Source organism: Sceloporus occidentalis, unplaced genomic scaffold, assembly GCF_023333645.1.
Source record: "Sceloporus occidentalis isolate IW3139 unplaced genomic scaffold, rSceOcc1.0.p SCAF_20, whole genome shotgun sequence".
Taxonomy (NCBI): domain Eukaryota; kingdom Metazoa; phylum Chordata; class Lepidosauria; order Squamata; family Phrynosomatidae; genus Sceloporus; species Sceloporus occidentalis.
The window spans coordinates 5,962,228-6,250,585 of NW_028317000.1; positions in this window are offsets into that span (position 1 = coordinate 5,962,228).

Genomic DNA, 288,358 nt, shown 5'->3' on the forward strand with positions numbered 1-288,358 from the left:
CTGTCAAGCTAATATAAACGAAAACAAGATTAAATCCCAGATAAGCAGAACAAAAGGTCTAATTAAAACCAGATTTTACCCTAAATCCAACATATATGCAGAAATCAGCAGAGTGTATAATTTGTCAGCATCCCTTTGGATGAATTTAAGGAGTTGGTGGGAAAAACAAAGGAACAGCAAATCACTTATTAAATGAAACTAGGATAGCATGGTTTTTATCTCCTGCCATTTAGCTGCTGTGATAAATCATGCTTATGACATGATATTTTCAGGTCACAGCTAATAATGAAGGAACAAGGCTCCAGAAATAAGCACTTCACAAAAATGCTGCAAAAGGCAGATCCCCAACAGGCTTGTAGGGATGAGTAAGAAGAAATAAAGACATTGGCTAGAACCCTGTTGTTATTGACATCTGGACTTTACCCATTCAATGGATGGGATTTACTTATATGCCGACCCACCATTCAACAGTTGACTTGATAGCTCTACTCTAGATGGGCCTAACCAAAACAATTCTGACCATGGTTTCTGTCTAACAATAGACAGAAGAATAGAAAGAATGTTGCAGAGGATGGGTGAAGATACAGTTTGGCTTCTTGCCCTTTGCCTCCCCATTTGAAAGGTTTGCCCCCCCCCCCCCACCTAAATTTGATGAGGAAAACTGTTAATGGAAATATTCTAACAAATGTGGAACTTCCTGACGGTAAGAGCTGTTCGACAGTGGAAGAAGGTCCATCAGAGAGTGGTGGAATCTCCTTGTTTGGAGGTCTTTAAACAGAGGCTGGATGGCCATCTGTTGGGGATGCTTTCATTGAGAGTTCCTGCATGTAAGAACGGGGTTGGGCTGGATGGCCCTTGGCTTCTCATCCAACTCTACGATTCTATGATTCTATCCCATCCTCTCCTATCCTATCCTGTCCAATCGTATCCTATCCTATCCTATCCTGTCCTGTCCTGTCCTATCCTATCCTGTCTTGTCCTATGCTATCCTGTCCTGTCCTATCCTATCCTATCCTGTCCTGTCCTATCCTATCCTGTCCTATCCTGTCCTGTCCTATCCTGTCTTGTCCTATCCTATCCTGTCCTGTTCAATCCTATATTGTCCTGTCCTGTCCTGTCCTATCCTATCCTATTCTGTCCTGTCCTGTCCTGTCCTGTCCTATCCTATCCTGTCCTGTCCTATCCTATCCTGTCCTATCCTGTCCTGTCCTATCCTGTCTTGTCCTATCCTATCCTGTCCTGTTCAATCCTATATTGTCCTGTCCTGTCCTGTCCTATCCTATCCTATTCTGTCCGGTCCTGTCCTGTCCTGTCCTATCCTATCCTGTCTTGTCCTATCCTATCCTGTCCTGTTCAATCCTATCTTGCCCTGTCCTGTCCTGCTCTATCCTATCCTATCCTATCCTATCCTATCCTATCCTATCCTGTCCTATCCTATCCTATCGTAGCCTACCTAGCCTAGCCTGTCTTGTTCTATCCTATCCTATCTTGTCCTGTCCTGTCCTGTCTTATTTTATTCTATCTTGTCCTATCCTATCCTATCCTTTCTTGTTCTATCCTATCCTATCGTGTCATGTCCTGTCCTATTTTATTCTATCTTGTCCTGTCCTATCCTATCCTATCCTGTCCTGTCCTGTTCTATCCTATCCTGTCCTGTCCTGTCCTGTCCTGTCCTGTCCTATCCTATCCTATCCTATCCTATCCTATCCTATCCTATCCTATCCTATCCTATCCTGTTCTATCCTATCCTATCCTATCCTGACCTGTCCTGTTCTATCCTATCCTATCCTATCCTATCCTATCCTATCCTATCCTATCCTGTCCTATCCTATCTTGTCCTGTCCTATCCTATCCTATCCTGTCCTGTTCTCTCCTATCCTGTCCTGTCCTGTCCTGTTCTAACCTATTCTGTCCTGTTCTATCCTGCCCTGTCCTATCCCCTGTCGTGTCCTATCCTGCCCTGCCCTATCCCATCCTGCCCTGTCCTATCCTATCCTATCCTGTCTTGTTCTATCCTCTCCTATCGTGTCCTGTCCTGTCCTATTTTATTCTATCTTGTCCTGTCCTATCCTATCCTATCCTATCCTGTCCTGTCCTGTTCTATCCTATCCTATCCTGCCCTGCCCTGTCCTGTCCTGTCCTGTCCTGTCCTGTCCTGTCCTGTCCTGTCCTATCCTATCCTATCCTATCCTATCCTATCCTATCCTGTTCTATGCTATCCTATCTTATCCTGTCCTGTCCTGTTCTATCCTATCCTATCCTGTCCTATCCTATCTTGTCCTGTCCTATCCTATCCTATCCTGTCCTGTTCTCTCCTATCCTATCCTGTCCTTTCCTGTTCTAGCCTATTCTGTCCTGTTCTATCCTGCCCTGTCCTATCCCCTGTCCTGTCCTATCCCCTGTCCTGTCCTATCCTGCCCTGCCCTATCCTATCCTGCCCTATCCTATCCTATCCTATCCTGCCTTATTCTATCCAATCCTATCCTGTCTTGTTCTAACTCTATGATTCTATGGACCTTATCGCACAGGGCTGGCTGGAACGGAACGGGTGAAGGACAGATGGGGAATGGAATAGAATGGAACGGGGACTTCCTGTGTGCGGTGAAATGTATCCCTCACTCATTCCCTTCGCTTCCCAACCCCTTTTGTACCATTCCAGGAGCCCTGTGAGATAAGGCTATGTATCAGAGAAAGAAAGACACTGTTGGCCTTATCTTAGAGGGTTCCTGGAATGGTACAAAAGGGGTCGGGAAGGGAACAGAATGAGTAAGGGGTGCATTTTACCGCGTACAGGAAGTCCCCGTACCATTCTGTTCCGTTCTGTTTCCCATTCATCCCAGAGGAGGAGATTTTTGAGAACTCTTCAGATGGGGAATGGATGGGGAACAGAACAGGGACTTCCGGTGACGACAGCGGCAGTGGCGTTCTGTGTGTGGTAAAATGTGTCCCTCACTCATCCCTCATTCGTTCTGTTCCCTTCCTCGCCCCTTTTGTACCATTCCAGCCAGCCCTGTGTGATAAGGCTTTATCATTCTATGTTCTGGATTGCTGCCATCCCAGACACCTTTTGTAATGGCTGAATTGTTTGAACCTTAGTATACTGGTGTAATGATGGGGTCACCAGGCACATACACACAAAGGCACACACATGCATGGATGCACGAACAAAGGCCCACCATACTCAGTGTGTATTCCTCCCAGGTCAAGAATGCAAGACTAGAAGCCTAAACAAAATTCCCAGAGGATAGAGGGATTAAAGAGGAACAGTCTATGTTATCTCTTTGTCTTTCCTTGTATGTAGCTGACGGAAGCTGATTTCTTGACTCCGATTAACTTTGGGATTGTTAAAGTAATTTTGCAGATGTTTAGATCAACAGATTTTCGAGCACAGTTAATTAAGAGCTGAGCTTGACAGAGGTGTGGCCCAACCATTGAGGACGCTGCCAAGAGAGTATAAAAACACTCGCCTTTCCACAGTCCTCCAACAATTCATCGCCTGCCTTCTCTTGCCTTCTATTCACCAGCGGAACAGGTAAGCATAGCGTCTTGATTGCATACGAATCTGTGTCTCTTCAAATCTGTATGTAGTGAGATCTTGTAGCACCTTTCAGATACACTGAAATAAAGAAGTTGGCAGCATGAGCTTAAGTCAGCTTCCTTACATGTGAGGTGCTCCAAGATCTGTCTACATACTGTTTTTACAGACTAACGCAGTAATATCTTTGAATTCTATCACTCTTAAAATATGGTTTTATGAATGCATCTGATATATATCTTTTAATTCAATGCATCTTAGATATTTCTTTTGAAGCCACACCAGAATGGTACCTTTTGAATATGTTCAACACTATTCAACTAAAAGATTGATCTAAATATTCGAAGCAGGTCTTATATATGGCCTCAGTTGCAAGTGTGAATTTTGAAGAATCATAGACATTTAAAAAGTTATTTAGATCTATCTTTTAGTTGAACATATTCAAAAGGTACCGTTCTGGTGTGGCTTCAAAAGAAAAATCTAAGATGCATTGAATTAAAAGAAATACCTAAGATTCATTCGTTATTTGCATTTTTTCCATATTCACAGGGGTCTTGTGCCCCTAACCCTAGTAAATATGGAGGGACAAGAGTAATAATAACAACAACAACAACAACAACAACAATAATAATAATGGCTAACAGAGGTGCATCACCATCCAGAGTTTGTTGGGACGAAAACTCCCAAAACCCTTTAGTAAGTATGGCCTGATTGGGTAGAGTATTCTCTTGTCACATTTCTATCCCACTATCTCTGTCTCTCTGTGTTGGGATGGATGTTGTATGGCAAGATTGCAACTTTGCGTGGCATTGTGTTACTTCCATTATTTAGTCATAGCAAACTTGTTTCCAGTAAGCAGTTTTTGAAAAATTCAAATTGGTAAAAATAATTTAAGCAGTCTAAACAACGAATCCCTCTTTTTAAACTACATAACAAGGGAATACACGATTACTTAGAACTAATTACTAGTTTAATACCATACAGATATACATATTTTAATGTTTATATACCTTTTATGTTTCCTTTATGTTGGAGCGTAACGCTTCCTGTATACATGTGCATTTGGGTTTTAATTTGTTTTATCAGTTCTCTATAAGAGTGCTTTTATCGATAGTGTTTTTATAACTTTGAGATGTTTTGGTCTAAGACTGTAAATAAACATACTTACATACATATATATATATATATATATATATATTGATGAAATCCGTGTAGTCCAATGTGGAAGTCCATTGTTTCTATTACTAATGGTCACTGGGTCCTCTTCTTGTGTATAGCACCATGTACAAATACATATTTTGATGGATTCAATGCAGTCCAATGTGGAGATCCATTGTTTCCATTACTAATGGTTACTGGGTCCTCTTCTTGTGTATCGCATCATGTACAAATACATATTTTGGTGGACTCAATGCAGTCCAATGTGGAGATCCATTGTTTCCATTACTGATGGTCACTGGGTCCTCTTCTTGTGTATCGCATCATGTACAAATACATATTTTGGTGGACTCAATGCAGTCCAATGTGGAAGTCCATTGTTTCCATTACTAATGGTCACTGGGTCCTCTTCTTGTGTATCGCATCATGTACAAATACATATTTTGGTGGACTCAATGCAGTCCAATGTGGAAGTCCATTGTTTCCATTACTAATGGTCACTGGGTCCTCTTCTTGTGTATCGCATCATGTACAAATACATATTTTGGTGGACTCAATGCAGTCCAATGTGGAAGTCCATTGTTTCCATTACTAATGGTCACTGGGTCCTCTTCTTGTGTCTGGCTTCATGTACAAATACATATTTTGATAGAATCAATGCACTCCAATGTGGAGATCCATTGTTTCCATTACTAATGGTCACTGGGTCCTCTTCTTGTGTATCGCATCATGTACAAATACATATTTTGGTGGACTCAATGCAGTCCAATGTGGAAGTCCATTGTTTCCATTACTAATGGTCACTGGGTCCTCTTCTTGTGTCTGGCTTCATGTACAAATACATATTTTGATGGAATCAATGCACTCCAATGTGGAGATCCATTGTTTCCATTACTGATGGTCACTGGAGCTCTCTTTGTGTGTAACATCACTCACAGTTCTTCTCATGTTCTTTCAGACTCACCTCCATCCTTCAACAGAATGTCTCTTTGTGGACCCTCTTGTGCCGTCCCATCCTGTGAATCCGTCCCAGTTGTTGGCTTTGGCAACGGTGGCTTCGGCAGAGGCATTGGTTCTGGGTTTGGCTCTGGGTACGGCTTGGGCATTGGTGGCGGTGTCTCTGCCGGGAGTCTGGGGGTGCTCTCTGGAGTGGTTCCATCTTGCATCAACCAACTCCCACCAAGCGAATGCGTCATCCAGCCACCTGCTTGCGTTGTGACCATCCCAGGGCCCATCCTCTCCGCCACCTGTGAGCCTGTTGCCGTCGGAGGATATGCCCCATGCGCTGCTGGTGGATATGGCTTTGGTGGACTCAGTGGTGGATTCTCCGGTGGGCGTCGTGGCAGCTGTTATGGATTACTGGGATCAAGAGGTCTGAGCTGCAGCTCTTTCAACTAGATCCCCATGGACTTTTGACCTAGGAGAAGAAATAATGGAACAACGCACAGCAGAAAACTCAGGCCTTGGTTGAGCCATGCTGAGCACCTTCTTCCCAGGTGAAGTCCTTGGGAGCTGAGGCAGTGTTTGGCATTGCTAGAAATCAGGCCCACTTCTCTATTTCAGTCTAAATGTATCCCTCTATTTATGTTCCCCTCTTTATATACCTATGACTCTTCCGATGAGCAAAATTAAGAGCATAGGGTCCCTGAACACCTTCTTTGAATGTAGCACCAATGGGTAAATGGGACATGGTGCAATGAAGAAACGGAAACATGTCATGTTAACCTAGACACAGGTCGCCTTTTGCCAAAGTAATAACCACAGTCATGTAAATGTTATGGAGAAGCTGTTCGTTCCTCTCTGCTCTTTATGCTTTGTTCTTTTCTGAACTGTTTGTGTCTCTTTTGGAATTGCCTGCTTCCAGTCTTGAATAAAACTGAAACTGCATGATAACTCACTGGTTTCCAAGTTTTGTTGCAACTGAAGTGTTTAGAATCAAAGAATCCACCCACATTCTACCGGTATTATTTTCACCATCTGAATAGCCCCTTTTGGGACTACACTCATCCTTCCATATTTGTGGCTTTGATATCTGCGGATTCGATTATTCATGGATATGATTAATATGTTCTCTCTAGGAGTCTCTAGGCCCTCCAGTGCAACTCTATGGTCGACCTTAACTAAAAGTTGCACCGAAACTAATCATCTACTAAGCATTTGTAGCTCCTCCAATGCAGTTCTATGGTCAGTGTCTGTCAGACGTTGACCACAGAGTTGCACTGGAGGACATAGAGATTCCTAGAGAGGATACTCCACTAGGCCTTTGTAGCTCCTCCAGTGCAGTTCTATGGTCAATGTTTGTCGGATGTTGATCACAGAGTTGCACTGGAGAACCTAGAGATTCCTGGAGAGATGTCCTCTCAGGTAAAAACATGGCTTCTTTGTTATTTGCCTTTGTTTATATTAATTAGGAAAAAAGATGCAATGAGAAAGAGAAGAAAGAAGGAATAAAGGTTCCTTCAGCAGAAAGACAACGAACAACTAAAGGAAGCGGAATACATCAAAGTAAAAACATTATCCCTACCACAAAGTGCTTAAGTGCTGCTGACTCTGCCCTCTACTCATGGAGTATTATGTTTAGGGATGGCCAAAATATAATAATAATAATAATAATAATAATAATAATAATAATAATAATAATAATAATTTGTTTTATTTATAGACGGCTATTCCGCAATGATCATAGCGGTGTACAGTAAAAATTGTAATACAATACAAATACAAGGTGTCAGTTAAAGGGGGGAGAAGTCTCGTCCTTCAGGCAGTCCCTGATGTTGCTGGGTCTGCCTGATCGCTCCCTCTGAGGCCAAGATGGCAGTTACAAGAGGGAGGAGCCTCTTCCTTCAGGCAGTCCCTGATGTTTCTGGGTCTGCCTGATCGCTCCCTCTGAGGCCAAGATGGCAGTTACAAGAGGGAGGAGCCTCTTCCTTCAGGCAGTCCCTGATGTTGCTGGGTCTGCCTGATCGCTCCCTCTGAGGCCAAGATATGCTCCAGATCTGCGTTTTCCCACATTCAGACTCCTTAAATCTCATGTTTAAGACTATAGTTGCGTATTATGCCAACGAACAAGTTCATGTGAGATTCAGGAAGGAGAGGGAACCAACTACAGACAGGCCAAAATAAAGCTGGTTTGGGTCACTTTGAAGGTATGCTGTTTAAATGATGCAGGTGTCCTAAGAGTCCAGAAGTCGCACCAAAGCCACTATGCAATCCTTATGACGGGAGCGCAGCTTTGGTGCAGCTTCTGGACTCTTAGGATGAATGCATCACTGAAACAGCATACCTCCAAAGTGACCCAAACCAGCTTTATTTTGGCCTGTCTGTATGGGGCCAAAAATGGTGAAGGGTCTGGAAACCATGTCCTATGAGGGAGCTGGGGATGTTTAGCCTGGAAAAGAGAAGGTTAAGAGGTGATATGACAGCCCTATTTAAATACCTGAAGGGATGTCATATTGAGGAGGGAGGAAGCTTGTTTTCTACTACTCCAGGGAATAGGACCTGGAGCAATGGATGCAAGCTCCAGGAAAAGAGATTCCACCTCAACATTAGGAGGAACTTCCTGAAAGTAAAGGCTGTTTGGCAGTGGAACAAACTCCTTCCTCGGAGGTGGTGGAGTCTCCTTCCTTAGAGGTTTCTAAACAGAGGCTAGATGTCCATCTGTCGGGGCGATGCTTTGATTGAGAGTTCCTGCATGGCAGGATGGGGTTGGACTGGATGGCCCTTGCGGTCTCTTCCAACTCTAGGATTCGGTGATTCTATGTTGTTTCCAGAAACCTGGCTTCTGTTTATTCATATAAATTGATGTCTCTCAGAAGTTGTTCTGGCAGATGTTTTGGACTTCAGCTCCCAGAAGCTTCATCCAACATGGCTAGTGCAGAGGACCTATGATAATCCTGGTCCGAAACAAACACATGTTTAAGGAGCACTGCTGTTAAGCTACACTTATGAGGCTGATGCACACGATGCATTGCATACATAACCAGAGTAGCTGGTTAAATTAACACAAGACCAGGGAAAAGCAAAATGTATATGATAAGGACCTTATGAAATGTTCAGCAGTTAGAAGATATAACATGGACCTTCAGGGAAAAATGCTGAAGACCATTTAATGAATCATGGAGAGGTATATCTGGCCTGCTATCTGCAACAAGATTTGGTTATCTGCAGTGTTCTTCTAGAAAGGACAGTTCCACCTTGATAGCTACTTTGACGTCTAGGTTTCTTGGTTGTTACACCCAGAATGGAAACTGATAGTTGTATAAATCTAGACATTTTACTCAAAATAGTGACTAAACCTGAGTCGATTTATCTAAGGGTCAATGTAAGTACTGTACTCAAACTACCTCTGGACACCCCACCCAACCCAATAGGTTTAAGGCAGCTATTCATTAAACCATGAACACTCATTCAACAGTTTACACAGTGAAATACAAAGCCAAAGAGACAGGGATTGAAATGCAGTTTGAGATTTATTGAAAACGAGGGAAGGATGGCTTGCATAATAATACAGGAAAGCGGCAATGAAAAAGATGAAGCACACAGGGCTGCTTACAGATTACGGGGACTGAAAGGCTTAGAAGCAAAAAGGTGGGAAACGGGGAGATAGAACGGATGGACAAATTCATGGGCAAGTTCTTGGCTTCAGTAATGGTGCCAGGCGGTCATTCTCTTCTGAAACGAGGGCAAGAGCTTTGGCAGCGATTGCGTATCATCTAAGATGGTTCATGGTCATTCCAGGGATCAAAAGGGTATTCTTTTCCAGTTCCATAGGCCTAGTTGCAAATGCTAGCACGACGACGGTTGTACCTTGATCCAAGATATCCCCTCAGGCCCCCCAAGCCCTGGTTGCCAATGCCATAGCCAAGGCCACGATGGCCCAAGCCTCCTGCCAGGCCAATGCCGCTAACGGCGCATGGAGCATTGCCTCCCACAGCAACAGGCTCACAGGTAGCGGAGAGGATGGGCCCTGGGAGGGTGACAACAACAGCGGGGGGCTGGATCAGAACCTCTGATGGAGGGACCTGGTTGATGCAGGAAGGCCTGACTCCATTCAGGATGCCAAGATTGCCGGCTGATTCTGCCAGGGCACCAGCTCCGTAGCCGAAACCTCCAGAACCAAAGCCACCTAGATTTCCATAGCCTAGATTTCCATAGCCTCCCAGTGCTGATCCAAATCCAACGCTGGGTGCAGAAGCAAAGGAGGGGACGGCACAGGCTGGACCACAATCCACCATGGTTGAGAGAGGTGACTCTGAAAGCAAAGGACACAAGGAGGCTGGTGTTTGTTATCTGCAAGAGGAAGAAATATTTGGCATCTATTACCTATCGTCTTGCTGATCTATTTAGATCTTAGTCCAGTTATTCATCTAGCCTCTAGTTTTTCTTCAATTCACCTGCTGAATGCTGATACTTTTTGATTTGTTTTATATTAATCCGCTTTGTGAAATGTTCAGCTGACCAATCTTATTAAATCTGGAATCGAAAAGTATGTCCAATTCTATGGCCCTTTCCAAAGTGCATTCTTCCCTGGTTCCACTCAATGTCCCCCTCGAAATAATAATAATAATAATAATAATAATAATAATAATAATAATAAATATTTATTTACATCCAGCTTTTTCTCAAAGGAATCAAAGTGGATTACAGCAACAGAATAAAAGCCCCAAAGCTCCCAACCTTACCCCCGAATTATCAAAACATTGATCAACCCCTTAGCAACCTCTTAGCAATGTTTTAAAGTATTTCAGGTATTTTAATCTTTTTATGCTTGAATTTAGCATTGAGTTTGTTTTAATTATCATAGCTATTTAATTCCATTTTAATATAATATTTTGGCATGTTCTAACTCTACGGTGTTTTTAAATGCTGTAAGCCGCCTTGAGTCCCAGCTTTGATAAAAAGGTGGGATATAAGTAAATATACTAATATAATAAATACATTAGCAATCCTCAGTGACACTTTGCAATCTGATATCCTGGGAACACTAACTCTCTCTCTCCTTTGGAGAAGGAGGAAAGTCTTCCTTCTCAAACTGCATTTGTGACAATGGAAGAGATACATATTTCGACACAAAGAGATGTTCCAACAGCAGGATCCATTTCAGCGTCACGATGCAATAGCAACACAGTCCCCAAAGAGATCATTCCATTGAAATATCAACACACAGAGAGACATGTATATAATCTGACTTACCAAAAACTCCGAGGAGTAGAAATGAAGAGCTGGAGGAAGCAAGTGAAGCTGTTGGAGACTCTCAGTATGTGCAGCCCTTTTATAGCACCTCTGTCTCTGTCCCCTGATGGTCCCATGGCTTGGTGACGCCTCTTTTCGCCCGAGGCTTTCCATAGCAAGCAATTTTTGTAACGCTTCATGCCCCCAAATTACTTTAATGAAGGACAAACCTGTAACAAGCAGCATTTTGTCTGCTTTGCAGAATGCCACTTTCTTATCTCAACACTTTGATCCTCTCATTTCCTTTTTTCCCTATAAAACCACTTTGTTTGCTGCTTCCCATCCTTTGGAAGTGCAACAGCTAAGCGTTCTTTCCTTCTGCTTTAGGAAGGCCTTTTAGCCACTGTTTCTCTTAATCCCATCTGCATTTTCCTTCCCAGCATCCTTCCCTTATCACTTTGCAAGGCTTTGTGGCAGTTTCACTTAATTTCTTTCCAAACAATCTTAAATGATGCTGAAAGCTTGCATTCATTGAGAGGGTCCTATCCAGTGAAATGTTACTCAGTCTCTTTTATATTCAGAATTACTTATAGTACAAACATGAACGGAATACCTCCTTTGCACAAGGGCCAAAATTGTGCAAATGTATGTTCAGGTGTAGGATGCCATCACAATTCTGGGCGTTCATTTATTCAACTAAAGAATCCATTATTAAATTGTGTCAGCCTTGACTCATGGTGACTGTGCGGATGAGACATCTTCAAGACCCATTGTCCTCCACTCCTTTGCTTTGGTTTTGTATTTTTCGGCCCATGACCTCTGCAATTGGATCTGGCCATTGACATGCGGTCTTCCACTTTTTACGCTGCCTTCTAATTTTCCCAGCATTATTCTATTTTCTAATGATTCATGTCTTCTCCTGACGTGTCCAAAGTAAGACAGCCTCATACAGTCATAGAATCATAGAATCATAGAGTTAGAAGAGACTGCAAGAACCATCCAGTCCAACCCCATTCTGCCACGCAGGAAATCTCAATCAAAGCATCCCCATTGACAGATGGCCATCCAGCCTCTGTTTGAAGACCTCCAAGGAAGGAGACTCCACTACACTCCGAGGGAGTATCTTCCACCATTGAACAGCGCTTCCTGTCAGGAAGTCCCTCCTAATGTTGAGGTGGAATCTCCTTTCCTGTAGATTGCATCCATTGCCCCGGGTCCTAGTCTCTGGAGCAGCAGAAAACAAGTTTGCTCCCTCCTCAATATGACATCCCTTCAAGTATTTAAACAGGGATATCATCTCACCTCTTCACCTTCTATTCTCCAGGCTAAACATCTCCAGTCGTTCCTCATAGAGCATGACTTCCAGACCCTTCACCATTTTAGGCACCCTCCTTTGGAAATACTCCATTTTCGCAAGATCCTTTTAAAATTGTGGTGCCCAGAACTGGACACAATGTTCCAGGTGAGGCTTGACCAAAGCAGAATAGAGTGGCATGAACAGTCCTAAACCTCTTGGAATCTCACAAAGTACAGAAAATGCTTCAAAATGTTTCATTCTCGATGCAAGAACAAAATAAGTTACAATTTTCATTCCCAGTTTAGTGGCCAGGACCAGCAGCCAGAAGGGAACTTCTTGGAGGAGATGTCCCAGCTAACATACACATACGGCTGAGTTGTGATATAGTGTTGTGACAAACCTATTTTTCTCTTCTCTCACATCGAGAACTAGATGCGATTTTTAAAAACTATACATATTCTTTTCAAAAGACACACTTTCAAAAGGTTATTGTTAATGGTAGCTTTGCTTATGCAAAATACTCAAATCCTGGCCATTGAATTAAAAGCCAAAATTCTTACTCGTTGACCAAGAAGGGCTCATAATTCCTTCTCTTTAAAAAGCTTTCGAAATCTTCGAATAACGGATAGTTTTTCTGTTTATCGAATGGTGATGAATATTCCTTTCATCGCTAGATGTGAAGCCAATCCTAGGAGTTTGACTAGTCTACTCTAATTGAGAACAGACCCATTAGGATTCAGCGTCCTAGAATCTCCTATGCTGATGCAATAGCTTTGGTGATGTCTTAGGATGCCAGATGATGATGATGATGATGATGATGATGATGATGATGATGATGATGATAGAGCTTTGATAATAACCAAGCTCCGTCTTCTGGGTGTTTCTGGCTTCCAGCATCAGATAAACAGAAGTTACATTTGACTTGAGGTTAGCAAAATTCAAAGGCAGAGGGAGGGATGTGGGCACTTCTGAAGGATGCTTAAAACAAATTAGTTTTCTTATCTCGAAAATTGTGCTTAGTGTGTGCATTTCACACAAGAACAGAAAATTCTTGACAAGCAAGCAGAAATCTTGTGTGAAAGAGGAGGCGCTTTAGTCACTCAGGACGCAAACCCAGTTGTATAAAAGCTCGTCCGTTTTCTGTAGTCCCGACATCTTCAGTTGACTCTTCTTTCCTCCTTCATCTTCTCCAAGGAACAGGTGAGTCCATTTACATCAGAGCATTTTAATTTATTCATGCTTTTGTTTTCTGCCATAAGTCAGCTTTAACTTATGGTGGCTCTGTTCATGATAGCTCTCAGCAATCCTGTTTTTCACAGGCATGGTCAGATCTTGTAAGCTTAGGGCAAGAGCTTCCTTTATTGAGCCAGTCCATCTAGGATTATCCTAAACTGGGCAGACTTCAAATTGCGTGAATCTTCCAGGTAGAGAGTCTGAACCTTCAGTTCACTTCCATCTTATCCATTTTATAGTTGAGAGAACCTTTGTGTATTAGAATAGAAAAGAAGCTTGTGATGTTTGAACATTAAGGTCCATGGCTCCAAAATGTAGCTCTTCAAAGGCTAGATTTGGATCCAGTGGAAGCTGGTGGAACCACCACCGGAGAGGTGACAGTTGAGTTCTGGATTTTACTACTGACTTCCCCCACATAGTATCTGAGTTGAATGACTTATGGACCCACTCAATGATCGTATTCAGTTAGTTCAGAGGATCTGTGGAAGGAATGGCAGCGAAACCATGAGTGGATTCTCCATTCCAGCAGTGGAAATCCACTGGTTGTGCCTATTTGAATGAACATTTTATGTCAGCCATGTTGATAGTGCCAGATTTGAATTCCCACTTCTTCTTTTCATTGTTTGGTGCTCCTTGTTTTTAACGCTTACATGACAGAAACAGATCATGTTCCTTCCTTCTATAACTTAAAATGAGTAGAATGAAATATTGAAAGGAAAGTAGGACAACCTAAGTCTCTCCAGATGCTTTGGTCTACAATGTCCATCAGATGTAGTTGTAAGTTGGATGAGAGGCAACTGAGACCAGGATCTCAATAATTCAGCAGGACTATAGGGAGCAGATGCCATGAACTACATGCCAAATTGAAAACACTGTGTTGATTGTATCTCTTCATTCTTGGTTTCAGAAGCACCTCTATCAACCATGGTGGATTGTGGTCCATCCTGTGCCGTCCCCTCCTTTGCTTCCGCACCCAGCGTTGGATTTGGATCAGGACTGGGAGGTTATGGAAATCTAGGCTATGGAAATCTAGGCTATGGAAATCTAGGCCGTGGTGGTTTCGGTTCTGGTGGTTTCGGCTATGGAGGTGGTGCCCTGGCAGAATCGGCCAACAATCTTGGCATCCTGGCTGGAGTCAGGCCTGCTCCAATCAACCAGGTCCCTCCATCAGAGGTTCTGATCCAGCCCCCTGCTGTTGTTGTCACCCTCCCAGGGCCCATCCTCTCTGCAACCTGTGAGCCTGTTGCTGTGGGAGGCAACGCTCCATGCGCCGTTGGGGGCATTGGCCTAGCAGGAGGCTTGGGCCATCATGGCTTAGGCTATGGCAACCTGGGCTTGGGGGGCCTGAGGGGTGGATATCTTGGATCAAGGTACAACCGTCGTCGTGCTAGCATTTGTAACTAGGCCTATGGAACTGAAAACGACCACCCTTATGATCTTCAGAATGACCATGAATAATCTATGATGTTAAGGATCCACCTCAAACGCTCCCAGTATATCCTCAGAAAGGGATATCTCCTGGGATCACCGCTGATGATGAGAACCGTCCCAAGAACCTCACCTATACTTTTCTTCCTCTTGCTTTCCACTGCTGAACAACTGAAGCCAAATAACCATCAGACAGACATGTCTCTTTTCTTGGTGTGCTTAGCCTAGTTTCTTGCCTGTTTCTTTACCATTCTGCAATCTGTTGTTTTTTTTTCATGCTTTCAATAAAGCCCATTCTGCATTTTTATTTGTGCTCCTTGGACTTTATATCTTATGGTTTAAATGTATGAATGTGTAGTTGATGTTGTGTTGAACCTACTGAAACAGAAGTGATTTAATGGGGTTAATGCGTTACCTTTCATTGTTAGAAGAGGGAAGGCAGTGACTTGAATCTCATTGCTAGGGAGAACTAGATTAGACCCATTAAATCCATTGGAATTTACTAGCTACCATTTAACAACTGACAGCATAAATCTGGTCTACTGGAAACGATGAATAGGACTAAGTCCTTTCCCCAAGCCAGACTATTGCTCCATGTGCTCACACTGTGTACTGTCTACACTGAGAATGAGATTTATACTCCAAGATGTTTGAAGGAAAATACATTGGTTCGTTGTAGTCCGGTACTGCTTTGAGATAAATGGCCAGATTTATACACACATGCCCACAGAAACCCAAGCAGGGATTGAGCTGTTCTAAAAATTGGAAAAGATGAATGGAGCATGATCAGAAGTAGCTCTCCTTGGTTTCCTGCAGAATCCTTTGACAGAATCTGCAAACCGATCCATCTGTAGAATCCTAGAATCCTAGAATCCTAGAATTGGAGGAGACCCCAAGGGCCATCCAGTCCAATCCTATTCTGCCATGCAGGAACTCTCAATCAAAGCATCCGCAACAGATGACCATCCAGCCTCTGTTTAAAGACCTTCAGGGAAGGAGACTGCACTAACTCCGAGGAAGGAGTGTGCTCCACTGTCGAACAGCCCTTACTGTCAGCAAGTTCCTCCTAATGTTGAAGTGGAATCTCTTTTCCTGGAGCTTGCATCCATTTCTCCGGGTCCCAGTCTCTGGAGCAGCAGAAAACAAGTTTGCTCCCTCTTCAATATGACATCCCTTCAAATATTTAAATACGACTATCATATCACCTCTTAACCTTCTTTTCTCCAGGCTAAACATCCCCAGCAACCTAAGTCATTCCTCAGAGGAAATGGTTTCCAGACCCTTCACCATTTTAGTTGCCCTACTTTGGACACGATCCAGTTTCTCAAAGTCCTTTTTGAATTGTTTTGCCCAGAACTGGGCTCAGTATTCCAGGTGAGTCCTGAACAAAGCAGAATATAGTGGCACTATGACTTTCCTTGATCTAGACACTATACTTCTGTTGATGCAGCCTAAAATTGCATTGGCCTTTTTAGCTGCTGCATTGCACTATTGACTCATGTTCAACTTATGGTCTACTTGGACTCCTAGATCCCTTTCACATGTAGCCTCTTTCAGCCAGGTGTCCCCCATCCCATATCTTTGCATTTCATTTTTCCACCTTAAGTGCAGTACCTTACATTTCTCCATGTTGAATTTCAAGGATTCCAGTGGATTGAACTTGAAAATTCAGGTCTCCAGGTAGGAATCAGACCTGTACTGCTTGGGATCAGTTTATGTTTTGAGACACCTCAGAGCTTTTGCAGACACTCAGCAACCACTGGCCATGTGAGATCCATTGGCAGCTTGATGAGACACATTCGTGTCACATAATCCCCTAAATGGAACCTCTATTTCTGGAATCGGTACAGTATTACCCTCTGCAATCCTGAAAGTCACTATCTGCTACTGGCATTTATACAGTCGGTATGATTAGTTGTTGAATTTGTGTGTGACTGAGTGTGTTTCCATGAGTGGCGATTCCCTTGAATGCACAAATAAAACTTCATCCATCCATCCATCCATCCATCCATCCATCCATCCATCCATCCAGGAGTTCTGTTTCTCCGAACAAATATACCACACTTGATCCCTGTTTTTAGTTTCAAAATGGCCTCTCAGCAGCATTGCCTGAGTTATTAAAATCCCCGTATTAAATATTGGTGAACGGTACCCTCTGTGGTGCTGGCATTTTGAGTAACATGACAGCCATCAGTGGTGAAGTGAGGGGACTTTACATTCGGAAGTCCTATGGTGGAAATGCACACCATGATGGATTAAAGACAAAGAAAACCAGCACTCAAATGGTATGATGAACAGTGAGATTTAATGGGAAATGAATACAGTTCAGGCAGAAGCTTCTGAGCAGCAAAGCAGTACCAAACATGAAAAACAAAAGTGATTGACCAAGTTCCCCAGCTTTCGGAAGGGCTGAACATCCCTGGCCCTGTTTGATTTGACCTAAGATGTCAGATAGAAGGTATGTATGGCTAAATGTCAGACCGGCAGTTTTGGGCATAGATTAGTAGATGAAAAGCAGAGACATGAAAGAGAGGTAAGGACCTGAGTTTTGAAAAGCTGTGTTCGGTGGGGATTTAGGTTGATCACAGCATATTGAAACCCAGGTCTGAGCTGACATCTCTGGATATGCAGAGTGGTCCTTTCCTCATCCTCATCCTCATCCGGTTCAGAATTTCTGTACTTTGCAATCATATTTATTTGGGTCTTAAAAGGGGAGTCTTGTAAAAGGAAAAGACTGCCACATCTTTCCCATATCTATGCATTACTTAAACCTTGCTGGTCATCTGTAGGGAGTTAGTGGTGCAAATGTATCCCACCATCTGTACACAATGATCACTATGGCACCAATGTCTGTTGGAGGAAGAAATCACTGTGGCTTTCTGTCTGATGTTTAAATGAGCTGAGTTTTTGCATTTGTTTTGGTGATGGATTTCACCACCCTGGATTGTGATTAATTCTCATATTCAATCCCAGAGTGGTTCCCATTGATAGCATCGCTCTCATTGGTGATATAGCGGGGATTACTGACCCTCTAAACATTCATAAGCAATGTGGAAACGGACCTCTTTATGGATTAAAGATCAAGAAAACCAATACTCAAATGTTATGATGCAGAGCTAGTTTTAATAGGAATCCAAGAGAGAACAGATAAAAAGGTTACAAGGATCAAAACAGTACCAGATAAAAAGAAAGCAGAAGGGATGTACAGCACACAGACATGGACCCGGATTACTTGGCTTTCAAGAATGCTGAGCACCAAAAGCCCTTTTCAACGTGACATATGGTTTCAGCTGCTGAACATATTTGAATTTCAGAGCTGCTACCTGAAGCATAGATTTGGAGATGAGAAACAGAGAGAGGCATGGACCTGAATTTTCAATTGCTGAGATTTAAGTAGATCACAACATACTGAAACCTGGGTCTGAATCATCAGCTTTGGATATGTGGAGTGGTCATTCCATGTTCTTCTTCCAGTTTAGACAGTCCTTAGGAATCTAGCAGGGGAGAGAGCAGATGTTGCGTCCCAAGGAACCACTCAGACGGTGAGATCCAAGACGACCGCTAGAGGAACTTCCAGAAGAAGTGCTGCCTCCAACAAAAATGGGCTCACAGGTGGAAGCCAGGATGGGTCCTGGTAGGGCCACCAGAGCAGAAGGTGGCTGGATCACAACTTCTGATGGTTGAAGCTGGCAGATGGATTGAGGTCTGATCCCTGCCAGGGTGCCCAGCTCTGCGGTGGTTGTGCTTCTTAGGGCTCCTCCGTAACTGCTGCCTCCGTAGCCTGAGGATTCAAGGGGATAGACTGGGATGGAAGAGCAAGAGGGAACAGCGCAGGTTGGCAGACAGCAAGACATGGCTGAGCAATGGGAGAGAGGCTGGAACAAGCAAGAGAGAAAAATGGAGAGACATCAGTACACAATCCGATCATGAATAATCCCAAATCAGCACCTTTTTCTGGACAAAGTCATCAGAGGAGCAAAGGAGAGCAACATTAGTAGAAACTTTCATGTGTTATACCAGTATGAGATGCAAGGAAAAAATGAAACATTAGGAAACTGCTGACAACCCATATACGTTAGATGATATTGGGTACAATATTGCATGTATGAAACCAAAGGGATGTGAGGATGTCTTCCAAGTTCGTGGCTTCAAAAAGAAATCTATTTAAAAAGCATGACAACTGGGTCTTTAAACTGGAAAACGAAGAAAATGATGAAACAGTTTTGCTGAAATACAAAATTAGGAAAATAAAATGGTGCAATGGATGAACATAAATTGTGGCTCCTGGCAGATAGAATTATATCTGACTATGAGTTAGAAAACATTCATTCATTCTATGGTATCCATGTGGATAGCTGAACACAGCAGTCCTTTCACATTGTAAGAACTGTCCCTTAACAGCTTTCCAGGTTCTCAAGTAGAGTTGTTCCCCAGCCCCATTGGAGATACCAACGATTGGATATGGGGCCTTCAAGGTAGTAGAGAAAAACTAAGTTCTGAATCCCTTCGTCTAGCAGAAAATACTCTTCAACCCTTTTTAAAACGGTGCAAAGCCCAGGAGCAGGTCTAACCCCGCTAAATCCATAAGACGCCAACTCTAGCATAAAAGTCATACTCACTTCTCTGAGGAGCAGCTGTGAAAGACTGGAGAGAAGTCAAGTGAAGTTGTTAGAGGAGCTCAAGAGAGCTGCTGCTTTTATACTCTTTTGGTAGCTTTGTGGTTTGAGACCAGACTTTTAATTAGTAAGGAATGGTTCTGTGCATCGTTTTAGCTTACTCAGGCAGAGTCGGAAGAGTGAGTAAGAAATATTTACCTTTAAGAACATGCCAACGCCTCCCCCCAAACCCATTGATGGTGTGTGGGGATATGTGCGTATGTTTTCATAACTACATTAAAAAGCTTGCATCAACAGTCCTTGTTGCTTTGTATCAGGAGAAGCAACCTGATGGATTTTGGAGGTACTGGACATTGTGCTCCATCATCTGTGAACATTGGTCATGTTGGCTGAAGAAGATAGATGTTATCAGGGCCCAAATCAGCCGGGGGGGGGGGGGGCACCCAGTTGCAGAAATGTCACACACCAGACATCTGTATCTTTTCAGACACATTGCCATGATTGGTGTAGCACTCAAATAATATCTCATCGTCGCTCATGCTATCTTATGTTGATGGGATCTATGGTCTAAAATCTTTTAGCTTTTCCTATGTCCATTGGTGGTCTGGAGTGTCAAATGCCATCTAGTTGTCCATAGATGTTCTGGTCCATGGGAACCAAAACTAACCCAACCCAAATCCATATCGGGTCACATTTTTATTAGAAACAGTTCAAGCGTTTGCTATAGTTTACAGGTCCTCCAGGATTCCTTTGATTTCTCCCAATTCCATCACTAACCTAAGTGATAAATTAATGCCATCTGCAGGAAGGGTGAAGAATCAGGGAAGTCCACATTTTGGCTAAATGGTGTCCCAAATTAAACTTCATCACAAGGTAGAACTTTCAATGAGTCTTCAGACATTAATAGGATAGGACTCCTATCTATTCTGGGTCTGCAGTTCCAATCCTTGGCCTGTGCCTTGTCCTTTTATCTTTGCTATCCTTCCCTGGATCTGATACTTGGGCTTCAGAAGTGACCATTATACAGGACAAGTGAATGTGTTGTTTGCTGGGCTCAATTTGTTAACATGTGACTGAATTATCCCAATCGATTATTAAATTGAAACAGCTAACATTTATTCTGATGAAATGAACATCTAATCCGATGTTCCTTCCATGCACAGCACATTGTAAAAACTCAGTTTCATGTAAAGATCACTTCTCTCTGAACTCTCCTCACCTTCTTAGCTCCTCCAGATCCCCTTTAGATCTCCTCCATTCCCATCTTACCCTGTCCGTATCTCTACTCCTTTGTAGTAGTTTCTGCGTTATGGTGACCCTAAGTCAAACCTATCATGGGGGTTTCTTAGTAAGTTTCTTCAGTAGGGAGTTGGAACTGTTAAATGGATCTGTAATTGGCTGACCGGCCGAACCCAAAGGGTGCTCAACAATGGCTCCTTTTCATCCTGGAGAGAAGTGACCAGTGGGGTCCCACAGGGCTCTGTCCGGGGCCCAGTGCTATTCAACATCTTTATCAATGACCTGGATGACAGAATAGGGAGCATACTTATCAATTTTGCAGATGACACCAAATTAGGAGGAGTAGCTAATACCCCAGAGGACAGGATCAAGATTCAAAATGAGCTGAATAGACTAGAAAGCTGGGCCAAAGCTAACAAAATGAAATTCAACACAGAGAAATGTAAGGTATTGCACTTAGGGCGGAAAAATAAAATGCACAGATATAGGATGGGGGACACCTGGCTGAATGAAACTACGTGTGAAAGGGATCTAGGAGTCCAAGTAGACCACAAGTTGAACATGAGTGAACAGTGTGATGCGGCAGCTAAAAAGGCCAATGCTATTTTAGGCTGCATCAATAGAAGTATAGTGTCTAGATCAAGAGAAGTAATAGTGCCACTGTATTCTGCTTTGGTCAGGCCCCACCTAGAATATTGTGTCCAGTTCTGGGCGCCACAATTCAGAAAGGACATTGAGAAACTGGAGCGTGTCCAAAGGAGGGCGACAAAAATGGTGAAGGGTCTGGAAACCATGCCCTATGAGGAACGATTTAGGGAGCTGGGGATGTTTAGCCTGGAGAAAAGAAGGTTAAGAGGTGATATGATAGCCCTGTTTAAATATTTGAAAGGATGTCATATTGAGGAGGGAGCAAGTTTGTTTTCTGCTGCTCCAGAGAACAGGACCCGGAACAATGGATGCAAGCTACAGGAAAAGAGATTCCACCTCAACATTAGGAGGAACTTCCTGACAGTAAGGGCTGTTCGATAGTGGAATGCACTCCCTCGGAGGGTGATGGAGTCTCCTTCCTTGGAGGTCTTTAAACAGAGGCTGGTGGATGGCCATCTGTCAGGGATGCTTTGATTTGGATTTCCTGCATGGCAGGGGGTTGGACTGGATGGCCCTAGTGGTCTCTTCCAACTCTACGATTCTATGATTCTATGATTCTATGATTCTATTGCCATCCTCTGAGGCTGAGAGAGTGTGACTTGCCCCATGGCCACTGCATGGGCTTATATAGCTGAGCCGGCATTTGAAGTCTGGTCTCCGGAGTCGCAGTCCAACACTCAAACCATTACACCATTACAGCAAGCTGACACTTTATTCCTACGTACTAGTAAAGGAATAAACATAAAAGGGAGGAAGGAAGGGTGGGTAAGGGAAAGCGGAAGCGGAGGTGGAGGTGGAAGCGGAAGCAGAAGCAGAAGCAGAGGCCGAAGCAGAAGGAAGGAAGGAAGGAAGGAAGGAAGGAAGGAAGGAAGGAAGGAAGGATGGAAGGTTGGAAGGATGGAAGGAAGGAGAGAAGGGTCTGCATCATAGCCACTGGTCAAATGTTAAGATACCATAAGCTTGTCCTGCATGAGGTACAGACACTTGATGTCCCATTTACTTTGGATTACAAAGCGTAATTAAATCAAATAGAAGGTGAGGCATTTTTCCACTTTTCATTTTGAAGAGGCACTCATTAAACTGAAGTTAAAACAAAGCAAGGCACAATTCAACTTAATTAAAAGTAATTAGAGGAGATGAACCAGTGATCTCAGAGCTTCGGTGTCACTTAATTCCCCTTAGCCAAGCAACAGGCAGAACAAAGGTATAGAATTAAAAAGAAGCACTGGGGGAAAAAAGAACTACTTTAATTTTACAAAGTCTGCTCTGCAGCAAGGCACAGCTTCAGGTTGTGAGCTATTAGTAAAGGAAATACCCTATCTCTTCACCTTGCATCCAGGTAAGAGCTGTAGACCAAGAGACCATCTTGCATTTTTGCCCTTCAACTCATGCCTCCAGTGAGTGTGAATCTGTGAATGTGGCAACTTTGCAGCAGACTGTGAACTGAATGAATTTCATACCCATACCTATTTATTCCAATGTAGTTCTCCTCCACCATCCAACAGCTGTATGCTGAACCAAATGATTGGGACAGACAACAGGAGACACCTTTGTGACTTGCAAGGCATCATTGCAGATGGTACCTTTGAGATGCTGTTGGGGGAAAAAGAAAAGATCCAGTTATTGACAGTTCTTTGATTCCCATCTTAGATCCAAAAACATGATTGGATTAAAACTCCCAGCCTCCCTTTCTAGCACAGCAAATGATGAAGGATTTTGTAGAGTCCCTGTGTTGGTCTATGGCAGGGCTGCACAAGATACACCCCGGGGGACGCATGCCAAATATCTTCGGGGATCGGGTCAGGAGATGTTACTTTGTTACACATGCCTAACTAAGTAGGCAAACTAGAATATGGCCTGCCATTCTGCTCTTACGAGAACTTGATGACAAGTTTGGTTCTATCCCATCCAGCATGCTCAGCTCTTCTTAGCTTGGGCTGCCTTCAAACACTGCACCCCAACCAAAGACAGATGCATCAAAGCCATCGCTGAAAATGTCAGATCCTTGAGTTCTATAGTGACTATCCAAAGACCTCAAACTGGCTGATAGATTGGCTACAAGAATAAAATCATCCAGGTAGGATCCCAGAAGTCTTCCATTGCAGGGAGATGAACCTGGAATCAGAATAACATGATTTGAGATTAACCAAGTTGCAAGACAGGTGAGTGACACCAATTTCTGTTGGACGGTATGGGCAAAGACTTCAGTCATGCATAAGAGCTGGTCTTCTACATATTGCTACATATCATTCACCGAGTGGATGGCTGATAGCTGATCTGTACAAGTACTGTATATACTCATGCATAAGTCTAGAAATGTTCATCAAAAAATTGACCCGAAAAACCTGAGTCGACTTATCCACGGGTCAATCTAGGTACTCTAAGTACTGTACGTTGACACTTATTTGTGTCTTGGTGAAAGGCAAAAACATAAACTGTCCCAGAACCACTGCTTCCCCCCCCCCCTTTTAATCTTTCATCCATCTAGGCTTTATTTTGAGCACAAATAGTTGTGCCTGCTTGGATTTTGTAAATTCTTTGGCATTGTTTTCCTTTGCGTCATCCTTTGTTTCATGCCCCTAAATTTTATCCTCGGCTTATCCAAGGGTCAGATCAAAATCAATAATTTGGACCCCAAAACTTTGGCCCTTGACTTATACATGAGGTTGACTTCTAGTCAAGTCTATACGGTAGGCTGAAAACTGAGATTCGTATCTGTGGGAGCTAGCTAAAAAGGCCAATGCAATTTTAGGCTGCATCAATAAAACTATAGTATCTAGATCAAGGGAGGTAATAGTGCAACTACATTCTGCTCTGGTCAGGCCTCACCTGGAATATTGTGTCCAGTTCTGGGCACCACAATTCTAAAAGGACATTGAGAAACTGGAGCGTGTCCAAAGGAGGGCGACCAAAATGGTGAAAGATCTGGAAACCATGAAGCCCAATGAGGAAAAATTATAGGAGCTGAGGATATTTAGCTTGGAGAAGAAAAGGTTAAGAGGTGATATGATAGCCCTGTTTAAATACTTGAAGGGAGGTCATATTGAGGAGGGGGGAGCAAGCGTGTTTTCTGCTGCTCCAGAGACTAGAATGCAATGGATGCAAACCACAGGAAAAGAGATTCCACCTCAACATTAGGAGGAACCTCCTGAGAGTAAGGTCTGTTCGACCGTGGAACACACTCCTTCCTCGGAGTGTAGACGAGTCTCCATCCTTAAAGGTCATTAAACAGAGGCTGGATGGCCATCTGCCACAGATGCTTTGATTTAAATTTCCTGCATGGCAGGGGGTTGGAATGGATGGCCCTTGCGGTTTCTTCCAACTCTACGACTATATAAGTATAGTGTCTAAATCAAGGGAAGTAATAGTGCCACTCTATTCTGCTCTGCTCAGGGCCCTCCTGGAATATTGTGTCCAGTTCTGGGCACCACAATTCAAAAAGGATGTGGAGAAACTGGAGTGTATCCAAAGGAGGGCAACAAAAACAGTGAAGGGTCTGGAAACCATGCCCTAGAATTATAGAATCATAGAGTTGGAAGAGACCACAAGGGTCATCCAGTCCAACCCCATTCTGCCATGCAGGAAATCTCATGAGCGCCTTAGGGAGTCTGGAGAAGAGAAAGCTAAGAGGTGATATGATAGCCCTGTTTACATATTTGAAGGGGTGTCATATTGAGGAGGGGACAGGCTTGTTTTCTGCTGCTCCAGAAAACAGGACCCGGAACAAAGGATTCAAGTTGCAGGAAAAGAGATTCCATTAGGAGGAGAGTGTTGGAGTCTCCTTCTTTGGAGGTTTTTAAACAGAGGCTGGATGGCCATCTGTTGGGGATTCTTTGATTGAGAGTTCCTGCATGGCAGAATGGGGTTGGACTGGATGGCCCTTGCGGTCTCTTCCAACTCTAGGATTCTATATCTCCCCCCTGTTTTTGAGATGCTCCTCATGACATGTGAATTCTACATGATTCTATGTGATTGGGCGGGATTTATTATTATTATTATTATTATTATTATTATTATTATTATTGCAAGCTAGAAAGAAGGCATACCCTACTGACAGCTGCAGCTGGGGAGAATTTAATCTCAGTTCCATTTCAATGTATTGGTCCACCTTTGCACATTTCCGAAAAGGACCTGAGCTTTGTTTTCATCAAATGCTGGGAAGGTAAAATTGCCAGGCGGTGGCTAATGAAGAATCCCATCATCTTTGGAGACAGGAGGCTGAAGGCCTTTCCTATTTAGTTCTTCTAAACAAACATTGAAAATGCAGCTGATTATTAAAAAATAACAACCATAGCAATAATTATTGTGCATAATCTTTCTGCTTACCTTTCTTTCGAGAGCAATCACTTAGCTTTTTAATTACCTTTCCCCCTCTAATAATGAAAGAGATGTTTCGAAGATAAATAACAAAAGAACAAATAAAATAGGATTGGACCGAGAAGGAGATGCTGAGATGTGCCAAGGGAGACAATAGCCAAATAGTTTCCTTGGAGTGCTTACTAAGCCAATCCATTTGAAGGTGGTTAATAGCAGCATTTTTTGATGCGCTCATCATACAAAGGAAACACCTTCTAGCCAGAGGCGATGCTCCAAAAGAAAATTCTGTCCACGCAGATGGAGCGCAAGAGTCCCTCCTATTCATTCACATAATCTCACAACCTTTGTTATGTGGCAAAGCTGACAAGTCAAATTCTGCACACATAACTCAAATAGATACAACTGGTATGTATAGGTTTCGTTCAACTGCCCCAATGGCATTTCTCTCCTGGTCCATCTGTGTTCATCATTACTGAATTGCTTGCTAGGCTTTGCTTCAAGACACCAAAGTCAAAATGGAGTCATTTTAGTAGTTGGGTTGAAAGATCCGTACTCCAGTCCCAAATGTGCCATGAAAATTAAAATTTACCAGGTGAGAAATGCCGTTGGGGCAGTTGAACGAAACTGATAGATAGCTGTGCTAGTCTGGAATATCAATATACAAAGGGATCTTGTAGAACCTTTGAGACTAATAGTGTGAAAGAAGTTGCAGCATAAGCATAAGGAATGCAAAACGTGTTATGGGTTATAGTGATGAGAGGACATGTTCACTTTCAACTATGGCTGTTGAGGGGCAAAGATGATCTTGAGGAGGAAAGATGATGCCTAAGACCAGAATGGGTAGATGGCAATGTGAATGGTGTTGTAGCACCTTTGAGACTCACTGAAAGAAAGAAGTTGGCAGCATCAGCTTTGATAGACTTCGGTCTACTTCCTCAGATGCTTTTGGTGGAGTGGAAACCACAGTCAGACATATAGATGCCATAGGTGTGTGAGAAATCCAAATTCAAAGTCCTTTGTGTATGGAATAGCAAGTCCAGTATTAGCGATTGTCGTTTGTGGACAAAGACATAGCCATTGGGTATGGAAATGAGATGGCAAGACGAATTTGGCCTTGGAAACTTGCCTGTCGTTGGGGAGAATGGATGAGTGTAGAACGCCCCCATGAAGATGGGGTGAGATAGTGTTTAAATGTGTGCAGTGAGCCAGTAAACCATTTTCCCTGTTCAATCCATTGCAGAGCTTATGGATGATTTCCAATTCTGCTATTTCTCTTACCATTCTACTTTTGTAGTTATTTTGTTCAAGGACTGCTGCTCTGAGGTCTAAGTTGGAATGTCTGGGGACATCATCTATGCTGCTGAAGTCTAGGAAAGCGCATGCTGCCAATTTCTTTCTTTCAGTTAGGCGCTATACAGACGGGCGCTATAGTGCGCCCTCATCATGTGCGAGCGCGGCACTTCTAAACGCCTCTCGCCTCTCGCACGTGATGAGGGCATCAAAATGGCGGCATGGGTGCCACCATTTTGATGTGACGGACACTTAGTGTCCACACATTGCAACGCCATTATGACACCGCGAGTGCGCCACTGGTGCACTGCAGCGTCATAATCGTGCCACAAGAAGAACCTGGTCTGGAGGCTGCAGCTTCCCCATGGAGCAAAGCTAATTGCTGGGAGACTGTCCTTTTTGGACGGTCTGTCCTGCACCCAAGTCTCAATGGTGCTCCAAGATCTCTCTTCGTGTTGATGCCACTGGTGACACCACTGGTATTTGTTGACCCTGGAGATGATCACAGTGCCCTTTCCCATCCTTTCCTCCCAAGCTAGGCGCATGTAAACGTTACGCGCAGATTTTATCTTTCACCTCTGTGCCCAGATAGGAGGCATCCCGTACCTGACCATGGCATCCTGTATCCAATCCAGACTTCTTCCGCACCTTACAAATAATGAAAAAATATGGTTCTTTAAAAAAGTGTGGCCAAAACGCGACAAAATTAAAGTGCAGTAAAATTAAAGGAGGGGAAGGGGAGTGCGATTATCTCCCATGACTCCTTATCTCTGCTGCTTGGAATTCCTGCTAGTCTTTGGACCTGCTTTTGGTGACTCTACCTGCCATAAGCCCTGACCCTACGACTCTGAGTGGAGTATTCTGTATGCACCCCGATCTTTGATTCCTTGACTTCCCTAGAAAACTCTGCTTGATGTTTGTTGCGAACTGTCTTATCTCTGCTACTGATTAATTGCCCAGCTGCTGTTTACACTTGGCGGCATTCCCAGACAACAGTGGAGATGCAGGCTATGATAACAGCTACAATTGTGTATTATCTTCACCTTCCCTTTCCCTCTCTTATATATATACACACACCTCCACAGTTTTGAGCTGTGGACAGGAAGGCATTTGATGCCAGGTCATGTTTCATGTTCTCATCTAGAATCATAGAATCATAGAGTTGGAAGAGACTGCAAGGGCCATCCAGTCCAACCCCATTCTGCCATGCAGGAAATCCAAATCAAAGCATCCCCGACAGATGGCCTTCCAGCCTCTGTTTAAAAACCTCCAAGGATGGAGATTCCACTACACTCCGAGGAAGGAGTGTGTTCCACTGTCAGACAGCCCTTACTGTCAGGAAGTTCCTCCTAATGTTGAGTTGGAATCTCTTTTCCTGGAGCTTGCATCCATTGTTCCAGGTCCTAGTCTCTGGAGCAGCAGAAAACAATATTACAAGTCTAGACACTATACTTCTATTGATGCAGCCTAAAATCGCATTGGCCTTATTAGCTGTCCCATCGTACTGTTGACTCATGTTCAGCTTGTGGTCTACTTGGACTCCTAGATCCCTTTCACACATAGTCTCACTCAGCCAGGGGTCCCCCATCCTATATTTAGACATTTCATTATTCCTCCCTAAGTGCATCATTGGTGAAGAGGGACCAACCTGAGCACATTAGAAGGATTATGGGAATGAAGAAGTTCAGTACACTTCAGTCTATCCAGTTTGTTTCTTCTCACACTTGTGAAGCCTCTTGACGTCTTTGATGCAAAGAGAGCCATGATGTGACGCAGCTTTTCCCAAAGAACCCATCAGATGTAAACACAACCATTAGAGTCTAATGTTTCCTTCTGGTCATCATGAAGTGCTGCTGTGTGAATTCTTTTGAAGAGCTACCTGCTATTTGTGAGATACCATCTTTGAGAGTCATGTACAACCATTAACACATTCCCAGCCCAAATATTTTTTCCCCTAAACTATCACTCGCACTTCGAGCAAAATTGCCTTCTCTTCTTCTGTCTCAGTGTTTTGCTGGCACGGCTTTCCATGTTCTCATCTGCGCTGAAGGCAGATGTTCATAAAGATAAGGCAAGCTTTGTGATTCAGCCCTTTTATTGCTCCTCTTTTCTGGATCTTGAATTCCTAAAGTATAACCAACTGACCACTGTTTGAGGTTGTTTCTGTCCCACCAGCCTTCTTCATTATTGCTGTTCATGCACATGCTGCTGAAACATCAATATTTAATAAAACATGTAATTAAACATTAAGCGTTATTGCAGATTGCATTGACTGAAGGGCAGGAGTGTCCTTCTATGTGCATAGTCATCCTCTTCCACCTTGTATGCATCTTCAGGGAAGACACACAAGATGGGGAGATGAAGAAGGAAGGGGGCAATTTTCTAGCCTCCTAAGGGACCCCATCAGCCCTAAAGATCAGTGAGATGACAGATCTCACAACTGGATCACACTACTCTTAATAACACATATTTCCGATGGTCTTAGGTTGGGGATCACCACAACATGAGGAACTGTATTAAAGGGTTGTGGCATTAGGAAGGTTGAAAACAACTGCTCTAGAAATCCTGGGATTTGGAATTTGGTGAGGCACCAGAGCTCTCTGAATACTTCACCAAACCGCAAATCCCAGGATTCCACAGGACGGCACCCCAATAGTTAAAGTGGTGTCAAACTATTTTATTTCAGCAGAGTGGATTCATCTGTGGTCTAGGCTAAATATGTTTATCAAGACATGTTGTAGCCCTTCCTTCCCAGTTCAAAATGCAATCGAGAATATATGTAGAACAAATACACTATTTCATCACCTTGGTGCAAGACACTTAGGTCTTCTGGTGCATCAGTTTTGATACTGGAATCATAGATGTATATGAATTCACAGTCTTCACACACACACTTGCAAAAATTGTGATCCCTAATCCTCTGCTTAGATAAAGAAGAATACACTGGGCCCTTGATATCAATTGGAGTTTGGTCCCACCGTTGATGTTCAAGTCTCAAAAAACAATGGTATACTTTACATAGGCCTCATTCCCACTACCTTTTAAACTGGATCACAATTTGGCTACAACCGGTTCAAAAAACCCTGGTTCCCACTTAAACCAAATCGCTGAAGCGATCCGGAGAGGGGGCCATGCTCCAGACCCATGTAACCTGTGTCTTTTTGACACTGATTTTTTCAGCTTCTTTTTAGATAAATCGATTATGCGCAAGTGTGAACCAGACGCGGATCGGAATCGATTTAAATTCACCCTTCGGCCAGCTGGAGCGGGTCCATTCTGTATCGATTCATTCATGAATGTGAACCTCAAGTGGGTTATTTTAGAGGGGGAAAATGCGATTGGGGGAAATGTAGTGGGAACCACCCTCCGCTGTCGAATCGATCCATCAATTCGGATCACACACCGATTTAACTGTAAGTGGGAACGAGGCCATCAAATAGAGAAATTAAGGTTTGCTTTTTGGAATTTATATTGTTTTTTTAACATTTTCAAGCCGTGGATGGTTGAATCCATGGATAAAGAATGTGGGGATATAGAAAGCCGACTGTACTTTGAAGACTTGTCTGTTCTTTTCTAAACGGGGAGCGGAGATTACCATTGAAAACAAAGCAATGCATTGGAAAACAGAACAACTTTGGGTATTGTTTACTGTGTCCCTCCATGTATTTGAAGATAGTGAAAGGAAGGAAGAAAGGCTGGAAGAAGGAGAGAAGGAAGGAAGGAAGGAAGGAAGGAAGGAAGGAAGGAAGGAAGGGGGGAGGAAGGAAGAAAGGAAGGAAGGAAGGAAGGAAGGAAGGGGGGAGAAAGGAAGAAAGGAGGGAAGGACGCATAGACCTGTGCCACACCTTTTGTTAATGTTGAGGTTCATTATGCTAATCCTATTTGAAGTACAGACATTTGGTGTGTAATTTTCTTTGGTTTACATGGGATAATTAATCAAATAAAAGACTAGGTCCCTTTCCACCTTTCATCATGAAAATATGTTTTTTAAAACCAACATTAAAACCAAACTGAAACATAATTCTATTTAATTAAACTAAATTAAAACAGACTGCCTAGTGATCCCGGAACACGATTGTCACCTCATTCGCCTCAAGGCAAGAAAAGGGTAGGGCAAAAATTACAGCATTAAAAGTCACACACAAAGAAGGGGGGAAATATGTGTTAAATCAATACACCGACCCCATACTAAATCACAATCTGAAGACATGCGGGATTAATGCGAGGAATGTCCTGATTCTCTGCATGGTGCCCAAGTGAGAAGCATCGGCCAAGAGACCATGTACTCCTGCTCTTCATTTCATGCCTCCTGTCAGGACAAATCTGGATTAAAATGTGATCTGAATTCATTTCTCCCCTATCTAGGCCAACAGAATGGGGCCTAATACCTAAAAACCCCAGATCCCATCTGGTCTTGAAAGGTAAACATGCTCAGTCCTGGTTAGTACTTGGATGGGAGACCATCCACGAATACCAGCTATATTTCAGAGGAAGGAACTGGCAAAGACACCTCTGAGGATTCCTCGCCTTTGCAGAAAAACCTGTGAAATGATGGGGCTGCCATAAATTGACATGCAATTTGAAGGCACACACATACATACATACATACACACACCAACAACACACCAAGAAATCCATGGACTCCATGACTTGCAAGTCAGCATCCCTGAAGTATCCAAAGTGCAGGGTGTTGTAAGGAATAAGATCCATATTTCGATTCATTCAAATTTATACCTCCTTTGCCATTGCGAATTTGCAGTCAATTCGCATTTGCGTTAGTATGAAATGAATCTCCAGTTCAGCCATAGGATTACTATGTGCCATGGGATTCTGTCCTCCCTGCGCATGCGCAAACATGCTAATTCGAGATCAAGACGCCGATGGGTACATATGTATTGAGTTCACTCGCATTCACTCTGCTTTCTTTTTTGGATGGATGCTGTATCCATCTGTGCGTGTGATTCCTTCCATTTTCGGATTGCCTTCCCCTTTTCTTCTTCTTTCGGGACAGTGATACCTTCCTCCATATGATACAGTCCTCACTTTGCTAATCCCTAAAGTAGGGAAGAGCTAAACCAAGGCCTGCAAATAGGTGGCCTTTGGATTATTTGGATATGGGAATTTTAGTCAACTCCAGACAGCATGACCAATAAACAGTGATGATGGGACCATTGCCCAGAGCATCTACAAAGAACCAGGTTGCCTTCCTCTGACTCAAAGCAACAACATGGAACGGATTGCTGATGTAGCTTCATTAAGGTAGTTGAGGAAAATACATACTCTGCATTAATGGGGTGGGAGGGGAAAGTTGTTGGCATGTGCATGAAGGTAAATGTTTCTTAGTCATTCATCTCGACTCGTCTGAGTAAGCAAAAACAATACACAAAGGCAATCATTGGTAAGTTATTAAAAAATCTGGCCTCAGACCATAAAGGATGCCACCAAATCGGTATAAAAGGACCAGGTTTCTTGAGCTCCTCCAACAGCTTCCCTCGACTTCTCTCCAGTACTTCACAGCTACTCTTCGGAGAAGTGAGTATCCCTTTCATGGTAGAGATGGTTGTTTTAGTGGAATGAAATTGCGCAGCGGGGCTTTGCAACAATTTAGAACAGCGATTGGCAAACTTTAGTCTTCCAAGTGTTTTGGACTTCAACTCCCATAAGCCTGGCCAACAGTCAGGAATTCTGGAAGCTGAAGTCGAAAACATCGGGAGGACTAAAGTTTGGGAACCACTGATTTAGAAGGTTGGTGGGTATTTTCTACTGCAAAGAGGAATTGCTGCTTGGATGCTGGGCATCGTCTTTGCATGCAGAAAGTCCTGGGTTCAATTGGTGGCATCATCAGGTGAGCCTGGGAAAGACCCCTTCTGGAACCCTGTAGAGCTGGCAATGATCAGTATTAATGCCAGAGATCAAGATCCACAAATAGGAAACGAAGGAATAAATGAATGTACTCGAACTCACGGTCAGGTATAGTTATAGACCCCTCAAAAAATACAACTCCAAACAGTGTCAGCTATGGGTTTTCATGTCAGCAGGTGGATGAATTTGTTGCAAGGATAGATGAGATAACAAACTCTACTCACCCAAATTACCTTGGATGACTTTGTAAAAATTCAGACTAATTCTTAACATAACATAATCGGTTTATTTCGGGATACACATTGCCTGAAACATAATAATAACAATAATAATAATAATAATAATTATTATTATTATTATTATTATTATTCAAGTTCTCCCAGATGAATCAAGGTGGGATTATATACAGAACACAACAATAAAATAAAATAACAATTAGCAAATAGTTCCATTAATTGATTTAGTAGACTGCTTGCCCTCTGGAATTCTCAGTCATAAGCAATATATTTCAGGATACACATTGCCTGTAACATGAACTAACTCTTTGGGATGGTCTTTGATAAATGGTTGCTGTACAGCTGACCGGCTGCCTCATTTTTATTCATATACTTTGCAGTGATGATTCACTCAGTGTGCAAGAAGAACCGCATACACACACAAACACACACATATCACACGGCTGGAGTGAGACATAATCTGCCGTAAAATAGCAGCAGTGAATAAAGTGTACCGAATATTGTAAAATAAACCATGGAATAGCAGGGAATTCTGGAGATAGCAATTTAATTTGGAAGTGACTAGATAAATCAGAACAACGAAAACCAGGAAGAAAACTGGATGACAACCAGATGGAAAGCATTCCTGGTGTTTAATCCAGTTTGCTTTCTTTCGTGATGACTTTGTCCAGAAAAAGGTGCTGATTTGGGATTATTCATGATCGGATTGTGTACTGATGTCTCTCCATTTTTCTCTTTTGCTTGTTCCAGCATCTCTCCCATCGCTTAGCCATGCCTTGCTATCTGCCAACCTGCGCTGTTCCCTCTTGCTCATCCATCCCAGTCTATCCCCTTGAATCCTCAGGCTACGGAGGCAGCAGTTACGGAGGAGCCCTAAGAAGCACAACCACCGCAGAGCTGGGCACCCTGGCAGGGATCAGACCTCAATCCATCTGCCAGCTTCAAACATCAGAAGTTGTGATCCAGCCATCTCCTGTTATCTGTGCTTTTCCAGGAGCCATCCTGACTTCCACCTGTGAGCCCATTTTTGTTGGAGGCAGCACTTCTTCTGGAAGTTCCTCTAGCGGTCGTCTTGGATCTCACCGTCTGAGTGGTTCCTTGGGACGCAACATCTGCTCTCTCCCCTGCTAGATTCCTAAGGACTGTCTAAACTGGAAGAAGAACATGGAATGACCACTCCACATATCCAAAGCTGATGATTCAGACCTGGTTTCAATATGTTGTGATCTACTTAAATCTCAGCAATTGAAAATTCAGGTCCATGCCTCTCTCTGCTTCTCATCTACAAAACTATGCTTCAGGTAGCAGCTCTGACATTCACATATGCCCAGCAGCTGAAACCATATGTCATGTCGAACAGGGCTTTTGGTGCTCAGCATTCTTGAAAGCCTAGTAATCCTGCTCCATGACTGTGTGCTGTACATCCCTTCTGCTTTCTTTTTATCATCTTATTTGATCCTTGTAACCTTTTTATCTGTTCTCTCTTGGATTCCTATTAAAACTAGCTCTGCATCGTAACATTTGAGTATTGGTTTTCTTGATCTTTAATCCATAAAGAGGTCTGTTTCCACATTGCTTATGGATGTTTAGAGGGTCAATAATCTCTGCTATATCACCAATGAGGGCAGTGGTATCAATGGGAACCATGCTGGGATTTAGTATGAGAATTAATCACAATCCGGGGTGATGAAATCTATCACCAAAACAAATGCAAAAATTCAGCTCATTTAAACATCAGATGGAAAGCCACAGCGATTTCTTCCTCCAACAGACATTGGTGCCATAGTGATCATTGTGTACAGATGGTGGGATTCATTTGCACCACTACCTCCCTACAGATGACCAGCAAGGTCTAAGTAATGCACAGATATGGGAAAGATGTAGCAGTCTTCCTTTTCTTTGGCCCAGTACAGACCGCTGGTTTGCGGTGGCCTGAGACCCATTCTAGGGTTCCAGAGCACGCAGCAACTGCATGCTCCGCAACCCTAGGACGTGTGCACGTTGGTGTTATGGTGGCCTTCCGTCCACACGGGGGCCACCATCGTGACGTATGCGATGTGCAGCATCACTGCATGTTGCTTACATCACCAGTGCGCCAATGGTGCACTCATGACATACACCGGGCACCTTCAAAAGCACTTCATTTACTGAGAAGGACTGTGGTTTGGATGCTGCGGCATCCCTCCAGAATAAAAACGGACACCTCCAGACTGCCCTTTTGGGGTGGTATGTACTGTGCTCTAGAATCTGTTTTTAAGACCGGAATAAATATGATTATATAGGAATGGACAGAAATTCCAAAAGTCAGAGTAAAGTGGGCTATTATCAACAAATGCCTAGATGAACATTAATCTCCACGAAGGAGGCCTTCCATCGTGATAGATTGTCCAAGAGATTTGCATGACTGTGTATTCATGTAAGGTCCACTGGTGAGAACAGGGACGATGGTTTTTAAAAGTGATCCTCCAGATGTTTGGGACTTCATCTCCCCAAAACTTCATCCAGCATGACCAGTGCTGAGAAATTGTGGGGGACTGGGTGCAAAACTCTTTGAGAACTAATGTCTGAGGTCCACTGCTGTTGTGGTACACTGCTCCAGATGCAAGTGAGATGTTGTATATGCAACCAACTCAGTTAAAGTGGTGACAAACTGCATCATTTCTGCAGTGTCGGTTTACCCAGAGTCAGAAGAACTCAGAAGGGCACCTCCTTGTGACACTGCCATTGTTCTCTCTGACAGTGGTGGCCCTTATTATATTTTATTTATATAGCTCCGTAGATGCAAATGACCCCAGATATCTCTTACCCAAATGTTCAAGCCAGTCTTGTGTGCACACTGAGATATTTGGACCAACACAAAGGCAGAGGGACACGGACTGGACTGCAGAATGAGCTTTATTGAAAACAGATTGATGACAGTAGGTGTGAATGGCAATGAACAAGACAAACCACACAAGACAAAATCACATGCTGATTTTTTTAGCCTAAGAGTTTTAGACAACAAAGTAGAAGATGTGAGGAAACCAAAACAAAGGAACATTTCATGGGGAAGTTCTTATCTGCAGTGATGGTTTCTGAAGATCACTCTTTCCTGATGCCCAGATTACACAACTACGAATTCACACGATTACCTTTGACCATCCATGATTGTTCCTTGGCGATATGGTTCTTCTATTCAAATTTTAGAGGCCTAGTCACAAATGTTATGATGCCACTTTAAATACCTCGATCCAAAAAAGCTACCTCTCAACCTCCCAGGACCCAGGTCCAAGCCCCGATTTCAATGCCCCATGTGCTGTCAGTGGTGGTTATAGTAGTAGTTTCAGTAATGTACTGGGAAGGGACGGCTAACTGGGACAACATTATTTTACACGGCTGGATATTTGTGGATCCTCTAGTTAAAATCCAGCAGGGTTAATGGAGCCTAACCTCCTCACAACTAGAAAGGTTCACATTTCCCAGCCTCCCACATTTATTGCAATGTTGCTCTAAATCCCATTATTTTTTTCAATTACATAAAGCCCATTGAACCAATGGATTCAATGTCTATTCAACATTGGATTCTATGGGTCTACTTTAATTGGGTCCAAACACTGATTCAGGCCACAGTCTTCCCTCTCATAAAGTGTTCCCATATGCCTCTGAAATACAGTCAGCCCACAACATGAACTTTTTCTTGTCTGTCGATTTAAGCATGGCTTCAAATTATGTTTAAATATGTGTTTTAAGGCATTTTTTGTAGGGCAGATCATGACCTACGGAGACAAGTGGCCCTTACAGTTGCCTACCATCAACTTTACAGGCTGGGAGCTTGCTGTGGATTTGATGGTAAGGAGAAACCCATACTTTCATAAAACAGTTCTCCGAACAAAACTAATAATGAAAAAGAGAGGTATCAGAAGGAAGGTCCTTGGGAGAATTATGATGACAAGGGTTGGCAGAAACCCCCAAACAATGATTGGAAAAATGCTGCGTGGAGAAAAATCTATGAAAGTATATATGGCTGTTACTGAGAATGGAACAAGGAAAGGCTTGCATCTCTAGGAGAGCTATTGGTCATTAATGTAGGGCCCTCCTAAGACATTCTGATACCTCGCAAAGAGGACAAGATGGAAGATCCTCCCAAACCCGTGTAGAGAAGGGAGCCTAAATGGCAGCGGATGGAATGGCATCCATCCAAACATCAGGCTAGGCTAGTTTAAGGGACTCAAGATAAGTAATGTGGTGTAGATACTGTGCTCCAGGAGAAGCTGGGGACTCTGGAGGAACAGTCCAGGGCTCACTTGTTTCACCTCCCAACATCTGTGGCCCAAAGGAAGTTTCCCCATTCTTCCCAATGGTAGGCCTGCTCCTCCCTCGCTCCAACCCACAGGATGATCCATACAAGCTTACATTAGAACAAAACCAGGAAACCCATGTTAGCATGCAGAGACAGTTTTATTAAAGGCTGGAGGTTGGTCAATCCAAAAGAGTAACCACGAGTTCAGAAAAGGACTGGCAAATGAAAGGTTTCTCTGTCATGTGGATGATTACGAATACTATATTGCTTTGGCAAAAGGTGAAGCAGAACTAGGTTAAAACAATATGTTTCTGTTTCTTCTTTGCATTGCCTCCAGTTTACCCATCCAGCACCGTTTTGCTCAGCAGAAGGGCCATAGGTAAACGAATAGCAGGGACACAGAGAAACGCAGATTGAGGGGGGGGGGGGGAGTTGTGAAAGAGAGAGGTGGGCCTGATTCCTAGTGATGCCAAGCAATGTCCTAGCTCTTATGGATGTCAATTGAGAAGGGGATGCTCAGCATGGCTCAACCAAGGCCTGAGTTTTCCGCTGTGCGTTGTTCCATTATTCCTTTTCCTGGGTCAAAAGTCCATGAGCATTTAGTTGCAAGGTCTACAGCTCAAGCCTTTTCCTCCCAGGGATCCATAACGGCTGCCAAGATGCCCACCGCCGAGTCCACCGCCGAATCCACCAAAGCCGAATCCACCAGCAGCACATGGGGCATACCCTCCGACGCCAACAGGCTCACAGGTGGCGGAGAGGATGGGCCCTGGGATGGTCACAACGCTAGCAGGTGGCTGGATGTAGCATTCGCTTGGTGGGAGCTGGTTGATGCAAGATGGAATCACTCCAGAGAGCACCCCTAGACTCCCGGCAGAGACACTGCCACCAATGCCCAAGCCGTACCCAGAGCCAAACCCAGAACCAATGCCTCTGCCGAAGCCACGGTTCCCAAAGCCAACAACTGGGATGGATTCACAGGATGGGACGGCACAAGAGGGTCCACAAAGAGACATTCTGTTGAAGGATGGAGGTGAGTCTGAAAAATAAAATGGAAGAACCGTGTCAATAGAAAGGTAGAAAGGAAGATGGATCCCTGTAAGTTCTGAAGAATTTAGGATGTTCTAAATTCTAAATTCTGAAGCTAGGATGTTCCTGCCGGAGATAACCTATTAGACAACGTTTTAAAAGAGTTCACTGAAAGTGCTGGAAATATAGACTCCTATTAATTCAGAGAGAATCACATAAATGCAATATTGACGAAATGAATTTTCAGAATTATTTGATCCCAGATTGAAAAACAGGCTTCATTGGGAAGAAGAAGAATAAACCAATGAGAATAGTGCACAGTTTTTTCCTAGATCTTGCACACCAAAATGTGGCACAAAAATTATACAGTGCACGAAAACATTTTGTTCTGAGAATTGATTCCCTGAGCGGGAAACCTCTTTTCTGAATAGGAGATAAGCTTTTTTGCCCAAACAAGTGCTTTTCTCCATAGCATAAACCTGCAGCAATACGTTTAAACATGAGTACATTGCATATTAACGTTTGATTTCTCATGCACCGGGGAGCAAAACACTTTAATGATGTGTCCTTACATGTAAGGATGAAATGCTGAAGGATTTGCATTCCTAAATTGTAATGTCACTATGTTTCCGCTGTAGAAATTTGTGCACAGTTTGGCACTACTTTAAGTGTTGTAGTTCCAGGGTATGAAATCTTGGGATATGTATTTTTTTACAAGGCCTATAGCCTTCTCTGCCAAAGAGCGCCGGTGTCTCCCAAAACTTCAAATCCCAGGAATCTCTAGGATGGAGCCATGGCAGTTAAAGCTGAATCAAAACGCATTATTTCTATAGTATAGAAACACCTTAGTTGTCGGTGGACAAGAAGCCCAGAAACCTGCACCTGGCATAGTAAACAGGGCTATATTAAAGCCTCAAAGAACAGTATAAATATTGGAAGGGATGTCATATTGAGGATGGAGCAAGCTTGTTGTCTGATGCTTTTTGTTACTGTTGTTGTGAGTATTGTTATTATTATTATGCACTGGAATTTTGGACTGAGTATGACTTGGCTTCTATGACTTTTGGACCCTTCTATTGATGGTAATTTCATTCAGATACGTGGTCAGTCCCTTTGGGATTGCTGCCAGAGCATCTCTTACTACTGGAACCCCAGCTGCTTTATTTGCTCAGGAGTTTTATTATTCCTTTCTCTAAAACCTGACATTTCAATTAAAATTAAAATAAGTCCAATAGAAAGTGAAGTCGAAGGATTCCACGGATGGCATCCATAGTTTTTTGTGGGTTTTTGGGGCCATGTTCGAGAAGAGTTTATTCCTGACGTTTCACCAGCATCTCTGGCTGGCATCTTCATGGAAGAGAGTTGGATTTATAGGGTCACACAGTATGTACACACACACACACACACACACACACACACATATATATATCCAACTTTCTTCCATGCTGGCATTCTCTGAAGTTGCTGGTAAATCGTCAGGAATAAACTCTTCTAGGACATGGTCACAGCGCCCAAACAGCCCACAAAAAACTATAAATGCAATACAGTTAAACCTACAAAAGCTCCATACGACCATGGAATTAACTACCAGTAACATGGAAACCAATCTAAAAGTTAACTTTTACATCATATTAACTCAGAATCACCATTTATTTATTCATGGTTAGACCAAAGTTCATTCACATGCAAAGTGTTTAAATACAACCCAACAGGTAAGAGCAGAGTTATAAAAGTGCTATATAGATAGTACTAAATAAATAGCATCACAATCTTCCTTATAAAGAATTTAAAATCCAATTTAGTTAAAACATATAGAGTATAAATAATAACACTATCAATGATCAATCCCAATATCAGCTCCCGAATTTTCATTGCTGCCAGAACTCAGAATAAAACCAATAACAGCAGCAGCAAAACGAAGCAGCTGGGAATATTGTGTTGGAGGATTTGAAAGAAAGAAAAATAGTGACACTCTCCCCTAAATCTATGATAATTTCGAGAAGATACTTGCACACAGCATTAAAGCTCAGACGCACGTACCTGCTTTTCGGAGGAAGAGACGTTGAACTAGAGAGTGGCTTGTCTGCTGAAGCTGTAGAGAGAGCGAAGAGCGGAGGTGCTTTTATACCATCTTCCCCAGAACAAGCAATAGTTGAAAAACGCCCATTGTCTCCTGAGGCATTAATACAATACCAACAAAATTTCTGCATATGCATCGTAACACCCATTAAACTTGATGACTCAAAGCACATCAGAGAAATCATTAAGACCTCGCCACGTCTTCAGCATGTTTCGAGGCTGTCTCTGGGAACTGTTTCATTCTGCTACATGTTTTTCTTTTTCTTCCTTTCCCTGAGGAATTGTAGCAAGAGATACGCTTCTCAAAATGAGGTCGCTTTGTGTCACGCCGTTCTGAGGAGATCGTAAACAACCTAAATCGGAGTGATGCCAACAGGCAAAACCATTAGCCAATATGGAGACTGTAGTCAAGAAATCAGAAGACCGAGACCTTATCTGCAAGGGTCTAAAGTCCTCTTTCCCCCTCCGCTTCTGGCATTGTCCTGTTTGGATGATGCACATCTCAAACTCCAGTTCTGGTGCAAGCGGTCCAGATGACGTCTGAAACATTCCTCACCAGAACTGGGGTTGTTGTTTTGAGGTGCCTTTAAGTCAATCTCAACTCATGTCAACCCTGTGAACCGGATATCTCTAAGCCCCTCTATCTTCCAGTCCTCTAGGCACAGACCCATGGTCTCCATGATTGAGTCTATCCATCTGGCATGTAGTTTCCAAAGAAAATGTTCAAAAAATGACCTGTTACTCTGGATCTTCTGAAACGTCCCAGAGCCCACCATTCATGCATGGCGGCAGCTGTCTTCATGGGTGTCCCTCTGGGCCACCCAGTATATCTGCTGCTTTTGTGGGTCAATTGTGTTGAGGCACCCAGCAGTATGACCATTGCTGGGTGCCTCATTTGGACATCAGAAGCGAGTGGTCCACAGTGATGGCAGGTTCACTGGGAATAGATGGTAATGGACCGGAGATTGGGGCAATATCGTTCCCTACGTAGGTGAAGTCTATACATTTTGTTATTCTGACAGGCCTTCAGGAACTTCTTATGGTGACAGAACTGGCAATAATGTTCTGTATTGTCTGCATTGTTGTTGTTGTTGTTGTTTGCCTTTGAGTCATTTATGACTTATGGCTACCTTATCATAATGTTTCCTTGGCAAGTTTATTCAGATGGGGCTTTCCATTGCCATCCTCTGAGGATGAGAGTATGACCTGCCCAAGGTCCTGAAGTTTCCCTGGTAAGATTTATTCAGAGGGTGGTTTTTGCCATTGCCTTCCCTGCTTATGAGAATGTGTGACTTGCTTATGGTCACTCAGTGAATGGAAAACCAGCATTCAAATCCCTGCTCAGCCATGGAAACCCACTGAGTGAAGCAACCTGCAGCAGTGGTGCCAAGGCTGGATGGCACATAGAATAATGGAATCATTGAGTTGGAAGAGATCATAAGGGCCATCCAGTCCAACCCCCTGCCATGCAGGAACAGTGGGACACACTTTAAACAGCTGCCTAATGTCAGCATGGAGGCCTCCAGATCTTCTGAGGCTAAGCACACTTTGTCCAGAGACTAGAACATGGAAAATGGTTGCAAAGTGCAAGAAAAGAGATTCCACCTCAACATTAGGAGGAACTTCCTGACAGTAAGGGCTGTTCGACAGTGGAACAAACTCCTTCGAAGTGTAGTGGAGTCTCCTTCCTTAGAGGTCTATAAACAGAGGCTGGATGGCCATCTGTCGGGGATGCTTTGATTGTGATTTCCTGCATGGCAGAACGAGGTTGGACTGGATGGCCCTTGCGGTCTCTTCCAGCCATATGATTCTATGATTCCTTTAGATCCATCAAGGTTCTCCATATGTTCAAAGTGAAGATCTGGAGCAATGAGCGACCTTCTACTCAGATCTTTTGGGAAGATCTGGAATATTGAGTTACTTTTTAAAAACAGTTATAAGGGGCGGTATACCCCATGTTTGACATTATCTGTTCACACCAGACTCAAGGATTGGGTCCTGAATCATCCAGACTCACCACCAAGAAGAGTCCAATTTGTTTGACCTGTGCAGACAGGCCCTAGAGGTCATTTAGGGCATTAAAAAAGACCACTTGGGTGGCCCTGACCACACTTTGCCCACTCTTCCTTTAGGTCCATACATTCAAAGTGAATTTCTCTCCCCATCCACATTGAGGGGCATTTTCAGATGGACGCCTGAAGCAGTCCAGAAGAAGCCAAACGATTCTAAGAAATCTCACGGCATAGATAAATAGAGCCCATAATGGTTTTGTTTTTGTCCCACGTACTTGTTGTGGGTGAGAAGACATTTGAGTGACACACCTACCGAAATGTGCACACGTGGAGTATCTGGAACACTCCTTAATGCCATTATCTGATTCCTGACAACACAACACAACATGCGCTCAGTGCCCTGAAGCTAAACCAGCTAACAAATTTGTTGCTAAGTTGGCTTGTTCCTGTCAAGCTAATATAAACGAAAACAAGATTAAATCCCAGATAAGCAGAACAAAAGGTCTAATTAAAACCGCATTTTACCCTAAATCCAACATATATGCAGAAATCAGCAGAGTGTATAATTTGTCAGCATCCCTTTGGATGAATTTAAGGAGTTGGTGGGAAAAACAAAGGAACAGCAAATCACTTATTAAATGAAACTAGGATAGCATGGTTTTTATCTCCTGCCATTTAGCTGCTGTGATAAATCATGCTTATGACATGATATTTTCAGGACACAGCTAATAATGAAGGAACAAGGCTCCAGAAATAAGCACTTCACAAAAATGCTGCAAAAGGCAGATCCTGAACAGGTTTGTAGGGATGAGCAAGAAGAAAGAAAGCTATGGATCAGAACCCTGTTGTTACTGACATCTGGACTTGACCCATTCAATGGATGGGATTTACTTATATGCCGACCCAACATTCAACAGTTGACTTGATAGCTCTACTCTAGATGGGCCTAACCAAAACAATTCTGACCATGGTTTCTGTCTAAGAATAGACAGAAGAATAGAAAGAATGCTGCAGAGGATGGGTGAAGATACAGTTTGGCTTATTGCCCTTTGCCTCCCCATTTGAAAGGTTTGCCCCCCCACACACACCTAAATTTGATTAGGAAACTGTTAATGGAAATATTCTAACAAATCTGGAACTTCCTGACGGTAAGAGCTGTTCGACAGTGGAAGAAGGTCCATCAGAGAGTGGTGGAATCTCCTTGTTTGGAGGTCTTTAAACAGAGGCTGGATGGCCATCTGTTGGGGATGCTTTCATTGAGAGTTCCTGCATGTAAGAACGGGGTTGGGCTGGATGGCCCTTGGGTTCTCATCCAACTCTAAGATTCTATGATTCTATCCCATCCTCTCCTATCCTATCCTGTCCAATCGTATCCTATCCTATCCTATCCTGTCCTGTCCTGTCCTATCCTATCCTGTCCTGTCCTATCCTATCCTGTCCTGTCCTATCCTATCCTGTCCTGTCTTGTCCTATCCTATCCTGTCCTGTCCTATCCTATCCTGTCCTGTCCTGTCCTGTCCTATCCTATCCTGTCTTGTCCTATCCTATCCTATCCTGTCCTGTCTTATCCTGTCTTGTCCTGTCCTATCCTGCCCTGCCCTATCCTATCCTGCCCTATCCTATCCTATCCTATCCTATCCTGTCCTGTTCTCTCCTATCCTATCCTGTCCTGTCCTGTTCTAGCCTATTCTGTCCTGTTCTATCCTGCCATGTCCTATCCCCTGTCCTGTCCTATCCCCTGTCCTGTCCTATCCCCTGTCCTGTCCTATGCCCTGTCCTGTCCTATCCTGCCCTGCCCTATCCTATCCTGCCCTATCCTATCCTATCCTGCCTTATTCTATCCAATCCTATCCTGTCCTGTTCTAACTCTATGATTCTATGGACCTTATCGCACAGGGCTGGCTGGAACGGAACGGGTGAAGGACAGATGGGGAATGGAATAGAATGGAACGGGGACTTCCTGTGTGCGGTGAAATGTATCCCTCACTCATTCCCTTCGCTTCCCAACCCCTTTTGTACCATTCCAGGAGCCCTGTGAGATAAGGCTATGTATCAGAGAAAGAAAGACACTGTTGGCCTTATCTCAGAGGGTTCCTGGAATGGTACAAAAGGGGTCGGGAAGGGAACAGAATGAGTAAGGGGTGCATTTTACCGCATACAGGAAGTCCCCGTACCATTCTGTTCCGTTCTGTTTCCCATTCATCCCAGAGGAGGAGATTTTTGAGAACTCTTCAGATGGGGAATGGATGGGGAACAGAACAGGGACTTCCGGTGACGACAGCGGCAGTGGCGTTCTGTGTGTGGTAAAATGTGTCCCTCACTCATCCCTCATTCGTTCTGTTCCCTTCCTCGCCCCTTTTGTACCATTCCAGCCAGCCCTGTGTGATAAGGCTTTATCATTCTATGTTCTGGATTGCTGCCATCCCAGACACCTTTTGTAATGGCTGAATTGTTTGAACCTTAGTATACTGGTGTAACGATGGGGTCACCAGGCACATACACACAAAGGCACACACATGCATGGATGCACGAACAAAGGCCCACCATACTCAGTGTGTATTCCTCCCAGGTCAAGAATGCAAGACTAGAAGCCTAAACAAAATTCCCAGAGGATAGAGGGATTAAAGAGGAACAGTCTATGTTATCTCTTTGTCTTTCCTTGTATGTAGCTGACGGAAGCTGATTTCTTGACTCCGATTAACTTTGGGATTGTTAAAGTAATTTTGCAGATGTTTAGATCAACAGATTTTCAAGCACAGTTAATTAAGAGCTGAGCTTGACAGAGGTGTGGCCCAACCATTGAGGACGCTGCCAAGAGAGTATAAAAACACTCGCCTTTCCACAGTCCTCCAACAATTCATCGCCTGCCTTCTCTTGCCTTCTATTCACCAGCGGAACAGGTAAGCATAGCGTCTTCATTGCATACGAATCTGTGTCTCTTCAAATCTGTATGTAGTGAGATCTTGTAGCACCTTTCAGATACACTGAAATAAAGAAGTTGGCAGCATGAGCTTAAGTCTGCTTCCTTACATGTGAGGTGCTCCAAGATCTGTCTACATACTGTTTTTACAGACGAACGCAGTAATATCTTTGAATTCTATCACTCTTAAAATATGGTTTTATGAATGCATCTGATATATATCTTTTAATTCAATGCATCTTAGATATTTCTTTTGAAGCCACACCAGAATGGTACCTTTTGAATATGTTCAACACTATTCAACTAAAAGATTGATCTAAATATTCGAAGCAGGTCTTATATATGGCCTCAGTTGCAAGCGTGAATTTTGAAGAATCATAGACATTTAAAAAGTTATTTAGATCTATCTTTTAGTTGAACATATTCAAAAGGTACCGTTCTGGTGTGGCTTCAAAAGAAAAATCTAAGATGCATTGAATTAAAAGAAATATCTAAGATTCATTCGTTATTTGCATTTTTTCCATATTCACAGGGGTCTTGTCCCCCTAACCCTAGTAAATATGGAGGGACAAGAGTAATAATAATAATAATAACAACAACAACAACAATAATAATAATGGCTAACAGAGGTGCATCACCATCCAGAGTTTGTTGGGACGAAAACTCCCAAAACCCTTTAGTAAGTATGGCCTGATTGGGTAGAGTATTCTCTTGTCACATTTCTATCCCACTATCTCTGTCTCTCTGTGTTGGGATGGATGTTGTATGGCAAGATTGCAACTTTGCGTGGCATTGTGTTACTTCCATTATTTAGTCATAGCAAACTTGTTTCCAGTAAGCAGTTTTTGAAAAATTCAAATTGGTAAAAATAATTTAAGCAGTCTAAACAACGAATCCCTCTTTTTAAACTACATAACAAGGGAATACAAGATTATTTAGAATTAATTACTAGTTTAAACCAAAAGTGTAGATAGAGCACTTGTAGAAAGGAAATGAGAGAATGAAATTGTAAAAGATCGTACGATAAAATGGGCTCCGAACATTGGAAAAGAAAGACATATGGAAAAGTGGAGACAAGCTAGACAAGTTACATATAGATCTACAAGAAATCAGAATCTACGGGGAAATGAATTCAAATGGAGCCAAAATGGTACTTGAATCCAGGTGGGTTGGCAAAGATTTATAAAACCTATCACCCTGTTTCCAGTAAGCAATTTTTGAGCAGTTTTTGAAAAATTCAAATTGATAAAAAAAAGAAATTAAAAAATTAAGCAGTCTAAAGAACAAATCCCTCCTTTTTAAACTACATAACAAGGGAATACACGATTACTTAGAACTAATTACTAGTTTAAAACCATGCAGATATACATATTTTAATGTTTATATACCTTTTATGTTTCCTTTATGTTGGAGCGTAACGCTTCCTGTATACATGTGCATTTGGGTTTTAATTTGTTTTATCAGTTCTCTGTAAGAGTGCTTTTATCGATAGTGTTTTTATAACTTTGAGATGTTTTGGTCTAAGACTGTAAATAAACATACTTACATACATATATATACATTGATGAAATCCGTGTAGTCCAATGTGGAAGTCCATTGTTTCTATTACTAATGGTCACTGGGTCCTCTTCTTGTGTATAGCACCATGTACAAATACATATTTTGATGGAATCAATGCAGTCCAATGTGGAGATCCATTGTTTCCATTACTAATGGTCACTGGGTCCTCTTCTTGTGTATCGCATCATGTACAAATACATATTTTGGTGGACTCAATGCAGTCCAATGTGGAAGTCCATTGTTTCCATTACTAATGGTCACTGGGTCCTCTTCTTGTGTCTGGCTTCATGTACAAATACATATTTTGATGGAATCAATGCACTCCAATGTGGAGATCCATTGTTTCCATTACTGATGGTCACTGGAGCTCTCTTTGTGTGTAACATCACTCACAGTTCTTCTCATGTTCTTTCAGACTCACCTCCATCCTTCGACAGAATGTCTCTTTGTGGACCCTCTTGTGCCGTCCCATCCTGTGAATCCGTCCCAGTTGTTGGCTTTGGGAACCGTGGCTTCGGCAGAGGCATTGGTTCTGGGATTGGCTCTGGGTACGGCTTGGGCATTGGTGGCGGTGTCTCTGCCGGGAGTCTGGGGGTGCTCTCTGGAGTGATTCCATCTTGCATCAACCAACTCCCACCAAGCGAATGCGTCATCCAGCCACCTGCTTGCGTTGTGACCATCCCAGGGCCCATCCTCTCCGCCACCTGTGAGCCTGTTGCCGTCGGAGGATATGCCCCATGCGCTGCTGGTGGATATGGCTTTGGTGGACTCAGTGGTGGATTTTCCGGTGGGCGTCTTGGCAGCTGTTATGGATCACTGGGATCAAGAGGTTTGAGCTGCAGCTCTTTCAACTAGATCCTCATGGACTTTTGACCTAGGAGAAGAAATAATGGAACAACGCACAGCAGAAAACTCAGGCCTTGGTTGAGCCATGCTGAGCACCTTCTTCCCAGGTGAAGTCCTTGGGAGCTGAGGCAGTGTTTGGCATTGCTAGAAATCAGGCCCACTTCTCTATTTCAGTCTAAATGTATCCCTCTATTTATGTTCCCCTCTTTATATACCTATGACTCTTCCGATGAGCAAAATTAAGAGCATAGGGTCCCTGAACACCTTCTTTGAATGTAGCACCAATGGGTAAATGGGACATGGTGCAATGAAGAAACGGAAACATGTCATGTTAACCTAGACACAGGTCGCCTTTTGCCAAAGTAATAACCACAGTCATGTAAATGTTATGGAGAAGCTGTTCATTCCTCTCTGCTCTTTATGCTTTGTTCTTTTCTGAACTGTTTGTGTCTCTTTTGGAATTGCCTGCTTCCAGTCTTGAATAAAACTGAAACTGCATGATAACTCACTGGTTTCCAAGTTTTGTTGCAACTGAAGTGTTTAGAATCATAGAATCCACCCACATTCTACCGGTATTATTTTCACCATCTGAATAGCCCCTTTGGGACTACACTCATCCTTCCATATTTGCGGCTTTGATATCTGCGGATTCGATTATTTACGGATTTGATTAATATGTTCTCTTTAGGAGTCTCTAGGCCCTCCAGTGCAACTCTATGGTCAACCTTAACCAAAAGTTGCACCGAAACTAATCATCTACTAAGCATTTGTAGCTGCTCCAATGCAGTTCTATGGTCAGTGTCTGTCAGACGTTGACCACAGAGTTGCAATGGAGGACCTAGAGATTCCTAGAGAGGATACTCCACTAGGCCTTTGTAGCTCCTCCAGTGCAGTTCTATGGTCAGTGTCTGTCGGATGTTGACCACAGAGTTGCACTGGAGGACCTAGAGGTTCCTAGAGAGATGTCCTCTCAGGTAAAAACATGGCTTCTTTGTTATTTGCCTTTGTTTATATTAATTAGGAAAAAAGATGCAATGAGAAAGAGAAGAAGGAAGGGATAAAGGTTCCTTCAGCAGAAAGACAACGAACAACTAAAGGAAGCGGAATACATCAAAGTAAAACCATTATCCCTACCACAAAGTGCTTAAGTGCTGCTGACTCTGCCCTCTACTCATGGAGTATTATGTTTAGGGACGGCCAAAATATAATAATAATAATAATAATAATAATAATAATAATAATAATAATATGTTTTATTTATAGACGGCTATTCCGCAATGATCATAGCGGTGTACAGTAAAAATTGTAATACAATACAAATACAAGGTGACAGTTAAAGGGGGGAGAAGTCTCGTCCTTCAGGCAGTCCCTGATGTTGCTGGGTCTGCCTCATCGCTCCCTCTGAGGCCAAGATGACAGTTGAAAGAGGGAGGAGCCTCTTCCTTCAGGCAGTCCCTGATGTTTCTGGGTCTGCCTGATCGCTCCCTCTGAGGCCAAGATGGCAGTTACAAGAGGGAGGAGCCTCTTCCTTCAGGCAGTCCCTGATGTTTCTGGGTCTGCCTGATCGCTCCCTCTGAGGCCAAGATGGCAGTTACAAGAGGGAGGAGCCTCTTCCTTCAGGCAGTCCCTGATGTTTCTGGGTCTGCCTGATCGCTCCCTCTGAGGCCAAGATGGCAGTTACAAGAGGGAGGAGCCTCTTCCTTCAGGCAGTCCCTGATGTTGCTGGGTCTGCCTGATCACTCCCTTTGAGGCCAAGATGGCAGTTACAAGAGGGAGGAGCCTCTTCCTTCAGGCAGTCCCTGATGTTGCTGGGTCTGCCTGATCGCTCCCTCTGAGGCCAAGATATGCTCCAGATCTGCGTTTTCCCACATTCAGACTTCTTAAATCTCATGTTTAAGACTATAGTTGTGTATTATGCCAACGAACAAGTTCATGTGAGATTCAGGAAGGAGAGGGAACCAACTACAGACAGGCCAAAATAAAGCTGGTTTGGGTCACTTTGAAGGTATGCTGTTTAAATGATGCAGGTGTCCTAAGAGTCCAGAAGTCGCACCAAAGCCACTATGCAATCCTTATGACGGGAGCGCAGCTTTGGTGCAGCTTCTGGACTCTTAGGATGAATGCATCACTGAAACAGCATACCTCCAAAGTGACCCAAACCAGCTTTATTTTGGCCTGTCTGTATGGGGCCAAAAATGGTGAAGGGTCTGGAAACCATGTCCTATGAGGGAGCTGGGGATGTTTAGCCTGGAAAAGAGAAGGTTAAGAGGTGATATGACAGCCCTATTTAAATACCTGAAGGGATATCATATTGAGGAGGGAGGAAGCTTGTTTTCTTCTACTCCAGGGAATAGGACCTGGAGCAATGGATGCAAGCTCCAGGAAAAGAGATTCCACCTCAACATTAGGAGGAACTTCCTGACAGTAAGGGCTGTTTGGCAGTGGAACAAACTCCTTCCTCGGAGGTGGTGGAGTCTCCTTCCTTAGAGGTTTCTAAACAGAGGCTAGATGTCCATCTGTCGGGGCGATGCTTTGATTGAGAGTTCCTGCATGGCAGGATGGGGTTGGGCTGGATGGCCCTTGCGGTCTCTTCCAACTCTAGGATTCGATGATTCTATGTTGTTTCCAGAAACCTGGCTTCTGTTTATTCATATAAATTGATGTCTCTCAGAAGTTGTTCTGGCAGATGTTTAGGACTTCAGCTCCCAGAAGCTTCATCCAACATGGCGAGTGTAGAGGACCTATGATAATCCTGGTCCGAAACAAACACATGTTTAAGGAGCACTGCTGTTAAGCTACACTTATGAGGCTGATGCACACGATGCATTGCATACATAACCAGAGTAGCTGGTTAAATTAACACAAGACCAGGGAAAAGCAAAATGTATATGATAAGGACCTTATGAAATGTTCAGCAGTTAGAAGATATAACATGGACCTTCAGGGAAAAATGCTGAAGACCATTTAATGAATCATGGAGAGTTATATCTGGCCTGCTATCTGCAACAAGATTTGGTTATCTGCAGTGTTCTTCTAGAAAGGACAGTTCCACCTTGATAGCTACTTTGACGTCTAGGTTTCTTGGTTGTTACACCCAGAATGGAAACTGATAGTTGTATAAATGTAGACATTTTACTCAAAATAGTGACTAAACCTGAGTCGATTTATCTAAGGGTCAATGTAAGTACTGTACTCAAACTACCTCTGGACACCCCACCCAACCCAATAGGTTTAAGGCAGCTATTCATTAAACCATGAACACTCATTCAACAGTTTACACAGTGAAATACAAAGCCATAGAGACAGGGATTGAAATGCAGTTTGAGATTTATTGAAAACGAGGGAAGGATGGCTTGCATAATAATACAGGAAAGCGGCAATGAAAAAGACGAAGCACACAGGGCTGCTTACAGATTACGGGGACTGAAAGGCTTAGAAGCAAAATGGTGGGAAACGGGGAGATAGAACGGATGGACAAATTCATGGGCAAGTTCTTGGCTTCAGTAATGGTGCCAGGCGGTCATTCTCTTCTGACACGAGGGCAAGAGCTTTGGCAGCGATTGCGTATCATCTAAGATGGTTCATGGTCATTCCAGGGATCAAAAGGGTATTCTTTTCCAGTTCCATAGGCCTAGTTGCAAATGCTAGCACGACGACGGTTGTACCTTGATCCAAGATATCCCCTCAGGCCCCCCAAGCCCTGGTTGCCAATGCCATAGCCAAGGCCATGATGGCCAAAGCCTCCTGCCAGGCCAATGCCACCAACGGCACATGGAGCATTGCCTCCCACAGCAACAGGCTCACAGGTTGCAGAGAGGATGGGCCCTGGGAGGGTGACAACAACAGCGGGGGGCTGGATCAGAACCTCTGATGGAGGGACCTGGTTGATGCAGGAAGGCCTGACTCCATTCAGGATGCCAAGGTTGCCGGCTGATTCTGCCAGGGCACCAGCTCCGTAGCCGAAACCTCCAGAACCAAAGCCACCTAGATTTCCATAGCCTAGATTTCCATAGCCTCCCAGTGCTGATCCAAATCCAACGCTGGGTGCAGAAGCAAAGGAGGGGACGGCGCAGGCTGGACCACAATCCACCATGGTTGAGAGAGGTGACTCTGAAAGCAAAGGACACAATTAGGCTGGTGTTTGTTATCTGCAAGAGGAAGAAATATTTGGCATCTATTACCTATCGTCTTGCTGATCTATTTAGATCTTAATCCAGTTATTCATCTAGCCTCTAGCTTTTTCTTCAGTTCACCTGCTGAATGCTGATACTTTTTGATTTGTTTTATATTAATCCGCTTTGTGAAATGTTCCGCTGACCAATGTTATTAAATCTGGAATCTAAAAGTATGTCCAATTCTATGGCCCTTTCCAAGGTGCATTCTTCCCTGGTTCCACTCAATGTCCCCCTCGAAATAATAATAATAATAATAATAATAATAATAATAATAATAATAAATATTTATTTACATCCAGCTTTTTCTCAAAGGAATCAAAGTGGATTACAGCAACAGAATAACACACAATTTTTAAAAAATATAGTTAAAAGCCCCAAAGCTCCCAACCTTACCCCCGAATTATAAAAACGTTGATCAACCCCTTAGCAACCTCTTAGCAATGTTTTAATGTATTTCAGGTATTTTAATCTTTATATGCTTGATTTTAGCATTGAGTTTGATTTTAGCATTATCATAGCTATTTAATTCCATTTTAATATAATATTTTGGCATGTTCTAACTGTACGGTGTTTTTAAATGCTGTAAACCGCCTTGAGTCCCAGCTTTGATAAAAAGGTGGGATATAAGTAAATATACTAATATAATAAATACATTAGCAATCCTCAGTGACACTTTGCAATCTGATATCCTGGGAACACTAACTCTCTCTCTCCTTTGGAGAAGGAGGAAAGGCTTACTTCTCAAACCGCATTTGTGACAATGGAAGAGATACATATTTCGACACAAAGAAATGCTCCAACAGCAGGATCCATTTCAGCGTCACGATGCAATAGCAACACAGTCCCCAAAGAGATCACTCCATTGAAATATCAACACACAGAGAGACATGTATACAATCTGACTTACCAAAAACTCTGAGGAGTAGAAATGAAGAACTGGAGGAAGCAAGTGAAGCTGTTGGAGACTCTCAGTATGTGCAGCCCTTTTATAGCACCTCTCTCTGTGTCCCCTGATGGTCCCATGGCTTGGTGACGCCTCTTTTCGCCCGAGGCTTTCATTAGCAAGCAATTTTTGTAACGCTTCATGCCCCCAAATTACTTTAATGAAGGACAAACCTGTAACAAGCAGCATTTTGTCTGCTTTGCAGAATGCCACTTTCTTATCTCAACACTTTGATCCTCTCATTTCCTTTTTTCCCTATAAAACCACTTTGTTTGCTGCTTCCCATCCTTTGGAAGTGCAACAGCTAAGCGTTCTTTCCTTCTGCTTTAGGAAGGCCTTTTAGCCACTGTTTCTCTTAATCCCATCTGCATTTTCCTTCCCAGCATCCTTCCCTTATCACCTTGCAAGGCTTTGTGGCAGTTTCACTTAATTTCTTTCCAAACAATCTTAAATGATGCTGAAAGCTTGCATTCATTGAGAGGGTCCTATCCAGTGAAATGTTACTCAGTCTCTTTTATATTCAGAATTACTTATAGTACAAACATGAACGGAATACCTCCTTTGCACAAGGGCCAAAATTGTGCAAATGTATGTTCAGGTGTAGGATGTCATCACAATTCTGGGCGTTCATTTATTCAACTAAAGAATCCATTATTAAATTGTGTCAGCCTTTACTCATGGTGACCCTGCAGATGAGACATCTCCAAGACCCATTGTCCTCCACTCCTTTGCTTTGGTTTTGTATTTTTAGGCCCATGACCTCTGCAATTGGATCTGGCCATTGACATGTGGGCTTCCACTTTTTCCGCATTATTCTATTTTCTAATGATTCATGTCTTCTCCTGACGTGTCCAAAGTAAGACAGCCTCATACAATCATAGAATCATAGAATCATAGAGTTAGAAGAGACTGCAAGAACCATCCAGTCCAACCCCATTCTGCCACGCAGGAAATCTAAATCAAAGCATCCCCATTGACAGATGGCCATCCAGCCTCTGTTTGAAGACCTCCAAGGAAGGAGACTCCACTACACTCCGAGGGAGTATCTTCCACCATTGAACAGCGCTTCCTGTCAGGAAGTCCCTCCTAATGTTGAGGTGGAATCTCCTTTCCTGTAGATTGCATCCATTGCTCCGGGTCCTAGTCTCTGGAGCAGCAGAAAACAAGTTTGCTCCCTCCTCAATATGACATCCCTTCAAGTATTTAAACAGGGATATCATCTCACCTCTTCACCTTCTATTCTCCAGGCTAAACATCTCCAGTCGTTCCTCATACAGCATGACTTCCAGACCCTTCACCATTTTAGGCACCCTCCTTTGGAAATACTCCAGTTTCGCAAGATCCTTTTAAAATTGTGGTGCCCAGAACTGGACACAATGTTCCAGGTGAGGCTTGACCAAAGCAGAATAGAGTGGCATGAAAAGTCCTAAACCTCTTGGAATCTCACAAAGTACAGAAAATGCTTCAGAATGTTTCATTCTCGATGCAAGGACAAAATAAGTTACAATTTTCATTCCCAGTTTAGTGGCCAGGACCAGCAGCCAGAAGGGAACTTCTTGGAAGAGATGTCCCAGCTAACATACACATACGGCTGAGTTGTGATATAGTGTTGTGACAAACCTATTTTTCTCTTCTCTCACATCGAGAACTAGATGCGATTTTTAAAAACTATACATATTCTTTTCAAAAGACACACTTTCAAAAGGTTATTGTTAATGGTAGCTTTGCTTATGCAAAATACTCAAATCCTGGCCATTGAATTAAAAGCCAAAATTCTTACTCGTTGACCAAGAAGGGCTCATAATTCCTTCTCTTTAAAAAGCTTTCGAAATCTTCGAATAACGGATAGTTCTTCTGTTTATCGAATGGTGATGAATATTCCTTTCATCGCTAGATGTGAAGCCAATCCTAGGAGTTTGACTAGTCTACTCTAATTGAGAACAGACCCATTAGGATTCAGCGTCCTAGAATCTCCTATGCTGATGCAATAGCTTTGGTGATGTCTTAGGATGCCAGATGATGATGATGATGATGATGATGATGATGATGATGATGATAGAGCTTTGATAATAACCAAGCTCCGTCTTCTGGGTGTTTCTGGCTTCCAGCATCAGATAAACAGAAGTTACATTTGACTTGAGGTTAGCAAAATTCAAAGGCAGAGGGAGGGATGTGGGCACTTCTGAAGGATGCTTAAAACAAATTAGTTTTCTTATCTCGAAAATTGTGCTTAGTGTGTGCATTTCACACAAGAACAGAAAATTCTTGACAAGCAAGCAGAAATATTGTGTGAAAGAGGAGGCGCTTTAGTCACTCAGGACGCAAACCCAGTTGTATAAAAGCTCGTCCGTTTTCTGTAGTCCCGACATCTTCAGTTGACTCTTCTTTCCTCCTTCATCTTCTCCAAGGAACAGGTGAGTCCATTTACATCAGAGCATTTTAATTTATTCATGCTTTTGTTTTCTGCCATAAGTCAGCTTTAACTTATGGTGGCTCTGTTCATGATAGCTCTCAGCAATCCTGTTTTTCACAGGCATGGTCAGATCTTGTAAGCTTAGGGCAAGAGCTTCCTTTATTGAGCCAGTCCATCTAGGATTATCCTAAACTGGGCAGACTTCAAATTGGGTGAATCTTCCAGGTAGAGAGTCTGAACCTTCAGTTCACTTCCATCTTAACCATTTTATAGTTGAGAGAGCCTTTGGGTATTAGAATAGAAAAGAAGATTGTGATGTTTGAACATTAAGGTCCATGGCTCCAAAATGTAGCTCTTCAAAGGCTAGATTTGGATCCAGTGGAAGCTGGAGGAACCACCACCGGAGAGGTGACAGTTGAGTTCTGGATTTTACTACTGACTTCCTCCACATAGTATCTGAGTTGAATGACTTATGGACCCACTCAATGATCGTATTCAGTTAGTTCAGAGGATCTGTGGAAGAAATGGCAGTGAAACCATGAGTGGATTCTCCATTCCAGCAGTGGAAATCCACTGGTTGTGCCTATTTGAATGAACATTTTATGTCAGCCATGTTGATAGTGCCAGATTTGAATTCCCACTTCTTCTTTTCATTGTTTGGTGCTCCTTGTTTTTAACGCTTACATGACAGAAACAGATCATGCTCCTTCCTTCTATAACTTAAAATGAGTAGAATGAAATATTGAAAGGAAAGTAGGACAACCTAAGTCTCTCCAGATGCTTTGGTCTACAACGTCCATCAGATGTAGTTGTAAGTTGGATGAGAGGCAGCTGAGACCAGGATCTCAATAATTCAGCAGGACTATAGGGAGCAGATGTCATGAACTACATGCCAAATTGAAAACACTGTGTTGATTGTATCTCTTCATTCTTGGTTTCAGAAGCACCTCTATCAACCATGGTGGATTGTGGTCCATCCTGTGCCGTCCCCTCCTTTGCTTCCGCACCCAGCGTTGGATTTGGATCAGGACTGGGAGGTTATGGAAATCTAGGCTATGGAAATCTAGGCTATGGAAATCTAGGCCGTGGTGGTTTCGGTTCTGGTGGTTTCGGCTATGGAGGTGGTGCCCTGGCAGAATCGGCCAACAATCTTGGCATCCTGGCTGGAGTCAGGCCTGCTCCAATCAACCAGGTCCCTCCATCAGAGGTTCTGATCCAGCCCCCTGCTGTTGTTGTCACCCTCCCAGGGCCCATCCTCTCTGTAACCTGTGAGCCTGTTGCTGTGGGAGGCAACGCTCCATGCGCCGTTGGGGGCATTGGCCTAGCAGGAGGCTTGGGCCATCATGGCTTAGGCTATGGCAACCTGGGCTTGGGGGGCCTGAGGGGTGGATATCTTGGATCAAGGTACAACCGTCGTCGTGCTAGCATTTGCAACTAGGCCTATGGAACTGAAAACGACCACCCTTATGATCTTCAGAATCACCATGAATAATCTATGATGTTAAGGATCCACCTCAAACGCTCCCAGTATATCTTCAGAAAGGGATATCTCCTGGGATCACCGCTGATGATGAGAACCGTCCCAAGAACCTCACCTATACTTTTCTTCCTCTTGCTTTCCACTGCTGAACAACTGAAGCCAAATAACCATCAGACAGACATGTCTCTTTTCTTGGTGTGCTTAGCCTAGTTTCTTGCCTGTTTCTTTACCATTCTGCAATCTGTTTTTTTAATGCTTTCAATAAAGCCCATTCTGCATTTTTATTTGTGCTCCTTGGACTTTATATCTTATGGTTTAAATGTATGAATGTGTAGTTGATGTTGTGTTGAACCTACTGAAACAGAAGTGATTTAATGGGGTTAATGGGTTACCGTTCATTGTTAGAAGAGGGAAGGCAGTGACTTGAATCTCATTGCTAGGGAGAACTAGATTAGACCCATTAAATCCATTGGAATTTACTAGCTACCATTTAACAACTGACAGCATAAATCTGGTCTACTGGAAACGATGAATAGGACTAAGTCCTTTCCCCAAGCCAGACTATTGCTCCATGTGCTCACACTGTGTACTGTCTACACTGAGAATGAGATTTATACTCCAAGATGTTTGAAGGAAAATACATTGGTTCGTTGTAGTCCGGTACTGCTTTGAGATAAATGGCCAGATTTATACACACATGCCCACAGAAACCCAAGCAGGGATTGAGCTGTTCTAAAAATTGGAAAAGATGAATGGAGCATGATCAGAAGTAGCCCTCCTTGGTTTCCTGCAGAATCCTTTGACAGAATCTGCAAACCGATCCATCTGTAGAATCCTAGAATCCTAGAATCCTAGAATTGGAGGAGACCCCAAGGGCCATCCAGTCCAATCCTATTCTGCCATGCAGGAACTCTCAATCAAAGCATCCGCAACAGATGACCATCCAGCCTCTGTTTAAAGACCTTCAGGGAAGGAGACTGCACTAACTCCGAGGAAGGAGTGTGCTCCACTGTCGAACAGCCCTTACTGTCAGCAAGTTCCTCCTAATGTTGAAGTGGAATCTCTTTTCCTGGAGCTTGCATCCATTTCTCCGGGTCCCAGTCTCTGGAGCAGCAGAAAACAAGTTTGCTCCCTCTTCAATATGACATCCCTTCAAATATTTAAATACGACTATCATATCACCTCTTAACCTTCTTTTCTCCAGGCTAAACATCCCCAGCAACCTAAGTCATTCCTCAGAGGAAATGGTTTCCAGACCCTTCACCATTTTAGTTGCCCTACTTTGGACACGATCCAGTTTCTCAAAGTCCTTTTTGAATTGTTTTGCCCAGAACTGGGCTCAGTATTCCAGGTGAGTCCTGAACAAAGCAGAATATAGTGGCACTATGACTTTCCTTCATCTAGACACTATACTTCTCTGGATGCAGCCTAAAATTGCATTGGCCTTTTTAGCTGCTGCATTGCACTATTGACTCATGTTCAACTTATGGTCTACTTGGACTCCTAGATCCCTTTCACATGTAGCCTCTTTCAGCTAGGTGTCCCCCATCCCATATCTTTGCATTTCATTTTTCCACCCTAAGTGCAGTACCTTACATTTCTCCATGTTGAATTTCAAGGATTCCAGTGGATTGAACTTGAAAATTCAGGTCTCCAGGTAGGAATCAGACCTGTACTGCTTGGGATCAGTTTATGTTTTGAGACACCTCAGAGCTTTTGCAGACACTCAGCAACCACTGGCCATGTGAGATCCATTGGCAGCTTGATGAGACACATTCATACCACATAATCCCCTAACTGGAACCTCTATTTCTGGAATCGGTACAGTATTACCCTCTGCAATCCTGAAAGTCACTATCTGCTACTGGTAGTTATACAGTCGGTATGATTAGTTGTTGAATTTGTGTGTGAGTGAGTGTGTTTCCATGAGTGGCGATTCCCTTGAATGCACAAATAAAACTTCATCCATCCATCCATCCATCCATCCATCCATCCATCCATCCAGGAGTTCTGTTTCTCCGAACAAATATACCACACTTGATCCCTGTTTTTAGTTTCAAAATGGCCTCTCAGCAGCATTGCCTGAGTTATTAAAATCCCCGTATTAAATATTGGTGAACGGTACCCTCTGTGGTGCTGGCATTTTGAGTAACATGACAGCCATCAGTGGTGAAGTGAGGGGACTTTACATTCGGAAGTCCTATGGTGGAAATGCACTCCATGATGGATTAAAGACAAAGAAAACCAGCACTCAAATGGTATGATGAACAGTGAGATTTAATGGGAAATGAATACAGTTCAGGCAGAAGCTTCTGAGCAGCAAAGCAGTACCAAACATGAAAAACAAAAGTGATTGACCAAGTTCCCCAGCTTTCGGAAGGGCTGAACATCCCTGGCCCTGTTTGATTTGACCTAAGATGTCAGATAGAAGGTATGTATGGCTAAATGTCAGACCGGCAGTTTTGGGCATAGATTAGTAGATGAAAAGCAGAGACGTGAAAGAGAGGTAAGGACCTGAGTTTTGAAAAGCTGTGTTCGGTGGGGATTTAGGTTGATCACAGCATATTGAAACCCAGGTCTGAGCTGACATCTCTGGATACGTAGAGTGGTCCTTTCCTCATCCTCATCCAGTTCAGATTTTCTGTACTTTCCTATGCAATCATATGTATTTGGTTCTTAAAAGGGGAGTCTTGGAAACGGAAAAGACTGCCACATCTTTCCCATATCTGTGCATTACTTAGACCTTGCTGGTCATCTGTAGGGAGTTAGTGGTGCAAATGAATCCCACCATCTGTACACAATGATCACTATGGCACCAATGTCTGTTGGAGGAAGAAATCACTGTGGCTTTCTGTCTGATGTTTAAATGAGCTGAGTTTTTGCATTTGTTTTGGTGATGGATTTCACCACCCTGGATTGTGATTCATTTTCCTACAAAATCCCAGAGTGGTTCCCATTGATACCACCGCCCTCGTTGGTGATATAGCGGGGAATGCTGACTCTCTAAACATCCGTAAGCAATGTGGAAACGGACCTCTTTATGGATTAAAGATCAAGAAAACCAATACTCAAATGTTACGATGCATAGCTAGTTTTAATAGGAATCCAAGAGAGAACAGATAAAAAGGTTACAAGCATCAAAACAGTACCAGATAAAAAGAAAGCAGAAGGGATGTACAGCACACAGACATGGACCCGGATTACTTGGCTTTCAAGAATGCTGAGCACCAAAAGCCCTTTTCGACGGGACATATGGTTTCAGCTGCTGAACATATTTGAATTTCAGAGCTGCTACCTGAAGCATAGATTTGTAGATGAGAAGCAGAGAGAGGCATGGACCTGAATTTTCAATTTCTGAGATTTAAGTAGATCACAACATACTGAAACCTGGGTCTGAATCATCAGCTTTGGATATGTGGAGTGGTCATTCCATGTTCTTCTTCCAGTTTAGACAGTCCTTAGGAATCTAGCAGGGGAGAGAGCAGATGTTGCGTCCCAAGGAACCACTCAGACGGTGAGATCCAAGACGACCGCTAGAGGAACTTCCAGAAGAAGTGCTGCCTCCAACAAAAATGGGCTCACAGGTGGAAGTCAGGATGGCTCCTGGCAGGGTCACCAGAACAGAAGGTGGCTGCATCACAACTTCTGATGGTTGAAGCTGGCAGATGGATTGAGGGGTGATCCCCGCCAGGGTGCCCAGCTCTGCGGTGGTTGTGCTTCTTAGGGCTCCTCCGTAACTGCTGCCTCCACAGCCTGAGGATCCAAGGGGATAGACTGGGATGGATGAGCAAGAGGGAACAGCGCAGGTTGGCAGATAGCAAGACATGGCTGAGCAATGGGAGAGAGGCTGGAACAAGCAAGAGAGAAAAATGGAGAGACATAGTACACAATCCGATCATGAATAATCCCAAATCAGCACCCTTTTCTGGACAAAGTCATCAGAGGAGCAAAGGAGAGCAACATTAGTAGAAACTTTCATGCGTTATACCAGTATGAGATGTAAGGAAAAAATGAAACATTAGGAAACTGCTGACAACCCATATACGTTAGATAATATTGGGTACAATATTGCATGTTTGAAACCAAAGGGACGTGAAGGTGTCTTCCAAATTAGTGGCTTCAAAAAGAAATCTATTTAAAAAGCATGACAACTGGGCCTTCAAACTGGAAAACGAAGAAAATGATGAAACAGTTTTGCTGAAATACAAAATTAGGAAAATAAAATGGTGCAATGGATGAACATAAATTGTGGCTCCTGGCAGATAGAATTATATCTGACTATGAGTTAGAAAGCATTCATTCATTCTATGGTATCCATCTGGATAGCTGAACACAGCAGTCCTTTCACATTGTAAGAACTGTCCCTTAACAGCTTTCCAGGTTCTCAAGTAGAGTTGTTCCCCAGCCCCATTGGAGATACCAACGATTGGATATGGGGCCTTCAAGGTAGTAGAGAAAAACTAAGTTCTGAATCCATTCCTCTAGCAGAAAATACATTTCAACCCTTTTTAAAATGGTGCAAAGCCCAGGAGCAGATCTAACCCCGCTAAATCCATAAGACGCCAACTCTAGCATAAAAGTCATACTCACTTCTCTGAGGAGCAGCTGTGAAAGACTGGAGAGAAGTCAAGTGAAGTTGTTGGAGGAGCTCAAGAGAGCTGCTGCTTTTATACTCTTTTGGTAGCTTTGTGGTTTGAGACCAGACTTTTAATTAGTAAGGAATGATTCTGTGCATCGTTTTAGCTTACTCAGGCAGAGTCGGAAGAGTGAGTAAGAAATATTTACCCTTATGAACATGCCAACGCCTCCCCCCAAACCCATTGATGGTGTGTGTGAATGTGTGCGTATGTTTTCATGACTACATTAAAAAGCTTGCATCAACAGTCCTTGTTGCTTTGTATCAGGAGAAGCAACCTGATGGATTTTGGAGGTACTGGACATTGTGCTCCATCATCTGTGAACATTGGTCATGTTGGCTGAAGAAGATAGATGTTATCAGGGCCCAAATCAGCCGGGGGGGGGGGGGGCACCCAGTTGCAGAAATGTCACACACCAGACATCTGTATCTTTTCAGACACATTGCCATGATTGGTGTAGCACTCAAATAATATCTCATTGTCGCTCATGCTATCTTATGTTGATGGGATCTATGGTCTAAAATCTTTTAGCTTTTCCTATGTCCATTGGTGGTCTGGAGTGTCAAATGCCATCTAGTTGTCCATAGATGTTCTGGTCCATGGGAACCAAAACTAACCCAACCCAAATCCATATCGGGTCACATTTTTATTAGAAACAGTTCAAGCGTTTGCTATAGTTTACAGGTCCTCCAGGATTCCTTTGATTTCTCCCAATTCCATCACTAACCTAAGTGATAAATGAATGCCATCTGCAGGAAGGGTGAAGAATCAGGGAAGTCCACATTTTGGCTAAATGGTGTCCCAAATTAAACTTCATCACAAGGTAGAACTTTCAATGAGTCTTCAGACATTAATAGGATAGGACTCCTATCTATTCTGGGTCTGCAGTTCCACTCCTTGGCCTGTGCCTTGTCCTTTTATCTTTGCTATCCTTCCCTGGATCTGATACTTGGGCTTCAGAAGTGACCATTATACAGGGCAAGTGAATGTGTTGGTTGCTGGGCTCCATTTGTTAACATGTGACTGAATTATCCCAATCGATTATTAAATTGAAATTGTAGTAGTTTCTGCGTTATGGTGACCCTAAGTCAAACCTATCATGGGGGTTTCTTAGTAAGTTTCTTCAATAGGGAGTTGGAACTGTTAAATGGATCTGTAATTGGCTGACCGGCCGAACCCAAAGGGTGCTCAACAATGGCTCCTTTTCATCCTGGAGAGAAGTGACCAGTGGGGTCCCACAGGGCTCTGTCCTGGGACCAGTGCTATTCAACATCTTTATCAATGACCTGGATGACAGAATTGGGAGCATACTTATCAAATTTGCAGATGACACCAAATTAGGGGGAATAGCTAATACCCCAGAGGACAGGATCAAGATTCAAAATGACCTGAATAGACTAGAAAGCTGGGCCAAAGCTAACAAAATGAAATTCAACACAGAGAAATGTAAGGTATTGCACTTAGGGCGGAAAAATAAAATGCACAGATATAGGATGGGTGACACCTGGCTGAATGAAACTACATGTGAAAGGGATCTAGGAGTCCAAGTAGACCACAAGTTGAACATGAGTGAACAGTGTGATTTGGCAGCTAAAAAGGCCAATGCTATTTTAGGCTGCATCAATAGAAGTATAGTGTCTAGATCAAGAGAAGTAATAGTGCCACTGTATTCTGCTTTGGTCAGGCCCCACCTAGAATATTGTGTCCAGTTCTGGGCGCCACAATTCAGAAAGGACATTGAGAAATTGGAGCGTGTCTAAAGGAGGGCGACAAAAATGGTGAAGGGTCTGGAAACCATGCCCTATGAGGAACGATTTAGGGAGCTGGGGATGTTTAGCCTGGAGAAAAGAAGGTTAAGAGGTGATATGATAGCCCTGTTTAAATATTTGAAAGGATGTCATATTGAGGAGGGAGCAAGTTTGTTTTCTGCTGCTCCAGAGAACAAGACCCGGAGCAATGGATGCAAGCTACAGGAAAAGAGATTCCACCTCAACATTAGGAGGAACTTCCTGACAGTAAGGGCTGTTCGACAGTGGAATGCACTCCCTCGGAGGGTGATAGAGTCTCCTTCCTTAGAGGTCTTTAAACAGAGGCTGGATGGCCATCTGTCAGGGATGCTTTGATTTGGATTTCCTGCATGGCAGGGGGTTGGACTGGATGGCCCTAGTGGTCTCTTCCAACTCTACGATTCTATGATTCTATGATTCTATGATTCTATTGCCATCCTCTGAGGCTGAGAGAGTGTGACTTGCCCCATGGCCACTGCATGGGATTACATAGCTGAGCCGGCATTTGAAGTCTGGTCTCCGGAGTCGCAGTCCAACACTCAAACCATTACACCATTACACCAAGCTGACACTTTATTCCTACGTAGTAGTAAAGGAATAAACATAAAAGGGAGGAAGGAAGGAAGGAAGGAAGGAAGGAAGGAAGGGAGGAAGGGAGGAAGGAAGGAAGGGTGGGTGGGTAAGGGAAAGCGGAAGTGGAGGTGGAGGTGGAGGTGGAAGCAGAAGCAGAAGCAGAAGCAGAGGCGGAAGCAGAAGGAAGGAAGGAAGGAAGGAAGGAAGGAAGGAAGGAAGGAAGGAAGGAAGGAGAGAAGGGTCTGCATCATAGCCACTGGTCAAATGTTAAGATACCATAAGCTTGTCCTGCATGAGGTACAGACACTTGATGTCCTATTTACTTTGGATTACAAAGCTTAATTAAATCAAATAGAAGGTGAGGCATTTTTCCACTTTTCATTTCGAAGAGGCACTCATTAAACTGAAGTTAAAACAAAGCAAGGCACAATTCAACTTAATTAAAAGTAATTAGAGGAGATGAACCAGTGATCTCAGAGCTTCGGTGTCACTTAATTCCCCTTAGCCAAGCAACAGGCAGAACAAAGGTATAGAATTAAAAAGAAGCACTGGGGGGAAAAGAACTACTTTAATTTTACAAAGTCTGCTCTGCAGCAAGGCACAGCTTCAGGTTGTGAGCTATTAGTAAAGGAAATACCCTATCTCTTCACCTTGCATCCAGGTAAGAGCTGTAGACCAAGAGACCATCTTGCATTTTTGCCCTTCAAACCATGCCTCCAGTGAGTGTGAATCTGTGAATGTGACAACTTTGCAGCAGACTGTGAGCTGAATGAATTTCATACCCATACCTATTTATTCCAATGTAGTTCTCCTCCACCATCCAACAGATGTATGCTGAACCAAATGATTGGGACAGACAACAGGAGACACCTTTGTGACTTGCAAGGCATCATTGCAGATGGTACCTTTGAGATGCTGTTGGGGGAAAAAGAAAAGTTCCAGTTATTGACAGTTCTTTGATTCCCATCTTAGATCCAAAAACATGATTGGATTAAAACTCCCAGCCTCCCTTTCTAGCACAGCAAATGATGAAGGATTTTGTAGAGTCCCTGTGTTGGTCTATGGCAGGGCTGCACAAGATACACCCCGGGGGACGCATGCCAAATATCTTCGGGGATCGGGTCAGGAGATGCTACTTTGTTACACATGCCTAACTAAGTAGGCAAACTAGAATATGGCCTGCCATTCTGCTCTTACGAGAACTTGATGACAAGTTTGGTTCTATCCCATCCAGCATGCTCAGCTCTTCTTAGCTTGGGCTGCCTTCAAACACTGCACCCCAACCAAAGACAGATGCATCAAAGCCATCGCTGCAAATGTCAGATCCTTGAGTTCTATAGTGACTATCCAAAGACCTCAAACTGGCTGATAGATTGGCTACAAGAATAAAATCATCCAGGTAGGATCCCAGAAGTCTTCCATTGCAGGGAGATGAACCTGGAATCAGAATAACATGATTTGAGATTAACCAAGTTGCAAGACGGGTGAGTGACACCAATTTCTGTTGGACGGTATGGGCAAAGACTTCAGTCATGCATAAGAGCTGGTCTTCTACATATTGCTACATATCATTCACCGAGTGGATGGCTGATAGCTGATCTGTACAAGTACTGTATGTACCCATGCATAAGTCTAGAAATGTTCATCAAAAAATTGACCCGAAAAACCTGAGTCGACTTATCCACGGGTCAATCTAGGTACTCTAAGTACTGTACGTTGACACTTATTTGTGTCTTGGTGAAAGGCAAAAACATAAACTGTCCCAGAATCACTGCTCCCCCCCCCCCCCCTTTAATGTTTCATCCATCTAGGCTTTATTTTGAGCACAAATAGTTGTGCCTGCTTGGATTTTGTAAATTCTTTGGCATTGTTTTCCTTTGCGTCATCCTTTGTTACATGCCCCTAAATTTTATCCTCGGCTTATCCATGGGTCAGATCAAAATCAATAATTTGGACCCCAAAACTTTGGCCCTTGACTTATACATGAGGTTGACTTCTAGTCAAGTCTATACGGTAGGCTGAAAACTGGGATTCGTATCTGTGGGAGCTAGCTAAAAAGGCCAATGCAATTTTAGGCTGCATCAATAAAACTATAGTATCTAGATCAAGGGAGGTAATAGTGCAACTACATTCTGCTCTGGTCAGGCCTCACCTGGAATATTGTGTCCAGTTCTGGGCACCACAATTCTAAAAGGACATTGAGAAACTGGAGCGTGTCCAAAGGAGGGCGACCAAAATGGTGAAAGATCTGGAAACCATGAAGCCCAATGAGGAACAACTTAGGGAGCTGAGGATGTTTAGCCTGGAGAAGAGAAGTTTAAGAGGTGATATGATAGCCCTGTTTAAATACTTGAAGGGAGGTCATATTGAGGAGGGGGGAGCAAGCGTGTTTTCTGCTGCTCCAGAGACTAGAATGCAATGGATGCAAACCACAGGAAAAGAGATTCCACCTCAACATTAGGAGGAACCTCCTGAGAGTAAGGTCTGTTCGACAGTGGAACACACTCCTTCCTCGGAGTGTAGAAGAGTCTCCATCCTTAAAGGTCATTAAACAGAGGCTGGATGGCCATCTGCCGCAGGTGCTTTGATTTAAATTTCCTGAATGGCAGGGGTTTGGACTGGATGGCCCTTGCGGTTTCTTCCAACTCTACGACTATATAAGTATAGTGTCTAAATCAAGGGAAGTAATAGTGCCACTCTATTCTGCTCTGCTCAGGGCCCTCCTGGAATATTGTGTCCAGTTCTGGGCACCACAATTCAAAAAGGATGTGGAGAAACTGGAGTGTATCCAAAGGAGGGCAACAAAAACAGTGAAGGGTCTCGAAACCATGCCCTAGAATTATAGAATCATAGAGTTGGAAGAGACCACAAGGGTCATCCAGTCCAACCCCATTCTGCCATGCAGGAAATCTCATGAGCGCCTTAGGGAGCTGGGAATGTTTAGTCTGGAGAAGAGAAAGCTAAGAGGTGATATGATAGCCCTGTTTACATATTTGAAGGGGTGTCATATTGAGGAGGGGACAAGCTTGTTTTCTGCTGCTCCAGAGAACAGGACCCGGAACAAAGGATTCAAGTTGCAGGAAAAGAGATTCCATTAGGAGGAGAGTGTTGGAGTCTCCTTCTTTGGAGGTTTTTAAACAGAGGCTGGATGGCCATCTGTTGGGGATTCTTTGATTGAGAGTTCCTGCATGGCAGAATGGGGTTGGACTGGATGGCCCTTGCGGTCTCTTCCAACTCTAGTATTCTATATCTCCCCCCTGTTTTTGAGATGCTCCTCATGACATGTGAATTCTACATGATTCTATGTGATTGGGTGGGATATAAATAATAACCATTATTATTATTATTATTATTATTATTATTATTATTATTATTATTGCAAGCTAGAAAGAAGGCATACCCTACTGACAGCTGCAACTGGGGAGAATTTAATCTCAGTTCCATTTCAATGTATTGGTCCACCTTTGCACATTTCCGAAAAGGACCTGAGCTTTGTTTTCATCAAATGCCAGGAAGGTAAAATTGCCAGGCGGTGGCTAATGAAGAATCCCATCATCTTTGGAGACAGGAGGCTGAAGGCCTTTCCTATTTAGTTCTTCTAAACAAACATTGAAAATGCAGCTGATTATTAAAAAATAACAACCATAGCAATAATTATTGTGCATAATCTTTCTGCTTACCTTTCTTTCGAGAGCAATGACTTAGCTTTTTAATTACCTTTCACCCCTCTAATAATGAAAGAGATGTTTCGAAGATAAATAACAAAAGAACAAATAAAATAGGATTGGACCGAGAAGGAGATGCTAAGATGTGCCAAGTGAGACAATAGCCAAATAGTTTCCTTGGAGTGCTTACTAAGCCAATCCATTTGAAGGTGGTTAATAGCAGCATTTTTTGATGCGCTCATCATACAGAGGAGACACCTTCTAGCCAGAGGCGATGCTCCAAAAGAAAATTCTGTCCATGCAGATGGAGCGCAAGAGTCCCTCCTATTCATTCACATAATCTCACAACCTTTGTTCTGTGGCAAAGCTGACAAGCCAAATTCTGCACACATAACTCAAATAGATACAACTGGTATGTATAGGTTTCGTTCAACTCCCCCAATGGCATTTCTCTCCTGGTCCATCTGTGTTCATCATTACTGAATTGCTTGCTAGGCTTTGCTTGAAAACACCAAAGTGAAAATAGAGTCATTTTAGTAGTTGGGTTGAGAGATCCGTACGCCAGTCCCAAATGTGCCATGAAAATTAAAATTTACCAGGTGAGAAATGCCGTTGGTGCAGTTGAACGAAACTGATAGATAGCTGTGCTAGTCTGGAATATCAATATACAAAGGGATCTTGTAGAACCTTTGAGACTAATAGTGTGAAAGAAGTTGCAGCATAAGCATAAGGAATGCAAAACGTGTTATGGGTTATAGTGATGAGAGGACATGTTCACTTTCAACTATGGCTGTTGAGGGGCAAAGATGATCTTGAGGAGGAAAGATGATGCCTAAGACCAGAATGGGTAGATGGCAATGTGAATGGTGTTGTAGCACCTTTGAGACTCACTGAAAGAACGAAGTTGGCAGCATGAGCTTTCATAGACTTCGGTCTACTTCCTCAGATGCTTTTGGTGGAGTGGAAACCAGGGACAGACATATAGATGCCATAGGTGTGTGAGAAATCCAAATTCAAAAGCCTTTGTTTATGGAATAGCAAGTCAAGTTTTAGCGATAGTCATTTGTGGATAAAGACATAGCCATTGGGTATGGAAATGAAATGGCAAGACCAATTTGGCCTTGGAAACTTGCCTGTCGTTGGGGAGAATGGATGAGTGTAGGACGCCCCCACGAAGATGGGGTGAGATAGTGTTTAAATGTGTGCAGTGAGCCAGGAAACCATTGTCCCTGTTCAATCTATTGCTGAGGGACTTTAGTTTATGGATGATTTCCAATTCTGCTATTTCTCTTACCATTCTACTTTTGTAGTTATTTTGTTCAAGGACTGCTGCTCTGAGGTCTGAGTTGGAATGTCTGGGGACATCATCTATGCTGCCGAAGTCTAGAAAAGCGCATGCTGCCAGTTTCTTTCTTTCAGTTAGGCGCTATACAGACGGGCGCTATAGTGCGCCCTCATCATGTGCGAGCGCGGCACTTCTAAACGCCTCTCGCCTCTCGGACGTGATGAGGGCATCAAAATGGCGGCATGGGTGCCACCATTTTGACGTGACGGACACTTAGTGTCCACACATTGAAACGCCATTATGACACCGCGAGTGCGCCACTGGTGCACTGCAGCGTCATAATCGTGCCACAAGAAGAACCTGGTCTGGAGGCTGCAGCTTCCCCATGGAGCAAAGCGATTTGCCAGGAGACTGTCCTTTTTGGACGGTCTCTCTTGCACCCAATTCTCAAAGGTGCTCCAAGATCTCTCTTCGTGTTGATGCTCCTGGTGACACCACTGGTATTTGTTGACCCTGGAGATGATCACAGTGCCCTTTCCCATCCTTTCCTCCCAAGCTAGGCGCAGCATGTAAACGTTACGCACAGATTTTATCTTTCACCTCTGTGCCCAGATAGGAGGCATCCCGTACCTGACCATGGCATCCTGTATCCAATCCAGACTTCTTCCACACCTTACAAATAATGAAAAAATATGGTTCTTTAAAAAAGTGTGGCCAAAACGCGACAAAATGAAAGTGCAGTAAAATTAAAGGAGGGGAAGGGGAGTGCGATTATCTCCCATGACTCCTTATCTCTGCTGCTTGGAATTCCTGCTAGTCTTTGGACCTGCTTTTGGTGACTCTACCTGCCATAAGCCCTGACCCTAGGACTCTGAGTGGAGTATTCTGTATGCACCCTGATCTTTGATACCTTGACTTCCCTAGAAAACTCTGCTTGATGTTTGTTGCGAACTGTCTTATCTCTCCTACTGATTAATTGCCCAGCTGCTGTTTACACTTGGCGGCATTCCCAGACAACAGTGGAGATGCAGGCTATGTTAACAGCTACAATTGTGTATTATCTTCACCTTCCCTTTCCCTCTCTTATACATATACACACACCTCCACAGTTTTGAGCTGTGGACAGGAAGGCATTTGATGCCAGGTCATGTTTCATGTTCTCATCTAGAATCATAGAATCGTAGAGTTGGAAGAGACTGCAAGGGCCATCCAGTCCAACCCCATTCTGCCATGCAGGAAATCCAAATCAAAGCATCTCCGACAGATGGCCTTCCAGCCTCTGTTTAAAAACCTCCAAGGATGGAGATTCCACTACAGTCCGAGGAAGGAGTGTGTTCCACTGTCAGACAGCCCTTACTGTCAGGAAGTTCCTCCTAATGTTGAGTTGGAATCTCTTTTCCTGGAGCTTGCATCCATTGTTCCAGGTCCTAGTCTCTGGAGCAGCAGAAAACAATATTCCAGGTCTAGACACTATACTTCTATTGATGCAGCCTAAAATCGCATTGGCCTTATTAGCTGCCCCATCGCACTTTTGACTCATGTTCAACTTGTGGTCTACTTGGACTCCTAGATCCCTTTCACACATAGTCTCACTCAGCCAGGGGTCCCCCATCCTATATTTAGACATTTCATTATTCCTCCCTAAGTGCATCATTGGTGAAGAGGGACCAACCTGAGCACATTAGAAGGATTATGGGAATGAAGAAGTTCAGTACACTTCAGTCTATCCAGTTTGTTTCTTCTCACACTTGTGAAGCCTCTTGACGTCTTTGATGCAAAGAGAGCCATGATGTGACGCAGCTTTTCCCAAAGAACCCATCAGATGTAAACACAACCATTAGAGTCTAATGTTTCCTTCTGGTCATCATGAAGTGCTGCTGTGTGAATTCTTTTGAAGAGCTACCTGCTATTTGTGAGATACCATCTTTGAGAGTCATGCACAACCATTAACACATTCCCAGCCCAAATATTTTTTTCCCTAAACTATCACTCGGACCTCGAGCAAAACTGCCTTCTCTTGTTCTGTCTCAGTGTTTTGCTGACACGGCTTTCCATGTTTTCATCTGCGCTGAAGGCAGATGTTCATAAAGATAAGGCAAGCTTTGTGATTCAGCCCTTTTATTGCTCCTCTTTTCTGGATCCTGAATTCCTAAAGTATAACCAACTGACCACTGTTTGAGGTTGTTTCTGTCCCACCAGCCTTCTTCATTATTGCTGTTCATGCACATGCTGCTGAAACATCAATATTTAATAAAACATGTAATTAAACATTAAGCGTTATAGCAGATTGCATTGACTGAAGGGCAGGAGTGTCCTTCTATGTGCATAGTCATCCTCTTCCACCTTGTATGCATCTTCAGGGAAGACACACAAGATGGGGAGATGAAGAAGGAAGGGGGCAATGTTCTAGCCTCCTAAGGGACCCCATCAGCCCTAAAGATCAGTGAGATGACAGATCTCACAACTGGATCACACTACTGTTAATAACACATATTTCCGATGGTCTTAGGTTGGGGATCACCACAACATGAGGAACTGTATTAAAGGGCTGCGGCATAAGGAAGGTTGAAAACCACTGCTCTAGAAATCCTGGGATTTGGAATTTGGTGAGGCACCAGAGCTCTCTGAATACTTCACCAAACCGCAAATCCCAGGATTCCACAGGACGGCACCCCGATAGTTAAAGTGGTGTCAAACGATTTTATTTCAGCAGAGTGGATTCATCTGTGGTCTAGGCTAAATATGTTTATCAAGACATGTTGTAGCCCTTCCTTCCCAGTTCAAAATGCAATCGAGAATATACGTAGAACAAATACACTATTTCATCACCTTGGTGCAAGACACTTAGGTCTTCTGGTGCATCAGTTTTGATACTGGAATCATAGATGTATATGAATTCACAGTCTTCACACACACACTTGCAAAATATTGTGATCCCTAATCCTCTGCTTAGATAAAGAAGAATACACTGGGCCCTTGATATCAATTGGAGTTTGGTCCCACCGTTGATGCTCAAGTCTCAAAAAACAATGGTATACTTTACATAGGCCTCATTCCCACTACCTTTTAAACTGGAACACAATTTGGTTAGAACCGGTTCAAACAACCCTGGTTCCCATTTAAACCAAATCGCTGAAGCGATCCGGAGAGGGGGCCATGCTCCAGACCCATGTAACCTGTGTCTTTTTGACACTTATTTTTTCCGCTTCTTTTTAGATAAATTGATTCTGTGCAAATGTGAACCAGACGCGGATCGGAATCGATTTAAATTCACCCTTCGGCCAGCTGCAGTGGGTCCATTCTGAATCAATTCATTCATGAATGTAAACCGCAAGTGGGTTATTTTAGAGGGGGAAAATGCGATTGGGGGAAATGTAATGGGAACCGCGCTCAGCTGTCGAATCGATCCATTGATTCAGATCGCACATCGATTTATCTGTAAGTGGGAATGAGGCCATCAAATAGTGAAATTAAGGTTTGCTTTTAGGAATTTACATTTCTTTTGAATATTTTAAAGGCATGGATGGTTGAATCCATGGATAAAGAATGTGAGGATATAGAAAGCCGACTGTACTTTGAAGACTTTCTGTTCTTTTCTAAACGGGGAGCGGAGATTACCATTGAAAACAAAGCAGTGCCTTGGAAAACTGAACAACTTTGGTTATTGTTTACTGTGTCCCTCCATGTATTTGAAGATAGTGAAAGGAAGGAAGAAAGGCTGGAAGAAGGAGAGAAGGAAGGAAGAAAGGCTGGAAGAAGGAGAGAAGGAAGGAAGGAAGGAAGGAAGGAAGGAAGGAAGGAAGGAAGGAGGGAGGGAGGGAAGGCTGGAAGAAGGAGAGAAGGAAGGAAGGAGGGAGGGAGGGAGGGAGGGAGGGAGGGAGGGAGGGAGGGAGGGAGGGAGGGAAGGAAGGAAGGCTGGAAGAAGGAGAGAAGGAAGGAAGGAAGGAAGGAAGGAAGGAAGGAAGGAAGGAAGGGGGCACAGACCTGTGCCACACCTTTTGTTAATGTTGAGGTTCATTATGCTAATCCTACTTAAAGTACAGACATTTGGTGTGTAATTTTCTTTGGTTTACATCGGGTAATTAATCAAATAAAAGACTAGGTCCCTTTCCACCTTTCATTATGAAAATATGTTTTTAATAACCAACATTAAAACAAAAGCGAAACATAAACCTACTTAATGAAACTAAATTAAAACAGACTACCTAGTGATCTGGGAAGACGATTGTCACTTCATTTGCCCCAAGGCAAGTAAAGGGTAGGGCAAAAATTACAGCATTAAAAGTCACACACAAAGAAGGGGGGAAATATGTGTCAAATCAATACACCGACCCCATACTAAATCACAATCTGAAGACATGCGGGATTAATGCAGGGAATGTCCTGATTCTCTGCATGGTGCCCAAGTGAGAAGCATCGGCCAAGAGACCATGTACTCCTGCTCTTCATTTCATGCCTCCTGTCAGGACAAATCTGGATTAAAATGTGATCTGAATTCATTTCTCCCTTATCTAGGCCAACAGAATGGGGCCTAATACCTAAAAACTCCAGATCCCATCTGGTCTTGAAAGCTAAACATGCTCAGTCCTGGTTAGTACTTGGATGGGAGACCATCCACGAATACCAGCTATATTTCAGAGGAAGGAACTGGCAAAGACACCTCTGAGGATTCCTCGCCTTTGCAGAAAAACCTGTGAAATGATGGGGCCGCCATAAATTGACATGCAATTTGAAGGCACACACATACATACATACACACACCAACAACACACCAAGAAATCCATGGACTCCATGCCTTGCAAGTCAGCATCCCTGAAGTATCCAAAGTGCAGGGTGTTGTAAGGAATAAGATCCATATTTCGATTCACTCAAATTTATACCTCCTTTCCCATTGCGAATTTGCAGTCAATTCGCATTTGCGTTAGTATGAAATGAATCTCCAGTTCAGCCATGGGATTACTATCTGCCATGGGATCCTGTCTTCCCTGAGCATGCGCAAACATGCTAATTCGAAATCAAGATGCTGATGGGTACATATGTGTTGAGTTCACTCGCATTAGCACTGCTTTCTTTTTCGGATGGATGCTGTATCCATCTGTGCGTGTGATTTCTTGTATTTTCGGATTGCCATCCCCCTTTCTTCTTCTTTGGGACAGTGATACATTCCTCCGTGTGAAAAAGTCCTCAGTTTGCTAATCCCTGAAGTAGAGAAGAGCTAAACCAAGGCCTGCAAACAGGTGGCCTTTGGATTATTTGGATATGGGAATTTCAGTCAATTCCAGACAGCATGACCAATAAACAGTGATGCCCAGAGCAACTACAAGGAACCAGGTTGCCTTCCTCTGACTCAAAGCAACAACATGGAACGGATTGCTGATGCAGCTTCATTAAGGTAGTTGAGGAAAATACATACTCTGCATTAATGGGGAGGGAGGGGAAAGGTGTTGGCATGTGCATGAAGGTAAATGTTTCTTAGTCATTCATCCCGACCCGTCTGAGTAAGCAAAAACAATACACAAAGGCAATCATTGGTAAGTTATTAAAAAATCTGGCCTCAGACCATAAAGGATGCCACCAAATCGGTATAAAAGGACCAGGTTTCTTGAGCTCCTCCAACAGCTTCCCTCGACTTCTCTCCAGTACTTCACAGCTACTCTTCGGAGAAGTGAGTATCCCTTTCATGGTAGAGATGGTTGTTTTAGAGGAATGAAATTGCGCAGCAGGGCTTTGCAACAATTTAGAACAGCGATTGGTGAACTTTAGTCTTCCAAGTGTTTTGGACTTCAACTCCCATAAGCCTGGCCAACAGTCAGGAATTCTGGAAGCTGAAGTCGAAAACATCTGGACGACGAAAGTTTGGGAACCACTGATTTAGAAGGTTGGTGGGTATTTTCTACTGCAAAGAGGAATTGCTGCTTGGATGCTGGGCATCGTCTTTGCATGCAGAAAGCCCTGGGTGCGATTGGTGGCATCATCAGGTGAGCCTGGGAAAGACCCCTTCTGGAACCCTGTAGAACTGGCAATGATCAGTATTAATGCCTAAGATCAAGATCCACAATTAGGAAACGAAGGAATAAATGAATGTACTCGAACTCACGGTCAGGTATAGTTATAGACCCCTCAAAAAATACAACTCCAAACAGTGTCAGCAATGGATTTTCATGTCAGTAGGTGGATGAATGTGTTGCAAGGATAGATAAGATAACAAACTCTACTCACCCAAATTACCTTGGATGACTTTGTAAAAATTCAGACTAATTCTTAACATAAATTGAGACATATCTTTGACAGAGAGGCCATGAATCGACATTGAATGCAAGCCATATCTATGGCCACTTGACAAATGTGTGTCCATTCTCTGCTCAGATAGTTAAGCAAAGAAGAGCCCAGGTGAGAATTTACAGCTAATATAGAAATGCATCTGGTTGCAGTGTAATACAATGTATGATAATTTAGGAATTATAAATCATCATCATCATCATCATCATCATCATCATCATCATCATCATCATCATTTATATTTTCACGCCTCTCGCAGATGCATCAAGGTAGGATTACAATCCGATAAAATATACAGAACACAACAATAAAATACAATAACTATTAGCAAATAGTTCCATTGATTGATTTAGTAGACTGCTTGCCCTCTGGAATTCTCAGTCATAAGCAATATATTTCAGGATACACATTGCCTGTAACATGAACTAACTCTTTGGGATGGTCTTTGATAAATGGTTGCTGTACAGCTGACCAGCTGCCTCATTTTTATTCATATACTTTGCAGTGATAATTCACTCAGTGTGCAAGAAGAACTGCATACACACACAAACACACACATATCACACGGCTGGAGTGAGATATAATCTGCCGTAAAATAGCAGCAGTGAATAAAGTGTACCGAATATTGTAAAATAAACCATGGAATAGCAGGGAATTCTGGAGATAGCAATTTAATTTGGAAGTGACTAGATAAATCAGAACAACGAAACCCAGGAAGAAAACTGGATGACAACCAGATGGAAAGCATTCCTGATGTTTAATCCAGTTTGCTTTCTTTCGTGATGACTTTGTCCAGAAAAAGGTGCTGAACTGGGATTGTTCATGATGGGATTATATACTGATCTCTCCCTCTCTCTTGCTTGTGCCAGCCTCTCTCCCATTGCTCAGCCATGTCTTGCTATCTGCCAACCTGCGCTGTTCCCTCTTGCTCATCCATCCCAGTCTATCCCCTTGGATCCTCAGGCTGTGGAGGCAGCAGTTACGGAGGAGCCCTAAGAAGCACAACCACCGCAGAGCTGGGCACCCTGGCGGGGATCACCCCTCAATCCATCTGCCAGCTTCAACCATCAGAAGTTGTGATGCAGCCACCTCCTGTTGTCTGTGCTTTTCCAGGAGCCATCCTGGCTTCCACCTGTGAGCCCATTTTTGTTGGAGGCAGCACTTCTTCTGGAAGTTCCTCTAGCGGTCGTCTTGGATCTCACCGTCTGAGTGGTTCCTTGGGACGCAACATCTGCTCTCTCCCCTGCTAGATTCTTAAGGACTGACTAAACTGGAAGGAGAAGACGGAATGACCACTCCACATATCCAAAGCTGATGATTCAGACCCGGGTTTCAATATGTTGTGATCTACTTAAATCTCAGCAATTGAAAATTCAGGTCCATGCCTCTCTCTGCTTCTCATCTACAAAACTATGCTTCAGGTAGCAGCTCTGACATTCACATATGCCCAGCAGCTGAAACCATATGTCATGTCGAACAGGGCTTTTGGTGCTCAGCATTCTTGAAAGCCTAGTAATCCTGGTCCATGACTGTGTGCTGTACATCCCTTCTGCTTTCTTTTTATCATCTTATTTGATCCTTGTAACCTTTTTATCTGTTCTCTCTTGGATTCCTATTAAAACTAGCTCTGCATCGTAACATTTGAGTATTGGTTTTCTTGATCTTTAATCCATAAAGAGGTCTGTTTCCACATTGCTTACGGATGTTTAGAGGGTCAATAATCTCTGCTATATCACCAATGAGGGCAGTGGTATCAATGGGAACCATGCTGGGATTTAGTATGAGAATTAATCACAATCTGGGGTGATGAAATCTATCACCAAAACAAATGCAAAAATTCAGCTCATTTAAACATCAGATGGAAAGCCACAGTGATTTCTTCCTCCAACAGACATTGGTGCCATAGTGATCATTGTGTACAGATGGTGGGATTCATTTGCACCACTACCTCCCTACAGATGACCAGCAAGGTCTAAGTAATGCACAGATATGGGAAAGATGTAGCAGTCTTCCTTTTCTTTGGCCCAGTACAGACCGCTGGTTTGCGGTGGCCTGAGACCCATTCTAGGGTTCCAGAGCACGCAGCAACTCCATGCTCCGGAACCCTAGGACGTGTGCACGTTGGTGTTATGGTGGCCTTCCGTCCACACGGGGGCCACCATCGTGACGTACGCGATGTGCAGCATCACTGCATGTTGCTTACATCACTGGTGCGCCAATGGTGCCCTCATGACATACACCGGGCACCTTCAAAAGCACTTCATTTACTGAGAAGGACTGTGATTTGGATGCTGCGGCATCCCTCCAGAATAAAAATGGACACCTCCAGACTGCCCTTTTGGGGTGGTATGTACTGTGCTCTAGAATCTGTTTTAAAGACCGGAATAAATATGATTATATAGGAATGGACAGAAATTCCAAAAGTCAGAGTAAAGTGGGCTATTATCAACAAATGCCTAGATGAACATCAATCTCCACGAAGGAGGCCTTCCATCGTGATAGATTGTCCAAGAGATTTGCATGACTGTGTATTCATGTAAGGTCCACTGGTGAGAACAGGGACGATGGTTTTTAAAAGTGATCCTCCAGATGTTTGGGACTTCATCTCCCCAAAACTTCATCCAACATGACCAGTGCTGAGAAATTGTGGGGGACTGGGTGCAAAACTCTTTGAGAACTAATGTCTGAGGTCCACTGCTGTTGTGGTACACTGCTCCAGATGCAAGTGAAATGTTGTATATGCAACCAACTCAGTTAAAGTGGTGACAAACTGCATCATTTCTGCAGTGTCGATTTACCCAGAGTCAGAAGAACTCAGAAGGGCACCTCCTTGTGACACTGCCTTTGTTCTCTCTGACAGTGGTGGCCCTTATTATGCTTTATTTATATAGCACCGTAGACCCCAGATATCTCTTTCTCAAAAGGTTCAGGCCAGTCTTGTGTGCACACTGAGATATTTGGACCAACACAAAGGAAGACGGACACGGACTGGACTGCAGAATGAGCTTTATTGAAAACAGATTGATGACAGTAGGTGTGAATGGCAATGAACAAGACAAACCACACAAGACAAAATCACATGCTGATTTTTTTTAGCCTAAGAGTTTTAGACAACAAAGTAGAAGATGTGAGGAAACCAAAACAAAGGAACATTTCATGGGGAAGTTCTTATCTGCAGTGATGGTTCCTGAAGATCACTCTTTCCTGATGCCCGGATTACACAATTGCGAATTCAAACGATTACCTTTGACCATCCATGATTGTTCCTTGGTGATATGGTTCTTCTATTCAAATTTTAGAGGCCTAGTCACAAATGTTATGATGCCACTTTAAATACCTTGATCCAAAAAAGCTACCTCTCAACCTCCCAGGACCCAGGTCCAAGCCCCGATTTCAATGCCCCATGTGCTGTCAGTGGTGGTTATGGTAGTAGTTTCAGTAATGTACTGGGAAGGGACGGCTAACTGGGACAACATTATTTTACACGGCTGGATATTTGTGGATCCTCCAGTTAAAATCCAGCAGAGTTAATGGAGCCGAGCTTCCTCACAAGTAGAAAGGTCCACATTTCCCAGCCTCCCACATTTATTGCAATGTTGCTCTAAATCCCATTATTTCTTTCAATTACATAAAGCCCATTGAACCAATGGATTAATTGTCTATTCAACATTGGATTCTATGGGTCTACTTTAATTGGGTCCAAACACTGATTCAGGCCACAGTCTTCCCTCTCCTAAAGTGTTCCCATATGCCTCTGAAATACAGTCAGCCCACAACATGAACTTTTTTCTTGTCTGTGGATTCAAGCATGGCTTGAAAATATGTTTAAATATGTGTTTTAAGGTATTTTTTTAGGGCAGGTCATGACCGACGGAGATGGGTGGCCCTTACAGTTTCCTACCATCAACTTTACAGGCTGGGAGCTTGCTGTGGATTTGATGGTAAGGAGAAACCCATACTTTCATAAAACAGTTCTCCGAGCAAAACTAATAATGAAAAAGAGAGGTATCAGAAGGAAGGTCCTTGGGAGAATTATGATGACAAGGGTTGGCAGAAACCCCCAAACAATGATTGGAAAAATGCTGCGTGGAGAAAAATCTATGAAAGTATATATGGCTGTTACTGAGAATGGAACAAGGAAAGGCTTGCATCTCTAGGAGAGCTATTGGTCATTAATGTAGGGCCCTCCTAAGACATTCTGATACCTCGCGAAGAGGACAAGATGGAAGATCCTCCCAAACCCATGTAGAGAAGGGAGCCTAAATGGCAGCGGATGGAATAGCATCCATCCAAACATCAGGCTGGGCTAGTTTAAGGGACTCAAGATAAGTAATGTGGTGTAGATACTGTGCTCCAGGAGAAGCTGGGGACTCTGGAGGAACAGCCCAGAGCCCACTTATTTCATCTCCCAACATCTGTGGCCCAAAGGAAGTTTCCCCATTCTTCCCAATGGTAGGCCTGCTCCTCCCTCGCTCCAACCCACAGGATGATCCATACAAGCTTACATTAGAACAAAACCAGGAAACCCATGTTAGCATGCAGAGACAGTTTTATTAAAGGCTGGAGGTTGGTCAATCCAAAAGAGTAACCAAGAGTTCAGAAAAGGACTGGCAAATGAAAGGTTTCTCTGTCATGTGGATGATTACGAATACTATATTGCTTTGACAAAAGGTGAAGCAGAACTAGGTTAAAACAATATGTTTCTGTTTCTTCTTTGCATTGCCTCCAGTTTACCCATCCAGCACCGTTTTGCTCAGCAGAAGGGCCATAGGTAAACGAATAGCAGGGACACAGAGAAACGCAGATTGAGGGGGGGGGGAGTTGTGAAAGAGAGAGGTGGGCCTGATTCCTAGTGATGCCAAGCAATGTCCTAGCTCTTATGGATGTCAATTGAGAAGGGGATGCTCAGCATGGCTCAACCAAGGCCTGAGTTTTCCGCTGTGCGTTGTTCCATTATTCCTTTTCCTGGGTCAAAAGTCCATGAGCATTTAGTTGCAAGGTCTGCAGCTCAAGCCTCTTCCTTCCAGGGATCCATAACGGCTGCCGAGAAGACCACCGCCGATTCCACCGCCGAATCCACCAAAGCCGAATCCACCAGCAGCGCATGGGGCATACCCTCCAACGGCAACAGGCTCACAGGTGGCGGAGAGGATGGGCCCTGGGATGGTCACAACGCTAGCAGGTGGCTGGATGTAGCATTCGCTTGGTGGGAGCTGGTTGATGCAAGATGGAATCACTCCAGAGAGCACCCCTAGACTCCCGGCAGAGACACCGCCACCAATGCCCAAGCCGTACCCAGAGCCAAACCCAGAACCAATGCCTCTGCCGAAGCCACGGTTCCCAAAGCCAACAACTGGGATGGATTCACAGGATGGGACGGCACAAGAGGGTCCACAAAGAGACATTCTGTTGAAGGATGGAGGTGAGTCTGAAAAATAAAATGGAAGAACCGTGTCAATAGAAAGGTAGAAAGGAAGATGGATCCCTGTAAGTTCTGAAGAATTTAGTATGTTCTCAATTCTAAATTCTGAAGCTAGGATGTTCCTGCCGGAGATAACCTATTAGACAACGTTTTAAAAGAGTGCACTGAAAGTGCTGGAAATATAGACTCCTATTAATTCAGAGAGAATCACATAAATGCAATATTGACGAAATGAATTTTCAGAATTATTTGATCCCAGATTGAAAAACAGGCTTCATTGGGAAGAAGAAGAATAAACCAATGAGAATAGTGCACAGTTTTTTCCTAGATCTTGCACACCAAAATGTGGCACAAAAATTATACAGTGCACGAAAACATTTTGTTCTGAGAATTGATTCCCTGAGCGGGAAACCTCTTTTCTGAATAGGAGATAAGCTTTTTTGCCCAAACAAGTGCTTTTCTCCATAGCATAAACCTGCAGCAATACGTTTAAACATGAGTACATTGCATATTAATGTTTGATTTCTCATGCACCGGGGAGCAAAACACTTTAATGATGTGTCCTTACATGTAAGGATGAAATGCTGAAGGATTTGCATTCCTAAATTGTAATGTCACTATGTTTCCGCTGTAGAAATTTGTGCACAGTTTGGCACTACTTTAAGTGTTGTAGTTCCAGGGTATGAAATCTTGGGATCTGTATTTTTTTACTAGGCCTATAGCCTTCTCTGCCAAAGAGCGCCGGTGTCTCCCAAAACTTCAAATCCCAGGAATCTCTAGGATGGAGCCATGGCAGTTAAAGCTGAATCAAAACGCATTATTTCTATAGTATAGATACACCTTAGTTGTCGGTGGACAAGAAGCCCAGAAACCTGGACCTGGCATAGTAAACAGGGCTATATTAAAGCCTCAAAGAACAGTATAAATATTGGAAGGGATGTCATATTGAGGATGGAGCAAGCTTGTTGTCTGATGCTTTTTGTTACTGTTGTTGTGAGTATTGTTATTATTATTATGCACTGGAATTTTGGACTGAGTATGACTTGGCTTCTATGACTTTTGGACCCTTCTATTGATGGTAATTTCATTCAGATACGTGGTCAGTCCCTTTGGGATTGCTGCCAGAGCATCTCTTACTACTGGAACCCCAGCTGCTTTATTTGCTCAGGAGTTTTATTATTCCTTTCTCTAAAACCTGACATTTCAATTAAAATTAAAATAAGTCCAATACAAAGTGAAGTCGAAGGATTCCACGGATGGCATCCATAGTTTTTTGTGGGTTTTTTGGGCCATGTTCTAGAAGAGTTTATTCCTGACGTTTCACCAGCATCTCTGGCTGGCATCTTCATGGAAGAGAGTTGGATTTATAGGGTCACACAGTATATACACACACACACACACACATATATATATATCCAACTTTCTTCCATGCTGGCATTCTCTGAAGTTGCTGGTAAATCGTCAGGAATAAACTCTTCTAGGACATGGTCACAGCGCCCAAACAGCCCACAAAAAACTATAAATGCAATACAGTTAAACCTACAAAAGCTCCATATGACCATGGAATTAACTACCAGTAACATGGAAACCAATCTAAAAGTTAACTTTTACATCATATTAACTCAGAATCACCATTTATTTATTCATGGTTAGACCAAAGTTCATTCACATGCAAAGTGTTTAAATACAACCCAACAGGTAAGAGCAGAGTTATAAAAGTACTATATAGATAGTACTAAATAAATAGCATCACAATCTTCCTTATAAAGAATTTAAAATCCAATTTAGTTAAAACATATAGAGTATAAATAATAACACTATCAATGATCAATCCCAATATCAGCTCCCGAATTTTCATTGCTGCCAGAACTCAGAATAAAACCAATAACAGCAGCAGCAAAAGGAAGCAGCTGGGAATATTGTGTTGGAGGATTTGAAAGAAAGAAAAATAGTGACACTCTCCCCTAAATCTATGATTATTTCGAGAAGAGACATGCACACAGCGTTAAAGCGCAGACACACGTACCTGTTTTTCGGAGGAAGAGACGTTGAACTAGAGAGTGGCTTGTCTGCTGAAGCTGTAGAGAGAGCGAAGAGCGGAGGTGCTTTTATACCATCTTCCCCAGAACAAGCAATAGTTGAAAAACGCCCATTGTCTCCTGAGGCATTAATACAATACCAACAAAATTTCTGCATATGCATCGTAACACCCATTAAACTTGATGACTCAAAGCACATCAGAGAAATCATTAAGCCCTTGCCACGTCTTCAGCATGTTTCGAGGCTGTCTCTGGGAACTGTTTCATTCTGCTACATGTTTTTCTTTTTCTTCCTTTCCCTGAGGAATTGTAGCAAGAGATACGCTTCTCAAAATGAGGTCGCTTTGTGTCACGCCGTTCTGAGGAGATCGTAAACAACCTAAATCGGAGTGATGACAACAGGCAAAACCATTAGCCAATATGGAGACTGTAGTCAAGAAATCAGAAGACCGAGACCTTATCTGCAAGGGTCTAAAGTCCTCTTTCCCCCTCCGCTTCTGGCATTGTCCTGTTTGGATGATGCACATCTCAAACTCCAGTTCTGGTGCAAGCGGTCCAGATGACGTCTGAAACATTCCTCACCAGAACTGGGGTTGTTGTTTTGAGGTGCCTTTAAGTCAATCTCAACTCATGTCAACCCTGTGAACCGGATATCTCTAAGCCCCTCTATCTTCCAGTCCTCTAGGCACAGACCCATGGTCTCCATGATTGAGTCTATCTATCTGGCATGTAGTTTCCAAAGAAAATGTTCAAAAAAATTACCTGTTACTCTGGATCTTCTGAAACGTCCCAGAGCCCACCATTCATGCATGGCGGCAGCTGTCTTCATGGGTGTCCCTCTGGGCCACCCAGTATATCTGCTGCTTTTGTGGGTCAATTGTGTTGAGGCACCCAGCAGTATGACCATTGCTGGGTGCCTCATTTGGACATCAGAGGCGAGTGGTCCACAGTGATGGCAGGTTCACTGGGAATAGATGGTAATGGACCAGAGATTGTGGCAATATCGTTCCCTACGTAGGTGAAGTCTATACATTTTGTTATTCTGACAGGCCTTCAGGAACTTCTTATGGTGACAGAACTGGCAATAATGTTCTGTATTGTCTGCATTGTTGTTGTTGTTGTTTGCCTTTGAGTCATTTATGACTTATGGCTACCTTATCATAATGTTTCCTTGGCAAGTTTATTCAGATGGGGCTTTCCATTGCCATCCTCTGAGGATGAGAGTATGACCTGCCCAAGGTCCTGAAGTTTCCCTGGTAAGATTTATTCAGAGGGTGGTTTTTGCCATTGCCTTCCCTGCTTATGAGAAAGTGTGACTTGCTTATGGTCACTCAGTGAATGGAAAACCAGCATTCAAATCCCTGCTCAGCCATGGAAACCCACTGAGTGAAGCAACCTGCAGCAGTGGTGCCAAGGCTGAATGGCACATAGAATAATGGAATCATTGAGTTGGAAGAGATCATAAGGGCCATCCAGTCCAACCCCCTGCCATGCAGGAACAGTGGGACACACTTTAAACAGCTGCCTAATGTCAGCATGGAGGCCTCCAGATCTTCTGAGGCTAAGCACACATTGTCCAGAGACTAGAACATGGAAAATGGTTGCAAAGTGCAAGAAAAGAGATTCCACCTCAACATTAGGAGGAACTTCCTGACAGTAAGGGCTGTTCGACAGTGGAACAAACTCCTTCGAAGTGTAGTGGAGTCTCCTTCCTTAGAGGTCTTTAAACAGAGGCTGGATGGCCATCTGTCGGGGATGCTTTGATTGTGATTTCCTGCATGGCAGAACGAGGTTGGACTGGATGGCCCTTGCGGTCTCTTCCAACTCTATGATTCTATGATTCCTTTAGATCCATCACGGTTCTCCATATGTTCAAAGTGAAGATCTGGAGCAATGAGTGACTTTCTACTCAGATCTTTTGGGAAGATCTGGAACAATGAGTTACTTTTTAAAAATGGTTATAAGGGGCAGTATACCCCATGTTTGGAGCTGAACACGCTTGACATTATCTGTTCACACCAGACTGAAGAATTGAGCCCTGAGTCTTCCAGACTCACCACCAAGAGGAGTCCATGTGAAGACATGAACCTAGAAATCATTTAGGGAATTTAAAAAGGCCGCTTGGGGGGTCTCGACCACACTTTGCCCACTCTTGCTTTAGGTCCATCAAGGCTCTCCATACGTTCAAAGTGAAGATCTGGAGCAATGAGTGACCTTCTACTCAGATCTTTTGGGAAGATCTGGAACAATTGGTTACTTTTTAAAAACAGTTATAAGGGGCGGTATACCCCATGTTTGACATTTAGGGAATTTAAAAAGACCACTTGGGGGGCCCTGACCACACTTTGCCCACTCTTCCTTTAGGTCCATACATTCAAAGTGAATTTCTCTCCCCATCCACATTGAGGGGCATTTTCAGATGGACGCCTGAAGCAGTCCAGAAGAAGCCAAACGATTCTAAGAAATCTCACGGCATTTGCTGGAAAGGATGTGGTATAGAAAGATAGATAAATAGAGCCCATAATGGTTTTGTTTTTGTCCCACGTACCTTTTGTGGGTGAGAAGACATTTGTGTGACACACCTACCGAAATGTGCACACGTGGAGTATCTGGAACACTCCTTAATGCCATTATCTGATTCCTGACAACACAACACAACATGCGCCCAGTGCCCTGAAGCTAAACCAGCTAACAAATTTGTTGCTAAGTTGGCTTGTTCCTGTCAAGCTAATATAAACGAAAACAAGATTAAATCCCAGATAAGCAGAACAAAAGGTCTAATTAAAACCAGATTTTACCCTAAATCCAACATATATGCAGAAATCAGCAGAGTGTATAATTTGTCAGCATCCCTTTGGATGAATTTAAGGAGTTGGTGGGAAAAACAAAGGAACAGCAAATCACTTATTAAATGAAACTAGGATAGCATGGTTTTTATCTCCTGCCATTTAGCTGCTGTGATAAATCATGCTTATGACATGATATTTTCAGGTCACAGCTAATAATGAAGGAACAAGGCTCCAGAAATAAGCACTTCACAAAAATGCTGCAAAAGGCAGATCCCCAACAGGCTTGTAGGGATGAGTAAGAAGAAATAAAGACATTGGCTAGAACCCTGTTGTTATTGACATCTGGACTTTACCCATTCAATGGATGGGATTTACTTATATGCCGACCCACCATTCAACAGTTGACTTGATAGCTCTACTCTAGATGGGCCTAACCAAAACAATTCTGACCATGGTTTCTGTCTAACAATAGACAGAAGAATAGAAAGAATGTTGCAGAGGATGGGTGAAGATACAGTTTGGCTTATTGCCCTTTGCCTCCCCATTTGAAAGGTTTGCCCCCCCCCCCTCAACCTAAATTTGATTAGGAAACTGTTAATGGAAATATTCTAACAAATCTGGAACTTCCTGACGGTAAGAGCTGTTCGACAGTGGAAGAAGGTCCATCAGAGAGTGGTGGAATCTCCTTGTTTGGAGGTCTTTAAACAGAGGCTGGATGGCCATCTGTTGGGGATGTTTTCTTTGAGAGTTCCTGCATGTAAGAACGGGGTTGGGCAGGATGGCCCTTGGGTTCTCATCCAACTCTAAGATTCTATGATTCTATCCCATCCTCTCCTATCCTATCCTGTCCAATTGTATCCTATCCTATCCTATCCTATCCTGTCCTGTCCTGTCCTGTCCTATCCTTTCCTGTCTTGTCCTATGCTATCCTGTCCTGTCCTATCCTATCCTATCCTGTCCTGTCCTATCCTATCCTGGCTTGTCCTAGCCTATCCTATCCTGTCCTGTCCTATCCTATCCTGTCCTGTCCTATCCTATCCTATCCTGTCCTGTCCTATCCTATCCTGTCCTGTCCTATCCTATCCTATCCTGTCTTGTCCTATGCTATCCTGTCCTGTCCTATCCTATCCTATCCTGTCCTGTCCTATCCTATCCTGTCTTGTCCTATCCTGTCTTGTCCTATCCTATCCTGTCCAATCGTATCCTATCCTATCCTATCCTATCCTATCCTATCCTGTCCTGTCCTGTCCTGTCCTATCCTATCCTGTCTTGTCCTATGCTATCCTGTCCTGTCCTGTCCTATCCTATCCTATCCTGTCCTGTCCTATCCTATCCTGTCCTATCCTGTCCTGTCCTATCCTGTCTTGTCCTATCCTATCCTGTCCTGTTCAATCCTATATTGTCCTGTCCTGTCCTGTCCTGTCCTATCCTATTCTATTCTGTCCTGTCCTGTCCTGTCCTATCCTATCCTGTCTTGTCCTATCCTATCCTGTCCTGTTCAATCCTATCTTGCCCTGTCCTGTCCTGCCCTATCCTATCCTTTCCTGTCCTATCCTATTCTGTCCTGTCCTGTCCAATCCTGTCCTATCCTATCCTATCGTAGCCTACCTAGCCTAGCCTAGCCTATCCTGTCTTGTTCTATCCTATCCTATCGTGTCCTGTCCTGTCCTGTCCTATTTTATTCTATCTTGTCCTGTCCTATCCTATCCCATCCTGTCTTGTTCTATCCTATCCTATCCTATCGTGTCCTGTCCTGTCCTATTTTATTCTATCTTGTCCTATCCTATCCTATCCTATCCTGCCCTGCCCTGCCCTGCCCTGCCCTGCCCTGCCCTGCCCTGCCCTGCCCTATCCTATCCTATCCTATCCTATCCTATCCTATCCTATCCTATCCTATCCTGTCCTGTCCTGTCCTGTTCTATCCTATCCTATCCTGTCCTGTCCTATCCTATCTTGTCCTGTCCTATCCTATCCTATCCTGTCCTGTTCTCTCCTATCCTATCCTGTCCTGTCCTGTTCTAGCCTATTCTGTCCTGTTCTATCCTGTCCTGTCCTATCCCCTGTCCTGTCCTATCCCCTGTCCTGTCCTATCCTGCCCTGCCCTATCCTATCCTGCCCTATCCTATCCTATCCTGCCTTATTCTATCCAATCCTATCCTGTCCTGTCCTGTCCTGTTCTATCCTATCCTATCCTATCCTATCCTATCCTATCCTATCCTGTTCTATCCTATCCTATCCTATCCTATCCTATCCTATCCTATCCTATCCTATCCTGTCCTGTCCTGTTCTATCCTATCCTATCCTGTCCTATCCTATCTTGTCCTGTCCTATCCTATCCTATCCTATCCTATCCTATCCTATCCTATCCTGTCCTGTTCTCTCCTATCCTATCCTGTCCTGTCCTGTTCTAGCCTATTCTGTCCTGTTCTATCCTGCCCTGTCCTATCCCCTGTCCTGTCCTGTCCCCTGTCCTGTCCTATCCCCTGTCCTGTCCTATCCTGCCCTGCCCTATCCTATCCTGCCCTATCCTATCCTATCATGTCCTGTTCCATCCTGTCCTATCCTGTCCTGTTCTAACTGTATGATTCTATGGACCTTATCGCACAGGGCTGGCTGGAACGGAACAGGTGAAGGACAGATGGGGAATGGAATAGAATGGAACGGGGACTTCCTGTGTGCGGTGAAATGTATCCCTCACTCATTCCCTTCGCTTCCCAACCCCTTTTGTACCATTCCAGGAGCCCTGTGAGATAAGGCTATGTATCAGAGAAAGAAAGACACTGTTGGCCTTATCTCAGAGGGTTCCTGGAATGGTACAAAAGGGGTCGGGAAGGGAACAGAAGAGTAAGGGGTGCATTTTACCGCATACAGGAAGTCCCCGTACCATTCTGTTCCGTTCTGTTTCCCATTCATCCCAAAGGAGGAGATTTTTGAGAACTCTTCAGATGGGGAATGGATGGGGAACAGAACAGGGACTTCCGGTGATGACAGCGGCAGTGGCGTTCTGTGTGTGGTAAAATGTGTCCCTCACTCATCCCTCATTCGTTCTGTTCCCTTCCTCACCCCTTTTGTACCATTCCAGCCAGCCCTGTGTGATAAGGCTTTATCATTCTATGTTCTGGATTGCTGCCATCCCAGACACCTTTTGTAATGGCTGAATTGTTTGAACCTTAGTATACTGGTGTAACGATGGGGTCACCAGGCACATACACACAAAGGCGCACACATGCATGGATGCACGAACAAAGGCCCACCATACTCAGTGTGTATTCCTCCCAGGTCAAGAATGCAAGACTAGAAGCCTAAACAAAATTCCCAGAGGATAGAGGGATTAAAGAGGAACAGTCTATGTTATCTCTTTGTCTTTCCTTGTATGTAGCTGACGGAAGCTGATTTCTTGACTCCGATTAACTTTGGGATTGTTAAAGTAATTTTGCAGATGTTTAGATCAACAGATTTTCGAGCACAGTTAATTAAGAGCTGAGCTTGACAGAGGTGTGGCCCAACCATTGAGGACGCTGCCAAGAGAGTATAAAAACACTCGCCTTTCCACAGTCCTCCAACAATTCATCGCCTGCCTTCTATTCACCAGCGGAACAGGTAAGCATAGCGTCTTCATTGCATACGAATCTGTGTCTCTTCAAATCTGTATGTAGTGAGATCTTGTAGCACCTTTCAGATACACTGAAATAAAGAAGTTGGCAGCATGAGCTTAAGTCTGCTTCCTTACATGTGAGGTGCTCCAAGATCTGTCTACATACTGTTTTTACAGACGAACGCAGTAATATCTTTGAATTCTATCACTCTTAAAATATGGTTTTATGAATGCATCTGATATATATCTTTTAATTCAATGCATCTTAGATATTTCTTTTGAAGCCACACCAGAATGGTACCTTTTGAATATGTTCAACACTATTCAACGAAAAGATTGATCTAAATATTCGAAGCAGGTCTTATATATGGCCTCAGTTGCAAGCGTGAATTTTGAAGAATCATAGACATTTAAAAAGTTATTTAGATCTATCTTTTAGTTGAACATATTCAAAAGGTACCGTTCTGGTGTGGCTTCAAAAGAAAAATCTAAGATGCATTGAATTAAAAGAAATATCTAAGATTCATTCGTTATTTGCATTTTTTCCATATTCACAGGGGTCTTGTGCCCCTAACCCTAGTAAATATGGAGGGACAAGAGTAATAGTAATAATAATAACAACAACAACAACAACAATAATAATAGCTAACAGAGGTGCATCACCATCCAGAGTTTGTTGGGACGAAAACTCCCAAAACCCTTTAGTAAGTATGGCCTGATTGGGTAGAGTATTCTCTTGTCACATTTCTATCCCACTATCTCTGTCTCTCTGTGTTGGGATGGATGTTGTATGGCAAGATTGCAACTTTGCGTGGCATTGTGTTACTTCCATTATTTAGTCATAGCAAACTTGTTTCCAGTAAGCAGTTTTTGAAAAATTCAAATTGGTAAAAATAATTTAAGCAGTCTAAACAACGAATCCCTCTTTTTAAACTACATAACAAGGGAATACAAGATTATTTAGAATTAATTACTAGTTTAAACCAAAAGTGTAGATAGAGCACTTGTAGAAAGGAAATGAGAGAATGAAATTGTAAAAGATCGTACGATAAAATGGGCTCCGAACATTGGAAAAGAAAGACATATGGAAAAGTGGAGACAAGCTAGACAAGTTACATATAGATCTACAAGAAATCAGAATCTACGGGGAAATTATTTCAAATGGAGCCAAAAATGGTACTTGAATCCAGGTGGGTTGGCAAAGATTTATAAAACCTATCACCCTGTTTCCAGTAAGCAATTTTTGAGCAGTTTTTGAAAAATTCAAATTGATAAAAAAAAGAAATTAAAAAATTAAGCAGTCTAAAGAACAAATCCCTCCTTTTTAAACTACATAACAAGGGAATACACCATTACTTAGAACTAATTACTAGTTTAATACCATGCAGATATACATATTTTAATGTTTATATACCTTTTATGTTTCCTTTATGTTGGAGCGTAACGCTTCCTGTATACATGTGCATTTGGGTTTTAATTTGTTTTATCAGTTCTCTGTAAGAGTGCTTTTATCGATAGTGTTTTTATAACTTTGAGATGTTTTGGTCTAAGACTGTAAATAAACATACTTACATACATATATATATATATATATATATATATTGATGAAATCCGTGTAGTCCAATGTGGAAGTCCATTGTTTCCATTACTAATGGTTACTGGGTCCTCTTCTTGTGTATCGCATCATGTACAAATACATATTTTGGTGGACTCAATGCAGTCCAATGTGGAAGTCCATTGTTTGCATTACTAATGGTCACTGGGTCCTCTTCTTGTGTATCGCATCATGTACAAATACATATTTTGGTGGACTCAATGCAGTCCAATGTGGAAGTCCATTGTTTCCATTACTAATGGTCACTGGGTCCTCTTCTTGTGTCTGGCTTCATGTACAAATACATATTTTGATGGAATCAATGCACTCCAATGTGGAGATCTATTGTTTCCATTACTGATGGTCACTGGAGCTCTCTTTGTGTGTAACATCACTCACAGTTCTTCTCATGTTCTTTCAGACTCACCTCCATCCTTCAACAGAATGTCTCTTTGTGGACCCTCTTGTGCCGTCCCATCCTGTGAATCCGTCCCAGTTGTTGGCTTTGGGAACCGTGGCTTCGGCAGAGGCATTGGTTCTGGGTTTGGCTCTGGGTACGGCTTGGGCATTGGTGGCGGTGTCTCTGCCGGGAGTCTGGGGGTGCTCTCTGGAGTGGTTCCATCTTGCATCAACCAACTCCCACCAAGCGAATGCGTCATCCAGCCACCTGCTTGCGTTGTGACCATCCCAGGGCCCATCCTCTCCGCCACCTGTGAGCCTGTTGCCGTCGGAGGATATGCCCCATGCGCTGCTGGTGGATATGGCTTTGGTGGACTCAGTGGTGGATTCTCCGGTGGGCGTCTTGGCAGCTGTTATGGATTACTGGGATCAAGAGGTCTGAGCTGCAGCTCTTTCAACTAGATCCCCATGGACTTTTGACCTAGGAGAAGAAATAATGGAACAACGCACAGCAGAAAACTCAGGCCTTGGTTGAGCCATGCTGAGCACCTTCTTCCCAGGTGAAGTCCTTGGGAGCTGAGGCAGTGTTTGGCATTGCTAGAAATCAGGCCCACTTCTCTATTTCAGTCTAAATGTATCCCTCTATTTATGTTCCCCTCTTTATATACCTATGACTCTTCCGATGAGCAAAATTAAGAGCATAGGGTCCCTGAACACCTTCTTTGAATGTAGCACCAATGGGTAAATGGGACATGGTGCAATGAAGAAACGGAAACATGTCATGTTAACCTAGACACAGGTCACCTTTTGCCAAAGTAATAACCACAGTCATGTAAATGTTATGGAGAAGCTGTTCATTCCTCTCTGCTCTTTATGCTTTGTTCTTTTCTGAACTGTTTGTGTCTCTTTTGGAATTGCCTGCTTCCAGTCTTGAATAAAACTGAAACTGCATGATATCTCACTGGTTTCCAAGTTTTGTTGCAACTGAAGTGTTTAGAATCATAGAATCCACCCACATTCTACCGGTATTATTTTCACCATCTGAATAGCCCCTTTTGGGACTACACTCATCCTTCCATATTTGTGGCTTTGATATCTGCGGATTCGATTATTCATGGATATGATTAATATGTTCTCTCTAGGAGTCTCTAGGCCCTCCAGTGCAACTCTATGGTCGACCTTAACTAAAAGTTGCACCGAAACTAATCATCTACTGAGCCTTTGTAGCTCCTCCAATGCAGTTCTATGGTCAGTGTCTGTCAGACGTTGACCACAGAGTTGCACTGGAAGACCTAGAGATTCCTAGAGAGGATACTCCACTAGGCCTTTGTAGCTCCTCCAGTGCAGTTCTATGGTCAATGTTTGTCGGATGTTGATCACAGAGTTGCACTGGAGAACCTAGAGATTCCTGGAGAGATGTCCTCTCAGGTAAAAACATGGCTTCTTTGTTATTTGCCTTTGTTTATATTAATTAGGAAAAAAGATGCAATGAGAAAGAGAAGAAAGAAGGAATAAAGGTTCCTTCAGCAGAAAGACAACGAACAACTAAAGGAAGCGGAATACATCAAAGTAAAAACATTATCCCTACCACAAAGTGCTTAAGTGCTGCTGACTCTGCCCTCTACTCATGGAGTATTATGTTTAGGGATGGCCAAAATATTATAATAATAATAATAATAATAATAATAATAATAATAATAATAATATGTTTTATTTATAGACGGCTATTCCGCAATGATCATAGCGGTGTACAGTAAAAATTGTAATACAATACAAATACAAGGTGTCAGTTAAAGGGGGGAGAAGTCTCGTCCTTCAGGCAGTCCCTGATGTTTCTGGGTCTGCCTGATCGCTCCCTCTGAGGCCAAGATGGCAGTTACAAGAGGGAGGAGCCTCTTCCTTCAGGCAGTCCCTGATGTTGTTGGGTCTGCCTGATCACTCCCTTTGAGGCCAAGATGGCCGTTACAAGAGGGAGGAGCCTCTTCCTTCAGGCAGTCCCTGATGTTGCTGGGTCTGCCTGATCGCTCCCTCTGAGGCCAAGATGGCAGTTACAAGAGGGAGGAGCCTCTTCCTTCAGGCAGTCCCTGATGTTGCTGGGTCTGCCTGATCGCTCCCTCTGAGGCCAAGATATGCTCCAGATCTGCGTTTTCCCACATTCAGACTCCTTAAATCTCATGTTTAAGACTATAGTTGCGTATTATGCCAACGAACAAGTTCATGTGAGATCCAGGAAGGAGAGGGAACCAACTACAGACAGGCCAAAATAAAGCTGGTTTGGGTCACTTTGAAGGTATGCTGTTTAAATGATGCAGGTGTCCTAAGAGTCCAGAAGTCGCAGCAAAGCCACTATCCAATCCTAATGACTGGAGCGCAGCTTTGGTGCAGCTTCTGGACTCTTAGGATGAATGCATCACTGAAACAGCATACCTCCAAAGTGACCCAAACCAGCTTTATTTTGGCCTGTCTTTATGGGGCCAAAAATGGTGAAGGGTCTGGAAACCATGTCCTATGAGGAAACCATGTCCTATGAGGGAGCTGCGGATGTTTAGCCTGGAAAAGAGAAGGTTAAGAGGTGATATGACAGCCCTATTTAAATACCTGAAGGGATGTCATATTGAGGAGGGAGGAAGCTTGTTTTCTACTACTCCAGGGAATAGGACCTGGAGCAATGGATGCAAGCTCCAGGAAAAGAGATTCCAGCTCAACATTAGGAGGAACTTCCTGAAAGTAAAGGCTGTTTGGCAGTGGAACAAACTCCTTCCTCGGAGGTGGTGGAGTCTCCTTCCTTAGAGGTTTCTAAACAGAGGCTAGATGTCCATCTGTCGGGGCTATGCTTTGATTGAGAGTTCCTGCATGGCATTGGCAACCTGGGCTTGGGGGGCCTGAGGGGTGGATATCTTGGATCAAGGTACAATCGTCGTCATGCTAGCATTTGTAACTAGGCCTATGGAACTGAAAACGACCACCCTTATGATCTTCAGAATGACCATGAATAATCTATGATGTTAAGGATCCACCTCAAACGCTCCCAGTATATCCTCAGAAAGGGATATCTCCTGGGATCACCGCTGATGCCGAGAACCGTCCCAAGAACGTCACCTGTACTTTTCTTCCTCTTGCTTTCCACTGCTGAACAACTGAAGCCAAATAACCATCAGACAGACATGTCTCTTTTCTTGGTGTGCTTAGCCTAGTTTCTTGCCTGTTTCTTTACCATTCTGCAATCTGTTTTTTTAATGCTTTCAAGAAAGCCCATTCTGCGTTTTTATTTGTGCTCCTTGGACTTTATATCTTATGGTTTAAATGTATGAATGTGTAGTTGATGTTGTGTTGAACCTACTGAAACAGAAGTGATTTAATGGGGTTAATGGGTTACCTTTCATTGTTAGAAGAGGGAAGACAGTGACTTGAATCTCATTGCTAGGGAGAACTAGATTAGACCCATTAAATCCATCAGAATTCACTAACTACCATTTAACAACTGATAGCACGGATCTGGTCTACTGGAAACGATTAATAGGACTAAGTCCTTTCCCCAAGCCAGACTATTGCTCCATGTGCTCACTCTGTGTACTGTCTACACTGAGAATGAGATTTATACTCCAAGATGTTTGAAGGAAAATACATTGGTTCGTTGTAGTCCGGTACTGCTTTGAGATAAATGGCCAGATTTATACACACATGCCCACAGAAACCCAAGCAGGGATTGAGCTGTTCTAAAAATTGGAAAAGATGAATGGAGCATGATCAGAAGTAGCCCTCCTTGGTTTCCTGCAGAATCCTTTGACAGAATCTGCAAACCGATCCATCTGTAGAATCCTAGAATCCTAGAATCCTAGAATTGGAGGAGACCCCAAGGGCCATCCAGTCCAATCCTATTCTGCCATGCAGGAACTCTCAATCAAAGCATCCGCAACAGATGACCATCCAGCCTCTGTTTAAAGACCTTCAGGGAAGGAGACTGCACTAACTCCGAGGAAGGAGTGTGCTCCACTGTCGAACAGCCCTTACTGTCAGCAAGTTCCTCCTAATGTTGAAGTGGAATCTCTTTTCCTGGAGCTTGCATCCATTTCTCCGGGTCCCAGTCTCTGGAGCAGCAGAAAACAAGTTTGCTCCCTCTTCAATATGACATCCCTTCAAATATTTAAATACGACTATCATATCACCTCTTAACCTTCTTTTCTCCAGGCTAAACATCCCCAGCAACCTAAGTCATTCCTCAGAGGAAATGGTTTCCAGACCCTTCACCATTTTAGTTGCCCTACTTTGGACACGATCCAGTTTCTCAACGTCCTTTTTGAATTGTTTTGCCTAGAACTGGGCTCAGTATTCCAGCTGAGTCCTGAACAAAGCAGAATATAGTGGCACTATGACTTTCCTTGATCTAGACACTATACTTCTGTTGATGCAGCCTAAAATTGCATTGGCCTTTTTAGCTGCTGCATTGCACTATTGACTCATGTTCAACTTATGGTCTACTTGGACTCCTAGATCCCTTTCACATGTAGCCTCTTTCAGCCAGGGGTCCCCCATCCCATATCTTTGCATTTCATTTTTCCACCCTAAGTGCAGTACCTTACATTTCTCCATGTTGAATTTCAAGGATTCCAGTGGATTGAACTTGAAAATTCAGGTCTCCAGGTAGGAATCAGACCAGTACTGCTTGGGATCAGTTTGTGTTTTGAGACACCTCAGAGCTTTTGCCGACACTCAGCAACCACTGGCCATGTGAGATCCATTGGCAGCTTGATGAGACACATTTGTGCCACATAATCCCCTAAATGGAACCTCTATTTCTGGAATCGGTACAGTATTACCCTCTGCAATCCTGAAAGTCACTATCTGCTACTGGCATTTATACAGTCGGTATGATTAGTTGTTGAATTTGTGTGTGAGTGAGTGTGTTTCCATGAGTGGCGATTCCCTTGAATGCACAAATAAAACTTCATCCATCCATCCATCCATCCATCCATCCATCCATCCATCCAGGAGTTCTGTTACTCAGAACAAATATACCACACTTGATCCCTGTTTTTAGTTTCAAAATGGCCTCTCAGCAGCATTGCCTGAGTTATTAAAATCCCCGTATTAAATATTGGTGAACGGTACCCTCTGTGGTGCTGGCATTTTGAGTAACATGACAGCCATCAGTGGTGAAGTGAGGGGACTTTACATTCGGAAGTCCTATGGTGGAAATGCACTCCATGATGGATTAAAGACAAAGAAAACCAGCACTCAAATGGTATGATGAACAGTGAGATTTAATGGGAAATGAATACAGTTCAGGCAGAAGCTTCTGAGCAGCAAAGCAGTACCAAACATGAAAAACAAAAGTGATTGACCAAGTTCCCCAGCTTTCGGAAGGGCTGAACATCCCTGGCCCTGTTTGATTTGACCTAAGATGTCAGATAGAAGGTATGTATGGCTAAATGTCAGACCGGCAGTTTTGGGCATAGATTAGTAGATGAAAAGCAGAGACATGAAAGAGAGGTAAGGACCTGAGTTTTGAAAAGCTGTGTTCGGTGGGGATTTAGGTTGATCACAGCATATTGAAACCCAGGTCTGAGCTGACATCTCTGGATATGCAGAGTGGTCCTTTCCTCATCCTCATCCAGTTGAGAATTTCTGTACTTTCCTATGCAATCATATGTATTTGGTTCTTAAAAGGGGAGTCTTGGAAACGGAAAAGACTGCCACATCTTTCCCATATCTGTGCATTACTTAGACCTTGCTGGTCATCTGTAGGGAGTTAGTGGTGCAAATGAATCCCACCATCTGTACACAATGATCACTATGGCACCAATGTCTGTTGGAGGAAGAAATCACTGTGGCTTTCTGTCTGATGTTTAAATGAGCTGAGTTTTTGCATTTGTTTTGGTGATGGATTTCACCACCCTGGATTGTGATTCATTTTCCTACAAAATCCCAGAGTGGTTCCCATTGATACCACCGCCCTCGTTGGTGATATAGCGGGGAATGCTGACCCTCTAAACATCCGTAAGCAATGTGGAAACGGACCTCTTTATGGATTAAAGATCAAGAAAACCAATACTCAAATGTTACGATGCAGAGCTAGTTTTAATAGGAATCCAAAAGAGAACAGATAAAAAGGTTACAAGGATCAAAACAGTACCAGATAAAAAGAAAGCAGAAGGGATGTACAGCACACAGACATGGACCCGGATTACTTGGCTTTCAAGAATGCTGAGCACCAAAAGCCCTTTTCAACGTGACATATGGTTTCAGCTGCTGAACATATTTGAATTTCAGAGCTGCTACCTGAAGCATAGATTTGGAGATGAGAAGCAGAGAGAGGCATGGACCTGAATTTTCAATTGCTGAGATTTAAGTAGATCACAACATACTGAAACCTGGGTCTGAATCATCAGCTTTGGATATGTGGAGTGGTCATTCCATGTTCTTCTTCCAGTTTAGACAGTCCTTAGGAATCTAGCAGGGGAGAGAGCAGATGTTGCGTCCCAAGGAACCACTCAGACGGTGAGATCCAAGACGACCGCTAGAGGAACTGCCAGAAGAAGTGCTGCCTCCAACAAAAATGGGCTCACAGGTGGAAGCCAGGATGGGTCCTGGTAGGGCCACCAGAGCAGAAGGTGGCTGGATCACAACTTCTGATGGTTGAAGCTGGCAGATGGATTGAGGGGTGATCCCCGCCAGGGTGCCCAGCTCTGCGGTGGTTGTGCTTCTTAAGGCTCCTCCGTAACTGCTGCCTCCGTAGCCTGAGGATCCAAGGGGATAGACTGGGATGGAAGAGCAAGAGGGAACAGCGCAGGTTGGCAGACAGCAAGACATGGCTGAGCAATGGGAGAGAGGCTGGAACAAGCAAGAGAGAGGGAGAGGTCAGTACATAATCCCATCATGAATAATCCCAAATCAGCACCTTTTTCTGGACAAAGTCATCAGAGGAGCAAAGGAGAGCAACATTAGTAGAAACTTTCATGTGTTATACCAGTATGAGATGTAAGGAAAAATGAAACATTAGGAAACTGCTGACAACCCATATACGTTAGATGATATTGGGTACAATATTGCATGTATGAAACCAAAGGGACGTGAAGGTGTCTTCCAAATTAGTGGCTTCAAAAAGAAATCTATTTAAAAAGCATGACAACTGGGTCTTTAAACTGGAAAACGAAGAAAATGATGAAACAGTTTTGCTGAAATACAAAATTAGGAAAATAAAATGGTGCAATGGATGAACATAAATTGTGGCTCCTGGCAGATAGAATTATATCTGACTATGAGTTAGAAAGCATTCATTCATTCTATGGTATCCATCTGGATAGCTGAACACAGCAGTCCTTTCACATTGTAAGAACTGTCCCTTAACAGCTTTCCAGGTTCTCAAGTAGAGTTGTTCCCCAGCCCCATTGGAGATACCAACGATTGGATATGGGGCCTTCAAGGTAGTAGAGAAAAACTAAGTTCTGAATCCATTCATCTAGCAGAAAATACATTTCAACCCTTTTTAAAACGGTGCAAAGCCCAGGAGCAAATCTAACCCCGCTAAATCCATAAGACGCCAACTCTAGCATAAAAGTCATACTCACTTCTCTGAGGAGCAGCTGTGAAGGACTGGAGAGAAGTCAAGTGAAGTTGTTGGAGGAGCTCAAGAGACCTGGTGCTTTTATACTCCTTTGGTAGCTTTGTGGTTTGAGACCAGACTTTTAATTAGTAAGGAATGGTTCTGTGCATCGTTTTAGCTTACTCAGGCAGAGTCGGAAGAGTGAGTAAGAAATATTTACCTTTAAGAACATGCCAACGCCTCCCCCCAAACCCATTGATGGTGTGTGGGGATGTGTGCGTATGTTTTCATAACTACATTAAAAAGCTTGCATCAACAGTCCTTGTTGCTTTGTATCAGGAGAAGCAACCTGATGGATTTTGGAGGTACTGGACATTGTGCTCCATCATCTCTGAACATTGGTCATGGTGGCTGAAGAAGATAGATGTTATCAGGGCCCAAATCAGCCGGGGGGGGGGGGCACCCAGTTGCAGAAATGTCACACACCAGACATCTGTATCTTTTCAGACACATTGCCATGATTGGTGTAGCACTCAAATAATATCTGAGCATTGCTCATGCTATCTTATGTTGATGGGATCTATGGTCTAAAATCTTTTAGCTTTTCCTATGTCCATTGGTGGTCTGGAGTGTCAAATGCCATCTAGTTGTCCATAGATGTTCTGGTCCATGGGAACCAAAACTAACCCAACCCAAATCCATATCGGGTCACATTTTTATTAGAAACAGTTCAAGCGTTTGCTATAGTTTACAGGTCCTCCAGGATTCCTTTGATTTCTCCCAATTCCATCACTAACCTAAGTGATAAATTAATGCCATCTGCAGGAAGGGTGAAGAATCAGGGAAGTCCACATTTTGGCTAAATGGTGTCCCAAATTAAACTTCATCACAAGGTAGAACTTTCAATGAGTCTTTAGACATTAATAGGATAGGACTCCTATCTATTCTGGGTCTGCAGTTCCAATCCTTGGCCTGTGCCTTGTCCTTTTATCATTGCTATCCTTCCCTGGATCTGATACTTGGGCTTCAGAAGTGACCATTATACAGGACAAGTGAATGTGTTGGTTGCTGGGCTCAATTTGTTAACATGTGACTGAATTATCCCAATCGATTATTAAATTGAAACAGCTAACATTTATTCTGATGAAATGAACATCTAATCCGATGTTCCTTCCATGCACAGCACATTGTAAAAACTCAGTTTCATGTAAAGATCACTTCTCTCTGAACTCTCCTCACCTTCTTAGCTCCTCCAGATCCCCTTTAGATCTCCTCCATTCCCATCTTACCCTGTCCGTATCTCTACTCCTTTGTAGTAGTTTCTGCGTTATGGTGACCCTAAGTCAAACCTATCATGGGGGTTTCTTAGTAAGTTTCTTCAGTAGGGAGTTGGAACTGTTAAATGGATCTGTAATTGGCTGATCGGCCGAACCCAAAGGGTGCTCAACAATGGCTCCTTTTCATCCTGGAGAGAAGTGACCAGTGGGGTCCCACAGGGCTCTGTCCGGGGCCCAGTGCTATTCAACATCTTTATCAATGACCTGGATGACAGAATTGGGAGCATACTTATCAAATTTGCAGATGACACCAAATTAGGGGGAATAGCTAATACCCCAGAGGACAGGATCAAGATTCAAAATGACCTGAATAGACTAGAAAGCTGGGCCAAAGCTAACAAAATGAAATTCAACACAGAGAAATGTAAGGTATTGCACTTAGGGCGGAAAAATAAAATGCACAGATATAGGATGGGTGACACCTGGCTGAATGAAACTACGTGTGAAAGGGATCTAGGAGTCCAAGTAGACCACAAGTTGAACATGAGTGAACAGTGTGATGCGGCAGCTAAAAAGGCCAATGCTATTTTAGGCTGCATCAATAGAAGTATAGTGTCTAGATCAAGAGAAGTAATAGTGCCACTGTATTCTGCTTTGGTCAGGCCCCACCTAGAATATTGTGTCCAGTTCTGGGCGCCACAATTCAGAAAGGACATGGAGAAACTGGAGCGTGTCCAAAGGAGGGCGACAAAAATGGTGAAGGGTCTGGAAACCATGCCCTATGAGGAACGATTTAGGGAGCTGGGGATATTTAGCCTGGAGAAAAGAAGGTTAAGAGGTGATATGATAGCCCTGTTTAAATATTTGAAAGGATGTCATATTGAGGAGGGAGCAAGTTTGTTTTCTGCTGCTCCAGAGAACAGGACCCGGAACAATGGATGCAAGCTACAGGAAAAGAGATTCCACCTCAACATTAGGAGGAACTTCCTGACAGTAAGGGCTGTTCGACAGTGGAATGCACTCCCTCGGAGGGTGATAGAGTCTCCTTCCTTGGAGGTCTTTAAACAGAGGCTGGATGGCCATCTGTCAGGGATGCTTTGATTTGGATTTCCTGCATGGCAGGGGGTTGGACTGGATGGCCCTAGTGGTCTCTTCCAACTCTACGATTCTATGATTCTATGATTCTATGATTCTATTGCCATCCTCTGAGGCTGAGAGAGTGTGAGTTGCCCCATGGCCACTGCATGGGCTTACATAGCTGAGCCGGCATTTGAAGTCTGGTCTCCGGAGTCGCAGTCCAACACTCAAACCATTACACCATTACACCAAGCTGACACTTTATTCCTACATAGTAGTAAAGGAATAAACATAAAAGGGAGGAAGGAAGGAAGGAAGGAAGGAAGGGTGGGTAAGGGAAAGCGGAAGCGGAGGTGGAGGTGGACGCGGAAGCAGAAGCAGAAGCAGAAGCAGAGGCGGAAGCTGAAGGAAGGAAGGAAGGAAGGAAGGAAGGAAGGAAGGAAGGAAGGAAGGAGAGAAGGGTCTGCATCATAGCCACTGGTCAAATGTTAAGATACCATAAGCTTGTCCTGCATGAGGTACAGACACTTGATGTCCCATTTACTTTGGATTACAAAGCGTAATTAAATCAAATAGAAGGTGAGGCATTTTTCCACTTTTCATTTTGAAGAGGCACTCATTAAACTGAAGTTAAAACAAAGCAAGGCACAATTCAACTTAATTAAAAGTAATTAGAGGAGATGAACCAGTGATCTCAGAGCTTCGGTGTCACTTAATTCCCCTTAGCCAAGCAACAGGCAGAACAAAGGTATAGAATTAAAAAGAAGCACTGGGGAAAAAGAGAACTACTTTAATTTACAAAGTCTGCTCTGCAGCAAGGCACAGCTTCAGGTTGTGAGCTATTAGTAAAGGAAATACCTTATCTCTTCACCTTGCATCCAGGTAAGAGCTGTAGACCAAGAGACCATCTTGCATTTTTGCCCTTCAACTCATGCCTCCAGTGAGTGTGAATCTGTGAATGTGGCAACTTTGCAGCAGACTGTGAGCTGAATGAATTTCATACCCATACCTATTTATTCCAATGTAGTTCTCCTCCACCATCCAACAGCTGTATGCTGAACCAAATGATTGGGACAGACAACAGGAGACACCTTTGTGACTTGCAAGGCATCATTGCAGATGGTACCTTTGAGATGCTGTTGGGGGAAAAAGAAAAGATCCAGTTATTGACAGTTCTTTGATTCCCATCTTAGATCCAAAAACATGATTGGATTAAAACTCCCAGCCTCCCTTTCTAGCACAGCAAATGATGAAGGATTTTGTAGAGTCCCTGTGTTGGTCTATGGCAGGGCTGCACAAGATACACCCCGGGGGACGCATGCCAAATATCTTCGGGGATCGGGTCAGGAGATGTTACTTTGTTACACATGCCTAACTAAGTAGGCAAACTAGAATATGGCCTGCCATTCTGCTGTTATGAGAACTTGATGACAAGTTTGGTTCTATCCCATCCAGCATGCTCAGCTCTTCTTAGCTTGGGCTGCCTTCAAACACTGCACCCCAACCAAAGACAGATGCATCAAAGCCATCGCTGCAAATGTCAGATCCTTGAGTTCTATAGTGACTATCCAAAGACCTCAAACTGGCTGATAGATTGGCTACAAGAATAAAATCATCCAGGTAGGATCCCAGAAGTCTTCCATTGCAGGGAGATGAACCTGGAATCAGAATAACATGATTTGAGATTAACCAAGTTGCAAGACGGGTGAGTGACACCAATTTCTGTTGGACGGTATGGGCAAAGACTTCAGTCATGCATAAGAGCTGGTCTTCTACATATTGCTACATATCATTCACCGAGTGGATGGCTGATAGCTGATCTGTACAAGTACTGTATATACTCATGCATAAGTCTAGAAATGTTCATCAAAAAATTGACCCGAAAAACCTGAGTCGACTTATCCACGGGTCAATCTAGGTACTCTAAGTACTGTACGTTGACACTTATTTGTGTCTTGGTGAAAGGCAAAAACATAAACTGTCCCAGAATCACTGCTCCCCCCCAGCTTTCGTCTTTCATCCATCTAGGCTTTATTTTGAGCACAAATAGTTGTGCCTGCTTGGATTTTGTAAATTCTTTGGCATTGCTTTCCTTTGCGTCATCCTTTGTTACCTGCCCCTAAATTTTATCCTCGGCTTATCCATGGGTCAGATCAAAATCAATAATTTGGACCCCAAAACTTTGGCCCTTGACTTATACATGAGGTTGACTTCTAGTCAAGTCTATACGGTAGGCTGAAAACTGAGATTCCTATCTGTGGGAGCTAGCTAAAAAGGCCAATGCAATTTTAGGCTGCATCAATAAAACTATAGTATCTAGATCAAGGGAGGTAATAGTGCAACTACATTCTGCTCTGGTCAGGCCCCACCTGGAATATTGTGTCCAGTTCTGGGCACCACAATTCTAAAAGGACATTGAGAAACTGGAGCGTGTCCAAAGCAGGGCGACCAAAATGGTGAAACCATGAAGCCCAATGAGGAACAACTTAGGGAGCTGGGGATGTTTAGCCTGGAGAAGAGAAGGTTAAGAGGTGATATGATAGCCCTGTTTAAATACTTGAAGGGAGGTCATATTGAGGAGGGGGGAGCAAGCGTGTTTTCTGCTGCTCCAGATACTAGAATGCAATGGATGCAAACCACAGGAAAAGAGATTCCACCTCAACATTAGGAGGAACCTCCTGAGAGTAAGGTCTGTTCGACTGTGGAACACACTCCTTCCTCGGAGTGTAGAAGAGTCTCCATCCTTAAAGGTCATTAAACAGAGGCTGGATGGCCATCTGCCGCAGGTGCTTTGATTTAAATTTCCTGCATGGCAGGGGGTTGGACTGGATGGCCCTTGCGGTTTCAGCCAACTCTACGACTATATAAGTATAGTGTCTAAATCAAGGGAAGTAATAGTGCCACTCTATTCTGCTCTGCTCAGGCCCCTCCTGGAATATTGTGTCCAGTTCTGGGCACCACAATTCAAAAAGGATGTGGAGAAACTGGAGTGTATCCAAAGGAGGGCAACAAACACAGTGAAGGGTCTGGAAACCATGCCCTAGAATCATAGAATCATAGAGTTGGAAGAGACCACAAGGGTCATCCAGTCCAACCCCATTCTGCCATGCAGGAAATCTCATGAGCGCCTTAGGGAGTCTGGAGAAGAGAAAGCTAAGAGGTGATATGATAGCCCTGTTTACATATTTGAAGGGGTGTCATATTGAGGAGGGGACAAGCTTGTTTTCTGCTGCTCCAGAAAACAGGACCCGGAACAAAGGATTCAAGTTGCAGGAAAAGAGATTCCATTAGGAGGAAAAGAGATTCCATTAGCAGGAGAGTGTTGGAGTCTCCTTCTTTGGAGGTTTTTAAACAGAGGCTGGATGGCCATCTGTTGGGGATTCTTTGATTGAGAGTTCCTGCATGGCAGAATGGGGTTGGACTGGATGGCCCTTGCGGTCTCTTCCAACTCTAGGATTCTATATCTCCCCCCTGTTTTTGAGATGCTCCTCATGACATGTGAATTCTACATGATTCTATGTGATTGGGCGGGATATAAATTATTATTAATAAATAATAATAATAAAATTTTTATTTTTATACCGCCCTTCCATAGATCAGGGCGGTTGACAGCAAAATATCAAACAACATATACATCAGGGTTAAAACCAATTACACACAAACAGAATAAAACCCCCGTTAGCCAGTCCTCTTTGCCACAGAAGAGGAAGGGAGGCCCACTGGACTTTAATCGGGGAATGCAAGCTGAAATAGAAAGGTTTTTAGGTCCTTTCTAAATTGGGCCAGGGAGGTGGCCGAGCGGAGCTCTGTGGGCAGCGTGTTCCAAAGGGCCGGGGCGGCGATGGAAAATGTCTTCCTCGCGGTGGAGGTCAACCTAGCCCCTGGCACCTTAAGTAGTTGCTGCCCAGATATTCTGAGGGTGCAGGACGGAATGTACGGGGAGAGGCGGTCCTTCAGGTATTATTATTATTATTATTATTATTATTATTATTATTATTGCAAGTTAGAAAGAAGGCATACTCTACTGACAGCTGCAGCTGGGGAGAATTTAATCTCAGTTCCCTTTCACTGTATTGGTCCACCTTTGCACATTTCCGAAAAGGACCTGAGCTTTGTTTTCATCAAATGCCAGGAAGGTAAAATTGCCAGGCGGTGGCTAATGAAGAATCCCATCATCTTTGGAGACAGGAGGCTGAAGGCCTTTCCTATTTAGTTCTTCTAAACAAACATTGAAAATGCAGCTGATTATTAAAAAATAACAACCATAGCAATAATTATTGTGCATAATCTTTCTGCTTACCTTTCTTTCGAGAGCAATGACTTAGCTTTTTAATTACCTTTCCCCCTCTAATAATGAAAGAGATGTTTCGAAGATAAATAACAAAAGAACAAATAAAATAGTATTAGACCGAGAAGGAGATGCTGAGATGTGCCAAGGGAGACAATAGCCAAATAGTTTCCTTGGAGTGCTTACTAAGACAATCCATTTGAAGGTGGTTAATAGCAGCATTTTTTGATGCGCTCATCATACAAAGGAAACACTTTCTAGCCAGAGGCGATGCTCCAAAAGAAAATTCTGTCCACGCAGATGGAGCGCAAGAGTCCCTCCTATTCATTCACATAATCTCACAACCTTTGTTCTGTGGCAAGGTTGACAAGCCAAACTCTGCACACATAACTCAAATAGATACAACTGGTATGTACAGGTTTCGTTCAGCTGCCCCAGTGACATTTCTCTCCTAGTCCATCTGTGTTCATCATTACTGAATTGCTTGCTAGGCTTTGCTTCAAGACACCAAAGTCGAAATGGAGTCATTTTAGTAGTTGAGTTGAAAGATCCGTACTCCAGTCCCAAATGTGCCATGAAAATTAAAATTTACCAGGTGAGAAAAGCCATTGGGGCAGTTGAACAAAACTGATAGATAGCCACGCTAGTCTAGAATATCAATATACAAAGGGATCTTGTAGAACCTTTGAGACTAATAGTGTGAAAGAAGTTGCAGCATAAGCATAAGGAATGCAAAACGTGTTATGGGTTATAGCAGGGGTAGGCAACCTGCGGCCCGCGGGCCGGATGTGGCCCGGCGAGGCCTTGGGACCGGCCCCAGCCCAGTCCTGCCGCCGATTGCCGCCGGGGCCTTTGGCCATTCGCGCGCAGGGGCAATCGTCTATAGAAGCCTCAGAAACATGCATTTATATTAACATTTTTTTAAAAATCAGCAAAAAAATTTCGTGTGTCCTCCACTTTTTAAAAAAAGTATCCACCATTTGAAAATTTTGTCCTACATTTGTCCCGGGTTATTTATTTATTTAATTTTTTAAAAAATATTTAATTATTTATTTTTTGGCTTCGGCCCCCCAGTTGTCTGAGGGACAGCAACCCGGCCCCCGGCTTGCCTACCCCTGGGTTATAGTGATGAGAGGACATGTTCACTTTCAACTATGGCTGTTGAGGGGCAAAGATGATCTTGAGGAGGAAAGATGATGCCTAAGACCAGAATGGGTAGATGGCAATGTGAATGGTGTTGTAGCACCTTTGAGACTCACTGAAAGAAAGAAGTTGGCAGCATGAGCTTTAATAGACTTCGGTCTACTTCCTCAGATGCTTTTGATGGAGTGGAAACCAGGGACAGACATATAGATGCCATAGGTGTGTGAGAAATCCAAATTCAAAGTCCTTTGTGTATGGAATAGCAAGTCCAGTATTAGCGATTGTCATTTGTGGACAAAGACATAGCCATTGGGTATGGAAATGAGATGGCAAGACGAATTTGGCCTTGGAAACTTGCCTGTAGTTGGGGAGAATGGATGAGTGTAGGACGCCCCCATGAAGATGGGGTGAGATAGCGTTTAAATGTGTGGAGTGAGCCAGGAAACCATTGTCCCTGTTCAATCCATTTATGGATGATTTCCAATTCTGCTATTTCTCTTACCATTCTACTTTTGTAGTTATTTTGTTCAAGGACTGCTGCTCTGAGGTCTGAGTTGCAATGTCTGGGGACATCATCTATGCTGCCGAAGTCTAGGAAAGCGCATGCTGCCAGTTTCTTTCTTTCAGTTAGGCGCTATACAGACTGGCGCTATAGTGTGCCCTCATCATGTGCGAGGGCGGCACTTCTAAACGCCTCTCGCCTCTCATCATTGGTGAAGAGGGACCAACTTGAGCACATTAGAAGGATTATGGGAAATGAAGAAGTTCAGTACACTTCAGTCTATCCAGTTTGTTTCTTCTCACACTTGTGAAGCCTCTTGACGTCTTTGATGCAAAGAGAGCCATGATGTGATGCAGCTTTTCCCAAAGAACCCATCAGATGTAAACACAACCATTAGAGTCTAATGTTTCCTTCTGGTCATCATGAAGTGCTGCTGTGTGAATTCTTTTGAAGAGCTACCTGCTATTTGTGAGATACCATCTTTGAGAGTCATGCACAACCATTAACACATTCCCAGCCCAAATATTTTTTCCCCTAAACTATCACTCGCACCTCGAGCAAAACTGCCTCTCTTGTTCTGTCTCAGTGTTTTGCTGGCACGGCTTTCCATGTTCTCATCTGTGCTGAAGGCAGATGTTCATAAAGATAAGGCAAGCTTTGTGATTCAGCCCTTTTATTGCTCCTCTTTTCTGGATCTTGAATTCCTAAAGTATAACCAACTGACCACTGTTTGAGGTTGTTTCTGTCCCACCAGCCTTCTTCATTATTGCTGTTCATGCACATGCTGCTGAAACATCAATATTTAATAAAACATGTAATTAAACATTAAGAGCTAAAGCAGAGGATTGCATTGACTGAAGAGCAGGAGTGTCCTTCTATGTGCATAGTCATCCTCTTCCACCTTGTATGCATCTTCAGGGAAGACACACAAGATGGGGAGATGAAGAAGGAAGGGGGCAATGTTCTAGCTTCCTAAGGGACCCCATCAGCCCTAAAGATCAGTGAGATGACAGATCTCACAACTGGATCACACTATCGTTAATAGAAGCCACAGGGTTCACCTAAGACCATCAGAAAACCCAAATTTACGATGGTGTTAGGTTGGGGATCACCACAACGTGAGGAACTGTATTAAAGGGTCGTGTCATTAGGAAGGTTGAAAACCACTGCTCTAGAAATCCTGGGATTTGGAATTTGTTGAGGCACCAGAGCTCTCTGAATACTGAGTACACCAAACCGCAAATCCCAGGATTCCACAGGATGGCACCCCAATAGTTAAAGTGGTGTCAAACTATTTTATTTCAGCAGAGTGGATTCATCTGTGGTCTAGGCTAAATATGTTTATCAAGACATGTTGTAGCCCTTCCTTCCCAGTTCAAAATGCAATCGAGAATATACGTAGAACAAATACACTATTTCATCAACTTGGTGCAAGACACTTAGGTCTTCTGGTGCATCAGTTTTGATACTGGAATCATAGATGTATATGAATTCACAGTCTTCACACACACACTTGCAAAATATTGTGATCCCTAATCCTCTGCTTAGATAAAGAAGAATACACTGGGCCCTTGATATCAATTGGAGTTTAGTCCCACCGTTGATGCTCAAGTCTCAAAAAACAATGGTATACTTTACATAGGCCTCATTCCCACTACCTTTTGAACTGGAACACAATTTGGTTAGAACCGGTTCAAACAACCCTGGTTCCCATTTAAACCAAATCGCTGAAGCGATCCGGAGAGGGGGCCATGCTCCAGACCCATGTAACCTGTGTCTTTTTGACACTGATTTTTTCCGCTTCTTTTTAGATAAATCGATTCTGTGCAAATGTGAACCAGATGCAGATCAGAATCGATTTAAATTCATCCTTCGGCCAGCTGGAGTGGGTCCATTCTGTATCGATTCATTCATGAATGTAAACCGCAAGTGGGTTATTTTAGAGGGGGGAAATGCGATTGGGGGAAATGTAATGGGAACCACGCTCCGCTGTCGAATCGATCCATTGATTCAGATCGCACATGGATTTATCTGTAAGGGGGAATGAGGCCATCAAATAGTGAAATTAAGGTTTGCTTTTAGGAATTTACATTTCTTTTGAATATTTTAAAGGCATGGATTGTTGAATCCATGGATAAAGAATGTGGGGATATAGAAAGCCGACTGTACTTTGAAGACTTTCTGTTCTTTTCTAAACAGGGAGCGGAGATTACCATTGAAAACAAAGCAGTGCCTTGGAAAACTGAACAACTTTGGTTATTGTTTACTGTGTCCCTCCGTGTATTTGAAGATAGTGAAAGGAAGGAAGAAAGGCTGGAAGAAGGAGAGAAGGAGAGAAGGAAGGAAGGAAGGAAGGAAGGAAGGAAGGAAGGAAGGAAGGAAGGAAGGGGACACAGACCTGTGCCACACCTTTTGTTAATGTTGAGGTTCATTATGCTAATCCTATTTGAAGTACAGACATTTGGTGTGTAATTTTCTTTGGTTTACATGGGGTAATTAATCAAATAAAAGACTAGGTCCCTTTCCACCTTTCATTATGAAAATATGTTTTTTATAACCGACATTAAAACCAAAGCGAAACATAAACCTACTTAATGAAACTAAATTAAAACAGACTACCTAGTGATCTGGGAAGACGATTGTCACTTCATTTGCCCCAAGGCAAGTAAAGGGTAGGGCAAAAATTACAGCATTAAAAGTCACACACAAAGAAGGGGGGAAATATGTGTCAAATCAATACACCGACCCCATACTAAATCACAATCTGAAGACATGAGGGATTAATGCAGGGAATGTCCTGATTCTCTGCATGGTGCCCAAGTGAGAAGCATCGGCCAAGAGACCATGTACTCCTGCTCTTCATTTCATGCCTCCTGTCAGGACAAATCTGGATTAAAATGTGATCTGAATTCATTTCTCCCCTATCTAGGCCAACAGAATGGGGCCTAATACCTAAAAACTCCAGATCCCATCTGGTCTTGAAAGCTAAACATGCTCAGTCCTGGTTAGTACTTGGATGGGAGACCATCCACGAATACCAGCTATATTTCAGAGGAAGGAACTGGCAAAGACACCTCTGAGGATTCCTCGCCTTTGCAGAAAAACCTGTGAAATGATGGGGCTGCCATAAATTGACATGCAATTTGAAGGCACACACATACATACATACATACATACACACACCAACAACACACCAAGAAATCCATGGACTCCATGACTTGCAAGTCAGCATCCCTGAAGTATCCAAAGTGCAGGGTGTTGTAAGGAATAAGATCCATATTTCGATTCACTCAAATTTATACCTCCTTTCCCATTGCGAATTTGCAGTCAATTCTCATTTGCGTTAGTATGAAATGAATCTCCAGTTCAGCCATGCGATTACTATCTGCCATGGGATCCTGTCTTCCCTGCGCATGCGCAAACATGCTAATTCGAAATCAAGATGCCGATGGGTACATATGTGTTGAGTTCACTCGCATTAGCACTGCTTTCTTTTTCGGATGGATGCTGTATCCATCTGTGCGTGTGATTTCTTGTATTTTCGGATTGCCTTCCCCCTTTCTTCTTCTTTGGGACAGTGATACATTCCTCCGTGTGAAAAAGTCCTCAGTTTGCTAATCCCTAAAGTAGGGAAGAGCTAAACCAAGGCCTGCAAACAGGTGGCCTTTGGATTATTTGGATATGGGAATTTCAGTCAATTCCAGACAGCATGACCAATAAACAGTGATGCCCAGAGCAACTACAAGGAACCAGGTTGGCTTCCTCTGACTCAAAGCAACAACATGGAATGGATTGCTGATGCAGCTTCATTAAGGTAGTTGAGGAAAATACATACTCTGCATTAATGGGGAGGGAGGGGAAAGGTGTTGGCATGTGCATGAAGGTAAATGTTTCTTAGTCATTCATCCCGACCCGTCTGAGTAAGCAAAAACAATACACAAAGGCAATCATTGGTAAGTTATTAAAAAATCTGGCCTCAGACCATAAAGGATGCCACCAAAACGGTATAAAAGGACCAGGATTCTTGAGCTCCTCCAACAGCTTCCCTCGACTTCTCTCCAGTACTTCACAGCTACTCTTCGGAGAAGTGAGTATCCCTTTCGTGTTGTTTTAGCGGAATGAAATTGCGCAGCGGGGCTTTGCAACAATTTAGAACAGCGATTGGCAAACTTTAGTCTTCCAAGTGTTTTGGACTTCAACTCCCATAAGCCTGGCCAACAGTCAGGAATTCTGGAAGCTGAAGTCGAAAACATCGGGAGGACTAAAGTTTGGGAACCACTGATTTAGAAGGTTGGCGGGTATTTTCTATTGCAAAGAGGAATTGCTGCTTGGATGCTGGGCATCGTCTTTGCATGCAGAAAGCCCTGGGTGCGATTGGTGGCATCATCAGGTGAGCCTGGGAAAGACCCCCTTCTGGAACCCTGTAGAACTGGCAATGATCAGTATTAATGCCAGAGATCAAGATCCACAATTAGGAAACGAAGGAATAAATGAATGTACTCAAACTCACGGTCAGGTATAGTTATAGACCCCTCAAAAAATACAACTCCAAACAGTGTCAGCAATGGATTTTCATGTCAGTAGGTGGATGAATGTGTTGCAAGGATAGATAAGATAACAAACTCTACTCACCCAAATTACCTTGGATGACTTTGTAAAAATTCAGACTAATTCTTAACATAAATTGAGACATATCTTTGACAGAGAGGCCATGAATCGACATTGAATGCAAGCCATATCTATGACCACTTGACAAATGTGTGTCCATTCTCTGCTCAGATAGTTAAGCAAAGAAGAGCCGAGGTGAGAATTTACAGCTAATATAGAAATGCATCTGGTTGCAGTGTAATACAATGTATGATAATTTAGGAATTATAAATCATCATCATCATCATCATCATCATCATCATCATCATCATTTATATTTTCACGCCTCTCGCAGATGCATCAAGGTAGGATTACAATCCGATAAAATATACAGAACACAACAATAAAATACAATAACTATTAGCAAATAGTTCCATTAATTGATTTAGTAGACTGCTTGCCCTCTGCAATTCTCAGTCATAAGCAATATATTTCAGGATACACATTGCCTGTAACATAAAATAACTCTTTGGGATGGTCTTTGATAAATGGTTGCTGTACAGCTGACCAGCTGCCTCATTTTTATTCATATACTTTGCAGTGATAATTCACTCAGTGTGCAAGAAGAAACACATACACACACAAACACACACATATCACACGGCTGGAGTGAGATATAATCTGCCGTCAAATAGCAGCAGTGAATAAAGTGTACCGAATATTGTAAAATAAACCATGGAGTAGCAGGAAATTCCGGAGATTACAATTTTATTTGGAGAAGTGACTAGGTATATCAGAACAATGAAATCCAGAAAGAATTGGATGTGAACCACATTGAAAGCATTCCTGGTGTTTAATCCAGTTTGCTTTCTTTCATGATGACTTTGTCCAGAAAAAGGTGAAGAACTGGGATTGTTCATGATGGGATTATATACTGATCTCTCCCTCTCTCTTGCTTGTTCCAGCCTCTCTCCCATTGCTCAGCCATGTCTTGCTGTCTGCCAACCTGCGCTGTTCCCTCTTGCTCTTCCATCCCAGTCTATCCCCTTGAATCCTCAGGCTGTGGAGGCAGCAGTTACAGAGGAGCCCTAAGAAGCACAACCACCGCAGAGCTGGGCACCCTGGCAGGGATCAGACCGCAATCCATCTGCCAGCTTCAACCATCAGAAGTTGTGATCCAGCCACCTTCTGTTGTCTGTGCTTTTCCAGGAGCCATCCTGACTTCCACCTGTGAGCCCATTTTTGTTGGAGGCAGCACTTCTTCTGGAAGTTCCTCTAGCGGTCGTCTTGGATCTCACCTTCTGTGTGGTTCCTTGGGACGCAACATCTGCTCTCTCCCTTGCTAGATTCTTAAGGACTGACTAAACTGGAAGGAGAAGACGGAATGACCACTCCACATATCCAAAGCTGATGATTCAGACCCGGGTTTCAGTATGTTGCGATCTACTTAAATCTCAGCAATTGAAAATTCAGGTCCATGCCTCTCTCTGCTTCTCATCTACAAAACTATGCTTCAGGTAGCAGCTCTGACATTCACATATGCCCAGCAGCTGAAACCATATGTCATGTCGAACAGGGCTTTTGGTGCTCAGCATTCTTGAAAGCCTAGTAATCCTGGTCCATGACTGTGTGCTGTACATCCCTTCTGCTTTCTTTTTATCATCTTATTTGATCCTTGTAACCTTTTTATCTGTTCTCTCTTGGATTCCTATTAAAACTAGCTCTGCATCGTAACATTTGAGTATTGGTTTTCTTGATCTTTAATCCATAAAGAGGTCTGTTTCCACATTGCTTATGGATGTTTAGAGGGTCAATAATCTCTGCTATATCACCAATGAGGGCAGTGGTATCAATGGGAACCATGCTGGGATTTAGTATGAGAATTAATCACAATCCGGGGTGATGAAATCTATCACCAAAACAAATGCAAAAATTCAGCTCATTTAAACATCAGATGGAAAGCCACAGCGATTTCTTCCTCCAACAGACATTGGTGCCATAGTGATCATTGTGTACAGATGGTGGGATTCATTTGCACCACTACCTCCCTACAGATGACCAGCAAGGTCTAAGTAATGCACAGATATGGGAAAGATGTAGCAGTCTTCCTTTTCTTTGGCCCAGTACAGACCGCTGGTTTGCGGTGGCCTGAGACCCATTCTAGGGTTCCAGAGCACGCAGCAACTGCATGCTCCGGAACCCTTGGACGTGTGCATGTTGGTGTTATGGTGGCCTTCCGTCCACACGGGGGCCACCATCGTGACGTATGCGATGTGCAGCATCACTGCATGTTGCTTACATCACCGGTGCGCCAATGGTGCACTCATGACATACACCGGGCACCTTCAAAAGCACTTCATTTAGACCTTCTACCATTGTTGGTGGACATGCAAATTTGCCAAAAACTATTGGAAAGACATTAATGATCAAATTAATTTAATTATGGGAAGAGAGATAAAACATAAGCCGGAATGTTTTTTATTGGGAATATTTGAAGAGGATATAAAAGGGAGAGAGGAAAAAATGTTGTATTACATGGTTGTTATGGCAAGGATATGTTATGCGCAACATTGGAAGTGTCAGACAAACCCGACGGTTGAAGACTGGATCTATAAACTGTACGAAGGAGTAGAAATGGACAGACTGACACAGTTTATGAAAGATAAATCTAAAGACCAAGTTAAAGAAGATTGGGAGGGGTTTTTCAAATTTTTGGAATCCAAATGGGGCAAAATGGCTACATGTTTTGTATGAGATACTTATATGGATAAGCTGTTTACTTAAAGATATAGATTTACAGAGGACTGAAGTTTTAAGACTGTGTACATGATAATATACATGGCAATTTAGGCTAAGTGGATCTAGGTTAATATATTTTTGTGATTTAAGAAAGGCAATATTAATCAATAATAGAACACATACTGGTGAAAGGAAGTCAGTTTATGTGTGTATGTAAGTGAGAATGGGAAGGGCAGACTCAGATGAGACTGAAGGGAATGTAAGAGGAAAACGGAATGATAAGGAGTTAGTAGTTGAGAAAGAAGAAGAAAGTGAAGAAGATTAGAGTAAGTAGTTAAAAGAAGCTAGGAGAGTTGAGGAAGAGGAAGCGAGAGAGTTAAGAAGGAAGATTAGGGTAGGATAGATAGTTGAGGGTTAATAGGTAAGAGGGTTGGTATAAAATTTAAGAAGGTTTTCCTCCGGCAAATTATTATGAATGTATAAGAATGAGATGTTTTTTTTTGGATTGTTTTTTGTTTGTTTGTTTGTTTGTTTTTTCTATGTTTACTTGTTTGATGTTTTGTATGATGTTTATTTACTATGTAGTTGATTGTAAACTTATTTATGTACAATACACAACTGTTTTAATAATAAAATTTATTTAAAAAAAAAAAAAAAAAGCACTTCATTTACTGAGAAGGACTGTGGTTTGGATGCTGCGGCATCCCTCCAGAATAAAAACAGACACCTCCAGACTGCCCTTTTGGGGTGGTATGTACCGTGTTCTAGAATCTGTTTTTAAGACCGGAATAAATATGATTATATAGGAATGGACAGAAATTCCAAAAGTCAGAGTAAAGTGGGCTATTATCAACAAATGCCTAGATGAACATCAATCTCCACGAAGGAGGCCTTCCATCGTGATAGATTGTCCAAGAGATTTGCATGACTGTGTATTCATGTAAGGTCCACTGGTGAGAACAGGGACGATGGTTTTTAAAAGTGATCCTCCAGATGTTTGGGACTTCATCTCCCCAAAACTTCATCCAGCATGACCAGTGCTGAGAAATTGTGGGGGACTGGGTGCAAAACTCTTTGAGACTAATGTCTGAGGTCCACTGCTGTTGTGGTACACTGCTCCAGATGCAAGTGAGATGTTGTATATGCAACCAACTCAGTTAAAGTGGTGACAAACTGCATCATTTCTGCAGTGTCGGTTTACCCAGAGTCAGAAGAACTCAGAAGGGCACCTCCTTGTGACACTGCCATTGTTCTCTCTGACAGTGGTGGCCCTTATTATATTTTATTTATATAGCACCGTAGATGCAAATGACCCCAGATATCTCTTACCCAAATGTTCAAGCCAGTCTTGTGTGCACACTGAGATATTTGGACCAACACAAAGGCAGAGGGACACGGACTGGACTGCAGAATGAGCTTTATTGAAAACAGATTGATGACAGTAGGTGTGAACGGCAATGAACAAGACAAACCACACAAGACAAAATCACATGCTGATTTTTTGAGCCTAAGAGTTTTAGACAACAAAGTAGAAGATGTGAGGAAACCAAAACAAAGGAACATTTCATGGGGAAGTTCTTATCTGCAGTGATGGTTCCTGAAGATCACTCTTTCCTGATGCCCAGATTACACAACTACGAATTCACACGATTACCTTTGACCATCCATGATTGTTCCTTGGCGATATGGTTCTTCTATTCAAATTTTAGAGGCCTAGTCACAAATGTTATGATGCCACTTTAAATACCTCGATCCAAAAAAGCTACCTCTCAACCTCCCAGGACCCAGGTCCAAGCCCCGATTTCAATGCCCCATGTGCTGTCAGTGGTGGTTATAGTAGTAGTTTCAGTAATGTACTGGGAAGGGACGGCTAACTGGGACAACATTATTTTACACGGCTGGATATTTGTGGATCCTCCAGTTAAAATCCAGCAGAGTTAATGGAGCCTAACGTCCTCACAACTAGAAAGGTTCACATTTCCCAGCCTCCCACATTTATTGCAATGTTGCTCTAAATCCCATTATTTCTTTCAATTACATAAAGCCCATTGAACCAATGGATTCAATGTCTATTCAACATTGGATTCTATGGGTCTACTTTAATTGGGTCCAAACACTGATTCAGGCCACAGTCTTCCCTCTCATAAAGTGTTCCCATATGCCTCTGAAATACAGTCAGCCCACAACATGAACTTTTTCTTGTCTGTGGATTTAAGCATGGCTTCAAATTATGTTTAAATATGTGTTTTAAGGCATTTTTTGTAGGGCAGATCATGACCTACGGAGACAAGTGGCCCTTACAGTTGCCTACCATCAACTTTACAGGCTGGGAGCTTGCTGTGGATTTGATGGTAAGGAGAAACCCATACTTTCATAAAACAGTTCTCCGAGCAAAACTACTAATGAAAAAGAGAGGTATCAGAAGGAAGGTCCTTGGGAGAATTATGATGACAAGGGTTGGCAGAAACCCCCAAACAATGATTGGAAAAATGCTGCGTGGAGAAAAATCTATGAAATATATATGGCTGTTACTGAGAATGGAACAAGGAAAGGCTTGCATCTCTAGGAGAGCTATTGGTCATTAATGTAGGGCCCTCCTAAGACATTCTGATACCTCGCGAAGAGGACAAGATGGAAGATCCTCCCAAACCCATGTAGAGAAGGGAGCCTAAATGACAGCGGATGGAATGGCATCCATCCAAACATCAGGCTGGGCTAGTTTAAGGGACTCAAGATAAGTAATGTGGTGTAGATACTGTGCTCCAGGAGAAGCTGGGGACTCTTGAGGAACAGTCCAGGGCTCACTTGTTTCACCTCCCAACATCTGTGGCCCAAAGGAAGTTTCCCCATTCTTCCCAATGGTAGGCCTGCTCCTCCCTAGCTGCAACCCACAGGATGATCCATACAAGCTTACATTAGAACAAAACCAGGAAACCCATGTTAGCATGCAGAGACAGTTTTATTAAAGGCTGGAGGTTGGTCAATCCAAAAGAGTAACCAAGAGTTCAGAAAAGGACTGGCAAATGAAAGGTTTCTCTGGCCCCATACAGACAGGCCAAAATAAAGCTGCTTCAGGTCACTTTGGAGGTATGATGTCTAAATGATGCATGCATCCTAAGAGTCCGCAAACCATACTAAAGCCATGGTCCAGTCCTAAAGACTGAAGCGCAGCTTTGGTGCAGCTTCTGGCCTCTTAGGACACATGCATCATTTAAACAGCATACCTCCAATGTGGCCCGAAGCAGCTTTATTTTGGCCTGTCTGTATGGGCCCAAAGTCATGTGGATGATTACGAATACTATTATTGCTTTGGCAAAAGGTGAAGCAGAACTAGGTTAAAACAATATGTTTCTGTTTCTTCTTTGCATTGCCTCCAGTTTACCCATCCAGCACCGTTTTGCTCAGCAGAAGGGCCATAGGTAAACAAATAGCAGGGACACAGAGAAATGCAGATTGAGGGTGGGGGGAGTTGTGAAAGAGAGAGGTGGGCCTGATTCCTAGTGATGCCAAGCAATGTCCTAGCTCTTATGGATGTCAATTGAGAAGGGGATGCTCAGCATGGCTCAACCAAGGCCTGAGTTTTCCGCTGTGCGTTGTTCCATTATTCCTTTTCCTGGGTCAAAAGTCCATGAGCATTTAGTTGCAAGGTCTACAGCTCAAGCCTTTTCCTCCCAGGGATCCATAACGGCTGCCAAGATGCCCACCGCCGAGTCCACCGCCGAATCCACCAAAGCCGAATCCACCAGCAGCACATGGGGCATACCCTCCGACGCCAACAGGCTCACAGGTGGCGGAGAGGATGGGCCCTGGGATGGTCACAACGCTAGCAGGTGGCTGGATGTAGCATTCGCTTGGTGGGAGCTGGTTGATGCAAGATGGAATCACTCCAGAGAGCACCCCTAGACTCCCGGCAGAGACACCGCCACCAATGCCCAAGCCGTACCCAGAGCCAAACCCAGAACCAATGCCTCTGCCGAAGCCACGGTTCCCAAAGCCAACAACTGGGATGGATTCACAGGATGGGACGGCACAAGAGGGTCCACAAAGAGACATTCTGTTGAAGGATGGAGGTGAGTCTGAAAAATAAAATGGAAGAACCGTGTCAATAGAAAGGTAGAAAGGAAGATGGATCCCTGTAAGTTCTGAAGAATTTAGGATGTTCTAAATTCTAAATTCTGAAGCTAGGATGTTCCTGCCGGAGATAACCTATTAGACAACGTTTTAAAAGAGTTCACTGAAAGTGCTGGAAATATAGACTCCTATTAATTCAGAGAGAATCACATAAATGCAATATTGACGAAATGAATTTTCAGAATTATTTGATCCCAGATTGAAAAACAGGCTTCATTGGGAAGAAGAAGAATAAACCAATGAGAATAGTGCACAGTTTTTTCCTAGATCTTGCACACCAAAATGTGGCACAAAAATTATACAGTGCACGAAAACATTTTGTTCTGAGAATTGATTCCCTGAGCGGGAAACCTCTTTTCTGAATAGGAGATAAGCTTTTTTGCCCAAACAAGTGCTTTTCTCCATAGCATAAACCTGCAGCAATACGTTTAAACATGAGTACATTGCATATTAATGTTTGATTTCTCATGCACCGGGGAGCAAAACACTTTAATGATGTGTCCTTACATGTAAAGGATTTGCATTCCTAAATTGTAATGTCACTATGTTTCCGCTGTAGAAATTTGTGCACAGTTTGGCACTACTTTAAGTGTTGTAGTTCCAGGGTATGAAATCTTGGGATCTGTATTTTTTTACAAGGCCTATAGCCTTCTCTGCCAAAGAGCGCCGATGTCTCCCAAAACTTCAAATCCCAGGAATCTCTAGGATGGACCCGTGGCAGTTAAAGCTGAATCAAAACGCATTATTTCTATAGTATAGATACACCTTAGTTGTCGGTGGACAAGAAGCCCAGAAACCTGCACCTGGCATAGTAAACAGGGCTATATTAAAGCCTCAAAGAAGAGTATAAATATTTGAAGGGATGTCATATTGAGGATGGAGCAACCTTGTTATCTGTTGCTTTTTGTTACTGTTGTTGTGAGTATTGTTATTATTATTATGCACTGGAATTTTGGACCGAGTATGACTTGGCTTCTATGACTTTTGGACCCTTCTATTGATGGTAATTTCATTCAGATACGTGGTCAGTCCCTTTGGGATTGCTGCCAGAGCATCTCTTACTACTGGAACCCCAGCTGCTTTATTCGCTCAGGAGTTTTATTATTCCTTTCTCTAAAACCTGACATTTCAATTAAAATTAAAATAAGTCCGATACAAAGTGAAGTCGAAGGATTCCACGGATGGCATCCATAGTTTTTTGTGGGTTTTTGGGGCCATGTTCTAGAAGAGTTTATTCCTGACGTTTCACCAGCATCTCTGGCTGGCATCTTCATGGAAGAGAGTTGGATTTATAGGGTCACACAGTATGTACACACACACACACACACACACACACACACACACACACATATATCCAACTTTCTTCCATGCTGGCATTCTCTGAAGTTGCTGGTAAATCGTCAGGAATAAACTCTTCTAGGACATGGTCACAGCGCCCAAACAGCCCACAAAAAACTATAAATGCAATACAGTTAAACCTACAAAAGCTCCATATGACCATGGAATTAACTACCAGTAACATGGAAACCAATCTAAAAGTTAACTTTTACATCATATTAACTCAGAATCACCATTTATTTATTCATGGTTAGACCAAAGTTCATTCACATGCAAAGTGTTTAAATACAACCCAACAGGTAAGAGCAGAGTTATAAAAGTGCTATATAGATAGTACTAAATAAATAGCATCACAATCTTCCTTATAAAGAATTTAAAATCCAATTTGGTTAAAACATATAGAGTATAAATAATAACACTATAAATGATCAATCCCAATATCAGCTCCCAAATTTTCATTGCTGCCAGAACTCAGAATAAAACCAATTACAGCGTCAGCAAAAGGAAGCAGCTGGGAATTTTGTGACGGTCCAACTTTCTTTAAAGACAAATTGTTGGAGGATTTGAAAGAAAGAAAAATAGTGACACTCTCCCCTAAATCTATGATAATTTCGAGAAGATACTTGCACACAGCATTAAAGCTCAGACGCACGTACCTGCTTTTCGGAGGAAGAGACGTTGAACTAGAGAGTGGCTTGTCTGCTGAAGCTGTAGAGAGAGCGAAGAGCGGAGGTGCTTTTATACCATCTTCCCCAGAACAAGCAATAGTTGAAAAACGCCCATTGTCTCCTGAGGCATTAATACAATACCAACAAAATTTCTGCATATGCATCGTAACACCCATTAAACTTGATGACTCAAAGCACATCAGAGAAATCATTAAGACCTCGCCACGTCTTCAGCATGTTTCGAGGCTGTCTCTGGGAACTGTTTCATTCTGCTACATGTTTTTCTTTTTCTTCCTTTCCCTGAGGAATTGTAGCAAGAGATACGCTTCTCAAAATGAGGTCGCTTTGTGTCACGCCGTTCTGAGGAGATCGTAAACAACCTAAATCGGAGTGATGCCAACAGGCAAAACCATTAGCCAATATGGAGACTGTAGTCAAGAAATCAGAAGACCGAGACCTTATCTGCAAGGGTCTAAAGTCCTCTTTCCCCCTCCGCTTCTGGCATTGTCCTGTTTGGATGATGCACATCCCAATCTCCAGTTCTGGTGCAAGCGGTCCAGATGACGTCTGAAACATTCCTCACCAGAACTGGGGTTGTTGTTTTGAGGTGCCTTTAAGTCAATCTCAACTCATGTCAACCCTGTGAACCGGATATCTCTAAGCCCCTCTATCTTCCAGTCCTCTAGGCACAGACCCATGGTCTCCATGATTGAGTCTATCCATCTGGCATGTAGTTTCCAAAGAAAATGTTCAAAAAATTACCTGTTACTCTGGATCTTCTGAAACGTCCCAGAGCCCACCATTCATGCATGGCGGCAGCTGTCTTCATGGGTGTCCCTCTGGGCCACCCAGTATATCTGCTGCTTTTGTGGGTCAATTGTGTTGAGGCACCCAGCAGTATGACCATTGCTGGGTGCCTCATTTGGACATCAGAAGCGAGTGGTCCACAGTGATGGCAGGTTCACTGGGAATAGATGGTAATGGACCGGAGATTGGGGCAATATCGTTCCCTACGTAGGTGAAGTCTATACATTTTGTTATTCTGACAGGCCTTCAGGAACTTCTTATGGTGACAGAACTGGCAATAATGTTCTGTATTGTCTGCATTGTTGTTGTTGTTGTTTGCCTTTGAGTCATTTATGACTTATGGCTACCTTATCATAATGTTTCCTTGGCAAGTTTATTCAGATGGGGCTTTCCATTGCCATCCCCTGAGGATGAGAGTATGACCTGCCCAAGGTCCTGAAGTTTCCCTGGTAAGATTTATTCAGAGGGTGGTTTTTGCCATTGCCTTCCCTGCTTATGAGAAAGTGTGACTTGCTTATGGTCACTCAGTGAATGGAAAACCAGCATTCAAATCCCTGCTCAGCCATGGAAACCCACTGAGTGAAGCAACCTGCAGCAGTGGTGCCAAGGCTGGATGGCACATAGAATAATGGAATCATTGAGTTGGAAGAGATCATAAGGGCCATCCAGTCAAACCCCCTGCCATGCAGGAACAGTGGGACACACTTTAAACAGCTCCCTAATGTCAGCATGGAGGCCTCCAGATCTTCTGAGGCTGACCACACATTGTCCAGAGACTAGAACATGGAAAATGGTTGCAAAGAAAAGAGATTCCACCTCAGCATCAGGAGGAACTTCCTGACAGTAAGGGCTGTTCGACAGTGGAACAAACTCCTTCGAAGTGTAGTGGAGTCTCCTTCCTTAGAGGTCTTTAAACAGAGGCTGGATGGCCATCTGTCGGGGATGCTTTGATTGTGATTTCCTGCATGGCAGAACGAGGTTGGACTGGATGGCCCTTGTGGTCTCTTCCAACTCTATGATTCTATGATTCCTTTAGATCCATCAAGGTTCTCCATATGTTCAAAGTGAAGATCTGGAGCAATGAGTGACTTTCTACTCAGATCTTTTGGGAATATCTGGAACATTGAGTTACTTTTTAAAAATGGTTATAAGGGGCAGTATACCCCATGTTTGGAGCTGAACACACTTGACATTATCTGTTCACAGCAGACTGAAGAATTGAGCCCTGAGTCTTCCAGACTCACCACCAAGAGGAGTCCATGTGAAGACATGAACCTAGAAATCATTTAGGGCATTTAAAAAGGCCGCTTGGGGGGTCTCGACCACACTTTGCCCACTCTTGCTTTAGGTCCATCAAGGCTCTCCATACGTTCAAAGTGATGATCTGGAGCAATGAGTGACCTTCTACTCAGATCTTTTGGGAAGATCTGGAACAATTAGTTACTTTTTAAAAACAGTTATAAGGGGCGGTATACCCCATGTTTGACATTATCTGTTCACACCAGACTCAAGGATTGGGTCCTGAATCATCCAGACTCACCACCAAGAAGAGTCCAATTTGTTTGACCTGTGCAGACAGGCCCTAGAGGTCATTTAGGGCATTAAAAAAGACCACTTGGGGGGCCCTGACCACACTTTGCCCACTCTTCCTTTAGGTCCATACATTCAAAGTGAATTTCTCTCCCCATCCACATTGAGGGGCATTTTCAGATGGACGCCTGAAGCAGTCCAGAAGAAGCCAAACGATTCTAAGAAATCTCACGGCATTTGCTGGAAAGGATGTGGTATAGAAAGATAGATAAATAGAGCCCATAATGGTTTTGTTTTTGTCCCACGTACCTTTTGTGGGTGAGAAGACATTTGAGTGACACACCTACCGAAATGTGCACACGTGGAGTATTTGGAACACTCCTTAATGCCATTATCTGATTCCTGACAACACAACACAACATGCGCCCAGTGCCCTGAAGCTAAACCAGCTAACAAATTTGTTGCTAAGTTGGCTTGTTCCTGTCAAGCTAATATAAACGAAAACAAGATTAAATCCCAGATAAGCAGAACAAAAGGTCTAATTAAAACCGGATTTTACCCTAAATTCAACATATATGCAGAAATCAGCAGAGTGTATAATTTGTCAGCATCCCTTTGGATGAGTTTAAGGAGTTGGTGGGAAAAACAAAGGAACAGCAAATCACTTATTAAATGAAACTAGGATAGCATGGTTTTTATCTCCTGCCATTTAGCTGCTGTGATAAATCATGCTTATGACATGATATTTTCAGGTCACAGCTAATAATGAAGGAACAAGGCTCCAGAAATAAGCACTTCACAAAAATGCTGCAAAAGGCAGATCCCCAACAGGCTTGTAGGGATGAGTAAGAAGAAATAAAGACATTGGCTAGAACCCTGTTGTTATTGACATCTGGACTTTACCCATTCAATGGATGGGATTTACTTATATGCCGACCCACCATTCAACAGTTGACTTGATAGCTCTACTCTAGATGGGCCTAACCAAAACAATTCTGACCATGGTTTCTGTCTAAGAATAGACAGAAGAATAGAAAGAATGCTGCAGAGGATGGGTGAAGATACAGTTTGGCTTATTGCCCTTTGCCTCCCCATTTGAAAGGTTTGCCCCCCCCCCACCTAAATTTGATTAGGAAACTGTTAATGGAAATATTCTAACAAATGTGGAACTTCCTGACGGTAAGAGCTGTTCGACAGTGGAAGAAGGTCCATCAGAGAGTGGTGGAATCTCCTTGTTTGGAGGTCTTTAAACAGAGGCTGGATGGCCATCTGTTGGGGATGCTTTCATTGAGAGTTCCTGCATGTAAGAACGGGGTTGGGCTGGATGGCCCTTGGGTTCTCATCCAACTCTAAGATTCTATGATTCTATCCCATCCTCTCCTCTCCTATCCTGTCCAATCATATCCTATCCTATCCTATCCTGTCCTGTCCTGTCCTGTCCTATCCTATCCTGTCTTGTCCTATGCTATCCTGTCCTGTCCTATCCTATCCTGTCTTGTCCTATCCTATCCTATCCTATCCTATCCTATCCTATCCTATCCTATCCTGTCCTGTCCTATCCTGTCTTGTCCTATCCTATCCTGTCCTGTTCAATCCTATATTGTCCTGTCCTGTCCTGTCCTATCCTATCCTATTCTGTCCTATCCTGTCCTGTCCTATCCTATCCTGTCTTGTCCTATCCTATCCTGTCCTGTTCAATCCTATCTTGCCCTGTCCTGTCCTGCCCTATCCTATCCTTTCCTGTCCTATCCTATTCTGTCCTGTCCTGTCCAATCCTGTCCTATCCTATCCTATTGTAGCCTACCTAGCCTAGCCTAGCCTATCCTGTCTTGTTCTATCCTATCCTATCGTGTCCAGTCATGTCCTGTCCTATTTTATTCTATCTTGTCCTATCCTATCCTATCCTATCCTGTCTTGTTCTATCCTATCCTATAGTGTACTGTCCTGTCCTGTCCTATTTTATTCTATCTTGTCCTGTCCTATCCTATCCTGTCCTGTCCTGTCCTGTTCTATCCTGTCCTGTCCTGTTCTATCCTGTCCTGTCCTGCCCTGTCCTGTCCTATCCTATCCTCTCCTCTCCTCTCCTCTCCTCTCCTCTCCTCTCCTCTCCTCTCCTCTCCTCTCCTCTCCTCTCCTCTCCTATCCTATCCTATCCTATCCTATCCTATCCTGTCCTGTTCTATCCTATCCTATCCTGTCCTATCCTATCTTGTCCTATCCTATCCTATCCTATCCTATCCTGTCCTGTTCTCTCCTATCCTATCCTGTCCTGTCCTGTTCTAGCCTATTCTGTCCTGTTCTATCCTGCCCTGTCCTATCCCCTGTCCTGTCCTATCCCCTGTCCTGTCCTATCCCCTGTCCTGTCCTATCCTGCCCTGCCCTATCCTATCCTTTCCTGTCCTATCCTATTCTGTCCTGTCCTGTCCAATCCTGTCCTATCCTATCCTATCGTAGCCTACCTAGCCTAGCCTAGGCTATCCTGTCTTGTTCTATCCTATCCTATCGTGTCCTGTCCTGTCCTGTCCTATTTTATTCTATCTTGTCCTATCCTATCCTATCCTATCCTATCCTGTCTTGTTCTATCCTATCCTATCGTGTACTGTCCTGTCCTGTCCTATTTTAGTCTATCTTGTCCTGTCCTATCCTGTCCTGTCCTGTCCTGTCCTGTTCTATCCTGTCCTGCCCTGTCCTGTCCTATCCTATCCTATCCTATCCTATCCTATCCTATCCTATCCTATCCTATCCTATCCTATCCCATCCTATCCTATCCTGTTCTATCCTATCCTATCCTATCCTGTCCTGTCCTGTTCTATCCTATCCTATCCTGTCCTATCCTATCTTGTCCTATCCTATCCTATCCTATCTTATCCTATCCTATCCTATCCTGTCCTGTTCTCTCCTATCCTATCCTGTCCTGTCCTGTTCTAGCCTATTCTGTCCTGTTCTATCCTGCCCTGTCCTATCCCCTGTCCTGTCCTATCCCCTGTCCTGTCCTATCCCCTGTCCTGTCCTATCCTGCCCTGCCCTATCCTATCCTGCCCTATCCTATCCTATCATGTCCTGTTCCATCCTGTCCTATCCTGTCCTTTCCTAACTCTATGATTCTATGGACCTTATCGCACAGGGCTGGCTGGAACGGAACAGGTGAAGGACAGATGGGGAATGGATGGGGAACAGAACAGGGACTTCCGGTGACGACAGCGGCAGTGGCGTTCTGTGTGTGGTAAAATGTGTCCCTCACTCATCCCTCATTCGTTCTGTTCCCTTCCTCACCCCTTTTGTACATTCCAGCCAGCCCTATGTGATAAGGCTTTATCATTCTATGTTCTGGATTGCTGCCATCCCAGACACCTTTTGTAATGGCTGAATTGTTTGAACCTTAGTATACTGGTGTAACGATGGGGTCACCAGGCACATACACACAAAGGCGCACACATGCATGGATGCACGAACAAAGGCCCACCATACTCAGTGTGTATTCCTCCCAGGTCAAGAATGCAAGACTAGAAGCCTAAACAAAATTCCCAGAGGATAGAGGGATTAAAGAGGAACAGTCTATGTTATCTCTTTGTCTTTCCTTGTATGTAGCTGACGGAAGCTGATTTCTTGACTCCGATTAACTTTGGGATTGTTAAAGTAATTTTGCAGATGTTTAGATCGACAGATTTTCGAGCACAGTTAATTAAGAGCTGAGCTTGACAGAGGTGTGGCCCAACCATTGAGGACGCTGCCAAGAGAGTATAAAAACACTCGCCTTTCCACAGTCCTCCAACAATTCATCGCCTGCCTTCTCTTGCCTTCTATTCACCAGCGGAACAGGTAAGCATAGCGTCTTCATTGCATACGAATCTGTGTCTCTTCAAATCTGTATGTAGTGAGATCCTGTAGCACCTTTCAGATACACTGAAATAAAGAAGTTGGCAGCATGAGCTTAAGTCTGCTTCCTTACATGTGAGGTGCTCCAAGATCTGTCTTCATACTGTTTTTACAGACTAACGCAGTAATATCTTTGAATTCTATCACTCTTAAAATATGGTTTTATGAATGCATCTGATATATATCTTTTAATTCAATGCATCTTAGATATTTCTTTTGAAGCCACACCAGAATGGTACCTTTTGAATATGTTCAACACTATTCAACTAAAAGATTGATCTAAATATTCGAAGCAGGTCTTATATATGGCCTCAGTTGCAAGCGTGAATTTTGAAGAATCATAGACATTTAAAAAGTTATTTAGATCTATCTTTTAGTTGAACATATTCAAAAGGTACCGTTCTGGTGTGGCTTCAAAAGAAAAATCTAAGATGCATTGAATTAAAAGAAATATCTAAGATTCATTCGTTATTTGCATTTTTTCCATATTCACAGGGGTCTTGTGCCCCTAACCCTAGTAAATATGGAGGGACAAGAGTAATAATAATAATAATAATAATAATAATAATAATAATAATGGCTAACAGAGGTGCATCACCATCCAGAGTTTGTTGGGACGAAAACTCCCAAAACCCTTTAGTAAGTATGGCCTGATTGGGTAGAGTATTCTCTTGTCACATTTCTATCCCACTATCTCTGTCTCTCTGTGTTGGGATGGATGTTGTATGGCAAGATTGCAACTTTGCGTGGCATTGTGTTACTTCCATTATTTAGTCATAGCAAACTTGTTTCCAGTAAGCAGTTTTTGAAAAATTCAAATTGGTAAAAATAATTTAAGCAGTCTAAACAACGAATCCCTCTTTTTAAACTACATAACAAGGGAATACACGATTACTTAGAACTAATTACTAGTTTAATACCATGCAGATATACATATTTTAATGTTTATATACCTTTTATGTTTCCTTTATGTTGGAGCGTAACGCTTCCTGTATACATTTGGATTTTAATTTGTTTTATCAGTTCTCTATAAGAGTGCTTTTATCGATAGTGTTTTTATAACTTTGAGATGTTTTGGTCTAAGACTGTAAATAAACATACTTACATACATATATATATATATATATTGATGAAATCCGTGTAGTCCAATGTGGAAGTCCATTGTTTCTATTACTAATGGTCACTGGGTCCTCTTCTTGTGTATAGCACCATGTACAAATACATATTTTGATGGATTCAATGCAGTCCAATGTGGAGATCCATTGTTTCCATTACTAATGGTTACTGGGTCCTCTTCTTGTGTATCGCATCATGTACAAATACATATTTTGGTGGACTCAATGCAGTCCAATGTGGAGATCCATTGTTTCCATTACTAATGGTCACTGGGTCCTCTTCTTGTGTATCGCATCATGTACAAATACATATTTTGGTGGACTCAATGCAGTCCAATGTGGAGATCCATTGTTTCCATTACTAATGGTCACTGGGTCCTCTTCTTGTGTATCGCATCATGTACAAATACATATTTTGGTGGACTCAATGCAGTCCAATGTGGAAGTCCATTGTTTCCATTACTAATGGTCACTGGGTCCTCTTCTTGTGTATCGCATCATGTACAAATACATATTTTGGTGGACTCAATGCAGTCCAATGTGGAGATCCATTGTTTCCATTACTAATGGTCACTGGGTCCTCTTCTTGTGTATCGCATCATGTACAAATACATATTTTGGTGGACTCAATGCAGTCCAATGTGGAGATCCATTGTTTCCATTACTAATGGTCACTGGGTCCTCTTCTTGTGTATCGCATCATGTACAAATACATATTTTGGTGGACTCAATGCAGTCCAATGTGGAAGTCCATTGTTTCCATTACTAATGGTCACTGGGTCCTCTTCTTGTGTCTGGCTTCATGTACAAATACATATTTTGATGGAATCAATGCACTCCAATGTGGAGATCCATTGTTTCCATTACTGATGGTCACTGGAGCTCTCTTTGTGTGTAACATCACTCACAGTTCTTCTCATGTTCTTTCAGACTCACCTCCATCCTTCAACAGAATGTCTCTTTGTGGACCCTCTTGTGCCGTCCCATCCTGTGAATCCGTCCCAGTTGTTGGCTTTGGGAACCGTGGCTTCGGCAGAGGCATTGGTTCTGGGATTGGCTCTGGGTACGGCTTGGGCATTGGTGGCGGTGTCTCTGCCGGGAGTCTGGGGGTGCTCTCTGGAGTGGTTCCATCTTGCATCAACCAACTCCCACCAAGCGAATGCTACATCCAGCCACCTGCTTGCGTTGTGACCATCCCAGGGCCCATCCTCTCCGCCACCTGTGAGCCTGTTGCCGTCGGAGGATATGCCCCATGCGCTGCTGGTGGATATGGCTTTGGTGGACTCAGTGGTGGATTCTCCGGTGGGCGTCGTGGCAGCTGTTATGGATTACTGGGATCAAGAGGTTTGAGCTGCAGCTCTTTCAACTAGATCCCCATGGACTTTTGACCTAGGAGAAGAAATAATGGAACAACGCACAGCAGAAAACTCAGGCCTTGGTTGAGCCATGCTGAGCACCTTCTTCCCAGGTGAAGTCCTTGGGAGCTGAGGCATTGTTTGGCATTGCTAGAAATCAGGCCCACTTCTCTATTTCAGTCTAAATGTATCCCTCTATTTATGTTCCCCTCTTTATATACCTATGACTCTTCCGATGAGCAAAATTAAGAGCATAGGGTCCCTGAACACCTTCTTTGAATGTAGCACCAATGGGTAAATGGGACATGGTGCAATGAAGAAACGGAAACATGTCATGTTAACCTAGACACAGGTCGCCTTTTGCCAAAGTAATAACCACAGTCATGTAAATGTTATGGAGACGCTGTTCGTTCCTCTCTGCTCTTTATGCTTTGTTCTTTTCTGAACTGTTTGTGTCTGTTTTGGAATTGCCTGCTTCCAGTCTTGAATAAAACTGAAACTGCATGATAACTCACTGGTTTCCAAGTTTTGTTGCAACTGAAGTGTTTAGAATCATAGAATCCACCCACATTCTACCGGTATTATTTTCACCATCTGAATAGCCCCTTTTGGGACTACACTCATCCTTCCATATTTGTGGCTTTGATATCTGCGGATTCGATTATTCATGGATATGATTAATATGTTCTCTTTAGGAGTCTCTAGGCCCTCCAGTGCAACTCTATGGTCAACCTTAACTAAAAGTTGCACCGAAACTAATCATCTACTAAGCATTTGTAGCTCCTCCAATGCGGTTCTATGGTCAGTGTCTGTCAGACGTTGACCACAGAGTTGCACTGGAGGACCTAGAGATTCCTAGAGAGGATACTCCACTAGGCCTTTGTAGCTCCTCCAGTGCAGTTCTATGGTCAATGTTTGTCGGATGTTGATCACAGAGTTGCACTGGAGGACCTAGAGATTCCTAGAGAGGATACTCCACTAGGCCTTTGCAGCTCCTCCAGTGCAGTTCTATGGTCAATGTTTGTCGGATGTTGATCACAGAGTTGCACTGGAGAACCTAGAGATTCCTAGAGAGATGTCCTCTCAGGTAAAAACATGGCTTCTTTGTTATTTGCCTTTGTTTATATTAATTAGGAAAAAAGATGCAATGAGAAAGAGAAGAAAGAAGGAATAAAGGTTCCTTCAGCAGAAAGACAACGAACAACTAAAGGAAGCGGAATACATCAAAGTAAAAACATTATCCCTACCACAAAGTGCTTAAGTGCTGCTGACTCTGCCCTCTACTCATGGAGTATTATGTTTAGGGATGGCCAAATAATAATAATAATAATAATAATAATAATAATAATAATAATATGTTTTATTTATAGACGGCTATTCCGCAATGATCATAGCGGTGTACAGTAAAAATTGTAATACAATACAAATACAAGGTGACAGTTAAAGGGGGGAGAAGTCTCGTCCTTCAGGCAGTCCCTGATGTTGCTGGGTCTGCCTGATCGCTTCCTCTGAGGCCAAGATGGCAGTTACAAGAGGGAGGAGCCTCTTCCTTCAGGCAGTCCCTGATGTTGCTGGGTCTGCCTGATCGCTCCCTCTGAGGCCAAGATGGCAGTTACAAGAGGGAGGAGCCTCTTCCTTCAGGCAGTCCCTGATGTTGCTGGGTCTGCCTGATCGCTCCCTCTGAGGCCAAGATATGCTCCAGATCTGCGTTTTCCCACATTCAGACTCCTTAAATCTCATGTTTAAGACTATAGTTGCGTATTATGCCAACGAACAAGTTCATGTGAGATCCAGGAAGGAGAGGGAACCAACTACAGCCAGGCCAAAATAAAGCTGGTTTGGGTCACTTTGAAGGTATGCTGTTTAAATGATGCAGGTGTCCTAAGAGTCCAGAAGTCGCAGCAAAGCCACTATCCAATCCTAATGACTGGAGTGCAGCTTTGGTGCAGCTTCTGGACTCTTAGGATGAATGCATCACTGAAACAGCATACCTCCAAAGTGACCCAAAGCAGCTTTATTTTGGCCTGTCTGTATGGGGCCAAAAATGGTGAAGGGTCTGGAAACCATGTCCTATGAGGAAACCATGTCCTATGAGGGAGCTGGGGATGTTTAGCCTGGAAAAGAGAAGGTTAAGAGGTGATACGATAGCCCTATTTAAATACCTGAAGGGATGTCATATTGAGGAGGGAGGAAGCTTGTTTTCTGCTGCTCCAAGGAATATGACCTGGAGCAATGGATGCAAGCTCCAGGAAAAGAGATTCCACCTCAACATTAGGAGGAACTTCCTGAAAGTAAAGGCTGTTTGGCAGTGGAACAAACTCCTTCCTCGGAGGTGGTGGAGTCTCCTTCCTTAGAGGTTTCTAAACAGAGGCTAGATGTCCATCTGTCGGGGCTATGCTTTGATTGAGAGTTCCTGCATGGCAGGATGGGGTTGGACTGGATGGCCCTTGGGGTCTCTTCCAACTCTAGGATTCGATGATTCTATGTTGTTTCCAGAAACCTGGCTGTCTGTTTATTCATATAAATTGATGTCTCTCAGAAGTTGTTCTGGCAGATGTTTTGGACTTCAGCTCCCAGAAGCTTCATCCAACATGGCTAGTGCAGAGGACCTATGATAATCCTGGTCCGAAACAAACACATGTTTAAGGAGCACTGCTGTTAAGCTACACTTATGAGGCTGATGCACACGATGCATTGCATACATAACCAAAGTAGCTGGTTAAATTAACACAAGACCAGGGAAAAGCAAAATGTATATGATAAGGACCTTATGAAATGTTCAGCAGTTAGAAGATATAACATGAACCTTCAGGGAAAAATGCTGAAGACCATTTAATGAATCATGGAGAGGTATATCTGGTCTGCTATCTGCAACAAGATTTGGTTATCTGCAGTGTTCTTCTAGAAAGGACAGTTCCACCTTGATAGCTACTTTGACGTCTAGGTTTCTTGGTTGTTACCCCCAGAATGGAAACTGATAGTTGTATAAATCTAGACATTTTACTCAAAATAGTGACTAAACCTGAGTCGATTTATCTAAGGGTCAATGTAAGTACTGTACTCAAACTACCTCTGGACACCCCACCCAACCCAATAGGTTTAAGGCAGCTATTCATTAAACCATGAACACTCATTCAACAGTTTACACAGTGAAATACAAAGCCAAAGAGACAGGGATTAAAATGCAGTTTGAGATTTATTGAAAACGAGGGAAGGATGGCTTGCATAATAATACAGGAAAGCGGCAATGAAAAAGATGAAGCACACAGGGCTGCTTACAGATTACGGGGACTGAAAGGCTTAGAAGCAAAAAGGTGAGAAACGGGGAGATAGAACGGATGGACAAATTCATGGGCAAGTTCTTGGCTTCAGTTATGGTGCCAGGCGGTCATTCTCTTCTGAAACGAGGGCAAGAGCTTTGGCAGCGATTGCGTATCATCTAAGATGGTTCATGGTCATTCCAGGGATCAAAAGGGTATTATTTTCCAGTTCCATAGGCCTAGTTGCAAATGCTAGCACGACGACGGTTGTACCTTGATCCAAGATATCCCCTCAGGCCCCCCAAGCCCTGGTTGCCAAACAGGGCTATCATATCACCCCTTAACCTTCTCTTCCCCAGGCTAAACATCGCCAGCTCCCTCAGTCGTTCCTCATAGGACATGGTTTCTAGACCTTTCACCATTTTAGCCGCCCTCCTTTGGACACATGGCTCCAGTTTCTCAACATCCTTTTTAAACTGTGGTGCCCAGAACTGCACACAATATTCCAGCTGGGGCCTGACCAGAGCAGAATAGAGTGGCACTGTTACTTCCCTTGATCTAGACACTATATTTTTATTGATGCAGCCTAAAATCGCACTGATGTTCAACTTGTGATTTATTTGGACTCCTAGATCCCTTTCACATGTAGTTTCATTCATCCAGGTGTCCCCAGGCTGTATCTATGCATTTTGTTTTTCCACCCGAAAATGGATTGCATAAATGACACCCTTTGTATCACAAGAATACATGTCATTCAAAAAATAGATTTTATTATGATCAGGATTAACAAATTCCGTGGTCTTAACACAATTTCTACAACCGCTACAACCGTTACAGAAACTAGGAGCCATAGCAATGGATGCAAACTACACGAAAAGAGATCCTACCCAAACATTAGGGAGAAAGTCCTGACAGTAAGAGACATTTAATGGTAGGATACACTCCTTCAGATTGTGATGGAGTCTCCTTCTTTGGAGGTTTTCAAACTGAGGCTGGATGGCCATCTGTTGGGAATGCTTGGATAGTGGATTCCTGAATTTGGACATCACTGCCTTAAGGACTCAGGATGTATTTGTGCCCTATGTATCTGAAGAAGAATCTCCCACAGGTCCTTGAGACCTTGCAGATGCATTGACACTCTCAACTTTGCCTTGACTGATCCAGCATCACCTTTTCATCATACTCCAGACTGTAGGTCTTTAGAGTTGATGTACATTTCTACAAGCTTGTCTTGGTTTAATAGCCTTTCTTTTAGCATGCTAGAGGTTGTGATCTGGGAGAAATAAGTATTTCTAACTAATGGTCCATCTGTCTCTCAACCAATTGAGGACCTTTAGCAGAGGTCCACCAGAAGCTTCTCTACATCACTTGAAAGTGAATGAGATGCCATAAAGTGGTCCTTCCTAAATCTACTTGGAGACTCCAGGGATGGAACTGTTGACCAAATATTACTGCTGAGAATCAATATCTCCCTCTAATTCCTATAATACATATTAGTATTTGTGTGAGAGGACCTATAACACTTGAAACTAAAAATAATCTTCATCAGTCGGCATAGGATCTCTGTTCAGGAGGATATATATCTCAATGAATGAAGAACTGATGTAGTTAATTTGACAAGATCAATTGAAGCAAATTCTTCCGGATCACAAGAACTTGGATGGGAAATCTTGACAAATGACTGTGATAAATGTATGGGATTATGAGAACATTTCTTTTCATATATAATTGAAACAGCCAATATAATCATTTCATCTAAAATAATTTCTTAAGATGCTGTCAATATGCTTATGACCTTTGAAGGAACAAAATAACAAATGATAGGAAGTGGTTGATATTATCTTTTCTGCTATAGTGCACCTTACTTATATACTTATAATATACAAGAAGGAGAAGCCCATCATATTTGATTTAAACGAAATCGTAGAAATTAGGGGGAATTAGGGAGGGGGATACAGGTGCAGGATAGTTTAATCCTGTAATAATAATAATAATAATAATAATAATAATAATAATAAATTAATAAAGAAAAAAATTGCTATAATCAATCAGATAATATCTGATAATAGGACTCAATGGTCAGATTGAAGTGGCGAAAGGGTCATTGAAAGCTGCTGATGTTCATGACGTCTTGATATCTGAATTTATATGCCTCTGAATGCAAATGCCGCATATTGTTGTTATTATTACTGATATCAAAAAATCCCTGATCGATAGCTATTGTTTATTGCTGTCAAGTCAACTTTGGCTTAGCACCAACCTATGCGTGAGAGACTTCCAAGACACCCTTGTTATTAATAGTCCTAATATAACCTTCTAAACACAGGAAAGCTGTGGTTACAGTCCATCGGCAATGCTGCCGTTCTCTTTTTCTGTGGCTTCCGCTTTACAGAGCATGGCCACCTTTACCAGGGAGTCTGATCATTTCATGGGAGCTCCAAAGTACAACACCTCGGCTTAACTATTTGGGCTTCCAGGGACTAATTTTCTCTTGGACCCATTGAATGGTGGTTGGTGGTTTTTTTTGCCAGTCCAAGGTATCCAGAATGCTCTCTGCCAATAAAGCCACTTTGAGTAGTTTTTAAAAATTCAAAACAGTACAATTAATTTAAACTTTAAAAAAAAAACTTAACTTAACAAGGGAGATTCAAAGGTATAGTCTGGAAAAATCATTATTCAAAGGGATCTTGCATGCATCTGAGGAAGTAAGCTGTAGCCTATGAAAGCACATGCTACCAATTTCTTTCTCTCAGTCAGTCTCAAAGGTGTTACAAGATCCCTATGCGTAACAAGGGACAACAAAACTGTTTAGAACTAGTTAATGCAGTTCAAAGCCATGCGTATGCACAGACTGAGGTGAAATAAATGAAGTCCATGATGAAAGTCCCTTGTTTCTGGCTCTGCTGGAAACTCTTCTTGTGTCTAGCCTCACTCACAATCCTTCTCACGTTCTTTCAGACTCACCTCCATCCCTCAACAGAATGTCTTTCTGCAGACCCTCTTGCGCCGTCCCATCCTGTGAATCCATCCCAGTTGTTGGCTTTGGCAATGGTGGCTTCGGCAGAGGCTATGGCTCTGGGTTTGGCTCTGGGTACAGCTCAGGCTTTGGTGGCGGTGTCTCTGCCGGGACTCTGGGTGTGCTCGCGGGAGTGCATCCATCTTGCATGAACCAGATCCCACCAAGCGAAATCGTAATCCAGCCACCCGCTTACAATGTGACCATCCCAGGTCCCATCCTCTCAGCCACCTGTGAGCCTGTTGCCGTCGGAGGGTATGCCCCATGTTCTGCTGGTGGATATGGCTTTGGTGGACTCTACGGTGGGCGTCTTGGCGGCCGTTATGGATCACTGGGATCACTGGGAGCAAAAGGTTTGAGCTGCAGCTCTTGCAACTAGATACTCATGGACCTTTGACCCAGGAAAAGGAATCATGGAACAACTCACAGCGGGAAAACCCAGGTCTTGGTTGAGCCATGCTGAGCACCTTCTTCTCAACTAACATCGATAAGAGCTAGGTCCTTGTTTGGCATCACTAGGAACCAGACCCACCTCTCTCTTTCACAATTCTTTCCCCCCAGTCTGCGTTTCTCTGTGTCGCTGCTATTTATTTTCTCCTCTTTGCCTATGGCCCTTCTGCTGATCAAGAAGGTGCTGAATGGGTAAACTGAAGGTGATGCAAAGAAGGAACAGAAAGACATTTGTGTGAACAGAAACACATTGTGTTAACCTAGTTCTGCTTCACCTTTTGCCAAAGCAATAATAGTATTCGTAATCATCCACATGACAGAGAAACCTTTCATTCCCCAGTCCTTTTCTGGACTCTTGGTTACTCTTTCAGATTGACCAACTTCCAGCCTTTAATAAAACTGACTCTGCATGCTAACATTGGCTTTCTGGTTTTGTTCCAATGTAAGCTTGTATGGATCATCCTGTGGATTGGAGCAAGGGAGGACCTTCCCTACCATTGGGCAGAATGGGGCAACTTTCTTTGGGCCACAGATGTTGGGAGGTAACATAAGTAAACCCTGGGCTGTTCCTCCAGTGTCCCCAACTTCTCCTGCAGCACTGTATCTAAACCACATTACCAGTCCTGAGTTTCTTAAACTAGCCTGGTGTTTGGATGGATGCCATTCCATCCGCTGCCAATCCAGCCACCTTCTCTACATTGATCAGGGAGGATCTTCCATCTTGTCCTCTTCGCTAGGCATCAAAATGCCTTAGGAAGACCCTATATCAATGACCAATAGCTCTACTAGAGATGCAAGCCTTTCCTTGTTCCATTCTCAGTAGCAGCCATATATACTTTCATAGATTTCTCTCCATGCAGCATTTTTCCAATCATTGTTTGGGGGTTTCTGCCAACCCTTGTCATCATGATTCTCCCAAGGACCTTCCTTCTGACACCTCTCTTTTTCATTATTAGTTTCGCTGGGAGAACTGTTTTATGAAAGTTTGGGTTTCTCCTTACATTCAAATTCATGTCAAGCTCCCAGCCTCATGATCTGCCCTACAAGAAATGCCTTAAAACGCATATTTAAAAATATTTTCAAGCCATGGATGCTTGAATCCACGGACAAGAAAAAAGTTCATATGCAGGGCTGACTGTATTTCAGAGGCTTATGGGAACACTTTGTGAGAGGGAAGACTGTGGCCTGAATCCCAATTAGAGTAGACCCAAAGAATCCAATGTTGAATAGACAATTAATTCATTGGTTCAATGGGCTTTATGTAATTGAAAAAATAATGAGATTTAGAGCAACATTGCAATAACTGTGGGAGGCTGGGAAATGTGGACCTTTCTCATTGTGAGGAGGATGGGCTCCATTAACTCTGCTGGATTTTAACAGGAGGATCCACAAATATCCCGTCAAATAATGTTGTCCCAGTAAGCCATTCCTTCCCAGCCCATTACCCAAAATACTATCAAGGTGTTGTTGCTAGTGTGTTGCTCTGTGTTGAAATCACATGAATGGATATCTATGCAGGCAGGTGTCTCCCCCTTCTGGCCATATGGCATTAGGAAGAAAGCCTTCCAAATTCCAGGAGATAATATTTGAGTTCTTTTCGCAATGCAAAAAGATACTTTCGCCGAGATCCAAGATGTCGCCATCCTTTGGGCGATCACCAACCTCTTTGTTAGACGGAGAACACTGAATCTCTCAAGATTGCCAAATTCCATACCATGCTCCTTTCTATTCTGAACGCAGAGAGATGGTTTCATATTGCAGAACACAAAGTTGCAATGTGTGTTGCCCTCTAGCGGACAAAGACATCTGCGGCAACAAATTCCGAATTGACATATGTTATCCCTTTTCTGAATTCAACTTATATTTCATTCCTAGATGGTTATCACATAAAGTTTGAGGTATACATTAAAAAAAATCCACATGGATATTTTTGTGTGATACAGTGGACCCTATGGGCAAGTCTTCTCCAATGATTCCATATGGGCAAGTCTTCTCCAATGGTTCCCTATGGCCACATATTCCCCAATGATTCCCTATTGTCAAGCATTTCCCAGTGATTCTCTATGGGCATGTCTTCCCAATGATTCCCTATGGGCAGGTATTCCACAATGATTCTCTATGGGAAAGCATTCCACAGTGATTCCCTATGGGCAAGTCTTCCCAGGTGATTCCCCATGGGCAAATATACCCCAATGATTTCCTATGGGCATGTCTTCCCCAATGATTCCTTATGGACAAGCATTCCCCAGTGATTCTCTATGGGCATGTCTTCCGAATGATTCCCTATTGACAAGCATTCCCCAATGATTCCCCATGGGCAAGTATTCCCCAATGATTCCCTATGGACAAGCATTCCCCAATGCTACTCTATTGGCTAATAGTTCCCAATGATTCTCTATGGGCTAATATTCCCCAATAACTCTCCCAAGCTCTCTTCTTAGATGCCAATCAATCAATCAATCAATCAATCAGTCAGTCAGATGCAAGGTATTCCTCTATCGGGAGAGATGATGGCCTCTGGAGCCCCTTTGCCCCACTCTGTAGATAGATGATCGATACAGTGGAATAGATAGAGAGATCTGTCCATATGGATAGACGGAGAGGTCAGTCCAGAGGGATAGATGGAGAGACTGGTCCAGAGGGATAGATCGACATGAAACTGAGAATGAGCCCCTTTGCCCCACTCTGCAGCCCTCCTAGGAGTCCATATGGGCCCAGAGACCCCTTTCTGCCCATGGAAGTGCCAACTGCAGATGCATCCTTCTCTTGGCAAAGCCAAGGACCCTTGCCCTCTTCCTCCTCTGTCCAGCTGTAAGGCTTTCCAGCAGTACTGGCATCAATGGAGGATGAAGGGACACTGGGAAAGAATCGCTGTCTGAAGCAATGGACCTTCTCAGAGCCTCCTTTTGTAAAGCCCACTGACCACTGCTTCTTCTTCTTTCCCCTTGGGAACCCAAAGGGGTCCTTGCTCTCCCTGGTCCTCTGGAACTACAACTCCCAAACTACAACTCCCAGAATCCCAGTCCACAGATTCGAGCACCATGGGCTGAAAAGTATTCCCAAAATATACATTCCAAAAAGCAAACTCTGCCATTGCATTTAATGGGATTTGAGCCTCCATGAATTTTGGGGCCCATGGAGGGAGAGTCCTGGAATCAAGCCCCCCAGGACCTCTTGTAAATGGTTGGATTGCAGCTCCCAGCAGCCTGGGAAGGGATGCTGGGGACTGCAGTCTTAGAGGGCCAGAGGATCCCCTCTCCTGCAGGAAACTGAAGCGGAAACCCTTCTACTCCACCATTATACTTAATGGGACTAGGGCATCTATAGATTTTGGGATCCATGAAGGGCCTGTTCTAATTGGTTGGATTGCAACTCCCAGCAGCCTAAGCCAGCAATAGCCAGCCAGGGATGCTGGGGACTGCAGTCTCACCTCTCCTGCAGGAAACTGAAGCGGAACAACCCTTTTACTCCACCATTGCATTGAATGGGACTTGAGCATCATGGATTTGGGGATCCATAGCTACCCTTGAATGTTTTCTGAATAATAATAATAATAATAATAATTAAAAAAATCATACACCTTTTACATAATAAAAAGAGAGAGAAAGGGGGGTATTAACCTTTGGAAATGCCAAACATTGCTGGTCTCAAGTGTTTCGTTTGGAGAAAGGAGGCTCAAGCACCCATACCTTTTACCAGGGAAAAGAAGAGAGGAAGGCATCCAGGTGGAAGAGGAGGCCAGGCTCCGCAGATGCATTTAGATGCAATAATAATAGTAATAATATGTAGAGAGATCTTGCAGCACCTTTGCAACTCACTGAAAGAGAGAAGTTGGCAGCCTGAGCTTCCTGAGATACATACATACATATATATGCATCTGAGGAAGTAGACTGGAGCCTAGGAAAGCTCCTGCTGCCAACTTCTTTCTTTAGTGAGACTCAAAGGCTTTACCAATAGACTTCAGTGTAACAAGACAGTGGTTCCCAACCTGGGGGTCGGGACCCCTTTGGGGGTCGAACAACCCTTTTACAGGGGTCACCTAAGACCATTGGAAAACACATATTTGCATGTAGCAATGAAAATAATTGTATGGTTGGGGGTCACCACAACATGAGGAACTGTATTAAAGGATCACAGCATTAGGAAGGTTGAGAACCACTGGTAACAAGAGGTGGCTAATAAATTATATTCCTAATACAAGGTCGCCCTCTTGTGGCCACTCTGGAGCACTGCAGCCCCTTTGGACTTCACACAAACTTTCTTTGGCCTCTTTGGGCTTTGTCCCAACTTCAATCCAGAGACTAGAACATGATGTTAAAAAGGCTTTTATTCATCTTGTTGACCCTTCAATTAGATGTTACAGATTTATATGATTTATAAATATACGGATTTATACAATCGATATACTAGGCGAAGAGTTCATGGACAGAGCTCAGGGTTCCTAACCTTCCTTTTCCAAAAGAAGTAGCATTTTATTAAAAGAAATCAGAATTAGGAAGAACATATAAAGGCCGCGTCCACACTGCAGTAATAATCCAGGTTGATAGCACTTTAACTCCCATGGCTCAATGCTTTATAATTCTGGAAATTGCAGTTTGTCGTGGCACCAGAGATCTCAGATGGAGAAGGCTAAAATGACTCTCGAAACTACAATTCCCAGAATTACTAGCTTTGAGCCCTGGCAGCGAAGGTGACATCAAACCAGATTATTTCTGCAGCGTGGATGCGGACAACGTGGTCCATATCTTAAATTTACATTGAGGAGAATCCATTCAGAGTGCAAAGAGAAGGTTTCAAAGGATATGCAGATCTGGTTTCTAACTACGCGGAGAGCTTCCCTGGCTACTTTTGATGTCCGAACCGATTCTTCCCAAAAGAACCTCAAAATAACTGCTACCAAAAAACCCGCCGGGTTTATTGCGTTTGCTCCGTTTTATTTCCCCTGGAATCGATCCAATGAGGATCCGAATCGATTTCCAGTGGGAACTAGGGGCTTATACCCCGAATCAGGATCTGGAGCTTATTGTAGTGGGAACAACCCCTAGGAAAGGCATCCTCTGCACATCTAACACCAGATCCAAGAGTTATTCCCTCCATCTTTGGGCATTCTTTTCTCCGAGGCTTATAGTCCATACTGACGTTTCCAGATCTCAATATACACATGACATGGTGTAAAAATAGGCGGATATGAAAATCTCAAGGGGTTTTGCAAGATGGTAGATTGTTCTGTTAGAGCCTGGTTGGTGGCTGAAACAGTGCTTCCCGAAAGCATGGCATTGTCCATGTCTGAGGAACCGGGACAGGCCTGAAAGAGAAGACGGAGTGAACCCTATCACTCTCATAAAAGAAGACATGTGGTGATCTTCAGCACCGACGGACACCAACGTCTTCCTCCCATATATGCGCGGATTAAACAATCAAAACAAAATAGAGTTCTGCCAGACAACTATAGACTCATGGAGAACACTAGAGAAGTGTTGTCTCTAATAATCTTTAGGTCCTCCGGTTCAACGCTATGGTCAACTTCTAGCAGAGTTGCTCTGAAGGACTTAGAGATTCCCAGAGAGAACATTTTAATCGCCGCAAATAATCAAAGCTGCAAAAGTCAAAGCCGCATATATGTTAGGCGACTATATATCCAAACACTATCCTTACAGAGTCCTAAGAGTATTATGTGAAAAATACATCTTTAATATGCGAAGCTGAAGGCTTTCATGGCTGGAATCCATAGTTTTTTGTGGGTTTTTCAGGCCATGTGGCCATGTTCTAGAAGAGTTTATTCCGGACGTTTCGCCTGCATCTGTGGCTGGCACCTTCAGAGATATTTTTAATCTCTTTTTGTTTCTATTTTCTGCTGAAATGACATGTTAGAGTCATAGCGTTCATGGAGCCATAGAGTACAATCTACTATCGAATTCAAAGAGTTGGAAGAGACCTCCAAAACCTATGGAAGTTATGGAACATATGGAAGTTGGAAGAGACTTGCACCTGTACACCATACAAAAAGAAAACTGTTGCGTGTACATTAAAAAACAGGGACACACTGACGCACATGCATTTCTCTATAGACTCTATAGACTCTATAAACTTTCCAACATTCAAATAGCTGGAGGGAATTACACAAAGTTCTCGCTGGCTTCATCCCATTGAGGTTTCCCAACAGCTGGCAAACCTGTTTCGTCAGCTAACAAATAATTAGAATTATCCTTTCCCGGCAGGTGCACCTGAAATAGCCGATGTATTTTCACTCTTCAGGGTTGAAAGCTTTCAACTACGAGTTTCCCAGGCAGAAAGAAGTAAGTCTAGATTAGTGATGGTGAACCTTTTAGATGCTAAGTGCCCAAACTAACCCAAAATCCACTTATTTATTGCCAAGTGCCATGTCCCTCTGGCTTTGTAGTAACAAACTCTGGCAAACTCTGTGCTGGGGCGATGGCACATGTACCCACAGAGAGGGCTCTGAGTGCCACCTCTGGCACCTGTGCCATAGGTTCACCATCACTGGTCTAGATCACTGATTCTCACACTTTGGTCCTCCAGGTGTTTTTGGCCTTCAGCTCGCAGAAGCCCCAGCTGCCTTGGTCAATAGTTAGGAATTCTGTGAGCTGAAGCCCAAAATATCTGGAGGACCAAATTCTGCGAAGCAAGAAATTTAGGAATGAAGGAACTGCATGTACAGCGCTGTGTAAATTTACAGCGCTTCATAAATAAAGGTTAATAATAATAATAATAATAATAACTAAAGGAACATTAGTGTAGGGCAGTCTTTTTTATTATTATTGGCCTGGTACAAACGGGCCAAAAGTGGTGTGCTGGCACCGATTCTAGGGTTCTGGAGCGTGCAGCAATTAATATCTATCTATCTATCTATCTATCTATCTATCTATCTATCTATCCATCTAATGGGTGCCAGATTTAAACCATAATCTTGTTTTTATGTTTTTCTTTAATCAATTAATATCTATCTATCTATCTATCTATCTATCTATCATCTATCTATCTATCTATCTATCTATCTATCTATCTATTGAATGGGTGCCAAATTTAAACCATAATCTTGTTTTTATGTTTTTCTTTAATCAATTAATCTATCTATCTATCTATCTATCTATCTATCTATCTATCTATCTATCTATCTAATGGGTGCCAAATTTAAGCCATAATCTTGTTTTTATGTTTTTCTTTAATCAATTAATCTCTATCTATCTATCTATCTATCTATCTATCTATCTATCTATTGAATGGGTGACAAATTTAAGCCATAATATTGTTTTTATGTTTTTCTTTAATCAATTAATCTATCTATCTATCTATCTATCTATCTATCTATCTATCTAATGGGTGCCAAATTTAAGCCATAATCTTGTTTTTATGTTTTTCTTTAATCAATTAATCTCTATCTATCTATCTATCTATCTATCTATCTATTGAATGGGTGACAAATTTAAGCCATAATATTGTTTTTATGTTTTTCTTTAATCAATTAATATCTATCTATCTATCTATCTATCTATCTATCTATCTATCTATTGAATGGGTGCCAAATTTAAACCATAATCTTGTTTTTATGTTTTTCTTTAATCAATTAATCTCTATCTATCTATCTATCTATCTATCTATCTATCTATCTATTGAATGGGTGACAAATTTAAGCCATAATATTGTTTTTATGTTTTTCTTTAATCAATTAATCTATCTATCTATCTATCTATCTATCTATCTATCTATCTATTTAATGGGTGCCAAATTTAAGACATAATCTTGTTTTTTATGTTTTTTCTTTAATCAATTAATCTCTATATCTATCTATCTATCTATCTATCTATCTATCTATCTATCTATCGGGTGCCAAGCCATAATCTTGTTTTTATGTTTTCCTTTAATCAATTAATCTATCTATCTATCTATCTATCTATCTATCTATCTATCTAATGGGTGCCAAATTTAAGACATAAACTTGTTTTTATATTTTTCTTTAATCAATTAATCTATCTATCTATCTATCTATCTATCTATCTATCTATCTAATGGGTGGCTAGATAGATAGATCATGTGGAAAGTCAATCCAGAGCATAGGACTCTCGCTCTACTATTACGATCTGCAGTTTTCTCCATTATCCACCAGTTAGTTAGCTAGTTAGTTAACGCTTAATTAAGCTCCAGAATCTTCCCAACTGGAAAGTCGAGTCTATTGTTAGGATGGTTTTTATTTTTTAGAAGACTATGATGGTGCTTTTCCACCTGTCCAGGTGCCACAATTTCTGAGATCAACCTCTTTGCTGGGGACATTTGGCCTCTCTCCAGATATTCACGTTGCATTGCATCTATTCCTGGCAATTTTTAATTAGGGCGAAGAACCGAGAATCTCCAATGTCTCCAGGGAATAAACGTTCTCTTTCTGTTCTTTCCAGGCAATTTTCAGGTACACCGAGAAACATTGTGCTTTGGAGAGAATAGTCGCTGGGACTTGCAAGACGATCTTGGGGAGAACCCAAGTCTTTACTGGACGAAGAAGAATAAAAATTCTAAATCTATGTCTAAATAAAATAATGAGAATGGAAAAAATATTTGAAAATAGTTTATTATTATTATTATTATTATTATTATTATTATTATTATCCCACATTTCTCCCAACATAGGGACTCAAGGCGGTGAACAACGCATATAAAACAACACAATTAGAAACAGTATAAGGATATTACAATATATAAATACATATATAAAAAATCAAAGTATTCAGTTACCGAATTACCAGTTATTGAATACCTTGATGAAAAGAATGAAGATAAAGGAGTTTCGAATAGTCAAACATTGCTAACGCAATGGATTGGAGAAATGTCAGATGGACACAAAAGGGTATGATGGAGTTATAGTAAAGAATATATATTAATAGAAATGATAGTGTTAATGAATTACAGTCTGAGTTGATAAAAAGGATTATTACTATAAGAGTGGACCAATATGGATCAATAAATAATATGGATATACGAAAGGAAATAAGGGATTTATAATGTGGAAACAATGTGCAGTAATATGAAATACAAGGAATGAGATCAGAAATAATTTACTATGTGTATAATGATGGATATAAAAGGATTTATAAAGAAAGTCAAAAGAAAACACAAATATTCAGTTTAAAGGATGGGACTGTTCTTATTATTGAACCAACCCCAGAGGATGACAAAGGCCACAATATCATCTGCAGTTGGCCTTCTACATTTGCAACTATGACTTTGGCAGATTTGATTATTCACAGATCTGATTAATGCATTCTCTCTAGGAATCTCTGGGTCCTCCAGCATTGACTCTATGGCCAATATTTGCCAGAGGTCACACTGGAAGACCTAGCGATTCCCAGATAGAATACTTCTCTAGACCTTTATATAGACGTGGGACAGACAGGTGCAATAGGGTGCCATCGTCATGCTTCCAGATGCCCCTTGCCCCTCGCATATGACGAGGGCATAAAAATGGTGGCACCCTGTACAGATGACATTACATTACCCCATACATTACACGCGGCGCCATAATGACATTGTGAGTGTGCCATCGGTGCACTACGGCATCGTTATGGCACCGCAAAAAGAACCCGCTTTTTGCGGGTTCTTTGCACGGCGCAAGGAAGCCGCACAGTTTGTCCGCTGCAGCTTCCTCGCTGAGCAAAACAAGACGCAGGCAGGCAGGCCTTTTGGGGCGCTCTGTACCGGATCATAGTTAGTTCTTCAGTACAATTCTGTGGTCAACTTCCAGTGAGTGTTGAGATGGACTTAGAGATTTGAAAGATGTTCTCTCTAATAAAAAAAGTGTGTGTGTGTGTGTGTGTGTGTGTGTGTGTGTGTGTGTATAATTATTGGGGTTTTTTCCCTACTTTCATGGTGGTCCTCTGTTCCTAACACCAGCCACTGTATAGAGAAGTATAGTAATACTGGCATATATCCATCCTTTGTGCGTGTTGGGGAAGTCAGTAGTGTAAGTTTGCTTTTGTTTAGTACACTTGTCCCTCCATATTCTCTAGGGCAGTGATGGTGAACCTTTTAGAGTCCAAGTGCCCAAACTGCAACCCAAGACCCACTGATTTATTGCAAAGTGCCGTGTCCCTCTGGCTTTCTAGTAACAAACTCTGTGCTGGGGCAACAGCACATGTGCCAACAGAGAGGGCTCTGAGTGCCACCTCTGGCACGCGTGCCATAGGTTCGCCATCACTGCTCTAGAGTTAGGGGCACAAGACCCCTGTGAATATGGAAAAACCGCAAACAACAAAACCACCATGTTTTTACCTGAGAGGACGCCTCTCTACTAATCTCTAGGTCCTCCAGGGCAACTCTATGGTCAACGTCTGACAGACACTAACCATAGAGTTGTGCTGGAGGAGCTACAACTGCCTAGTAGAATATCCTCTCTAGGAATCTCTAGGTCTTTCAGTGCAACGTTTAGCTAAATTTGACCATAGAGTTGCAATGGAGAACTTAGATATTCCTAGTGAGAACATATTAATCAAATCCATGAACAATCAAATCCACCAATATCAAAGCGGCAAATACGGAGAGATGAGTGTATAATAATAGTGGCAAATATCCATCAGTTGTGTTTGTTGGGGGAGTCAGTAGTGCAAGTTTGCTTTTGTGAAGAGGTTAAGTTAGTTTTGTTATTTTGGCACATCCTTGTTTTAGATGTCTTTTTATAAAACCTATGTGCGGTTGTGTTTAGGTTTAACATTTTCGAAGGGCTCCATTCATGAACTATAAAGATACTCCACCAACTCAGGTCACTGGATGCTGGTGTGTACAACGCTCGAAAATTCACGACGAGGAGAATCAAAGGAGATGAGACAAATAATGCATTATCATAAACACCTGGCTCTGCAACTCTTGGCCCCGGTACCTTCTGGAATATTAAAGTACTTATTAAATTAATGATACACTGTGAAAGCAGCGAGTGTTCTTTCAGGGCGGATAATTAAATCATTTTAATTAAAGAAGGAAGGGGTGTCTTTAGAAGCATCGAGATGGTTCAGAAACAGTATAAAAAGGGCCAGCCCTCCACAGTCGACACCATCTCCATCTCTCCATCATCTCTTCCCTTTCTGCTTCTCAGAGGACCAGGTAAGAAATGGGATCATTGATGGTCCCTTCAACTCTTGAAAGCTGTACAGTAGAATTAGAGAATCTAAGAATATTGAATTGAAACTTTGCAGGGTTTTTCTTCCAAATATATTCTTTTCTTCCATATCTTTTCTTCCAAATAGTTTCATTTTCTTCCACATCTTTTGCGGATTGGATTGTTTGTGGACTTGATTGATCTGTTCCCTCCAACAATCTCTAGATCCTTCAGCATGGTTCTGCCAGAATTGCAACGGAGGACTCAGGGCTTCCTAAAGAAAACAATTATCAAGGTATTGGTAGGTCCTCCGACATGATTTTGTGGTTAACCTCTGGTTCATGTTGACCGTAGCATTGCGTTGGAGGACCTAGATATTTTTAGATGGGTGTTCTCTCAAGTAAAAAGTACACTTGTCTCTCCATATTCGCTAGGGTTTGGGCCACAAGGCCCCCGTGAATATGGATAAAACCGCAAATAACAAAAACACCATGTTTTGACCTGAGTGGACACCTCTCTAGGAATCTCTAGGTCCTCCAGGGCAACTCTGTTCAACGTCCGACAGACACTGACCATAGAACTTCTCTGGAGGAGCTACAAAGGCCTAATAGAGTCTTCTCTCTAGGAATCTCTAGGTCTTTCAGTGCAACCTTTAGCTAAATTTGACCATAGAGTTGCACTTGGGGAGCTACAAAGGCCTAGCAGAGAGTTCTCTCTAGGGATCTCTATGGCCTTAAAGTTGACCATAGAGTTGCACTTGGGGAACTACAAAGGCCTAGTAGAGTCTTCTCTCTAGGGATCTCTATGACCTTAAAGTTGCACTGGAGGACCTAGATATTCCTAGAGAGAACATATGAATCAAATCTGTGAATAACCGAATCGGCAAATATGGAGGGATGAGTATAGTTCTTTATCATTTGCTGCACTTTCGTGGGGTTCCTGCACCCCTAAGCCCAGCAAATGTGGAGGACCCACTGGATTCTCTATGAAGCTTCTCTCTTATGTCCCTCTAGTTGCCATCTAGATCTTTTTCCCCCTCATTCCCAATATCTTTTTTTAAAAATCATATCTGGTAGGAAGGCTCTATAATGACATTTTCAAAATGTCTTGTAGTTCTTGGACTTAGAAAGTAGAGGTGGGTACAATTATTCATACTGCTTTGCCCTCACAAATATCTCAAATGCTGAAATGTAATGAAAAATTCAATGAACTTCAGTGAATTCAATGAAAAAAAACTTGAGATTTTCTCTTTTAGTTTTGGTTTTTTTCGGGGGGGGGGGAGGGAAGCAGAGAAATCAAACCTGACAGTGCTGCATCTGCACTGCAGAATTAATGCAGTTTAATACCACTTTCATTTTCATGGATTAAGAATTGTAATTGTATGTACAATATTGTACAATATTGTATAGGGATGTTTTAGTTGGTAGCCGCTTTGATGGTCTTGCTACAGAAAAGTGGGATAGAGATAACAGTTCTATGGAATCCTGGGATTTGGAGTTGGTCAGTCCATTGGAGCTCTCTGGAAGAGAAGGCCAAATACCTTACAAAACTACCACTCCCAGAATTCCATACCATTGAGCCATCTTAGTTAAAGTGGCATCAAAAGTGTGTTAATCCTGCAGTGCAGATGCAGCCAAAGTTGGGCATCCAGAGAGGAGTCTTTGGAGGCTCACCTCTGCCCCTCTTTGTAGTTGATGGATTTTTTGGTATTGAATTTGGGTCATCACTCCTTCTTCTTCTTTGGTGGGAGGAATGGAGGTCCAGTCTTTAACTCAAGGGTGGACGCCTGTAGTAGGTAAAGGGACCCATTTACAATTCACTTTTTAAGAGGTCAAAAGATGGTTAGTTTGGGGGGATGTGGAGGGTCCAAGGATTTCCAGAACCGTCCTTTGACCAGTTGTGTTTCAACAGCTAAGCAACAGTCAAGGAGAACATAGCCTTCCCATTCAGTAAAATAGCTAGAGATGGGTGAGAATATTTTTCCCCTATTAATTTCTGATCAGACGTCTCCAAAATCCCAAAATTTCATTACTGGGGAGAGGTTTAGCATACAAATATATCTGTAGATACTTTGATCCTGGAGTATATCAGAGTTGAGAAGCTGATGCTTATATAGACATTGACCTGCTTTCTGGACTCCTTAATGCTTTGAGAGATGCTTCCTAACTCTAACCAAAACCAGGAGTTTCATCTGTACAACTGCTTCGATTTTTTTAATCATAGGTACAGTGCTGTGTAAATCTATGGCGCTATATAAATAAAGTTTAATAATAATAATAATAATAATAATAATAATAATAATGCTTATTGGTTGTGTAGCTCCTCTTCTCACTTAGGAATTATGTAGAAAGTAAATATAATTAAAGCTATTTAGTTATATTAACTAACATAGTAAAAATAATGGGAGGTGGGGCACAGAATCTGTAACATGATACTCATCTCTATAACCAGTCAGTTCCCAACAATCCTCGAGGGAAAGTGTTACAGATTTTAAATAGACGTCAACGTTTTCCATTTGTGGCACAATGCTATGGAATCCTGGGAGTCGTTTGCTGAGGTACCAGAGCTCTCTGACAGAGGAGGCTCAATGTCTCACAGAACTACAATTCCCAGAATTCCACAGCACTGACACATGAGCAATGGAATCATGTTAGTCAACATAGATAAGTAGCTTTGCAATGAAGGTAGATGATTTATTTCATTTCAATCATTTATATCCTGCCTTTCTCCCACAATGGGATTTATAGATCTGTAACAAGCATCTTTGTAATTATTATTATTATTATTATTATTATTATTATTATTATTATTTATTTATTTATATAGCGCAGTAGATTTACACAGTGCTGTACATACAAACTATGGTAGTTAAGTAACTAGGTAGCTATGAAACTAAGGTAGCTACCTAACTACCTAGCTGTACAACTAAGGTAGTTATGTCACTAAGTAGCTATCCAAAGAAAGTAGCTACGTAACTTTCCATGCAACTAACGTAGTTAATATGTCTAAGTAGCAATGCAATTAAAGTAGTTAACATAACCAAGAGCTTTTATCACACTTGCGAGATCCCCGAGAGAAAAACGGGAGTTGAACGAGAGTTACGTTAAATTCAAATTTAAACAGAACTTGCAAATTTGGGAAGTTCATCACACTAGTTGCTGCTAAAACGAAATAACGCAAACTTAATCCGCAGCTAAAGCGGAGGAAACCAGCAGCTTTATAAATTCGGTTTGTTCCGAATTTAACGTGAATGTTCACGTTAACTGCGACGTGTGATAAACTTTGGGCATTTCCGGGTTATCTTCGCATTATATCGCATTGTACTCCCGTTTTCCCATGGGATCTCGCTAGTGTGATAAACTCTGAAGTAGCATATGTAGAATTTCATCCATCATCACCACCATCATCATCATCCTCTTCTTCTTTTTCAGATTCCTAACTATCTTCCCGTCATGTCTTTCTCTGGACTCTATGGGAATCCTCGCTACTCCTACTTCCCTGTCAATGAACGCCCACGAACCTTGATGGCTCTCCCATCATCCGCCGCCAGTGGCATCCGGGTTCCTATGTCTGCCCTCTATGATCACCTAGCTAATAGAGGATTCGCCCCATCCGTCTTTGCAAGTGGAAGCGGCTTTGGGGGAATGGGCAGCGATCCCTACAGACGCCATGCCCTGGGGTCCCGAAGTCTGCCAATTGGGAGACATTTCATCGGTTACCCCTCTTTCTAAGTACGCACGGACTGCCAACCCCAAGAAAAGAAGAAGAAGCAACGGATCCATGGCGAAACTCTCCGGTCTGAATTCAGACGTCTTGACCTGATGCTCCAAGATGGTTGCTGGGGAAGACTTCAGCATCCTGGGAAACCAGACCCAAATATTCCCTTTGCACATCTCTGTCTCAATGTATTCCTTTCTAGCTGTGCTATTGATTTCCTTCTCTGATTCTAATTTATTTACTCAATGCTCTTTTATGCTGAATAGAGGAAAGCATCTAAGAACCGCTAACTGTGTCGGTAGTATTGTCACACTGAATAGACTTGGTATCTCAGGGTGAATGGGATTTTATGTCAAGTTCAGTGGGAAGAATTACTTTTAAATACCCACCGTTCCCTTTTCTTCCTCCATAGTAACAGTTGTGTATCGTGGGACTTGTTCACCCATTCATGTTTTTGGTGCTTTGTTCTCTTCAGAACTGCTTAGTATATGAAGATTTTCTCCGCTATTTCCTAAATAAATCTTTCTCTGCATCACAGTACTGACTATGAGTTTTTATTTTGCTGGGGTGAAAAACTAGACGGTCTACTAAATCCCATTGCCAAATAAACTAACTTCTATGGCACACATGGGCTGGGCATCCATTTACTGGTATATATAGGTGCACAGCCACTTTATCCTTGTCCTTGGCTGCATCTAAACTGCAGAATTGATTCAGTTTGAAGGCAGTTTAATTGTTGTAGCTCAATGCCATGGACGTCTGGGGTTTGTAGCTTGGGGATATATTTAGCCTTCTTGGCCAGAGAGAGCAAAATACAACAACATAATACACACCCCAGGATTCCACAAGATGGAGCCATGTCTCTTGAAGCAGTGTCAAATTGCATTAATTCTGCAGCGTAGTAGCAGCCTGTCTCTTTCTTCAATGGTTTCGATGCAGAGGTTGTCATTCACAATGACCGAAGCTTTCCTTACACTAACCATTTGGCCATTGCATCCACTCCCTGACTGATGGAGAGTTGAGGAGGTGGGTCAGAGAAGCATCTGACTATGTCCCTGTGGCCAGAAGCACAATGATTGCATCACCTATGGAAATGTTCAGAGGGCCCTAGTGGACCTCAATGAATGGGGTAATATTTTACGTCTGGCTACAGGGACATAGATAAACATATCCTTCAACACATCCCCTCTCTCCACCAGACAAAGAAAGCACATGGATGTACACTCTTCCCTCCATATTTGTGGCTTTGATATTTGTGGATTTGCTTATTCATGGATTTGATTAACATGTTCTCTCTAGGAATATCTAGGTCCTCCAGTGCAACTGTATAGTCAACATGAGCTAAAAGATGTGCTGAAAGACCTGTAGATTCCTAGAGAGAATACTCTACTAGGCCTTTGTACCTCCTCCAGCGCAATTCTGCGTCTGTCGGACATTGACCACAAAGTTGCGCTGGGGGATCTAGAGATTCCTAGAGATGTGTCCTCTCAGGTAAAAACATGGTGTTGTTATTTGCATTTTTTCCATATTCACAGGGGTCTTGTGCCCCTAACCGTAGCAAATATGGAGGGACAAGTGTAGTGACTCTAGTAGTGACCCAAGTGGTGAGCGACCAACTGTAGTGTACTTCCACACAAAGAACTACTACGTCAGGTTGAGCTACTATACCAGATATCACTAAACATTACTATGTACTCTGCTTTAAAAGATCATCAGTTGTAGCCTCTGGGTCCCACTAAAAGTAGACACATCTTAGCTTAAATTCTACTTGTAGTCCCCATTAGAGTAGAGTCAATGAAGTGTTTGGATTTACCTATGGGCTGTTTCACAATCCGACAACTGCATAAATCCAAAACTTGGAATAGTCCTTCCAAGCTGCATAGTTTTCAATGATATCATTTCAGTGGTTGAGTGAGGGGCTTGAAATTCATTTTTCATGTCCATAATAATGGAAATTATGAATATTTATATGTCTAATTGTCATTAAGGATGTGGGGGGGGAAGCCCCCCAACAGTTTCACCTCACTGCATATTCATTGCAACAAAATAAAACAGAAATCAAGTTCGGTCCATCTCAAAAGTTAATGTGCATCCAAACAAAAATGAAGCCTAATCCTCACCCATCCCTATTGGTGGCACAAATCTCGACATCATTCCCACTTACAAATAAATCGGTGTGTGGCCCAAATCGATGGATCGATTCGACATTGGATCGTAGTTTACACTACACTTGCCCCAATCGCTTTTTCTGGCACCAAAACAACCCCCTTCTGGTTCCCATTTACAAATGATTCGATTCAAATTGATTCGGTTCCAGCCAGCCAAAGGGGAAATTTGAATTGATTCTGATCCGCTTGCGGTTCACACTTGTGCGGAATCGATTTATCGAAAAAGAAAGGGGAAAAAATCAGTGTCAAAAAGACGTGGGCAAAATGGGGCTGGAGCATGCCCCCCCCCCCTCACCGAATTGTTTCAGCGATTCGGATTAAGTGGGCTCCAGGGTTGTTTGAACCGGTTCAAATTGAACTGTGATCCTGTTTAAAACGTAGAATCACAAGTGGGTCCCACACCTATGCGCTCCCTGAATGGAGGGAAATTGGGTGAATGTGAAGAAACTAGAGTTGTGGGTTGGAAAAAAGCACCTAGGTCAAGACTGGGCAAGTACAGAGCAGCAAGGGGTCTTCATTGGCCTAACTTTGAGACCTAGGAGGGCTGCATCCTTTGCCATGCCATGACACTTCTTTACCTTTTAGTGTTCTTTCTTTAACAACAAAAAATCATTCCCTGCACACCCCATGGACCACAAGATGCAGCTTTACAAGATTTGTTGGGGGGACCAAACATGGCTGCATGCACATGTTGCTGCTGTGCGCCTTCAAGTCATTTCCAAGTTATGGAGATCCTAAGGCCAACCTATCATGGGGTTTTCTTGGCAGGGTTTGTTCAGAGGAGGTTTGCCGTTGCCTTCCCCTGAGGCTGAGAGAGTGTGACATGCCCAAGGTGACCCAGTGGGTTTCATGGCCGAGATGGGAATCGAACCACGGTCTCCAGATTCTTAGGAGCTTTTTGCAATGACTTTTAATCCGACCGCTCTCCAAGGGAATACAGTTGGGTTGCAGGATGCAGTCGGGAATTATCGCAGTGACTACATCCTGCTTGAATCCTGGCTTTCAGTCATGAACATGGGAGCTTTCCATACGCAACTGTATCCTAGAAGGGATACAACAGACTTTTTGAGCCATGGTATAAAGTCCCTAGTCCAACAGTCAAACCACTATGCCATGAGGATGCTTATTGGGGTAAATTAATTTTACAATCACATTGGCATGTCAGTATGGCACATGGAATAGCTGAAACCTGGACATGGGATGTTGCCATCCTCCGGATATTTGGGGTTTGCAAGTCCCATCGCCTTAGCCAGACCTTGTCAACAGTAAGGAATGCTGGATGGTGGTGAAGAGGAGAGGTCAGGACATAAGTGCAAGGCCTAAGAGTAAGCTGAATAAAAGCCGAATGAAGCTGAATAAAAAGGTCTTCTTTGGTCTAATCTGCACAAATAATGCATTGGAGAGTGGTAGAGTCTCCTTCCTCGGAAGTCTTTAAGCAGAGTCTGGATGGCCATCTGTCGGGGACACTTTGACTGAGAGTTCCTGCATGGCAGAATGGGGTTGGACTGCATGGCCCTTGTGATCTCTTCCAACTCTAGGATTCTAAGGGTCTATAATTCTATGATCTATCTATGGTGACAGCCATTGTGAAATAGTGGTTTGGGCCTTGGAGTATGACTTGGGAGACCAGGATTCAATTCCCAGCCCAGTCATAAAACCCACTGGGTGACTTTGGGAAAGTCACATGCTCTCATCCTCAGAAGAAGGCAATGGCAAAACTCCTCTGAAATAATCTTGCCAAGCAAACCCCACGATAACCGTAGGGTTGCCATAAGACGGAAATGATGTGAAGGCACACAACAACAACACACACAAACACACATACAAACACATTAATATTAAGCATGATTATCATCATCCATACTTCAAAATGACCAATCCAGTGCTGTAATGCAGAGAAAGTTTTATTCAGGAAGTCATTTGAATTTCCAGCAAGCGAATGTGAAGAGAAGAGAGCAAAAGTACACTGTTAACAGGTCCCACAATCGAAATGGCAGCGTGGGTTTGGGAGCAAGGGAAAGCGATCTTCGGCTTTCAAAGAGCAGCTTTCCCTTCGTCTCTCCTTGACATGACATTGTCTGCACGCACAACATTCATGGTACATATAGATGCTTTTGTTGGTCCAGTGTAGAAGAGCAGAAAGCAAAGGAATAAGAATCAGACATGTACAGAGATAGGGGTAATATGGAGGGATATAGTCAGATAGAAAACAAAGGAAGAGTTATACGGAGGCCTGATCCGCAAGGATGCCGAGTGCTTCCCCAGCTCCCTTTGACAAGAGCTGGGAAAGACGGTTCAGCATCTCTAATCACAAGCCGGAGAGTTTAGCCGCGAATCCTTGGTTGTTCCTTTTTCTTTTGCCCGAAGTCGATCGTCCACGAAGAGTTAGGCACAGGGATCGCAGTTGATGCGTCTTCTAGTATGCTTCCCGTAAAAGCCCCTGTTGCCATAGTTGTGGCCAAAGTTGCCCTCGTAATTGGAACAGGGAGCGTTACCTCCGACGTAAGCGCCCTCGCAGGACTCAGCCAGGAAGGCACCTGGCTGCCTTACTAAAATGGCGCTTCGTTCAAGATGATACAAAGCGTTCGGCAGCCGGCCACCGCACGAAGGGAAGACTCTGTCCCCCCTGCCATGGCTCAATCCATAAGAGCCATAGCCACAGTGGCCATCATAGCCGTAGCCATAGTCATCACAATGTGATGCCCCAAATGAAATACCTGGGCCGGACCGACAGGGGGAGATGACGCAGGATGGTCTACAATCAGGCATGGCTGAGGGATGAAGCTGAGTCTGGAAGGACACAGGAGAAAACATGAGTGGCTTTATGCATAGGAAGAGTTGTAGAATCATAGAATCATAAAGTTGGAAGGGACCACAAAGGCCATCCAGTCCAACCTCCTTACCATGCAGGAACTCTCAATCAAAGTATACCTGACATAGAATCATAGAATCATAGAGTTGGAAGAGACCACAAGGGCCATCCAGTCCAACCCTATTCTGCCATGCCGGAAATCTAAATCAAAGCATCCCCGACAGATGACTATCCAGCCTCTTTTTAAAGACCTCTAAGGGAGGAGACTTCACATCAATAAAGGAATGTGATATAGACTGATAGATTTACACAGCGGTGCAGGTCTATCCATAAATATATCTTGGAAATTTCAGAAAAACTATAAAGGTTGAGAATCCCGTATCAAAGACGATTGGGACCAGAAATAATTTGGATTGTGGATTTTGCTAACTCTTGAACTATTTGAACTATAATAAGACATCTTGGGGAGAAGGATCTCTGGGAAAGCTAAAGCTCTCTTTGCAGTTCACCTGACATGAGAGATTAGGATATTTCAGCTCTCAATGAGCCTTTGGCATTATTTTGTCCTCCGGTTGCTTTGAAAGTAGCTTTCCTTCAACTCTTGCATCTACATGTCTTTCATGGGAACAGCTATGCAATAATGCACTTTGACACTACTTGAACTGCCATGGATCCACCCTACAGAATCTTGGGATATGTAGTTTGATGTGGCACCGGCACTCTCTGGCAAAGCAGGCTGAAGATCCTGCAAAACTACAAATCCCAGGGATGGAGATGCAACAGGTAAAGTGGAGTCAAACTGTGCTGCTTCCACAATGTAGACACACCCTCAATCTGAAGCATGTTTTCATTCCGAGACGGGCGGGTCTTGTTTATATATATTTTATTAGTTTAGATCTATCTTTTGTCTCAAAACAGAACCCAAAGTTCATCTGCTGCCGAACAAATCTTGTCAAGAAAACCACTTGACAAGTTCGCTTTTGTATGTGTCTTGTGTGCCCGCAAGTCATTTCTGACTTATGGCAAACCTACGGCGGACCTATGACGGGGTTTTCTTGGCAAGGTTTGTTAAGAGGTGGTTGGCCGCTGCTTTCCCCTGAAGCTGAGAGAGTGTGACTTGCCCAAAGTCATCCAGTAGGGTTTTATGCTTGAGCAGGGAGCTGAACCCTGAACTCCAGAGCCGTCATCCAATGCTCAAACCACTACATCGCACTGTGTCATTTAATCTTTTTAAATCTCACATTATACCACTGAAATTAATTGTCGTGTTTTGGAAAGTTCTTCCTTAAGATCAAGAACTCTTGAATCTAAGGGCTTACAAAGTAAAGGAAATTCTAAAATCAAAGCATTAGATTTTCTGGGGCATGAGGGGAATGGTTAAAAAGGCAAAAGAACTCAAGCAGTAGAGGAAAATAAAATAAAAGGAGACTAACATGACTGCATGGAATGCTGTTTCTCTCTCACCGAAGGGGTATCTATTTATGTACTTGCATTTGCATGCTTTTGGACTGCTAGGTTGGCAGAGACTGGGACTAGCGATAGGGGGTTCTCCCCATCATGAGGCACTTGGGTCTCAAACTGCCAGCCTTCCAACCTTCACAGAATCACAGAATCATACAGTTGGAAGAGACCCCAAGGGCCATCCAGTCCAACCCCATTCTGCCATGCAGGAACTCTCCATCAAAGCATCCCCAACAGATGGCCATCCAGCCTCCGTTTAAAGACCTCCAAGGAGGGAGATTCCACTACACTCCGAGGAAGGAGTTTGTTCCAGTGTCAAACTTACTGTCAGGAAGTTCCTCCTAATGTTGAGCTGGAATCTCTTTTCCTGGAGCTTGCTTCCATTGCTCCAGGTCCTATTCTCTGGAGCAGAAGAAAACAAGCTTGCTCCCTCCTCAATATGACATCCCTTCAAATGTTTCAACAGGGTTATCATATTACCTCTCAACCTTCTCTTCTCCAGGCTAAACATCCCCAGCTCCCTGAATCTTTCCTCATAGGACATGGTTTCCAGAACCTTTACCATTTTAGTCGCTCTCCATCAGAACTGGCATCTTAAGTACTAAGGCACTGCATCCCTTAAAGACCCTGGGAGCCTAGGTTTCAAACCCTCGCTGAGCTATGGAAAGCCACTTGGTTGAGTCTTGGTTGAGACACACTCACCCAGCTTCAGCGAAAGGCAAGACCAAACCACCTTTAAACCTCTCTTTGTAAGAAAACCTACGACAGGTCCACCTAAGTCAGAGCTGACCGGACGACACACAACCACAGGAAAGTATTGACACACTGAAGTAAACAGTCCTAAGATTTCTTGGACAAGCCAAGCTTACCTGGTCCTCTCAGGAATAGGAAGGCAAAGGATGGATTGCGATGAAGCTGTTGGAAGACTGAGGAGGGATGAGGGCTTTTATACTGTGTTTGTAGCCTCCTGGCAGCATTGAAAACACATTTTGGTTCAGAAGTATTAATTAGAAACTTCTTTTAAAAAAAGAATCTGCTGGTTTCATCATCTTTAAAATGACTTTAATAACCCCAAAGTTATTAGGGGCAAATGTTGGGTTGTCAGCAGGTAATTACAACGAAACGCATGCATTGCGCTCTTTAATTTGGAAGGTTTGCCCTCTCCCTGCAAATTTTTCATTAGGATTTGCCAACTCAGGACCAAAGGGCATTGAGGGTTTGCCCTGCAGAACGTCTGGACAGGAGCCATGCCACACTTGGCCTGCGCATTGGGAGAGCTGTCAACATGTTCTGCATTGTTTTCCTTCTTTGGATCAGGTGCAGTTTTCGCCTACTGTCTTCTTTTTTCCAGGCGCAAAATTGTTTCTGCTATTCTTTCTTTCTCTTTTCCACCCAACACTACATTTTCCATCTTAAAACACAAAGTGGTGTGCAATGTAGACATGGTGAAACCAATCGCTAAAAAGGCAGGCAGTGAGGAGACATTAGTCCTTGATATGATATGTCTGATGACATCCTTTAAACCAGTGCTTCCTAAACTTTGGTCTTCCAGGGCCTGATTCCCAGATAAATCAATGTGTGATCCGAATCGATGGATCGATTTGACGGCAGAGCGTGGTTCCCACTACATTTGTCGCATTCTCATATTTCCCCTCTAAAATAATCCACTTGTGGTTTGCATTCATGCACAAATCGATTCAAAATGGACCCGCGCCAGCCGGCCGAAGGGCAAATTTAAACCGATTTTGATCCGCATCTGGGGAACACTTGCGTGAAATTACTTTATCAAAAAAGACGTGGAAACCATCAGCGTCAAAAAGACACGGGTCAAATGGGTCTAGCACATGAGACCCCCTCTTGGAATCATTTCAGCGATTTGGCTTAAGTGGGGATGATGGTTGTTTGAACCAGTTCTAACTGATTTGCAATCCTGTTTACAAGGTAGTGGGAATCAGGCCTAGTTGTTTTGGACTCCAACTCACAAAAGCCCTCGCCAGTGTGGTCAGTAGTCAGGAATTCTGGGAGCTGAGGACCAAACCTTCTGGAGAACCAAAGTTTGGGAACCACTGCTTTAAACAATATATAGCTAGGTAAGCAACTAGAACAGCCGTCTTGAGATTTATTGGAGTTATCTTTCAATTTTAGAACATGGCAATGTGTTTATTCCAGCCCTGAAAGTATTCTAGGTCAGAGTCATCGCACACATTTTGCTTGTTCCTGCTGTCTGGAGATGGGATGTTTCTCAAAATATATGTATTTGGATAATTGCATACTTATTCATACTGATGCTCCAAAGACTAGTTATGGAGCAGTGGGTGCAAACTATAGGAGAAGAGATTCCATCTCAACATTAGGAGGAACGTCCTGACAGTAAGAGCTGGTCGACATGGAGGACATTGCCTTGGAGATTATGGCAGAGTCTCCTTCTTTGGAGGTCTTTAATCAGAGGCTGGATGGCCATCTCTTGGAGGTGCTTGATTGTGAGTTCCTGGATGGAAGGGGTTTGGATTGGATGGTCCTTGGGGTCTCTTCCAACTCTAGGATTCTATGGTTCCATAGGATGGACCCGCGGCAGTTAAAGCTGCATTACTTCCCCAATACAGAGACATCCCTTCATTGTGATGTTGCTTAGGTATATATTTTGGGTTTCCGTCTTTCTTACTTACTGAATGCTTCCCCACTCCATCTCCCAAAACCTTCCGACGACTCCTCTTTCCAAAGGGGAAAAAATAACCCGAATTTACCCCATGATTATTTTTGTTTACCTATAAGGAACGCATGGAGGATATGGGCAAGTTTCGACACCTGGTATTTCTAAGCCATTTGCAGAGATCAAAGTACTAAAATGCTTCTGGCTATTGCTGCAAGTATCGCCAGGTGGAGATAAAATCTAAGCAGGCGGAGAAGCCAATTCTCTGTCCCATGGATTCTTCAAATGACTCTGCAGCAATTCCTATGGCTGGACAGGAATTATCCATCCCTTTGGGGAATCAAATCACCCCTAGCAAAACAGGAGAGTTTAATTAAGAAATGCCATTACTCAGCCAACATTTCATGTAGTTCATGTGTCTCTGAAGATGAGATGTTTTTATTGCATCAGAAAGCCTTGCTCTTCCCTCCTTCGGCCTTTGAAAAATCGATCCATCTCGGGATGGAGCTGTGGGGGGTACAGAACAGTGGCCAAGGACTCCACACCATTGTCAACAACAACAACAACATATGTGAAGTCGAAGGCTTTCATGGCTGGAATCCATATTTTTTGGTGGGGCTTTGGGGTTATGTGGCCATGTTCTTCAGAGAATGCTGCCATGGAAGAGAATAGGGTATATATAGGTCACAGTATATATATGTATATACCCCACTCTCTTCCATGCCAGCGTTTCGGAAGATGCAAGCCACAGATGCTGGCAAAACGTCAGGCATAAACTCTTCTAGAACATGGCCGCATAGTCCGAAATACCCACAAAAAACTAATAATAATAATAATAATAATAATAATAATATGTATATATATCCCGCTCCATCTGCACTCAGCCAATCGGGGCAGCTTACAGCATTAAAAATTATACAAATCATATCCCCCGACCCTCCCTCCCTTAAAATAGAATTAAACACTTCACAATGCAAACATGTTTTTAAAAAGACCAATAACAATTTAAATAATAAATAAAAACAAACAAATAACAATGGAAAGGCAAACAGCTAATGTGATTGGTCCATTCCTTTTTCCATTTGGTGGCTGGGCGTCTATTCAGGAAGGGCCTGCCAGAAGACATCTGTCTTAACAGCTTTGCTAAAGCTGTCTTAGGTGCACTCTGAAATGGAAGCCTGTACTCCCCCGTTTTACCTGCAGAAGGACGCCACAACCTCCAAACAGTGCGGCGTCCCACTGCCGCAAAAAGAACCCGGTTCTTCCGGGTTCTTTTTGCGGTGCCCGGGTTACACCACAAGTGCACCATTGGTGCACTCATGACGTAAGTGACGCACAGTGATGTGCGGATGCTGCATGCTGCCTGCACCAAGATAGTGGTCCCCATGTTGACGAGAGGCCACCATTAGGTCACTGCCTGCACATTGTAGGGTTCTGGAGCATGCGGCCGCCGCACGTTCAAGAACCCTAATTTCAGCACAAGCACAGCACTTTTGGCCCACGAGTACTGGGCCTAAGGTGCTTATATGATGGATCTCACATGACAGGCCATTCCATAGTCTGGGAGTGATAGCCGAAAACGTCCTCTGGGTAGTTGTAGATAAGCTGGTTTGCATTGGTTGTAGCAAATTTCTCCCAGAGGACCTAAGTGTGCAGGGTGGATGATACGGAAGGAGGTCCTCCTGGAGATATTTTGGACCCAAGCCGTTTAGGGCTTTAAAGGTAATAACCAACACCTTGGTACTGGGACCAAAAACTGATGGGCAGCCAGTGAAGAGTAATGGTGTATTATGGTCTCTTCTAGATGTACCCGAGACCAGTCTGGCTGCCATATTCTGTAGTAGTTGAAGTTTCCAGTCCAAGCATAAGGGTAGCTCCATGCAGAGTGCATTACAGAAATCTAGACGTGAGGTTACCAGCACATGTACCACGGTTTCAAGATCCGACTTCCAGGAAAGGGCGCAGCTGGCACATCAGCCGGAGCTGATACCAGGCCCTCCTGACCGTCACATTCGCCTGATTTGTCATCTGAAGCGACGGATCAAGAAGCAGCCCCAGACTGCTAACACAGTCCTTAGAGGAGAGTTTGACCCCCATCCAGGACTGGTATTTAGGTATGGACCATATACTTCAGCATGCTGAAAATCTAGCCATTGTGTAATTCTACGCTTACAAACAAAAACAGCCTTGTTGTTGCCTGTGTCATTGGGCGAGTCCTCCCCGTCTCCAACTATAATTAATCAGTAAGTTCATTACTTTGCCACCTCAAAATCAGGGGGACAATTTCGAGAGACAGTCTGCAGACGGCTCTAATTGTGTTGCTGTTGCCTCCAGTTAGGATCGTAAATTCTTCATCATTTTGTTCTTGCCATCGAGGCAAAATAATTACTGCGGTCTTGCCTCCGCTGGAGGAGAAAACAAATCTTTTGGTGGAGTGTTCTCCCTGCGTTTGAGTGACAGTCTGTACCGGGCCATAGTCCCCCTGCGCCCTATGGCCAAATGAATGGATCTCCTTCCCTAAACCAGGGACGTAGCCAGGATTTCAGGAGGGGGGGTCCAGACTAAGTGCCACTATTAAAATGGGTCTTGGGCGCGGTGGCACAGCAGCACCCACCATTCATTTTTCTGATGGAAGGGGGGTCCAGACCCCAAGAACCCCCCACCCCCCTTGGCTACGTCCCTGCCTAAACATAGTTGCTGTCTGTTAAGGTGGACTGGGGAGGTGGGTCAGGCCAGGAGACCTTGCTTAGTTGCTTATAAATTACTAAGCACCCAATGTCAAATACCGACCAAAGTTCGCACCATCCAATCCTATGTATATCGGGGCATGAAGTATTAACATGAATAGAAAGAGAGAGGGGCAGTGAACAAACTGTTTAGCAGTTGCTATTGAAAAACAAGCCATGGGAGTATAGGATGAATCTCTCTCATCCCGAATTCCAAAATATCCCAAAATTGAAAAATGTCCACATTGGTGGCTCAGACGGAGACATCTTTGCTTTCTGATGGTTCGATGTACTCAACCTTTGCTTCATGGGCACAATGATTAAAAATATTGTGGCGTCGAAGGCTTTCATGGCTGGCATCATAGTTGTTTGTGGGTTTTTCGGACTATGTGGCCATGTTCTAGAAGAGTTTATTCCTGACGTTTTGCCAGCATCTGTGGCTGGCATCATCAGGGAATGCTGGCATGAGTTTGAGTGGGGGACATATATTCATTTTGTTACTTCCATGCCAGCATTCTCTGAAGATGCCAGCCACAGATGCTGGCAAAATGTCAGGAAGAAACTCTTCTAGAACATGTCCACATAGTCCCCAAACCTCACAAGAAACCATTAAGAATATTATGTAGTCTCTTTGTATAAGTTGCATATGAAACATGAATGAATGCCACATTTAGACCTTGGGCTCATCTCTGGGATATCCTATGAAATATATGGAAATATTCCAAAATGTGAAAAAACTCCAAAATCCAAAACACGCTTTCCAGACCCTTCACGATTTTACTCACCCTCCTTTGGACACATGGCTCCAGTTTCTCCACATCCTTTTTGATTTGTGGTGCCCAGACCTGGACACAATATTCCAGGTGGGGCATGACCAAAGCAGAATAGAGTGGCACTATTGCTTCCCTTGATCTAGACACTATCCTTTTATTGATGCAGCCTAAAATCCCATTGGCCTTTTTAGATGCCGTATCGCACTCTTGACACATGTTCAACTTATGATCTACTTGGACTTCTAGATCCTTTCACATGTTGTCTCCTTAAGCCAGGTGTCCCCCATAATCCTATATCTGTGCATTTCATTTTTCCACCCTAAGTGCATTACCTTACGTTTCTCCATATTGAAATTCATTGTGTTAGCTTTGGCCCAGCTTTCTAATATGGATAGATGGATAAACCAATTCATTCCCATTCCCTTAATATTTTTCAATCTCTTGCTCTCACATGGATGGGAACACCGTCCTTATTTCTCTCCTTATACCTTTGATCCTGTCTGCAGCTGGTAATAAGCCCGTTGGCATGAGCAATATGGCCCTTCCAGAAGCTGAGTGTTGCATTATTAAAAAGCATATTTGCCCAAAGTCTTTAGCATGATTATAGTAATTTGGCATGTGATGCTGATGAGGCCGTTTGCAGGAAAGTCATTAAAATTCAGGGCTGAAAATGCTCCAACGTAGGAAAAGACGGGGATGCTGAGAGTATATAAACTCACACCAGGGAGAGTCTCTTCCATCGACAGCTTCACGCTTCATCTCAGCTTCTCTTCTTCAGAAAGCAGGTAAGATGGACTCTTGAATTGGTCTATATTGCTTATAGTGGTTCTTTCTCCAGCTTCTATGCCAGAATCTATGTCTCTGTCTGTTTAGATATATCTTCATCAAATTGTGTTTATTTTTGATGGGTGATATCTTAAACCATAGCACCAACTGAAATGACAAAACATATCAACAAAGGTTGAGGGAGCTGGGCATGCTCACTTTGGTGAAGAGAAGACTGAGGGGTGATAGCAAAGTCATCTATGAAAGTATAAATTGGACTTGTACCTTGATAGAAACAACTGGAGGGAACGTGGGAGAGGGCCTTCTTGGTGGCTGCTCCCAGAGTCTGCAACTCCATTCCTTGTTATGTTTTCGTTTCCTTCTGAATGGTCACCCTCCCAACTCTTTTGCTATATAATGATATTTTTCATATCTGTATAATCAGAATACACTCATCCCTCCAGATTTGGGGCTTTGACATGTGCGGATTTGATGGTTCACAGATTTGATTAAGATGCTCTCTAGGAATCTCTAGGTCCTCCGGTACAACTCTATGGTCAACTTTAACTAAAAGCTGCACCAAAAGACCTAGAGATTGCTAGAGAGAACACTCTCCTAGGCCTTTGTAGCTCCTCCAGTGCAACTCTATGGTCAGTGTCTGTCGGACGTTGACCACAGAGTTCCACTGGAGAACCTCGAGATTCCTAGAGAGGTGTCCTCTCAGGTAAAAACATGGCGTTTTTTGTTATTTGCTGTTTTTCCATATTCACGGGGGTCTTGTGCCCCTAACCCTAGTGAATATGGAAGGACCAGAGTAGTTTTAACTGTTTCTACTTCAATCCTTGTAAGCCTCTTGGAGTCTTGGGCAGGAAAAAAAGGGAACAGTAATAATAATAGTAATAATAATAATACAACTTTCCAATTGGTGAAACATCAATAGATATCCAAGTCAGCCAACAGTAGAGTCCATAGGACCCCCCCCCCCCCCCGAAATAACACCTTGTGCTCAGTTCCATAGTAAGGAAGGTGCAAATGGAGATGTGCTGGGTTTTAACCTTAATTCCTAGCAGGTATCACAGTTTTATTTAATCATCGATGTCTTGTCATGGACCTTAAAGAAAACTGTGGTCCAAAATTCCCAAAATACATGCAGGAACAAAAGAAAAGCCCATAGTAGGTAGAGGTCAGTTGCCTGGGCCCTTTCAAACTACTGAATTCTAGCACTAAAATTAATTGTACGTTGTCTCCAATGGGTTTGTCCTTTGGAAGGGGTTGTACTAGAGATCCTTGGCTGAGACTTACAAAGACCCCTTCCTAAACTGCAACTCCTTCTATTCCACGATTCTCATGGCAGGGAGAAAGGAACCCTAGGACTATAATTGTGCAAAGTGAGGGGAAATGGTTGTGGGGAAATGGCAAATGTGTGCTTTTTTCCTCCCAAAGAAACTGTTCCATTGTCCATTTGGGAGAACAAACTCCCTCGGAGTGCAGTGGAGACTCCTTCCTTAAAGGTCTTTAAGCAGAGGCTGGATGGCCATCTGTCGGGAATGCTTTGATTTAGAGTTCCTGCATGGCAGAAAGGGGTTGGACTGGATGGCCCTTGCGGTCTCTTCCAACTCTAGGATTCTATGTTTCTTCTATGATTCCAAGAAAGCATCTGAAATAAGCAAAGGTCTCCAACCCTTGTAATCGTGGGTTTTTTTTAAATCCTGGCAACGTGTCCTGTTCTTTCCTATGCTCTTCCAGATTCATCTCCATCGCTCAGCCATGCCTCACTGCGGATCGTCTTACGTCTGCCCCTCCTTTCAACACATACCGCTTCTTCCTCTTAATTCATCCCGATGTGGCAACTATGGCTATCACGACAACCGTGTCTACTGCTCTTCTAGACCTGTGGAGGAGTCTAGACTTCGTGAACTGTATCGACTCCCCACTTCATGCACCCCCCAGCTCCAATCATTGAAGTATGTCGTGAAGCCGGACGATCTCATTTTGTATGTCCCAGGGGCCGAAATTTATTCATCCTGTGAGCCCATTCATATTTCAGGGGGCAGTCCGTGTACCCGTGGCCAGGGCAGCTATGGTAACAGGATCATTTATGAGACAGGCCATGTAAGAGACTATCACTGTGACTAACTCTTCATGGATATTTGACCTCAGGAATGATAAGAAAGGAACGACCAAGGATTCACGGCTAAGCTCTAGAGATGCTGAGCACTCTCTTCCCAGCTGATATCAATGGAAGCTGGGAAAGCGCTCAGCATCTTTGCTGATCAGGCCCCGCATTTACTCTTCCTTTGTTTTCTATTGCTGTCCCTCTATATTGTCCTTATCTCTGTACTTTTCTGTTTATTTGCTCTCTATTCTTCTACACTGGACCAACAAGAGCATCCAAGAATCATGAATTTCATCCGCACAGACACGGTAGAACAGGTTGCTCAAAGTTATGGCACGTCGTGTCAAAGAGAGATGGAGGGAAGAATGCTCTTTAAGGCAGATGATATCTTGCTCATCCTATCAAATTCACTGTCATTTCTAATGTGGAACCTGTTTGTAGAACTGTGTAGTTTTGCTTTACTCTCTTTAAATGTTCTTGCTGGAAATGTAATCGACTCCCCCGCCCTCCCTTCTTGAATAAAACTTTCTCTGCATCGCACCAATGGTCTTATCGTTTTTTTAATGATGGATGGGGATACTCCTTCTTTACATTACCATGCCGATATATGTGAACAGATAGGAAATAAACTCATTTCAGATCTGGTGCTGGACAAGAGATCTGTAGCACCTTTGAAACTAACTGAGCATAAGAGATTGTAGCGCACGCTTTTGTAGACTATTGGTCTATTTCTCAGGTGCACGGATGAAGTAGACCAAGTCTCTGAAAGCTTATGTTACAACAGCCTTTGCTCACTTCGTCCCAAGCGTGCTCCATGATCCCTTCGGATGTTCATATTTAATCATGCTAACCATGTAGTGGTTAAACATACTCATATTTTACCATTCAGTGATCATAAGGGGATCTTCTCACACTGTTGATGGTAACAAGGGAGGTCACCATAGAATCATTCATTCTACATTCATTTGAGCTTATTTTATGCACCCAAACTGAAATCCTGGAAAAGAAGAACCACCCTTTTGGATTCGACAAGGAATGGAAAGAATACCTAAACATACCATAATAATAATACTTATTTATTTATGCCCCACTCTTCAGCCAAGGCTATCATTTACATACACATATAAATGACAAAAGAAATGGTCAGAAATGGATTTTCCTCAATCCGAGTCCAATAAGAATCTTCAGAGTTTGGTGTATTTATCTCCCCATCTTTGAAACAACAACAACAACAACAACAACAATAATAATTGGGGTTTTGTGAGTGTGTGTATGACACATCTTTCTGAAACATTTGACAGAGTAACATATAAAGTGGCATCTGAAGCTCTTTTTGTGTTTTTCATTCATCTTAATTAAGGACTAGGAAACAATTTATTAAGAGCGATTCAAGAGATCATTGCAAAGGATCTTTGTTTCTGTACATTTTCAATCAATATTATTCTGCAATTAGAAAAGATGCTCAGCATGGAACTGGGCTTCAGGTAGCAAAATCAAAACTGATTGAGAGAGCAATGCACTTATTATTCTCCTTTGCTCTGACGTTCCTTCCCTCTGGCCATTGGCCTTTCCTTTGCTTTCCAGGATAAACATCACGAATCCAGATGAATCAGATGAATTGGAAGCTGGAGACAAGGGAACGAAATTCCACCGTCGTTTGGGGTTCACACCTGTAATTGCTCCGACTATTTCGAAGTGTGGCAGTGGAACAATAATTGCCTACTCTTCCTTGTATAACATTAGCTCATGGCTTTTGTGGTTTTATGCAGATGGGGATGGAATCATAAAATTACAGAAGCGTAAAGTTGGAAGAAACCACAAGGGCCATATAGTGCAACCCACTCTAAATGGGGCTACACTTATGCTTGGTCTGGAAACTTCAGTTAATTCAAAACATGGCAGTCAGGCTGGTCACTGGGAGACCTAGAAGTGACCATATAACATCTATTTTAAAATCACTTCACTGGCTGCCCATCGGTTTCCAGGCGCAGTACAAGGTGTTGGTTATAACCTTTAAAGCCCTATATGGCTTGGGTCCAACCTATCTAAGGGATCGCCTCCTTCCGTATAATCTGCCCAATGCACTCAAGTCCTCTGGGAAGACCAGGATAACTGCAACTTCCCAGAGAACCTTCTCTTGAAATGCTTATGGATTATGGAATGGCCTGCCGGAGGAGATCCATCATATTGTCACCTTGGACACCATTAAAAAGGCTTTCGAGACCGATCTCTTCCGGCAGGCCTTCCCTGAACAGCAATCCCTGCCACCAATTGAATCCCGCTGTAGCCCCATCTCCCCCAAATGTCTCTGATCATTTCAAAGTATTGTGTTTAACATCTAATCTGTTTAATTTATGTTTTAGGGGAGGGAGTGAATAATTAGGTTATGGGGTATATACATTTTCTTTTTAACTGTAAGCTGCCTCGATTGTCTCTGATAGAGAGGCAGGATAAAAATAAAGCTATTATCATCATCATCATCATCATCATCATCATCATCATCATCATCATCCTGACATCCAGGCAGACACATTCAGAGTACACCTGGCAGATGGCCATCCAACCTCTGTTTAAAATCCACTGCACTCTGAGGCATCCTATTTCACTGCCAAAGAGCTCTTACCATCAGAGGTTCTTCCAAATGTTTAGGTGCAATCTCTTTTCCTGTAGTCTGAATCCACTGCTTTGTGACCGGTCTTTGGAGCAGCAGTATGGATAATTGCATGCAATTAATAATAATTAATTTTTTAATTTATATCCTACCTCTCCCTGTGGATTGAGGCGGGTTACAATATAATTAACACCAATACATACAGTGCTCCCACGTCGTATGCAGGCGTGCTATACGCGGGTTTCAGCATATGCTGAGGAGAGTCATGTGGGAGTGCATGGGGCACAAGGGGTAGTGCGTCCCATTCAAATGAATGGGGTGCATACCTGTCGATGCACGCACCACCGCACCAGTGCACCACCATGCTGCCACACCGCTACCGCATGCACAAGCCCCATTCAAGTGAATGGGGCTCAAGCTTACGTGTTTTTTGGCTTATTCGGGGGGGGGGGGAGGGTAGAACAGATCCCCTGCGTAAGCCAAGGGCGCACTGTATATTTTTGTCAAGATATTTTCTCCAGCTCAAGTCTTTCTTTGTGCTCATTTTCTCAATGGCCACGGCGTACATGTTTCTTCTCAGGAACCTGCATCAGAAAAAAACGTACATTATCATAAAAGCTAAACTACCTCACCTTGAACTTCATTCTTCTTAGGCAATTACCAAAGGTCTGGGAAGGCTGCCAAACAACCTAGACGTAGCTTTGGGAGGGTTAAGGAGATGCGGGCAAGGAAAGGCAACTTCCAAAGGGCATCCAGCTGGAGAAAGAAAGAGGAGATTGGTGGAGAGGCTCACCAGCAAAGACGCCAGATCAGCACAGGAGGCCAGGGCATCAGAGAAGAAAGGAGACAACGTATGTCACCTGCTAAGCCTTTGATGGCTTTCTCAGTAGAGCAGCTTCTGGCTCTGTCACTCAATCTTGGCTTCCAGCTAAGAAGTTAAAAGCTTCTGTGCATGGCTGCTTGGAGATGCAACAGATCCCGATCTCCTCCTGCTGGATGCAACAGTTGATTGCAACTTAAGCCAGTTAAATATTTATTTGAGGAAAAGACTAAGAGTATATCGCATGGCTTAAAAACTCACATTGAAGTCTCTTTCTGGATAAAGTCAGGTATTATCACATGCAAAATGCTGCCAGTGTCCAGCTGAATCCCAGCTAACTTCCAGTAGGAAGCCATGCTCAGCCAGCCTCTTTTCAAAACCGGGAAGCTCCCTGCTTTGCAAATCGGACAGCTGAGTCCAGCTTCTAGCCGGAGGTGAGTTGGGATTCAACCAGGCGATGGCATTGGTGGCATTTTCCATATGATAATAGCCAGCTTTATCCTGAACGAGACTTCAACACAGCAGGGGTAAGTCTGTTTTTTAAGCCACACAATAAATTCCTAAAGAGATTATTGCACTTCATTTATCGCCCAATCAAGGCACAGGGTGGGAACGGGTGAAAATGGGTATTATCACACAGCAAATTGATGCCGATGCTGCTGAGTGACTACAATCCATCTTTGAGCCGCACTCAGTCTGTCGATTTTCAACTATGGGGAACTTTCATCTTTTCAAAATCAGCAGGATAAGTGTGGCTTAGAGATGGGTTGAAGTTTCCTGACAGCATCAACAGTGTTTTGCTGTGCAATGACACCCGTTTTCACCCATTTAAACCCGTTCACAGTTCATGCCCAGATCTGGTGATCGGGTGAAAAATGAACTGCAATAATCTACTAATGGATGATTCCTCAACATTTGCTTTGATCAGGCCCCGCCTGAAATATTGTGTCCAGTTCTGGGTGCCACAATTCAAAAAGGATGTTGAGAAACTGGAGTGTGTCCAAAGGAGGGCAACTAAAATGGTGAAGGCTCTGGAAACCACGTCCAATGAGGAATGCCTTAGGGAGCTGGGGATATTTAGCCTGGAAAAGACATGGTTAAGAGGTGATATGATAGCCCTGTTTAAATATTTGAAGGGATGTCATATTGAGGTGGGAGCAAGCTTGTTTTCTGCTGCTCCAGAGAATAGGACCCGGAGCAATGGATGGAAGCTGCAGGAAAATAGATTCCAGCTCAACATTAGGAGGAACTTCCTGAGAGTAAAGGCTGTCCGACAGTGGAACACACTCCTTCCTCGGAGAATAGTGGAGTCTTCTCCCTTGGAGGTCTTTAAGCAGAGGCTGGATGGCCATCTGTCAATGGGGATTCTTTGACTGAGATTCCCTGCATGGCAGAATGGGATTGGGCTGGATGGCCCTTGCAGTCTCTTCCAACTCTTTGATTCTATGTAAAGGGCCACAGCTGATCATGACAGTACAAACATATCTGTTTGCATTGCCACCAGCATGTTCCTCACCATCTTCACCACTACATCGAAACCACCCATTTGCATGTGTTTATTTATTTGGCATTAACTTGCAAGAAAGAGATAATTACGGAGTTGGGGAAAAGCACACTTCCCAAGCGTGGACTGACTTAGGCAGTGTGCATTCCTTCCCCCTTACTTTCCTACTCTTCTACCCAGAGGTTGTTGGCATATTTAAGGTGTTATTAAATCCCAGTTGAATATATATTTATAGCTAGAAGTTCTAAAGCAAATGCTGATCTCAGTGGTACAGTGCATGCGCATGGAAGGGGATGGAGGGAAGAGGGGAACAAAACTAAGGATTTTTTGCCTCCTGAAGTTGCGCTGGGGGATCTAGAGATTCCTAGAGATGTGTCCTCTCAGGTAAAAACATGGTGCTATTGTTATTTGCATTTTGCCCATATTCACAGGGGTCTTGTGCCCCTAACCGTAGCAAATATGGAGGGACAAGTGTAGTGACTCTAGTAGTGACCCAAGTGGTGAGCGACCAACTGTAGTGTACTTCCACACAAAGAACTACTACGTCAGGTTGAGCTACTATACCAGATATCACTAAACATTACTATGTACTCTGCTGTAAAAGATCATCAGTTGTAGCCTCTGGGTCCCACTAAGAGTAGACACATCTTAGCATAAATTCTACTTGTAGTCCCCATTAGAGTAGAGTCAATGAAGTGTTTGGATTTACCTATGGGCTGTTTCACAATTCGACAACTGCATAAATCCTGAAGTAGGAATCGTCCTTACAAGCAGCATAGTTTTCAAGGATATCCTTTCAATGGTTGAGTGAGGGCCTTGAAATTCATTTCTCATGTCCATAATAATGGAAATTATGAATATTTATATGTCTAATTGTCATTAAGGATGTGGGGGGGAAGCCCCCCAACGGTTTCACCTCACTGCATATTCATTGCAACAAAATAAAAGAGAACTCAAGTTCTTTCCATCTCAAAAGTTAATGTGTATCCAAACAAAAATGAAGTCTAATCCTCACCCATCCCTATTGGTGGCACAAATCTCGACATCATTCCCACTTACAAATAAATCGGTGTGTGGCCCAAATCGATGGATCGATTCGACATTGGATCGTAGTTTACACTACACTTGCCCCAATCGCATTTTCTGGCACCAAAACAACCCCCTTCTGGTTCCCATTTACAAATGATTCGATTCAAATTGATTCGGTTCCAGCCAGCCAAAGGGGAAATTTGAATTGATTCTGATCCGCTTGCGGTTCACACTTGTGCGGAATCGATTTATCGAAAAAGAAAGGGGAAAAAATCAGTGTCAAAAAGACGTGGGCAAAATGGGGCTGGAGCATGCCCCCCCCCCTCACCGAATTGTTTCAGCGATTCGGATTAAGTGGGATCCAGGGTTGTTTGAACCGGTTCAAATTGAACTGTGATCCTGTTTAAAACGTAGAATCACAAGTGGGTCCCACACCTATGCGCTCCCTGAATGGAGGGAAATTGGGTGAATGTGAAGAAACTAGAGTTGTGTGTTGGAAAAAAGCACCTAGGTCAAGATTGGGCAAGTACAGAGCACCAAGGGGTCTTCATTGGCCTAACTTTGAGACCTAGGAGGGCTGCATCCTTTGCCATGCCATGACACTTCTTTACCTTTTAGTGTTCTTTCTTTAACAACAAAAAATAATTCCCTGCACACCCCATGGACCACAAGATGCAGCTTCACAAGATTTGTTGGGGGGACCAAACATGGCTGCATGCACATGTTGCTGCTGTGCGCCTTCAAGTCATTTCCAAGTTATGGAGACCCTAAGGCCAACCTATTATGGGGTTTTCTTGGCAGGGTTTGTTCAGAGGAGGTTTGCCGTTGCCTTCCCCTGAGGCTGAGAGAGTGTGACCTGCCCAAGGTGACCCAGTGGGTTTCATGGCCGAGATGGGAATCGAACCACGGTCTCCAGAGTCTTAGGAGCTTATCGCACTGACTTTTAATCCGACCGCTCTCCAAGGGGATACAGTTGGCTTGCAGGATGCAGTCGGGAATTATCGCAGTGACTACATCCTGGTTGAATCCTGGCTTTCAGTCATGAACATGGGAGCTTTCCATACGCAACTGTATCCTAGAAGGGATACAACAGACTTTTTGAGCCATGGTATAAAGTCCCTAGTCCAACAGTCAAACCACTATGCCATGAGGATGCTTATTGGGGTAAATTAATTTTACAATCACATTGGCATGTCAGTATGGCACATGGAATAGCTGAAACCTGGACATGGGATGTGGCCGTCCCCTGGATATTTGGGGTTTGCAAGTCCCATCGCCTTAGCCAGCCCTTGTCAACAGTAAGGAATGCTGGGTGGTGGTGAAGAGGAGAGGTCAGGACATAAGTGCAAGGCCTAAGAGTAAGCTGAATAAAAGCCAAAGGAAGCTGAATAAAAAGGTCTTCTTTGGTCTAATCTGCACAAATAATGCATTGGAGAGTGGTAGAGTCTCCTTCCTCGGAGGTCTTTAAGCAGAGGCTGGATGGTCATCTGTTGGGGACACTTTGACTGAGAGTTCCTGCATGGCAGAATGGGGTTTGACTGGATGGCCCTTGTGATCTCTTCCAACTCTAGGATGCTATGGGTCTATGATTCTATGATCTATCTATGGCGACAGCCATAGTGAAATAGTGGTTTCTGCCATGGAATATGATTTGGGAGACCAGGATTCAATTCCTAGCCCACTGGTTGACTTTAGGCAAGTCACAGGCTCTCAGCCTCAGTGGAAGGCAATGGCAAACCTCCTCTGAAATAATCTTGCCAAGCAAACCCCACGATAACCCTAGGGTTGCCATAAGACGGAAATGATGTGAAGGCACACAACCACAACACACACAGACACACACATTAATATTAAGCATGATTATCATCATCCATAATTCAAAATGACCAGTCCAGTGCTGTAATGCAGAGAAAGTTTTATTCAGGAAGTCATTTGAATTTCCAGCAAGCGAATGTGAAGAGAAGAGAGCAAAAGTACACTGTTAACAGGTCCCACAATAGAAATGGCAGCGTGGGTTTGGGAGCAAGGGAAAGCGATCTTCGGCTTTCAAAGAGCAGCTTTCCCTTCGTCTCTCCTTGACATGACATTGTCTGCACGCACGACATTCATGGTACATATAGATGCTTTTGTTGGTCCAGTGTAGAAGAGCAGAAAGCAAAGGAATAAGAATCAGACATGTACAGAGATAGGGGTAATATGGAGAGATATAGTCAGATAGAAAACAAAGGAAGAGTTATACGGAGGCCTGATCCGCAAGGATGCCGAGTGCTTCCCCAGCTCCCTTTGACAAGAGCTGGGAAAGACGGTTCAGCATCTCTAGTCACAAGCCGGAGAGTTTAGCCACGAATCCTTGGTTGTTCCTTTTTCTTTTGCCCGAAGTCGATCGTCCACGAAGAGTTAGGCACAGGGATCGCAGTTGATGCGTCTTCTAGTATGCTTCCCGTAAAAGCCCCTGTTGCCATAGTTGTAGCCAAAGTTGTCGTAGTTGCCGTAGTTGCCCTCGTAATTGGAACAGGGAGCGTTACCTCCGACGTAAGCGCCCTCGCAGGACTCAGCCAGGAAGGGACCTGGCTGTCTTATAACCATGGTGGGTCGTTCAAGATGATACACAGAGTCCGGCAGCCGGCCACTGCACGAAGGGAAGACTGCATCCCTCCTGCCATGGCTCAATCCATAAGAGCCATAGCCACAGTGGCCATCATAGCCGTAGCCATAGTCGTCACAATGTGATGCCCCAAATGAAATACCTGGGCCGGACCGACAGGGGGAGATGACGCAGGATGGTCTACAATCAGGCATGGCTGAGGGATGAAGCTGAGTCTGGAAGGACACAGGAGAAAACATGAGTGGCTTTATGCATAGGAAGAGTTGTAGAATCATAGAATCATAGAGTTGGAAGGGACCACAAAGGCCATCCAGTCCAACCCCCTTACCATGCAGGAACTCTCAATCAAAGTATACCTGACATAGAATCATAGAATCATACAGTTGGAAGAGACCACAAGGGCCATCCAGTCCAACCCTATTCTGCCATGCCGGAAATCTAAATCAAAGCATCCCCGACAGATGACCATCCAGCCTCTTTTTAAAGACCTCTAAGGGAGGAGACTCCACATCAATAAAGGAATGTGATATAGACTGATAGATTTACACAGCGGTGCAAGTCTATCCATATATATATCTTGGAAATTTCAGAGAAACTATAAAGGTTGAGAATCCCGTATCAAAGACGATTGGGACCAGAAATAATTTGGATTGTGGATTTTGCTAACTCTTTAACTATTCGAACTATAATAAGACATCTTGGGGAGAAGGATCTCTGGGAAAGCTAAAGCTCTCTTTGCAGTTCACCTGACATGAGAGATTAGGATATTGCAGCTCTCAGTGAGTCTTTGGCATTATTTTGTCCTCTGGTTTCTTTAAAATAGCTTTCCTTCAACTCTTGCATCTACATGTTTTTCATGGGAACAGCTATGCAATAATGCACTTTGACACTACTTGAACTGCCATGGATCCACCCTACAGAATCTTGGGATATGTAGTTTGATGTGGCACCGGCACTCTCTGGCAAAGCAGGCTGAAGATCCTGCAAAACTAAAAATCCCAAGGATGGAGACGCAACAGGTAAAGTGGAGTCAAACTGTGCTGCTTCCACAATGTAGACACACCCTCAATCTGAAGCATGTTTTCATTCCGAGACGGGCGGGTCTTTTTTATATATATTTTATTAGTTTAGATCTATCTTTTGTCTCAAAACAGAACCCAAAGTTCATCTGCTGCCGAACAAATCTTGTCAAGAAAACCACTTGACAAGTTCGCTTTTGTATGTGTCTTGTGTGCCCGCAAGTCATTTCTGACTTATGGCAAACCTACGGCGGACCTATGACGGGGTTTTATTGGCAAGGTTTGTTAAGAGGTGGTTGGCCGCTGCTTTCCCCTGAAGCTGAGAGAGTGTGACTTGCCCAACGTCATCCAGTGGGGTTTTATGCTTGAGCAGGGAGCTGAACCCTGAACTCCAGAGCCATCATCCAATGCTCAAACCACTACACCGCACTGTGTCATTTAATCTTTTTAAATCTCACATTATACCACTGAAATTAATTGTCGTGTTTTGGAAAGTTCTTCCTTAAGATCAAGAACTCTTGAATCTAAGGGCTTACAAAGTAAAGGAAATTCTAAAATCAAAGCATTAGATTTTCTGGGGCATGAGGGGATTGTTTAAAAAGGCAAAAGAACTCAAGCAGTAGAGGAAAATAAAATAAAAGGAGACTAACATGACTGCATGGAATGCTGTTTCTCTCTCACCGAAGGGGTATCTATTTATGTACTTGCATTTGCATGCTTTTGGACTGCTAAGTTGGCAGAGACTGGGACTAGCGATAGGGGTTCTCCCCATCATGAGGCACTTGGGTCTTGAACTGCCAGCCTTCCGACCTTCACAGAATCACAGAATCATACAGTTGGAAGAGACCCCAAGGGCCATCCAGTCCAACCCCATTCTGCCATGCAGGAACTCTCCTTCAAAGCATCCCCAACAGATGGCCATCCAGCCTCCGTTTAAAAACCTCCAAGGAGGGAGATTCCACTACACTCCGAGGAAGAAGTTTGTTCCAGTGTCCAACTTACTGTCAGGAAGTTCTTCCTAATGTTGAGCTGGAATCTCTTTTCCTGGAGCTTGCCTCCTTTGTTCGGGGTCCTATTCTCTAGAGTAGCAGAAAACAAGCTTGCTCCCTCCTCGATATGACATCCCTTCAAATGTTTAAACAGAGTTATCATATCACCTCTTAACCTTCTGTTCTCCAGGCTAAACATCCCCAGCTCCCTGAATCTTTCTTCATAGGGCATGGTTTCCAGAACCTTTACCATTTTAGTCGCCCTCCTTCAGAACTGGCATCTTAAGTACTATGGCACTGCATCCCTTAAAGACCCTGGGAGCCTAGGTTTCAAACCCTCGCTGATCGATGGAAAGCCACTTGGTTGAGTCTTGGTCGAGACACACTCACCTGGCTTCAGCGAAAGGCAAGAACAAACCACCTTTAAACCTCTCTTTGTAAGAAAACCTAGGACAGGTCCACCTAAGTCAGAGCTGACCGGACGACACACAACCACAAGAAAGTATTGACACACTGAAGTAAACAGTCCTAAGATGTCCTGGACAAGCCAAGCTTACCTGGTCCTCCGAGGAATAGGAAGGCAAAGGATGGATTGCGATGAAGCTGTTGGAAGACTGAGGAGGGATGAGAGCTTTTATACTGTGTTTGTAGCCTCCTGGCGGCATTGAAAACACCTTTTGGTTCAGAAGTATTAATTAGAAACTTCTTTAAAAAAAGAATCTGCTGGTTTCATCATCTTTAAAATGACTTTAATAACCCCAAAGGTATTGGGGGCAAATGTTGGGTTGTCAGCAGGTAATTACAACAAATCGCCTGCATTGCGCTCTTTAATTTGGAAGGTTTGCCCTCTCCCTGCAAATTTTTCATTAGGATTTGCCAACTCAGGGCCAAAGGGCATTGAGGGTTTGCCCTGCAGAACGTCTGGACAGGAGCCATGCCACACTTGGCCTGCGCATTGGGAGAGCTGTCAACATGTTCTGCATTGTTTTCCTTCTTTGGATCAGGTGCAGTTTTCGCCTACTGTCTTCTTTTGCCCATGCGCAAAATTGTTTTTGCTTTTCTTTCTTTCTCTTTTCCACCCAACACTACATTTTCCAGGTTAAAACAGAAAGTGGTGTGCAATGTAGACATGGTGAAACCAATCGCTAAAATGGCAGCCAGTGAGGAGATATTAGTCCATGATATGATATGTCTGATGACATCCTTTAAACCAGCGATTCCCAAACTTTGGTCTTATCTGATTTTATCTGATTCCCAGATTTGACGGCGGAGCGTGGTTCCCACTACATTTGCACTGATCGCATTTTTCGCCTCTAAAATAATCCACTTGTGATTCGCATTCATGCACGAATTGATTCAAAATGGACCCGCTCCAGACGGCTGAAGGGCAAATTTAAACCGATTCCGATCCGCTTGTGGTTTACACTTGCACGGAATCAAGTTATCGAAAGAGACGTGGAAAACATCAGCGTCAAAAAGACGCAGGTGAAATGGGTCTAGCGCATGGGCCCCCCTCTCGGAATCATTTCAACGATTTGGATTAAGTGGGAACCAGGTTTCTCTGAACCAGATCAAACTGATTTGCGATCTGGTTTAAAAGGTAGTGGGAATCAGGCCCAGATATTTTGGACTCCGACTCCCAAAAGCCCTGGCCAGCGTGGTCAGTAGTCAGGAATTATGGGAGCTGAGGTCGAAACTTTCTGGAGAACCAAAGGTTGGGAGCCACTGCTTTAAACAATATATAGCTAGGTAAGCTACTAGAACAGCCATCTTGAGATTTATTGGAGTTATCTTTCAATTTTAGAACATGGCAATGTGTTTATTCCAGCCCTGAAAGTATTCTAGGTCAGAGTCATCGCATACGTTTTGCATGTTCCTGCTGTCTGGAGATGGGATGCTTCTCAGATGGATACATTGGAGTCCTTCAGAATACATTTCACAGCTTTCTGAGAAGAAAGGTGTTCATTATGAAAATATGCACACAGAAAGACATAGACGGGAGAAAATATCTTGACCAAAATATATGTATTAGGATAATTGCATACGAATCCATACTTAGGTTCCAAAGACTAGTTATGGAGCAGCGGATGCAAACTGCAGGAAAAGAGATTCCATCTCAACATTAGGAGGAATGTCCTGACAGTAAGAGCTGGTCGACATGGAAGGCATTACCTTGGAGGATGGTGGATTCTCCTTCTTTAGAGGCCTTTAAACAGAGCCTGGGTGACCATCTCTTGGAGGAGCTTGATTGTGAGTTCCTGCATGGAAGGGGTTTGGATTGGATGGCCCTTGGGGTCTCTTCCAACCCCTCGATTCTATGGTTCCATAGGATGGACCCGCAGCAGTTAAAGCTTCATTACTTCTCCAATACAGATACATCCCTTCATTGTGATGTTACTTAGGTATATATTTTGGGTTTACGTCTTTCTTACTTACTGAATGCTTCCCCACTACATCCCCCGAAACCTTCCAACGATTCCTCTCTCCAAAGGGGAAAAAATAACCCGAATTTACCCCATGATTATTTTTGTTTACCTATAAGGAACGCACGGAGGATATGGGCAAGTTTCGACACCTGGTATTTCTAAGCCATTTGCAGAGATCAAAGTACTAAAATGCTTCTGGCTATTGCTGCAAGTATCGCCAGGTGGAGATAAAATCTAAGCAGGCGGAGAAGCCAATTCTCTGTCCCATGGATTCTTCAAATGACTCTGCAGCAATTCCTATGGCTGGACAGGGAATTATCCATCCCTTTGGGGAATCAAATCACCCCTAGCAAAACAGGAGAGTTTAATTAAGAAATGCCATTACTCAGCCAATATTTCATGTAGTTCATGTGTCTCTGAAGATGAGATGTTTTTACTGCATCAGAAAGCCTTGCTCTTTGCTCATTCGGCTTTTGAAAAATCTATCCATCTCGAGATGGAGCTGTGGGGGGTACAGAACAGTGGCCAAGTTCTCCACACCATTGTCAACAACAACAACAACAACATATATGAAGTCGAAGGCTTTCATGGCTGGAATCCATAGTTTTTTGTGGGGCTTTGGGGTTATGTGGCCATGTTCTTCAGAGAATGCTGCCATGGAAGAGAATAGGGTATATATAGGTCACAGTATATATATGTATATACCCCACTCTCTTCCATGCCAGCGTTTCGGAAGATGCAAGCCACAGATGCTGGCAAAACGTCAGGCATAAACTCTTCTAGAACATGGCCTCATAGTCTGAAATACCCACAAAAAACTAATAATAATAATAATAATAATAATAATAATAATAATAAAATGTATATATATCCCGCTCCATCTGCACTCAGCCAATCGGGGCAGCTTACAGCATTAAAAATTATACAAATCATATCCCCCGACCCTCCCTCCCTTAAAATAGAATTAAACACTTCACAATGCAAACATGTTTTTAAAAAGACCAATAACAATTTAAATAATAAATAAAAACAAACAAACAACAATGGAAAGGCAAACAGCTAATGTGATCGGTCCATTCCTTTTTCCATTTGGTGGCTGGGCGTCTTATTCAGGAAGGGCCTGCCAGAAGACATCTGTCTTAAGAGCTTTGCTAAAGCTGTCTTAGGTGCATTCTGAAATGGAAGCCTATACTCCCCCGTTTTACCTGCAGAAGGACGCCACAACCTCCAAACAGTGCGGCGTCCCACTGCCGCAAAAAGAACCCGGTTCTTCCGGGTTCTTTTTGCGGTGCCTGGGTTACACCACAAGTGCACCATTGGTGCACTCATGACGTAAGTGACGCACAGTGATGTGCGGATGCTGCATGCTGCCTGCACCAAGATAGTGGTCCCCATGTTGACGGGAGGCCACCATTAGGTCACTGCCTGCACATTGTAGGGTTCTGGAGCATGCGGCCGCCGCGCGTTCAAGAACCCTAATTTCAGCACAAGCACAGCACTTTTGGCCCACGAGTACTGGGCCTAAGGTGCTTATATGACGGATCTCACATGACAGGCCATTCCATAGTCTGGGAGTGATAGCCGAAAATGTCCTCTGGGTAGTTGTAGATAAGCTGGTTTGCATTGGTTGTAGCAAATTTCTCCCAGAGGACCTAAGTGTGCAGGGTGGATGATACGGAAGGAGGTGCTCCCGGAGATATTTTGGACCCAAGCCATTTAGGGCTTTAAAGGTAATAACCAACACCTTGGTACTGGGACCAAAAACTGATGGGCAGCCAGTGAAGAGTAATGGTGTAATATGGTCTCTTCTAGATGTACCCGAGACCAGTCTGGCTGCCATATTCTGTAGTAGTTGAAGTTTCCATTCCAAGCAGAAGGGTAGCTCCATGTAGAGTGCATTACAGAAATCTAGACGTGAGGTTACCAGCACATGTACCACGGTTTCAAGATCCGACTTCCAGGAAAGGGCGCAGCTGGCACATCAGCCGGAGCTGATACCAGGCCCTCCTAACCGTCACATTCGCCTGATTTGTCATCTGAAGCGACGGATCAAGAAGCAGCCCCAGACTGCTAACACAGTCCTTAGAGGAGAGTTTGACCCCCATCCAGGACTGGTATTTAGGTATGGACCATATACTTCAGCATGCTGAAAATCTAGCCATTGTGTAATTCTACGCTTACAAACAAAAACAGCCTTGTTGTTGCCTGTGTCATTGGGTGAGTCCTCCCCGTCTCCAACTATAATTAATCAGTAAGTTCATTACTTTGCCACCTCAAAATCAGGGGGACAATTTCAAGAGACTGTCTGCAGACGGCTCTAATTTTGTTGCTGTTGCCTCCAGTTAGGATCGTAAATTCTTCATCATTTTGTTCTTGCCATCGAGGCGAAATAATTACTGCGGTCTTGCCTCCGCTGGAGGAGAAAACAAATCTTTTGGTGGAGTGTTCTCCCTGCGTTTGAGTGACAGTCTGTACCGGGCCATAGTCCCCCTGCGCCCCATGGCCAAATGAATGGATCTCCTTCCCTAAACCAGGGACGTAGCCAGGATTTTAGGAGGAGGGGGTTCAGACTAAGTGCCACTATTAAAATGGGGCTTGGGCGCGGTGGCGCAGCAGCACCCACCATTCATTTTTCTGATGGAAGGGGGGTCCAGACCCCAAGAACCCCCCACCCTCCTTGGCTACGTCCCTGCCTAAACATAGTTGCTGTCTGTTAAGGTGGACTGGGGAGGTGGGTCAGGCCAGGAGACCTTGCTTAGTTGCTGATAAATTACTAAGCACCCAATGTCAAATACCGACCAAAGTTCGCACCATCCAATCCTATGTATATCGGGGCATGAAGTATTAACATGAATAGAAAGAGAGAGAGGGAGTGAACAAACTGTTTAGCAGTTGCTATTGAAAAACAAGCCATGGGAGTATAGGATGAATCTCTCTCATCCCGAATTCCAAAATATCCCAAAATCGAAAAATGTCCACATGGGTGGCTCTGACAGAGATATCTCTTATGGTTCGATGTACTCAACCTTTGATTCATGGGCACAATCATTAAAAACATTGTGGCATCCAAAGCTTTCATGGCCGGCATCCATAGTTGTTTGTGGGTTTTTCGGACTATGTGGCCATGTTCTAGAAGAGTTTATTCCTAACGTTTCGCCAGCATCTGTGGAGGGCATCATCAGGGAATGCTGGCATGAGTTTGAGTGGGGTACATGTATTCATTTTGTTACTTCCATGCCAGCATTCTCTGAAGATGCCAGCCACAGATGCTGGCAAAATGTCAGGAAGAAACTCTTCTAGAACATGGCCACATAGTCCCCAAACCTCACAAGAAACCATTAAGAATATTATGTAGGCTCTTTGTATAAGGTGCATATGAAACATGAATGAATGCCACGTTTAGACCTTGGGCTCATCTCTGGGATATCCTATGAAATATATGGAAATATTCCAAAATGTGAAAAAACTCCAAAATCCAAAACATGTCGGGTCCCAGGCATTTTGGGAAAGGGAGACTCAGCCTTATTAACCCCTATGAAACTAAGGTATTAAGGATCAGTAAACGAGCAAACAACATTGTTCAATGATGGGTTTCTTGAGTTTTGGGAAGCCCTGACCAGTAGAGAGGTAAAGGCCTTCACAGTTTAGGACCTTTTCATCATGAAAAAATACACACATAGTTATGGGCACAGAAGACATTTTCTGTACATAAACCACCATGGATGAGTTGAATGGTTTATGGCAAATGGATATGGTTGGGCATAAGAACCAAGCAGTCCTTTAAGTACTGTATATTAACAATTTACAGTAATGCAAATGGGAGCTATTACGAGAACATGCAGAAGAGAAATGGTAAGAGAGACCCATGATAATCATAGAATGATAGAATCGTAGAACTCTCAATCAAAGCATCCCTGACAGATGGCCATCCAGCCTCTGCTTAAAGACCTCTAAGGAAGGAGATTCCACTACACTCCAAGGAAAGAGTGGGTTCCACTATCGAACAGCCCTTACTGTCAGGAGGTTCCTCCTAATATTGAGGTGGAATCTCTTCTCCTGGAGCTTGCATCCATTGCTCTGGGTCCTGTTCTCTGAGGCAGCAGAAAACAAGCTTGTTCCCTCCTCAATATGACATCCCTTCACGTATTTAAACAGAGCTATTATATCACCTCTTACCCTTCTCTTCTCCAGATTAAACATACACAGCTCCCTAAATCTTTCTTCATAGGGCTTCATGGTTTCCAGACCCTTCACGATTTTACTCACCCTCCTTTGGACACATGGCTCCAGTTTCTCCACATCCTTTTTGATTTGTGGTGCCCAGACCTGGACACAATATTCCAGGTGGGGCATGACCAAAGCAGAATAGTGTGGCACTATTGCTTCCCTTGATCTAGACACTATACTTTTATTGATGCAGCCTAAAATCCCATTGGCCTTTTTAGATGCCGTATCGCACTCTTGACACATGTTCAACTTATGATCTACTTGGACTTCTAGATCCTTTCACATATTGTCTCCTTAAGCCAGGTGTCCCCCATAATCCTATATCTGTGCATTTCATTTTTCCGCCCTAAGTGTATTACCTTACATTTCTCCATATTGAAATTCATTGTGTTAGCTTTGCCCCAGCTTTCTAATATGGATAGATGGATAAACCAATTCATTCCCATTCCCTTAATATTTTTCAATCTCTTGCTCTCACATGGATGGGAACACCGTCCTTATTTCTCTCCTTATAGCTTTGATCCTGTCTGCAGCTGGTAATAAGCCCATTGGCATGAGCAATATGGCTCTTCCAGAAGCTGAGTGTTGCATTATTAAAAAGTATACTTGCCCAAAGTCTTTAGGATGATTATAGTAATTTGGCATGTGATGCTGATGAGGCCGTTTGCAGGAAAGTCATTAAAATTCAGGGCTGAAAATGCTCCAACGTAGGAAAAGACGGGGATGCTGAGAGTATATAAACTCACACCAGGGAGAGTCTCTTCCATCGACAGCTTCACGCTTCATCTCAGCTTCTCTTCTTCAGAAAGCAGGTAAGATGGACTCTTGAATTGGTCTATATTGCTTATAGTGGTTCTTTCTCCAGCTTGTTGCCAGAATCTATGTCTCTGTCTGTTTAGATATATCTTCATCAAATTGTGTTTATTTTTGATGGGTGATATCTTAAACCATAGCACCAACTGAAATGACAAAACATATCAACAAAGGTTGAGGGAGCTGGGCATGCTCACTTTGGTGAAGAGAAGACTGAGGGGTGATAGCAAAGTCATCTATGAAAGTATAAATTGGACTTGTACCTTGATAGAAACAACTGGAGGGAACGTGGGAGAGGGCCTTCTTGGTGGCTGCTCCCAGAGTCTGCAACTCCCTTCCTTCTTTTGTTTTGTTTTCCTTCTGAATGGTCACCCTCCCAACTATTTTGCTATTTTAATGACATTTTTCATATCTGTATAATCAGAATACACTCATCCCTCCAGATTTGCGGCTTTGACATTTGCGGATTTGATGGTTCACAGATTTGATTAAGATGTTCTCTCTAGGAATCTCTAGGTCCTCTAGTACAACTCTATGGTCAACTTTAACTAAAAGCTGCACCAAAAGACCTAGAAATCCCTAGAGAGAATACTCTACTAGACATTTGTAGCTCCTCCAGTGCAACTCTATGGACAGTGTTTGTTGGATGTAGACCACAGAGTTGTGCCAAAGGACCTAGCGATTCCTAGACAGATGTCCTCTCAGGTAAAAACATGTGTTTTTTTGTCATTTGCGGCTTTTCCATATTCACGGGGGTCTTGTGCCTCTAACCCTAGCAAATATGGAGGGACAAGAGTAGTTTTAGCTGTTTCTACTTCAACCCTTGTAAGCCTCTTGGAGTCTTGGACAGGGAAAAAAGGAATAATAATAATAATAATAATAATAATAATAATAATGATAATAATAATAATAATAATAGTAATACTAATAAGACAACTTTCCCGTTGGTGAAACGTCAATAGATATCCAAGTCAGCCACCACCAGAGTCTATAGGACCCCCCCCCCCCAAATAACACCTTGTGCTCAGTTCCATAGTAAGGAAGGCGCAAATGGAGATGTGCCGGGTTTTAGCCTTAATTCCTAGCAGGTATCACAGTTTTATTTATTCATCGATGTCTTGTCATGGACCTTAAAGAAAACTGTGGTCCAAAATTCCCAAAATACATGCAGGAACAAAAGAAAAGCCCATAGTAGGTAGAGGTCAGTTGCCCGGGCCCTTTCAAACTACTGAATTCTAGCACTAAAATTAATTGTACGTTGTCTCCAATGGGTTTGTCCTTTGGAAGGGGTTGTACTAGAGATCCTTGGCTGAGACTTACAAAGACCCCTTCCTAAACTGCAACTCCTTCTATTCCACGATTTTCATGGCAGGGAGAAAGGAACCCTAGGACTATAATTGTGCAAAGTGAGGGGAAATGGTTGTGGGGAAATGGCAAATGTGTGCTTTTTTCCTCCCAAAGAAACTGTTCCATTGTCCATTTGGGAGAACAAACTCCCTCGGAGTGCAGTGGAGACTCCTTCCTTAAAGGTCTTTAAGCAGAGGCTGGATGGCCATCTGTCGGGGATGCTTTGATTTAGAGTTCCTGCATGGCAGAAAGGGGTTGGACTGGATGGCCCTTGCGGTCTCTTCCAACTCTAGGATTCTATGTTTCTTCTATGATTCCAAGAAAGCATCTGAAATAAGCAAAGGTCTCCAACCCTTGTAATCGTGGGTTTTTTTTAAATCCTGGCAACGTGTCCTGTTCTTTCCTATGCTCTTCCAGATTCATCTCCATCGCTCAGCCATGCCTCACTGCGGATCGTCTTACGTCTGCCCCTCCTTTCAACACATACCGCTTCTTCCTCTTAATTCATCCCGATGTGGCAACTATGGCTATCACGACAACCGTGTCTACTGCTCTTCTAGACCTGTGGAGGAGTCTAGACTTCGTGAACTGTATCGACTCCCCACTTCATGCACCCCCCAGCTCCAATCATTGAAGTATGTCGTGAAGCCGGACGATCTCATTTTGTATGTCCCAGGGGCCGAAATTTATTCATCCTGTGAGCCCATTCATATTTCAGGGGGCAGTCCGTGTACCCGTGGCCAGGGCAGCTATGGTAACAGGATCATTTATGAGACAGGCCATGTAAGAGACTATCACTGTGACTAACTCTTCATGGATATTTGACCTCAGGAATGATAAGAAAGGAACGACCAAGGATTCACGGCTAAGCTCTAGAGATGCTGAGAACTCTCTTCCCAGCTGATATCAATGGAAGCTGGGAAAGCGCTCAGCATCTTTGCTGATCAGGCCCCGCATTTACTCTTCCTTTGTTTTCTATCGCTGTCCCTCTATATTGTCCTTATCTCTGTACTTTTCTGTTTATTTGCTCTCTATTCTTCTACACTGGACCAACAAGAGCATCCAAGAATCATGAATTTCATCCGCACAGACACGGTAGAACAGGTTGCTCAAAGTTATGGCACGTCGTGTCAAAGAGAGATGGAGGGAAGAATGCTCTTTAAGGCAGATGATATCTTGCTCATCCTATCAAATTCACTGTCATTTCTAATGTGGAACCTGTTTGTAGAACTGTGTAGTTTTGCTTTACTCTCTTTAAATGTTCTTGCTGGAAATGTAATCGACTCCCCCGCCCTCCCTTCTTGAATAAAACTTTCTCTGCATCGCACCAATGGTCTTATCGTTTTTTTAATGATGGATGGGGATACTCCTTCTTTACATTACCATGCCGATATATGTGAACAGATAGGAAATAAACTCATTTCAGATCTGGTGCTGGACAAGAGATCTGTAGCACCTTTGAAACTAACTGAGCATAAGAGATTGTAGCGCACGCTTTTGTAGACTATTGGTCTATTTCTCAGGTGCACGGATGAAGTAGACCAAGTCTCTGAAAGCTTATGTTACAACAGCCTTTGCTCACTTCGTCCCAAGCGTGCTCCATGATCCCTTCGGATGTTCATATTTAATCATGCTAACCATGTAGTGGTTAAACATACTCATATTTTACCATTCAGTGATCATAAGGGGATCTTCTCACACTGTTGATGGTAACAAGGGAGGTCACCATAGAATCATTCATTCTACATTCATTTGAGCTTATTTTATGCACCCAAACTGAAATCCTGGAAAAGAAGAACCACCCTTTTGGATTCGACAAGGAATGGAAAGAATACCTAAACATACCATAATAATAATACTTATTTATTTATGCCCCACTCTTCAGCCAAGGCTATCATTTACATACACATATAAATGAAAAAAGAAATGGTCAGAAATGGATTTTCCTCAATCCGAGTCCAATAAGAATCTTCAGAGTTTGGTGTATTTATCTCCCCATCTTTGAAACAACAACAACAACAACAACAACAACAATAATAATTGGGGTTTTGTGAGTGTGTGTATGACACATCTTTCTGAAACATTTGACAGAGTAACATATAAAGTGGCATCTGAAGCTCTTTTTGTGTTTTTCATTCATCTTAATTAAGGACTAGGAAACAATTTATTAAGAGCGATTCAAGGGATCAATGCAAAGGATCTTTGTTTCTGTACATTTTCAATCAATATTATTCTGCAATTAGAAAAGATGCTCAACATGGAACTGGGTTTCAGGTAGCAAAGTCAAAACTGATTGAGAGAGCAATGCACTTATTATTCTCCTTTGCTCTGACGTTCCTTCCCTCTGGCCATTGGCCTTTCCTTTGCTTTCCAGGATAAACATCACCAATCCAGATGAATCAGATGAATTGGAAGCTGGAGACAATGGAACGAAATTCCACCGTCGTTTGGGGTTCACACCTGTAATTGCTCTGACTATTTCGAAGTGTGGCAGTGGAACAATAACTGCCTACTCTTCCTTGTATAACATTAGCTCATGGCTTTTGTGGTTTTATGCAGATGGGGATGGAATCATAAAATTACAGAAGCGTAAAGTTGGAAGAAACCACAAGGGCCATATAGTGCAACCCACTCTAAATGGGGCTACACTTATGCTTGGTCTGGAAACTTCAGTTAATTCAAAACATGGCAGTCAAGCTGGTCACTGGGAGACCTAGAAGTGACCATATAACATCTATTTTAAAATCACTTCACTGGCTGCCCATCGGTTTCCAGGCGCAGTACAAGGTGTTGGTTATAACCTTTAAAGCCCTATATGGCTTGGGTCCAACCTATCTAAGGGATCTCCTCCTTCCGTATAATCTGCCCAATGCACTCAAGTCCTCTGGGAAGACCAGGATAACTGCAACTTCCCAGAGAACCTTCTCTTGAAATGCTTATGGATTATGGAATGGCGTGCCGGAGGAGATCCATCATATTGTCACCTTGGACACCATTAAAAAGGCTTTCGAGACCGATCTCTTCCGGCAGGCCTTCCCTGAACAGCAATCCCTGCCACCAATTGAATCCCACTGTAGCCCCATCTCCCCCAAATGTCTCTGATCATTTCAAAGTATTGTGTTTAACATCTAATCTGTTTAATTTATGTTTTAGGGGAGGGAGTGAATAATTAGGTTATGGGGTATATACATTTTCTTTTTAACTGTAAGCTGCCTCGATTGTCTCTGATAGAGAGGCAGGGTAAAAATAAAGCTATCATCATCATCATCATCATCATCATCATCATCATCATCATCATCATCATCATCCTGACATCCGGGCAGACACATTCAGAGTACACCTGGCAGATGGCCATCCAACCTCTGTTTAAAATCCACTGCACTCTGAGGCATCCTATTTCACTGCCAAAGAGCTCTTACCATCAGAGGTTCTTCCAAATATTTAGGTGCAATCTCTTTTCCTGTAGTCTGAATCCACTGCTTTGTGACCGGTCTTTGGAGCAGCAGTATGGATAATTGCATGCAATTAATAATAATTAATTTTTTAATTTATATCCTACCTCTCCCTGTGGATTGAGGCGGGTTACAATATAATTAACACCAATACATACAGTGCTCCCACGTCGTATGCAGGCGTGCTATACGCGGGTTTCAGCATATGCTGAGGAGAGTCATGTGGGAGTGCATGGGGCACAAGGGGTAGTGTGTCCCATTCAAATGAATGGGGTGCACACCTGTGCATGCACGCACCACCGCACCAGTGCACCACCATGCTGCCACACCGCTACCGCATGCACAAGCCCCATTCAAGTGAATGGGGCTCAAGCTTACGTGTTTTTTGGCTTATTCGGGGGGGGGGGGGGTAGAACAGATCCCCTGCGTAAGCCAAGGGCACACTGTATATTTCTGTCAAGATATTTTCTCCAGCTCAAGTCTTTCTTTGTGCTCATTTTCTCAATGGCCACGGCGTACATGTTTCTTCTCAGGAACCTGCATCAGAAAAAAACGTACATTATCATAAAAGCTAAACTACCTCACCTTGAACTTCATTCTTCTTAGGCAATTACCAAAGGTCTGGGAAGGCTGCCAAACAACCTAGACGTAGCTTTGGGAGGGTTAAGGAGATGCGGGCAAGGAAAGGCAACTTCCAAAGGGCATCCAGCTGGAGAAAGAAAGAGGAGATTGGTGGAGAGGCTCACCAGCAAAGACGCCAGATCAGCACAGGAGGCCAGGGCATCAGAGGAGAAAGGAGACAACGTATGTCATCTGCTAAGCCTTTGATGGCTTTCTCAGTAGAGCAGCTTTTGGCTCTGTCACTTAATCTTGGCTTCCAGCTAAGAAGTTAACAGCTTCTGTGCATGGCTGCTTGGAGAGGCAGCAGATCCCGATCTCCTCCTGCTGGATGCAACAGTTGATTGCAACTTAAGCCAGTTAAATATTTATTTGAGGAAAAGACTAAGAGTATATCGCATGGCTTAAAAACTCACATTGAAGTCTCTTTCTGGATAAAGTCAGGTATTATCACATGCAAAATGCTGCCAGTGTCCAGCTGAATCCCAGCTAACTTCCAGCTGGAAGCCAAGCTCAGCCAGCCTCTTATCAAAACCGGGAAGATCCCTGCTTTGCAAATCAACTAGCTGAGTCCAGCTTCTAGCCGGAGGTTAGTCGGGATTCAACCAGGCGATGGCATTGGTGGCATTTTGCATATGATAATAGCCAGCTTTATCCTGAACGAGACTTCAACACAGCAGGGGTAAGTCTGTTTTTTAAGCCACACAATAAATTCCTAAAAAGATTATTGCACTTCATTTATCGCCCAATCAAGGCACAGGGTGGGAACGGGTGAAAATGGGCATTATCACACAGCAAATTGATGCTGATGCTGCTGAGTGACTACAATCCATCTTTGAGCTGCACTCAGTCTGTCGATTTTCAACTATGTGGAACTTTCATCTTTTCAAAATCAGCAGGATAAGTGTGGCTTAGAGATGGGTTGAAGTTTCCTTACAGCATCAACAGTGTTTTGCTGTGCAATGACACCCGTTTTCACCCGTTTAAACCCGTTCACAGTTCATGCCCAGATCTGGTGATCGGGTGAAAAATGAACTGCAATAATCTACTAATGGATGATTCCTCAACATTTGCTTTGATCAGGCCCCGCCTGAAATATTGTGTCCAGTTCTGGGTGCCACAATTCAAAAAGGATGTTGAGAAACTGGAGTGTGTCCAAAGGAGGGCAACTAAAATGGTGAAGGCTCTGGAAACCATGTCCAATGAGGAATGACTTAGGGAGCTGGGGATATTTAGCCTGGAAAAGAGATGGTTAAGAGGTGATATGATAGCCCTGTTTAAATATTTGAAGGGATGTCATATTGAGGTGGGAGCAAGCTTGTTTTCTGCTGCTCCAGAGAATAGGACCCGGAGCAATGGATGGAAGCTGCAGGAAAATAGATTCCAGCTCAACATTAGGAGGAACTTCCTGAGAGTAAAGGCTGTCCGACAGTGGAACACACTCCTTCCTCGGAGAATAGTGGAGTCTTCTCCCTTGGAGGTCTTTAAGCAGAGGCTGGATGGCCATCTGTCAATGGGGATTCTTTGACTGAGATTCCCTGCATGGCAGAATGGGATTGGGCTGGATGGCCCTTGCAGTCTCTTCCAACTCTTTGATTCTATGTAAAGGGCCACAGCTGATCATGACAGTACAAACATATCTGTTTGCATTGCCACCAGCATGTTCCTCACCATCTTCACCACTACATCGAAACCACCCATTTGCATGTGTTTATTTATTTGGCATTAACTTGCAAGAAAGAGATAATTACGGAGTTGGGGAAAAGCACACTTCCCAAGCGTGGACTGACTTAGGCAGTGTGCATTCCTTCCCCCTTACTTTCCTACTCTTCTCCCCAGAGGTTGTTGGCATATTTAAGGTGTTATTAAATCCCAGTTGAATATATATTTATAGCTAGAAGTTCTAAAGCAAATGCTGATCTCAGTGGTACAGTGCATGCGCATGGAAGGGGATGGAGGGAAGAGGGGAACAAAACTAAGGATTTTTTGCCTCCTGAAGTTGCGCTGGGGGATCTAGAGATTCCTAGAGATGTGTCCTCTCAGGTAAAAACATGGTGCTATTGTTATTTGCATTTTGCCCATATTCACAGGGGTCTTGTGCCCCTAACCGTAGCAAATATGGAGGGACAAGTGTAGTGACTCTAGTAGTGACCCAAGTGGTGAGCGACCAACTGTAGTGTACTTCCACACAAAGAACTACTACGTCAGGTTGAGCTACTATACCAGATATCACTAAACATTACTATGTACTCTGCTGTAAAAGATCATCAGTTGTAGCCTCTGGGTCCCACTAAGAGTAGACACATCTTAGCATAAATTCTACTTGTAGTCCCCATTAGAGTAGAGTCAATGAAGTGTTTGGATTTACCTATGGGCTGTTTCACAATTCGACAACTGCATAAATCCTGAAGTAGGAATCGTCCTTACAAGCAGCATAGTTTTCAAGGATATCCTTTCAATGGTTGAGTGAGGGGCTTGAAATTCATTTCTCATGTCCATAATAATGGAAATTATGAATATTTATATGTCTAATTGTCATTAAGGATGTGGGGGGGAAGCCCCCCAACGGTTTCACCTCACTGCATATTCATTGCAACAAAATAAAAGAGAACTCAAGTTCTTTCCATCTCAAAAGTTAATGTGTATCCAAACAAAAATGAAGTCTAATCCTCACCCATCCCTATTGGTGGCACAAATCTCGACATCATTCCCACTTACAAATAAATCGGTGTGTGGCCCAAATCGATGGATCGATTCGACATTGGATCGTAGTTTACACTACACTTGCCCCAATCGCATTTTCTGGCACCAAAACAACCCCCTTCTGGTTCCCATTTACAAATGATTCGATTCAAATTGATTCGGTTCCAGCCAGCCAAAGGGGAAATTTGAATTGATTCTGATCCGCTTGCGGTTCACACTTGTGCGGAATCGATTTATCGAAAAAGAAAGGGGAAAAAATCAGTGTCAAAAAGACGTGGGCAAAATGGGGCTGGAGCATGCCCCCCCCCTCACCGAATTGTTTCAGCGATTCGGATTAAGTGGGATCCAGGGTTGTTTGAACCGGTTCAAATTGAACTGTGATCCTGTTTAAAACGTAGAATCACAAGTGGGTCCCACACCTATGCGCTCCCTGAATGGAGGGAAATTGGGTGAATGTGAAGAAACTAGAGTTGTGTGTTGGAAAAAAGCACCTAGGTCAAGATTGGGCAAGTACAGAGCACCAAGGGGTCTTCATTGGCCTAACTTTGAGACCTAGGAGGGCTGCATCCTTTGCCATGCCATGACACTTCTTTACCTTTTAGTGTTCTTTCTTTAACAACAAAAAATAATTCCCTGCACACCCCATGGACCACAAGATGCAGCTTCACAAGATTTGTTGGGGGGACCAAACATGGCTGCATGCACATGTTGCTGCTGTGCGCCTTCAAGTCATTTCCAAGTTATGGAGACCCTAAGGCCAACCTATTATGGGGTTTTCTTGGCAGGGTTTGTTCAGAGGAGGTTTGCCGTTGCCTTCCCCTGAGGCTGAGAGAGTGTGACCTGCCCAAGGTGACCCAGTGGGTTTCATGGCCGAGATGGGAATTGAACCATGGTCTCCAGAGTCTTAGGAGCTTATCGCACTGACTTTTAATCCGACCGCTCTCCAAGGGGATACAGTTGGCTTGCAGGATGCAGTCGGGAATTATCGCAGTGACTACATCCTGGTTGAATCCTGGCTTTCAGTCATGAACATGGGAGCTTTCCATATGCAACTGTATCCTAGAAGGGATACAACAGACTTTTTGAGCCATGGTATAAAGTCCCTAGTCCAACAGTCAAACCACTATGCCATGAGGATGCTTATTGGGGTAAATTAATTTTACAATCACATTGGCATGTCAGTATGGCACATGGAATAGCTGAAACCTGGACATGGGATGTGGCCGTCCCCTGGATATTTGGGGTTTGCAAGTCCCATCGCCTTAGCCAGACCTTGTCAACAGTAAGGAATGCTGGGTGGTGGTGAAGAGGAGAGGTCAGGACATAAGTGCAAGGCCTAAGAGTAAGCTGAATAAAAGCCAAAGGAAGCTGAATAAAAAGGGCTTCTTTGGTCTAATCTGCACAAATAATGCATTGGAGAGTGGTAGAGTCTCCTTCCTCGGAGGTCTTTAAGCAGAGGCTGGATGGTCATCTGTTGGGGACACTTTGACTGAGAGTTCCTGCATGGCAGAATGGGGTTGGACTGCATGGCCCTTGTGATCTCTTCCAACTCTAGGATTCTATGGGTCTATAATTCTATGATCTATCTATGGCGACAGCCATTGAGAAATAGTGGTTTCAGCCATGGAGTATGACTTGGGAGACCAGGATTCAATTCCTAGCCCACTGGTTGACTTTAGGCAAGTCACACACTCTCAGCCTCAGAGGAAGGCAATGGCAAAACTCCTCTGAAATAATATTGCCAAGCAAACCCCACGATAACCTGAGGGTTGCCATAAGTTGGAAATGTCGTGAAGGCACACAACCACAACACACACAGACACACACATTAATATTAAGCATGATTATCATCATCCATAATTCAAAATGACCAGTCCAGTGCTGTAATGCAGAGAAAGTTTTATTCAGGAAGTCATTTGAATTTCCAGCAAGCGAATGTGAAGAGAAGAGAGCAAAAGTACACTGTTAATAGGTCCCACAATAGAAATGGCAGCGTGGGTTTGGGAGCAAGGGAAAGCGATCTTCGGCTTTCAAAGAGCAGCTTTCCCTTCGTCTCTCCTTGACATGACATTGTCTGCACGCACGACATTCATGGTACATATAGATGCTTTTGTTGGTCCAGTGTAGAAGAGCAGAAAGCAAAGGAATAAGAATCAGACATGTACAGAGATAGGGGTAATATGGAGAGATATAGTCAGATAGAAAACAAAGGAAGAGTTATACGGAGGCCTGATCCGCAAGGATGCCGAGTGCTTCCCCAGCTCCCTTTGACAAGAGCTGGGAAAGACGGTTCAGCATCTCTAGTCACAAGCCGGAGAGTTTAGCCACGAATCCTTGGTTGTTCCTTTTTCTTTTGCCCGAAGTCGATCGTCCACGAAGAGTTAGGCACAGGGATCGCAGTTGATGCGTCTTCTAGTATGCTTCCCGTAAAAGCCCCTGTTGCCATAGTTGTAGCCAAAGTTGTCGTAGTTGCCGTAGTTGCCCTCGTAATTGGAACAGGGAGCGTTACCTCCGACGTAAGCGCCCTCGCAGGACTCAGCCAGGAAGGGACCTGGCTGTCTTATAACCATGGCGGGTCGTTCAAGATGATACACAGAGTCCGGCAGCCGGCCACTGCACGAAGGGAAGACTCTGTCCCCCCTGCCATGGCTCAATCCATAAGAGCCATAGCCACAGTGGCCATCATAGCCGTAGCCATAGTCGTCACAATGTGATGCCCCAAATGAAATACCTGGGCCGGACCGACAGGGGGAGATGACGCAGGATGGTCTACAATCAGGCATGGCTGAGGGATGAAGCTGAGTCTGGAAGGACACAGGAGAAAACATGAGTGGCTTTATGCATAGGAAGAGTTGTAGAATCATAGAATCATAGAGTTGGAAGGGAACACAAAGGCCATCCAGTCCAACCCCCTTACCATGCAGGAACTCTCAATCAAAGTATACCTGACATAGAATCATAGAATCATACAGTTGGAAGAGACCACAAGGGCCATCCAGTCCAACCCTATTCTGCCATGCAGGAAATCTAAATCAAAGCATCCCCGACAGATGACTATCCAGCCTCTTTTTAAAGACCTCTAAGGGAGGAGACTCCACATCAATAAAGGAATGTGATATAGACAGATAGATTTACACAGCGGTGCAAGTCTATCCATAAATATATCTTGGAAATTTCAGAAAAACTATAAAGGTTGAGAATCCCGTATCAAAGACGATTGGGACCAGAAATAATTTGGATTGTGGATTTTGCTAACTCTTTAACTATTTGAACTATAATAAGACATCTTGGGGAGAAGGATCTCTGGGAAAGCTAAAGCTCTCTTTGCAGTTCACCTGACATGAGAGATTAGGATATTGCAGCTCTCAGTGAGTCTTTGGCATTATTTTGTCCTCTGGTTTCTTTAAAATAGCTTTCCTTCAACTCTTGCATCTACATGTTTTTCATGGGAACAGCTATGCAATAATGCACTTTGACACTACTTGAACTGCCATGGATCCACCCTACAGAATCTTGGGATATGTAGTTTGATGTGGCACCGGCACTCTCTGGCAAAGCAGGCTGAAGATCCTGCAAAACTAAAAATCCCAAGGATGGAGACGCAACAGGTAAAGTGGAGTCAAACTGTGCTGCTTCCACAATGTAGACACACCCTCAATCTGAAGCATGTTTTCATTCCGAGACGGGCGGGTCTTTTTTATATATATTTTATTAGTTTAGATCTATCTTTTGTCTCAAAACAGAACCCAAAGTTCATCTGCTGCCGAACAAATCTTGTCAAGAAAACCACTTGACAAGTTCGCTTTTGTATGTGTCTTGTGTGCCCGCAAGTCATTTCTGACTTATGGCAAACCTACGGCGGACCTATGACGGGGTTTTCTTGGCAAGGTTTGTTAAGAGGTGGTTGGCCGCTGCTTTCCCCTGAAGCTGAGAGAGTGTGACTTGCCCAAAGTCATCCAGTAGGGTTTTATGCTTGAGCAGGGAGCTGAACCCTGAACTCCAGAGCCGTCATCCAATGCTCAAACCACTACATCGCACTGTGTCATTTAATCTTTTTAAATCTCACATTATACCACTGAAATTAATTGTCGTGTTTTGGAAAGTTCTTCCTTAAGATCAAGAACTCTTGAATCTAAGGGCTTACAAAGTAAAGGAAATTCTAAAATCAAAGCATTAGATTTTCTGGGGCATGAGGGGAATGGTTAAAAAGGCAAAAGAACTCAAGCAGTAGAGGAAAATAAAATAAAAGGAGACTAACATGACTGCATGGAATGCTGTTTCTCTCTCACCGAAGGGGTATCTATTTATGTACTTGCATTTGCATGCTTTTGGACTGCTAAGTTGGCAGAGACTGGGACTAGCGATAGGGGTTCTCCCCATCATGAGGCACTTGGGTCTTGAACTGCCAGCCTTCCGACCTTCACAGAATCACAGAATCATACAGTTGGAAGAGACCCCAAGGGCCATCCAGTCCAACCCCATTCTGCCATGCAGGAACTCTCCTTCAAAGCATCCCCAACAGATGGCCATCCAGCCTCCGTTTAAAAACCTCCAAGGAGGGAGATTCCACTACACTCCGAGGAAGAAGTTTGTTCCAGTGTCCAACTTACTGTCAGGAAGTTCTTCCTAATGTTGAGCTGGAATCTCTTTTCCTGGAGCTTGCCTCCTTTGTTCGGGGTCCTATTCTCTAGAGTAGCAGAAAACAAGCTTGCTCCCTCCTCGATATGACATCCCTTCAAATGTTTAAACAGAGTTATCATATCACCTCTTAACCTTCTGTTCTCCAGGCTAAACATCCCCAGCTCCCTGAATCTTTCTTCATAGGGCATGGTTTCCAGAACCTTTACCATTTTAGTCGCCCTCCTTCAGAACTGGCATCTTAAGTACTATGGCACCGCATCCCTTAAAGACCCTGGGAGCCTAGGTTTCAAACCCTCGCTGATCGATGGAAAGCCACTTGGTTGAGTCTTGGTCGAGACACACTCACCTGGCTTCAGCGAAAGGCAAGAACAAACCACCTTTAAACCTCTCTTTGTAAGAAAACCTAGGACAGGTCCACCTAAGTCAGAGCTGACCGGACGACACACAACCACAAGAAAGTATTGACACACTGAAGTAAACAGTCCTAAGATGTCTTGGACAAGCCAAGCTTACCTGGTCCTCCGAGGAATAGGAAGGCAAAGGATGGATTGCGATGAAGCTGTTGGAAGACTGAGGAGGGATGAGAGCTTTTATACTGTGTTTGTAGCCTCCTGGCGGCATTGAAAACACCTTTTGGTTCAGAAGTATTAATTAGAAACTTCTTTAAAAAAAGAATCTGCTGGTTTCATCATCTTTAAAATGACTTTAATAACCCCAAAGGTATTGGGGGCAAATGTTGGGTTGTCAGCAGGTAATTACAACAAATCGCCTGCATTGCGCTCTTTAATTTGGAAGGTTTGCCCTCTCCCTGCAAATTTTTCATTAGGATTTGCCAACTCAGGGCCAAAGGGCATTGAGGGTTTGTCCTGCAGAACGTCTGGACAGGAGCCATGCCACACTTGGCCTGCGCATTGGGAGAGCTGTCAACATGTTCTGCATTGTTTTCCTTCTTTGGATCAGGTGCAGTTTTCGCCTACTGTCTTCTTTTGCCCATGCGCAAAATTGTTTTTGCTTTTCTTTCTTTCTCTTTTCCACCCAACACTACATTTTCCAGGTTAAAACAGAAAGTGGTGTGCAATGTAGACATGGTGAAACCAATCGCTAAAATGGCAGCCAGTGAGGAGATATTAGTCCATGATATGATATGTCTGATGACATCCTTTAAACCAGCGATTCCCAAACTTTGGTCTTATCTGATTTTATCTGATTCCCAGATTTGACGGCGGAGCGTGGTTCCCACTACATTTGCACTGATCGCATTTTTCGCCTCTAAAATAATCCACTTGTGATTCGCATTCATGCACGAATTGATTCAAAATGGACCCGCTCCAGACGGCTGAAGGGCAAATTTAAACCGATTCCGATCCGCTTGTGGTTTACACTTGCACGGAATCAAGTTATCGAAAGAGACGTGGAAAACATCAGCGTCAAAAAGACGCAGGTGAAATGGGTCTAGCGCATGGGCCCCCCTCTCGGAATCATTTCAACGATTTGGATTAAGTGGGAACCAGGTTTCTCTGAACCAGATCAAACTGATTTGCGATCTGGTTTAAAAGGTAGTGGGAATCAGGCCCAGATATTTTGGACTCCGACTCCCAAAAGCCCTGGCCAGCGTGGTCAGTAGTCAGGAATTATGGGAGCTGAGGTCGAAACTTTCTGGAGAACCAAAGGTTGGGAGCCACTGCTTTAAACAATATATAGCTAGGTAAGCTACTAGAACAGCCATCTTGAGATTTATTGGAGTTATCTTTCAATTTTAGAACATGGCAATGTGTTTATTCCAGCCCTGAAAGTATTCTAGGTCAGAGTCATCGCATACGTTTTGCATGTTCCTGCTGTCTGGAGATGGGATGCTTCTCAGATGGATACATTGGAGTCCTTCAGAATACATTTCACAGCTTTCTGAGAAGAAAGGTGTTCATTATGAAAATATGCACACAGAAAGACATAGACGGGAGAAAATATCTTGACCAAAATATATGTATTAGGATAATTGCATACGAATCCATACTTAGGTTCCAAAGACTAGTTATGGAGCAGCGGATGCAAACTGCAGGAAAAGAGATTCCATCTCAACATTAGGAGGAACGTCCTGACAGTAAGAGCTGGTCGACATGGAAGGCATTACCTTGGAGGATGGTGGATTCTCCTTCTTTAGAGGCCTTTAAACAGAGCCTGGGTGACCATCTCTTGGAGGAGCTTGATTGTGAGTTCCTGCATGGAAGGGGTTTGGATTGGATGGCCCTTGGGGTCTCTTCCAACCCCTCGATTCTATGGTTCCATAGGATGGACCCGCGGCAGTTAAAGCTTCATTACTTCTCCAATACAGATACATCCCTTCATTGTGATGTTACTTAGGTATATATTTTGGGTTTACGTCTTTCTTACTTACTGAATGCTTCCCCACTACATCCCCCGAAACCTTCCAACGATTCCTCTCTCGAAAGGGGAAAAAATAACCCGAATTTACCCCATGATTATTTTTGTTTACCTATAAGGAACGCACGGAGGATATGGGCAAGTTTCGACACCTGGTATTTCTAAGCCATTTGCAGAGATCAAAGTACTAAAATGCTTCTGGCTATTGCTGCAAGTATCGCCAGGTGGAGATAAAATCTAAGCAGGCGGAGAAGCCAATTCTCTGTCCCATGGATTCTTCAAATGACTCTGCAGCAATTCCTATGGCTGGACAGGGAATTATCCATCCCTTTGGGGAATCAAATCACCCCTAGCAAAACAGGAGAGTTTAATTAAGAAATGCCATTACTCAGCCAAAATTTCATGTAGTTCATGTGTCTCTGAAGATGAGATGTTTTTACTGCATCAGAAAGCCTTGCTCTTTGCTCATTCGGCTTTTGAAAAATCTATCCATCTCGAGATGGAGCTGTGGGGGGTACAGAACAGTGGCCAAGTTCTCCACACCATTGTCAACAACAACAACAACAACATATATGAAGTCGAAGGCTTTCATGGCTGGAATCCATAGTTTTTTGTGGGGCTTTGGGGTTATGTGGCCATGTTCTTCAGAGAATGCTGCCATGGAAGAGAATAGGGTATATATAGGTCACAGTATATATATGTATATACCCCACTCTCTTCCATGCCAGCGTTTCGGAAGATGCAAGCCACAGATGCTGGCAAAACGTCAGGCATAAACTCTTCTAGAACATGGCCTCATAGTCTGAAATACCCACAAAAAACTAATAATAATAATAATAATAATAATAATAATAATAAAATGTATATATATCCCGCTCCATCTGCACTCAGCCAATCGGGGCAGCTTACAGCATTAAAAATTATACAAATCATATCCCCCGACCCTCCCTCCCTTAAAATAGAATTAAACACTTCACAATGCAAACATGTTTTTAAAAAGACCAATAACAATTTAAATAATAAATAAAAACAAACAAACAACAATGGAAAGGCAAACAGCTAATGTGATCGGTCCATTCCTTTTTCCATTTGGTGGCTGGGCGTCTTATTCAGGAAGGGCCTGCCAGAAGACATCTGTCTTAAGAGCTTTGCTAAAGCTGTCTTAGGTGCATTCTGAAATGGAAGCCTATACTCCCCCGTTTTACCTGCAGAAGGACGCCACAACCTCCAAACAGTGCGGCGTCCCACTGCCGCAAAAAGAACCCGGTTCTTCCGGGTTCTTTTTGCGGTGCCTGGGTTACACCACAAGTGCACCATTGGTGCACTCATGACGTAAGTGACGCACAGTGATGTGCGGATGCTGCATGCTGCCTGCACCAAGATAGTGGTCCCCATGTTGACGGGAGGCCACCATTAGGTCACTGCCTGCACATTGTAGGGTTCTGGAGCATGCGGCCGCCGCGCGTTCAAGAACCCTAATTTCAGCACAAGCACAGCACTTTTGGCCCACGAGTACTGGGCCTAAGGTGCTTATATGACGGATCTCACATGACAGGCCATTCCATAGTCTGGGAGTGATAGCCGAAAATGTCCTCTGGGTAGTTGTAGATAAGCTGGTTTGCATTGGTTGTAGCAAATTTCTCCCAGAGGACCTAAGTGTGCAGGGTGGATGATACGGAAGGAGGTGCTCCCGGAGATATTTTGGACCCAAGCCATTTAGGGCTTTAAAGGTAATAACCAACACCTTGGTACTGGGACCAAAAACTGATGGGCAGCCAGTGAAGAGTAATGGTGTAATATGGTCTCTTCTAGATGTACCCGAGACCAGTCTGGCTGCCATATTCTGTAGTAGTTGAAGTTTCCATTCCAAGCAGAAGGGTAGCTCCATGTAGAGTGCATTACAGAAATCTAGACGTGAGGTTACCAGCACATGTACCACGGTTTCAAGATCCGACTTCCAGGAAAGGGCGCAGCTGGCACATCAGCCGGAGCTGATACCAGGCCCTCCTAACCGTCACATTCGCCTGATTTGTCATCTGAAGCGACGGATCAAGAAGCAGCCCCAGACTGCTAACACAGTCCTTAGAGGAGAGTTTGACCCCCATCCAGGACTGGTATTTAGGTATGGACCATATACTTCAGCATGCTGAAAATCTAGCCATTGTGTAATTCTACGCTTACAAACAAAAACAGCCTTGTTGTTGCCTGTGTCATTGGGTGAGTCCTCCCCGTCTCCAACTATAATTAATCAGTAAGTTCATTACTTTGCCACCTCAAAATCAGGGGGACAATTTCAAGAGACTGTCTGCAGACGGCTCTAATTTTGTTGCTGTTGCCTCCAGTTAGGATCGTAAATTCTTCATCATTTTGTTCTTGCCATCGAGGCGAAATAATTACTGCGGTCTTGCCTCCGCTGGAGGAGAAAACAAATCTTTTGGTGGAGTGTTCTCCCTGCGTTTGAGTGACAGTCTGTACCGGGCCATAGTCCCCCTGCGCCCCATGGCCAAATGAATGGATCTCCTTCCCTAAACCAGGGACGTAGCCAGGATTTTAGGAGGAGGGGGTTCAGACTAAGTGCCACTATTAAAATGGGGCTTGGGCGCGGTGGCGCAGCAGCACCCACCATTCATTTTTCTGATGGAAGGGGGGTCCAGACCCCAAGAACCCCCCACCCTCCTTGGCTACGTCCCTGCCTAAACATAGTTGCTGTCTGTTAAGGTGGACTGGGGAGGTGGGTCAGGCCAGGAGACCTTGCTTAGTTGCTGATAAATTACTAAGCACCCAATGTCAAATACCGACCAAAGTTCGCACCATCCAATCCTATGTATATCGGGGCATGAAGTATTAACATGAATAGAAAGAGAGAGAGGGAGTGAACAAACTGTTTAGCAGTTGCTATTGAAAAACAAGCCATGGGAGTATAGGATGAATCTCTCTCATCCCGAATTCCAAAATATCCCAAAATCGAAAAATGTCCACATGGGTGGCTCTGACAGAGATATCTCTTATGGTTCGATGTACTCAACCTTTGATTCATGGGCACAATCATTAAAAACATTGTGGCATCCAAAGCTTTCATGGCCGGCATCCATAGTTGTTTGTGGGTTTTTCGGACTATGTGGCCATGTTCTAGAAGAGTTTATTCCTAACGTTTCGCCAGCATCTGTGGAGGGCATCATCAGGGAATGCTGGCATGAGTTTGAGTGGGGTACATGTATTCATTTTGTTACTTCCATGCCAGCATTCTCTGAAGATGCCAGCCACAGATGCTGGCAAAATGTCAGGAAGAAACTCTTCTAGAACATGGCCACATAGTCCCCAAACCTCACAAGAAACCATTAAGAATATTATGTAGGCTCTTTGTATAAGGTGCATATGAAACATGAATGAATGCCACGTTTAGACCTTGGGCTCATCTCTGGGATATCCTATGAAATATATGGAAATATTCCAAAATGTGAAAAAACTCCAAAATCCAAAACATGTCGGGTCCCAGGCATTTTGGGAAAGGGAGACTCAGCCTTATTAACCCCTATGAAACTAAGGTATTAAGGATCAGTAAACGAGCAAACAACATTGTTCAATGATGGGTTTCTTGAGTTTTGGGAAGCCCTGACCAGTAGAGAGGTAAAGGCCTTCACAGTTTAGGACCTTTTCATCATGAAAAAATACACACATAGTTATGGGCACAGAAGACATTTTCTGTACATAAACCACCATGGATGAGTTGAATGGTTTATGGCAAATGGATATGGTTGGGCATAAGAACCAAGCAGTCCTTTAAGTACTGTATATTAACAATTTACAGTAATGCAAATGGGAGCTATTACGAGAACATGCAGAAGAGAAATGGTAAGAGAGACCCATGATAATCATAGAATGATAGAATCGTAGAACTCTCAATCAAAGCATCCCTGACAGATGGCCATCCAGCCTCTGCTTAAAGACCTCTAAGGAAGGAGATTCCACTACACTCCAAGGAAAGAGTGGGTTCCACTATCGAACAGCCCTTACTGTCAGGAGGTTCCTCCTAATATTGAGGTGGAATCTCTTCTCCTGGAGCTTGCATCCATTGCTCTGGGTCCTGTTCTCTGAGGCAGCAGAAAACAAGCTTGTTCCCTCCTCAATATGACATCCCTTCACGTATTTAAACAGAGCTATTATATCACCTCTTACCCTTCTCTTCTCCAGATTAAACATACACAGCTCCCTAAATCTTTCTTCATAGGGCTTCATGGTTTCCAGACCCTTCACGATTTTACTCACCCTCCTTTGGACACATGGCTCCAGTTTCTCCACATCCTTTTTGATTTGTGGTGCCCAGACCTGGACACAATATTCCAGGTGGGGCATGACCAAAGCAGAATAGTGTGGCACTATTGCTTCTCTTGATCTAGACACTATACTTTTATTGATGCAGCCTAAAATCCCATTGGCCTTTTTAGATGCCGTATCGCACTCTTGACACATGTTCAACTTATGATCTACTTGGACTTCTAGATCCTTTCACATATTGTCTCCTTAAGCCAGGTGTCCCCCATAATCCTATATCTGTGCATTTCATTTTTCCGCCCTAAGTGTATTACCTTACATTTCTCCATATTGAAATTCATTGTGTTAGCTTTGGCCCAGCTTTCTAATATGGATAGATGGATAAACCAATTCATTCCCATTCCCTTAATATTTTTCAATCTCTTCCTCTCACATGGATGGGAACACCGTCCTTATTTCTCTCCTTATAGCTTTGATCCTGTCTGCAGCTGGTAATAAGCCCATTGGCATGAGCAATATGGCTCTTCCAGAAGCTGAGTGTTGCATTATTAAAAAGTATACTTGCCCAAAGTCTTTAGGATGATTATAGTAATTTGGCATGTGATGCTGATGAGGCCGTTTGCAGGAAAGTCATTAAAATTCAGGGCTGAAAATGCTCCAACGTAGGAAAAGACGGGGATGCTGAGAGTATATAAACTCACACCAGGGAGAGTCTCTTCCATCGACAGCTTCACGCTTCATCTCAGCTTCTCTTCTTCAGAAAGCAGGTAAGATGGACTCTTGAATTGGTCTATATTGCTTATAGTGGTTCTTTCTCCAGCTTGTTGCCAGAATCTATGTCTCTGTCTGTTTAGATATATCTTCATCAAATTGTGTTTATTTTTGATGGGTGATATCTTAAACCATAGCACCAACTGAAATGACAAAACATATCAACAAAGGTTGAGGGAGCTGGGCATGCTCACTTTGGTGAAGAGAAGACTGAGGGGTGATAGCAAAGTCATCTATGAAAGTATAAATTGGACTTGTACCTTGATAGAAACAACTGGAGGGAACGTGGGAGAGGGCCTTCTTGGTGGCTGCTCCCAGAGTCTGCAACTCCCTTCCTTCTTTTGTTTTGTTTTCCTTCTGAATGGTCACCCTCCCAACTATTTTGCTATTTTAATGACATTTTTCATATCTGTATAATCAGAATACACTCATCCCTCCAGATTTGCGGCTTTGACATTTGCGGATTTGATGGTTCACAGATTTGATTAAGATGTTCTCTCTAGGAATCTCTAGGTCCTCTAGTACAACTCTATGGTCAACTTTAACTAAAAGCTGCACCAAAAGACCTAGAAATCCCTAGAGAGAATACTCTACTAGACATTTGTAGCTCCTCCAGTGCAACTCTATGGACAGTGTTTGTTGGATGTAGACCACAGAGTTGTGCCAAAGGACCTAGCGATTCCTAGACAGATGTCCTCTCAGGTAAAAACATGTGTTTTTTTGTCATTTGCGGCTTTTCCATATTCACGGGGGTCTTGTGCCTCTAACCCTAGCAAATATGGAGGGACAAGAGTAGTTTTAGCTGTTTCTACTTCAACCCTTGTAAGCCTCTTGGAGTCTTGGACAGGGAAAAAAGGAATAATAATAATAATAATAATAATAATGATAATAATAATAATAATAATAGTAATACTAATAAGACAACTTTCCCGTTGGTGAAACGTCAATAGATATCCAAGTCAGCCACCACCAGAGTCTATAGGACCCCCCCCCCCCAAATAACACCTTGTGCTCAGTTCCATAGTAAGGAAGGCGCAAATGGAGATGTGCCGGGTTTTAGCCTTAATTCCTAGCAGGTATCACAGTTTTATTTATTCATCGATGTCTTGTCATGGACCTTAAAGAAAACTGTGGTCCAAAATTCCCAAAATACATGCAGGAACAAAAGAAAAGCCCATAGTAGGTAGAGGTCAGTTGCCCGGGCCCTTTCAAACTACTGAATTCTAGCACTAAAATTAATTGTACGTTGTCTCCAATGGGTTTGTCCTTTGGAAGGGGTTGTACTAGAGATCCTTGGCTGAGACTTACAAAGACCCCTTCCTAAACTGCAACTCCTTCTATTCCACGATTTTCATGGCAGGGAGAAAGGAACCCTAGGACTATAATTGTGCAAAGTGAGGGGAAATGGTTGTGGGGAAATGGCAAATGTGTGCTTTTTTCCTCCCAAAGAAACTGTTCCATTGTCCATTTGGGAGAACAAACTCCCTCGGAGTGCAGTGGAGACTCCTTCCTTAAAGGTCTTTAAGCAGAGGCTGGATGGCCATCTGTCGGGGATGCTTTGATTTAGAGTTCCTGCATGGCAGAAAGGGGTTGGACTGGATGGCCCTTGCGGTCTCTTCCAACTCTAGGATTCTATGTTTCTTCTATGATTCCAAGAAAGCATCTGAAATAAGCAAAGGTCTCCAACCCTTGTAATCGTTTTTTTTTTTAAATCCTGGCAACGTGTCCTGTTCTTTCCTATGCTCTTCCAGATTCATCTCCATCGCTCAGCCATGCCTCACTGCGGATCGTCTTACGTCTGCCCCTCCTTTCAACACATACCGCTTCTTCCTCTTAATTCATCCCGATGTGGCAACTATGGCTATCACGACAACCGTGTCTACTGCTCTTCTAGACCTGTGGAGGAGTCTAGACTTCGTGAACTGTATCGACTCCCCACTTCATGCACCCCCCAGCTCCAATCATTGAAGTATGTCGTGAAGCCGGACGATCTCATTTTGTATGTCCCAGGGGCCGAAATTTATTCATCCTGTGAGCCCATTCATATTTCAGGGGGCAGTCCGTGTACCCGTGGCCAGGGCAGCTATGGTAACAGGATCATTTATGAGACAGGCCATGTAAGAGACTATCACTGTGACTAACTCTTCATGGATATTTGACCTCAGGAATGATAAGAAAGGAACGACCAAGGATTCACGGCTAAGCTCTAGAGATGCTGAGAACTCTCTTCCCAGCTGATATCAATGGAAGCTGGGAAAGCGCTCAGCATCTTTGCTGATCAGGCCCCGCATTTACTCTTCCTTTGTTTTCTATCGCTGTCCCTCTATATTGTCCTTATCTCTGTACTTTTCTGTTTATTTGCTCTCTATTCTTCTACACTGGACCAACAAGAGCATCCAAGAATCATGAATTTCATCCACACAGACACGGTAGAACAGGTTGCTCAAAGTTATGGCACGTCGTGTCAAAGAGAGATGGAGGGAAGAATGCTCTTTAAGGCAGATGATATCTTGCTCTTCCTATCAAATTCACTGTCATTTCTAATGTGGAACCTGTTTGTAGAACTGTGTAGTTTTGCTTTACTCTCTTTAAATGTTCTTGCTGGAAATGTAATCGACTCCCCCGCCCTCCCTTCTTGAATAAAACTTTCTCTGCATCGCACCAATGGTCTTATCGTTTTTTAATGATGGATGGGGATACTCCTGCTTGATATTACCATGCCAATATATGTGAACAGATAGGAAATAAACTCATTTCAGATCTGGTGCTGGAGAAGAGATCTGTAGCACCTTTGAAACTAACTGAGCATAAGAGATTGTAGCGCACGCTTTTGTAGACTATTGGTCTATTTCTCAGGTGCACGGATGAAGTAGACCAAGTCTCTGAAAGCTTATGTTACAACAGCCTTTGCTCACTTCGTCCCAAGCGTGCTCCATGATCCCTTCGGATGTTCATATTTAATCATGCTAACCATGTAGTGGTTAAACATACTCATATTTTACCATTCAGTGATCATAAGGGGATCTTCTCACACTGTTGATGGTAACAAGGGAGGTCACCATAGAATCATTCATTCTACATTCATTTGAGCTTATTTTATGCACCCAAACTGAAATCCTGGAAAAGAAGAACCACCCTTTTGGATTCGACAAGGAATGGAAAGAATACCTAAACATACCATAATAATAATACTTATTTATTTATGCCCCACTCTTCAGCCAAGGCTATCATTTACATACACATATAAATGAAAAAAGAAATGGTCAGAAATGGATTTTCCTCAATCCGAGTCCAATAAGAATCTTCAGAGTTTGGTGTATTTATCTCCCCATCTTTGAAACAACAACAACAACAACAACAACAATAATAATTGGGGTTTTGTGAGTGTGTGTATGACACATCTTTCTGAAACATTTGACAGAGTAACATATAAAGTGGCATCTGAAGCTCTTTTTGTGTTTTTCATTCATCTTAATTAAGGACTAGGAAACAATTTATTAAGAGCGATTCAAGGGATCAATGCAAAGGATCTTTGTTTCTGTACATTTTCAATCAATATTATTCTGCAATTAGAAAAGATGCTCAACATGGAACTGGGCTTCAGGTAGCAAAGTCAAAACTGATTGAGAGAGCAATGCACTTATTATTCTCCTTTGCTCTGACGTTCCTTCCCTCTGGCCATTGGCCTTTCCTTTGCTTTCCAGGATAAACATCACCAATCCAGATGAATCAGATGAATTGGAAGCTGGAGACAAGGGAACGAAATTCCACCGTCGTTTGGGGTTCACACCTGTAATTGCTCCGACTATTTCGAAGTGTGGCAGTGGAACAATAATTGCCTACTCTTCCTTGTATAACATTAGCTCATGGCTTTTGTGGTTTTATGCAGATGGGGATGGAATCATAAAATTACAGAAGCGTAAAGTTGGAAGAAACCACAAGGGCCATATAGTGCAACCCACTCTAAATGGGGCTACACTTATGCTTGGTCTGGAAACTTCAGTTAATTCAAAACATGGCAGTCAGGCTGGTCACTGGGAGACCTAGAAGTGACCATATAACATCTATTTTAAAATCACTTCACTGGCTGCCCATCGGTTTCCAGGCGCAGTACAAGGTGTTGGTTATAACCTTTAAAGCCCTATATGGCTTGGGTCCAACCTATCTAAGGGATCGCCTCCTTCCGTATAATCTGCCCAATGCACTCAAGTCCTCTGGGAAGACCAGGATAACTGCAACTTCCCAGAGAACCTTCTCTTGAAATGCTTATGGATTATGGAATGGCCTGCCGGAGGAGATCCATCATATTGTCACCTTGGACACCATTAAAAAGGCTTTCGAGACCGATCTCTTCCGGCAGGCCTTCCCTGAACAGCAATCCCTGCCACCAATTGAATCCCGCTGTAGCCCCATCTCCCCCAAATGTCTCTGATCATTTCAAAGTATTGTGTTTAACATCTAATCTGTTTAATTTATGTTTTAGGGGAGGGAGTGAATAATTAGGTTATGGGGTATATACATTTTCTTTTTAACTGTAAGCTGCCTCGATTGTCTCTGATAGAGAGGCAGGATAAAAATAAAGCTATTATCATCATCATCATCATCATCATCATCATCATCATCATCATCATCCTGACATCCAGGCAGACACATTCAGAGTACACCTGGCAGATGGCCATCCAACCTCTGTTTAAAATCCACTGCACTCTGAGGCATCCTATTTCACTGCCAAAGAGCTCTTACCATCAGAGGTTCTTCCAAATGTTTAGGTGCAATCTCTTTTCCTGTAGTCTGAATCCACTGCTTTGTGACCGGTCTTTGGAGCAGCAGTATGGATAATTGCATGCAATTAATAATAATTAATTTTTTAATTTATATCCTACCTCTCCCTGTGGATTGAGGCGGGTTACAATATAATTAACACCAATACATACAGTGCTCCCACGTCGTATGCAGGCGTGCTATACGCGGGTTTCAGCATATGCTGAGGAGAGTCATGTGGGAGTGCATGGGGCACAAGGGGTAGTGCGTCCCATTCAAATGAATGGGGTGCATACCTGTCGATGCACGCACCACCGCACCAGTGCACCACCATGCTGCCACACCGCTACCGCATGCACAAGCCCCATTCAAGTGAATGGGGCTCAAGCTTACGTGTTTTTTGGCTTATTCGGGGGGGGGGGGGGGTAGAACAGATCCCCTGCGTAAGCCAAGGGCACACTGTATATTTCTGTCAAGATATTTTCTCCAGCTCAAGTCTTTCTTTGTGCTCATTTTCTCAATGGCCACGGCGTACATGTTTCTTCTCAGGAACCTGCATCAGAAAAAAACATACATTATCATAAAAGCTAAACTACCTCACCTTGAACTTCATTCTTCTTAGGCAATTAACAAAGGTCTGGGAAGGCTGCCAAACAACCTAGACGTAGCTTTGGGAGGGTTAAGGAGATGCGGGCAAGGAAAGGCAACTTCCAAAGGGCAGCCAGCTTGAGAAAGAGAGAGGAGATTGGTGGAGAGGCTCACCAGCAAAGACGCCAGATCAGCACAGGAGGCCAGGGCATCAGAGAAGAAAGGAGACAACGTATGTCACCTGCTAAGCCTTTGATGGCTTTCTCAGTAGAGCAGCTTCTGGCTCTGTCACTCAATCTTGGCTTCCAGCTAAGAAGTTAAAAGCTTCTGTGCATGGCTGCTTGGAGATGCAACAGATCCCGATCTCCTCCTGCTGGATGCAACAGTTGATTGCAACTTAAGCCAGTTAAATATTTATTTGAGGAAAAGACTAAGAGTATATCGCATGGCTTAAAAACTCACATTGAAGTCTCTTTCTGGATAAAGTCAGGTATTATCACATGCAAAATGCTGCCAGTGTCCAGCTGAATCCCAGCTAACTTCCAGTTGGAAGCCATGCTCAGCCAGCCTCTTTTCAAAACCGGGAAGTTCCCTGCTTTGCAAATCGGACAGCTGAGTCCAGCTTCTAGCCGGATGTGAGTTGGGATTCAACCAGGCGATGGCATTGGTGGCATTTTCCATATGATAATAGCCAGATTTATCCTGAACGAGACTTCAACACAGCAGGGGTAAGTCTGTTTTTTAAGCCACACAATAAATTCCTAAAGAGATTATTGCACTTCATTTATCGCCCAATCAAGGCACAGGGTGGGAACGGGTGAAAATGGGTATTATCACACAGCAAATTGATGCCGATGCTGCTGAGTGACTACAATCCATCTTTGAGCCGCACTCAGTCTGTCGATTTTCAACTATGGGGAACTTTCATCTTTTCAAAATCAGCAGGATAAGTGTGGCTTAGAGATGGGTTGAAGTTTCCTGACAGCATCAACAGTGTTTTGCTGTGCAATGACACCCGTTTTCACCCATTTAAACCCGTTCACAGTTCATGCCCAGATCTGGTGATCGGGTGAAAAATGAACTGCAATAATCTACTAATGGATGATTCCTCAACATTTGCTTTGATCAGGCCCCGCCTGAAATATTGTGTCCAGTTCTGGGTGCCACAATTCAAAAAGGATGTTGAGAAACTGGAGTGTGTCCAAAGGAGGGCAACTAAAATGGTGAAGGCTCTGGAAACCATGTCCAATGAGGAATGCCTTAGGGAGCTGGGGATATTTAGCCTGGAAAAGACATGGTTAAGAGGTGATATGATAGCCCTGTTTAAATATTTGAAGGGATGTCATATTGAGGTGGGAGCAAGCTTGTTTTCTGCTGCTCCAGAGAATAGGACCCGGAGCAATGGATGGAAGCTGCAGGAAAATAGATTCCAGCTCAACATTAGGAGGAACTTCCTGAGAGTAAAGGCTGTCCGACAGTGGAACACACTCCTTCCTCGGAGAATAGTGGAGTCTTCTCCCTTGGAGGTCTTTAAGCAGAGGCTGGATGGCCATCTGTCAATGGGGATTCTTTGACTGAGATTCCCTGCATGGCAGAATGGGATTGGGCTGGATGGCCCTTGCAGTCTCTTCCAACTCTTTGATTCTATGTAAAGGGCCACAGCTGATCATGACAGTACAAACATATCTGTTTGCATTGCCACCAGCATGTTCCTCACCATCTTCACCGCTACATCGGTGCATGTGTTTATTTATTTGGCATTAACTTGCAAGAAAGAGATAATTACGGAGTTGGGGAAAAGCACACTTCCCAAGCGTGGACTGACTTAGGCAGTGTGCATTCCTTCCCCCTTACTTTCCTACTCTTCTACCCAGAGGTTGTTGGCATATTTAAGGTGTTATTAAATCCCAGTTGAATATATATTTATAGCTAGAAGTTCTAAAGCAAATGCTGATCTCAGTGGTACAGTGCATGCGCATGGAAGGGGATGGAGGGAAGAGGGGAACAAAACTAAGGATTTTTTGCCTCCTGAAGTTGCGCTGGGGGATCTAGAGATTCCTAGAGATGTGTCCTCTCAGGTAAAAACATGGTGCTATTGTTATTTGCATTTTGCCCATATTCACAGGGGTCTTGTGCCCCTAACCGTAGCAAATATGGAGGGACAAGTGTAGTGACTCTAGTAGTGACCCAAGTGGTGAGCGACCAACTGTAGTGTACTTCCACACAAAGAACTACTACGTCAGGTTGAGCTACTATACCAGATATCACTAAACATTACTATGTACTCTGCTGTAAAAGATCATCAGTTGTAGCCTCTGGGTCCCACTAAGAGTAGACACATCTTAGCATAAATTCTACTTGTAGTCCCCATTAGAGTAGAGTCAATGAAGTGTTTGGATTTACCTATGGGCTGTTTCACAATTCGACAACTGCATAAATCCTGAAGTAGGAATCGTCCTTACAAGCAGCATAGTTTTCAAGGATATCCTTTCAATGGTTGAGTGAGGGGCTTGAAATTCATTTCTCATGTCCATAATAATGGAAATTATGAATATTTATATGTCTAATTGTCATTAAGGATGTGGGGGGGAAGCCCCCCAACAGTTTCACCTCACTGCATATTCATTGCAACAAAATAAAAGAGAACTCAAGTTCTTTCCATCTCAAAAGTTAATGTGTATCCAAACAAAAATGAAGTCTAATCCTCACCCATCCCTATTGGTGGCACAAATCTCGACATCATTCCCACTTACAAATAAATCGGTGTGTGGCCCAAATCGATGGATCGATTCGACATTGGATCGTAGTTTACACTACACTTGCCCCAATCGCATTTTCTGGCACCAAAACAACCCCCTTCTGGTTCCCATTTACAAATGATTCGATTCAAATTGATTCGGTTCCAGCCAGCCAAAGGGGAAATTTGAATTGATTCTGATCCGCTTGCGGTTCACACTTGTGCGGAATCGATTTATCGAAAAAGAAAGGGGAAAAAATCAGTGTCAAAAAGACGTGGGCAAAATGGGGCTGGAGCATGCCCCCCCCCTCACCGAATTGTTTCAGCGATTCGGATTAAGTGGGATCCAGGGTTGTTTGAACCGGTTCAAATTGAACTGTGATCCTGTTTAAAACGTAGAATCACAAGTGGGTCCCACACCTATGCGCTCCCTGAATGGAGGGAAATTGGGTGAATGTGAAGAAACTAGAGTTGTGTGTTGGAAAAAAGCACCTAGGTCAAGATTGGGCAAGTACAGAGCACCAAGGGGTCTTCATTGGCCTAACTTTGAGACCTAGGAGGGCTGCATCCTTTGCCATGCCATGACACTTCTTTACCTTTTAGTGTTCTTTCTTTAACAACAAAAAATAATTCCCTGCACACCCCATGGACCACAAGATGCAGCTTCACAAGATTTGTTGGGGGGACCAAACATGGCTGCATGCACATGTTGCTGCTGTGCGCCTTCAAGTCATTTCCAAGTTATGGAGACCCTAAGGCCAACCTATTATGGGGTTTTCTTGGCAGGGTTTGTTCAGAGGAGGTTTGCCGTTGCCTTCCCCTGAGGCTGAGAGAGTGTGACCTGCCCAAGGTGACCCAGTGGGTTTCATGGCCGAGATGGGAATTGAACCATGGTCTCCAGAGTCTTAGGAGCTTATCGCACTGACTTTTAATCCGACCGCTCTCCAAGGGGATACAGTTGGCTTGCAGGATGCAGTCGGGAATTATCGCAGTGACTACATCCTGGTTGAATCCTGGCTTTCAGTCATGAACATGGGAGCTTTCCATATGCAACTGTATCCTAGAAGGGATACAACAGACTTTTTGAGCCATGGTATAAAGTCCCTAGTCCAACAGTCAAACCACTATGCCATGAGGATGCTTATTGGGGTAAATTAATTTTACAATCACATTGGCATGTCAGTATGGCACATGGAATAGCTGAAACCTGGACATGGGATGTGGCCGTCCCCTGGATATTTGGGGTTTGCAAGTCCCATCGCCTTAGCCAGCCCTTGTCAACAGTAAGGAATGCTGGGTGGTGGTGAAGAGGAGAGGTCAGGACATAAGTGCAAGGCCTAAGAGTAAGCTGAATAAAAGCCAAAGGAAGCTGAATAAAAAGGGCTTCTTTGGTCTAATCTGCACAAATAATGCATTGGAGAGTGGTAGAGTCTCCTTCCTCGGAGGTCTTTAAGCAGAGGCTGGATGGTCATCTGTTGGGGACACTTTGACTGAGAGTTCCTGCATGGCAGAATGGGGTTGGACTGCATGGCCCTTGTGATCTCTTCCAACTCTAGGATTCTATGGGTCTATAATTCTATGATCTATCTATGGCGACAGCCATTGAGAAATAGTGGTTTCAGCCATGGAGTATGACTTGGGAGACCAGGATTCAATTCCTAGCCCACTGGTTGACTTTAGGCAAGTCACACACTCTCAGCCTCAGAGGAAGGCAATGGCAAAACTCCTCTGAAATAATATTGCCAAGCAAACCCCACGATAACCTGAGGGTTGCCATAAGTTGGAAATGTCGTGAAGGCACACAACCACAACACACACAGACACACACATTAATATTAAGCATGATTATCATCATCCATAATTCAAAATGACCAGTCCAGTGCTGTAATGCAGAGAAAGTTTTATTCAGGAAGTCATTTGAATTTCCAGCAAGCGAATGTGAAGAGAAGAGAGCAAAAGTACACTGTTAACAGGTCCCACAATAGAAATGGCAGCGTGGGTTTGGGAGCAAGGGAAAGCGATCTTCGGCTTTCAAAGAGCAGCTTTCCCTTCGTCTCTCCTTGACATGACATTGTCTGCACGCACGACATTCATGGTACATATAGATGCTTTTGTTGGTCCAGTGTAGAAGAGCAGAAAGCAAAGGAATAAGAATCAGACATGTACAGAGATAGGGGTAATATGGAGAGATATAGTCAGATAGAAAACAAAGGAAGAGTTATACGGAGGCCTGATCCGCAAGGATGCCGAGTGCTTCCCCAGCTCCCTTTGACAAGAGCTGGGAAAGACGGTTCAGCATCTCTAGTCACAAGCCGGAGAGTTTAGCCACGAATCCTTGGTTGTTCCTTTTTCTTTTGCCCGAAGTCGATCGTCCACGAAGAGTTAGGCACAGGGATCGCAGTTGATGCGTCTTCTAGTATGCTTCCCGTAAAAGCCCCTGTTGCCATAGTTGTAGCCAAAGTTGTCGTAGTTGCCGTAGTTGCCCTCGTAATTGGAACAGGGAGCGTTACCTCCGACGTAAGCGCCCTCGCAGGACTCAGCCAGGAAGGGACCTGGCTGTCTTATAACCATGGCGGGTCGTTCAAGATGATACACAGAGTCCGGCAGCCGGCCACTGCACGAAGGGAAGACTCTGTCCCCCCTGCCATGGCTCAATCCATAAGAGCCATAGCCACAGTGGCCATCATAGCCGTAGCCATAGTCGTCACAATGTGATGCCCCAAATGAAATACCTGGGCCGGACCGACAGGGGGAGATGACGCAGGATGGTCTACAATCAGGCATGGCTGAGGGATGAAGCTGAGTCTGGAAGGACACAGGAGAAAACATGAGTGGCTTTATGCATAGGAAGAGTTGTAGAATCATAGAATCATAGAGTTGGAAGGGAACACAAAGGCCATCCAGTCCAACCCCCTTACCATGCAGGAACTCTCAATCAAAGTATACCTGACATAGAATCATAGAATCATACAGTTGGAAGAGACCACAAGGGCCATCCAGTCCAACCCTATTCTGCCATGCAGGAAATCTAAATCAAAGCATCCCCGACAGATGACTATCCAGCCTCTTTTTAAAGACCTCTAAGGGAGGAGACTCCACATCAATAAAGGAATGTGATATAGACAGATAGATTTACACAGCGGTGCAAGTCTATCCATAAATATATCTTGGAAATTTCAGAAAAACTATAAAGGTTGAGAATCCCGTATCAAAGACGATTGGGACCAGAAATAATTTGGATTGTGGATTTTGCTAACTCTTTAACTATTTGAACTATAATAAGACATCTTGGGGAGAAGGATCTCTGGGAAAGCTAAAGCTCTCTTTGCAGTTCACCTGACATGAGAGATTAGGATATTGCAGCTCTCAGTGAGTCTTTGGCATTATTTTGTCCTCTGGTTTCTTTAAAATAGCTTTCTTTCTACTCTTGCATCTACATGTTTTTCATGGGAACAGCTATGCAATAATGCACTTTGACACTACTTGAACTGCCATGGATCCACCCTACAGAATCTTGGGATATGTAGTTTGATGTGGCACCGGCACTCTCTGGCAAAGCAGGCTGAAGACCCTGCAAAACTAAAAATCCCAAGGATGTCAAACTGCGCTGCTTCCACAATGTAGACACACCCTCAATCTGAAGCATGTTTTCATTCCGAGACGGGCGGGTCTTTTTTATATATATTTTATTAGTTTAGATCTATCTTTTGTCTCAAAACAGAACCCAAAGTTCATCTGCTGCCGAACAAATCTTGTCAAGAAAACCACTTGACAAGTTCGCTTTTGTATGTGTCTTGTGTGCCCGCAAGTCATTTCTGACTTATGGCAAACCTACGGCGGACCTACGACGGGGTTTTTTTGGCAAGCTTTGTTAAGAGGTGGTTGGCCGCTGCTTTCCCCTGAAGCTGAGAGAGTGTGACTTGCCCAACGTCATCCAGTAGGGTTTTATGCTTGAGCAGGGAGCTGAACCCTGAACTCCAGAGCCATCATCCAATGCTCAAACCACTACACCGCACTGTATCATTTAATCTTTTTAAATCTCACATTATACCACTGAAATTAATTGTCGTGTTTTGGAAAGTTCTTCCTTAAGATCAAGAACTCTTGAATCTAAGGGCTTACAAAGTAAAGGAAATTCTAAAATCAAAGCATTAGATTTTCTGGGGCATGAGGGGAATGGTTAAAAAGGCAAAAGAACTCAAGCAGTAGAGGAAAATAAAATAAAAGGAGACTAACATGACTGCATGGAATGCTGTTTCTCTCTCACCGAAGGGGTATCTCTTTATGTACTTGCATTTGCATGCTTTTGGACTGCTAGGTTGGCAGAGACTGGGACTAGCGATAGGGGTTCTCCCCATCATGAGGCACTTGGGTCTTGAACTGCCAGCCTTCCGACCTTCACAGAATCACAGAATCATACAGTTGGAAGAGACCCCAAGGGCCATCCAGTCCAACCCCATTCTGCCATGCAGGAACTCTCCTTCAAAGCATCCCCAACAGATGGCCATCCAGCCTCCGTTTAAAAACCTCCAAGGAGGGAGATTCCACTACACTCCGAGGAAGGAGTTTGTTCCAGTGTCAAACTTACTGTCAGGAAGTTCCTCCTAATGTTTAGGTGGAATCTCTTTTCCTGGAGCTTGCATCCATTGTTCCGGGTCCTATTCTCTGGAGCAGCAGAAAACAAGCTTGTCCCCTCCTCAATAAGACATCCCTTCAAATGTTTAAAGAGGGTTATCATATTACCTCTTAATCTTCTCTTCTCCAGGCTAAACATCCCCAGCTCCCTGAATCTTTCCTGATAGGGCATGGTTTCCAGAACCTTCACCATTTTAGACGCCTTCCTTCAGAACTGGCATCTTAAGTACTATGGCATCACATCCCTCAAAGACCCTGGGAGCCTAGGTTTCAAACCCTCGCTGAGCTATGGAAAGCCACTTGGTTGAGTCTTGGTCGAGACACACTCACCCGGCTTCAGCGAAAGGCAAGACCAAACCACCTTTAAACCTCTCTTTGTAAGAAAACCTAGGACAGGTCCACCTAAGTCAGAGCTGACCGGACGACACACAACCACAGGAAAGTATTGACACACTGAACTAAACAGTCCTAAGATGTCTTGGACAAGCCAAGCTTACCTGGTCCTCTGAGGAATAGGAAGGCAAAGGATGGATTGCGATGAAGCTGTTGGAAGACTGAGGAGGGATGAGGGCTTTTATACTGGGTTTGTAGCCTCCTGGAGGCATTGAAAACACATTTTGGTTCAGAAGTATTAATTAGAAACTTTAAAAAAAAAAGAATCTGCTGGTTTCATCATCTTTAAAATGACTTTAATAACCCCAAAGTTATTAGGGGCAAATGTTGGGTTGTCAGCAGGTAATTACAACGAAACGCATGCATTGCGCTCTTTAATTTGGAAGGTTTGCCCTCTCCCTGCAAATTTTTCATTAGGATTTGCCAACTCAGGACCAAAGGGCATTGAGGGTTTGCCCTGCAGAACGTCTGGACAGGAGCCATGCCACACTTGGCCTGCGCATTGGGAGAGCTGTCAACATGTTCTGCATTGTTTTCCTTCTTTGGATCAGGTGCAGTTTTTGCCTACTGTCTTCTTTTTTCGAGGCGCAAAATTGTTTCTGCTATTCTTTCTTTCTTTCTTTCTTTCTTTCTTTCTTTCTCTTTTCCACCCAACACTACCTTTTCCAGGTTAAAGCACAAAGTGGTGTGCAATGTAGACATGGTGAAACCAATCACTAAAAAGGCAGCCAGTGAGGAGACATTAGTCCATGATATGATATCTCTGATGACATCCTTTAAACCAGAGATTCCCAAACTTTGGTCTTCCAGGGCCTGATTCCCAGATAAATCAATGTGTGATCTGAATCGATGGATCGATTTGACGGCGGAGCGTGGTTCCCATTACATTTGCCCCAATCGCATTTTCCCCCTCTAAAATAATCCACTTGTGGTTCGCACTCATGCATGAATCGATTCAAAATGGACCCGCGCCAGCCGGCCGAAGGGGAAATTTAAACCGATTCCGATCCGCATCTGGGGAACACTTGCGTGAAATTAATTTATCAAAAAAGACGTGGAAACCGTCAGCGTCAAAAAGACACGGGTCAAATGGGTCTAGCGCATGGACCCCCTCTTGGAATCATTTCAGCGATTTGGTTTAAGTGGGGATAAGGGTTGTTTATACCAGTTTAAACTGATTTGCGATCTGGTTTAAAAGGTAGTGGGAATCAGGCCCAGTTGTTTTGGACTCCGACTCCCAAAAGCCCTGGCCAGCGTGGTCAGTAGTCAGGAATTATGGGAGCTGAGGTCGAAACCTTCTGGAGAACCAAAGGTTGGGAGCCACTGCTTTAAACAATATATAGCTAGGTAAGTTACTAGAACAGCCATCTTGAGATTTATTGGAGTCATCTTTCAATTTTAGAACATGGCAATGTGTTTATTCCAGCCCTGAAAGTATTCTAGGTCAGAGTCATCGCACACATTTTTCATGTTCCTGCTGTCTGGAGAAGGGATGTTTTTCAGATGGATACAGTGGAGTCCTTCAGAATACATTTCACAGCTTTCTGAGAAGAAAGGTGTTCATATTTTCATAATAAAACGCACAGAAAGACATAGACGGGAGAAAATATCTTGACCAAAATATATGTATTAGGATAATTGCATACGAATCCATACTGAGGTTCCAAAGACGAGTTATGGAGCAGCGGATGCAAACTACAGGAAAAGAGATTCCATCTCAACATTAGGAGGAACGTCCTGAGAGTAAGAGCTGGTCGACATGGAAGGCATTACCTTGGAGGATGGTGGATTCTCCTTCTTTGGAGGTCTTTAAACAGAGGCTGGATGGCCATCTCTTGGAGGAGCTTGATTGTGAGTTCCTGCATGGAATGGGTTTGGATTGGATGGCCCTTGGGGTCTCTTCCAACTCTAGGATTCTATGGTTCTATAGGATGGACCCGCAGCAGTTGAAGCTGCATTACTTCCCCAATACAGAGACATCCCTTCATTGTGATGTTACTTAGGTATGTATTTTGGGATTACATCTTTCTTACTTACTGAATGCGTCCCCACTCCATTCCCCGAAACCTTCCGATGATTCCTCTCTCCAAAGGGAAAAAAACAACAGAATTTACCCCATGATTATTTTTGTTTACCTATAAGGAACGCATGGAGGATATGTGCAAGTTTCGACACCTGGTATTTCTAAGCCATTTGCAGAGATCAAAGTACTAAAATGCTTTTGGCTATTGCTGCAAGTATCACCAGGTGGAGATAAAATCTAAGCAGGCGGAGAAGCCAATTCTCTGTCCCATGGATTCTTCAAATGACTCTGCAGCAATTCCTATGGCTGGACAGGAATTATCCATCCCTTTGGGGAATCAAATCACCCCTAGCAAAACAGGAGAGTTTAATTAAGAAATGCCATTACTCAGCCAACATTTCATGTAGTTCATGTGTCTCTGAAGATGAGATGTTTTTATTGCAACAGAAAGCCTTGCTCTTCCTTCCTTCGGCCTTTGAAAAATCGATCCATCTCGGGATGGAGCTGTGGGGGGTACAGAACAGTGGCCAAGGACTCCACACCATTGTCAACAACAACAACAACATATGTGAAGTCGAAGGCTTTCATGGCTGGAATCCATATTTTTTGGTGGGGCTTTGGGGTTATGTGGCCATGTTCTTCAGAGAATGCTGCCATGGAAGAGAATAGGGTATATATAGGTCACAGTATATATATGTATATACCCCACTCTCTTCCATGCCAGCGTTTCGGAAGATGCAAGCCACAGATGCTGGCAAAACGTCAGGAATAAACTCTTCTAGAACATGGCCGCATAGTCCGAAATACCCACAAAAAACTAATAATAATAATAATAATAATAATAATAATAATAAAATGTATATATATCCCGCCCCATCTGCACTCAGCCAATCGGGGCAGCTTACAGCATTAAAAATTATACAAATCATATCCCCCGACCCTCCCTCCCTTAAAATAGAATTAAACACTTCACAATGCAAACATGTTTTTAAAAAGACCAATAACAATTTAAATAATAAATAAAAACAAACAAACAACAATGGACAGGCAAACAGCAAATGAGATCAGTCTATTCCTTTTTCCCTTTGGTGGCTGGGCATCTATTCAGGAAGAGCCTGCCGGAAGACATCTGTCTTAAGAGCTTTGCTAAAGTGCTCTTAGGTGCACTCTGAAATGGAAGCCTGTACTCCCCCGTTTTACCTGCAGAAGGACGCCACAACCTCCAAACAGTGCGGCGTCCCACTGCCGCAAAAAGAACCCGCTTCTTCCAGGTTCTTTTTGCGGTGCCCAGGTTACACCACAAGTGCACCATTGGTGCACTAATGAGGTAAGTGACACACAGTGATGTGCGGATGCTGCATGCTGCCTGCACCAAGATAGTGGTCCCCATGTTGACGGGAGGCCACCATTAGGTCACTGCCTGCACATTGTAGGGTTCTGGAGCATGCGGCCGCCGCACGTTCAAGAACCCTAATTTCAGCACAAGCACAGCACTTTTGTCCCACGAGTACTGGGCCTAAGGTGGTTATATGACGGATCTCACATGACAGGCCATTCCATAGTCTGGGAGTGATAGCCGAAAATGTCCTCTGGGTAGTTGTAGATAAGCTGGTTTGCATTGGTTGTAGCAAATTTCTCCCAGAGGACCTAAGTGTGCAGGGTGGATGATACGGAAGGAGGTGCTCCCGGAGATATTTTGGACCCAAGCCGTTTAGGGCTTTAAAGGTAATAACCAACACCTTGGTACTGGGACCAAAAACTGATGGGCAGCCAGTGAAGAGTAATGTTGTAATATGGTCTCTTCTAGATGTACCTGAGACCAGTCTGGCTGCCATATTCTGTAGTAGTTGAAGTTTCCAGTCCAAGCATAAGGGTAGCTCCATGTAGAGTGCATTACAGAAATCTAGACGTGAGGTTACCAGCACGTGTACCACGGTTTCAAGATCCGACTTCCAGGAAAGGGAGCAGCCGGCACATCAGCCGGAGCTGATACCAGGCCCTCCTAACCGTCACATTCGCCTGATTTGTCATCTGAAGCGACGGATCAAGAAGCAGCCCCAGACTGCTAACACAGTCCTTAGAGGAGAGTTTGACCCCCATCCAGGACTGGTATTTAGGTATGGACCATATACTTCAGCATGCTGAAAATCTAGCCATTGTGTAATTCTACGCTTACAAACAAAAACAGCCTTGTTGTTGCCTGTGTCATTGGGCGAGTCCTCCCCATCTCCAACTATAATTAATTAGTAAGTTCATTACTTTGCCAACACAAAATCAGAGGGACAATTTCGAGAGACAGTCTGCAGACGGCTCTAATTTTGTTGCTGTTGCCTCCAGTTAGGATCGTAATTCTTCATCATTTTGTTCTTGCCATCGAGGCGAAATAATTACTGCGGTCTTGCCTCCGCTGGAGGAGAAAACAAACCTTTTGGTGAAGTGTTCTCCCTGCATTTGAGTGACAGTCTGTACCGGGCCATAGTCCCCCTGCGCCCCATGGCCAAATGAATGGATCTCCTTCCCTAAACCAGGAACGTAGCCAGAATTTCAGGAGGGGGGGTCCAGACTAAGTGCCACTATTAAAATGGGTCTTGGGCGCGGTGGCACAGCAGCACCCACCATTCATTTTTCTAATGGAAGGGGGGTCCAGACCCCAAGAACCCCCCACACCCCTTGGCTACGTCCCTGCCTAAACATAGTTGCTGTCTGTTAAGGTAGACTGGGGAGGTGGGACAGGCCAGGAGACCTTGCTTAGTTGCTTATAAATTACTAAGCACCCAATGTCAAATACTGGCCAAAGTTCGCACCATCCTATCCTATGTATATCGGGGCATGAAGTATTAACATGAATGGAGCCCTGGTGGCGCAGTGGTTAAATGCCTGTACTGCAGCCATTCACTCAAAACCACAAGGTTGCGAGTTCAAGACCAGCAAAAGGGCCCAAGCTCGACTCAGGCTTGCATCCTTCCGAGGTCGCTAAAATGAGTACCCAGACTGTTGGGGGCAAATTAGCTTACTTGCTAATTAGCTTACTTGCTGTTCACCACTATGATCTTTGGAATAGCAGTATATAAATAGAATCATAGAATCATAGAATCATAGAATCGTAGAGTTGGAAGAGACCACTAGGGCCATCCAGTCCAACCTCCTGCCATGCAGGAAATCCAAATCAAAGCAACCCTGACAGATGGCCATCCAGCCTCTGTTTAAAGACCTCCAAGGAAGGAGACTCTATCACCTTCCGAGGAAGTGCATTCCACTGTCGAACAGCCCTTACTGTCAGGAAGTTCCTCCTAATGTTCAGGTGGAATCTCTTTTCCTGTAGCTTGCATCCATTGTTCTGGGTCCTGTTCTCTGGAGCAGCAGAAAACAAGCTTGCTCCCTCCTCAATATGACATCCTTTCAAATATTTAAACAGGGCTATCATATCACCTCTTAACCTTCTTTTCTCCAGGCTAAGAGAGAGGGGGAGCGAACAAACTGTTTAGCAGTTGTTATTGAAAAACAAGCCATGGGAGTATAGGATGAATCTCTCTCATCCCGAATTCCAAAATATCCCAAAATTGAAAAATGTCCACATTGATGGCTCAGACGGAGACATCTTTGCTTTCTGATGGTTCGATGTACTCAACCTTTGCTTCATGGGCACAATGATTAAAAATATTGTGGCGTCGAAGGCTTTCATGGCCGGCATCCATAGTTGTTTGTGGGTTTTTCGGACTATGTGGCCATGTTCTAGAAGAGTTTATTCCTGACGTTTCGCCAGCATCTGTGGAGGGCATCATCAGGGAATGCTGGCATGAGTTTGAGTGGGGTACATATATTCATTTTGTTACTTCCATGCCAGCATTCTCTGAAGATGCCAGCCACAGATGCTGGCAAATGTCAGGAAGAAACTCTTCTAGAACATGGCCACATAATCCCCAAACCTCACAAGAAACCATTAAGAATATTATGTAGGCTCTTTGTATAAAGTGCATATGAAACATGAATGAATGCTACGTTTAGACCTTGGGCTCCTCTCTGGGATATCCTATGAAATATATGGAAATATTCCAAAATCTGAAAAAACTCCAAAATCCAAAATACGTCCGGTCCCAGGCATTTTGGGAAAGGGAGCCTCAACCTTATTAACCCCTATGAAACTAAGGTATTAAGGATCAGTAAACGAGCAAACAACATTGTTCAATGATGGGTTTCTTGAGTTTTGGGAAGCCCTGACCAGTAGAGAGGTAAAGGCCTTCACAGTTTAGGACCTTTTCATCATGAAAAAATACACACATAGTTATGGGCACAGAAGACATTTTCTGTACATAAACCACCATGGATGAGTTGAATGGTTTATGGCAAATGGATATGGTTGGGCATGGAACCCAAAGAAATGTCCCCCAAGAAGTCCTTTAAGGATATTAACTATTCACAGCAATGCAAATGGGAGCTATTCCAAGAACATGCAGAAGAGAACTGGGAAGAGAGACCCATGATAATCATAGAGTGATAGAAGCGAAGAGTTGGAAGAGACCCCAAGGGCCATCCAGTCCAATCCCATTCTGCCAGGCAGGAAATCTCAATCAAAGCATCCCTGACAGATGGCCATCCAGCCTCTGCTTAAAGACCTCTAAGGAAGGAGATTCCACTACACTCCAAGGAAAGAGTGGGTTCCACTATCGAACAGCCCTTACTGTCAGGAGGTTCCTCCTAATATTGAGGTGGAATCTCTTCTCCTGGAGCTTGCATCCATTGTTCTGGGTCCTGTTCTCTGGGGCAGCAGAAAACAAGCTTGCTCCCTCCTCAATATGACATCCCTTCAAATATTTAAACAGGGCTATCATATCACCTCTTAACCTTCTCTTCTCCAGATTAAACATACCCAGCTCCCTAAATCTTTCCTCATAGGGCTTCATGGTTTCCAGACCCTTCACCATTTTAGTCGCCCTCCTTTGGACACATGGCTCCAGTTTCTCCACATCCTTTTTGATTTGTGGTGCCCAGACCTGGACACAATATTCCAGGTGGGGCATGACCAAAGCAGAATAGAGTGGCACTATTGCTTCCCTTGATCTAGGCACTATACTTTTATTGATGCAGCCTAAAATCGCATTGGCCTTTTTAGCTGCTGTGTTGCACTCTTGACACATGTTCAACTTATGATCTACTTGGACTCCTAGATCCCTTTCACATGTTGTCTCCTTAAGCCAGGAGTCCCCCATAATCCTATATCTGTGCATTTCATTTTTCCACCCTAAGTGCATTACCTGACGTTTCTCCATATTGAAATTCAATGTGTTAGCTTTGGCCCAGCTTTCTAATATGGATAGATGGATAAACCAATTCAATCCCATTCCCTTAATACTTTTCAATCTCTTGCTCTCACATGGATGGGAACACCGTCCTTATTTCTCTCCTTATAGCTTTGATCCTGTCTGCAGCTGGTAATAAGCCCGTTGGCATGAGCAATATGGCTCTTCCAGAAGCTGAGTGTTGCATTATTAAAAAGTATACTTGCCCAAAGTCTTTAGGATGATTATAGTAATTTGGCATGTGATGCTGATGAGGCCGTTTGCAGGAAAGTCATTAAAATTCAGGGCTGAAAATGCTCCAACGTAGGAAAAGACGGGGATGCTGAGAGTATATAAACTCACACCAGGGAGAGTCTCTTCCATCGACCGCTTCACGCTTCATCTCAGCTTCTCTTCTTCAGAAAGCAGGTAAGATGGACTCTTGAATTGGTCTATATTGCTTATAGTGGTTCTTTCTCCAGCTTCTATGCCAGAATCTATGTCTCTGTCTGTTTAGATATATCTTCATCAAATTGTGTTTATTTTTGATGGGTGATATCTTAAACCATAGCACCAACTGAAATGACAAAACATATCAACAAAGGTTGAGGGAGCTGGGCATGCTCACCTTGGTGAAGAGAAGACTGAGGGGTGACAGCAAAGTCATCTATGAAAGTATAAATTGGACTTGTACCTTGATAGAAACAACTGGAGGGAAGGTGGGAGAGGGCCTTCTTGGTGGCTGCTCCCAGAGTCTGCAACTCCCTTCCTTCTTTTGTTTTGTTTTCCTTCTGAATGGTCACCCTCCCAACTATTTTGCTATTTTAATGACATTTTTCATATCTGTATAATCAGAATACACTCATCCCTCCAGATTTGCGGCTTTGACATTTGCGGATTTGATGGTTCACAGATTTGATTAAGATGTTCTCTCTAGGAATCTCTAGGTCCTCTAGTACAACTCTATGGTCAACTTTAACTAAAATCTGCACCAAAAGACCTAGACATCCCTAGAGAAAATACTCTACTAGACATTTGTAGCTCCTCCAGTGCAACTCTATGGACAGTGTTTGTTGGATGTGGACCACAGAGTTGTGCCAAAGGACCTAGCGATTCCTAGACAGATGTCCTCTCGGGTAAAAACATCTGTTATTTTGTCATTTGCGGGTTTTCCATATTCACGGGGGTCTTGTGCCCCTAACCCTAGCAAATATGGAGGGACAAGAGTAGTTTTAGCTGTTTCTACTTCAACCCTTGTAAGCCTCTTGGAGTCTTGGACAGGAAAAAAAGGAATAATAATAATAATAATAATAATAATAATAATAATAATACAACTTTCCCGTTGGTGAAACGTCAATAGATATCCAAGTCAGCCACCACCAGAGTCTATAGGAACCCCCCCCCCCAAATAACAACTTGTGCTCAGTTCCATAGTAAGGAAGGTGCAAATGGAGATGTGCTGGGTTTTAACCTTAATTCCTAGCAGGTATCACAGTTTTATTTAATCATCGATGTCTTGTCATGGACCTTAAAGAAAACTGTGGTCCAAAATTCCCAAAATACATGCAGGAACAAAAGAAAAGCCCATAGTAGGTAGAGGTCAGTTGCCTGGGCCCTTTCAAACTACTGAATTCTAGCACTAAAATTAATTGTACGTTGTCTCCAATGGGTTTGTCCTTTGGAAGGGGTTGTACTAGAGATCCTTGGCTGAGACTTACAAAGACCCCTTCCTAAACTGCAACTCCTTCTATTCCACGATTTTCATGGCAGGGAGAAAGGAACCCTAGGCCTATAATTGTGCAAAGTGAGGGGAAATGGTTGTGGGGAAATGGCAAATGTGTGCTTTTTTCCTCCCAAAGAAACTGTTCCATTGTCCATTTGGGAGAACAAACTCCCTCGGAGTGCAGTGGAGACTCCTTCCTTAAAGGTCTTTAAGCAGAGGCTGGATGGCCATCTGTCGGGGATGCTTTGATTTAGAGTTCCTGCATGGCAGAAAGGGGTTGGACTGGATGGCCCTTGCAGTCTCTTCCAACTCTAGGATTCTATGTTTCTTCTATGATTCCAAGAAAGCATCTGAAATAAGCAAAGGTCTCCAACCCTTGTAATCGTGGGTTTTTTTTAAATCCTGGCAACGTGTCCTGTTCTTTCCTATGCTCTTCCAGATTCATCTCCATCGCTCAGCCATGCCTCACTGCGAATCGTCTTACGTCTGCCCCTCCTTTCAACACATACCGCTTCTTCCTCTTAATTCATCCCGATGTGGCAACTATGGCTATCACGACAACCGTGTCTACTGCTCTTCTAGACCTGTGGAGGAGTCTAGACTTCGTGAACTGTATCGACTCCCCACTTCATGCACCCCCCAGCTCAAATCATTGAAGTATGTCGTGAAGCCGGACGATCTCATTTTGTATGTCCCAGGGGCCGAAATTTATTCATCCTGTGAGCCCGTTCGTATTTCAGGGGGCAGTCCGTGTACCCGTGGCCAGGGCAGCTATGATGACAGGATCATTTATGAGACAGGCCATGTAAGAGACTATCACTGTGACTAACTCTTCATGGATATTTGACCTCAGGAATGATAAGAAAGGAACGACCAAGGATTCACGGCTAAGCTCTAGAGATGCTGAGCACTCTCTTCCCAGCTGATATCAATGGAAGCTGGGAAAGCGCTCAGCATCTTTGCTGATCAGGCCCCGCATTTACTCTTCCTTTGTTTTCTATCGCTGTCCCTCTATATTGTCCTTATCTCTGTACTTTTCTGTTTATTTGCTCTCTATTCTTCTACACTGGACCAACAAGAGCATCCAAGAATCATGAATTTCATCCGCACAGACACGGTAGAACAGGTTGCTCAAAGTTATGGCACGTTGTGTCAAAGAGAGATGGAGGGAAGAATGCTCTTTAAGGCAGATGATATCTTGCTCTTCCTATCAAATTCACTGTCATTTCTAATGTGGAACCTGTTTGTAGAACTGTGTAGTTTTGCTTTACTCTCTTTAAATGTTCTTGCTGGAAATGTAATCGACTCCCCCGCCCTCCCTTCTTGAATAAAACTTTCTCTGCATCGCACCAATGGTCTTATCGTTTTTTTAATGATGGATGGGGATACTCCTTCTTTACATTACCATGCCGATATATGTGAACAGATAGGAAATAAACTCATTTCAGATCTGGTGCTGGAGAAGAGATCTGTAGCACCTTTGAAACTAACTGAGCATAAGAGATTGTAGCGCACGCTTTTGTAGACTATTGGTCTATTTCTCAGGTGCACGGATGAAGTAGACCAAGTCTCTGAAAGCTTATGTTACAACAGCCTTTCTCAGTTCGTCCCAAGCGTGCTCCATGATCCCTTCGGATGTTCATATTTAACCATGCTAACCATGTAGTGGTTAAACATACTCATATTTTACCATTCAGTGATCATAAGGGGATCTTCTCACACTGTTGATGGTAACAAGGGAGCTCACCATAGAATCATTCATTCTACATTCATTTGAGCTTATTTTATGCACCCAAACTGAAATCCTGGAAAAGAAGAACCACCCTTTTGGATTCGACAAGGAATGGAAAGAATACCTAAACATACCATAATAATAATACTTATTTATCTATACCCTGCTCTTCAGCCAAGACTATCATTTACATACACATATAAATGAAAAAAGAAATGGTCAGAAATGGATTTTCCTCAATCCGAGTCCAATAAGAATCTTCAGAGTTTGGTGTATTTATCTCCCCATCTTTGAAACAACAACAACAACAACAACAATAATAATAATTGGGGTTTTGTGCGTGTGTGTATGACACATCTTTCTGAAACATTTGACAGAGTAACATATAAAGTGGCATCTGAAGCTCTTTTTGTGTTTTTCATTCATCTTAATTAAGGACTAGGAAACAATTTATTAAGAACGATTCAAGAGATCATTGCAAAGGATCTTTGTTTCTGTACATTTTCAATCAATATTATTCTGCAATTAGAAAAGATGCTCAACATGGAACTGGGCTTCAGGTAGCAAAATCAAAACTGATTGAGAGAGCAATGCACTTATTATTCTCCTTTGCTCTGTTGTTCCTTCCCTCTGGCCATTGGCCTTTCCTTTGCTTTCCAGGATAAACATCACCAATTCATTTTTTGGTTTTGTTTTATTTGCCTTTTCTTTTACCACCCTTTTTCCACAATAGGCATCTACTATATATACATACATACATTCTCATATTTTTTCTACTGTTTCCTTATCCCTCCCATTCCTCCCCTATTCCCCCTCCCTCCCACCCTTCCCCCATTTCCCTGTCCCTCCCCCCTTTAATAAATCACACTGAAACCAACCCCTACATTTCTTTTTCTTATACATATGTTTCTTTATGCTTTACCTCCCCTTTCACGCCGATTATTTATGCACCTCTCCTTTCTTTATCTCTTTATTTCTCTTTGTCTACAATCGTTTTTTCCTATTCTAACATTCTTATACTTTTCTCCCAGTATCTTATTATTATATCCCATTCATCTTCCTCATTGCCCTCCTCCTCTTTTTCACCTTTTCTCCTTTTAGATAATCTATCCGATCCTTTCATATCCAACAATCTATTAGTCCACTCTTTTAACGTAGGAACCTCAGTCCTTTTCCACTTTTGGGCATATAACAATCTTGCCGTTGTCACCATGTATAACACTATTTTCCAACATTTTCTTTCTGTTTCCCTGCCTATCCCTCCTGTTATATTAAACAAAAATAGCTCCGGATTTCTCGGAAAGTTCGTTCCTAATATTTCCTCCATCGCCTCGTGTATCTTTCCCCAGAACGTCTTTGCTTTCTTACACAACCACCACATGTGGTAAAATGTCCCTTCTGTCTTTCCACACTTCCAAGATAATTTATTTACATTTTTAAATATTGTTGAGAGTTTAACAGGTGTCCAATACCACAAATAAAACATCTTATAATAATTTTCTTTCAGGCTCTGTGCCAAGGTGAACTTACTAGTTTTCCTCCACGACGATTCCCAATTTTCTAAACATATATTTTGTTGTATTATCTGACTCCACTTTATCATGCTTTCTTTTATACATTCTTGTTCCAAATCCCTCTTTCATAGCTCCCCATAATATTTTGATATCTTTTTCTTTTTCTGTTGATCTAGAATTATAATGTCCAGCTCATTATTATCTTTCTCTATTCCCTTTTGAATCATATCTTTTTTAAACCTTTCCTCCAATTGTTTATAAGGGAACCACTCTATTTTTATATTTTCTTGCTCTACTTTCTCTCTAGCTTTTATTTTTAATGTCGCTTTTTCTCCTGCTTCCAAGATATGCTCATATGTTATCCACTTCTCTTTTGCTTTTTTAAATTTTCCAAAATACGCTTCTTGTGATGATGTCCACCTTTGAATCTTGCTATAAAATCTCTTTTCACAATATTCCCAAATTCTCAACACACCTTTTCTTATCACATGATTTTTAAACTCCTTCTCTTCTTTCCATCTTTTGTATATCAAGTATCCGTGCCTCTTTTCCTGTAGTTTGAATCCACTGCTTTGTAACCGGTCTTTGGAGCGGCATTATGGATAATTGCATGGTATTAATAATAATAATAATTAAAAAAATTATTTATATCCCACCTTTCCCTGTGGATCGAGCCGGATTACAATATAATTAACATCAATACATACAGTACGCCCACGTCATACGCGGGTGCGCTATACGTGGGTTTGAGCATACGATCAAACCTGTGGAGAGCCATGTGGGAGTACGTGGGGCGCAAAGTTCGGTGCATCCCATTCAAATGAATGGGGCGCACACCTGTGGCACGCACGCACCACTGCACCGCCACACCATCATGCCACCGCACCACCACCGTATGCACAAGCCCCATTCAAGTGATAGGGCTTGAGCATGCATGTTTTTTGGGCTTATGCAAGGGGGTCCAGAACGGACCCCCTGTGTAAGCCAATGGTGCAGTGTATATTTTTGTCAAGATATTTTCTCCAGCCCAAGTCTTTCTTTGTGCTCATTTTCTCAATGGCCACGGCATACATGTTTCTCTTCAGGAACCTGCATCAGAAAAAATGTACATTATCATAAAAGCTAAACTACCTCACCTTGAACTTCATTCTTAGGCAATTAACAAAGGTCTGGGAAGGCCGCCAAACAACCTAGACGTAGCTTTGGGAGGGTTAAGGAGATGCGGGCACCGGCTCACCGGCAAAGACGCCAGATCAGCACAGGAGGCCAGGGCATCAGAGGAGAAAGGAAACAACGTATGTCACCTGCTAAGCCTTTGATGGCTTTCTCAGCAGAGCAGCTTCTGGCTCTGTCACTTAATCTTGGCTTCCAGCTAAGAAGTTAAGAGCTTCTGTGCATGGCTGCTTGGAGAGGCAGCAGATCCCGATCTCCTCCTGCTGGATGGAACAGTTGATGGCAAGCCAGCTAAATATTTATTTGAGGAAAAGACTAAGAGCTTATCGCATGGCTTAAAAACCCGCATTGAAGTCTCTTTCAGGATAAAGTCAGGTATTATCACATGCAAAATGCTGCCAATGCCAGTGCCCAGCTGAATCCCAGCTAACTTCCAGCTGGAAGCCAAGCTCAGCCAGCCTCTTATCAAAACCGGGAAGATCCCTGCTTTGCAAATCAACCAGCTGAGCCCAGCTTCTAGCTGGAGGTTAGTCGGGATTCAACCAGGCGACGGCATTGGTAGCATTTTGCATGTGATAATAGCCAGCTTTATCCCGAAAGGGACTTTAACACGGCAAGGGTAAGTCAGTTTTTTTAAGCCACGCAAGAAATTCCTAAAGAGATTATTGCACTTCATTTATTGCCCCATCAAGGCACAGGCTGAGAACGGGTGAAAATGGGTGTTATCGCACAGCAAAATGATGCTGATGCTGCCAAGTGACTACAATCCATCTTCGAGCCGCACTCAGTCTGTCGATTTTCAACTATGGGGAACTTTCATCCTTTCAAAATCAGCAGGATAAGTGTGGCTTAGAGATGGGTTGTGGTCTCCTGGCAGTATCAACAATGTTTTGCTGTGCAATGACACCTGTTTTCACTCGTTCAAACCCATTCCCAGCCCATGCCCAGATCGGGTGAAAAATGAAATGCCATAATCTCCTAACGGATGATCCCTCAAAATTTCCTTTGGTCAGGCCCCACCTGGAATATTGTGTCCAGTACTGGGCGCCGCAATTCAAAAAGGATGTTGAGAAACTGGAGCATGTCCAAAGGAGAGCGACTAAAATGGTGAAGGGTCTGGAAATCATGAAGCCCTGTGAGGAACGAAATAGGAAGCTGGGGATCTTTAGCCTGGAAAAGAGATGGTTAAGAGGTGATGTGATAGCCCTGTTTAAATACTTGAAGGGATGTCATATTGAGGAGGGACAGGGACCTAGCCGGGGGGGGGGTTTCTTGTGGTCTGGACCCCCGCTTCAGTTAGATAAAATGATTGGTGTGTGCTGCTGCACCACCGCACCCAAGCCCCATTATAATGGTGGCACTTAGTCTGGACAACCCCCCTTCCCAAAATCCTGGCTACATCCCTGGGAGGGAGCAAGCTTGGTTTCTGCTGCTCCAGAGACTAGGACCTGGAACAATGGATGCAAGCTGCAGGAAAAGAGAGTCCACATCAACATTAGGAAGAACTTCCTGAGAGTAAGGGCTTTTCGACAGTGGAACACACTCCTTCCTCAGAGAATAGTGGAGTCTTCTTCCTTGGAGGTCTTTAAGCAGAGGCTGGATGGCCATCTGTCAATGGGGATACTTTGGCCTGTTACAGACTGCCAAAATAAAGCTGCTTCGGGTCTCTTTGGAGGTATGCTGTTTAAATGATGCATGCACCCTAAGAATCTGGAAGCTGCACCAAAGCTGCGCTCCAGTGCTTAGGAATGGAGTGTGGCTTTGGTGCGACCTCCGGACTCTTAGGACCCATGCATCATTTAAATAGCATACCTCCAAAGAGACCCGAAGCAGCTTTATTTTGGCAGTCTGTAACAGGCCTTGGATTGAGATTTCCTGCATGGCAGAATGGGGTTGGGCTGGATGGCCCTTGTGGTCTCTTCCAAATCGATGATTCTATGAAAACAGCCACAGTTGATCGTGACAATACAAACATATCTGTTTGCATTGCCACCAACATGTTCCTTCATCGAAGCCACCCATTTGCATGTGTTTATTTATTTGGCATTAACTTGCAAGAAAGAGATAATTACGGAGTTGGGGAAAAGCACACTTCCCAAGCGTGGACTGACTTAGGCGGTGTGCATTCCTTCCCCCTTACTTTCCTACTCTTCTACCCAGAGGCTGTTGGAATATTTAAGGTGTTATTAAATCCCAGTTGAATATATATTTATAGCTAGAAGGTCTAAAGCGAATGCTGATCTCAGTGATACAGTGCATGCTCATGGAAGGGGATGGGGGCAAGAGGGGAACAAAACTAAGGATTTTTTGCCTCCCGAATTTTCCATATTCTGTTTTTCATGTGGGGATTCAACAGTTGCGGATTTATGTCCTTTCTATAGATAACACTGAGATGCAATCTGCGCCGGTTTTTAAAAATCCAACAAAGAACCTGAGAGTCAGTAATGATGATGCAACATGAAGCTTTATTGTGAAAGAAGGATGCAGAAGGAGAGGGGAAAAAAAACAGCATGTGAAAACTGCATGGAATAACATTGGACAACACAAATAGAAAAAGTAGGCATAGACCATTTTCCATTCCATGGAGGCACTGTACAATGGCATTACAAACAGTGTATGAAAGATAGTGACACATTAATAGCACTGCGGGGAAAAAGAAGAGAACATTCAAGGACAAAGAGGACAGGCTTTGATACGTCAATGAATATGAGCGTCGTAGTCACTCCCCTTGGTTAGAGCTGGGAAACATGGGAGCTCAGGATCTCACAAACCCAGCAACGCAACACGCTCTGCAAATCCCGGATCATCATCTTGTTTCTGTTTCCACTTTGTCAGTTCCGTGAAAGCGGCGTCTAACAAGGTCTGCAGCTGCTGGAACTGTAGTAAGGCAGGCACCTCCGGGAATATCTTCTCCAGCCTCCGTATCCACAGTATCCCCCGCCGTATCCCCCACCGTATCCACTCCCATAACCACCACCATACCCTAGCCTTCCGTAGCCTCTGGAGACCGATGCACCAGAAAACCCACCAGTGAAGCCCACTGCTGGATATCCATATGGTACTACGTGGCCAACACCGACTGAATCACCAGATGAAGATAGAAGATTTTTTTTCCTTTCAATTTTTCTAGTGAGGTTTCCAAAAATCATCCCGATGACAGTTCAGTGCGAAAGGACTAGGTGGGCATTGATCCAATCTAGCATTGATCCAATCCAATCTTTCTGCGCTTCCCTAGTCCAAAAGATTTGGGAAGCTGTGCAAATGTGGCCCAGGAAATCTTTCCAAGGGAGGTCATGGAGTTTCTGGGCTACTGGCCCTAAGTACATCTTTGCTGTCTTGTTCAGTCCCCGGTACACTTTCTGAATTAATGCAGAGTCATTCAGGAGTGGCTGCCCTTCGTCATTTAGGCCCACTTCTCCTGCTAAAATGGCTAACACCTTCTTTCTGGCTACATATGTGCCTGGGGCTTCATCGGGGAGCTGCATCTCATTCTGGTATTTGGTCCGTATGGTGGTTCCTGGCCACAAAACCTTTACCACTACAACGATCCAGTCCTTGAGGTCCACTGTCACTAGGGAATAGTTGGAAACTGTTGCCTCGAATGGTCCTGCGTAAATGGGATCTAGGCACAATCTAGCTATTTGTGTAAGATCTTGGCCCTTGGCTTTGGGTTAGGTGTTGATGACTGAGGACATCCATTGGACTCCGGTCTGGGGGTTCAGCTTCCCTAGCGGGTCTGCAATGGTCTTGATTTCGAACAGTGTCCAAGAGACGGGTTTGACAACCTTCTTGGTGACTGTGCCATCCTCTGCGGTTTCCTTAGTCTCTACCATGCTGCACGTCCTAACAAGGTGAAGGGGGACTCCTGGAAGACTCCCCTCTGTGGGTTCCTTCCCTTCTGGGCGTTTCCAATGGGGCTTATAGGGAGGTGGTGTCCAAGCCTCTTGCGGCAAGGGTTACTGCCCAAGCTTTCTCCACCCAAATGTTAGGAAGGATCGAATTAGGGGAGTTTAATTAGCTCAAATATTGCGAGAGGCGTGTCCTAACAACGCACGCAGCGGGATCGTGTCCCTATGTGTATACCAGAGGTCATCTAGTCCAACCCCAAGAGAGAAAGAGACTCAAAATGCCAATGAATTGCAATTAAAATATAAAAATTTATTAAAGCCACACAACAAAAGGGATCACAGACGCACACACACACATTCAATGCTAAAGCAAGGGAGGGGTGAGTTTGGGAGTAAAGGAGAATGGATAGAGGCACCGTTGAAATAATTACCTTAGGAGTCTTCTCCAAAGCGACGGATGTGAGGGATGGTGAATGGCGAGACACGGCCGTGGGAACGGGGAAACAAGCGGCGGCTTCGGTGGCTTAAGATCTGAGTTCCTGCAGGCAAAGCTAACAAGAGGCCCGGTGACAGTGAGCTTGGCTTCGCTCAAGTGATTTCAGTAGAGCAAAATGCTCAGGGAATGCAAGCTTGGAGCAGGATGCTCTGCAAGGAAGGAATCTACAAGCCCACTGGAGGCTGGAATCAGGGGTCCTTTTATACCCCTGAACGTATCCTCAGGCTATGGCTACCTGGTGAACAAAGGTCTTGATTGCCATCTTTTGTCTAAGCTGAAACCTACATAATGGATACACAAAGAAGAGGTCTGGCACTTTTCAGGGGAAGACAAATATCTAGAGGGCAGAGCTGTTAAGACAATCACTCGCTCAATGAGAAGGAGGCTACCTCTATTGTCCTCTCTTCTTTGGGTAGCCTGCGAAACTTGTAGGGCAACTCCCAAAACTGCTTGCTTAAGGTTTCAAATGTACCTTTTTTCCTTTGACCAAGCCTAGCAAGCTTGCTGGCTCCGTGGTCGGTGCGCTCTTAAGGTAATGGCGGCTTGCGATGGGGTCAGTCAGGGGTCATGATTTTTGATCGCTGGGCACCCAAAATTTATATAAAACCAAACTCGGTAACACTACTATACCAGATATCACTAAACATTACTATGTCCTCTGCTGTGACAGATCATCAGTTGTTGCCTCTGGGTCCCACTAAGAGAAGACACATCTTAGCTTAAATTCTACTTTTAGTCCTATTAGAGCAGAGTCACTAAAGTGTTTGGATTTACCTATGGGCTGTTTCACAATTCGACAACTGCATAAATCCTGAACTAGGAATCGTCCTTCCAAGCAGCATAGTTTTCAATGATATCATTTCAGTGGTTGAGTGAGGGGCTTGAAATTCATTTTTCATGTCCATAATAATGGAAATTATGAATATTTATATGCCTAATTGTCATTAAGGATGTGTGTGGGGGAAGCCCCCCAACTGTTTCTCCTCACTGCATATTCATTGCAACAAAATAAAACAGAACTCAAGTTCTTTCCATCTCAAAAGTTAATGTGCATCCAAACAAAAATGAAGCCTAATCCTCACCCATCCCTATTGGTGGCACAAATCTCGACATCATTCCCACTTACAAATAAATCGGTGTGCAGTCCGAATCGATGGATCGATTCGACATTGGATCGTGGTTTACATTACACTTGCCCAAATTGCATTTTCTGGCACCAAAACAACCCCCTTCTGGTTCCTATTCACAAATGAATCGACTCAAAGTGATTCGGTTCCAGCCAGCCAAAGGGGAAATTTGAATCGATTCTGATCCGCCTGCAGTTCACACTTGTGCGGAATTGATTTATCGAAAAAGAAAGGGGCAAAAATCAGTGCCAAAAAGACACGGGAAAAATGGGTCTGGAGCATGCCCCCCCCTCACCGAATTGTTTCAGCGATTCGGATTAAGTGGGATCCAGGGTTGTTTGAACCGGTTCAAATTGAACTGTGATCCTGTTTAAAAGGGAGAATCACAAGTGGGTCCCACACCTTTGCGCTCCCTGAATGGAGGGAAATTGGGTGAATGTGAAGAAACTAGAGTTGTGGGTTGGAAAAAAGCACCTAGGTCAAGACTGGGCAAGTACAGAGCACCAAGGGGTCTTCATTGGCCTAACTTTGAGACCTAGGAGGGCTGCATCCTTTGCCATGCCATGACACTTCTTTACCTTTTAGTGTTCTTTCTTTAACAACAAAAAATAATTCCCTGCACACCCCATGGACCACAAGATGCAGCTTTACAAGACTTGTTGGGGGGACCAAACATGGCTGCATGCACATGTTGCTGCTGTGCGCCTTCAAGTCATTTCCAAGTTATGGAAACCCTAAGGCCAACCTATCATGGGGTTTTCTTGGCAGGGTTTGTTCAGAGGAGGTTTGCCGTTGCCTTCCCCTGAGGCTGAGAGAGTGTGACATGCCCAAGGTGACCCAGTGGGTTTCATGGCCGAGATGGGAATCGAACCATGGTCTCCAGAGTCTTAGGAGCTTATCGCACTGACTTTTAATCCGACTGCTCTCCAAGGGGATACAGTTGGGTTGCAGGATGCAGTCGGGAATTATCGCAGTGACTACATCCTGGTTGAATCCTGGCTTTCAGTCATGAACATGGGAGCTTTCCATATGCAACTGTATCCTAGAAGGGATAGAACAGACTTTTTGAGCCATGGTATAAAGTCCCTAGTCCAACAGTCAAACCACTATGCTATGAAGATGCTTATTGGGGTAAAGTAATTTTACAATCACATTGGCATGTCAGTATGGCACATGGAATAGCTGAAACCTGGACATGGGATGTGGCCGTCCCCTGGATATTTGGGGTTTGCAAGTCCCATCGCCTTAGCCAGCCCTTGTCAACAGTAAGGAATGCTGGGTGGTGGTGAAGAGGAGAGGTCAGGACATAAGTGCAAGGCCTAAGAGTAAGCTGAATAAAAGCCAAAGGAAGCTGAATAAAAAGGTCTTCTTTGGTCTAATCTGCACAAATAATGCATTGGAGAGTGGTAGAGTCTCCTTCCTCGGAGGTCTTTAAGCAGAGGCTGGATGGTCATCTGTTGGGGACACTTTGACTGAGAGTTCCTGCATGGCAGAATGGGGTTTGACTGGATGGCCCTTGTGATCTCTTCCAACTCTAGGATGCTATGGGTCTATGATTCTATGATCTATCTATGGCGACAGCCATAGTGAAATAGTGGTTTCTGCCATGGAATATGATTTGGGAGACCAGGATTCAATTCCTAGCCCACTGGTTGACTTTAGGCAAGTCACAGGCTCTCAGCCTCAGTGGAAGGCAATGGCAAACCTCCTCTGAAATAATCTTGCCAAGCAAACCCCACAATAACCCTAGGGTTGCCATAAGACGGAAATGATGTGAAGGCACACAACCACAACACACACAAACACACATACACACACATTAATATTAAGCAGGATTATCATCATCCATAATTCAAAATGACCAGTCCAGTGCTGTAATGCAGAGAAAGTTTTATTCAGGAAGTCATTGGAATTTCCAGCAAGCGAATGTGAAGAGAAGAGAGCAAAAGTACACTGTTAACAGGTCCCACAATAGAAATGGCAGCGTGGGTTTGGGAGCAAGGGAAAGCGATCTTCGGCTTTCAAAGAGCAGCTTTCCCTTCGTCTCTCCTTGACATGACATTGTCTGCACGCACAACATTCATGGTACATATAGATGCTTTTGTCGGTCCAGTGTAGAAGAGCAGAAAGCAAAGGAATAAGAATCAGACATGTACAGAGATAGGGGTAATATGGAGGGATATAGTCAGATAGAAAACAAAGGAAGCGTTATACGGAGGCCTGATCCGCAAGGATGCCGAGTGCTTCCCCAGCTCCCTTTGACAAGAGCTGGGAAAGACGGTTCAGCATCTCTAGTCACAAGCCGGAGAGTTTAGCCGCAAATCCTTGGTTGTTCCTTTTTCTTTTGCCCGAAGTCGATCGTCCACGAAGAGTTAGGCACAGGGATCGCAGTTGATGCGTCTTCTAGTATGCTTCCCGTAAAAGCCCCTGTTGCCATAGTTGTAGCCAAAGTTGCCGCAGTTGCCGTAGTTGCCCTCGTAATTGGAACAGGGAGCGTTACCTCCGACGTAAGCGCCCTCGCAGGACTCAGCCAGGAAGGGACCTGGCTGTCTTATAACCATGGCGGGTCGTTCAAGATGATACACAGAGTCCGGCAGCCGGCCACTGCACGAAGGGAAGACTCTGTCCCCCCTGCCATGGCTCAATCCATAAGAGCCATAGCCACAGTGGCCATCATAGCCGTAGCCGTAGTCGTCACAATGTGATGCCCCAAATGAAATACCTGGGCCGGACCGACAGGGGGAGATGACGCAGGATGGTCTACAATCAGGCATGGCTGAGGGATGAAGCTGAGTCTGGAAGGACACAGGAGAAAACATGAGTGGCTTTATGCATAGGAAGAGTTGTAGAATCATAGAATCATAAAGTTGGAAGGGACCACAAAGGCCATCCAGTCCAACCCCCTTACCATGCAGGAACTCTCAATCAAAGTATACCTTACATAGAATCATAGAATCATAGAGTTGGAAGAGACCACAAGGGCCATCCAGTCCAACCCTATTCTGCCATGCCGGAAATCTAAATCAAAGCATCCCCGACAGATGACCATCCAGCCTCTTTTTGAAGACCTCTAAGGGAGGAGACTCCACATCAATAAAGGAATGTGATATAGACTGATAGATTTACACAGCGGTGCAAGTCTATCCATATATATATCTTGGAAATTTCAGAGAAACTATAAAGGTTGAGAATCCCGTATCAAAGACGATTGGGACCAGAAATAATTTGGATTGTGGATTTTGCTAACTCTTTAACTATTTGAACTATAATAAGACATCTTGGGGAGAAGGATCTCTGGGAAAGCTAAAGCTCTCTTTGCAGTTCACCTGACATGAGAGATTAGGATATTGCAGCTCTCAGTGAGTCTTTGGCATTATTTTGTCCTCTGGTTTCTTTAAAATAGCTTTCCTTCAACTCTTGCATCTACATGTTTTTCATGGGAACAGCTATGCAATAATGCACTTTGACACTACTTGAACTGCCATGGATCCACCCTACAGAATCTTGGGATATGTAGTTTGATGTGGCACCGGCACTCTCTGGCAAAGCAGGCTGAAGATCCTGCAAAACTAAAAATCCCAAGGATGGAGACGCAACAGGTAAAGTGGAGTCAAACTGTGCTGCTTCCACAATGTAGACACACCCTCAATCTGAAGCATGTTTTCATTCCGAGACGGGCGGGTCTTGTTTATATATATTTTATTAGTTTAGATCTATCTTTTGTCTCAAAACAGAACCCAAAGTTCATCTGCTGCCGAACAAATCTTGTCAAGAAAACCACTTGACAAGTTCGCTTTTGTATGTGTCTTGTGTGCCCGCAAGTCATTTCTGACTTATGGCAAACCTACGGCGGACCTATGACGGGGTTTTCTTGGCAAGCTTTGTTAAGAGGTGGTTGGCCGCTGCTTTCCCCTGAAGCTGAGAGAGTGTGACTTGCCCAACGTCATCCAGTGGGGTTTTATGCTTGAGCAGGGAGCTGAACCCTGAACTCCAGAGCCATCATCCAATGCTCAAACCACTACATCGCACTGTGTCATTTAATCTTTTTAAATCTCACATTATACCACTGAAATTAATTGTCGTGTTTTGGAAAGTTCTTCCTTAAGATCAAGAACTCTTGACTCTAAGGGCTTACAAAGTAAAGGAAATTCTAAAATCAAAGCATTAGATTTTCTGGGGCATGAGGGGAATGGTTAAAAAGGCAAAAGAACTCAAGCAGTAGAGGAAAATAAAATAAAAGGAGACTAACATGACTGCATGGAATGCTGTTTCTCTCTCACCGAAGGGGTATCTATTTATGTACTTGCATTTGCATGCTTTTGGACTGCTAAGTTGGCAGAGACTGGGACTAGCGATAGGGGTTCTCCCCATCATGAGGCACTTGGGTCTTGAACTGCCAGCCTTCCGACCTTCACAGAATCACAGAATCATACAGTTGGAAGAGACCCCAAGGGCCATCCAGTCCAACCCCATTCTGCCATGCAGGAACTCTCCTTCAAAGCATCCCCAACAGATGGCCATCCAGCCTCCGTTTAAAAACCTCCAAGGAGGGAGATTCCACTACACTCCGAGGAAGAAGTTTGTTCCAGTGTCCAACTTACTGTCAGGAAGTTCTTCCTAATGTTGAGCTGGAATCTCTTTTCCTGGAGCTTGCCTCCTTTGTTCGGGGTCCTATTCTCTAGAGTAGCAGAAAACAAGCTTGCTCCCTCCTCGATATGACATCCCTTCAAATGTTTAAACAGAGTTATCATATCACCTCTTAACCTTCTGTTCTCCAGGCTAAACATCCCCAGCTCCCTGAATCTTTCTTCATAGGGCATGGTTTCCAGAACCTTTACCATTTTAGTCGCCCTCCTTCAGAACTGGCATCTTAAGTACTATGGCACTGCATCCCTTAAAGACCCTGGGAGCCTAGGTTTCAAACCCTCGCTGATCGATGGAAAGCCACTTGGTTGAGTCTTGGTCGAGACACACTCACCTGGCTTCAGCGAAAGGCAAGAACAAACCACCTTTAAACCTCTCTTTGTAAGAAAACCTAGGACAGGTCCACCTAAGTCAGAGCTGACCGGACGACACACAACCACAAGAAAGTATTGGCACACTGAAGTAAACAGTCCTAAGATGTCTTGGACAAGCCAAGCTTACCTGGTCCTCCGAGGAATAGGAAGGCAAAGGATGGATTGCGATGAAGCTGTTGGAAGACTGAGGAGGGATGAGGGCTTTTATACTGGGTTTGTAGCCTCCTGGAGGCATTGAAAACACATTTTGGTTCAGAAGTATTAATTAGAAACTTTAAAAAAAAAAGAATCTGCTGGTTTCATCATCTTTAAAATGACTTTAATAACCCCAAAGGTATTGGGGGCAAATGTTGGGTTGTCAGCAGGTAATTACAACAAATCGCCTGCATTGCGCTCTTTAATTTGGAAGGTTTGCCCTCTCCCTGCAAATTTTTCATTAGGATTTGCCAACTCAGGGCCAAAGGGCATTGAGGGTTTGTCCTGCAGAACGTCTGGACAGGAGCCATGCCACACTTGGCCTGCGCATTGGGAGAGCTGTCAACATGTTCTGCATTGTTTTCCTTCTTTGGATCAGGTGCAGTTTTCGCCTACTGTCTTCTTTTGCCCATGCGCAAAATTGTTTTTGCTTTTCTTTCTTTCTCTTTTCCACCCAACACTACATTTTCCAGGTTAAAACAGAAAGTGGTGTGCAATGTAGACATGGTGAAACCAATCGCTAAAAAGGCAGCCAGTGAGGAGATATTAGTCCATGATATGATATGTCTGATGACATCCTTTAAACCAGCGATTCCCAAACTTTGGTCTTATCTGATTTTATCTGATTCCCAGATTTGACGGCGGAGCGTGGTTCCCACTACATTTGCACTGATCGCATTTTTCGCCTCTAAAATAATCCACTTGTGATTCGCATTCATGCACGAATTGATTCAAAATGGACCCGCTCCAGACGGCTGAAGGGCAAATTTAAACCGATTCCGATCCGCTTGTGGTTTACACTTGCACGGAATCAAGTTATCGAAAGAGACGTGGAAAACATCAGCGTCAAAAAGACGCAGGTGAAATGGGTCTAGCGCATGGGCCCCCCTCTCGGAATCATTTCAACGATTTGGATTAAGTGGGAACCAGGTTTCTCTGAACCAGATCAAACTGATTTGCGATCTGGTTTAAAAGGTAGTGGGAATCAGGCCCAGATATTTTGGACTCCGACTCCCAAAAGCCCTGGCCAGCGTGGTCAGTAGTCAGGAATTATGGGAGCTGAGGTCGAAACTTTCTGGAGAACCAAAGGTTGGGAGCCACTGCTTTAAACAATATATAGCTAGGTAAGCTACTAGAACAGCCATCTTGAGATTTATTGGAGTTATCTTTCAATTTTAGAACATGGCAATGTGTTTATTCCAGCCCTGAAAGTATTCTAGGTCAGAGTCATCGCATACGTTTTGCATGTTCCTGCTGTCTGGAGATGGGATGCTTCTCAGATGGATACATTGGAGTCCTTCAGAATACATTTCACAGCTTTCTGAGAAGAAAGGTGTTCATTATGAAAATATGCACACAGAAAGACATAGACGGGAGAAAATATCTTGACCAAAATATATGTATTAGGATAATTGCATACGAATCCATACTTAGGTTCCAAAGACTAGTTATGGAGCAGTGGATGCAAACTGCAGGAAAAGAGATTCCATCTCAACATTAGGAGGAATGTCCTGACAGTAAGAGCTGGTCGACATGGAAGGCATTACCTTGGAGGATGGTGGATTCTCCTTCTTTAGAGGCCTTTAAACAGAGCCTGGGTGACCATCTCTTGGAGGAGCTTGATTGTGAGTTCCTGCATGGAAGGGGTTTGGATTGGATGGCCCTTGGGGTCTCTTCCAACCCCTCGATTCTATGGTTCCATAGGATGGACCCGCGGCAGTTAAAGCTTCATTACTTCTCCAATACAGATACATCCCTTCATTGTGATGTTACTTAGGTATATATTTTGGGTTTACGTCTTTCTTACTTACTGAATGCTTCCCCACTACATCCCCCGAAACCTTCCAACGATTCCTCTCTCCAAAGGGGAAAAAATAACCCGAATTTACCCCATGATTATTTTTGTTTACCTATAAGGAACGCACGGAGGATATGGGCAAGTTTCGACACCTGGTATTTCTAAGCCATTTGCAGAGATCAAAGTACTAAAATGCTTCTGGCTATTGCTGCAAGTATCGCCAGGTGGAGATAAAATCTAAGCAGGCGGAGAAGCCAATTCTCTGTCCCATGGATTCTTCAAATGACTCTGCAGCAATTCCTATGGCTGGACAGGGAATTATCCATCCCTTTGGGGAATCAAATCACCCCTAGCAAAACAGGAGAGTTTAATTAAGAAATGCCATTACTCAGCCAATATTTCATGTAGTTGATGTGTCTCTGAAGATGAGATGTTTTTACTGCATCAGAAAGCCTTGCTCTTTGCTCATTCGGCTTTTGAAAAATCTATCCATCTCGAGATGGAGCTGTGGGGGGTACAGAACAGTGGCCAAGTTCTCCACACCATTGTCAACAACAACAACAACAACAACAACAACAACAACATATATGAAGTCGAAGGCTTTCATGGCTGGAATCCATAGTTTTTTGTGGGGCTTTGGGGTTATGTGGCCATGTTCTTCAGAGAATGCTGCCATGGAAGAGAATAGGGTATATATAGGTCACAGTATATATATGTATATACCCCACTCTCTTCCATGCCAGCGTTTCGGAAGATGCAAGCCACAGATGCTGGCAAAACGTCAGGCATAAACTCTTCTAGAACATGGCCTCATAGTCTGAAATACCCACAAAAAACTAATAATAATAATAATAATAATAATAATAATAATAAAATGTATATATATCCCGCTCCATCTGCACTCAGCCAATCGGGGCAGCTTACAGCATTAAAAATTATACAAATCATATCCCCCGACCCTCCCTCCCTTAAAATAGAATTAAACACTTCACAATGCAAACATGTTTTTAAAAAGACCAATAACAATTTAAATAATAAATAAAAACAAACAAAGAACAATGGAAAGGCAAACAGCTAATGTGATCGGTCCATTCCTTTTTCCATTTGGTGGCTGGGCGTCTTATTCAGGAAGGGCCTGCCAGAAGACATCTGTCTTAAGAGCTTTGCTAAAGCTGTCTTAGGTGCATTCTGAAATGGAAGCCTATACTCCCCCGTTTTACCTGCAGAAGGACGCCACAACCTCCAAACAGTGCGGCGTCCCACTGCCGCAAAAAGAACCCGGTTCTTCCGGGTTCTTTTTGCGGTGCCTGGGTTACACCACAAGTGCACCATTGGTGCACTCATGACGTAAGTGACGCACAGTGATGTGCGGATGCTGCATGCTGCCTGCACCAAGATAGTGGTCCCCATGTTGACGGGAGGCCACCATTAGGTCACTGCCTGCACATTGTAGGGTTCTGGAGCATGCGGCCGCCGCGCGTTCAAGAACCCTAATTTCAGCACAAGCACAGCACTTTTGGCCCACGAGTACTGGGCCTAAGGTGCTTATATGACGGATCTCACATGACAGGCCATTCCATAGTCTGGGAGTGATAGCCGAAAACGTCCTCTGGGTAGTTGTAGATAAGCTGGTTTGCATTGGTTGTAGCAAATTTCTCCCAGAGGACCTAAGTGTGCAGGGTGGATGATACGGAAGGAGGTGCTCCCGGAGATATTTTGGACCCAAGCCATTTAGGGCTTTAAAGGTAATAACCAACACCTTGGTACTGGGACCAAAAACTGATGGGCAGCCAGTGAAGAGTAATGGTGTAATATGGTCTCTTCTAGATGTACCCGAGACCAGTCTGGCTGCCATATTCTGTAGTAGTTGAAGTTTCCATTCCAAGCAGAAGGGTAGCTCCATGTAGAGTGCATTACAGAAATCTAGACGTGAGGTTACCAGCACATGTACCACGGTTTCAAGATCCGACTTCCAGGAAAGGGCGCAGCTGGCACATCAGCCGGAGCTGATACCAGGCCCTCCTAACCGTCACATTCGCCTGATTTGTCATCTGAAGCGACGGATCAAGAAGCAGCCCCAGACTGCTAACACAGTCCTTAGAGGAGAGTTTGACCCCCATCCAGGACTGGTATTTAGGTATGGACCATATACTTCAGCATGCTGAAAATCTAGCCATTGTGTAATTCTACGCTTACAAACAAAAACAGCCTTGTTGTTGCCTGTGTCATTGGGTGAGTCCTCCCCGTCTCCAACTATAATTAATCAGTAAGTTCATTACTTTGCCACCTCAAAATCAGGGGGACAATTTCAAGAGACTGTCTGCAGACGGCTCTAATTTTGTTGCTGTTGCCTCCAGTTAGGATCGTAAATTCTTCATCATTTTGTTCTTGCCATCGAGGCGAAATAATTACTGCGGTCTTGCCTCCGCTGGAGGAGAAAACAAATCTTTTGGTGGAGTGTTCTCCCTGCGTTTGAGTGACAGTCTGTACCGGGCCATAGTCCCCCTGCGCCCCATGGCCAAATGAATGGATCTCCTTCCCTAAACCAGGGACGTAGCCAGGATTTTAGGAGGAGGGGGTTCAGACTAAGTGCCACTATTAAAATGGGGCTTGGGCGCGGTGGCGCAGCAGCACTCACCATTCATTTTTCTGATGGAAGGGGGGTCCAGACCCCAAGAACCCCCCACCCTCCTTGGCTACGTCCCTGCCTAAACATAGTTGCTGTCTGTTAAGGTGGACTGGGGAGGTGGGTCAGGCCAGGAGACCTTGCTTAGTTGCTGATAAATTACTAAGCACCCAATGTCAAATACCGACCAAAGTTCGCACCATCCAATCCTATGTATATCGGGGCATGAAGTATTAACATGAATAGAAAGAGAGAGAGGGAGTGAACAAACTGTTTAGCAGTTGCTATTGAAAAACAAGCCATGGGAGTATAGGATGAATCTCTCTCATCCCGAATTCCAAAATATCCCAAAATCGAAAAATGTCCACATGGGTGGCTCAGACGGAGACATCTTTGCTTTCTGATGGTTCGATGTACTCAACCTTTGCTTCATGGGCACAATCATTAAAAACATTGTGGCATCCAAAGCTTTCATGGCCGGCATCCATAGTTGTTTGTGGGTTTTTCGGACTATGTGGCCATGTTCTAGAAGAGTTTATTCCTAACGTTTCGCCAGCATCTGTGGAGGGCATCATCAGGGAATGCTGGCATGAGTTTGAGTGGGGTACATGTATTCATTTTGTTACTTCCATGCCAGCATTCTCTGAAGATGCCAGCCACAGATGCTGGCAAAATGTCAGGAAGAAACTCTTCTAGAACATGGCCACATAGTCCCCAAACCTCACAAGAAACCATTAAGAATATTATGTAGGCTCTTTGTATAAGGTGCATATGAAACATGAATGAATGCCACGTTTAGACCTTGGGCTCATCTCTGGGATATCCTATGAAATATATGGAAATATTCCAAAATGTGAAAAAACTCCAAAATCCAAAACATGTCGGGTCCCAGGCATTTTGGGAAAGGGAGACTCAACCTTATTAACCCCTATGAAACTAAGGTATTAAGGATCAGTAAACGAGCAAACAACATTGTTCAATGATGGGTTTCTTGAGTTTTGGGAAGCCCTGACCAGTAGAGAGGTAAAGGCCTTCACAGTTTAGGACCTTTTCATCATGAAAAAATACACACATAGTTATGGGCACAGAAGACATTTTCTGTACATAAACCACCATGGATGAGTTGAATGGTTTATGGCAAATGGATATGGTTGGGCATAAGAACCAAGCAGTCCTTTAAGTACTGTATATTAACAATTTACAGTAATGCAAATGGGAGCTATTACGAGAACATGCAGAAGAGAAATGGTAAGAGAGACCCATGATAATCATAGAATGATAGAATCGTAGAACTCTCAATCAAAGCATCCCTGACAGATGGCCATCCAGCCTCTGCTTAAAGACCTCTAAGGAAGGAGATTCCACTACACTCCAAGGAAAGAGTGGGTTCCACTATCGAACAGCCCTTACTGTCAGGAGGTTCCTCCTAATATTGAGGTGGAATCTCTTCTCCTGGAGCTTGCATCCATTGCTCTGGGTCCTGTTCTCTGAGGCAGCAGAAAACAAGCTTGTTCCCTCCTCAATATGACATCCCTTCACGTATTTAAACAGAGCTATTATATCACCTCTTACCCTTCTCTTCTCCAGATTAAACATACACAGCTCCCTAAATCTTTCTTCATAGGGCTTCATGGTTTCCAGACCCTTCACGATTTTACTCACCCTCCTTTGGACACATGGCTCCAGTTTCTCCACATCCTTTTTGATTTGTGGTGCCCAGACCTGGACACAATATTCCAGGTGGGGCATGACCAAAGCAGAATAGTGTGGCACTATTGCTTCCCTTGATCTAGACACTATACTTTTATTGATGCAGCCTAAAATCCCATTGGCCTTTTTAGATGCCGTATCGCACTCTTGACACATGTTCAACTTATGATCTACTTGGACTTCTAGATCCTTTCACATATTGTCTCCCAGGTGTCCCCCATAATCCTATATCTGTGCATTTCATTTTTCCGCCCTAAGTGTATTACCTTACATTTCTCCATATTGAAATTCATTGTGTTAGCTTTGGCCCAGCTTTCTAATATGGATAGATGGATAAACCAATTCATTCCCATTCTCTTAATATTTTTCAATCTCTTGCTCTCACATGGATGGGAACACCGTCCTTATTTCTCTCCTTATAGCTTTGATCCTGTCTGCAGCTGGTAATAAGCCCATTGGCATGAGCAATATGGCTCTTCCAGAAGCTGAGTGTTGCATTATTAAAAAGTATACTTGCCCAAAGTCTTTAGGATGATTATAGTAATTTGGCATGTGATGCTGATGAGGCCGTTTGCAGGAAAGTCATTAAAATTCAGGGCTGAAAATGCTCCAACGTAGGAAAAGACGGGGATGCTGAGAGTATATAAACTCACACCAGGGAGAGTCTCTTCCATCGACAGCTTCACGCTTCATCTCAGCTTCTCTTCTTCAGAAAGCAGGTAAGATGGACTCTTGAATTGGTCTATATTGCTTATAGTGGTTCTTTCTCCAGCTGCTATGCCAGAATCTATGTCTCTGTCTGTTTAGATATATCTTCATCAAATTGTGTTTATTTTTGATGGGTGATATCTTAAACCATAGCACCAACTGAAATGACAAAACATATCAACAAAGGTTGAGGGAGCTGGGCATGCTCACCTTGGTGAAGAGAAGACTGAGGGGTGACAGCAAAGTCATCTATGAAAGTATAAATTGGACTTGTACCTTGATAGAAACAACTGGAGGGAAGGTGGGAGAGGGCCTTCTTGGTGGCTGCTCCCAGAGTCTGCAACTCCCTTCCTTCTTTTGTTTTGTTTTCCTTCTGAATGGTCACCCTCCCAACTATTTTGCTATTTTAATGACATTTTTCATATCTGTATAATCAGAATACACTCATCCCTCCAGATTTGCGGCTTTGACATTTGCGGATTTGATGGTTCACAGATTTGATTAAGATGTTCTCTCTAGGAATCTCTAGGTCCTCTAGTACAACTCTATGGTCAACTTTAACTAAAAGCTGCACCAAAAGACCTAGAAATCCCTAGAGAGAATACTCTACTAGACATTTGTAGCTCCTCCAGTGCAACTCTATGGACAGTGTTTGTTGGATGTAGACCACAGAGTTGTGCCAAAGGATCTAGCGATTCCTAGACAGATGTCCTCTCAGGTAAAAACATGTGTTTTTTTGTCATTTGCGGCTTTTCCATATTCACGGGGGTCTTGTGCCTCTAACCCTAGCAAATATGGAGGGACAAGAGTAGTTTTAGCTGTTTCTACTTCAACCCTTGTAAGCCTCTTGGAGTCTTGGACAGGGAAAAAAGGAATAATAATAATAATAATAATAATAATAATAATGATAATAATAATAATAATAATAATAATAATAATAATAATAATAGTAATACTAATAAGACAACTTTCCCGTTGGTGAAACGTCAATAGATATCCAAGTCAGCCACCACCAGAGTCTATAGGACCTCCCCCCCCCCAAATAACACCTTGTGCTCAGTTCCATAGTAAGGAAGGCGCAAATGGAGATGTGCCGGGTTTTAGCCTTAATTCCTAGCAGGTATCACAGTTTTATTTATTCATCGATGTCTTGTCATGGACCTTAAAGAAAACTGTGGTCCAAAATTCCCAAAATACATGCAGGAACAAAAGAAAAGCCCATAGTAGGTAGAGGTCAGTTGCCCGGGCCCTTTCAAACTACTGAATTCTAGCACTAAAATTAATTGTACGTTGTCTCCAATGGGTTTGTCCTTTGGAAGGGGTTGTACTAGAGATCCTTGGCTGAGACTTACAAAGACCTCTTCCTAAACTGCAGATCCTTCTATTCCACGATTAACATGGCAGGGAGAAAGGAACCCTAGGACTATAATTGTGCAAAGTGAGGGGAAATGGTTGTGGGGAAATGGCAAATGTGTGCTTTTTTCCTCCCAAAGAAACTGTTCCATTGTCCATTTGGGAGAACAAACTCCCTCGGAGTGCAGTGGAGACTCCTTCCTTAAAGGTCTTTAAGCAGAGGCTGGATGGCCATCTGTCGGGGATGCTTTGATTTAGAGTTCCTGCATGGCAGAAAGGGGTTGGACTGGATGGCCCTTGCGGTCTCTTCCAACTCTAGGATTCTATGTTTCTTCTATGATTCCAAGAAAGCATCTGAAATAAGCAAAGGTCTCCAACCCTTGTAATCGTTTTTTTTTTTTAATCCTGGCAATGTGTCCTGTTCTTTCCTATGCTCTTCCAGATTCATCTCCATCGCTCAGCCATGCCTCACTGCGAATCGTCTTACGTCTGCCCCTCCTTTCAACACATACCGCTTCTTCCTCTTAATTCATCCCGATGTGGCAACTATGGCTATCACGACAACCGTGTCTACTGCTCTTCTAGACCTGTGGAGGAGTCTAGACTTCGTGAACTGTATCGACTCCCCACTTCATGCACCCCCCAGCTCCAATCATTGAAGTATGTCGTGAAGCCGGACGATCTCATTTTGTATGTCCCAGGGGCCGAAATTTATTCATCCTGTGAGCCCATTCATATTTCAGGGGGCAGTCCGTGTACCCGTGGCCAGGGCAGCTATGGTAACAGGATCATTTATGAGACAGGCCATGTAAGAGACTATCACTGTGACTAACTCTTCATGGATATTTGACCTCAGGAATGATAAGAAAGGAACGACCAAGGATTCACGGCTAAGCTCTAGAGATGCTGAGCACTCTCTTCCCAGCTGATATCAATGGAAGCTGGGAAAGCGCTCAGCATCTTTGCTGATCAGGCCCCGCATTTACTCTTCCTTTGTTTTCTATCGCTGTCCCTCTATATTGTCCTTATCTCTGTACTTTTCTGTTTATTTGCTCTCTATTCTTCTACACTGGACCAACAAGAGCATCCAAGAATCATGAATTTCATCCACACAGACACGGTAGAGCAGGTTGCTCAAAGTTATGGCACGTCGTGTCAAAGAGAGATGGAGGGAAGAATGCTCTTTAAGGCAGATGATATCTTGCTCTTCCTATCAAATTCACTGTCATTTCTAATGTGGAACCTGTTTGTAGAACTGTGTAGTTTTGCTTTACTCTCTTTAAATGTTCTTGCTGGAAATGTAATCGACTCCCCCGCCCTCCCTTCTTGAATAAAACTTTCTCTGCATCGCACCAATGGTCTTATCATTTTTTAATGATGGATGGGGATACTCCTTCTTTACATTACCATGCCGATATATGTGAACAGATAGGAAATAAACTCATTTCAGATCTGGTGCTGGAGAAGAGATCTGTAGCACCTTTGAAACTAACTGAGCATAAGAGATTGTAGCGCACGCTTTTGTAGACTATTGGTCTATTTCTCAGGTGCACGGATGAAGTAGACCAAGTCTCTGAAAGCTTATGTTACAACAGCCTTTGCTCAGTTCGTCCCAAGCGTGCTCCATGATCCCTTCGGATGTTCATATTTAACCATGCTAACCATGTATTGGTTAAACATACTCATATTTTACCATTCAGTGATCATAAGGGGATCTTCTCACACTGTTGATGGTAACAAGGGAGCTCACCATAGAATCATTCATTCTACATTCATTTGAGCTTATTTTATGCACCCAAACTGAAATCCTGGAAAAGAAGAACCACCCTTTTGGATTCGACAAGGAATGGAAAGAATACCTAAACATACCATAATAATAATACTTATTTATCTATACCCCGCTCTTCAGCCAAGACTATCATTTACATACACATATAAATGAAAAAAGAAATGGTCAGAAATGGATTTTCCTCAATCCGAGTCCAATAAGAATCTTCAGAGTTTGGTGTATTTATCTCCCCATCTTTGAAACAACAACAACAACAACAACAATAATAATTGGGGTTTTGTGAGTGTGTGTATGACACATCTTTCCGAAACAGTTGACAGAGTAACATATAAAGTGGCATCTGAAGCTCTTTTTGTGTTTTTCATTCATCTTAATTAAGGACTAGGAAACCATTTATTAAGAGCGATTCAAGGGATCAATACAAAGGATCTTTGTTTCTGTACATTTTCAATCAATATTATTCTGCAATTAGAAAAGATGCTCAACATGGAACTGGGCTTCAGGTAGCAAAGTCCAAACTGATTGAGAGAGCAATGCACTTATTATTCTCCTTTGCTCTGACGTTCCTTCCCTCTGGCCATTGGCCTTTCCTTTGCTTTCCAGGATAAACATCACCAATCCAGATGAATCAGATGAATTGGAAGCTGGAGACAAGGGAACGAAATTCCACCGTCGTTTGGGGTTCACACCTGTAATTGCTCCGACTATTTCGAAGTGTGGCAGTGGAACAATAATTGCCTACTCTTCCTTGTATAACATTAGCTCATGGCTTTTGTGGTTTTATGCAGATGGGGATGGAATCCTAAAATTACAGAATCGTAAAGTTGGAAGAAACCACAAGGGCCATATAGTGCAACCCACTCTAAATGGGGCTACACTTATGCTTGGTCTGGAAACTTCAGTTAATTCAAAACATGGCAGTCAAGCTGGTCACTGGGAGACCTAGAAGTGACCATATAACATCTATTTTAAAATCACTTCACTGGCTGCCCATTGGTTTCCAGGCGCAGTACAAGGTGTTGGTAATGACTTTTAAAACCCTACATGACTAAGGGATCTCCTTCTTCTGTATAATCTGCCCCATGCACTCAAGTCCTCTGGGAAGACCATGATAACTGCAACTTCCCAGAGAACCTTTTCTTGAAATGCTTATGGATTATGGAATGTCCTGCTGGAGAAGATCCATCATATTACCACCTTGGACACCATTAAAAAGGCTTTCGAGACCGATCTCTTCCGGCAGGCCTTTCCTGAATAGCAATCCCTGCCACCAATGGAATCCCGCTGTAGCCCCATCTGCCCATCTCTGATCATTTCAAAGTATTGTTTTTAATGTCTAATCTATTTAATTTATGTTTTAGGGGAGGGAGGGAACAATTAGGTTATGAGGTATAGACATTTTCTTTTTAATTGTAAGCTGCCTCAATTGCAGGGTAAAAATAAAGCTATTATTATTATTATTATTATTATTATTATTATTATTATTATTATCCTCCTGACATCCAGGCAGACACATTCAGAGTACACCCGGCAGATGGCCATCCAACCTCTGTTTAAAATCCACTGCACTCTGAGGCATCCTATTTCACTGCCAAAGAGCTCTTACCATCAGACGTTCTTCCAAATGTTTAAGTGCAATCTCTTTTCCTGTAGTTTGAATCCACTGCTTTGTGACCAGTCTTTGGAGTGGCAGTATGGATAATTGCATCCAATTAATAATAATAATAATAATAATAGTAATTAAAATTTTTATTTATATACCACCTTACCCTGTGGATCGAGGCGGGTTACACCAATTAACACCAATACATACAGTGCACCCACGTCATACGCGGGCGCGCTATACGCGGGTTTGAGCATATGCTCAAACCTGTATATGCTCAAGCCTGTGGAGAGCCACGTGGGAGCATGTGGGGCACAAAGTTTGGTGCATACCATTCAAATGAATAAGGCACATGCCTGAGGCACACACGCACCTCTGCACCACTGCACCACCCCGCTGTCACACTGCCGCCGCATGCACAAGCCCCATTCAAGTGAATGGGGCTCAAGCACTGTATATTTTTGTCAAGATATTTTCTCCAGACCAAGTCTTTCTGTGTGCTCATTTTCTCAGTGGCCACGGCGTACATGTTTCTTCTCAGGAACCTGCATCAGAAAAAAACGTACATTATCATAAAAGCTAAACTACCTCACCTTGAACTTCATTCTTCTTAGGCAATTACCAAAGGTCTGGGAAGGCTGCCAAACAACCTAGACGTAGCTTTGGGAGGGTTAAGGAGATGCGGGCAAGGAAAGGCAACTTCCAAAAGGCATCCAGCTAGAGAAAGAGAGAGGAGATTGATAGAGAGGCTCACCGGCAAAGACGCTAGATCAGCACGGGAGGCCAGGGCATCAGAGAAGAAAAGAGACAACGTATGTCACCTGCTAAGCCTTTGATGGCTTTCTCAGCAGAGCAGCTTCTGGCTCTGTCACTTAATCTTGGCTTCCAGCTAAGAAGTTAAAAGCTTCTGTGCATGGCTGCTTGGAGATGCAACAGATCCCGATCTCCTCCTGCTGGATAGAACAGTTGATTGCAAGCCAGCTAAATATTTATTTGAGGAAAAGACTAAGAGTTTATCGCATGGCTTAAAAACCTGCATTGAAGTCTCTTTCGGGATAAAGTCAGGTATTATCACATGCAAAGTGCTGCCAATGCCAGTGCCCAGCTGAATCCCAGCTAACTTCCAGCTGGAAGCCAAGCTCAGCCAGCCTCTTATCAAAACCGGGAAAATCCCTGCTTTGCAAATCAACCAGCTGAGTCCAGCTTCTAGCCGGAGGTTAGTCGGGATTCAACCAGGCGATGGCATTGGTGGCATTTTGCATGTGATAATAGCCAGCTTTATCCCGAAAGGGACTTCAGCACTGCAGGGGTAAGTCAGTTTTTTAAGCCACGCAATAAATTCCTAAAGAGATTATTGCACTTCATTTATTGCCCAATCAAGGCACAGGCTGGGAATGGGTGAAAATGGGTGTTATCACACAGCAATGCTGCCGATGCTGCCAAGTGACTACAATCCGTCTTCGAGCCATACTCAGCCTGTCGATTTTTAATGATGGGGAACTTTCAACCTTTCAAAGTCAGCGGGATAAGTGTGGCTTAGAGATGGGTTGTAGTCTCCTGGCAGTATCAACAGTGTTTTGCTGTGCAATGACACCCGTTTTCACTCGTTCAAACCCGTTCCCAGCCCATGCCCAGATCAGGTGAAAAATGAAATGCAATAATCTACTAACGGATGATTCCTTAAATTTTGCTGTGGTCAGGCGCCATCTGGAATATTGTGTCCAGTACTGGGCACCGCAATTCAGAAAGGATGTTGAGAAACTGGAGCATGTCCAAAGGAGAGCGACTAAAATGGTGAAGGGTCTAGAAACCATGCCCTATGAGGAACGACTTAGGGAGCTTGGGAGGTTTAGCCTGGAAAAGAGATGGTTAAGAGGTGATATGATAGTCCTGTTTAAATAGTTGAAGGGATGTCATATTGAGGAGGGAGCAAGCTTGTTTTCTGCTGCTCCAGAGACTAGGACCTGGAACAATGGATGCAACTGCAGGAAAAGAGATTCTACATCAACATTAGGAAGAACTTCCTGAGAGTAAGGGCTGTTCAACACACTCTTTCCTCAGAGAATAGTGGAGTCTTCTTCCTTTGAGGTCTTTAAGCAGAGGCTGGATGGCCATCTGTCAATGGGGATGCTTTGATTGAGATTTCCTGCATGGCAGAATGAGGTTGGACTGGATGGCCCTTGCGGTCTCTTCCAACTCTATGATTCTATGAAAAGGGCCACAGCTGATCGTGACAATACAAACATATCTATTTGCATTGCCACCAGCATGTTCCTCACCGTCTTCACCGCTTCATCAAAGCCACCCATTTGCATGTGTTCATTTATTTGACATTAACTTGCAAGAAAGAGATAATTACAGAGTTGGGGATAAGCACACTTCCCAAGCGTGGACTGACTTAGACGGTGTGCATTCCTTCCCCCTTACTTTCCTACCCTTCTATTCAGAGGCTGTTAGAATATTTAAAGTATTATTAAATCCCAGTTGAATACATATTTATAGCTAGAAGTTCTAAAGCAAATGCTTATCTCAGTGATACAGTGCATGCGCATTAAAGGGGATGGAGGGAAGAGGAGAACAAAACTAAGGATTTTTTGCCTCCTGAATTTTCCATATTCTGGATTTCATGTGGACATTTTTGATGCCAAATGAATGAACAAACAAATGTCATTTCTATGTAGAAAAAACAGTAGATGACCTTCATATTTTAATTTGCATATATATATGCCCACTGCTGGATATCCATATGGTACTACGTGGCCAACACTGACTGAATCACCGGATGAAGATAGAATTGGTCCTGGGAGGGACACCAGAGAGGCCAGGGGCTGGATCACAACTTCAGACCCTGAAAGCTCGGTGCTGCATGCCATGGATTATCTGGGACCTGGCCACAAGATCCGACCCCACCGACACCATAGCCGTATCTGCAAGGGACAGTGCACACAGGGCCACAATAGGACATCTTGCGTGTAGAATTTAGGAGGAAAAGGGAAGAGAAATGCAATATAAGGAAATGAGCAATGTGTTTTCTGATGGTCCTAGGCAGCCCCTCTGAAAGGGTCATTTGACCCCCAAAGGGGTCGCAACCCACAGGTTGGGAACTGCTGTTCTAAAGCTTGCATCTTGTATGCTGTGCTTTTTATCCCTCTTTTCTGGCTCTGGGATTTGCTTGTTTTCTTCTTTCTCACTGGAAGGCTTCAGGCAAGGACCTCCCTAACTGTCATCTTCTGGCCTGCAAGGGAGTTGACCAGGCAGACCCAGCTCCATCAGGGCTAGCCTGGAAGAAGAGACTCCTCCCTCCATAACTGTCATCTTACGGCATATGAGGGAGATGACCAGGCAGGTCCAGCTCCACCAGGACTAGCCTGATGAAGAAGAGCCCTCCCTCCAGTCCCTCTGCCTTGGTCCAGGCCTCAGAGGGAGAGAAGAAGTGCTGGACCTGATCCCCTCCGCCCTCACCATTCCCTTCTCCTTCTGTGTCGTGTCTTTTTAGACTGTAAGCCTGAGGGCAGGGAACCGTCTATTATCCCCTCTGTTGTAAGCCACCCGGATTCCCACTGATTGGGCGGCATATAAATAAATCCTATTATTATTATTATTATTATTATTATTATTATTGAACCATCATGACTGAGCAGGCGTTTGGGTTAGATATTTTGTAAGGTTTCATCTGCACTGCAGAGATAATGCAGTTTGACACCACTTTAAATCTCATGGGTAAATGCTGTGGGACCCTGAGATTTTTAGTTTCTTGTTGCACCAGAGCTCTCCAGCAGAGGAGGCTAAATAACTCACAAAACTACAAATCCCATCATGCCATCGCATTGAGTCGTGACAGTTAAAGCAGTGTCAAACTGCATTATTCCTGCAGTGCAGATGTATCCCACATCTGCAAGATGCTTTGCTGATTCCAGCTGGTTTAATTACGCTTCATAACAATGCAGTACATAGAGCCAGAACTGTGATCCTCGTGCTGCAGAGAGAGGAATCCAAGGCTGAATGAGTCCAATGTTCCTATATAGTCAATGCAGTTTAGAAATGATTTATTCAGATATAAATATGACCATAGGCAATGGTTATAATTAAATGTGCATAGCTTTATTTTACCTTCTGTTAAGTGTCTGGCAATAAACAAAAATCTATCTTTCTGGACCATGGTTCTTTCCCTTCTTATGCATCGAAAAAACCTAGTCTACAAAAGATTGTGATACTTATTTTGTACAGTTAGCCTCAAAAGTGCTACAAGATCCCTTTGCATACTGATATTCCAGACTAACACAGATACCTCTGAATTTTACCAGCTCTCAGTAGTTTAATAAGGAGCTGGTTGAACACCTCTATTCATGGGGATTCAACTATCCAATACCAATAACTAAGGTAATAGTAAGAGAAGGTTTTTTTTCCTTTCAATTTTTCTGTTTAGGTTTCCAAAAAGCATCCCGATGACAGTTTGGTGAGAAAGGACTAGGTAGGCAGTGATCCAATCCAGCATTGATCCAATAAATACCTTGACATACTAGAAATCGATTGATATAGAGAAAAGAAACAGAAGGCCTATAAAACACATACATAGCAGAATCACAATGGGGAGAAATACCAACCAGAAACTGAAAGCGTAACATTTCTATCTATTGCATTGAAATGGCATCAATTCAGACTTACCTGATCTGTCAAGAGCTTGAGAACGGATGAGAAGGAGATAGCTGCCTTTGGAAGTGTCCCTGGAAGCAAAGCCTTTTATACCATCCTCCTGGCTTTGTCGGTGAGGTGTGTGCATCCTACCGCACAATGTGTCCTACATAGCTCTTGGAAGGGGAGCTTTAGAATATGCTGACGATCATGTAAAAATTATTAGCTGTTAGTTTTGTTTACCGCCCTTTTGTTTTTGGACCCTGGGGTCCCGAAGTCTGCCAATTGGGAGACATTTCATCGGTTACCCCTCTTTCTAAGTACGCATGGTCTGTCAACCCCAAGAAAAGATGACAAAATAACGGATCCATGGCGAAACTCTCCGGTCTGAATTCAGACGTCTTGACCTGATGCTCCAAGTTGGTTGCTGGGGAAGACTTCAGCATCCTGGGAAACCAGGCCCAAATATTCCCTTTGCACATCTCTGTCTCAATGTATTCCTTTCTAGCTGCGCTATCGATTTCCTTCTCTGATTCTAATTTATTTACCCAACGCTCTTTTATGCTGAATAGAGGAAAGCATCTAAGAACCGCTAACTGTGTTGGTAGTATTGTCACACTGAATAGACTTGGTATCTCAGGGTGAATGGGATTTTATGTCAAGTTCAGTGGGAAGAATTACTTTTAAATACCCACCGTTCCCTTTTCTTCCTCCATAGTAACAGTTGTGTATCGTGGGACTTGTTCACCCATTCATGTTTTTGTTGCTTTTGTTCTTTTCGGAACTGCTTAGTATATGAAGATTTTCTCAGCTATTTCCTAAATAAGTCTTTCTCTGCATCACAATACTGACTATGAGTTTGTCTTTTGCTGGGGTGAAAAACTAGACGGTCTACTAAATCCCATTGCCAAATAAACTAACTTCTATGGCACACATGGGCTAGGCATCCATTTACTGGTATATATAGGTGCACAGCCACTTTATCCTTGTCCTTGGCTGCATCTAAACTGCAGAATTGATTCAGTTTAAGGCAGTTTAATTGTTGTAGCTCAATGCCATGGACGTCTGGGGTTTGTAGCTTGGGGATATATTTAGCCTTCTTGGCCAGAGAGAGCAAAATACAACAACAAAATACACACCCCAGGATTCCACAAGATGGAGCCATGTCTCTTGAAGCAGTGTCAAATTGCATTAATTCTGCAGCGTAGTAGCAGCCTGTCTCTTTCTTCAATGGTTTCGATGCAGAGGTTGTCATTCACAATGACCGAAGCTTTCCTTACACTAACCATTTGGCCATTGCATCCACTCCCTGACTGATGGAGAGTTGACGAGGTGGGTCAGAAAAACATCTGACTATGGCCCTGTGGCCAGAAGCACAATGGTTGCATCACCTATGGAAATGTTCAGAGGGCCCTAGTGGAGCTCAATGAATGGGGTAATATTTTACATCTGGCTACAGGGACATAGATAAACATATCCCTCATCACATCCCCCCTCTCTCTCAGACAAGGAAAGCTCATGGATGTACACTCATACCTCCATATTTGTGGATTTGATATTTGCGGATTTGTTTATTCAGGGATTTGATTAACATGTTCTCTCTAGGAATATCTAGGTCCTCCAGTGCAACTGTATAGTCAACATGAACTAAAATATGTGCTGAAAGACCTGTAGATTCCTAGAGAGAATACTCTACTAGGCCTTTGTACCTCCTCCAGCGCAATTCTGCGTCTGTCGGACATTGACCACAAAGTTGCGCTGGGGGATCTAGAGATTCCTAGAGATGTGTCCTCTCAGGTAAAAACATGGTGTTGTTATTTGCATTTTTTCCATATTCACAGGGGTCTTGTGCCCCTAACCGTAGCAAATATGGAGGGACAAGTGTAGTGACTCTAGTAGTGACCCAAGTGGTGAGCGACCAACTGTAGTGTACTTCCACACACAGAACTACTACATCAGGTTGAGATACTATACCAGATATCACTAAACATTACTATGTATTCTGTTGTGATAGATCATCAGTTGTTGCCTCTAGGTCCCACTAAGAGTAAACACATCTTAACTTGAATTCTACTTCTAGTCCCCATTAGAGTAGAGTCAATGAAGTGTTTGGATTTACCTATGGGCTGTTTCACAATTCGACAACTGCATAAATCCTGAACTAGGAATCGTCCTTACAAGCAGCATAGTTTTCAAGGATATCCTTTGAATGGTTGAGTGAGGGGCTTGAAATTCATTTCTCATGTCCATAATAATGAAAATTATGAATATTTATATGTCTAATTGTCATTAAGGATGTGTGTGGGGGAAGCCCCCCAACAGTTTCACCTCACTGCATATTCATTGCAACAAAATAAAATAGAAATCAAGTTCGGTCCATCTCAAAAGTTAATGTGCATCCAAACAAAAATGAAGCCTAATCCTCACCCATCCCTATTGGTGGCACACATCTCGGCTTCATTCCCACTTACAAATAAATCGGTGTGTGGCCCGAATTGATGGATCGATTCGACATTGGATCGTGGTTTACATTACACTTGCCCAAATTGCATTTTCTGGCACCGAAACAACCCCCTTCTGGTTCCCATTCACAAATGATTTGATTCAAATTGATTCTTTTCCAGCCAGCCAAAGGGGAAATTTGAATCGATTCTGATCCGTTTGCGGTTCACACTTGTGCGGAATTGATTTATCGAAATAGAAGGGGGTAAAAATCAGTGCCAAAAAGACACGGGCAAAATGGGGCTGGAGCATGCCCCCCCCCCCCCACCGAATTGTTTCAGCAATTCGGATTAAGTGGGATCCAGGGTTGTTTGGACCGGTTCAAATTGAACTGTGATCCTGTTTAAAAGGGAGAATCACAAGTGGGTCCCACACCTATGCGCTCCCTGAATGGAATGTGAATATGAAGAAACTAGAGTTGTGGGTTGGAAAAAAGCACCTAGGTCAAGACTGGGCAAGTACAGAGCAGCAAGGGGTCTTCATTGGCCTAACTTTGAGACCTAGGAGGGCTGCATCCTTTGCCATGCCATGACACTTCTTTACCTTTTAGTGTTCTTTCTTTAACAACAAAAAATAATTCCCTGCACACCCCATGGACCACAAGATGCAGCTTTACAAGATTTGTTGGGGGGACCAAACATGGCTGCATGCACATGTTGCTGCTGTGCGCCTTCAAGTCATTTCCAAGTTATGAAGACCCTGAGGCCAACCTATCATGGGGTTTTCTTGGCAGGGTTTGTTCAGAGGAGGTTTGCCGTTGCCTTCCCCTGAGGCTGAGAGAGTGTGACATGCCCAAGGTGACCCAGTGGGTTTCATGGCCGAGATGGGAATCGAACCACGGTCTCCAGAGTCTTAGGAGCTTTTTGCAATGACTTTTAATCCGACCGCTCTCCAAGGGAATACAGTTGGATTGCAGGATGCAGTCGGGAATTATCGCAGTGGCTACATCCTGGCTGAATCCTGGCTTTCAGTCATGAACATGGGAGCTTTCCATATGCAACTGTATCCTAGAAGGGATAGAACAGACTTTTTGAGCCATGGTATAAAGTCCCTAGTCCAACAGTCAAACCACTATGCTATGAAGATGCTTATTGGGGTAAAGTAATTTTACAATCACATTGGCATGTCAGTATGGCACATGGAATAGCTGAAACCTGGACATGGGATGTGGCCATCCCCTGGATATTTGGGGTTTGCTAGTCCTATCGCCTTAGCCAGCCCTTGTCAACAGTAAGGAATGCTGGGTGGTGGTGAAGAGGAGAGGTCAGGACATAAGTGCAAGGCCTAAGAGTAAGCTGAATAAAAGCCTAATGAAGCTGAATAAAAAGGTCTTCTTTGGTCCAATCTGCACTGCAGAAATAATGCAGTGGAGAGTGGTAGAGTCTCCTTCCTCGGAGGTCTTTAAGCAGAGGCTGGATGGTCATCTGTTGGGGACACTTTGACTGAGAGTTCCTGCATGGCAGAATGGGGTTGGACTGGATGGCCCTTGTGATCTCTTCCAACTCTAGGATGCTATGGGTCTATGATTCTATGATCTATCTATGGCGACAGCCATTGTGAAATAGTGGTTTGAACCTTGGAGTATGACTTGGGAGACCAGGATTCGATTCCCAGCCCAGTTATAAAACCCACTGGGTGACTTTGGGCAAGTCACATGCTCTCAGCCTCAGAGGAAGGCAATGGCAAAACTCCTCTGAAATAATCTTGCCAAGCAAACTCCATGATAACCTTAGGGTTGCCATAAGACGGAAATGATGTGAAGGCACACAACCACAACACACACAAACACACATACACACACATTAATATTAAGCAGGATTATCATCATCCATACTTCAAAATGACCAGTCCAGTGCTGTAATGCAGAGAAAGTTTTATTCAGGAAGTCATTGGAATTTCCAGCAAGCGAATGTGAAGAGAAGAGAGCAAAAGTACACTGTTAACAGGTCCCACAATAGAAATGGCAGCGTGGGTTTGGGAGCAAGGGAAAGCGATCTTCGGCTTTCAAAGAGCAGCTTTCCCTTCGTCTCTCCTTGACATGACATTGTCTGCATGCACAACATTCATGGTACATATAGATGCTTTTGTTGGCCCAGTGTAGAAGAGCAGAAAGCAAAGGAATAAGAATCAGACATGTACAGAGATAGGGGTAATATGGAGGGATATAGTCAGATAGAAAACAAAGGAAGAGTTATACGGAGGCCTGATCCGCAAGGATGCCGAGTGCTTCCCCAGCTCCCTTTGACAAGAGCTGGGAAAGACGGTTCAGCATCTCTAGTCACAAGCCGGAGAGTTTAGCCGTGGATCCTTGGTTGTTCCTTTTTCTTTTGCCCGAGGTCGAACGTCCATGAATTGTTAGCCCCAGTGATTGTACCTGATGCCTCTTTTGGCACGGTTGTCATAAAAAATCCTGCCGGCATAGTTGCGGCCTTGGTTGCCGTAGTTGCCGTAGTTGCCCTCGTAATTGGAACAGGGAGCGATACCTCCGACGTAAGCGCCCTCGCAGGACTCAACCAGGATGGGACCTGGCTGTTTTACAACCATGGCGGGTCGTTCAAGATGATACAAAGCGTCCGGCAGCTGGCCACTACACGAAGGGAAGACTCCGTCCCCCCTGCCATGGCTCAGTCCATAAGAGCCATAGCCACTGTGGTCATCATAGTCGAACCTGTAGTCGAAACAACGTGATGCCCCAAATGAAATACCTGGGCTGGACCGACAGGGGGAGATGACGCAGGATGGTCTATAATGAGGCATGGCTGAGGGATGAAGCTGAGTCTGGAAGGACACAGGAGAAAACATGAGTGGCTTTATGCATAGGAAGAGTTGTAGAATCATAGAATCATAGAGTTGGAAGGGAATACAAAGGCCATCCAGTCCAACCCCCTTACCATGCAGGAACTCTCAATCAAAGTATACCTGACATAGAATCATAGAATCATAGAGTTGGAAGAGACCAGAAGGGCCATCCAGTCCAACCCTATTCTGCCATGCAGGAAATCTAAATCAAAGCATCCCCGACAGATGGCCATCCAGCCTCTTTTTAAAGACCTCTAAGGAAGGAGACTCCACATCAATAAAGGAATGTGTTATAGACAGACACACTTACACAGCGGTGCAAGTCTATCCATATATATATCTTGGAAATTTCAGAGAAACTATAAAGGTTGAGAATCCCGTATCAAAGCTGACTGGGACCAGAAATAATTTGGATTTTGGCTTTTGCTAACTCTTGAACTCTTTGAACTATAATAATACATCTTTGGGAGAAGTATTTCTGGGAAAGCTAAGGCTCTCTTTGCAGTTCACCTGACATGAGAGATTAGGATATTTCAGCTCTCAATGAGCCTTTGGTATTATATTGTATTCGGGTTGCTTTGAAAGTAGCTTTCCTTCTACTCTTGCATCTACATGTCTTTCATGGGAACAGCTATGCAATAATGCACTTTGACACTACTTGAACTGCCATGGATTCACCCTACAGATTCCTGGGATATGTAGTTTGATGGGGCACAGGCATTCTCTGGCAAAGCAGACTGAAGTTCTTGCAAAACTACAAATCCCAAGGATGGAGACGCAACACTTAAAGTGGAGTCAAACTACGCTGCTTCCACAATGTAAACACACCCTTAAATCTGAAGCATGTTTTCATTCCGAGACGGGACGGATCTTCTTTATATATATTTTATTAGTTTAGATCTATCTTTTGTCTCAAGGTCAATCCAGTCCAACACCATTCTGCCATGCAGGAACTCTCAATCAAGGCATCTCAGACAGATGGCCGTCCAGCCTCTGTTTAAAGACCTCTAAGGAAGGAGACTCCACCACACTCCAAGGGAGTTTGTTCCACTGTCGGACAGTCGTTACCGTCAGGAAGTTCCTCCTAATGTTGAGCTGGAATCTCTTTTCCTGGAGCTTGCCTCCATTGTTCTGGGTCCTATTCTCTGGAACAGCAGAAAACAAGCTTGCTCCCTCCTCAACATGAAACCCCTTCAAGTATTTAAACAGGGCTATCATATCACCTCTTAACCTTCTCTTCTCCAGGCTAAACATTCCCAACTCCCTGAGTCTTTCCTGATAGGGCATGGTTTCCAGACCCTTCACCAATTTAGTCACCCTCCATCAGAATTGGCATCTTAAGTACTATGGCACCACATCCCTTAAAGACCCTGGGATCCCGAGGTTCAAACCCTCTCTGAGCCATGGAAAGCCACTTGGTTGAGTCTTCACCCGTCTTCAGTGAAAGGCAAGAGCAAACCATCTTTAAACCTCTCTTGGTACAAAAACCTAGGACAGGTCCAGCTAAGTCAGAGCTGACTGGACGACACACAACCACAAGAAAGTATTGACACACTGAAGTAAACAGTCCTAAGATGTCTTGGACAAGCCAAGCTTACCTGGTCCTCCGAGGAATAGGAAGGCAAAGGATGGATTGCGATGAAGCTGTTGGAAGACTGAGGAGGGATGAGGGCTTTTATACTGTGTTTGTAGCCTCCTGGCGGCATTGAAAACACATTTTGGTTCAGAAGTATTAATTAGAAACCTTAAGAAAAAAGAATCTGATGGTTTCATCATCTTTAAAATGACTTTAATAATCCCAAAGTTATTAGGGGCAAATGTTGGTTTGTCAGCAGGTAATTACAACGAATCGCATGCATTGCATTCTTTAATTTGGAAGGTTTGCCCTCTCCCTGCAAATTTTTCAATAGGATTTGCCAACTCAGGGCCAAAGGGCATTGAGGGTTTGCCCTGAAGAACCTCTGGACAGGAGCCATGCCACACTTGGCCTGCGCATTGGGAGAGCTGTCAACATGTTCTGCATTGTTTTCCTTCTTTGGATCAGGTGCAGTTTTTGCCTACTGTCTTCTTTTTTCCAGGCGCAAAATTGTTTCTGCTATGCTTTCTTTCTTTCTTTCTTTCTTTCTTTCTTTCTTTCTTTTTTTCTCTTTTCCACCCAACACTACATTTTCCAGCTTAAAACACAAATTGGTGTGCAATGTAGACATGGTGAAACCAACCACTACAAATACAGCTAGTTAGGAGACATTAGTCCATGATAAGATGAACTTTATTTCTATATTTTCATCCATTTTTTCTTTACTCAAGTCTAATGACATCCTTTAAACCAGCGATTCCCAAACTTTGGTTTTCCAGGGCCTGATTCCCAGATAAATCTGTGCGCAGTCCGAATCAATGGATAAATTCAACAGTGGAGCGTGGTTCCCACTACATTTTCCTCGATAGCATTTTTAAAATAATCCATTTGTGGTTCGTATTCATTCACAAATCGATTCAAAATGGACCCGCGCCAGCCGGCCGAAGGGCAAATTTTAATCGATTGCGATCTGCATCTGGGGCACACTTGCGTGGAATTGATTTGTCCAAAAAGACATGGAAAACATCGGCATCAAAAAGATGCGGGTCAAATGGGTCTAGCGCATGGGCCCCCCTCTCGGAATAGTTTCAACGATTTGGCTTAAGTGGAAACCAGGGTTGTCTGAACCAGTTCAAACTGATTTGCAATCTGGTTTAAAAGGTAGTGGGAATCAGGCCCAGGTGTTTCGGACTGAGATTCCCAAAAGCCCTTGCCAGTGTGGTCAGTAGGCAGGAATTCTGGGAGCTGAGGTCGAAACCTTCTGTAGAACTAAAGTTTGGGAACCACTGCTTTAAACAATATATTGCTAGGTAAGCTACTAGAACAGCCGTCTTGAGATTTATTGGAGTTATGTTTCAATTTTAGAACATGGCAATGTGTTTATTCCAGCCCTGAAAGTATTCTAGGTCAGAGTCATCGCATACGTTTTGCATGTTCCTGCTGTCTGGAGATGGGATGCTTCTCAGATGGATACATTGGAGTCCTTCAGAATACATTTCACAGCTTTTGGAGAAGAAAGGTGTTCATTATGAAAATATGCACACAGAAAGACATAGACGGGAGAAAATATCTTGACCAAAATATATGTATTAGGATAATTGCATACGAATCCATACTGAGGTTCCAAAGACTAGTTATGGAGCAGCGGATGCAAACTACAGGAAAAGAGATTCCATCTCAACATTAGGAGGAACGTCCTGACAGTAAGAGCTGGTCGACATGGAAGGCATTACCTTGGAGGATGGTGGAGTCTCCTTCTTTGGACGTCTTTAAACAGAGGCTGGATGGCCATCTCTTGGAGGAGCTTGATTGTGAGTTCCTGCATGGAAGGGGTTTGGATTGGATGGCCCTTGGGGTCTCTTCCAAGTCTAGGATTCTATGGTTCCATAGGATGGACCCGCAGCAGTTGAAGCTGCATTACTTCTCAATATAGATACATCCATTGTGATGTTACTTAGGTATATATTTTGGGTTTACATCTTTCTTACTTACTGAATGCTTCCCCACTCCATCCCCCAAAACGCACGGAGGATATGTGCAAGTTTCAACACCTGGTATTTCTAAGCCATTTGCAGAGATCAAAATACTAAAATGCTTTTGGCTATTGCTGCAAGTATTGCCAGGTGGAGATAAAATCTAAGCAGGCGGAGAAGCCAATTCTCTGTCCCATGGATTCTTCAAATGACTCTGCAGCAATTCCTATGGCTGGACAAGAATTATCCATCCCTTTGGGGAATCAAATCACCCCTAGCAAAACAGGAGAGTTTAATTAAGAAATGCCATTACTCAGCCAACATTTCATGTAGTTCATGTGTCTCTGAAGATCAGATGTTTTTATTGCATCTGAAAGCCTTGCTCTTCCCTCCTTCGGCCTTTGAAAAATCTATCCATCTCAGGAGAACAGTGGCCAAGGACTCCACACCATTGTCAACAACAACAACAACAACATATATGAAGTCGAAGGCTTTCATGGCTGGAATCCATAGTTTTTTGTGGGGCTTTGGGGTTATGTGGCCATGTTCTTCAGAGAATGCTGGCATGGAAGAGAATAGGGTATATATAGGTCACAGTATATATATGTATATACCCCACTCTCTTCCATGCCAGCGTTTCGGAAGATGCCAGCCACAGATGCTGGCAAAACATCAGGAATAAACTCTTCTAGAACATGGCCGCATAGTCCGAAATACCCACAAAAAACTAATAATAATAATAATAATAAAAATGTATATATATCCCGCCCCATCTGCACTCAGCCAATTGGGGCAGCTTACAGCATTAAAAATTATACAAATCATATCCCCCGACCCTCCCTCCCTTAAAATAGAATTAAACACTTCACAATGCAAACAGGTTTTTAAAAAGACCAATAACAATTTAAATAATAAATAAAAACAAACAAACAACAATGGAAAGGCAAACAGCTAATGTGATCGGTCCATTCCTTTTTCCATTTGGTGGCTGGGCGTCTATTCAGGAAGGGCCTGCCAGAAGACATCTGTCTTAACAGCTTTGCTAAAGCTGTCTTAGGTGCACTCTGAAATGGCAGCCTGTACTCCCCCGTTTTACCTGCAGAAGGACGCCACAACCGCCAAACAGTGCGGCGTCCCACTGCCGCAAAAAGAACCCGCTTCTTCCGGGTACTTTTTGCGGTGCCCGGGTTACACCACAAGTGCAACATTGGTGCACTCATGACGTAAGTGACGCACAGTGATGTGCGGACGCTGCATGCTGCCTGCACCAAGATTGTGGTCCCCATGTTGACGGGAGACCACCATTAGGTCACTGCCTGCACATTGTAGGGTTCTGGAGCATGCGGTCGCCGCACGTTCAAGAACCCTAATTTCAGCACAAGCACAGCACTTTTGGCCCACGAGTAGGGTAGCTCCATGTAGAGTGCATTACAGAAATCTAGACGTGAGGTTACCAGCGTGTGTACCACGGTTTCAAGATCCGACTTCCAGGAAAGGGAGCAGCCGGCACATCAGCCGGAGCTGATACCAGGCCCTCCTGACCGTCACACTCACCTGATTTGTCATCTGAAGCGACGGATCAAGAAGCAGCCCCAGACTGCTAACACAGTCCTTAGAGGAGAGTGTGACCCCCATCCAGGACTGGTACTTAGGTATGGACCATATATTTCAGCATGCTGAAAATCTAGCCATTGTGTAATTCTACGCTTACAAACAAAAACAGCTGTGTTGTTGCCTGTGTCATTGGGCGAGTCCTCCCCATCTCCAACTATAATTAATCAGTAAGTTCATTACTTTGCCACCTCAAAATCAGGGGGACAATTTCGAGAGACAGTCTGCAGACGGCTCTAATTTTGTTGCTGTTGCCTCCAGTTAGGATCGTAATTCTTCATCATTTTGTTCTTGCCATCGAGGCGAAATAATTACTGCGGTCTTGCCTCCGCTGGAGGAGAAAACAAATCTTTTGGTGGAGTGTTCTCCCTGCGTTTGAGTGACAGTCTGTACCGGGCCATAATCCCCCTGTGCCCCATGGCCAAATGAATGGATCTCCTTCCCTAAACCAGGGACGTAGCCAGGATTTTAGGAGGGGGGGTCCAGATTAAGTGCCACCATGAAAAGGGGGCTTGGGCGCGGCCGTGCAGCAGCACGCACCATTCATTTTTCTAATGGAAGGGGGGATGGAACCCAAGAACCCCCCACCCCCCTTGGCTATGTCCCTGCCTAAACATAGTTGCTGTCTGTTAAGGTGGACTGGGGAGGTGGGTCAGGCCAGGAGACCTTGCTTAGTTGCTTATAAATTACTAAGCACCCAATGTCAAATACTGGCCAAAGTTCGCACCATCCTATCCTATGTATATCGGGGCATGAAGTATTAACATGAATAGAAAGAGAGAGGGGCAGCGAACAAACTGTTTAGCAGTTGCTATTGAAAAACAAGCCTTGGGAGTATAGGATGAATCTCTCTCATCCCGAATTCCAAAATATCCCAAAATCGAAAAATGTCCACATTGGTGGCTCAGAGGGAGACATCTTTGCTTTCTGATGGTTCGATGTACTCAACCTTTGCTTCATGGGCACAATCATTAAAAACATTGTGGCATCCAAAGCTTTCATGGCTAGCATCCATAGTTGTTTGTGGGTTTTTCGGACTATGTGGCCATGTTCTAGAAGAGTTTATTCCTGACGTTTCGCCAGCATCTGTGGATGGCATCTTCAGAGAAGACTGGCATGGAAGAGAGTAGGGTCACATAATATATAGATCCCACTCACTTCCATGCCAGCATTCTCTGAAGATGCCAGCCACAGATGCTGGCAAAATGTCAGGAAGAAACTCTTCTAGAACATGGCCACATAGTCCCCAAACCTCACAAGAAACCATTAAGAATATTATGTAGGCTCTTTGTATAAGTTGCATATGAAACATGAATGAATGCCACGTTTAGACCTTGGGCTCATCTCTGGGATATCCTATGAAATATATGGAAATATTCCAAAATGTGAAAAAACTCCAAAATCCAAAACATGTCGGGTCCCAGGCATTTTGGGAAAGGGAGACTCAACCTTATTAACCCCTATGAAACTAAGGTATTAAGGATCAGTAAACGAGCAAACAACATTGTTCCATGATGGGTTTCTTGAGTTTTGGGAAGCCCTGACCAGTAGAGAGGTAAAGGCCTTCAGAATTTAGGACCTTTTCATCATGAACAAATACACACATAGTTATGGGCACAGAAGACATTTTCTGTACATAAACCACCATGGATGAGTTGAATAGTTTATGGCAAATGGATATGGTTGGGCATAAGAACCAAGCAGTCCGTTAAGTACTGTATATTAACAATTTACAGTAATGCAAATGGGAGCTATTACGAGAACATGCAGAAGAGAACTGGGAAGAGAGACCCATGATAATCATAGAATGATAGAATCGTAGAGTAGGAAGAGACCCCAAGGGCCATCCAGTCCAACCCCATTCTGCCAGGCAGGAACTCTCAATCAAAGCATCCCTGACAGATGGCCATCCAGCCTCTGCTTAAAGACCTCTAAGGAAGGAGATTCCACTACACTCCAAGGAAAGAGTGGGTTCCACTATCGAACAGCCCTTAATGTCAGGAGGTTCCTCCTAATATTGAGGTGGAATCTCTTCTCCTGGAGCTTGCATCCATTGTTCTGGGTCCTGTTCTCTGGGGCAGCAGAAAACACATGTTCTTTACACATGTTCAACTTATGATCTACTTGGACTCCTAGATCCCTTTCACATGTTGTCTCCTTAAGCCAGGTGTCCCCTATAATCCTATATCTGTGCATTTCATTTTTCCACCCTAAGTGCATTACCTGACGTTTCTCCATATTGAAATTCAATGTGTTAGCTTTGGCCCAGCTTTCTAATATGGATAGATGGATAAACCAATATATTCCCATTCCCTTAATATTTTTCAATCTCTTGTTCGCACATGGATGGGAACACCGTCCTTATTTCTCTCCTTATACCTTTGATCCTGTCTGGAGCTGGTAATAAGCCCGTTGGCATGAGCGATATGGCTCTTCCAGAAGCTGAGTGTTGCATTATTAAAAAGTATACTTGCCCAAAGTCTTTAGGATGATTATAGTAATTTGGCATGTGATGCTGATGAGGCCGTTTGCAGGAAAGTCATTAAAATTCAGGGCTGAAAATGCTCCAACGTAGGAAAAGACGGGGATGCTGAGAGTATATAAACTCACACCAGGGAGAGTCTCTTCCATCGACAGCTTCACGCTTCATCTCAGCTTCTCTTCTTCAGAAAGCAGGTAAGATGGACTCTTGAATTGGTCTATATTGCTTATAGTGGTTCTTTCTCCAGCTTGTTACCAGAATCTATGTCTCTGTCTGTTTAGATATATCTTCATCAAATTGTGTTTATTTTTGATGGGTGATATCTTAAACCGTAGCACCAACTGAAATGAGAAAACATATGAAGAAAGGTTGAGGGAGCTGGGCATGCTCACCTTGGTGAAGAGAAGACTGAGGGGTGACAGCAAAGTCATCTATGAAAGTATAAATTAGACTTGTACCTTGATAGAAACAACTGGAGGGAAGGTGGGAGAGGGCCTTCTTGGTGGCTGCTCCCAGAGTCTGCAACTCCCTTCCTTCTTTTGTTTTGTTTTCCTTCTGAATGGTCACCCTCCCAACTATTTTGCTATTTTAATGACATTTTTCATATCTGTATAATCAGAATACACTCATCCCTCCAGATTTGCGGCTTTGACATTTGCGGATTTGATGGTTCACAGATTTGATTAAGATGTTCTCTCTAGGAATCTCTAGGTCCTCTAGTACAACTCTATGGTCAACTTTAACTAAAAGCTGCACCAAAAGACCTAGAAATCCCTAGAGAGAATACTCTACTAGACATTTGTAGCTCCTCCAGTGCAACTCTATGGACAGTGTTTGTTGGATGTGGACCACAGAGTTGTGCCAAAGGACCTAGCGATTCCTAGACAGATGTCCTCTCAGGTAAAAACATGTGTTTTTTTGTCATTTGCGGCTTTTTCATATTCACGGGGGTCTTGTGCCTCTAACCCTAGCAAATATGGAGGGACAAGAGTAGTTTTAGCTGTTTCTACTTCAACCCTTGTAAGCCTCTTGGAGTCTTGGACAGGAAAAAAAGGAATAATAATAATAATAATAATAATAATAATAATAATAATAATAATAAGACAACTTTCCCGTTGGTGAAACGTCAATAGATATCCAAGTCAGCCAACAGTAGAGTCCATAGGACCCCCCCCCCCCCCAAATAACACCTTGTGCTCAGTTCCATAGTAAGGAAGGTGCAAATGGAGATGTGCTGGGTTTTAACCTTAATTCCTAGCAGGTATCACAGTTTTATTTATTCATCGATGTCTTGTCAAGGACCTTAAAGAAAACTGTGGTCCAAAATTCCCAAAATACATGCAGGAACAAAAGAAAAGCCCATAGTAGGTAGAGGTCAGTTGCCTGGGCCCTTTCAAACTACTGAATTCTAGCACTAAAATTAATTGTACGTTGTCTCCAATGGGTCTGTCCTTTGGAAGGGGTTGTACTAGAGATCCTTGGCTGAGACTTACAAAGACCCCTTCCTAAACTGCAACTCCTTCTATTCCACGATTCTCATGGCAGGGAGAAAGGAACCCTAGGACTATAATTGTGCAAAGTGAGGGGAAATGGTTGTGGGGAAATGGCAAATGTGTGCTTTTTTCCTCCCAAAGAAACTGTTCCATTGTCCATTTGGGAGAACAAACTCCCTCGGAGTGCAGTGGAGACTCCTTCCGTAAAGGTCTTTAAGCAGAGGCTGGATGGCCATCTGTCGGGGATGCTTTGATTTAGAGTTCCTGCATGGCAGAAAGGGGTTGGACTGGATGGCCCTTGCGGTCTCTTCCAACTCTAGGATTCTATGTTTCTTCTATGATTCCAAGAAAGCATCTGAAATAAGCAAAGGTCTCCAACCCTTGTAATCGTGGGTTTTTTTTAAATCCTGGCAACGTGTCCTGTTCTTTCCTATGCTCTTCCAGATTCATCTCCATCGCTCAGCCATGCCTCACTGCGAATCGTCTTACGTCTGCCCCTCCTTTCAACACATACCGCTTCTTCCTCTTAATTCATCCCGATGTGGCAACTATGGCTATCACGACAACCGTGTCTACTGCTCTTCTAGACCTGTGGAGGAGTCTAGACTTCGTGAACTGTATCGACTCCCCACTTCATGCACCCCCCAGCTCCAATCATTGAAGTATGTCGTGAAGCCGGACGATCTCATTTTGTGTGTCCCAGGGGCCGAAATTTATTCATCCTGTGAGCCCATTCATATTTCAGGGGGCAGTCCGTGTACCCGTGGCCAGGGCAGCTATGATGACAGGATCATTTATGAGACAGGCCATGTAAGAGACTATCACTGTGACTAACTCTTCATGGATATTTGACCTCAGGAATGATAAGAAAGGAACGACCAAGGATTCACGGCTAAGCTCTAGAGATGCTGAGCACTCTCTTCCCAGCTGATATCAATGGAAGCTGGGAAAGCGCTCAGCATCTTTGCTGATCAGGCCCCGCATTTTCTCTTCCTTTGTTTTCTATCGCTGTCCCTCTATATTGTCCTTATAGCTGTACTTTTCTGTTTATTTGCTCTCTATTCTTCTACACTGGACCAACAAGAGCATCCAAGAATCATGAATTTCATCCACACAGACACGGTAGAACAGGTTGCTCAAAGTTATGGCACGTCGTGTCAAAGAGAGATGGAGGGAAGAATGCTCTTTAAGGCAGATGATATCTTGCTCATCCTATCAAATTCACTGTCATTTCTAATGTGGAACCTGTTTGTAGAACTGTGTAGTTTTGCTTTACTCTCTTTAAATGTTCTTGCTGGAAATGTAATCGACTCCCCCGCCCTCCCTTCTTGAATAAAACTTTCTCTGCATCGCACCAATGGTCTTATCGTTTTTTAATAATGGATGGGGATACTCCTGCTTGATATTACCATGCCAATATATGTGAACATATAGGAAATAAACTCATTTCAGATCTGGTGCTGGAGAAGAGATCTGTAGCACCTTTGAAACTAACTGAGCATAAGAGATTGTAGCGCACGCTTTTGTAGACTATTGGTCTATTTCTCAGGTGCACGGATGAAGTAGACTAAGTCTCTGAAAGCTTATGTTACAACAGCCTTTGCTCACTTCGTCCCAAGTGTGCTCCATGATCCCTTCGGATGTTCATATTTAATCATGCTAACCATGTAGTGGTTAAACATACTCATATTTTACCATTCAGTGATCATAAGGGGATCTTCTCACACTGTTGATGGTAACAAGGGAGGTCACCATAGAATCATTCATTCTACATTCAATTGAGATTATTTTTGCACCCAAACTGAAATCCTGGAAAAGAAGAACCACCCTTTTGGATTCGACAAGGAATTGAAAGAATACCTAAACAAATAATAAAGGAATGGAAAGAATACCTAAACAAATAATAATAATAATAATACTTATTTATTTATGCCCCACTCTTCAGCCAAGGCTATCATTTACATATACATATAAATGACAAAAGAAATGGTCAGAAATGGATTTTCCTCAATCCAAGTCCAACAAGAATTTTTCAGAGTTTGGTGTATTTTTCTCCCCATCTTTGGAAACAACAACAACAATAATAATAATTGGGGTTTTGTGAGTGTGTATATGACACATCATTCCAAAACATTTGACAGAGTATCATATAAAGTGGCATGTGAAGCTCTTTTTGTTTTTCATTCATCATAATTAAGGACTAGGAAACCATTTATTAAGAGCGATTCAAGGGATCAATACAAAGGATCTTTGGTTCTGTACATTTTCAATCAATATTATTCTGCAATTAGAAAAGATGCTCAACATGGAACTGGGCTTCAGGTAGCAAAGTCCAAACTGATTGAGAGAGCAATGCACTTATTATTCTCCTTTGCTCTGACGTTCCTTCCCTCTGGCCATTGGCCTTTCCTTTGCTTTCCAGGATAAACATCACCAATCCAGATGAATCAGATGAATTGGAGGCTGGAAACACTGGAACGAAATTCCACCGTCGTTTGGGGTTCACACCTGTAATTGCTCCAACTATTTCGAAGTGTAGCAGAGGAACATTAATTGCATACTCTGCCTTGTATAACATTAGCTCATGGCTTTTGTGGTTTTATGCAGATGGGGATGGAATCCTAAAATTACAGAATCGTAAAGTTGGAAGAAACCACAAGGGCCATATAATGCAACCTGCTCTACATGGAGCTACCCTTGTGCCTGGTCCAGAAACTTCAGTTAGTTCAAAACATGGCAGCCATGCTGGTCACTGGGAGATCTAGAAGTGACCATATAACACCTATTTTAAAATCGCTTCACTGGCTGCCCATCGGTTTCCAGGCGCAGTACAAGGTGTTGGTAATGACTTTTAAAGCCCTACATGGCTAAGGGATCTCCTCCTTCTGTATAATCCGCCCCATGAACTCAAGTCCTCTGGGAAGACCAGGATAACTGCAACTTCCCAGAGAAGCTTTTCTTGAAATGCTTATGGATTATGGAATGGCCTGCTGGTGAAGATCCATCATATTACCACCTTGGACACCATTAAAAAGGCTTTTGAGACCGATCTCTTCCGGCAGGCCTTTCCTGAATAGCAATCCCTGCCACCAATGGAATCCCGCTGTAGCCCCATCTGCCCATCTCTGATCATTTCAAAGTATTGTTTTTAATGTCTAATCTATTTAATTTATGTTTTAGGGGAGGGAGGGAACAATTAGGTTATGAGGTATAGACATTTTTTTTTAATTGTAAGCTGCCTCAATTGCAGGGTAAAAATAAAGCTATTATTATTATTATTATTATTATTATTATTATTATTATTATTATCCTCCTGACATCCGGGCAGACACATTCAGAGTACACCTGGCAGATGGCCATCCAACCTCTGTTTAAAATCCACTGCACTCTGAGGCATCCTATTTCACTGCCAAAGAGCTCTTACCATCCGAGGTTCTTCCAAATGTTTAGGTGCAATCTCTTTTCCTCTAGTTTGAATCCACTGCTTTGTGACCGGTCTTTGGAGCAGCAGTATGGATAATTGCATGCAATTAATAATAATAATAATAATAAAAATTATTTATATCCCACCTTTCCCTGTGGATCAAGCCGGGTTACAATATAATTAATATCAATACATACAGTGCGAACACGTCATACGCGGGCGTGCTATACGCGGGTTTGAGCATATGCTGAAACCTGTGGAGAGTCATGTGGGAGTGCGGGGGGGCAAGGGGCAGTGCGTCCCATTCAAATGAATGGGGTGCACGCCTGGGGCACGCATGCGCCACCGCACCAGTGCACCACCATGCTGCCACACCGCAACCACATGCACAAGCCGCATTCAAGTGAATGGGGCTCAAGCTTACGTGTTTTTTGGCTTATGTGGGGGGGGGGGGGGTAGAACAGATCCCCCGCGTAAGCCGAGGGCGCACTGTATATTTTTGTCAAGATATTTTCTCCAGCTCAAGTCTTTCTTTGTGCTCATTTTCTCAATGGCCACGGCGTACATGTTTCTTCTCAGGAACCTGCATCAGAAAAAACGTACATTATCATAAAAGCTAAACTACCTCACCTTGAACTTCATTCTTCTTAGGCAATTCCCAATGGTCTGGGAAGGTTGCCAAACAACCTAGACGTAGCTTTGGGAGGGTTAAGGAGATGCGGGCAAGGAAAGGCAACTTCCAAAGGGCATCCAGCTGGAGAAAGAAAGAGGAGATTGGTGGAGAGTCTCACCGGCAAAGATGCCAGATCAGCACGGGAGGCCAGGGCATCAGAGAAGAAAGGAGACAACGTATGTCATCTGCTAAGCCTTTGATGGCTTTCTCAGTAGAGCAGCTTCTGGCTCTGTCACTTAATCTTGGCTTCCAGCTAAGAAGTTAACAGCTTTTGTGCATGGCTGCTTGGAGATGCAACAGATCCCGATCTCCTCCTGCTGGATAGAACAGTTGATTGCAAGCCAGCTAAATATTTATTTGAGGAAAAGACTAGGAGCTTATCGCATGGCTTAAAAACCCACATTGAAGTCTCTTTCGGGATAAAGTCAGGTATTATCACATGCAAAATGCTGCCAATGCCAGTGCCCAGCTGAATCCCAGCTAACTTCCAGCTGGAAGCCATGCTCAGCCAGCCTCTTTTCAAAACTGGGAAGCTCACTGTTTTGCAATTCGGCCAGCTGAGTCCAGCTTCTAGCCGGAGGTTAGTTGGGATTCAACCAGGCGATGGCATTGGTCACATTTTGCATGTGATAATAGCCAACTTCATCCTGAAAGAGATGTCAACATGGCAGGGGTAAGTCAGTTTTTTAAGCCACGCAATAAATTCCTAAAGCGATTATTGGATTTCATTTATCGCCCAATCAAGTCACAGGCTGGGGACGGGTGAAAATGGGTGTTATCGCACAGCAAAAAGGTTGCCGATGCTGCCGAGTGATTACAATCCGTCTTCAAGCTGCACTCAGCCTGTCGATTTTCAAGGATGGGGAACTTTCATCCTTTCAAAATCTGCAGGATAAACATGGCTTAGAGATGGGTTGTAGTCTCCTGGAAGTATCAACAGTGTTTTGCTGTGCAATAACACCTGTTTTCATCTGTTCAAACATGTTCCCAGCCCGTGCCCAGATTGGGTGATTGGGTGAAAAATGAAATGTGATAATCTCCTAACGGATGATCCCTCAACATCTGCTTTTGTCAGGTCCCACCTAGAATATTGTGTCCAGTTCTGGGCGCCGCAATTCAAAAATGATGTTGAGAAACTTTAGCATGTCCAAAGGAGGGTGACTAAAATGGTGAAGGATCTGGAAATCATGTCCTATGAGGAATGACATAGGGAGCTGGGGAGGTTTAGCCTGGAAAAGAGATGGTTAAGAGGTGATATGATAGCCCTGTTTAAATACTTGAAGGGGTGTCATATTGAGGAGGTAGCAAGTTTGTTTTCTGCTGCTCCAGAGAATAGGACCTGGAACAATGGATGCAAAGTACAGGAAAAGAGATTCCAGCTCAACATTAGGAGGAATGTCCTGACAGTAAGGGCTGTTTGACAGTGGAACACACTCTTACCTTGAAGCATATTGGAGTCTCTTTCCTTAGAGGTCTTTAAACGGATACTGGATGGCCATCTGTCGAGGATGCTTTGATTGAGATTTCCTGCATGGCAGATTGGGGTTGGACTGGATGGCCCTTGTGGTCTCTTCCAACGCTATGATTCTATGAACAGGGCCAAAGCTGATCATGGCAATGCAAACATATCTGTTTGCAATGCCACCAGCATCTTCCTTAGCGTCTTCACCGCTTCACCAAAGCCACACATTTGCATGTGTTTATTTATTTGGCATTAACTTGCAAGAAAGAGATAATTATGGAGTTGGGGAAGCGCGGACTGACTTAGGCGGTGTGCATTCCTTCCCCCTTACTTTCCTTCTCTTCTCCCCAGAGGCTGTTTGAATATTTAAGGTGTTAGTAAATTCCAGTTAAATATATATGTATATTTCTAAAGTGAATGCTGATCTCAATGATACAGTGCATGCTCATGTAAGGAGATGGAGGGAAGAGGGAAACAAAACTAAAGTTTTTTTGCCTTCCGAATTTTCCATATTCTGAATTTCATGCGGGCATTTTTGATGCCAAATGAATGAACAAACAAACCTCATTTCTTTGCAAAAAATATTTCTTACCACTCTTCAGGACACTCAAATATGGAGAGGATTTCTTGCTAAAGAGTACTCATTTCCCCCTCATTGCGGAGAAGAACCCTCCAGTTGTTTTCTTCTCTCATGCAAGGATTCAACAGTTGTGGATTTATGTCCTTTCTACAGATAAATGTATTGATAACACTGAGATGCAATCTGCGCCGGTTTTAAAAATCCAACAAAGAACCTGAGAGTCAGCAATGATGATGCAACTTGAAGCTTTATTGTGAAAGAAGGATGGAGAAGAACAGGAGAAAAAATAGTATGTGAAAACTACATGGAATGACATTGGACAATACACACAGAAAAAATGGGCACAGACCATTTTCCATTCCATTGAGGCACTGTACAGTGGCATTATAAACAGTGTATGAAAGATAGGGACACATTAATAGCACTGCAGGGGAAAAGAAGAGAACATTCAAGGACAAAGAGGACAGGCTTTGATACATCAATGAACATGAGTCTCGTGGTCACTCCCCTTGGTTATTGCTGGGAAACATGGGAGCTCAGGATCTCACAAACCCAGCAACGCAACACGCTCTGCAAGTCCCGGATCATCATCTTGTTTCCGTTTCCATGTTGTCGGTTCCGTGAAAGTGGCATCTAACAAGGTCCACAGCTGCTGGAACTGTAGTAAGGCAGGCACCTCCGGGAATATCTTCTCCAGCCTCCGTATCCACAGTATCCCCCGCCGTATCCCCCACCGTATCCACTCCCATACCCACCACCATACCCTAGCCTTCCATAGCCTCCGGAGACCGATCCACCAGAAAACCCACCAGCGGAGCCCACTGCTGGAGATCCATATGGTACTACTTGGCCAACACCGACTGAATCACCGGATGAAGATAGAATTGGTCCTGGGAGGGACACTACAGCGGCCGGGGGCTGGATCACAACTTCAGACCCTGCAAGCTGAGTGCTGCATGCCATCGAACCATAGCCGACTCCAGAACCAAAGCCAGAGAATGCGCCACCGACTGGGACCAGGCCACAAGATCCGACCCCACCGACACCATAGCCGTATCCGCAAGGGACAGTGCACACAGAGCCACAGTAGGACATCTTGCGAGTAGAATCTAGGAGGAAAAGGGAAGAGAAATGCAATATAAGGAAATTAGCAATGTGTTTTCTCTTAGTCGTAGGCGGCCCCTCTAAAAGGATCATTCGACCCCCAAAGGGGTCGCGACCCACAGGTTGGGAACTGCTGTTCTAAAGCTTGCATCTTGTATGCTGTGCTTTTTATCCCTGTTTATTGGCTCTGGGATTTTGTTCTGTTTTCTTCTTTCTCACTGGAAGCCTTAGGCAAAAATTAAAGAATCATCATGACTGAGCAGGTGTTTGGGTTAGATATTTTGTAAGGTTTCATCTGCACTGCTGAGATAATGCAGTTTGACACCATTTTAAATGTCATGGGTAAATGCTGTGGGACCCTGAGATTTTTAGTTTCTTGTCGCACCAGAGCTCTCCGGCAGAGGAGGCTAAATAACTCACAAAACTACAAATCCCATCATGCCATCGCATTGAGTCGTGACAGTTAAAGCAGTGTCAAACTGGATTATTTCTGCAATGGAGATGTATCCCACATCTGTAAGACGCTATGTTGATTCCAGCTGGTTTCATTACGCTTCATAACAATGCAGTACATAGAGCCAGAACTGTGATCCTCGTGCTGCAGAGAGAGGAATCCAAGGCTGAATGAGTCCAATGTTCCTATATAGTCAATGCAGTTTAGAAATGATTTATTCAGATATAAATATGACCATAGGCAATGGTTATAATTAAATGTGCATAGCTTTATTTTACCTTCTGTTAAATGTCTGGCAATAAACAAAAATCTATCTTTCTGGACCATGGTTCTTTCCCTTCTTATGCATCGAAAAAACCTAGTCTACAAAAGATTGTGATACTTATTTTGTACAGTTAGCCTCAAAGGTGCTACAAGATCCCTTTGCATACTGATATTCCAGACTAACATAGATAGCTCTGAATTTTACCAGCTCTCAGTAGTTTAATAAGGAGCTGGTTGAACACCTCTATTCATGGGGATTCAACTATAGTAATAGTTGTATAGTATAGTAATAGTAAGAGAGGATTATTTTTCCTTTCAGTTTTTCTATTTAGGTTTCCAAAAAGCATCCCGATGACAGTTCAGTGAGAAAGGACTAGGTAGGTATTGATCCATTCCAGCATTGATCCAATCCATACCCTGACTTACCAGAAATCGATTGATATAGAGAAAAGAGACGAAAGGCATAGAAAACACATACATAGCAGAATCACAATGTGGAGAAATACCAACTAGAAACTGAAAACATAACATTTCTATCTATTACATTGCAATGGCATCAGTTCAGACTTACCCGATTCGTCAAGAGCTTGAGAATGGATGAGAAGGAGATAGCTGCCTTTGGAAGTGTCCCTGGGAGCATGCCTTTTATACCATTCTCCTGGCTTTGTCGCTGGGGTGTGTGCATCTTACCCGACAATGTGTCCTACTTAGATCTTGGAAGGGGAGCTTTGGAATATGCTGACGCATAATGTAAAAAGTATTAGCTGTTAGTTTTGTTTACCGCCCTTTCGTTTTTGGACCCATGAGGTTATCTCTAGACCTTTTCATCAGCCCAGGAATGTTACACCCTGCACTTTGGAGATGGGTCACTCTTGCATCAGCAGCAAACACTTTCATGCCGATGCCAAGGACTGTGTCCAAACCCCCACCTCTGGTGTGAGAGCTCTTTGAAGTATCTACAACACTCCCGTGTCATGCCATCAATATTATAAGCTCGGGATTACCATTAGATGTTACCTAAATTGAAATCCAGGGATGATGTTGAGAGATAACGATAACATGTAGGCTTTTCAAAGGAAGATAGATAGGCGTGTGGATGAATGTTTGCTTAGATCCTTAACGGAATGGTGGGAGCGCTTCCACCATCTGCAGCTTCCACACACTGTTGAACACAACATTCACAATAGTTTTGGGCAGTGCCCATGAGACGTCCAAGAGAGAATGGAGATGAAGTCTAGCAAAAAAAGTTATACCAAGGCAGAGTGTACATCCCAGAGTTTAAAACAAGGCACCATGGACTCTGAAATTAGTAGCTTATGGTGATGGTGATGGTGATGATGATGATGATGATGATGATGATGATGATGATGACAATGGTGATGGTGGTGATGATGATGATGATGATGATGACAATGATGATGACGATGATGATGATGATGATGATGATGTATTCACTTATATGTCATTTCTCCCCCAAAGCTGGAATACCTATAGTAGTCTAGTGTCTAGACCAAGGGAAGTAATAGTGCCATTCTATTCTGCTCTGTTCAGGCCTCACCTGGAATATTGGGTCCAGTTATGGGTGCCACAATTCAGAAAGGATGCTGAGAAACTGGAGCACATCCAAAGGAGGGCAACTAAAATGGTGAAGGGTTTGGAAACCATGTCCTATGAGGAACGATTTAGGGAGCTGCGTATGTTTAGCCTGGAGAAGAGAAGGGTAAGCAGTGATATGATAGCCCTGTTTAAATATTTGAAGGGATGCCATATTGAGGAGGGAGCAAGCTTGTTTTCTGCTGATCCAGAGAATAGGACACAAAGCAATGGATGCAAGCTGCAGGGAAAGAGATTCCACCCGAACATTAGGAGGAACGTCCAGACAGTAAGGGCTGTTCAACATTGGAACACCCTCCTTCCTTGGAGTATAGTGGAGTCTCCTTCTTTGGAGATCTTTAAACAGAGGCTGGATGGCTATCTGCCATTGGGGATGCTTTGATTGAGAGTTCCTGCATGGCGGGGGGTTGGACTGGATTGCCCTTGTGTTCTCTTCCAACTTTATAATTCTATGATTCTATCTTTCCAGGTGGGTACCCCACTCCTTGTCCTCCTTATCAAACCAACTCAAGTTTATAGTGACCCTACCGAAATGAAAGACTCACAAGAGTCACTGTTATGAACAGGCCAGCTCAGGTCTTGGATACTCAAGACCATGGTTTATATAACTGAGCCAAACCTCATGGTAATATGGACACCCTTTTTTCCTAATCGACTTTTTCTTTTATAATCTGTCTTGTTTTCTGAGGTGTTTGTGTCTCTCTTTGCCTGAATAAGTCAAAATTCCTTGCAGACGTTCCGAAAAGTCGCCTAGAACGAATAAGGTATTGCCTGTTGACAGGTCGATAGCAATGATGCTCTCTCCTGTGTACCTGTGGGACGTGCCTTTTCAAACAAGTTTCAAATGTTGTTTCAGGCACAGTTTAGCGGGAGAATGCTAATGTTTGGATAAATGACAGACATAATTTTCACAGTGGCAGCGGTTATATCTGAAACTCTCACTAGAACTCAAAATGACTGAGCTGAGGCTTTCATATGTGTAGTCAAAGGTTTGCATGGCTGGCATCCATCGTTTTCTGTGGGGGTTTTGGACTATGTGACCATGTTCTAGAAGGGTTTATTCCTGATGTTTCACCTGCATCTGTGAAAAGAAGATGCTAGCCACAGATGCCAGCCACAGATTCTCTGAAGATGCCAGCCTCAGATGCTGGCGAAACATCAGGAATAAACTCTTCTAGAACATGGCCACATAGTCCGAAAAACCCAAGAAAAACTGAGGCTATCATACTTTGGGCACATGTTGTCATTGGGTTTTATTCTTTACAAAATCGATTTGCGTACGAAACAGCATTTTCTGCACACGAGTCAATGTTTATGTGTCGAAACATTATTTTTTCACACAGGGAAGACTTCCCTGCAGAGAAAATGCTGATTTCTACACACAAGACAAACTACATGTGAATTTTGTACAGAATAAGTGCCCGACTGCGAAGATTTTTGTCAAACCAGGATTCTTCTCGTCACAACTTCTCGACACTCAAAAAACATGTTTCCTGACCGTATCTGAATGATTTTGAATATTCTTTCCATCCCTGCCAGATTTGGATGGAGAAAAGGTTTGACACAGTGGGACGTAAAGAACTATGTCCCTATACATCATCTGCAAAGACATGGATCTTATTTTCTTTGATGATGAACATCCCAAACTGATCTGGTAACAATGAACCAGCATACATGTAACACATTCATCTTGTGTGTAAAAGAGGGATAAGGGACCTCTGGTCACTCGACAATAAAGTAACCCAATTCTTTTCATTCGTGACCGTTGATCAAGAAGACTAGAGATGATGGGAGTTGGAGTAGAGACAGAAATGATATTCAAAAATACTCAATGGTTAGTAAAAAGCCATATTTCTTATCTATTTGGAAACCATGGTGAAAATAATCCTGGATAGACAAGAATCTTCACAGTTTAAAACAAGTTTTGATCAAAATCTACATAGGATTGATTTTCACAGAAAACTACATTTCCTGCTAAGAAACCTATACTATTAGAAATAGGTTTTCTTGGACAGGAAACCATATTTCCTACTGTTGTCTACACAAACAACTATATGTATCTTCTGTGCAAAATAACAATAACAAAAACAACAATATTTATTTATATCCAATGGATCGAGGCAGCCTGCATACATAAAACATATAAGATAATATTAATAAAATAACCAATAATATAAAAATTTAACCCCTCTATCCCCTTAGCCAACCCATAAACTTACATATTACACAACTAACATAATAACAACATTAAAAATTTTAAAACCTAACTGTCCCCAGTTGTGAATAGGCTTTGAAAAACTGCATGGGTTTCATAGTCCTTCTTGCAAGAAAATCACTGAATGTGCTTGTTCTCCGTTAGAGAAGAAAATGAGTATTAATGTGGAGTCCACAAATATCTGAAGGATCAGAGTTCTTCACTTGGGTCCAGAACACTGCAGAAATAATCCGGTCTGAAACTGCTTTAACTGTCTAAGCTCAATCCTAGGGAATTGTGGGAACTATAGTTTTGTGAGACATTTATCCTCCTACGTCAAAGAGCTCTGGTGCCACAGCAAACTACAACCCCCAGGATTTCCTTGCACTGAGCCAGGGCAGTTAAAGCAGTCTCTAATTGGATTAAGTCTGGGATGTGTTTTGGACCTTGAATCCCAATTTGAGTAAACCCGTTGAATCAGTTCTTGAAGGACATGTAAGTACATCCCATTGATTCAATAAACCCACTTGACTTGAGGCAAATAATAGGGTTCAGGCTCACTGGTTGTAAACTAGGCCATCACACTAAACAGAACAACAACTATGAAAACTGATTAAAGGCAATAAAACGAGCATGAAATCCTAATGGCTGTTGAACATGGCATTCAGAGGCTGTTAATCATAAAGGGGAATGACACTTCAAAGCACTCAAAGCACTGGATATAACAGTTATTAATGAGAAGGGTGTTCCCATTTGTCAATATGAGGGAGTATATCTCCAGGGGAAAGAAACACTTTACATTGATGACATCCTGCTTTGCATATACAACAATGATAAGTGTGTTTACAAGGCTCATTTCAAAGGGCTGCATCCTACATCCAAAAGGGTGTAGCTCTACTATTGATGAGTCGTTAAAAGGAGGCACATTAAATGCTGAGATGTGTTTTGTCCGCAAAGCCATGCATCGCCTCCAAAGTTTCCAAGCTAGTTCCAATTGGATTCTCAACCTTCACTCAGAAACACCTGCAAATGTTTCGGACCATGCTCCTAATTTCCTTTGGGGTTTGCTTTTGGTAATATTTGGCCTCATTCCCATTACCTTTTAAATTGGAGTGTGAATCGGTTTGAACCGGTTCAAACGACCCTGGTTCCCACTTAATCTGAATCTCTGAAGCCATGCTCCAGACTCATTTAACCCACATCTTTTTGACGATGATTTTTTCTGCTTCTTTTTCGATAAATCGATTCCATGCAACTGTGAACCACAAGCGGATCGGAATCGATTTAAATTTCCCCTTTGGCCGGCTGGAACCGCATCATTTTGAGTCGATTCATTCATGAATGTGAACTACAAGTGGGTTATTTGGGTGTCGGGAAGTGACAGAAAATGCAGTCAGGGCAAGTGTAGTGTAAACCACGATCTGGTGTCGAATCGATCCATCGATTCGGATCACACACTGATTTATCTGTAAGTGGGAATGAGGTCTGGGGAGTGCTAACACATGTAGACAGGATAGGTCCTATGTAATGGGAATCTACATAATCCTTTAACACAGGTGTGTGATGGAGGGCAATGCACCAGATATTTGCCAAAAGGTTTGTAATCAAAGGGCGCTTCCCTCTGGAGATGACACCTTTTTGTGTGAGACATCTGGATCTATTACCCTGCCATTTCGTCAAACCTCTTGCCAGTCTTCCTGCTGCAATAATGCTTTCAAACTCCCATGAAACTGCCTCAGATCCTGTTTCTCCCTATAAATACACCTGTTTGGGGCAGCTGCAGTTCAGTCTTGGCTGGACATAGATAAACACCCTTAATGTTTCCCTCTTGACCCCTCGGCACAAAGTGTATGCTGAGCCAGAATCGTCTCTTGCAGTCATTCCCAAACTTTGGTCCTCCAGATATTTTGGACTTCAACTCCAAGAATTCCTGACTCTTAGCCAAGCTGTCTGGGGCTTCTGTGAGTTGAACTCCAAAAAACCTGGAAGGCCAAAGTTTGGGAACCTTATCTATTGCATCTCCTGATCAGAGCTCCATGCTTGAACCAGGTAAGATATTGCCTGCTGCTGAATCCTTTGAAATTGCTATCAGCTTCCACCTTTTACGTTGTTTGTTCTTGCATTTGTGTGTGAGAGTGTGCCTTTGTGTGAAAGCTGATTTCCCCCTTGTTGTTATACATAAACTGATATGGAATCTGCTGTTTGGAGTACTGGGTTTGGAACCATTACACAAAGGTTGACATCCCAGCTTTTAAGAGTTGCCCAAGCCCTACAAAATGAATGCAAAATGAGTATATTAAAACCACGACAAACTTCTTCAGATGTAGGGGCACAAGACCAATTTCTAGGAAAGAGAAGAGAAGAAGTGGCTAGATTAAACTGATCCCCCCCCCCGCCGATCCAGTAGATCTTTATAAGATTAATGGTGGGACAAACTTTCGTAACACTAGTGAATTCCACAATGGATGCATCAGTTTGTGGTATGCCATGCTGTTGTTCTGTTCAAGCTGCAAAACCCATTTGAATTCCAGTATCATAAAAAGAGATGCCTCTCATTTGAGGTTTTGAGGGTTTTATATATGGACTGCAAAACAAAAGATGCAAAACAAAATTTTTAAAAATACTGTATTGTGTGGGTGTGGGTTCTTCAGAAAGGCAGATATATGTGCATCGTGTAATTAATTAATGTGGACAATATGTTAATATTCCAAAGAAACACACGATTAGGTTGACTCAAATTAGTACTTTCATTTGATATTTAGGTAAAACACGTACCTGTTAGTAGCTCCTTTCCGATTGTCAACTCTGCATGCAAGGGATTTCAACTGTCCCCTATTGCTGTTTTGAAAATTCACAACACAACATTACCATCCCTGCTGCGTTAGGAGACACTTGTAATTAGCCTTTTAAGTGGGATCCATTATGTTTGTTTGTTTGTTTATTTATTTTGGCCAAAACCCTTGCTCTGATGATATTACTACCCACATGAGTCAATGGGAGATGAGTAAATGGTCTGTCCATTCAGCAGCTTGTGGAAAGGTCCTTGACCAAATTGTAAGTTGTGTGGCTTTGAAAATGGTATGATGTGACACTTCATGACATTAGTGTAGCATCACTGTGGAAAGACCTCTTTCTAAGAGTAGGATGCTGTCTGCCCTGGTCAGAATACTCCAGAGTACCCTGGGCCTGGAAATGCTCCAACCTCCTCCTGTTACCAGGCAGGTGTTTGCATGCACATTGTGTTGTTCTGCCTGGTGTGGCCACCACTAGGGCAAGTCACTTGCTTCTGAGGTCAGGATGAGCTACCTAGCCCCAATTGCATCTCTAGGCACCTCGGTCTGATCTCAGGATGGAAGCAATCCCACTCTGAGCATGCCAGATGCCACACCATGCCCCTGTCCCTGGAGCCATGGCCACCACTTCCATATGCAGATTCTCCATGGACAGGCCACTCAATGATCCTCTTCTTCTTCTGGGGGTGGGCTCTATAGATCTATAAATCCCAGCAATGCAGTTGAGGAGGCCTTAGCCACGTGATCAATCTCCATTTCAAGCCCAGAGCACAGGACTCATTTCTTGCAAGGGTACAGCAAAAGTGTTAGGCAATGGGCTTGAGATTTCCTTCTTTTGGAAAGATTTAGAAGGCTCCTTTGGTGGGCAGCAGGGACAGGCTGCCGAGTAGACCTCAACATTTATGCCTATAGCATTTGCAGTTTCCTGCTAAGAAATGTGCCCCAAAACTTCTAAAGCTTTTTTCCAAGGAGCAGCAGACAAGACTATTTTCCATAGTATGGGCAACATTTCTTGGAGGGGAACAGCTGACAGTTTAGGCTATGGGCTTAAGGCAGGGGTTGAGATCTACTCAGCAACCTGTCCATTGGAGGAGCCTTATGAAGCTTTTGCAAAGCTTTAGAAGGCTGCTTCCACCTCAAGTCCATTGCCTAATGTGTTTGCTGTTCCCCTCCAAGAAATGTGCCCAAAGCTATGGTCTCAAGTCTAGCTGTTGTTGCAGATTTGAGACCGTAGCGTTGGCCACATTTCTTGGAGGGGAACAGCAAACACATTAGGTAATGGATTTGAGGTCTTGACTGCTGCTCCTAAGAGAAACGTTAGAAGGCTCCTTCACTGTGAATAGACCTCCTTTTTCTAAAATCCAATCCTGATAAACTTCAAATGATAATTTAATTTATTTTATTTAACTTTGTGCACATCTTGATTTTCTAGTCATTGGAATTCGCCTCTCACACAAACACACACACACACATTCACACCACTTTTTTTCTCTGTTAAAGTTGGCTCTCCAGCTTGAGACTAGACTTGACTCTTGACTTGAAAGTATCATTCAAGGGCTTCTGGCTTGATTTTAGACTTGGAGTAAAAGACGTGAGCACATCACTGTTGAGAAAGGCGATGTGGCGGGGCATGGAAAACATCCCAGACTGCAAGTCATCTTGGAATATATAGTTTTCCTTTGAAAAATGATATTATTTGCTGGTGAGATTGAAATGTACAAAGACTCAAATGGGAACATGGGATATGTCTTTCTCCTTGGCAACTGCCCCAAATGCAGAAATCAACATAGAGAATGTGGAAAGTTAAGGGTAGACATTTTATTGAGATATTGGTCTGTCTCCTTTCCCTACTTTTTCTT